The sequence below is a fragment of the Callorhinus ursinus genome, unplaced genomic scaffold (genome assembly GCF_003265705.2).
Source record: "Callorhinus ursinus isolate GAN/ISIS: 27379988/994484 unplaced genomic scaffold, GSC_fseal_2.0 scaffold78, whole genome shotgun sequence".
NCBI lineage: Eukaryota > Metazoa > Chordata > Mammalia > Carnivora > Otariidae > Callorhinus > Callorhinus ursinus.
Window position 1 is genome coordinate 111,595 of NW_027397140.1, and position 206,380 is coordinate 317,974.

General features: G+C 41.0%; 3 protein-coding genes across 5 annotated transcripts in view; 1 reads left to right on the plus strand and 2 right to left on the minus strand.

Annotated features, from left to right (window-relative positions):
- The first annotated feature begins 31,654 nt into the window (after nucleotides 1–31,654).
- CYFIP1 (cytoplasmic FMR1 interacting protein 1) lies at nucleotides 31,655–150,334 on the plus strand. Its single transcript, XM_025852106.2, has 31 exons — nucleotides 31,655–31,801; nucleotides 72,676–72,798; nucleotides 72,874–72,963; nucleotides 74,165–74,242; nucleotides 74,495–74,596; nucleotides 75,491–75,672; nucleotides 78,917–79,013; nucleotides 79,114–79,242; nucleotides 80,541–80,645; nucleotides 83,099–83,190; nucleotides 84,884–85,001; nucleotides 88,693–88,815; nucleotides 89,605–89,730; nucleotides 95,517–95,683; nucleotides 96,941–97,088; nucleotides 98,333–98,486; nucleotides 99,509–99,665; nucleotides 101,116–101,212; nucleotides 102,811–102,887; nucleotides 102,995–103,103; nucleotides 104,477–104,596; nucleotides 106,920–107,119; nucleotides 113,146–113,233; nucleotides 127,244–127,387; nucleotides 129,922–130,012; nucleotides 131,075–131,205; nucleotides 138,470–138,542; nucleotides 139,087–139,181; nucleotides 146,595–146,833; nucleotides 147,292–147,439; nucleotides 149,534–150,334. Exons 2-31 carry the CDS (start codon nucleotides 72,682–72,684, stop codon nucleotides 149,696–149,698), a joined length of 3,762 nt encoding a protein of 1,253 aa, XP_025707891.1. The 5' UTR covers nucleotides 31,655–31,801; nucleotides 72,676–72,681; the 3' UTR covers nucleotides 149,699–150,334.
- Nucleotides 150,335–150,816: 482 nt separating this feature from the next.
- Nucleotides 150,817–183,574, minus strand: NIPA2 (NIPA magnesium transporter 2). Of its 3 annotated transcripts, none has more exons than XM_025852109.2 (7): nucleotides 183,296–183,574; nucleotides 182,408–182,540; nucleotides 171,680–171,911; nucleotides 170,154–170,210; nucleotides 165,549–165,639; nucleotides 164,101–164,261; nucleotides 150,817–152,976 (listed from the first exon to the last, which is right to left on the minus strand). In XM_025852109.2, exons 3-7 carry the CDS (start codon nucleotides 171,816–171,818, stop codon nucleotides 152,342–152,344), a joined length of 1,083 nt encoding a protein of 360 aa, XP_025707894.1. In that variant the 5' UTR covers nucleotides 171,819–171,911; nucleotides 182,408–182,540; nucleotides 183,296–183,574; the 3' UTR covers nucleotides 150,817–152,341. The 3 variants fall into 3 exon arrangements, with proteins under 3 accessions (XP_025707894.1, XP_073743495.1, XP_073743496.1); XM_073887394.1 differs by lacking the exon at nucleotides 183,296–183,574 and adding an exon at nucleotides 182,639–182,762; XM_073887395.1 differs by lacking the exon at nucleotides 182,408–182,540.
- A 6,077-nt stretch (nucleotides 183,575–189,651) lies between these two features.
- The window catches only part of NIPA1 (NIPA magnesium transporter 1), an 88,654-nt gene continuing 71,925 nt past the window's right edge, over nucleotides 189,652–206,380 (minus strand). Inside the window, exons 4-5 of the mRNA XM_025852101.2 lie at nucleotides 197,778–197,938; nucleotides 189,652–195,369 (exon numbers count right to left, since the gene is read on the minus strand). Of these exons, the coding sequence (XP_025707886.1) occupies nucleotides 194,858–195,369; nucleotides 197,778–197,938 (673 nt within the window). The 3' untranslated portion in view covers nucleotides 189,652–194,857. The remainder of the gene's footprint in view (nucleotides 195,370–197,777; nucleotides 197,939–206,380) is intronic.

Here is a 206,380-nt window from a genome sequence, read left to right on the forward strand (position 1 = left end):
TCTAAGGGCAGAAATGAATGCTGAATTGGCAGAATTTAAAAATACTATCAGTGAGATGCAATCTAATCTAGATAATCTAACAGCTAGGGTAAGTGAGGCAGAAGAATGAATTAGTGACCTTGAAGACCAATTAATACACAAAAAGGGAAAAGAGACCAGGGGAAAACAACTCAGAATCCATGAAAACAGTATCAGAGAAATAACTGACGCCATGAAACGGTCCAATGTCAGAATTATTGGAATCCCTTGGGGTGGAGACAAAGAAGTAGAAGATATATTTGAGCAAATTGTAGCTGAGAACTTCCCTAATCTAGGGAATGAAACAAACATTCGTCTCCTAGAGACAGAGAGGACCGCTCCCAAGATAAGGAAAACAGGCCAACACCCTGGTATGTAATAGTAAAACTCACAAATCTTAGAACCATGGAAACCATCTTAAGGGCAGTTAGGGGGAAGAGATTCCTTACATACAGAGGGAGGAACATCAGAATAACATCAGACCTGTCCACAGAGACCTGGCAAGCCAGAAAGAGCTGCCAAGACATATTCAGGTTACTAAACGAGAAAAACATGCAGCCAGGAATACCTTATCCAACAAGGCTATCATTTAGAATGGCTGGAGAGATGCAGAGCTTCCAAGACTGGCAGAAACTGAAAGAATATGTGACCACTAAGCTGACTCTACAAGAAATATTAACGGGGGGTGTTCTATAAAAGGAGAAAGACCCAAGAGTGATATAGAAACGGACAATCTATAAAAACAAGGTCTTCACAGGCAACATGATGACAATTAATTCATTTCTTTCAATAATCACTCTCATGTGAACGGCCTAAATTCTCCCATAAAATGGCACAGGGTTGCAGATTGGATAAAAACACAAGACCCATCCATATGCTGTCAACAAGAGACTCATTTTGAACCTAGAGATACATCCAGACTAAAAGTGAAGTGATGGAGATCCATCTTCCATGCCAACAGACCTCAAAAGAAAGCTGGGGTAGCAATTCTTGTATCAGAAAACTAGATTTTAAACTAAAGACTGTAGTTAGAGACACAGAAGGACACTATATCATTCTTAAAGGGACTACCCAACAGAAGATTTAACAATTGTAAATATCTACGTCCCCAACATGGGAGCGGCCATCTACATAAGCCAACTGTTAACCAAAATAAAAAGTCATATTGGTAACAATACGTTAATTGTAGGAGACCTCAATAATCCACGCTCAGCAGTAGACAGATCATCTAAGCAGAAAATCAACAAAGAAACAAGTTTTGAATGACACACTGGACCAGATGGACCTCATAGATACATACAGAACATTCCACCCTAAACAACAGAATACTCATTCTTCTTGAGCACGCACGGAACTTTCCCCAGAATAGACCACATACTGGGTCACAAATCAGGTCTCAACCGATACCAAAAGATTGAGATTATTGCCTGCATATTCTCAGACCATAATGCTTTGAAACTGGAACTCAATCACAAGAAAAAATTTGGAATAAATTCAAACACCTGGAAACTAAAGACCACTCTGCTCAAGAATGTTTGGGTCAACCAGGAAATCAAAGAAGAACGTAAACAATTCATGGAAAGCAATGAGAATGAAAACATATCAGTCTAAAAGCTACAGCATACTGCAAAGGCCATCCTAAGGGGGAAATACATAGCCATCCAGGCCTCACTCAAAAAAAACAGAAAAATCCCGATTTCACCTAACTTTACACCTTAATGAACTGCAGGAAAAAAACAAACAATGCCTAACCCATGGGTTAGAAGAGAAATAATTAAGATTACAGCAGAGATCAATGAATTAGAAACCAGAAACACAGATCAGATCAAAAAAACTAGAAGCTGATTATTTGAAAGAATTAATTAGATCAATAAACCACTGGCCAAACTTATCCAAAACAAAAGAGAAAGTACACAAATTAATTTTCAAAAAATGAATGAAAGGGGACAGATCACAACACCAAGGAAATAGAAACAATTATTAGAAATTATTATCAAAAACTATATGCCAATAAACTGAGCAACCTGGATGAAATGGAGGCCTTCCTGGAAACCTATAAACTCCCAAGACTGAAACAGGAAGAAACTGACGACCTGAATAAGCCAATAACCAGTAACAAGATTGAAGCAGTGATCAAACACCTCCCAAAAAACAAGAGTCCAGGGCCTCATGGATTCCCTAGGGAATTCTACAAACATTCAAAGAAGAAATAATACCTATTCCCCTGAAGCTGTTTCAAAAAATAGAAACAGAAGAAAAGCTTCCAGACTGATTTTATGAGGCCAGCATTACCTTAATCCCCAAACCTGCCAAAGACCCCATCAAAAAGGAGAATTTCAGGCCAATATCCCTGATGAGTATGGATTCCAAAATCCTCAACAAAATCCTAGCTAATAGGATCCAACAATACATTAAAAGGATCATCCACCATGACCAAGTGGGATTTATCCCTGGGATGCAAGTTTGGTTCACCATTTGCCAATCAATCAATGTGATAGAACACATTAATAAGAGGAGGGAGAAGAACCATATGGTCCTCTCAATTGATGCAGAAAAAGCATTTGAAAAAATACAGCATCCTTTCTTGATTAAAACTCTTCAGAATAGGGATAAAGGGAACATTCCTCACGTTCATAAAATCCATCTATGAAAAACTCACAGCAAATATCATACTCAATGGAGGAAAGCTGAGAGCCTTTCCCTTAAGATCAGAAACATGTCAAGGATGCCACTCTTGCCACTATTGTTCAAATAATACTAGGAGTCCTAGCAACAACAGTCAGACAACAAAAAGAAATAAAAGGTATTCAAATTGGCAAAGAGGAAGTCAAACTCTCTCTCATCGCAGATAACATGATATTTTATGTGGAAAACTCAGAAGACTCCATCCCAAAATTACTAGAACTCGTACAGCAATTCAGTAATATGGCAGGATACAAAATCAATGTGCAGAAATCAGTTGCTTTCTTATACACTAACAACGCAACTGTAGAAAGAGAAATTAGAGAAACAATTACATTTACAATAGCAACAAAAACTGTAAGATACCTCGGAATAAACCTAAGCAAAGACATAAAGGATCTATACTCTAGAAACTACAGAACACTCATGAAAGACATTGAAGAAGAAACAAAAAGATGGGAAAATATTCCATGCTCATGGATCAGAAGAATAAACATTGTTAAAATGTCTATGCGACCCAGAGCAATCTATACCTTCAATGCCATCCCGATCAGAGTTCCAATGACATTTTTCAAAGTGCTAGAACAAACAATCCTAAAATTTGTATGGAATCAGAAAAGACCCCGAATCGCCAAGGAAATGTTGAAAAAGGAAAATAAAGCTGGGGGCATCACGTTGCCCGATTTCAAGCTGTATTACAAAACAGTGATCACTAAGACAGCATGGTACTGGCACAAAGACATATAGACCAACGGAACAGAATAGAGAGCCCAGATATGGACCCTCAACTCTATGATCAAATAATCTTTGACAAAGCAGGAAAAAATATGCAATGGAAAAAAGAATGTCTCTTCAATAATTGGTGCTGGGAAAATTAGACAGCTATATACAGAAGAATGAGAATCGACCATTCTCTAACACCATACACAAACATAAACTCAAAATGGATGAAAGACCTCAATGTGAGACAGGAATCCATCAAAATCCCAGTGGAGAACATAGGCAGTCACCTCTTCAAGTCAAAAAACGGTAGAAGACATGAACACACACTTCTCCAAAGAAGACATACAAATGGCTAACAGACACATGAAAAAAATGTTCATCATCATTAGTCACAGGGAAATTCAAATCAAAACCACATTGAGATACCACCTTACACCAGTTAGAATGGCAAAAAATTGACAAGGCAAGAAACGACAAATGTTGGAGAGGTTGTGGAGAAAGGGGAACCCTCTTACACTGTTGGTGGGAATGCAAATTGGTACAGCCACATTGGAAAACAGTGTGGAGCTTCCTCAAAAAATTAAAAATATATGACCCAGCAATTGCACTCCTGGGTATTTACCCCAAAGACACAGATGTAGTGAAAAGAAGGGCGATATGCACCCCCATGATCATAGAAGCAATGTCCGCAATAGCCAAACTGTGGAAAGAGTCGAGATGCCCTTCAAAACCTGAATGGATAAAGAAGAAGTGGTCCATATATACAATGGAATATTATTCAGCCATCAGAAAGGATGAATACCTAACTTTACATCAACATGGATGGGACCAGAGGAGATTATGCTACTTGAAATAAGTCAAGCAGAGAAAGTCAATTATCGTATGGTTTCACTTATTTGTGGAACATAAGGAATAGCATGGAGGTCATTGAGAGAGGGAATGGAAAAATGAAGGGGGGGGGAATCGGAGGGGGAGACGAACCATGAGAGACTATCGACTCCAAGAAACAGACTAAGGGTTTCGGAGGAAGGGGGGTTGGGGGATGAGTTGGCCTGGTGGTGGGTATTAAGAAGGGCACATACTGCATGGAGCACTGATGTTATACAAAAACAATGAATTGTGGATCACTACATCAAAAACTAGTTATGTATTGTATGGTGACTACCATAACATAATAAAAATTTTTAAAAAAAGTATATAAAGAACATGTACAACTCAACACCAAATATACCAAACACACGGTTGAAAAATGGATAGAGGACCTAAATAGACCTTTTTCAAAAGAAGACATAGTGGTGGCCAGCAGACACATGGAAAGATGCTCAACATAACTCATCATCAAGGACATACAAATCAAAACCACAATAAGATATCACCTCACACCTGTTAGAATGGCTAAAATCTAGAATTAGGTACCTAAATCTGAAGTGAAGAAACATGAATGGTGTGAGGTGGTATCTCATTGAGGTTTTGATTTGTATTTCCCTGATGTCTAGTGATAATGACCACTTTTTCATGTGTCTGTTGGCCATTTAGATCTCTTCTTTGCAGAAATGTCTGTTCATGTCTTCTGCCCATTTCTTGATTGGATTATTTGTTCTTTGGGTGTTGAGTTTGATAAGTTCTTTATAGATTTTGGATCCTAGCCCTTTATCTGATGTTTCCTTTACAAATATCTTCTCCCATTCTCTGGGTTGTCTTCTGGTTTTGTTGACTGTTTCCTTTGCTGTGCAAAAGCTTTTTATCTTGTTGAATTCCCAATACTTCATTTTTGCTCTTGCTTCCCTTGCCTTTGGCAATGTGTCTAGGAAAAAGTTCCTCTGGCTGAGGTCAAAGAGGTTGTGCCTGTGTTCTCAAGGATTTTGGTGGACTCCTGTCTCACATTTAGGACTTTCAACTATTTTGAGTCTATTTTTGTGTGTGGTGTAAGGAAAATTTTTCCATTGGACATTCTTTCCTGCCTTATCGAAGATTAGTTGACCATAGAGTTCAGGGTCCATTTCTGGGCTTTCTGTTTGGTTCCATTGATCTGTCTGTTTTTGTGCCAGTACCATACATTCTTGATGCTTTGTAATAAAGCTTGATGTCTGGAATTGTGATGCCACTGGCTTTGATTTTCTTTTTCAACATTCCGCTGGTAATTTGGGGTCTTTTCTGGTCCCATACAAATTTTAGGGTTATTTGTTCCATTTCTGTGAACAAAGTTGATGGTATTTTGTTAGGGATTGCATTAAATGTGTAGAGAGCTCTAGGTAGCACAGACATTTTTAGTAATACTTGTTCTTCCAATCCATAAGCATGGAACCTTTTTCCATTTCTTTGTATCTTCCTCAATTTCTTTCATGAGTATTCTATAGCTTTCTGAGTACAGATCCTTTGCTCGTTGGTTAGATTTATTCCTAGGTATCTTATGGTTTTGGGTGCAATTGTAAATGGAATCAATTCCTTAATTTCTCTTTCTTCTGTCTTTTTGATGCTGTATATAAATGCCACTGATTTCTGTGCATTGATTTTATATCCTGCCACTTCACTGAATTCCGTTATGAGTTCTAGCAGTTTTGGGGTGGAAGCTTTTGGGTTTTCCACATAAAATACCATATCATTGGCAAAGAGTGAGAGTTTAACTTCTTTGCCGATTTGGAAGCCTTTTATTTCTTTTTGTTGTCTGATTGCTGTGGCTAGGACTTCTAATACTATGTTGAATAGCAGTGGTGATAGTGGACATCCCTGCCATGTTCCTGACCTTAGGGGGAAAGCTCTCAGTTTTTCCCTATTGAGAATGATAGTTGCTGTGGGTTTTTCATAGATGGCTTTTATGACATTGAGGTATGTACCCTCTATCCTACACTCTGAAGAGTTTTGATCAAGAATGGATGCTGTACTTTGTCAAATGCTTTTTCTACATCTATTGAGAGGATCATATAGTTCTTGTCCTTTCTTTTATTAATGTATTTTATCACATTGGTTGATTCGCGGATATTGAACCAACCTTGCAGCCCAGGGATGAATCCCACTTTGTTGTGGTGAATAATCCTTTTAATGTACTGTTGGATCCTATTGGCTGGTATTTTGGTGAGAATTTTTGCATCCACGTTCATCAGGGATATTGGTCTGTATTCTCCTTTTTGGTGGGATCTTTGTCTGGTTTTGGGGTCAAGGTAATGCTGGCCTCATAAAATGACTTTGGAAGTTTTCCTTCCATTTCTATTTTTTGGAACAATTTCAGAAGAATAGGTATTAACTCTTCTTTAAATGTTTGGTAGAATTCTCCTAGGAAGCCATTTGGCCCTGGGCTCTTGTTTATTGGGAGATTTTTGATGACTACTTCAATTTCCTTACTGGTTATGGGTCTGTTTAGGTTTTCTATTTCTTCCTGGTTCAGTTTTGGTAGTTTATACATCTCTAGGAATACAACCATTTCTACCAGATTGTCAAATTTGCTAGCATATCGTTGCTCATAATATATTCTTATAATTGTTTGTACTTCTCTGGTGTTAGTTGTGATCTCTCCTCTTTCGTTAATGATTTTATTTATTTGGGTCCTTTCTCTTTTCTTTTTGACAAGTCTGGCCACGGGTTTATCAATCTTGTTAATTCTTTCAAGGAAACAGCTCCTAGTTTCGTTGATCTGGAATGAATCAGATCTTTTGACTTCTATTTCATTGACTTCTCCTCTGATCTTTATTATTTCTCCTCTCCTGCTGGTTTTAGGCTGTATTTGCTGTTCTTTCTCCAGCTCCTTTAGGTGTAGGGTTAGGTTGTGTATTTGAGACCTTTCTTGTTTCTCAAGAAAGACTTGTAATGCTATATACTTTCCTCTTAGTACTGTCTTGGCTGCACCCCAAAGATTTTGAACAGTTGTGTTTTCATTTTCATTGGTTTCCATGAATTTTTTAAATTCTTTAATTTCCAGGTTGACCCATTCATTCTTTAGTAGGATGTTCTTTAGCCTCCATGTATTTGAGTCCTTTCCAACTTTCCTCTTGTGATTCAGTTCTAGTTTCAAAGCATTGTAGTTTGAAAATATGCAGGGAATGATCCCAATCTTTGGGTACCCATTGAGACCTGATTTATGACCCAGGATGTGATCTATTCTGCAGAATGTTCCATGGGCACTAGAGAAGAATGTTATTCTGTTGCTTTCGAATGGAATGTTCTGAATATTTCTGTGAAGTCCATCTGGTCCACTATGTCGTTTAAAGCCTTTATTTCTTTGGATTCAGGCTTATAGTTTTTGTTTGTCAGTGTGTTTCCTATTCCTTTTCCCTTCCCCCCCCTTTTTTTATAATTAAACCAAGCGTTTTTTCTTCTTTTATTTTTCTTCCTTTTTCATTTCTTTTAACAGGCTTATTTCAACAAAAAAGCACACCTCGTCAAAGGTCCCAAAACTCCACAGTGCAGCAAGGAGGAACTCTGCAGAGGACTGACCAGTGGGAAGAACAGCTAAAATACAACAGCAGAGTGCACAGAGCATACACCAGAAACACTTTCTGAAGGGCCAGGCCCTGGACAGTGTATGACACCCTATTTTTTAAAAGTTTTATTTATTTATTTTACAGAGAGAGAGATTGGAGGGAGGAACAGAGGGAACGGGAGAGAGAAGCTTGAGCAAACTCCCCACTGAGCATGGAGCCCGATGTGGGGCTCAGTGCCATGATCCTGAGATCATGACCTGAGCCAAAATCAAGTCAGACACCTAACAGACTGAGTCAGCCCGGCGCCCCAGCACTTCTTAATATAGTATTAATTCTCAGATGTAGGAAACATAACAAACGTTCAAAACACAAAATAGACAGAAACTTAGCCAAAATGACAAGATGTAGAAACTCTCCCCAAAAGAAAGATCAAGAAGAAATCACTGCCAGGGACTTGCTGAAAACAGATATAAGCAATATATCTGAACAAGAATTTAGAACCACAGTCATAAGACCAGTAGCTGGGATTGAAAAAACCATAGTAGACACCAGAGAAACCCTTAATGCAGAGATAAAGGACCACAAAATTAGTTGGGCTGAAATAAAAAATGCTATAACTGAGATAAAACACTGAATGGATATAATGGGAAAAAAAAAGAACAGGAGAAGCAGATGAGAGAATAGATGATATAGAAGATAAAATTATAGAAAATGATGAGGCTGCTCTAACTGCGAGGATAAATGAGGCCAAAGAGAGAATTAGTGATATAGAAGACAAAATGATGGAAAATAAAGAAGCTGAGAAAAATGGACATAAACAACTACTGGATTATGAGGCAGAGTTTGGGAGCTCAGTGATACCATAAGATGAAACAATATTAGAATAATTGGGATCCCAGAAGAAGAAAAAAGAAAAAGAGTGTCAGAAGGTATATTGGAGCAAATTATAACAGAGAACTTCCCTAATTTGGGGAAGGAAATGGGCATCAATATCCAGGAATGGGGGTGCACCTGGATGGATTAATCATTAAGCGTCTGCCTTTGGCTCAGGTCTTGATCCCAGGATCCTGGGACCAAACCCTGCATTGCTTCTCCTTCTCCCACTCCCCCTGCTTGTGTTCCCTCTCTCTCTCTCTCTCTGTCATGTAAATAAATAAATCTTTAAAAAAATTTCAGGAGGCACAGAGACCCCCCCTGAAAATTAAAAAAAATAGGTCAACACCCCGACATCTAATAGTTAAACTTACGAGTCTCAGATACAAAGAGAAAATCCTGGAAGCAGCTCAGGACAAGAGATCTGTAAACTACAATGGTAGAAACATTAGACAGGCAACAGACCAATCCACAGAGCCCTGGCAGGCCAAAAATGACTGGCATGATATCTTCAGAGCAGTAAATAAGAAAAATACCCAGCCAAAAATACTATATCCAGCTAGGCTGTCATTGAAAATAGAAGGAGAGATAAAAAGCTTCCAGGACAAACAAAAACTAAAGGAATTTGCAAACACGAAACCAGCCCTACGAGAAATACTGAAAGGTCCTCTAAGCAAAGAGAGAGCCCAAAAGTAAGATAAACCAGAAAGGAACACAGACAATATCCAGTAATAGTCACCTTACAGGCAATACAATGGCACTAAATTTCTATCTTTCAATAGTTAACCTGAATGTAAATGGGCTCAATGCCCCAATCAAAAGACACAGGCTATCAGATTGGACAAAAAAAGACCCATTGATGTGCTGTCTACAAGAGACTCATTTTAGACTCAAAGACACCCCCAGATTGAAAGTGAGGGGTGCAAAACCATTTTCCATGCTAATGGACACCAAAAGAAAGCTGGGGTGGCAATCCTTATATCAGAAAAATTAGATTTTAAACCAAAGACTATAATTAGAGATGAGGAAGGACACTATATCTTACTTAAAGGGTCTATCCAACAAGAATATCTAACAGTTGTAAATATCTATGCCCCTAACATGGGAGCAGCCAATTATATAAGCCAATTAATAAAAAAAAGCAAAGGAACACATTGACAACAATACTATAACAGTGAGGGACTTTAACACCCCCCTCACTGAAATGGACAGATCATCTAAGAAAAAGATCAACAAGGAAGTAAATAGTTTAAATGACACACTGGACCAAATGCACTTCACAGATCTATTCAGAACATTCCATCCCAAAGCAACAGAATACAGATTCTTCTCTAGTGCCCATGGAACATTCTCTAGAATAGATCACATCCTAGTCACAAATCAGGTCTCAACGGGTACCAAAAGATTGGGATCATTCCCTGCATATATTCAGACCACAATGCTTTGAAACTAAAACTCAATCACAAGAGGAACGTTGGAAAGAACTCAAATATATGGAGGCTAAAGAGCATCCTACTAAAGAATGAATGGGTTAACCAGGAAGTAAAAGAAGAATTTTAAAAATTCATGGAAACCAATGAAAATCAAAACACAACTGTTCAAAATCTTTGGGATGCAACCAAAGTGGTCCTAGGAGGAAAGTATATAGCAATACAAGTCTTTCTCAAGAAATAAGAAAGGTCTCAAAGGAGCTGGAGAAAGAACAGCATTTAAAGCCTAAACGCAGCAGGAGAAGAGAAGTAATAAAGAACAGAGCAGACATCAATGAAGTAGAAACCAAAAGAACAGTAGAACAGATCAACGAAACTAGGAGCTGGTTCTTTGAAAGAATTAATAAGATTGATAAACTCCTGGCCAGACTTATCAAAAAGAAAAGAGGGGGGAGGAGCAAGATGATGGAGGAGTAGGAGACCTAAATTTCGTCTGGTCCCAGCAATTCCGCTAGATAGGGATCAAATCATTCTGAACACCTATGAACTCAACAGGAGTTCAAAGAAAACAATAGCAGCAACTCTCTGAAAAGAAAAGCGAGCACCTTCTGGAAACAGGGACTCAACAAGGGCAGATCTGGGGAGACTCCCCTTCCTCCCCTGGGAGGAGTGGTGCGGGAGTGCACTGCAGGCATATGCTGGGTTTGGAACTCTACACGGGTTCATGTGCCAGAGATAGAAATGCTCGGTCACAGGCCGGGTGAGCACGGAATGCAGCCAGAGACTGGGGAGACAGGAGTGACTGCTTTTCTCTGGGGGCGCACTGAGGAGTGGGACCCCGAATTCTCAGGTCCTCCGGATGGAGATAGGGAGGCTGCCATTTTCACTCTCATCCTCCAAAGCTGTAGGGAAAGCTTGCAGGGAACAAAAGCTACCGAGAGCAAACCCAAGCAGATTACTTAGCCCGCCCCCAGCAAGGGCGGGGCAATTCAGCCTCCAGCAAATATATTTGAGAACCACGGGAACAGGCCCCACCCCCAGAAGATCAGCAAAAACAGCCAGCCAAGACCAAGTTTACCCATCAATGAGAATGGCAGAGCTCCAGAACTAGGGGGAATACTGCACAGAAAATTCATGGCTTTTTCTCCCATGATTCTTTGGACTTTCAAAGTTAATTTTTTTAGTTTTCTTTATTTTTTTTTGAATTTTTCTTTTTCCCTTTTTCAACCAAAATCTTATCAATCCCTTTTTTAAAAAATCTTTTTCATTTCTCATGTTTAGAGTCATATTCTATCCCTTCATAGTAGTTAACCTTATTTTGGGTATATATATATAAGTTGTTCTCGCTTTAAAATTTTGGTATACAGTTTCTTCTAACAGACCAAAACATACCCTAAAAAATCTAGTGTATGGCTTTGTTCTAGTCTCCTGCCTAATCACATTCTCCCTCTTTTTTTTCTTTTTAAATCTTCTTTCTTTTTTCATCCAACTTCTATCTTATCAATTCCTTTTATAAAATCTTTTATACTTTTCATCTTTACAATCATATTCCATCCCTTCATCGTATTTCCCTTATTGTTGTACATATATAAGCTTTTCTTTCTTTAAAATTTTGGGAGGCACTTTCTTCTAACAGACCAAAATACGCCCAAAATCTAGTGTGTAGCACTAATCAATGCACCGGCCTGAACATATTTGATCATATTCTGTTTTTTTATTTGATTGTTTTTTATCATTTTCTGGGGTTTTTTTTCTTTTTATTTTTTCTTTCTATCCCTTTCTTTTCCCCTGGTTTCAAGTGTCTTCTGATTTATTTAGAGTATATTTTTCTGGTGTTGTTACCCTGTTAACATTTTATTCTCATTCATCTATTCTCCTCTGGACAAAATGACAAGATGGAAAAAATCATCTCTAATTAAAGTACAAGAGGCAATATCGACTGCCAGGGACCTAATCAATACAGACATTAGTATGATGTCAGAATTAGAGTTCAGAATGACGATTTTAAAGATACTAGCTGGGCTTGAATAAAGCATGGAAGATATTAGAGAAACTCTTTCTGGAGAAATAAAAACTAAAATCTAACCAAGCCGAAATCAAAAAGCCTATTAATGAGGTGCAATAAAAAATGCAGGCTCTAGCTGCTAGGATAAATGACACAGAAGAGAGAATTAGTGATATAGAAGACCAAATGATGGAAAATAAAGAAGTGGAGAAAAACAGAGATAAACAGCTACTGGATAACGAGGGCAGAATTCGAGAGATAAGTGATACCATAAGATGAAACAATATTAGAATAATTGGGATCCCAGAAGAAGAAGAAAGAGAGAGAGGGGCAGAAGGTATATTGGAGCAAATTAGAGGAGAGAACTTCCCTAATGTGGAGAAGAAAACAGGCATCAAAATCCAGGAGACACAGAGAACCCTCCTCAAAATCGATAAAAACAGGTCAACACCCCGACATCTAATAGTAAAACTTACGAGTCTCAGAGACAAAGAGAAAATCCTCAAAGAAACTCAGGACAAGAAATCTGTAAACTACAATGGTAGAAACATTAGATTGGCAGCAGACCTATCCACAGAGACCTCACAGGCCAAAAAGGACTGGCATGATATACACAGAGCACTAAATGAGAAAAATATGCAGCCAAGAATAGTATATCCAACTAGGCTGTAATTGAAAATAGGAGAGATAAAAAGCTTCCAGGACAAACAAAAACTAAAGGAATTTGCAAACATGAAACCAACCCTACAAGAAATATTGAAAGGGCTCCTCTAAGCAAAGAGAGAGCCTAAAAGTAACATAGACCAGAAAGGAACACAGACAATATACAGTAACAGTCACCTTACAGGCAATACTATGGCACTAAATTCATATCTTTCAATAATTACCCTGAATGTAAATGGGCTAAATGCCCCAATCAAAAGACACAGGGTATCAGATTGGATAAAAAAAGAAGACCCATTGATATGCTGTCTGCAAGAGACTCATTTTAGACTCAAAGACACCCCCAGATTGAAAGTGAGGGGTGCAAAACCATTTTCCATGCTAATGGACACCAAAAGAAAGCTGGGGTGGCAATCCTTATATCAGAAAAATTAGATTTTAAACCAAAGAGTATAATAAGAGATGAGGAAGGACACTATATCCTACTTAACAGGTCTATCCAACCAGAAGTTCTAACAATTGTAAATATCTATGCCCCTAACATGGGAGCAGCCATGTATATAAGCCAATTAATTACAAAAGCAAAGAAGCACATTGACAACAATACAGTAATAGTGGGGGACTTTAACACCCCCCTCACTGAAATGGACAGATCATCTAAGAAAAAGATCAACAAGGAAGTAAATAGTTTAAATGACACACTGGACCAAATGCACTTCACAGATCTATTCAGAACATTCCATCCCAAAGCAACAGAATACAGATTCTTCTCTAGTGCCCATGGAACATTCTCCAGAATTGATCACATCCTAGTCACAAATCAAGTCTCAACCGGTACCAAAAGTTTGGGATCATTCCCTGCATATTTTCAGACCACAATGCTTTGAAACTAAAACTCAATCACTTAGAGGAAAGTCAGAAAGTACTCAAATATATGGAGGCTAAAGAACATCCTACTAAGGAATGAATGGGTCAACCAGGAAACACAAGAAGAATTTTAAAAAATTCATGGAACCATATGAAAATGAAAACACAACTGTTCAAAATCTTTGGTATGCAGCAAAGGCGGTCCTAAGAGGTCACTATATAGCAATACAAGGCTTTCTCAAGAAATAAGAAACGACTCAAATATACAACCTAAACCTACACCTAGAGGAGCTGGAGAAAGAAAAGCAAATAAAGCCTAAACCCAGCAGGAAAAGAGATATAATAAAGATCAAATCAGAAATCAATGAAATAGAAACCAAAAGAACAGTAGAACAGATCAACGAAACTAGGAGCTGGTTCTTTGAAAGAATTAATAAGATTGATAAACCTCTGGCCAGACTTATACAAAAGGAAAAAGAAAGGACCCAAATAAATAAAATCATGAATGAAACAGGAGAGATCACAACCAACACCAAAGGCATGCAAACAATTTTAAGAATATATTATGAGCAACTATATGCCAGCAAATTAGATAACCTGAAGAAATGGATACATTTCTAGAGATGTATAAATGACCAAAACTGAACCAGGAAGAAATAGAAAACCTGAACAGACATATAACCACTAAGGAAATTGAAGCAATAATAAAAAATCTCCCAACAAACAAAAGCCCAGGGCCAGATGACTTCCCAGGGGAATTCTACCAAACATTTCAAGAAGAATTAATACCTATTCTTCTGAAACTGTTTCAAAAAATAGAAATGGAAGGAAAACTTCCAAACTCATTTTATGAGGCCAACATTACCTTGATCCCAAAACCAGACAAAGACCCCATCAAAAAGGAGAATTACAGTCCAATATCCTTGATGAATAAGGATGCGAAAATTCTCACCAAAACACTAGCCAATAGGATCCGACAGTACATTAAAAGGATTATTCACCACGACCAAGTGGGATTTATCCCTGGCCTGCAAGTTTGGTTCAACATCTGCAAATCAATTAATGTGATACAATACATTAATAAAAGAAAGTACACGATCCATATGATCCTCTCAACAGATGCAGAAAAATCATTTGACAAAATACAGCATCCTTTCTTGATCAAAACTCTTCAGAGTATAGGGATAGAGGGTACATACCTCAATATCATAAAAGCCATCTATGAAAAACCTACAGCGAATATCATTCTCGATGGGGAAAACTGAGAGCTTTTCCCCTAAGGTCAGGAACGTGGCAGGGATGTCCACTATCACCACTGCTATTCAACATAGTATTAGAAGTCCTAGCCACAGCAATCAGACAACAAAAAGAAATCAAAGGCATCCAAATCGGCAAAGAAGAAGTCAAACTCTCACTCTTTGCAGACGATATGATACTGTATGTGGAAAACCCAAAGACTCCACCCCAAAACTGCTAGAACTCATACAGGAATTCAGTTAAGTAGCAGGATATAAAATCAATGCACAGAAATCAGTGGCATTCCTATACACCAACAAGACAGAAGAGAGACAAATCAAGGAGTCGATCCCATTTACAATTGCACCCAAAACCATAAGATATCTAGGAATAAATTTAACGAAAGAGGCAAAGGATCTGTACTCGGAAAACTCTAAAATACTCATGAAAGAAATTGAGGAAGACATAAAGAAATGGAAAAACGTTCCATGCTCATGGATTGGAAGATCAAACATTGTGAAGATGTCAATGCTACCTAGAGCAATCTACACGTTCAATGCAATCCCCATCAAAATACCATCCACTTTTTTCAAGGAAATGGAACAAATAATCTTAAAATTTGTATGGAACCAGAAGAGACTCCGAATAGCCAGAGGAATATTGAAAAGAAAAGCAAAGCTGGCGGCATCACAATTCCAGACTTCCAGCTCTATTACAAAGCTGTCATCATCAAGACAGTATGGTACTGGCACAAAAACAGACACATAGATCAATGGAACAGAATAGAGAGCCCAGAAATGAACTCTCAACTCTATGCTCAACTAATCTTCGACAAAGCAGGATAGAATGTCCAATGGAAAGAAGAAGGTCTCTTCAACAAATGGTGTTGGGAAAATTGGACCACCACATGCAGAAGAATGAAACTGGACCATTTCCTTACACCACACACAAAAATAGACTCAAAATGGGTGAAAGACCTCAATGTGAGACAGGAGTCCATCAAAATCCTAATAGAGAACACAGGCAGCAACCTCTTCGATCTCAGCCGCAACAACTTTTTCCTAGATACATTGCCAAAGGCAAGGGAAGCAAAGGCAGAAATGAACTATTGGGACTTCATCAAGATAAAAAGCTTTTGCACAACAAAATAACAGTCAACAAAACCAAAAGACAACTGACAGAATGGGAGAAGATATTTGCAAATGACATATCAGATAAAGGTCTAGTATCCAAAATCTATAAAGAACTTATTAAACTCAACACCCAAAGAACAAATGATCCAATCAAGAAATGGGCAGAAGACATGAAGAGACATTTCTGTAAAGAAGACATCCAAATGGCGAAAAGACACATGAAAAAATGCTCAACATCGCTCAGCATCAGGGAAATCCAAATTAAAACCTCAGTGAGATTACCACCTCGCACCAGTGGCTAAAATTAACAAGTCAGGAAATGACAGATATTAGCAGGGATGTGGAGAAAGGGGAACCCTCCTACACTGTTGGTGGGAATGCAAGCTGGTGCAGCCACTCTGGAAAACAGTATGGAGGTTCCTCAAAAACTTGAAAATAGTGCTACCATACAACCCAGCAATTGCACTACTGGGTATTTACCCCAAAGATACAAATGTAGGGATCGAAGGGGTATGTGCACCCTGATGTTAATAGCAACAATGTCCACAATAGCCAAACTATGGAAAGAGCCATGATGTCCATCAACAGATTAATGGATAAAGAAGATGTGGTGTATATATATATACAATGGAATATTATGCAGCCATCAAAAGGAATGAAATCTTGCCATTTGCAATGAAGTGGATGGAACTGGAGGGTATTATGCTGAGCAAAATAAATCAATCAGAGAAAGACATGTATCGTATGATCTCACTGATATGAGGAATTCTTAATCTCAGGAAACAAACTGAGTGTTGCTGGAGTGGTGGGGCGTGGGAGGAATCGGGTGGCTGTGTGGTAGACATTGGGGAGGATATGTGCTATGGTGAGCACTGTGAATTGTATAAGACTGTTGAATCTGAGACCTGTACCTCTAAAACAAATAATACATTATATATTAAGAAGAAAGGAAGGAGGAGGAGGGGGAGGGGGAGGGGGAGGAGGAGGAGGAGGAGGAAGGAGGAAGGGAAAAATGAAGGGGGGGAATCAGAGGGAGAGAGGAACCATGAGAGACTATGGACTCTCAAAATCAAACTGAAGGTTTTAGAGGGGAAGGGGTGGGAGTATGGGTTAGCCCAGTGATGGGTATTAAGGAGGTCACATAATGCATGAAGCACTGGGTGTTATACAAGAACAATGAATCGTGGATCACTACATGAAGAACTAATGATGTATGGTGACGAACATAACATAACATAACATAACATAAAACATAACATAACATAACATAACAAACATAAATAAAATAAAATAAAGTAAAATAAATTAAAATAATAAAAAAGAAGAAAAAGAAGAATGAGTCCTCATTTTATGGCTTCAACAACTCGATGAAGAGTGGCACCCTTCCATGAGATTGTGATAAAGGTGGCTGAGCAGATATGGATCTTGGGAGGCAGAGATGAAAACAGTTTTAAAGAATGTTTGAGTTGAGTGCCTGCAAGACAGAAATATACAAGAGTCAGTTTGTCAGGGGTCTGGCCAAGAGAAATAGAAGGAAAGGATGCAGAAATTTGTCATAGAAACATTGCAACAAGGAAAATGTTTTCTGGATAGAGATTGTCTTTTTCCAAAGTTTTCCACAATAAACACACCTTATCTGCCATTGTCGTCTTACACACAGCATTTTTTCTGATCAAGGAACTCACTTAAGAAAAAATAAAATATACCAATGAGCCCATGTTCATGGGTTTAACTCGTTCTATCATCATCCTGGAGCAGTTGCCTTGTAGAATTTGCTTAGATTATTTTTAATTCCTTTCATCAACATTTTATAGTTTTCAGTATACAAGTCTTTAACCTCTTTGGTTACATTTACTCCTATGAATTTTATTTTTCTTGATGCTATTGTGAATGGAATCGTTTTCTTCATTTCCTTCCCAGATTGTTCATTGCAAGTATATACAATTGCAATTAATTTTTAGATACTGATCTTGTATCTTGCAACCTTGCTAAACTCATTTACTAGTTCTCTTAGGTTTTTTAGTGGACTCTTTAAGACTTTCTACACACAAAATTATAGAGATAGTTTTTACTTTTTCCTTTCTGATACGGGTACGTTTCATTTTTTTCTAATTGCCCTAGGTAGAATTTAAGTACAATGTTGAGTAGAAGTGATCTTACAGGGAAAGTATCCAATCGGTGTTTGGGATGTCCATAGATGCCTTTCATCATGTTGAGGAAGTTCACTTCTATTCATAGTTTGTTAAATGTTTTTATCATGAAACGTTATTGGGTTTGATCAAATGCTTTTTCTGTATCATCGAGTTGATTGTGTGATTTTTGTTATTAATCTATTGATAATGGTGTTAATTGATTTTTGTATGTTTAAATAACTGTGTTCCTAGGATAAATTCCATTGTACATATGGTACACATATGTACACATTATGGTGTACAATTTTTTTTTGTATTTTGTTGGATTCCATTTGCTAGTATTTTGTTGAGAATGTTTATGTGATTTTTAAAAGTTATGACCAAGGGGATGCCTGGGTGGCTCAGTTCGTTGTGCATCTGCCTTCAGCTCGGGTCATGATCCTGGGGTCCTGTGATTGAGTCCCTCATTGGGCTCCTTACTCAGCAGGGAGCCTGCTTCTCCCTCTGCCTGCCACTTCCCCTGCTTGTGCTCTCTCTCTCTCTCTGATGAATAAATAAATAAAACCTTTTTAAAAAATTATGATCAGGGTTCATCCACATAGCATGTGTCAGAATTTCATTTCTTTTTAAGACTGAATATTATTTCATGGTATGTGTATACCACATTTTGTTTATCCATTCATCTGTCAATGGATAGTTGGGTTACTTCCACCTTTTGACTGTAGTGAAAAAAGCTGATACAAACATGGTTGTACAAATATCCCTTTAAGACCCTGTTTTCAGTTGATTTGCATATATATACGATTCTATGTTTCATTTTTTGAGGAGCCAGCATACTGTTTTTATAGCATCTGCACCATTTTACATTCCCACCTGTGATGCACAAGGATTCCAATTTTTCCCCATCCCCATCAACACTGGTTATTTTGTTTTTTGGGTGATTTGCATTTCCCTAATGATTAGTGATGTTGAGCATCTTTTCCTGTGCTTATTAGGTATTTGCATTTCTTCTTTGGAGAATATTTATTCAAGTCCTTTGCCCATTCTTCAATTCAGCTTGTTTTTAATTTTTTTATTTAAATTCATTTAATTTAATTAACATACAGTGTATTATTAGTTTCAGAGGCATAATTTAGTGATTCATCAGGTGCATATAACACCCAGTGCTCATTACTTCAAGTGCCCACCTTAATGCCCATCACCCAGGTACTTCATCCCCACACCCATCTCCCCTCCAACAACCCTCAGTGTGTTCCCTATAGTTAAGAGTCTATTGGGGCGCCTGGGTGGCTCAGTTGGTTAAGCGACTGCCTTCGGCTCAGGTCATGATCTCAGGGTCCTGGGATCGAGCCCCGCATCGGGCTCCCCGCTCAGCGGGAAGCCTGCTTCTCCCTCTCCCACTCCCCCTGCTTGTGTTCCCTCTCTCGCTGTTTCTCTCTCTGTCAAATAAATAAACAAAATCTTAAAAAAAAAAAAAGAGTCTATTATGGATTGTTACCCTCTCTGTTTCATCTTATTTTATTTTTCCTTCCCTTTCCCTGTGTTTATCTATTTTGTTTCCTAAATTCCACATATCATCACTGAAAAAGAAAGAATAGGAGGTAGTACTCTCTGCTAGGGATTTAATCAAATGGATATAAGTAAGATGTCTGAACTGGAATTTAAAACAATGATTATAAAGATTCTAACTGGGCTTGAAAAAAGCATAGAAGACACTAGAGAATCCCTTACTATAGAAATAAAAGAACTAAAATCTAATCAGGCTGAAATTGAAACTGGTATTACTGAGATGCAGTCAATAATAGGGGCTTTTAACAGCAAGGATAAGTGAGGCAGAAGAGAGAGTCAGTGATATAGAAGATAAAATGATGGAAAATAAAAAAACTGAAAAGAAGAGAGAAAAACTACTGGATCACAAAGGGAGACTTCAAGAAATCAGTGATTCCATAAAGCAAAATAATATCCAGATAATAGGAGTCCCAGAAAATGAAGAGAGATGGGGGCAGAAGGTTTATTTGAACAAATTATGGATGAGAACTTCCCTAATCTGGGGAAAGAAACAAGCATTCAAATCCAGGAAGCACAGAGAACACCCACCCCTCAAAATCAATAAAAATAAATCAACCCCTTGACATATAATAGTGAAGCTTGCAAGTTTCAGAGATAAAGAGAAAATCCTGAAAGAAGCTGGGGTCAAGAGGTCCTTAACCTACAAGGATAGACACATAGGGCTGGTGGCAGACCTGTCCACAGAGACCTGGCAGGCCAGAAAGGACTGGAATGATATATTCAATGTGCTAAATGAGAAAAATATGCTGCCAAGAATACTTTACCCAGCAAGGCTGCCATTCGGAATAGAAGAAGAGATAGAGTTTCCAGGAGAAACAAAAACCAATGGAACTTGTGAACACTAAACCAGCTCTGCAAGAAATAGTAAAGGGAATCCTTTGAGTGAAGAGAGAGCCCAAAAGAAACATAGACCAGAAAGGAACAGAGACAATCTACAGGAACAGTGACTTGACAGGTAATACAACTAAATTCATATCTTTCAATAATTACTCTGAATGTAAATGCTCCAATCAAAAGATAAAGGTATCAGAATGGATTTTAAAAAAAAAGGCCCATAAATATGCTGTCTACAAGAGACTTATTTTAGACCCAAAGACACCTCCAGATTGAAAGAGAGGGGGTGGAGAACTATTTATCATGCTAAGGGACATCAAAAGAAGCTGGAAGAGCAATCCTTATCTCATATAAATCAGATTTTAAACCAAAGACTGTAATAAGAGATGAAGAAGGGCACTATATCAAAATAAAGGGTTCTATCCAACAGAAGATCTAACAATTATAAATATTTATGTTCCTAAATTGGGAGTAGCCAATTATATAAGCCAGTTAATAACCAAATTAAAGAAACACATTGATAATAATACAATCATAGGGGAATTTAACAGCTCACTCACAGCAATGGATAGATCATCTAAACGGAAGATCAACAAGGAAAAAAGGGCTTTGAATAACACAATGGACTAGATGGATGTAACAGTCATATTTAGAGCATTTCATCCTAAAGTAACAGAAGACACATTCTTCTCAAGTGCACATGGAATATCCTCCAGAATAGATAACATATTGGGCCACAAATCAGGTCTTTGCCAGTACCAAAAGATTGCAATTATTCCATGCATATTCAAACTACAACACTTTAAAACTTAAACTCAATTACAAGAGAAAATTTGGAAGGAACACAAATACATGGAGGTTAAAGAGCATCCTACTAAGGAATGAATGGGTCAACCAGGAAATTAAAGAAGAATTTAAAAAATAAATGAAAGTGAAAACACGACAGTTCAGAACATTCGGGGTGCAGCAATGGTGGTCCTAAGAGGGAAATACATAACAATATAGGCCTTTCTCAAAAAACAAGAAATATCTCAAATACACAGTCTAACCTTACATCTAAAGGAGGTGGAAAAAGAATAACAAAGCCAAAATCCAGCGGGAGAAGGGAAATAATATAGATTAGACCAGAAACCAATGACATGGAAATAAAAAAAACCAACAATGAAACAGATTCCACAGTTTCAGTGGAAACTAGGAGATCGTTCTTTGAAAGAATTAATAAGACTGATAAACCCCTAGCCAGACTTATCAAAAAGAAAAGATAAAGGACCCAAATCAATAAAATCATGAATGAAAAATGAGAGATCAGAGCCAAAACCAAAGAAACACAAACAATTATAAGAGAATATTATGAGCAATTATATCGGCAACAAATTAGGTTATCTGGAAGAAATGGATGCATTCCTAGAAACATATAAATTACCAAAACTGACACAGGAAGAAATAGAAAACCTGAAGAGACCCATAATAAGCAAAGAAATTGAATAAGTACTCAAAAATCTCCCAACAAACAAGAACCAAGGGCCAGATGGCCTCCCAGTGGAATTATAAAGAACAATTAAAGAAGAATTAATACCTATTCTTGTGAAACTGTTTCAAAAAAATAGAAATGGAAGGAAAACTTCCAAACTCATTCCATGAAGCCAGCATTACCCTGATCCCCAAACCAGACAAAGAGCCTCACCAAAAAGGAGAATTACAGACCAAATCTCTGATGAAGATCTCACCAAGAGAAATCTCACCAAGATACTAGCTAATAAGATCCAACAGTACATTAAAAAGATTATTCTCCACGACCAAGTGGGATTTATTCCTATGCTGCAAGGGCAGTTCAACATTCACAAATCAATGTGATACACCACATTAATAAAAGAAAGGACAAGAAACATCCAGAAAAAACATTTGACAAAATGCAGCATCTGTTTAAAAACCCTCTGTTGTGTAGGGAACATACCTCAATACCATAAAAGCCATATAAAAAAAACCCCACAGTGAATATCATCCTCAAGGGGGAAAAACTGAGAGCTTTTCCCCTAAGGTAAGGAACACGACAGGTATGTCTACTCTCACCACTGGTGTTCAACATGGTACTGGAAGTCCTAGCCTCAGCAATCAGACAACAAAAAGAAATAAAAGGCATCCAATCAGCAAAAAAGTCAGACTTTTACTCTTTGCAGATGACATGATACTCTATGTAGAAAACCCAGAAGACTCCACCCAAAAATTGCTAGAACCAATACAGGAATTCAGCAAAGTGGCAGGATAAAATCAACACACAGAAGTCTGTTGTATTTCTATATACCAACAATGAAGCATCAGAAAGAGAAATCAAGGAATCAGTCCCATTTGAAATTACACCAAAAACAATGATATCTAGGAATAAACCTAACTAAAGAGGTAAAGGATCCATACTCTGAAAACTATAGAATACTTATGAAAGAAATGGAGGAATACACAAATAAATGGTAAAAAAAACATTCCATGATCATGGATTGTAAGAACAAACATTGTTAAAATGTCTATACTACCCAAAGCAATCTATACATTTAATGCAATCCCTATCAAAATACCACCAGCATTTTTCACAGAGCTGGAACAAACAATCCTAAAATTTGTATGGAACCAGAAAATACTCCAAATAGCTAAAGGAATGTTGAAAAAGAAAACCAAAGCTGGAGGCATCACAATTCTGGACTTCAAGCTGTATTACAAAGCTGTAGTCATCAAGACTGTCTAGTACTGGCATAAAAACAGACACATAGATTAATGGAACAGAATAGAGAACCCAGAAATGGACCCTCAACTATGGTCAACTAATCTTTGACAAAGCAAGAAAGAATATCCAATGGAAAAAAAGAGTTTCTTCAACAAATGGTGTTGGGAAAATTGGACAGCCACATGCAGAAGAATGAAACTGGACCACTTTCTTACACCACACACAAAAATAGACTCAAAAGATGAAAAACCTAAATGTGAGACAGGAATCCATCAAAATTCTCGAGGAGAAGACAGGCAGTAACCTCTCTGACCTTGGCTACAGCAACTTCCTTCTAGACATATCTCCAAAGGCAGGAGAAACAAAATAAAAAATGAATGGGACTTCATCAAGATAAAAAGCTTTTGCACAGCAAAGGAAACAGCCAACAAAACTAAAAGGCAACCTACGGAATGTGAGAATATATTTGCAAATGTCTTGTCAGAAAAAGGGCTAGTATCCTAAATATATAAAGAACTTATCAACCTCAACAAAAAGACAAAAAATCCCCTCAAGAAATGGGCAGAAGCTATGAAACTGCATTTCTCCAAAGAAGACATACAAATGGCTAACAGACACGTGAAGAATGTTCAACATCACTCAGCATCAGGGAAATACAAATCAAAACCACAATGAGATACCACCTCACACCAGTCAGAATGGCTAAAATCAACAACTCAAGAAAGAACAGACACTGGTGAGAATGTGGAGAAAGGGGAACCCCCTTATACTGTTGGTGGGATGAAACTGGTGCAGCCACTCTGGAAAACAGTATGGAGGTTCCTCATAACATTAAAAATCGAGCTACACTATGACCCAGCAATTGCACTACTAGGTATTTATCCAAAGGGTACAAATATAGTGTTTCAAAGGAGCACATGCACCCCAATGTTTACAGCTGCAATGTCCACAATAGCTAAAATATGGAAAGAGCCCAGATGTCCATTGACAGATGACTAGATGTGGTATATATATAAACTGAATATTATTTAGCCATCAAAAGAATGAAATCTTGCCAGTTGAAATAATGTGGATGGAACTAGAGCGTATTATGCTAAGTGAAATATGTCAGTCAGAGAAAGACTGATACCAGATGATTTCACTCATATGTGGAATTTAAGAAACAAAACAGATGAACATAGGGGAAGGGAAGGAAAAGTAAAATAAGATAAAAACAGAGAAGGAGGCAAGTCATAGGAGACTCTTGTTTAAGAAGACAAACTGTGGGTTGCTGGAAGGGAGGTGGGGGGGTGGGCCAAAAGGGTGATGGGTTTTAAGGAGGGCATATTTTGGGGTGTTATATGTGGGTGATGGATCGCTAGATTCTACTCCTGAAATGGGAACTGCATCTTATAAGTTTTGGTATGATGTGTTTTCATTTTCATTTGTTTCAAGATATTTTCTAATTTCTCTTTTTTAAGAAGATTCATTTATTTATTTTAGAGAGAGAGAGAGAGTACGAGCGGGAGGGGCAGAGGGAGAGGGAGAGAGAATCTCAAACAGACTGATTTCATGACCTGAGCTGAAACCAAGAGTTGGATGCCCAACCAACTGTACCACCCAAGAACCCCTCTAATTTCTCTTCTGATTTCTTCTTTAACTCACTGGTATTTGAGTGTATTTTTTATTTTCATGTATTTGTGGATTTTTCCATTTTCTTTCTGCTATTTTTTTTTCAGGGGGAGGGCTTGGTACAGTATACTTTATATTGATGGTACATGACAAGGTAGGGCTCCCCAAACCCCTCCCCTTCTTCAGGGGGTCTGGGATGGAAACTGTGTAGGGCTCAGGAGATTCTCAATGTGTTGGGGGATGAGTTTGGGCCAGGACTCCCCAGCAGCTGAGGGTCTCTCTCTTCCTCTTGCTCTCGGTAGGGCAGGTGGTCCAGGGGCTCTTACTCCTAAGAGGCCATGTGGACCATAAGGTCTACCACCCATTTGCTGTAGCCAAATTCATTGTCATACCAGGAAATGAGCTTGACACAGTGGTCACTGAGAGCAATGCCAGCCCAGGCATTGAAAGTGGAAGAGTGGGTATCACTGTTGAAGTCGCAGGAGACACCCTGGTCTTCAGTATAGCCCAGGATGCCCCTGATGCTTGCTTCACCACCTTCTTGATATCATATTTGACAGCTTTCTTCAGGCAGCAGGTCAGATCCATGACTGACACATTGGGAGTGGGGACACGGAAGGCCACGCCATTAAGCTTCCCATTCAGTTCAGGAATGACCTTGCCTATAGCCTTGGCAGTTCCAGTAGAAGCAGGGATGATTTTCTGTACAGGCCTTCAGACATCATGCCACAGCTTCCCAGAGGGTCCATCCATGGTCTTCTGGGTGGTAGTGATGGCATGGACTGTGGTCATGAGTCCCTCCATGATACCAAAGGTGTCATGGATGACCTTGGCCAGAAGGGCCAAATGGTTGGTGGTGCAGGAGGCATTGTGGACAATCTTGAGGAAGTTGTCATACTTATGGTTCACACCCATCACAAACATGGGGACATCAGCAGAAGGGGCAGAGATGATGACCCGTTTGGTTCTACCCTTCAAGTCAGCCCCAGCCTTCTCCAAGGTGTTGAAGACCCCAGTGGACTCCACAACATAGTCAGCACCAGCATCACCCCATTTGATGTTGGCAGGATCTCACTCCTGGAAGATGGAGATGGGCTTTCCTTGACAATAAGTTTCCCATTCTCAGTCTTGACCATGATATTGAATTTGCAGTGGGTGGAGTCATACTGGAACATGAAAACCATGTAGTTGAGGTCAATGAAGGGATCATCAATGGTGACAATACCCACTTTGCCAGACTTAAAAGCAGCCCTGGTGAACAGGTGTCCAATACGGCCAGATCAGTTTACTCCAACCTTCACCATAATGTGTCAGGGACATGGTTCGCACTGCATCAGAAAACGCCACTATGTGTTGAACAGGGAGGAGCACAGAGCTCCTTCTGCTGCTGATTTCTAGTTTCATCATAATCAAAAAAGATGTTTTGTGTGATTGCAATTTTAAAAATTTCTAAAGACTTGTTTTGTAGCCTAACATATGGTCTATTCTGGAGAATGTTCCCTATGCACTTAAGAAAAATGTGTATTCTGCTTTTGTTGATTAGTGTTCTGTATATGTCTTTTAGGTTGGATTGATAAAAAAACTTACTACAAAGCTATAGAGATCATAACATACAGTATCATAACAATGTAGTACTGGCATAAAGACAGGCATATAGACCAATGAAATAGAATAGAAAGCTCTTAAAGAAACCCTCACATAAATGGTCAAATGATTTTTGACCAAATAAGGAAATAGAATACTTGAACAATATGTCCTTAACATATTAATAATAGTTTTTAAAAATCTTATTCTGATAATTCCAACATTCCTGCCATATCTGAGTCTGGTTCTTTTGCTTGCTCTATCTCTTTAAACTGTGTTTTTTGCCTGTGAGTATGCTTGTAATTTTTGTTGAAACACATATACGATGTACTGGCGATTCTGGCAGGCTGGCTCCAGGGACCCAGAGGGAGTCTTGCAGGACCAACCAGGAGGGCTGCACATATGGAAATCAAACAGAGCCAGCAGGAGGTGAAAGCAGTGTTTATTGAAGATATAGAGGGAGTGCAGATACAGACAGAGTGTCTGGGAGACTCAGAAAGGAAAGGAGAGAGTCTCGTCTTTGGAGTCTAGGGGTTTTTACTGAGGACAGTGGTCTGGTGTCCATGTCCTCTCAGGCATCCAGGAACCAGTTAGAACTAAGATGAGGGCCTGGGTGTTATTCTTTGGAACCAGGGGTCTTGGCGATGAGATGTCTAGCTCTGGTGATCTGGAATACACATATGATCGCTTTATCCAGTCCTTCTCATCTGGTCCTTCCTTAGATGTTATCTGTTCTAAAGAAATCATTAACTCCTTGTCCCTTACAAGGAAGACGTATGCTATTTGCATTACAAGGCATATGTCAAGTGGGGTGGGGGTACAGGTCCTAGCAAGAATTGAAGCAGGAAAAGGAGAAAAAGCAGACTTTTATGGAGCCCTTCAATTTCTCTTACTGGGTAAGAGGATCTGTGGTAAATAGACCTTTATCGATATGGCATTAAGATGTAGGGGGAGGGTAAACATTCCATAGTTCATGAAATTATGATTAGTTCTCAGTTTTCTAGTGAGGCAGTGCCCCTGGGCCATGAATTTCACAAGTGTTTCTCAGTTTTCCCTCTCCTTTAGGCAGGACAGGATGGCTAGAAAGGCTGGCATTGAGTATTTCCCTTCATGCAGGTTGGTTATGCTTTGATAAAACCCGGATGAGTTAGGGTTTGTTGAAATAGTTCTTCTAAGGGCAGGCTTTGTTAAGAACATAATGCTCTGGCATATTTCAAAATGGTTCTTTTTTTCCTCTCCCTGCTGGAAGCACAAGGCGATTTTTCTCCATTCTTTACTGTGAGAACTTGGTAAGTCTTCAGGAGATAAAAATCACAAAATAGTGGGCACACCCTCTAAGACAGGGTCCCTCCTGGGGATTTTCCATCTTAGGCTTGTTTACACTGAGCCTCCAGCAATTCATAACTTTCAGCTTAGGTTTCCCTACCCTGATACTGGTTCCTCCAGAGGCTTCTGCTCATGGGTTTCTCTATTGTAAGTTCTGATTCTTTGTATCCACCTGTCTTATCTCTCTGATTTATAAGTTAGCAGTTTGCCCTATGACCTAACTTCTTTAGTGGACCTCAGAAGAGTTGTTGGTTTTCAGTTCCTTTAGCTTTTTACTTGTTAGGCCAGAGTGACAACTTTCATGCTCCAGATATGCTAGACCAGAAACTGGATTTCTAGAATTTCTGTCTTTGTCGATATTCTCATTTTGTTCATATATCAACATATCAAAATATGTTAATATTTTGTTTTCCTGATTTCCTTTATTTCTCTATATGTGTTCTAATTTAGCTAATTGAATATATTTAAGGCAGTTGTTTCAAAGTCTTTGTCAAGTAAGTCTGAAATCTGTTTCTTTAGGGTGAGTTTCTGGAGATCTATTTTGTTCCTTTGAATGGGTCATGTTTTCCCTGCTTCTTTGTATGCCTTATGATATTCTGTTGCAAACTGGACATTTGAAAAAAACAGGTACCTCTTCCAGTCTGTGCAGACTGATTCCATGCAGGGGAAGACATTCACTGATCATTGCAGAGTGAATGCTTAAGGTCTTTTTTTTGGTCATGTATCTTTCTTGGGCCTGTGTGTATCCTTTCTTTTTCTAATTCCCTGTATACATAGCTGCTTTTTAAAAGTCTTATTTCCAAAAGGCAGCTTTTTTGTTCGGTCATCTGTTTTCTAGTTCATTGATCTCTGCCCTTAACTTTATTATTTCTTATCACTCTTATTTTCTTTGGATTTCATTTGCTTTTTTTTTTCTAACGTTTTTGAGGTAGAAGTTTAGATAATTGATTTTCAACCTTTCTTGTTTTATAATATATGCATTTCATATATAAACTTTCCCTTTGAGCATTCATTTAGCTGCATCTTGCAAATTTTGATTTTTTTTATTAATTCAACATATTTAAAATTTTCCATTGTGATTTCTCCTTTGATCAAAGGGTTATCTACAGGTACATTATTTTATTTTCTAATATTTGATCATTTACAAGGTTATGCTTTTATTATTGCTTTCTAGTTTAATTCCATGGTGGTCAGAGAAGGTACTATATGATTTCAACCCTTGAAATCTGTTGAGATCTGTTTTACTTCCTAGCATATGGTATGTTTTGTGAATGTTATGTATCTGAAAACTTTAATTCTTCTCAGTAATACCTTGAGGGTTCAGTATAAAGGTTTTGAACATCTTTTATCAGATACGATGTATTCTGTATTTTGTTTTGTGAGGGTACTGTTTAGGTCAAATAGATTAATTGCTTTTTATTTTATTTATTTTTTAAAATATTTATTTATTTAAATAATCTCTACCCCAAATGTGGGGCTCAAACTCACAACCCCAAGATCAAGAGTCCCATGTTCTTTCAACTGAGCCAGCTAGGCACTCCAGTTAATTGCTTTTTAAGTTTTTCTGTATCATTACTTATTTTTGTGTCTGCCTGTTCTATCAATTACTAAGATTAGGATCTCTAATTATGACTCTGTACTTCTTCTTTTCTCTTTTACCCAAGCATTCCACAGCTTATTTGGTGTATACATACTTAAAAATTTTTTTTCTTAATGTGTCGATCTGCTTATCTTTATCAAATGTCCCTTTTTATTTTATTTTTTTAAGATTGATTTATTTGAGAGAGAGAGAGCACAGGTGAGGAGGTGCAGAGGGAGAAAGTCTTTTAAGCAAGCTGCTCACTGAGTGCAGAGCCCAATGCAGGGCCACCGCCAAGCCAAGGTGGGGGGGCTGGAGGGGGAGCCGTGGGTGGGGGGCTCAATCTCACAACCCTGAGAACAGGACCTTAGCTGAAACCAAGAGTGCAACGCTTAACCTACTGCATCACGCAGGTGCCCCTGTCCCTTTTTATTTCTGGTGACACTTTGTCTTGAAGTCTTTGATATTAATATAGTCACTCCAACTTTCTTATGATTATTATGTAAATGGTATATTGTTTTCCATCTTTTTTACAGTCAATCTCTTTGTGTCCTTATAAAGCATCACTTTTATTTTTCTAAAGATTTTATTTATTTATATGAGAGAATAAAAGCATGACAAGCAGGGGCAGGGGCAGATGGAGATGGAGAGGGAGAGGGAGAAGCAGACCTCCGCTGAGCAGGGAGTCTGACTGAGGCTTGATCCCAGGACTTGGGGATCACCACCTGAGCTGAAGGCAGACGCTTAACTGCTTAACTGACTGAACCACCCAGGTGCCCCTAAAGTATGTCTCTTTTAAATAGCATATATTTGGGATTTGTTTTATTCAATGTGACAATTTATCTTTAGTTGGAGTGTTACATTTACACTTAATGTAATTGCTAATATGGTTGGATTTAAGCCTAACAGCTTGCTATTTGTTACTGCTTATCCTATGTGCTTTTTGTTTCTTTGCTTCCTTCTTTGGATTGAGTATATCTCAGCATTCTATTTTATTTCCTCTCGTGGATTTTTAGCTATGGCTCTTATTTTTTATTAGTTGTTTTAGAAATTACAATATTTTTAAAATATCACAATACACCTTGAATTTGTATTCTATCACTTCACCTACAGTGTAAAACAAAACAAAACAAAACAAAACAAAACAAAACAAAACAAAACAAAAACCTTTGGAATCTAACTTTGAGAATCAGTCCTGGGCAGAGAGAAACAGTAATCTGAGTGAAAATGTGTGGACTGGGAACCAGAAAGTCACTCAAAACGCATGTTTTGTAGGAATGTCAGGGACTTGCAGGAACTTCTAAAAAAAATGTTCTCTGAATATTTAGACAACTGGTAGATTCTGTTCTGGTCAGGATCCATTTGCTGTGACTTTTTGCATTATCCATTGGACAGATGGGAGTAAGCAAACCTCTTGTGGTTTTCATAGTCTAGTGGCCAGATTAGAATACTTGATGCCCATCATTATTGTTCTCCATTAGAACCAAAATGGGTGAAGGGAAGTGGGTAGGTGGGGATCGGTGCGGAGTTTAGGGCAATTTTTCTCCTAAGCATGGTTGTGACAAGCTCACTCCATTCACTGTTTTCATGTAATTTCTCACTTAATTGGCCTCTCTCAAGATTGTTTTCGGGGACTTGTTCAAATTAAGTTTTCTTCTGTTAGCCATTCCCACAAGTCTGCACGTGGGTTTGCCCCTGGCTCAGAGGGAGAAGAGGTTGTACAGAAGTGATCACTGCAGGAGCCCGTCGAAGCGTGTAGCTGTCGCACCCAGTACCCCACCGCCTGCCACGCTCTCAAGCGGAGCGCAGGTGTGCGCACCTCCTACCTAGCAGTGGCGCCCTATCGGCGCGCGCTGGGTGCCTCCCCCCACCCCGCCCCAAGGCTCTTGTGCAGCCCATCCACCCACAGCCCTGATCCAGTGTATCCCCGGAGCAGTGTGCGGATCCCCGCCCCTTTTTCTCCACGGGCCGGGCGGCTCCCACCGGGGGAGTCCCAGAGCAGTGTTCCCCAGTGGTCCCAGGCAGAGCTGAGGTCGCCTGAGCCGGCAGGTGGCCTTCGGAGATCTCCCTAGGAAGCACCTTAGGCGGCCAGAGGAGAGCGCGGCCAGGGCCTCTCCGTCGCCTCCTTACAGCTGATAGGCATAAGGCGTGCGCGGCCCGGCAGGATCCGCGGGGCGGTGGAGCGTGCCCGGCGCAAAAGAGGGAGCAGCCAGGGCCGCGGCCCGAGCGCGGAGGGAGGAGCGCCGGGAGGAAGAGGCCGAGCCGGGAGAGCCCCCGCCCCGGGAGGAAGGGGAGGAGGCCGGGTGTTTCCTGGCGCATTCCCGGCCCGCCCGAGTGACTCACTCAGCCAGGAAACTCCCAGGGCCCGCCTGGGACCCCTGGAGCCGCGGCCGCCGTCGACCCAGGTGAGGAAGGCTGCTGCCCCCGCCCAGCCCTGCAACCCCTGTGGGGTCCGGGCGGCCCTCGGAACCGAGTCGGGCATTGCGGCAGCGGGGCCGCACCCTGGCCTCGCGGGCGCCTAGGACTTGGTTCTCCGCGGCGCGGCCTCTCCGGCGGCGCGGCCTCCCGGGATCGCCCCGGCCCCCGCACGCCAGTTTCCGTGCCTCCGAACCCCCAGCACCAGCGCATCCCGGTCTGTGCGCCTTTGGACACCCTCACATTCCCTGCCCCAAAGCCCTCCGGCCCCTGACCTTCGACCCCGCGCCCCGGCCCCTGCGCCGGCGTCCCGGATCCCTAGTCCCCGGCACATGGCAGAGCTCCAGTGGGGAGGGTATATTGGTGTTTTGTCGTTAATTGTTGGAAAGTAAGGCGCAGGCAGCCTGGACTAATACGGTGCGACTAGACCCGAACCAGTTTTTGCTTGCTTTGTGCCCCTCTCTGAGGGAAGGAGGGAGACTCTGGCCAAGCGAAACCATTTTGCAGATTCTTGGACAGGAGTTTTGGGCTTTGTTAAGGCGCCGGATTGTTAAGTGGGCAGCGCTGTTCCGCACAGCCATACTGAATTGTGTATTTTAAGCCTGAAATGCGTGCGTTTAGTTTGCAGCATGTTGTGGGTGTGAGAAAAATGGTGAGAGTAATTTGGAAATGGGGTTTAAGGAGTGTTTTTTAAGCTGGGAGAGGCGTCCAGGCCATGTCCACTCTAGTGTTACGTCTGAAGAGTACATATAGCAATTGCTTATTAAACCCAGTGTTGGATGATCTGCGCTTCTGTGGGCAACTGAGATGTTTGGAGTGTTTTCTTTTCTAGTAGTAGAGGGTACTGTGTGCCACACTGGACAGTTTTTGCTGCTTCGTGAGCCCAGGGGAATTTCTTGGCCTTTTTCTAATATTATTCCTTAAATGATTCGTGATTGAAGCAGCAGTGATTCCTGGTGCTGTATATCAGATTGGTGTGCTTGACACTCCGTCACCCACTCGGAGTAGCTTGGTGATTGTGCCAGAAAATCCTCTCCAGTTCAGCAGCCAGGGGCTGCAGTTTCTGTGCCTGGACCATTAAAGGGTCCCACCTCTGCTGTCCCTTATCCCTGAATGTCGTAATGGTTTTCCGTGTGAAGTGTAGATGTGCAGGCACAGAGCTGAAAAGAAATCACTATTATTTAAATGTGGACCACGCAAGTCCGCATTTGTAGGAATTCAGTAGGAATGTGGTGCTAATGTTTGATTCTCTGCTGCCTTCTTCCTCCGCAGCATCATCTCCGTGACAGAGGCAAACAGAATTGTGGTGGAAAACATTTCCTGTGTTAACACATATGTTTGTGTGCTGATAGGTCGCTCAAAGAAAAATTTTCTGTTTTGTTGGTTTTTTGTATGTGTGTTTATTTGGATTTATTTTTAAACTTACATATAGTAAAGTTTGCTTTTTGGTGTATGGTTATGAGTTTTGATAAATTCATGGTCATAGGACTCCCGTCACAATCAAGATACAGAACAGTTCTGTCACCCCCCAGATTGCTTCAGCTGTCTCTTTGTAGGCAGCCCCTCCCCCCATTCACAACTCTTGGCAACACCTGAGTTCTCCATTCGGACATTTTGCTTTTTCCAGAATATGTGGCCTTTGAGTATGGCTTAGTTCACTTAGCGCAATGCATTTGAGATTAATCTGTTTTCTGGTTTGTCGCTGAGGGGTAAAGACATAAAGTTTTGAAAAAGTACACATGTAGGATACAACCTGAGAGATTCAAATAATATATTTCTTTAAAGATTTATCCATTTATTTGAGAGAGCACGTGAGAGAGCAGTGTGTGAGTGGGGCGAGGGGCAGAGGGAAAGAATCTCAAGCCTACTCCCCACCCAATCCTGAGCCTCTGGTTGGCTGGATCCCACCACCGGAGATCACCACCAGAGGGGAAACCAAGAGCCTGTGGCTCCACCGACTGAACCACCCAGGTGCCCCTCAAATAATATTTTTAAGTCATGAGAAAAATTATAAAACACCCACTTATTAAAAAATTGAAAAGTACAGAACTATGAATATTAACGGTGAAATTCCCTCAGTGCTTCTGTGGTATTATATAGCCTTTTCTGTGCATACATGTAGTTTTTGGTTTTTTGTGTTCTTTTGGTAACATAATGAGATTATATATTGCATATATCATCATACCTTTCCACTTAATGACTTTGGCTCATTTAAAGATCTTGGAGATCCTTACATGTTGGCATATACAGTATATATACACAGATTTTCCTTCATTTTTTTTTTAACATTTTATTTATTTATTTGAGAGAGAGAATGAGTGAGGGAGCTTGCATATGCACGAACAGGGGGAGGGGCACAGGGAGAGGGAGAAGCAGATTCCCTGCTGAGCAGGGGTCCAGGACCCCAAGATCATGACCTGCGCCAAACGCAGATGCTTAACTGACTGAGCCACCCAGGCGCCCCTCCTTCATTCTTTTTAATGGCTGTATAGTGTTCCATGGTATGGGTGGATTATAATTTGTTTAATCAGCCTCTTGTTAATTGATACTGTTCTTTCACATCTGTCACCACCATAGTCAGTGCTTTTGTTTATATCTTTGTGCACATACTCAAGCTTAGCATTCTGGAAGTGAGTTTGGGTTAAAATAATAGCTAACATTTCTTGAATACCTGTGCTCTAGCATTGTTCTAAGCCAGGGTTATTTCTCCTGTAAAGGTCCAGATAGAGAATATTTATGCCTTTTGGGGCCATATGGTCTTTATCACAACTACATCATTCTACTGTTCTAACATCAAAGCAGCATAGACAATATGTGATGAGAGTGTGGCTGTGTTTTAATAAAACTTTAGTTGCAGAAATAGGCAGTGTTGCTAACTCTTACTCTGAGTCCTTTACAAACTAATTATTCTCCCAGCTGTCAAAGGTAGGTGCAGTTATTGGATGAGGAAATTGACAAAGAGAAATGAAGTATGTATCCAAGATTATGTGCCTGGTAAATAGTAGAGCCAGACTTTGAATCCATTTATCTTACTCACATGCTTCAGGTTAAAAATTAGAATCTGCCCAAAATACCTTGCCCCAAATGTTAGATCCTAGGACCTGACCCTCACACACTTACTGAATCACCTGTGATTCTTTTAAGGACCATGCTTGCTCAGGCACCACTCCAGGAGCACTTGCCTCCCCACTTCCCAGTTGTCCCTCTCCCTCTGTGATGTGTTCTGGCTTTTGATTTGTGTTTCACTAGCACCATCTTACAGAGAGGTCAGCTTAGTGCCTGCATGACAGAGACTTAAGCAGGTGAGATCAAGTTGGGTTCTGGTAATTCTGCTGCTTTGATTGTTGATGTCTGTTTGCTCCAACATGATTATCTGAGGCCAAGTGGGCACATTGCTTGGCCTGCCTTGACTCATTTTCCTTCTTTGGTAACATGGGAAAAGTACCTCTTAGATTTCATGAAGATCAAATGAGAATATAGGAAAATATTGTAGAAGGGACAGTTACTATTAGTGCTATGTTTTCTGAAGTTTTTATATGAGAAAAATTATTTTTTAAAGGTGACGTTTTAAGTAACTAACCTGTTTAAACTACTTTTATTGTTTTTGCTACTAAGATTTAGCCAGCTCTTAGCAGTCATGGGATAGTATGGATTAATTACATCTACATAATTTAAGAACTTTATTTTAGCCAGTTCAATAAGGACAGAAAAAGAAATAAAAGGCGGGCGCCTGGGTGGCTCAGATGGTTAAGCGTCTGCCTTCGGCTCGGGTCATGATCCCAGGGTCCTGGGATTGGGTCCTGCATCGGGCTCCCTGTTCCTTGGGAGCCTGCTTCTCTCTCTCTCTCCTCCTCTGTCTCTCATGAATAAATAAATAAAATCTTAAAAAAAAAAAAAAAGAAATAAAAGGCATGGAAGTTGGCAGGGAAAATGAAACTGTCTTTTATTTGCAGATGTGATAATCTATATAGAAAATCCAAGGCATCTACGAAAATGCTATTAGGACTAGTAAGTGAGATTAGCAAGGTCACAAAATACAAAGTCAACACATGTCAGTCACTATATACTAGCAATGTATGATTAGAGAGTGAAATTTTAAAATACCATTTTCAGTAGCTTCAAAGAAATCAGATACTTAGATATAAATCTAAAAACACAGGATCTATGTCCTGAAAACGACAAAATGTTGATGAATGAAAACAAATGAGTGAAAAAAATGTAAATAAATGGAGAAGCATGCTATGGTGTGGGTTTGGAACACTCAACATAGTAACGGTGTCAATTCTTTCCAAATTGATCTATATATTTAACACAATTCCAATCAAATATCTCAGAAAAAAATATTTTAAACAACTTTGTTGAGGTATAATGTACATAATTAACCTACTTTAATCATGCAGTGATTTATAGTAGATTTACAGGGTTGTACAGCCATCACCGTAATCCAGTCTTAGAACAGTAAGATTCCACATGACTGAATATAGGTAATCCCCATTTCTAACCCTACGCTAGCTAATCACTAATTTATTTATTTATTTTCTGTCTTCTGTGGAGTTGCCTTTTCTGACAATTTAACATAAAGGAAAGTATACAATTTGTAGTCTTTAGTGTGGCTTCTTTCACTTAAAATGCCGTTTTGGGAGTTCATTTCTCAACAGGATGTATAAATAAATAAAAGACACTGATTTTAAACTTTATATGAAGGGGGAAATAAACTAGAATAGCTTTAAAAATGTTTAAAAACAAAAATAAATTGGAGGAATCACCCTACCTGATTTTATTTTACTAAGGAAAATGTTAAATGACCTAACATTTACCATATTAACCATTTCAAGTGTACAGTTTAGGAGAATTAAATACATTAAATTGTTGTGCAACCATCACCACTATTCATCTCCAGAACTTTTTCATCATCCCAAACTGAAATTCTGTGCCCAGGGTGCCTGGTTGGCTCAGTTGGTTAAGCGACCGCCTTTGGCTCAGGTCATGATCCTGGATTCCCGGGATTGAGTCCCGCATCGGGCTCCCTGCTCAGCAGGGAGTCTGCTTCTCCCTCTGACCCTCCCCCCCTCATGCTCTCTCTATCTCATTCTCTCTCTCAAATAATAAATAAAATCTTTAAAAAAGAATTTTGTGCCCATTAAACAAAACATCCACATTCGTATATTTCCCCAGTACCTGGCAACCACCATTCTACTTTCTATGAACTTGACTATTTCAGATATCTATATGAGTGCAGTTGTACAATATTTGTCCTTTTGTTTCTGTCATTTCATTTAGTATGTCTGCAAGGTCATCCATTTGTATCATATATCAAAATTTAATTCCTTTTAAGGTTGAATAATATTCAAGTGTATGTATATACCATATTTTCTTTGTCCATTCATCTGTTGATGGACATTTGGGTTCCCACCTTTTACTATTGTAGAATGCTACTATGAACATGGGTGTACACATACCTCTTTCAGATCCTGTTTTCAGTTCTTTTCGGTATATACCCAGAAGTGGAATTGCTGGATCGTATGGTAATTCAATGCTTAGATTTTTTTTTTTTTTTTTAAGGAATTGCCATACTGTTTTCCACAGCAGCTGCACCAGCATTCCCAACAGTGTAGAGGGGTTCCAATTTCTTCACATCCTTACCAACACTTTTCTGGTTTTTTGGTTTTGATAACAGCCATCCTAATGGGTGTGAAATGGTATCTCATTCTGGTTTTGATTTGCATTTTCCTAATGATTAGAAATGTTGAACATCTTTTCCTATACTTATTTGCCATTCATATATCTTTGGAGAAAGGTCTGTTCAAGTCCTTTGTACATTTTTTAATCATGTTGTTTGTCTTTTTGCTGTTGAGTCATAGGAATTCTTTATATATTTTAAATATCAGTCTCTCATCAAATATATGATTTGTGGATATTTTCTCCCATACTGCAAGTTGTCTTTTCACTCATTGACACCATCCTTGGGTGGGTGTGCTAGTTTTTAATTTTCATGTCTAGTTTATCTATTTTTTTCTTTGTTGCCAGTGTTTTGGTGACATATCTAAGAAATGGTTGCCAAATCCAGTGTCGTGAAGCTTTTCCTACATATTTCCTTCCAAGAGTTTTACAGTTTTAGCTCTTTTGTTTAGCTTGTTTATTTGAGTTAACTTTTGTAGATAGTGTAAGGTAATGGCCCAGTTTAATTCTTTTGCATGCAAATATCCAGTTTTCCCAGCACCATTTGTTAAAAAGACTGTCCTTTTCCCCTGCAATGGTCTTGACACCCTTGTTGAAAATCACTGACTATATAAGCAAGGGTTTATTTCTGGGCTCTCTATTCTGTCATCAGTCAGTGTGTCAGTCTTTATGCCAGTACCACATTGTTTACTGCTGCTTTATAGTTAAGTTTTGAATTCAGTAAGTGTGATACCTCCAACTTTGTTGATCTTTTTCAATTGGCTATTCTGGGTACCTTGCAATTCTGTATTAATTTGGGGGCATGATTTTCTATTTTTGCAAAAAACACTGTTGGAATTTTGAAGGACATTACATCAAATCTGTAGATTGCTTTGGGTTATGTTGTCATCTTAGCAATATTAGGTCTTCCAGTCCAGGGACATGAAATATATTTATTTGTGTCTTCAGTTACTTTCAGCAGTGTTTTGTATTTTTAGTGTACAAATCTTTCACCTCTTGGTTAAATCTATTCTTAAATATATTTTTCTTTCCTGTTTTAAATTTTATTTTAATTCTGGTATAGTTGGCATCCAGTGTAGCTAGCATACAGTGTTATATTAGTTTTAGGTGTACAATAAAGTGATTCAACAATTCTGTACATTACTCACTGCTCATCAGGGTAAGTGTACTCTTAATCCCCTTCATCTGTTTCACGCATCCCTCCACCCACCTCTCCTCTGGTAACCATCAGTTTGTTGTCTATAGTTAAGAGTCTGGTTTTTGGTTTGTCTCATTTTTTCTTTCTTCATTTATTTTGTTCCTTAAATTCCACACATGAGTGAAATCATATGCTATTTGTCTTTATCTAGCTGACATGTTTTACTTGGCATTATAGATCCATCCATGTTGTTGTAAATGGCAAGATTTCATTTTTTATGGCTGAATAATACTGCATTGTGTGTGTGTATATATATATGTATATATATATCACATCTTCTTTATTCATCTGTTGATGAACGCTTGAGTCGCTTCCATAATTTGGCTATTGAAAATAATGCTGCAATAAACGTAGGGGTGGGTGCATATAACTTTTCAAAGTAGTGTTTTACTATTCTTTGGGTAAATACCCAGTAGTGGGATTACTGGGTCATAGGGTAATTCTATTTTTAACTTGTTGAGGAGCCTCTTTATTGCTTTCCAGATTGGCTGCACCAGTTTGCATGCCTGGCAACAGTGCACAAGGGTTCTTTTTTCTCCACATTCTTACCAACACTTGTTTCTTGTGTTTTTGATTTTAGCCATTCTGACAGGTGTGAGGTGATAGCTCATTGTAGTTTTGATTTGCATATGGTTTTCCCAGATGTTGAGTGATGTGTCTGTTGGCCATCTGTATGTCTTCTTTAGAGAAATGTCTGTTCATATCTTCTGATCATCTCTTAATTGGATCATATGTTTTTTGGGTGTTGAATTGTATTGGTTCTTTACATATTTGGAATACTAACCCTTTATCAGATATGTCTTTTGCACATAACTTCTCCCATTCCATAGGTTGCCTTTTAGTTTTGTTGATTGTTACCTTTGCTATGCAGAAGCTTTTTATTTTAATGTAGTTCCAATAGTTTATTTTTGCTTTTATTGCTGTGTCCAATGTCAGAGAAATTACTGCCTGTGCTTTCATCTAGGATTTTGATGGTTTCATGTCTCACATTTGGGTCTTTAATCCACTTTTTTTTTTTTAAAGATTGATTGAACGATTTGTTGGTGGGCGGGGAGAGAGAGCATGAACAGTGGGAGTGGCAGGCAGAGGGAGAAGCAGACTCCCCACTGAGCAAGGAGCCTTATGCAGGACTCGGTCCCAACCTGAGCCAAAGGCAGATGCTTAACTGACTGAGCCACCCAGGCGTCCCAGTCTTTAATCCATTTTGAGTTTGTTTTTGTGTATGGTACAAGAAAGTGGTCCAGTTTCATTCTTTTGCATGTAGCTAACCAGTTTTCCCCGTACTATTTGTTGAAGAGACTTGTTTCTTTTTTTTTTTAAAGAAACTTTTTTATTTTTATTTTTTTTTAAAGATTTTGTTTATTTATTTGAGAGAGAGAATGAGATAGAGAGAGAGCATGAGAGGGGAGAGGGTCAGAGGGAGAAGCAGACTCCCCGCCGAGCAGGGAGCCCGATGCGGGACCCGATCCCGGGACTCCAGGATCATGACCTGAACCGAAGGCAGTCGCTTAACCAACTGAGCCACCCAGGCGCCCCGAGACTTGTTTCCATTGCATATTCTTTCCTGCGTTGTCAAAGATTAGTTGACCATATAGTTGTAAGTTTACTTCTAGATTGTCTATTGTGTTCCACTGATCTGTGTGTTTTTGTGCCAGTACCATACTGTTTTGGTTACTACAGCTTTGTAATATAATATGAAGTCTGGAATAATCATACTTCCAGTTTTGCTTTTCTTTTTCAAAATTGCTTTGGCTATTTGGTGAGTTTTGTGGTCCTCTATAAATTTAAGGTTGTTCTAGTTCTGTGAAAAATGCTGTTGTTGTTTGGATAGGTATTGCATTAAATCTGTCCATTGTTTTGGGTAGTGTAGACATTGTAACAGTATTTATTCTTCTAATCCATGAGCATGGAGTGTCTTTCCATTTCTTTGTGTCATCTTCATTTCTTTCATCAGTGTTTTATAGTTTTCAGAGTACAGGTCTTTCACCTCCTGGATTAGGTTAATTCTCAGATATCTTATTAATTTTGGTGTAAGTGTAAATGGGATTTTTTAAAATTTCTCTTTCTGCTGTTTCATTATTAGTGTATAGAAATGAAACATATTTTTGCACATTGATTTTTGTATCCTGGGACTTTAGTGAATTTGTTTATGAGTTCTAGTAGTGTTTTGATGGAGTCTTCCAATTCTCTATATATAGTATATCATCTGCAAATAGTGGAAGTTTTACTGCTTCCTTACCAATTTGGATGCCTTTTATTTCATTTTGTTGTCTGATTGCTGTGACTAGGGCTTCTAGTATTATGTTGGAAAAAAGTGGTGAGAGTGGACATCGTTGTCTTTTTCCTGATCTGGGAAAAGCTCTGTTTTTTTCCCATTGAGTATGATGTTCACTGGGTTTTTCACATTTAAGTTGAGATATGTTCCCTCTAACTCTAGGTTTGTTGAGTTTTTATCATGAATGGATGTTGTATTTTGTCAAATGCTTTTTGTGCATTTGTTGAAAACATTATATGGCTTTTATCCTTTCTCTTATTGGTATATCACATTGATTGATTTGCAAATGTTGAGCCACCCTTGCCTCCTGGCAATAATCCTACTTGATCATGGTGAATGATTATTTTTAATGCATAGTTGGTTGATTTGCTAGTATTTTGTTGACGATTTTTATTTTTATTTATTTGTTATTTTGGTTTCTGGAGTAGAATTCAGTGATTCATCACTTGCATACAATACCCAGTGCTCATCACAAGTGCCTTCTTTAATACCCATCACCCATCTAGCCTACCCCACACCCTCCTCCCTCCATCAACTCTCAGTTTGTTCTCTATTGTTAAGAGTCTCTTATGGTTTGTTTCCTTTTCTCCTTTTTTCTTTTCCCCTTCCTATATGTTCATCTGTTTTCTGCTTTAAATTCCACGTATTAGTGAGATCATATGGTATTTGTCTTTCTCTGACTTATTTCACTTAGCATAACATAATCTAGCTCCATCCACATTATTACAAATGGCAAGATTTCATTTTTCTTGATGGCTTAGTAATATTCCATTGCATATATATTACACCACATCTTCTTTGTCCATTCATCAGTTGATGGACATTTGGGCTCTCTCCATAGTTTGGTTATTGTTGATAATGTTGCTATAAATATCTGGGTGCATGTACCCCTTTGAATCTGTATTTTTATATCCTTTCGGTAAGTACGTGGTGGTGCAAGTTCTTTATAGATTTTGGATACTAACCCTTTATCAGATATGTTGTTTGCAGGGGCGCTGGGGTAGCTCAGTTGGTTGAGTGTGGATCTTTCATGAATGGCCTTTATGATGTTGAGATATGTTCCATCTATACCTACTTTGTTGAGGGTTCTGATCCAGAAAGTCTGCTGTGTTTTGTCAAATGCTTTTTATGCATCTATTGAGAAGATCATATGGTTCTTATCCTTTCTTTTATTAATGTGGTGTATCACATAGATTGATTTGCAAATACTGAACCAGGCTTGCAGCCCAGGAATAAATCCCATCTGAGTGTGGTGAAGAATTCTTCTAATGTACTGTTGCATTCGATTTGCTAGTATTTTATTGAGAATTTTTGCATCCATGTTCGTCAGGGATATTGACCTGTAATTCTCCTTTTTAGTGAGGTCTTTGCCTTGTTTTGGAATCATTGTAATGCTGGCTTCATAGAATGAGTTTGGAAGTTTTCCTTCCATTTCTGTTTTTTAGAACTGTTTGAGAAGAATGGGTATTAACTCTTCTTTCAATGTCTGGTAGAATTCCCCTAGGAAGCCATCTGGCCCAGGACTTTTGTTTGTTGGGAGATTTTTTATTACTGACTCAATTTCTTTGCTGGTTATGGGTCTGTTCAAATTTTCTATTTCTTCCTGTTTCAGTTTTCGTAGTTTGTAAGGTTCTAGGAATTTGTCCATTTCTTCCAGGTTGCCTAGTTTGTTGGCTTATAATTTTTCATCATATTCTCTTGTAGTTGTTTGTATTTCTGTGGTGTTGGTTGTGACCTCTTTTCTTTCATTCATGATTTTATCTATTCAGGTCTTTTTTCTTTTTGATAAGTCTGGCTAGGGGTTTATCAATTTTATTCTTTTTAAGAACCACCTCAATTTCATTACTCCGTTCTACTGTGGTTTTTTTTGTTGTTGTTGTTCCTACATCATTTATTTCTGCTCTAATTTTTATTATTTCCTTTCTTCTTCTGGTCTTAGGCTTTATTTGATGTTCTTGTTCTGGCTCTGTTAGGTGTAAGGTGAGGTTGTGTTTGAGACTTATCTCGCTTCTTGAGGTGGGCCGGTATTGCAACTCCTTCCCTCTTAAGATTACCTTTGCTGCATCCCAAAGGTTTTGGACTGTCATGTTTTCATTTTCATTTGCTTCCATGGACTTTTTAATTTCTTCTTAATTTCCTGTTAACTCATTCGTTCTTTAGGAGATGTTCTTTAACCTTCATTATTTGAGGTCTTTCCAAATTTTTTTCTTGTGGTTGACTTCAAGTTTCATTGCACTGTGGTCTGATAATATGCTTGTATGATCTCAGTCTTTTTGTACTGGTCGAGTCCTGATTTATGACCCAGCATGTGATCAATTCTGGAGAGTGTTCCATGTGTACATGAAAAGAATGTGTATTCTGCTCCTTTAGGATGAAGTGTTCTGAATATTTCTGTTAAGTCCACCTGGTCCATTGCATCATTCACAGTCTTTATTTGCTTATTGATCTTCTGCTTAAGTGATCTGTCCATTGCTCTAAGTGGACGTTAAAGTCCCCTACTATCATTATATTATTATCAATGAGGTGGTTTTTTTTTTTTAAGTTTTATTTACTTATTAGAAAGAAAGAGAGCAGGAAGAGGGGCAGAGAGAGAAGGAGAGAAATCCTCAAGCAGAATCCCTGCTAGGCACAGAACCAGATGTGTGTCTTGATCCCAGGACTCTGAGGAGATGACCCTTTGAGTCGAAATAAAGAGTCAGTCGCTTAACCAGCTGAACCACCCAGGTGCCCCTATCAATGAGTTTCTTTATGTTTGTTGTTAACTGATTTATATATTTGAATGTTGCCAAGTTGGGGGTATAAATATTTACAATTGTTAGATCTTCTTGATGGATAGACCCCTTAATTATGATATAATGTCCTTCATCTCTCGTTACAGTCTTTTGTTTAAAACCTAGTTTTTCTCATTTAAGTATGGCTATTCTGGCTTTCTTTTGACATCCATTAGCATGACAGATGGTTCTCCATTCCTTCACTTTCAATGTGAAGGTGTCTTTCTGTCTAAAATGAGTCTCTTGAGGCAGCATGTAGATGGATCTTTTTTATCCATTCTGATATCCTGTCTCCTTTGATTGGAGCATTTAGTCCATTTATATTCAGAGTGATTTTTGAAAGATGTGAATTTAGTGCCTTTGTGTTACCTGTAGAGTTGGTGTTTCTGCTGATGTTCTCTGGTCCTTCATAGTCTTTGTTGCTTTTGGGTTTTTCTCCACTCAAGGAGTCCCTCTTAAAATTTCTTACAGGGCTGATTTTGTGGTCATGAACTCCTTTAGTTTTTGCTGGGAAACTCTTTATCTCTCCTATTCTGAATGACAGCCTTTTGGATAAAGAAATCTTGGCTGCTTATTTTTTCCATTCAGCACTTTGAATATTTCCTGCTGTTTTTCTGTGGCTTGCCATGTTTCTGTGGTCAGATATGCAGTAAGTTTGATCTGTCTTCCCTTGTAGGTTAAGGACTTTTTTTCCCCTTGTTTCTTCCAGGATTCTTTCCTTGTCTGTGTATTTTGTGAATTTGACTATTATATACCTTAGTGATGGTTGGCTTTTGTTGAATATAATGGGAGTTCTCTGTGCTTCTTGGATTTTGATGTCTGTGTCCTTCCCCAGATTAGGGAAGTTTTCAGCTATTTTTCTCTCTCTTCATTTTCTGGGACTTTATGATATGAATATTATTATGTTGTTTAGTTTTTTTTAAAGATTTTATTTGAGAGAGAGAGAATGAGCGTGCACATGACAGAGCACAAGTGGGGGGAGGGGCAAAGAGAGGGGGAGAAACAGGCTCCCTGCTGAGCAGGGTTGCGGGGCTTGATCCCAGGATCCTGGGATCATGACCTGAGCCAAAGGCAGATGCTTAAGCAGCTGAGCCACCCAGGCACCCCAAAGTGGTTGCTTTTCTACATGTAGACTTGCAGTTTTGTTTTCTCAGACCTCCAAATGATTTACTGGGTTTTCAGAATGATTTGATAGCAATCTACCTGTGTTCAAGGGACAAGACATACTTAGGGCCCCCCTCCTCCTTCAACACTTAACTCTTGATCTGTTGAGGATTTTTGCATCTGTGTTCCAGAGAAATTGTCCTGTAGGGGTTTTTCTTAGTGGTGTCTTTATCTGCTTTTGGTATCTGCTTTTGGTATCAGGGTAATGCTGGCCTCATGGAATGAATTTGGAAGTTTTCCTTCCTCTTCTGTATTTTGGAATAGTTTGAGAAGAATAGGTATTAAGTCTTTAAATATTTGGTACGATTCACCTGTGAAGCTGTCTGTTCCTGGACTTCTCTTTGTTGGCTTTTTATTACTGATTCAGTTTCATTGCTGGTAATCAGTCTTCAAATTTTCTGTTTTTCCTGCTTCAGTTTTGGAAGTTACATGTTTCTAGGAATTTATCCATTTCTTCTAGGTTGTCCAGTTTGTTAACATAGTTTTTCATAATATTCTCTTAAAATCATTTGTATTTCTGTGGTGTCGTTTATTTCTCCTCTTTAATTTGTGATTTTGTTTATTTGAGTCCTCTCTCTGCTTCCCCTCCACCTTTTTTTTAATGAGTCTTGCTGGAAGTTTATCAGTTTTGTTGATCTTTTCAAAGAACCAGCTCCTGGTTTCATTGATTTGTTCTATTGTGGCTTTTTTTATCATTTATATTTATTCTGATCTTACTATTTCCTTCTTTCTGCTGGTTTGGGGTTTGTTTTTTGTTCTTTTTCTAGCTCTTCTAGATGTAAGGGCAGGTTATTTGAGATTTTTCTTGCTTCTTGAGGCAGGCCTGCATTGCTATAAACTTCCCTCTTAGAACTGCTTTTCAGCATCCCAGAGATTTCAGATTGTTGTATTTTCATTTTTATTTGTCTCCAGGTATTTTTTATTTCCTCTTTGATTTCCTCGTTGACCCATTCGTTCTTTAGTAGCATGTTATTTAACCTCCATATATTTGTGCTCTCCAGATTTTTTCTTGTGGTTGATTTCTAATTTTATAGCATTGTGGTCAGAAAAGATGCATGGTATGACTTCAGTCTTTTTGAATTTGTTGAGATTTGTTTTGTGGTGTCATGTGATCTATTCTGGAGAATGTTCTGTGTACTTGAAAAGAATGTGTTTTAGGATGGAATATTCTGAATATATGTTAAATCTATTTAGTCCAGACTGGTCAAAGCCACTGTTTCCTTGTTGATTTTCTGTGTGGATGATCTGTCCATTGATGTAAGCGGGGCATTTAAGTCCCCTACTATTATTGTTATTACTCTTGATTCGTTCCTTTATGTTTGTTATTAATTGTTTTATGTATTTGGGTGCTCCCAAGTTGGGGGCATAAATATTACAATTGTTGGATTTTCCTCTTTGTTATTATATATTGTCCTTTGTCTCTTGTTACAGTCTTTGTTTTAAAGTCTGTTTTGTGCTATATGTGTTGATAACCCGGTTTTCTTTTCACTTTCATTTGCATGATAAATGCTTTTCCATCTCTTCCCTTTCAGTCTGTATATGTCTTTAGGTTTGAAATGAGTCTCTTGTTGGAACCATATAAATGGGTGCTGCTTTTTTATCCGTTCTGTCACTCTTTATCTTTTGATTGAAGCCGTAGTCCATTTACATTCAAAGTAATTATCGATAAGTATGTGTTTATTGCCATTTTGTTACTTGTCTTACACTTGTTTTTGTAGTTCTCTGTTCTTTTCTTGTTCTCTTCTTTCATGGTTTGCTGGCTTTCTTTAGCATATACTTAGATTCCTTTCTCTTTATTTTTTACATATCACTTGTTTTTGATTTGTGGTTATCATTAGGTTTATATATGACATCTTAGGCATATAGCTATGTAAAGTTGATGGTTGCTTAAGTTTGAACCCATTCTTTACTCCTCTCTTCCCAACATTTTTATGTATATGGTACCATACTTTACATCCTTTTGTGAATCCCTTGCCATCAGTATCATTGTATATATATATATTTAATTTTACTGCCTTTATGCTTCCTACTTTTCTTACTCCTACTTGTGGTCTTTCCTTTCTACTGAAGAGAGAGTCCCTTGAACATTTCTTGTAAGGCTGGTTTAGTGGTGATGAATTCCTTTATATTTTCTTTGTCTAGGAAACTATGTCTTCTGTCTTGCAGGATAGAGTGTTCTTGGTTGCAGGTTTTTTCTTTCAGCATTTAAATACATCATGCTACTCTCTTCTGACCTGCAATGTTTCTCCTAAAAAATCCACTGATAGCCTTATGGGGTTTTCCTTCTATGTAACTGTCTCCTTTTCTTTTGCTGCATTAAATTTTTTACTTTATCTCTACTTTTTGCCATTTTAATTATGGTTTCAGCCTGTGGATCTTCTTGAGTGGTTTTGTTGGTGGCTGTCTGTGCCTCCTGGATGTAGATTACTGTTTTCTTCACCAGATTTAAGAAGTTTTCAGTATTATTACTTGAAATAAATTCTCTGTTTCCTTTTCTCTTTCTTTTCCTTCTTGGATCCCTATAATGAGAATTGTTACTATGCTTGATGATGTTGCTGAGTTCCCTTAGTCTCTTCTCATTTTTTAATTATTATTTCTCTCTCTCCAGTTCAGCTTGATTGTGGTTCATTACTGTGTCCTACAGTCACTGATCCATTGTTCTGTTTCTTCTAGTCTACTGTTTGGTTGCTCTAGTGTATTTTTAATTTATTGAGTTCTTCATCTCTGATTGGTTCTTTTTTATGTTTTCTCTTTTTTGAGGGTCTCTTTGAAGTCCTCCACGTTTTTCTCAAGTCCACTGAGTATTTTTTCTTTTATTATTATTTTTTTAAGTCCAGTTCTTTATGATCATTACTTTAAATTCTCTATAAGGTATATTATTCATCTCTGTTTTGTTTTGGTCTCTTGCCATGATTTTTCTGTTCTTTCATTTGGGACATATTCCTTTGTTTTGTCATTTAGTTGAACTTTCTGTGTCTGTTTCTGTGTCTTAGGAAAGCTATATTTCCTGCTCCTGAAAAATAATGGCCTTATGAAAAAGAGGTCTTAAAGTGCCTTACAGTGCCATGTCTCCTGTTCACCAGAACCTGGCATTTCAGGAATGTCTTCTATGTGTATTGTGTTTGCCCTACTGTTTTGGCTGAACTGCACTTGCCTTCAGTCCAGTCATTGTGGGGGCTCTCTTTGCCTGTTGTGGTCAAGTTTTGGTCCTTTTGTTGTTAGTGGGTTAGTCTGGGGCAGTCTTGATCTTGAGATGAGTCAGATCAGGCATTTGCCAAAACTGTAGAAGCACTGAACTGAAGGGTGCTTTCCTTGTGTTGTCCCCTGAGGATCTTTCATTGTGGGTGGGGCCTGCAGTCAGACCAAATGTCTACCCCCAGCTCACTGCTGGGGCTGCTGTCTGCCTGGTGTGTGTGGTTATCTTCCCTTCTCCCTGGGCAGAGTCACTTTGAAGTGGTGCTGGCCTATATTGGGACTGCTTGTATACTGCCAGACTTGTAGCACCTCTTTGGGTGAGCCAAGGGTGAACTGGATGGGGCAGTCCCCAGGAGAATGCGGGGGTGAGGCTCCACAGTGCCTGCAGAGTCCGAGTTGGCTCACTGCAGGACCTGCTGCTGCCTGGGAACACTGCCTAGGCTGGCTAATTTGGTGGGGGTGTGCATGAGGGTGAGGTGTGCTATAAGCAAACTAGGTGTAGAGTGTTGGTGCTGCACTGGTTCCTGAAGGTGTCCTTATACCTGTGGTGGGGAGTTGGGAGGTGTAGGGAATGGCACCTACTAGTTCTTTTGTTCCTGGAGAAGTCTCCCAAAGATCCCTGTCCCTCCAGCATATGCTCCAAATTAGTAAACAAATCTCCTTCCCATGTACCCCAGGCATTGCAAAATGTTGCTTCTATGCTGTATCTCAGTGGGACTGTTTGTTGTGCTGTCTCCTGAAGGCTGAGGACTCAGTTTCCTATCGCCCTCAGGCTCTCAAGAGCTGAGCTTCCTGGTTTTTAAAGTTCCTGGTATTAAGCCCCACTGATTGTAAGAACTTGTGAAGTTAGGCCCCTCTGGTTTTCAAAGCTAAATGTTATGGGGATTCGTCTGCCCTGTGCTGGTGCATTGTGTGGGGGTCTGCTGCTTTCACCTTTCCATGCTCATAGTTTACCTCCCTCTGGAAGACAGTCCCATGGGTCCATTTGACTCTCTGCTCTTTCTACCTTTTCTGTGGCCTCTTCTCTACATTTAGCTGTGGAGAATCTGTTCTGCCAGATTTCAGGTCATTTGCTGGGTTATTCACACTGATGTGGGTGTTATCTAGTTGTATCCACTAGATGAGGTAAACTTAGGATCCTCCTATTCCACCATCTTCCCCAGAAGTCCCTTTTTAAAATTTTGATGCTATTGTAAATGGAATGTTTGTTTGTTTGTTTCTCTCTTTTTCTCTCCCTCTTTCTTTAGGTTTTATTTATCAGAGAGAGCGAGCATGTGTGTGAGAGATCAAGCAGGAGTAGGGGGAGGGGCAGAGGAAGAGGGAGAAGCAGACAACACATTGAGCAGGGAGCCCAACCCAGGGTTTGATCCCAGTACCCTGGGATCATGACCTGAGCCGAAGGCAGATGCCCAACTGAGCCACCCAGGCACCCCTAGAATGTTTTCTTAATACATTTTTTGGTTGTTCAGCTGATTTTTATGTGTTGCTTTTGTATCTTGCAACTTTGCTGAATTCATTTATTAGCTCTAATGTTATTTTTTGTGGAATCTCTAGGATGTTGTGCATATAAGATTATATTCTCTGCTGTTTCATGTATTACACAGCTGTGTTGTTAGATGCATATGTGTTTATAATTGTTAAATCTTGCTGAGAGTTTGGACCTTTTATCATGTTTTTAGTATTGATTTTTGTCATTAAGTCTATTTTGTCTCATTTTATCTAGTATTAGTAAAGCTACTTTTGCCCACTTTTGGTTTCTCCTTCCATGGTGTATCTTTTTCCATGCATTTAGCTTCACCCTGTTTTTAACTTTGAATTAGAATGTGTCTCTCATAGCATACAGTTGGTTCATTTTTAAAAATTCTTGGTGTCAATGTCTGCCTTTGGATTGTCTTGTCCATTTACATTTAGTATAAATACTTATATGGTAGGGTTTATATCTGTCATTTTGGTATTTGTCTTTCTTATATTTTATATCTGGAGAACCTTTGGCTAGGGGCCTTAGGCACAGAAACGCTGCAGGAGCTAGTGGGGAACGTGGGCCATGAGTGGGGTGTAAACATGTCAGCTCTGGTCTAATTTTAGGTTATCTAATAGGATTTCAGAACATTCCAGGGATAAGATTTGCATTTGTATAAATTTTCTGCATTGAAGGCCTCTTAGAACATGGTCTCAAGGAAATAGGGATGTGTTTTTTCTCTCTGTTGGTTTGAGCCTGGTGTGCATTTGTGCTGTTCAGCAGAAGCTCATTAAGCATTCATTTAAGTGGTTGCTCCCCACACCCAACTTTATTGTGACTGCCTCCTCTCTGTGCATGGCTGTGGGGATAGAAATGATGGATCTTAAACGTGGCTTTCAGAGTTTTTAGTTGTGAATAAGACAGATGGACAGTGATAACTACTATGATCTAGAAACCAGCATATTTGTGATTTGTATTTATATCTCAGATACTCCACTAGCCAGACTTGTTAGATACAGTTTTTCGCTCTCCCTTGGGTATGTTTTACTCCACAGTGGAAAAGAACCAATGCTTAGAGAATACTGAGTTCCCTTCTTAGATCCTGATTCTGTAGCCAGAATTTTGTGCCCAGAGCTAGTGTGATCATTCTTTGTGCCCATGTTGTCTTGGCCAGGACAGTGGGGATGGGCATTTATTCTTCCTTCAAGATAATCTTCAGAAGAAGGGACACTTTGCTCTGAAGAACCTTGTAGCCTCAAGTCAGAAGTACTGATGAAGATTTGCATTGTATTTAAGTCCCTGACCTACTCAAGCTATTTATTTTAAATAATTTTCTTTTTTTTTTTTTTCCCCACAAATCCTGCCTAGAAGGACCAGTCTTCACAAAACCAATGAGCTCTAAAACCACCTGGACTCTTGATTCCTTGGGGTACGCTGTCCCCAGAGATCACTGAATAACTTAAGTGTGTTAAAGCAAGCAAAATGCAGGAGCTTGATAATTTCACACTCTGGAAAGTCAGCCTTGCTGCTGCTCTGGAGACCACACTGATAATGATTTTGTACACATGAGTTGTATTTTTTTCTTTGTTTTGATGAACATGGGGTTTGTGTAGTAGTCAGGATTCTCCAAAGAAACAGAACCTATAGAATGTGTGTGCGTGTGTACATATATATATATAGAGAGAGAGAGAGAGAGAGAGAGAGGGAAAGGGAGACACGAATTTATCTTAAGGAGTTGGCTCACAGGATGTGGAGGCTGGCAAGTCTGAATTTACAGTAGGCAGGCTGGAGATGCAGGGAAGAGTTGATGTGGTAGCTTGAGTCCAGAGGCAGGTGGGAGGCAGAATTTGTTCCTCTTTGGAGGATCTCAGTCCTCTTATGTTTTCTTTTATGGCTATCAACTGATTAGATGATGCCGACCAACAGTATGGTGGGTAATCTGCTTTACTCAAAGTCTGCTGATTTAAATGTTAAGCACATCTAAAAAACACCTGTATAGCAACATCTAGACTGGCATTTGACAAAAATGGAGTAATACCATAGCATAGCCAAGTTATCACATAAAGTTAACTATCATATTTTTTATTTAATTATTTATATTTAACTTTTAATTTAATTTTTAAAGACTAATTTTCATTTAATTTTTCTTTTGTGTTTTAATAATTTGCCTCTTAGATAATTGCCTCTTCCAGATAAGATTGGCTGAGTGCATACTGCAAGGTAAGCCCATGCAAAGGCTGGACATGGTGGGGTGGGGAGGTTCTTGCCTTCTGAAACTGCCAGCTGAGTAAATGGAGAATCAACACTCCCCCACTGCCCTCCACCAGGAAAAGGGAACACATCCTTTCACATATGTCACTGGCAGACCATGCACGTGAGATGTGGGAAGCTGTAACCTTCTCCACGTCCACATACAGCACACCTCACACTAGAAATGGACAGAGTGGGGTGAGCCCACTTGGGGATGCATCTGCCAGGATGGCCAAGGACTGGGACAGCTGCCACAGGGGATGTGACTTGCTGCCCTGCACTTCTGTGTGACCCTGTGCTGGGTTTGCTATGTATCATTTATATTCCAGTCACACATTTTGGGCCTACCCCATAGGTTGTGTGGAATTAGTTGTGATTCTGGAAGGGCTTTTGAGAAGCTTTTGGATCTCTCTATTGTCCTGATTCTGCCACAAGGTCAAGGCAGGAAGGGAGATGTGCTGTATTGTCTGATCTCTAGGTATGACTCAGCCTCGGGGCCCCCCACAGACTGGGGTAGGGGTGGCCCTGTGGCCACGCATGCCCTTCCTGCAGACTCTTAAGTGTGAAAGTCTCAAGTTCTCTCTCAGTCCTCCCTTTTTACATAGGTCATGTGCATTCCTTCATAGTTGGCCAAGATGATGTATTTGAGAGTGTGCTTAGAACTCTGTGTGCCTCAAGAGCTTGATTTCATTTAGAGTAATTGGAGAGCATGCCCCCACTAGGCAGCCCTGCCAGCTCTTCTAGAAGATCCCGTTATCATGTATTAGCCACAGGAGGGCACATGCATGCCTGAAAGCCAAGTCACCTCTTCCAAGTTCCTTAGCTGGCCGGCTCACCCGAGATCTGTCCAGGCCATCTACACACTCTTGCATAGCTCTCCAAGCTTAAGAACTGGTTGGTTCCTGATGATTGTAGCCCCGTGCTGGTTCACAGGCTCTGCCTATTCAGCTGGCAGTTCCCATAAAGGAGTGATGGAGTAGTGCTGTCTCATCCCATATCTCCACCCATAGGCCAAGTCGATGCTTCTAAGTTCCTCATGTTGCTTGAAAACTGAGTTTATAAAAAAGAAAAAAAAAAGAAAACTGAGTTTAAATAAATTATACACACTTAGTATTTCTCCTTTCATCTTTTATCTGCTTTATTAGCTCCTGCAAAAAAAAAAAAAAAGGTGATTTTTGGCAAGCACAGCATTTCACATCCCTGTCATTTTCATTTGCTTGCTCCATCCCTAAAGTGACTCCAAGCATGAGCTCCAGTTGGTGGTTTATAAATGTAAGTAGTGTCTATGTCTGAGTTTGGTGGGTAAATCATAGTGTGTGCAGTTGATAATAGATAATAGTTTGCAAAGGATGTGACTAAGATGTAGGAGACAGTGTTGTGTGTGCTTGTTGGTTGTGGTGGCCTTTTGCTGGCTGTTTTAGAACTCCCCAGGCCTGCAGCTTGTAGTGAGGCCAGGTAACTAGAGGGTGCGGGGGGCTTCCAGGACGCCTGATTTCTTCCCATCTCGAGTATCTTTGCAGGAATGAAACCTTGCCAAAGGGTTTGTGTGTTAGTCCTTTAGGGCTCTTGTAACAAAGTACTACAGATTGGGTGTCTTAAACAACAGAAACTTATTTCTTCACAGTTATGGAGGCTGGAAGTCTAAGATCAAGGTGTCAGCAAGGGTGGTTTATCTCGACAAAGCCTCTCCTTGGCTTGTAGATGATCATCTTCCCTTTTACCTCGCATGGCCTTTTCCCTATGTCTGTGTCCTCATCTCTTTTTATAAGGACACTAGCCATATTGCCTTAGGGCCACACTATGACCTCATTTTACCTTAATTAGGCCTGTAAAGATCCACTTTACATGAGGTCTAAGGTACTGGGGATTAGGACTTCAACATATGGATTTGGGGTGGGGGGAACATTTCAGCCCATAGCAGTTCATTTGGTTAAAGCTCAGTGTTAACAGTGACACGCCTCTGGGCCAGGCCCTCAGTGATGGGGCACCTGTGAGCCCTCAGAGCTATGGGCTTCCACTGCTCCTTGAGGACACAGGGCAGGAGAGGGCTGGGGCCAGGTGAGTAGCTCTTAGACCGGCTTAATTCCTTGTCTTTGTTAGGTAAAAATACAGTTGTTCCACTGTTTTCTTACATCATTTCAAAGGATTATATGGTACACCCCATATGGGAGACCAGTGTCCTGAAACAGTTTCTCAAAGTGTGGGCCAGAGACTCTCAGCGGCGGGGCTCTAAAAACGCAGGTGTCCAGAGCCACCATATCTCTAAAGAATCGGAGTGAGGTTGGAGATTTGGCATTTGTGCACAGCCTACAGCCTCCCTGGTGATTTTCTGCAGTGTTTAGTCAAGGCCAGCTCATACCCCAGCTCCCTGGGGACCCTTGGGGCATTGGGTGGGAGGAGCCCACTCAGGATTTTATGGTTTTCTGAACAAAGTATTCACTTTATGAGCTTTTTAGCAATCTGAAAATGGCTGTTTGCAAAAACTCTTACCTCTGAAAGACTTTTAAATTACCACAGGAAAAAAATGATGTGGACAATTAAAACTAAGCTGGAAGGAACTTAAAAGTTTTAAATAGGTGGGAGTGACGGCCAGGCTATCTGCCTGGCCTGAGGACCCTTTGTGTCTGCAGGCAAAGCCACTAGCTGCTGCCTTATCACCCACAGGGATGAGGGATTTGAAATCTCATATATATGTGTATTAAACTGTTAATTGCTGGCAATTCCAAAATGTACAGAGACACAGAAAATAGTGTTAGGAACCCTCAAGAGTAATCTCCATTTGTCTGTGACACCTCCACACATGTACTGTTCTTTTTTTCGTTTTTATTTATTTATTTGACAGAGAGAGAGAGAGAGAGCGCACAAGTAGGCAGAGAGGGCAGGCAGAGGGAGAGGGAGAAGCAGACTCTCCACTGAGCGGGGAGCCTGATGTGGGGCTTGATCCCAGGACTCTTGGATCATGACCTGAGCCGAAGGCAGCCGCTTAACCGACTGAGCCACCCAGGTGCCCCTACACATGTACTGTTCTGAAGCAAATCCCAGATGCAGCATTTCCTCTCATTCACAAGTACTTCAGTACATATTCCAAGAGGTAGAGTTCTTTTTAAGCACATAAATGGTGTTGGAGATTTGTTCACTTCTGGATCAGAAGTGGAAATGGTTTTGCACTTTCAAGATCTTTCACTATTTTCTATAAGTTCTTTTCTTTCAGATCTAAATATCTGGGAAGTTATTAAGTAATTGAAGCTCAAAATTTGGAGTGCTATATATTTTTTAAACAAAGCCCAGCACTTTGCAGTGGTCTGAAGCATTTTGACTAAAGTACTAAAATGATCAATCCTGGGGACTGACTTGCCTGGAAGAGACTTTTAAAAGATTTTATTTATTTCAGAGAGCACGTGAGAGAGAGCGAGCGAGCGTGCACGTGCACCAGCAGGGGGAGGGGCAGAGGGAGGAGAAGCAGACTCCCCGCTGAGCAGGGAGCCTGGTGCAGGGCTTGATCCCAGGACCCCAGGATCGTGACCTGAGCCAAAGGCAGACACTTAACCGACCGAGTCACCCAGGCCCCCTGGAAGAGCCTTTTTAAAAACTCTGCCTGAGGATATGTGGCTTTCCAGGCCCAGTTCTCCTGGGGTCTATCAGAAGCTTTCTTCTGGGAATGTAGGACCCTGGGCAAAACCTTTCTCTTCGAAGACACAGGGATTTCCAAGACAGGTGCTGTGGTTGGAAAGATGCATTTTACTCTGAAGTGGATGCAGGTGTGTAAACCTGCTATGGGTCAGGTCATAGCAGTGAGGAGCTATGGAAACATACCTCCATTCAAGCACTTATGACAGATCTGTTTTGAACATTTTTAATTCCTTTTTCCTTATGTTCATGAAAAGTTTTCAGGGGGGAGTATTCCATTTTTACCCTTTTTAAATAATTTAAAACGTATAAAACGTAAAAATAAAAATACTACAAAGAACACTCACGGAGAAAACTTTTTAATATTTTATTTATTTGAGAGAAAGCGAGAGAGAGAGCGAGAGAGAAAGACCATGAGCAGGGGGGAGGATCAGAGGAAGAGGGAGGATAGACTCCCTGCTGAGCAGGGAGCCTGATGCGGAACTCAGTCCCAGGACCCTCCCTGGGATCATGACCTGAGCTGAAGGCAGATGCTTAACCAACTGAGCCACTCAGGGGCCCCCAGAGAAAACTTTTTTCCACCATTTGAGGCCCTTTACCCTGAAACACATCAGTGTATATTTCCTAAGCATAATGATATTCTCTTATATACTCACAGAACAATACCAACTTCTGGCCCTTTTATAGGAAGTTTGCCGACCCCTGCCCCAGAGAATTCATTACACATGTAGTAATGTGCAATAATTTTTCTCACAGTTCATGATAACAGAGGCCCTATAACCAGCCTCAGGAGACTGTGAGCATAGCCTCTGGTCTGTTTGTTCAGTGGAATAGTATGCACCTGTCAACAGACTTCAGAGCAACCTGTGATTGTGGATGTATCTTAGTGATATAATAGCAGTGAAAAAAGTCGGACAATTATATTTAGCATGATGTCCCTTTTATAATGATTAAATTTATTTTTGTAATTTTTTAAAAGATTTATTTATTTGAGAGAGAGAGAGGTGTGGAGGAGGAGGGGCAGAGAGAATCTTAAGTACACAGGGCTTGATCTCATGAACCTGGCTGAAATCAAGAGTCAGAGGCTTAACTGACTGAGCCACCCAGGCGCCCCTATAATGATTAGATTTAGAAAGTGCCTTTTAAGAATATGTATAGGTGAGGGGTGGCTGGGTGGTTCAGTCATTAAGCATCTGCCTTCGGCTCAGGTCGTGGTCCCTGGGTCCTGGGATTGAGCCCCACGTCGGCCTCCCTGCTCCGCAGAGAGCCTGCTTCTCCCTCTCTTGCTCCCCCTGCTTGTGTTCCCTCTCTCACTGTGTCTCTCTCTATCAAATAAATAAATAAAATCTTAAAAAAAAAAAAAAGAATATGTATAGATGAGATGCCACTTGTATAAAAGAAAGTGGGGAATCGATTCCTCCGTAGTGTCTGCATGAATCACATGCAGGTCCCCAGCTTTTGTTGTGGATGGTGGTTCACCTGTGGTCATGGCATTGTTAACATAACTAAGTTGAAAGCTGGTCAGGCTCTAAGAATTATTGTGTATCTGAGGTCCAATAAAAAACTGCTACCATTAATAAAAGTTTACTGAACTTTCTGTGGATCTCAACGTTACTTTCAGGTTGGGAAATTAACTATTGCCTCAAAACTTTTCTCAGATGGGCAGTGTTTGACTTATGGTAGTGGGTCAGCAGTTTGCTGAGATGGGGGCCGTGGATTAGAAACTGCTTCTTTCTTTGGGCGGGGCTGGCATAGTTCTTCTGTGTAAATTTAGAAGTGAAAGAGGAAATTCCAATGGGAAAAGGCTGAAAAAGGTCAATATGATAAACATTTAAAACTGGAGTTTCAAAGGAAAATGTGGCATAGAAAGAAAGGCAAGTAGCCTGATCTGGGAAAAATGTTTGCAGCAACTTTCACACGGCTTTAGTCTTTAATCATTGCTATAGTGAGCACCTTATACATTGATAAGGAAAATGCCAACATTTTGAAAGACGAAATAAGAGGTAAACAAATCAAACTGGCAAGTCACACAAGGAGGAAGAAAAAACCCAACGGGTTACTGTATAGGAATGTATTCAGCCTTAATAACAATAACAGATATGCGTATTAAAAGAACATTTAGATATGGTTCCACTTACTAAATTGTAAAAATGAAAGTGATCTCTGGATGCTGTGCTGAGGCTCCAGTCTGTTGTTTGTGGGACCCTGTGGGAGGGCATCTCACCTGAATCCACCTGCAGCTTTTTTGTAATTGAGATATAGTTGACATGCAACATTATATATACAACGTAATGATTTGTTACATACATACACTGCAAAATGATCACCACAATAAGTCTAGGCACTGTCTGTCACTTCACATAGTTACAGAAAATTTTTTTCCTGTGATGAGAACTTTTAAGGTCTACTCTCTTAGGAACCTTCAAATATGCAATACATTATTATTATTATTAACTATAGTCACCATGCTGGTGATATATTTATTTTATAACTGGAAGTTTGTACCTTTTGACCACCTTTACCTATGTCATGCATCCCCCAGTCCCTGTTTCTGGCAACTACCAATCTGTTGTGCTATATCTTTGAACTTGTTTTTTTGTTTGCTTTTTTAGATTCTACATATAAGTGAGATTGTACAGTATTTGTCTCTCTCTGGTTTATTTCGCTCAGCATAATGCCCTCAAGATCCATCCATGTTGTTGAAAATGACAGGATTTCCTTCTTTTTTATGGCTGAATAACTTTCCATCGTATATATGTACCACATCTTCATTCATCTGTCAGTGGACATCTTGGTGGCTTCTATGTCTTGGCTATTATAAGTGATGCTGCAGTGAAGATGGGCTGTATATATCTTTTTGAGTCAGTGATTTTGTTTCGTTTCCTTCCACTCAGAAGTGGGATTCTTGGATCATCACTTGCAGCATTGGATGTGGATGCTCTGCCAGGAAAATCATCTGAAAACATGTTGACTTTTCTGCCTAGACAATGGTTAACATGAAGGGTCCGAATCCTTGGCAAGCATTTATGAGGCTGTACTGTACATGAGGATAAGACTGCCATCCAGCATGGAGGGTTCTTGGTGATGCAACCTGGGCAGGAAGTATCTAGGTCCACATTTACGGGAACTGAGGTTGAGACAGGCTAGGAGGACAGGCCTATTCTGGTGCACTCCTGGGGGCCGAACACTAGTTTGTTTCCTTCCTAAGTTTCTTCAGTTTCTGGGCTGTGCAGGCGTTTTAGTGATGGTGGAGAAGAAATGCATGAACTCGGTGAAAGAACTGCTCTCTGCTTTTGTCCCATTGAGACTAAGAGCCAGCTGATGGCTTCACTAGCCTGGACAGATTTCCTGCAGTTCTGGAGAGGGCTAGGAGGTAGCCAGCTGTAAGAATCAGGATTTTGGTTTCCAAAAAGCTAGATCTCCTCCTCTGAGTTCCTTCCCAGCTTACAGGGTTGGCATCTCTGTGGGGAAGCCTCCTGCCTGTCCCAGGACCCCTTGGGATAACTGTTCCATGGTAACAGTGGGGTCACAGGGCACAGAGAAAGACAGCAGGATGATGTGGATACTTTCAGCCTGAGTGGCTTGAACAGCAATATGCTTGGTAGAAATTGGGGAGTGGGGTGTAGGTAAGGTGGTAGCCAAGGTCAGGGCCTTGACCTCAGGCTAGATGCCATTGAGGAGCTCAGAGGGTACCAGGTGGAGTCTGGCCCAGGGCCACTGCCAGTCTGAAGCCCCTAGAGGGGTGCTCCTGGAGTGGGAGGGGGTTGGGCTGCTACCAGACTACTCCAGAACCACTGGGGAGCTTTTCAGAATCTGTTTGTGCCCAGCTGCACCCGGACTAGATGGGGATGTGGGAGGCCAGGGTCCTTGCTGGATCAGGGGAAGGACAAGGAGAGAAGAAAGGGCACATTCAAGTGGTGTGGGGTGCCTGGTGAAGGTTGACCCTGCAACTTCTGTGCCTTTTGGTCATAGTCCTGTGGCTTTCTCTGCCCTCGGAGGAGAACTTTGGAAGCTGGCCTAGCACTTGCAGGTAAGGCCAGGGAGAAGCAGGCCTCACAAGTTTGATCCTCACAAGATATGTTCCTGAGGTGCCCACAGGATCTGGCCCTTCAGAGCATGTCACATGACCTCCCTCTCACAGGGAGGTGAGTCAGGAATTGAGAAGGCTGAGAACACCCAGTCACAATGATGAACAGTGGTATTCCCCACCAATTGCTTAACACAGTACTCAGAGTTCATTGTGATGCTTGGGTCCTGGATGTGGCCCCCGCCCCAAGCACCAGAGACTGCCACAGTGGGGTATATTCTACTAGAAAAGGTATACTCAGCTGGACATAATTCTTGTCTTCCTTTGGTGTCTCTTAAACATGCACTGGATTCTATGTGAAAGATGAAGGACCACCACATTCACATGAGGAAACATCCAGTAATTAATTGGTAGACCATGCTGTCTCTCTGGATCCCAAACCATGGAGGAAAACAACCACCCCACCATGGGGAGTCTGCCCAATCTGAACATCTGTCAGACGGCACTATATCAGGTTCTGTGGTGCTTACCTATGTGCCTCCATTTGGCTGGGGGGCCATTTTTAGCATTTCCATTTTCCCAAGGGACCCACATGGGGCCATGAGAGTGGGAGAGCACAGTACAGGCGTGTCAGGCTGGGCCTGGGTGTTAGGGAACTGAGGAAGGGCAGCTGCGGGCTGTGAGGAGGGCCCTTGACTTTACCTCAGGGATTAAGACTTTACTCTGGAATACTGGGCCCATTCTGCCTTTTATTGATTGATTATTTTAGCGTCAGAGTAGTTTCTTCATACAAATCCAAGGAGGCATACCATTATATAAAATAGCTAAAAGCAGGGGTGCTTTCCTTTGGTTTCACAGAACATGGTTTGAAAGCCACAGCTGTGCAAATGTGAGCAGAAGAATAACATGAGCAGAGTCATACTTTGTGCAGTTAAAAGAAGTGAAAAAGGAGAGCGGTAGACATGTATGCAGATTGGGAGTGCTCTAGACTAGAGGGGCTGCTCCAACAGAGTGGGACTGTAGCAGGGAATTGCAGAGGGGTTGAGGGGGCGAGGGTGCTCAGGAGGCTGACAGACAGCTCTTGTCTTGGGGAGACCCCACGGCACTGGAGAGCATGTCCTGGAGGGAGTAGCCCAGAGATACAAGATTCCCAAGCGGACTCCATCTCAGACTTCACCTTATTGTGATTTTCAAGCAAGCTTGATTTTGTTTCTGTCAATGCAGCAGTTCTTTTGAGGTGATTACAGAGACTAGTGCTGCTTTTGAGAATGAATTTGAAGTTTTTGTTCATTAAAACAACTGAGTTTCTTTAGCACTCAAGCTTGGCTAGAAAATTATGTTTGGTTTTTAATTAGTAGCTTTTTGCCTGGTGATCACAGCAGCCCCGTCCCTACCCTTCCATCTCCCCCCTTAATCTGGAGAAATAAGTTGGAGTCCGTGCTAGTTGGTGATACAGAAAAGCACATTGTTTTATTTTTAATTTTTTTCTTTCCAAGTTTTTATTTAAATTCTAGTTAACATACTGTGTAAATTTCGTGATTCAGCACTTATACACATCACCTGGTGCTCATCACAAGTGCCCTCCTTAATCCCCATCCCCTATTTAACCCATCCACCCACCCACCTCCCTTCTGGCAACCCTCAGTTTGTTCTTAAGAGACTGTTTCTTGGTTTGCCTCTCTCCCCCCCCCACCCTGCCCCCATGTGTGTTTGTTTCATTTTCTAAATTCCACATATGAATGAAATCATATGGTATTTGTCTTTCTCTGACTGACTTATTTCACTTAGCATAATACATATTCTCTAGCTCCATCCACATGTCGTTGCAAATGGCAAGATTTCATTCTTTTTCATGGCTGAATGATATTCCTGTGTGTGTGTGTGTGTGTGTGTGTGTGCGTGCGTGCACGCACTGCCCATGTGTATACACACACACACTTTATCCATTCATCAGTCATTGGACATTTGGACTCTTTCCATAATTTGGCTATTGTAGACAATGCTGCTATAAACATAGGGATGCATGTATCCCTTCAAACTAGTATTTTTGTATCCTTTGGGTAAATACCTAGTAAAGCACATTGTTTGAAAATGTGGGAGAGAAAGGCAAGGTTCAATAAAGTATGCTTCTCTTCCTCACATGATTTATTTTACATGTGAACAGATTGCACAAAAATGTTGGACATTTCTACTTTTCTGGGAAGTACCTTTATTTGCATATAGAAGAGGAAGAAAATCAGTGTTCATCTTACACATGTTAGCAGAATCATTTCATAGTTTCTTGTTTGGTTATATTGTGGAGTTTGATGAGCAAAATACTTCGCAATTTCTAAAATAAAAGTTTTAGAAATGCTGAGAAGACTCCTCTTGATCATGTTGGCTGGGGGTGGAATCACATGCACAGCACTCTCACTGTGGGTGCCCCAGGCAGGATGCTTAAATGGGCACCAGAGTGATCAGTTCTGCATTTTCCTGCCTGTGGTTTCACCGTGTTTTGTAATCTTGGTGTTGAGCTGCCCTGACAGTTTCTATTTTAAGCAAAGATTATTCAGTGCAGAGCTCCCACTTGTTGGCTCTTGGATAGGACGCACCTTCACTTGGCTTGTGTCTGACACTGGGCCACACTCCTTGGAGATGCCCCCAGAGGGAGGCTCTGGGTCTCAGTCTGTGCTGGACTCTGACCCCATGTGTGCATGGTGCTAGTGCTGCCCCCACCTCGACTCACCCCTGAGTCCCCAGCTTCTGGCCTCTGAGGTCATGTCCCAGTGCCTCATTCCTTGGTGCATCCAGTGCTAGCTATTGCCACACATGTTACGGCCTGACCCTCAGGGCTTTGGGGTCAATTTTTAGTCCTGTTTCTGAACTGGGTTAGCTGCCATCGTATCTTACTGATAGTGAGACCCAACCCAGTCTGGTTCCTGGCCCTTGGAAACTTAATATTTATTAATAGGCATGTACCTAGTATAACAGTTTTAATTTCATTTTTGTTTTTGTGGACAGTAATTTATCTAGGTAAGACCTTGCCTTGATAAAAGTTACAGATCTGTGGAACTTGTGCTGAGTTCCTCTGTGAGTATATGAGACCTACTGGAGGTAAATGTTCGCTTTGCTAAAGCTTTAAGGAGGCTCTGTATTAGAAACAGAAGTAACCAGAATCAGTTTGCTTACTGTTTGTTTTGAGCTGTTTCTCTTAGTGTTTTTAAGCCATCCTTCTAAATGAGTCACCTCCTCAACCTCATGTCCGTTGTCTCTAGGTTCAACCTTTATTGGCATTTATTTCCTTTTGCTCTTCATTTTTATTCTTTTACACTGGTAGATGAATGTCCTTCTTCCAAATACATGCAAATGATTTCACCCAAGTGTTTTCAAGTGTTTTTTGTTTCCAGAACAGTGCTAGGGGAATGGTGATAGATCAGAAATACAGCTCTATGGTGATAGAAGTTTATCCTCTCATCTCCTAAAACATAAGCCCCCCCCCTTCCATGGCTGCCTCCTAACACCTGCACTTACCCCTGTAAAACTCGCTTTACTGACCTCTTTGTTTGCCTCTGGTTACCCAAGGGAACACAGTCCCTGGCAATGGGGTGGGTGATTCTGTCCCTGCCCTGGTAGTGGGGCCTCTGAGCCTTGCTCTGCTCATCTGTCAAGGTGTGATGGCCCCACATTGAGAGCGGCTGAGGGGACAACTTGTTGAGAAGATGTCAGAGTGAATCTGAGGCCAAGGGCAGACATTGCCAGGTGAGGGAGAAAAGAGCAGCAGCTGTGGGGCCTTCAGCATGTCGGGTGGGCACTGCCTTTCCAGTGGGCAGCCCTGCAGCCCTGTGTTGGGAACCCCAGCCTCCTGTCTACATGTGGTTGCTTGACCCCCACCTAGGGTCCCCTGATGGTCACTTGTGGTGGCCACCTGAGGTGCATGGGGCATTATCCTTGGGCTCTAGCTCCAGGTGGGAGATGAAAGGAAGGGATGCCCCTGGTTTGCTCTGCTCAGGAACTGCACTGTCAGCATCGTCGAGGCTGTGTGCAGGGGACCTATGCATCCCACGGTGGTGGTTTGTGTCATAGTGGGAGAGGGGAGTCTGCAGTTAGATACCTCTTATGGAGGCAAATGCCAACAAGATTTTGAAGACCCTGCCCTGCACAGACCTGAGCCTCCATTCTGCGTGAGTCTGTTCCTGATAGTGAGCAGCCTGTGGTTGCTTGACTCCCACCTGACGTCCCTGTGTCCTGGGAGTGCCTCACCTAAGGGCAGGGAGTATGGGGCGTGGGGGGAGGAAGTAGCCTAGCTGGGGTCTCACGGGGCTGAGAGTGTTCTAGCATGTCACAGCACAGCCTTCCCTGCCCTCCCCTGCTACCCTTCTCTCCAGTTCAAGCACATGCGCATGTGGTCCACATGCCAGGGTCATGCCATGGACACAGCCTGAGTGAAAGAATAAGCTGGGTAAGTGGGGCACACAGCGTAGTGGGCAGGGTTTCCTAGTTCCGACTGCTGGCCAGCTCTCACCCACCAGTGATGAAAATGCTGAGTAGCTATCCAGAGCATAGGTATCGCCTGAGCCAAGAGGATCCCTGTGAGTGATTCAGGGGATTTGAACAGTCACTGGAAGAACAACAAAGTACGTTCAATACGTCCTTTGAAATCTTATCTTAAAAAGTTGTTAGATTTACAAAATCAGTTAGTTAATGGTTTGTTAAAATGGCAGCTTTATAATTTGACAAGCTGTAGAGCTTGGAGATGAACTTGAGGGCTGGGAACTACTGCCAATAGGGAGTCAATGGGGAAAAGCCTGACTTGACATTGTTTGATGATGTAAACCAAGGAGAGTGCCTTATTTGCAGTCCGTTTACTGCGAGGGGGTGTGGAGGCTCACACATCAGAAGTGCCTATGCTGGGCGCCTGGGTGGCTCAGTTGGTTAAGCGACTGCCTTCGGCTCGGGTCGTGATCCTGGAGTCCCGGGATCGAGTCCCGCGTCGGGCTCCCTGCTTGGCAGGGAGTCTGCTTCTACCTCTGACCCTCTTCCCTCTCGTGCTCTGTATCTCTCATCCTCTCTCTCTCAAATAAATAAATAAAATCTTAAAAAAAAAAAAAAAAAGAAGTGCCTATGCTAGCTCTTTGAGAATGAGGTTCAAGCAGTCCACTGGCCTTTGTTTTACTCCTAGCCATCTGCTTTTTCTGCACTGAGCATGCATTGTTTCATGAACAAAAAATAACAGCACATGGTGGATTTTAGCAGCCAGTCGGTGCAAGGGCAGAGGGACCCTGTCGGGGCAATTCTCGACTCATTCTTAGTTCTGTGTTAGTTTGCTTGGGCTGCCAGAACAAATACCACAGACCAGATGGCTTAAGCAACAGAAATGTATTGTCTCATAGTTAATGGAGGCTGAAAGTTTGAGATCAAGGTGTCGGCAGGGTTGGTTCCTTCCTAGGTCTCTCTCCTAGGCTTGCAGATGGCTGCTTTCTCTCTCTGTTCCCACATGCGCTTCCCTTTGTGCTTGTGGTCACAAGCCATCCTGCTGTGACCAGGCCCCAACTGGTGTATGTCTCTGTACATGTTCATGTGAGCTGAATTGGTGAAGACAGAAATGTGATGGAGTTGTTAAACTGTAAGTTCCCACCTGGCAGCACTGGCGGGGTTGAGCACCGTTCTGAATAAGTCATTTCATCATGCTTTTGGGCATTGGCATTGTGGAAGCTGGTTATGAAGTCTCGTCACTCCGTCAGGTGCAGTGGAGACTGCCGCATGGGTCATGCATGCGGTGGCTAGGCAGACGAGGGGCCCTTGTCTTGGGGATACAACACAGGGTTTGTGGGGGCTGGAAGCAGCATGGGTAGTGAGCAGGAAGGGACCAGAGGCTGAGGCAGATGTCATGCTAGGAGGAAACCCCAGTGGGCCTGAGGGGACGAGGCAGGAAGGGGTAAGTTTCTGTGGCAAGTGTGGCCAGAGTGGTTGTAGTGAGCATGGACTTTGTTTCTAGAGCGGTGGTGGCAGTTAGAGATGGAGAAAAGTAAATGGATTTAAAAGAAATCTTGGGGGTAGAATTGTGAAGTGTCAAAGAACAAGTCAGGACAGAGACTTTGGAGACTTGGACCCAGAGCTGACTATTCCCAGCTTTCCTTAACGTGGTTGAGGCAGAGGCCATGCAGAAACACATTTGTGGAAGATGCACAGGATGGAGAGACATGAGAGTGTTTGTGGGGCCCTGGGATTGTGTGTGTGCATGTTGATGGCAACTGTAGGACTCCACATGGCAGAGTGTTTGTTGGGGAATGTTTATGACTGAAAAAGATGAAATATGAAAATGTGACAAAGGGGAAAGAACAGCAGTGACCTACAACAGGGCCTTGGCCAGCGGTCCACAGAAAGCTAAAAAGGTGCTGCAGAAGAATGTTCAACAACCTGAACATTATTATGGAAGTTGGAAGAAAAAAAGCAGCTTATAAAACAGTTTGTATCATATTATCTTCTTTCTGTGGGGGATGGGGAGATTATGTTTTTTTTTTCCTTTTCCATATTTTCTGATTTATGTGCAATGAATATTGCTATTTTTTTGTTCTTGATTTTTTAAAATTGTAACATCAAATTCACCATTTTGACCATTTTTAAGTGTACAGTTCAGTGGCATTGAGTGCATTCACAGTGTTGTGCAACCATCACCACTGTCCTCTCCAGAACTTCTCCCATCTTCCCAAACGGGAACTTTCTACCTATTAAACACTAGCTCCCCATTTCCAACCCCCGGCAACCACCATTCTTTCTCTGTGATTTTGACTACTCTGGGTACCTAATGTAAGTGGAACCATACATTATTTGTCCTTTTGTGACTGATTTATTTCACTCGGCATGATGTCCTCAAGGTTCATCTATGTTGTAGCCTGCGTGAAAATTTCCTTCCTTATTAATTATATCTCATTGTGTGTGTGTACCACACAGATATTGCTATTTTTATATGAGAAAAGTGTCCTTAAATACTGATTTGGATTAAGTCGAGCATTTATGTTTTTCCTTGGATGTGACTTAAGTGTGTCACTGACCCTGTCTGTGAGCCCCCTGCGCTGCCTCTTCCCCCACTGAGGGTGGCCTCTTGTGGGCAGAGGAGGGGGAGGAGGAAGGGTCCTATGGGTGTTGGGCAGGAGGCCAAGGTGACTGGTCACATGGGCAGTGTGGCTGCCCCAGGTGGTTGGCCTGACCCATTTTCTTATTGACCAATTGCACGGGTGGTGTGAGGGTATGGAAGGACTGCAGGAGCCCCCAGGCCTCTCCTGGCACAGCGTGGTTTCTGGCCATGCGAAGGGCCAAAAGCAGGACTCAGGGCTGGATATATAGGAGGCATGTCGTTTGGTAGCCTGCTGCCTCAGAAGCCATCACTGGGACTCCCCACGCTATATTTGCAGGGCAGTGGCCAGGGCGACCAGCCCTTGCTACTCAGTGCTTTGCTATCCTGGGCGTCTTCTTTCGTAAGTACGCAGAACAGGAAGTCCTGATGATAGAAGGAAGTTGATGATGGAAGTTTTTAAAGAGGCCATTTTCCTTGTCTACAAAAAGACCAGATATTTTGAAAAATTACCTGCTACATTTTAAATTTATAGTTAGAAACATACAGAGTAGATCTGTTGTCGAGAGGAGTTTTGTGTAAATGCCCATTAGGCCCACTAGGTCCCGGTATTCAGTTCCCCTGTGTTCTTCTGGCTGATTTCCTGTCAAGGACAGAATTGTTGCTGTCACCAGTGCACTTATGGATTTACTTCTCCTTTCAGTCCCGTTGATGTTGGCTTGGTATAATCTGAAGCTCCCTCTTATTAGATGCATCCACACTGAGCATTGTTCTGTCTCCTTGGTGAATGACCTTCTGTCATTACGCAGTCCACCTCGTTATCCCTGGTAGTTTTCTTGCTCTGAAGTTTACTACTCGCATGGCCATTCCAGCTTCCTTTGAACTTGTGCTTGCATGGTTTATCTTTTCCCCTTTTACTTTCAACATGTCATTATATTTGAGGTGAGTTTCTTGTAGCTGGCATATAGTTAAGTCAGGATTTTTTCATCCTTTCTGACAATCTCTGGCTTTTAGTGTGTTTAGACTTTTTTTTTTTTTTTTAAAGTTTCCTCTTCTGGGATCCCAATTATTCTATTGTTTCACTTTATGGTATCACTTATCTCTTGAATTCTCCACTCATGATCCAGTAGTTGCTTATCTCTCTTTTTCTCAGCTTTTTTATTCTCCGTCATTTTGTATTCTATATCAAATTCTCTCTTCTGCCTCATTTATCCTAGCAGTTAGAGCCTCCATTTTTTATTGCACCTCATTAATAGACTTTCTGATTTCGACTTGATTAGATTTTAGTTCTTTTATTTCTCCAGAAAGGGATTCTCTAGTGTCTTCTATGCTTTTTTCAATTTTTTTAATTGGTTGCTCTAGGGATTATAAAGCACACACTTAACTTTTTGGTTTACTTCAAATCAGTATTTCACTAGTTCAAGTGGAATATAGAAATCTTACAGTATGTAGGTCCTTTTGCCTCCCCTCTAATGCCAGCTAGTATCTTTATAATCGTTATTCTGAACTTTAGTTCCGACATCATACTTATGTCCATACTGATTAGGTCCCTGGCAGTCCCTGCCTCTTGTTCTCTTTTTTGAAGTGAGTTTTTCTGTCTTGTCATTCTTGCAGAAAAGTGGTTGCTTTTCTATTTGTAGAATTGCAGCAATTCTTTTCTTCCAGTTGAGCTCACATGTGTTCAGAATGATTGGTTAGCTATCTAGCTGAATTCCTGGGACCAGGCAAAACTAAGGTCTCCTGCTCCTCTGCCATCTTGGACTATCTTTTTTTAAAGTTTTATTTATTTCTCTCTTTAGAGAGAGAGAGTGAGCAGGGGGAGGGGCAGAGAGAGAAGAAGAATCTCAAGCAGACTCCCTAGAGCACGGAGCCTGAGCCCGCTGAGGCACTCAGGTGCCCCTGTTTAGACTCTTTATGATCAGTGTAATTACTGATATGTTTGGATATCACACACACACACACACACTTTTTTTTGTCTTATGAACAGTAGAAATTTATTTCTCACAGTTCTGGAGGCTTAGAAGTCTGAGATCAGGGTGTCAGGGTCCCAGCATCGTCTTGTCTGATGAGGGTCTGTAATATTCTGCTTTTTAATAAGAAATATGTATTTCGTCTTTATCTGTTTCTTTTTAAAGATTTATTTATTTGACGGAGAGACACAGTGAGAGAGGGAACACAAGCAGGGGAAGTGGGAGAGGGAGAAGCAGGCTTCCCGCGGAGTGGGGAGCCCGATGCGGGGCTCGATCCCAGGATCCTGGGATCACGACCTGAGCCGAAGGCAGATGCTTAATAACTGAGCCACCCAGACACCCCGGTCTTTATCTGTTTCTGATAGAGAGCTCCTAAAACCCTTACAGTTTCTTAAGTGGTAAGGAGGATATTGTATTCATAACAAACCCCTTTCAACCACACCTGAGTTTATGGTTGATGAGGTGGCTTTTGGAAAGCCCCTTAAGAAGGGGGCTGGTTGTCAGGAGACGCAGCATGTGATTAGAGGGTTGGAACTTTCAATCCCACCTTCCTGACCTTGGAGGTTAAATCCTTTGCCAATGGCCACTGATTTAATCAGTCATTCATGCTCATGTAAGGAAGCCCAAAAGGACAGGGTTCAGAGAATTTCTGGATTGATGAAATATGTGGACATTTGGTAAAGAGTGTAGAGCACTCAGAGAGGGCATAGAAGTTCATCACCCTTTCCCCATAACTTGCCCTATACCTGTCTTCCATCTGGCTTTTCCTGAGTTATATCATTTATAATAAACTGGTAATCTAGTAAGTAGAACATTTTCCTGAGTTCTGTGAGCCACTCTGGCAAGTTAATTGAACCCAATGAGGGGGTCATGGGAACCTCTGATTTATGGCTGGTTGGTCAGAAGCACAGGTGACCTGGGCTTTTGATTGGTATCTGAAGCTGAATTGTAGGACACCCAGTTGGCGTTCAAGAATTACTTGGTGGTGTGGGGAAAAAAGCCACCCATTGGAATTGGTCACAGAATCAGAGGACCCTTTTCTGGGTTGCAGACACCAACTTCTCATTATGTCCTTAAATAGCAGAAAGAGGATCCCTATTTTTTTCATTGCTCTGCTTCCTTTTCCTGCCTTCTATTAGGTTGCCTGAACATTTTTAGTATTCCATTTTAATTTATTATATATAATCTTTTCATAAGTTATATTGCTTTTCATAGTTTTTTTTAATTGGTTGCTCTAGGCATTATAAAGCACACGCTTAACTTTTCAGTTTACTTCAAATCAGTATTTCACTAGTTCAAGTGGAACATAGAAATCTTACAGCATGTAGGTCCTTTTGCCTCCCCTCTAATGTCATAGTTCTCTTACATATTACATTTATAGACAGCAAAACCCTATTAGACTCTTTTAATTTTTGCTTTTAACTCCTAAACATTTTTTTTAAAGATTTTTATTTATTTATTGAGAGAGAGAGAATGGTAGAGAGAGAGCATGAGAGGGAAGAAGGTCAGAGGGAGAAGCAGACTCCCTGCTGAGCAGGGAGCCCGATACAGGACTCGATCCCGGGACTCCAGGATCATGACCTGAGCCGAAGGCAGTCGCTTAACCAACTGAGCCACCCAGGCACCCTCAACTCCTCAACATTGTTTAAAGAGCTGTGGAGGAATCTTTGCTCCCTGTTTAACCTTTGGATTGCTTTTGCTTTGTTCTGTGTCCCAAGTCCTTCTGATTATTACTTCCCTTTATCTAAAAGAACTTTGATTAGCCTGTTGTCTATGAATAGTCTTTGTTTTCCTTCATCTGAGAATATTCCTAATTCACCATCATTCCTGAAGGATATTTCACTTGATGTGGGATTCTGTGTTGACACTTCTTTCAGACTTAAAAAGTGTCATTCTACTTTCTCAGGTCTCCTTGGTTTCTGAGAAGTACACAGGTGTTCAAATTGTTCTGTAGGCAATACATATTTTCTCTGTTTCCAAGATATTTTTCTTTTCTTTTTTTTACAAGTTAATTTTTTAAAAAAAATTTGAGTATGGTTGACACACAATGTTACACTGGTTTCAGGTGTACAACTTAGTGGATTTGACAAGTTTTTACATTATTCTATGCTCACCGCAAGTATAGCTACCATCTGTCTCGATACATCACTATTAACAATATCATTGACTAATCCTAATGCTGTGCCTTGTATTCCTGTGACTTACTCATTCAAGAAGTTTTTTTTTTTTCTTTGCTTTAGTTTATAACAGTTTGACTATGATGTGTCTCGTATGGATTTCTTTAGGTTTATCCTGTTTGGGATCCATTAAGCTTCTTGAATTCTTACACGAGAGTTCTGCCAAATGTAGGAAGTTTTTGGCCATTATTTTCACCCACTTTCTGCACCCCTTGCACTCTTATGACATAAATATTAGACCATTTCTCTTGTACCAAAGATGCTGTGAGTCTCCTCTTTTTTTTCCAACCTTTTTTCTGTTGTTCAGATTAGATAATTTCTATCTTTCTGTCTTCAAGTTCACTGAATCTTTCCTTTGCTCTTGAGCTCATGTAGGGGGTTTTAAAAATTTTAGTATGGTATTTTTTAGTTTTAAAATTTCTAGAATTTTTATTTGGTTCTTTATATGGTATCTTTTTTTTCCCCCTGGCTTTCAATTTTTTTCTTTCAGTTTGGGAGTGTTATCATTGTTTGTTAGAGCATTTTCATAATCATTGCTTTAACTCTGGTACATAATTTTAATGTCTGTGTTCTTTCATTGTTAGCATCTGTTAATCTTTTCCTATAGGAGTTAAGACATTCCTGGTTCTTTGTGTGCTGAGTAGTTTGGGCTGCAACTGGACATATGGGACTCTGGGTCTTAAGTCCAAGGAGAATGCTGATTTTTTATTTTAGCAGGCAAACCACCTGGTTCAATTTAGGCTGTGGTTCTGACCTGCCTTCTCTGGGGTATGATTCAGTGTCATTTCTGTTCTCAGAGCCTCCACAGTGCCATTTGGATCTGTCCCATGAGAGCTGCCTGTGGGCATCTGGGAGCTGGCTGTGGTCTCAGATTGGGGTGTGAGAGGATCCGATTCATACACATACAGCTTGGGGGTGGGCTCAAAGTTTATAAGCGACTTTATGGGCTTGCTCTTCTGAGATTCTTCCTCTCCACACTGTCCCTGGGGCTTTCTGGTGCCCTGGGGTTCCCTTTTGGGTTCTCCAGCCAGTAGCTGGGGGTTTAGTAACTTGCTCCACCATGCACTTCTACACCCACACCTTGTCTGGCGCCCAGTGTTGGGAGGAGCAACTGGGTGCTTCTCCCATTTAGTGTTCTCGCCAGCCTGCCTGCTGCTCTTTCCTTCTCATAGTACATGTAGCTGCCCCCCGAGTCCCATCTGGATGAGAGCTGCCCCCCGTATCCTGTCTGGGTGAGAGCTGCCTGCCCCCAATCCCGTATGAGGTCAGTGCTTTTTGGTATGTTGCTCTGGGGCCAGAGCTGCTACTCCGTGTATCCCATCCAGGGTCAGAGCAGCATTCAGCAGGAGGCAGGCTGGTGTGTGCTGCGTCCTCTCCCCTGGAGCTAGCACAGATGTGTTTAGGTAACACCCACCTCCATTTCTGTGCTTCCCTGCGCTGGCCTCGGAGTTTGTGCTTTCAGTCCCTATTTCATGTTGGCCCTTGGCCCTCACTTTAGTAGTCCCTACAGGCTGTCCCTGGAGGAAGGGCTCTGAACTTTTCCATCTCTATCATTAGTGTGTAACCTTGCTTAGAGGAGCCATCTGGGAAGTGTCTGTATGCAGGGAAGTACTGTTGCCCACTTGGAGGCTGTGCTGGCTTCCTTGGGCAGACATAGTGTTGAAGAGGACATTCCCTCCTCTGGCCCCATGAGGGGGGTTGTCAGACCCTCCCAGAGAGCCTGCAAGGGACAATGGCTCCAAGGTGGGAAGGGTGACAGGAAGCAACAGTATGTGTGGTGGTCCATGTACCCTACACTGTGACACTCCTGGAGGCCAGGAGAGGCTACATCATGACTGCTTTGCCAGCAAGCCCTAGGAGAGATGCCAGAACCTAGGGATTGGCCATGATCACCTTAGCCATCCTCATTGCCCTCAAGAGAGGGGTCAGGCGAGTGGGGGTCTGATTTCCCCACCTTGGAATGATTGTCAGAGTATCTCCACCCTTCCTCACAGCACAGGTGGCTTTGTGTTTTGTTCTAGGCCAAGATGGCGGCCCAGGTGACGCTGGAGGATGCACTGTCCAATGTGGACCTCCTGGAAGAGCTGCCTCTGCCTGACCAGCAGCCCTGCATTGAGCCCCCACCATCCTCACTGCTCTATCAGGTTTGTGCTGGGCGGCAGTGGGGTGCCCTGCCTACAATGCTGACCTCCACATGATGGTTTTTCTTTTCCTTTTAGCCAAATTTCAACACTAACTTTGAAGACAGAAATGCATTTGTTACCGGTATTGCAAGATATATTGAACAAGCGACTGTCCATTCTAGCATGGTAATTCCTTCTGCATGTTTTTGTTTTCCTTGGGGGACTAGTACCTATGATGGCAAATGTACACTTTTGGTGTTCTTCTGATATGATATGTAGTAAGGAAAAAGAGAGGAAAGTGGGTGAAAATGCCTTATGTTTTTAGAGAAGGCTTCATTTTTATTATAAAAATAATACACATTCTTTCTGAAAATTGAGCACCTATGGCCCAGAGAAAACCTTTGTCAGCATTTGGAGGGAGTCCATTCTCTCTCATTATTTATACCTGGACTCATGCACACAGTTGTACTCTAAATGTGATTCAGATTGCGTGAATGAATTGCATCATTATTAGATAATTTAATGATTTCACAAACTTTTCATATGTCATTAAAATGTGCCAGAGAAAGTAATTTTTAATAGCTGTCTAGTTCCATTTTGTAAACTTCCTCAATTTAATTATTTTTGCATGTTTACTTAGTTTCCCTTTTTTCTTTGTAATAAAAAATACAGTGATAACTATCATTCCAAACACATCATTATTCCCATTGGCAAGGTTTGTAGAAGTGAAGTTACTGGATCAAAAGTTGTAAACATTTTAAAGCATCTTAAGAACATGATGAAATTGTAGTTGACATTTTTAGGGCATCTCTGCACTTTTTACCATTTTTACCAAAGAAAACAATGTGAAAGGAGTAGACACTAAAGCAGTTTAAAAATGATGGCAGTCTCTTTGCATGGATACTCTCTCTGGATTTTAAGTACTGCAGAAATACTTCCAGCTTTTCCTCCCCTGCACTAGGGGTGACAGAGCTGCCTCAGTCTTATGAGCCCAGAGGCTCTCCGTAGCTTGGTGGTAAGGCCTTGAAGACCCTGTGTGCCTCTGCCCTGTACTGGCCCCTGTTCCCAGCTTCGGGTCTGCACTGCCAGCAGGCTGTTGAGGGGTGAGTGGAGTTGAGGCATAGTGAGTGGCTGTGGCAGGTGCCCTGGGCTGTGCTGGCTCCTGTCCAGCCAGCAGAAGCCATGGCCATGTTTCAGCTGGTCATTGTGACCACAGTGCTTCACTGCAGCATCACCAGCTGCCTCATGGCATACAGGTCTTGGTACTTGTCTGTCCCTCAAAGTGAGAGTCAGGATAGTCATGCCTCCGGATTTTAGCGACATGGCGTCTCCTTTTTTAATGATTGTTTTCCTGCTTGCCTTTGTTCTGCCCTGTGTACCCTTGCAGAATGAAATGCTGGAGGAGGGCCAAGAGTATGCGGTCATGCTGTACACCTGGAGGAGCTGCTCTCGGGCCATCCCACAGGTGTCCCCATCCCAGCCAGGCCTCATTCCATCCCTGCCGGCCATGCTCCCCCTCCCCCCAAACAGACAACACTCCTACCCTTCTGGTTCCCCTACATCTCAGCCAGACCATACCCCACTCCACCAGCCCTGCCCCCCCTCCCCCACCCCACCCCACAGCGGGCTGGGACTACCAGCTCTGCCCTAACAACGCCCAGCCCTCTCACTTCTAGCTAAGTTGAAGCCTTTTTATGTCATACTTGTTTATTCCTAGGTGAAATGTAACGAGCAGCCTAATAGAGTGGAAATTTATGAGAAAACCGTAGAGGTCCTGGAGCCTGAGGTCACAAAACTGATGAATTTTATGTACTTCCAGGTAAAACAGTGAAATAATCCTAGGAGTTTAATGCAGTGGAGTAGGAATCTGGCCCACTCTCACCCATCACCTTGACTTACTAAACAAAGTGCATGGGAATTAAAGCAACCATAACAGCTTCTGAGACAAAAAGGAACAAAGCCTTTGTCAGTCTAAAGCTTTCCTGGGCCTTCCAGAATAAATAACCTCTTTTGTGTTTCACTTCTCTTGCCTCTTTGAGAGTGAATTTGTATTTCCTCCATGAAGACGGCTGTCAGTTCTAAATGTGTTTGTCATTCTGCCAATTCGTACTTTTGATTCATCTGGTTTTTCAGGTCTTTTCTTTCTCTCAACCTCTCCTGACTGTCCACTTAGTGGTCCTTGCCCTGCCTGGGCTCCTTTGACCCATTGGTTAGACAGAGTAGCCACAGGAAGGGAACCTGCTGGTTTTCTAAAGATACATTTTAGAAATGTATGAAGGTTTTAATTATAGATTCCTTTAGCAAAGGGAGAAGATAGAACTTACTAGGAGATGAATTTTTGTTTTATCTTCAAGGTTGTCAAGAGGAACAATTTCCCTACTCCCCCCTTTTCACCTCTGAATGCTAAAACATCTGTTTGTAGACCTTCTATTAGAGCATTTTCTCAGTAACTTTGCTTGAATAATCAACAAAATTCTTTTATTTTAGGGATGTAGTTGGTAAAGTGGAAAATTAATGATGATTGTCACAGAGCAAAGGCATGTGGAAATTACTTTATAGAAACAAGTCTCTTTACCTGAGCTGTAAATGTCCACTCCTTTGGGTGGGTATTTCATCAAAGAGTAACAGTGAAACCAGATAATATGCTTGAAGCTGGGCATGGAGTTGGCCCATCACTGACAGTGGCCTTTTTGCCCTCCATTCCTCTGCTCAGAGAAATGCCATCGAGCGATTCTGTGGGGAGGTGAGGCGTCTGTGTCACGCAGAGAGAAGGAAGGACTTCGTGTCTGAAGCCTATTTGATTACGCTGGGCAAGTTCATTAACATGTTTGCTGTGCTGGATGAGCTTAAGAACATGAAGTGCAGTGTGAAGAACGACCACTCGGCATATAAAAGGTGAGCTTTGACCTTGTTCCCCTAGGTCCTTGCAGAGAGTTCTCCGGCAGGCAGGGTGGCTCCTGGTTAGTTGCATGCTCTGCACGTAGTAGGTGTGCATCCCATATGTGCTGAAATAATGCAGCTGGTTGGTAGCGGTTATTTGGCAGCCTTAGGACTGTTTGAATACACACTCCTAGGTATGTGAGGGTAACTGGCAGATTATGTGTATGGCGATGCATCAAGGTGTGTCCTCATAGGCGTGTGTACATTGTGGTTTCATGAAGCTAGAGTGGGATCTGGTCATCCTCAAATGTTTGTTGAGGACCTATGGGTGCTCAGCTTGTGTGGGAAGACAGAAGTATACAAGTCCCTGTTATAGAGGCTTAGGATCACTGCAAGGCTTTTAGCTCAGTAGGCATCTTGGTGAGGGCATAGGCAGGTTCTACAGCCTGAGGGCGCCACCTGGGTATGTCATTTCCTGGTTACACATTCTGGAAGGTACACACCATCACAGCAGTGGGCAGATCTGGCCTGTGGACTGCCATGGAGTCATGCTGAACGTCCAGGTCCCTGAGACTAGCTCTCCTCCCGAGCTAGAGAGACCTTCTCCAAGAGAATTGGAAAAGGTGGGTGTGGCATGGTAGTGTGCTTCTGGAAAATTGTGAGGGGCAAATGGTGGCAGGAAGATGGAGGGTGGTCGGTCAGAGCAAAGCGAACTGTCTTCTAATAGGCTTCCTTTAGAAAGTCTGTGCTTGGTACTGTTGAAGGCATGAGTAGCTAGAATGAGATGCTGACTTCTGTTTCTTCTGCTTGATAGGAATCTTGGCTTTTGATGAGATTTTACTTTGCGTTGGAATAGGCCTTAGTTATGTTGTATCTGAAATCATACAACTGTTGCCATGTCTTTAAAATAAAATCAACATGGGATGTGGTACCAAACTGAGATTTAAAGATGAGGTAGCAGTGGGAGTTGGGCTAGATCACCCAGGGTTTAAGCTCAATCCATATGAAGTTAAGCATAGGTATTCATCATCTAGAATTAACTCTGCGCAGAAGACTTGATCTTCAGAACTAGAAAATCCTTGGAGTTGACCTTATTTGATCTGTTTGTGGGATTGCAAGTAAGCTTGACTCTGGGTGGAGCATGGGAGCTTCTGCGGGTAGAGGGTGGAACTGGCCCAGCCCAGGATAGCAGCTTCTTCTCCTGGCTACACAAGTCACTTGGCCACATGATTTTGAGCAGCTGTTTCAACCTTTCTGACTTAGGAAAGTAGGGGAGGTAGACAGCATCAGTGGTTTTTAATTTCAAAAAAGCTTTTTCTTTTTTTTTTTCCTTAGTAGCAGCAGCTTTATTCTGAAAGCCCAGTCTATAAAATAGTTTAAAGATGGGGCTACTCTCTGGAAATCTATGTGTGTGGGGGCCAGCAACCCCCTCCAGGAGCCACCGTGGCTCTCCTGAGCATAGAGAGGGCCTGGAGCACCCCTCTTGCTTTCCAGTGGCTTCTTCCTGTGACCTCTGTTTGGGACCCCCTATCATCTTATCCTCACTTCTCTCAGCCCTCAACATACTTACACTCACACTTTTTACTTGCACCCCGTGAGAGCTAACAATATAACCCCTTCTGAGTATAAATGCCAAGATAACCCATGTGGTTATGGTGAGGCTTGAGGAAAATAGAAAACAGTATTTTTGATCCCTTCATTAGTCTTAGCAACTACTCAAATTAGTAAAGTGAACATTTTAAAAAAGAATGTTATCATTATCAGGGTTCATTTTAAGTTTAACTAATTTTTCAGAAACCTGCAGAAATAATAGTGGCTTAAACAGGGTTGCAGATCATTGCTCTCTCACCTGAAAGTCCTGAGGTAGGTGATCTGCAACTGATGAGGGGATTCCGGGATTCCACAGTGTTCACACCAGGGCTTCTGCTGTCTTGCTGCACTGCTGTCTTCATGTGTTGTCTCATGGTCCAGGATGGTGGCTTGAGCTCCAGCTGTTGTTTCTGCATTCCAGTCAACAGGGAGGAAGGAGAATAGAAGGGGTCATACTATCTTTTCTAAGTAAACTTCTAAGTGCCTTACAGTGTTTTTCATTATATCTCATGGCTCAACCATCGGTCATGTGGACATGAGGCACATTGCTGTAGCATGGAAATTTGGGGTTTATTTCTAAAGAGGCACAGAGGAAATGACCGTTGGCATAAGTTAATCAGTCTTTACCATGAAAATTTTTCTTCATTAAACCCCCCAAGTTTTTAGGTTGCACAGACACGTTCTTATGTGGCCAATTTCCACTAAACTTTTGGGGGGCTGCCCTAGATGTGCAGAATGCTCACACCCACCTTCGAATTGCTTTGCAAGACCCAGAGAGAGACTCAGTGTGTACCTTGCAGACCTAAGCGTGTAGGTAATTCTGTGTGTACTATTCCCTCTCTCCTCACATCTGCCCTGTGAGTAGGGCAGGTGGACAGTTGTTATTATAGATGTGATAAGTGAGGTTCAAGAGAGTTCAGGACGTTAATCCAAGATCGAGCAGCATATTGGTGGAGGAAACTGGGATTCTGTCTCTAACGTTTGACACCAAAACTGTGTGTGGTCTCTGACTTGTGGGAGGCGTGGTGGCCTAGGGGATTCTTGGCAGAGAACCTGGACAGTGCTGACCATCTTCATTACGATATTGTGGGAGTCACCGAGGGGGAGGCTCTCTTTCTCAGAGTTGGAAACAGATAGCCAGGGGGAGAGGCCAGCGTGCAGGGACCCTTCAGGAAGGCCTGTGGTTGGCACTGCCATATCTCTGAGGAAATCTGTCAGCTGTGGACAGTGGGGTGGTGAGCTGTCCAGGCTGGGAAAAGAGTGACCTGGAGTCCAGGGTAGACAAGTTTGAGGAGGCTGAAATTATAACTAGCTTCTAAGACTCACATTTTTACAGATAACTGTTGTCAGATAAAGTAATCTGGATTTTCTATGCTCTTTTTTTTTTTTTAATCATTGAGCATATTGGTTGTTTTTTTATTTATTTTTTATTTATTTATATATTTTTAAGATTTTTATTTATTTGAGAGAGAGAGAATGAGAGATAGAGAGCACGAGAGGGAAGAGGGTCAGAGGGAGAAGCGGACTCCCTGCTGAGCAGGGAGCCCGATGTGGGACTTGATCCCGGGACTCCAGGATCATGACCTGAGCCGAAGGCAGTTGCTTAACCAACTGAGCCACCCAGGCGCCCGAGCATATTGGTCGTTTAACTCTTTTTTTGCTTTCAAAGGGCTGCTCAGTTTTTACGGAAAATGGCAGACCCACAGTCCATCCAGGAATCACAGAATCTGTCCATGTTCCTGGCCAACCACAACAAAATCACGCAAGTAAGGCTCACACTCTTGCTGCTCTGGCTGATGGGACACATTGCTGGGCCGGGGGCCCCAAGAACAGTTCGTGGCATGGATCTCGCACTCTGTATTTCAGTCTTTGCAGCAGCAGCTTGAAGTGATTTCTGGCTATGAAGAGCTCCTCGCCGATATCGTGAATCTGTGTGTGGATTACTATGAGAATAGGATGTACCTGACACCCAGTGAGAAACACATGCTTCTCAAAGTACGTGTGTGGTCATGGCCGCTTACATAACCGTGGTGAGAAGAGGCTGTGCTTTGACTATGATCCTTTTGCCAACCTTTTCTTATTCTCATGCTTGCCATGTGTGTGGTGTGTGGTGTGTGTGTGTGTGTGTACACACAGTATCCTCTTTGTGCCAACCTTTTCTTATTCTCATGCTTGCCGTGTGTGTGGTGTGTGTGTGTGTGTGTGTGTGTATGTATGTGTGTGTGTACACACACAGTATCCTCTTTGTGCCCATGCACTACAGGCTCTCAGACAGGCTCTCAACACCTTCCTATGAATGTGTCCCAGGCTTGACCCCAGTGCCAGTTGCAATCATATGCCACCCCCTGGAGAATGTGCTCATAGTTGAGGAGGTCTGGGGTCAAGGGCTTCTCTCAGCATTAGCTTCTTATAGCAGAGGTTATATCAGGTTCTACTTGTTAGGGATATGATTCCTAGGAATTAAGAATACTGTGTCTCCATGATTATAGACTTTTTTTGATCAAGAACATGGCCGTTCACCATATGGGAGGCTTTCTTTTCTTTTTTTTTTTTTTTTTTGAAGATTTTACCTGTTTATTTGAGTGAGAGAGAGGGAGAGCCAGAGGATCACGAGCAGGGGGGAGGGTCAGAGGGAGAAGCAGACTCTCCACTGAACCAGGACCTCGATGTGGGACTCAGTCCCAGGACTCCGGGGTCATGACCTGAGCCGAAGGCAGTCGCTTAACCAACTGAGCCACCCAGGCACCCTGGGGAGGTTTTCAGTGACATTTCTGACTGGGAAGAGGAGAAGGCAGTTCTGCCATTGCATTTGCTCTGCTTTCCACCTTTGGGGAGGATAGCCCTGAAGGACCTTGTGCTAGGTGTCCTGTCAGCCCAAAACCTTCCCTGTAAGAGTGGGCCCAGCCTCAAGATCTCTTCCCGCAGGAGAGAAGTGTGCTGGATGATACTGTCTAGTAGAGCACTCTGTGACGGTGGAGATATTCTGTCTGTGCCCTCTGAGCAGGAGCCTCTGGCCATGAATGTTTATGGAAATCCACATTTAGTATCGCATTTGCTTGATGAGAGGTGGAGGTGGTATTTGTGCCTGGGGAGGACATTAAAATAGCCACAAGAAATGACACACATAGAACAACTTCATATGAAGAGATAGCTATTTACTTATAAGGAACTTTTAAAAGTGCTTTTTGAAAAAAGGGTGAACTATTTAAAATTTTTCAACTGTAGCATTATAAGTGCTTATGGATAATTAAACTTGCAGGTCTGAGTTTTTTGTGCCATTTTGTGATTTTCAGGTCATGGGGTTTGGTCTATACTTGATGGATGGGAGTGTCAGCAACATTTATAAACTTGATGCCAAGAAAAGAATAAATTTATCCAAAATCGATAAGTACTTCAAGGTGAGTTACACTTTTTTAGATAAGCCTTTTTATGAAGTGTATACAGTTTGAATTTTGGGAGGTAAGCCTCTGTGACCCACATCTGGAAATGTGGGCATAGGCAGTGGGGATGGGGGACATCACTGGCTTCCATCTGCAAAGGCAACTACTCTCCCTCCTGTTCTGCATCAGTTTTGCCTGGGTTTGAACCTTTTGTAAAGGGAATCATGGCTGTGTGTACTCTTGCATCTGGCTGTTTTCACTCATTTGTTAGATTCATCCCTGTGAGATCCGCAGCTATAGATAGTCCTTAGGTTTTCACTGTGGTGTCCATTTTATGATTATACCTCAACATATTTATCCATTCTTTTGTGATGAACATGAGGTCATTTCTGAGTTTTGGCTGGTACGAACAATGCTGCTTTGATTTAGTGCACTTCTGTGTATGTTTCTGTTGAACATATGTGTATCCAGGGCTAGGATTAGGGGCCATAGGCATATACATTTAGATACAGCCTAACGATTCCCCACATGGCTCTGCTGATTTGCATAGCCACCAGCTGTGAGTGAGCCTTCTATTGTTCCACATCCTCATCCACATCCTCACCAGCACTTAGCACTGTCACTTTCTGGGGGAAGAGCATCCTGAAGGGTGGTACATCATTGTGACATTTTTGGCTGGCATTATCTTTTGTTTTAGTTGATATTTCCCTGATGACTTTTCACGCTGTCTATTGTGTGTTCTCTTGTGAAGTGTCATTACAAGCTTCTTGCCTTTCCCCCCCCTGTTGATTTATAGTTCTTTATGTATTCTGGGTACGTGTTCTTTGTTGGATACATGTGTTCTAAAATACATACATTCTGGGGCGCCTGGCTGGCTCAGTCGGTAAGCGTCTGCCTTCGGCTCAGGTCATGATCCCAGGGTCCTGGGATCGAGCCCCGCATTGGGCTCCCTGCTCAGCAGGAAGCCTGCTTCTCCCTCTCCCACTCCCCCTGCTTGTGTTCCCTCTCTCACTGTGTCTCTGTCAAATAAGTAAATAAAATCTTAAAAAAAAAAAAAAATACACGCGTTCTGCCCTGTGTGGCTCTCCATTTCACTTTGTTATTAGGTGAACAAAAGTTCTTAATTTTATTGTAGTCTAGTATATCAATCTTTAATATCCACTTTTTTAAAGATTGATTTATTTATTTTAGAGAGAGCACATGAGAGCAGGAGGAGGAGCATAGAGAAAGGGAGACAAGCAAACTTCCTGCCGAGTGGGGAGCCCCAGGTGGGGCTTGACCCCAGGACCCTAAAATCATGACCTAAGCCAAAATCAAGTCAGACATTTAACTGACTGAACCACCCAGACACCCCTTTAATATCCACTTTTAGAAATCTTTGTATAAGGCAGACTTATGAGAATTTCCTTCTTACCTTCCAGAAGCAGCAACATTTCCTTTTCTGTCTAGATCTATACTCCTCCTTGGCTTGGTCTCTATGTATGATGTGAGGAAGGGGGGTTGACATTTTTAGATTTTTTCTTTTCCCCATTATGGGTATCCAGTTGACTTAGTCCATTTATTGCAAAGGCCGTCTTTTCTCCCATCACTGTGCAGTGTTGCCTGGGTCATAAAGCAGGTGTCTGTACGACTGTGACTCTATCTTAAGTTCTCTGTCCCTACTCCACTGCTCTCCATTCATTCTCCAGGGCCATACTGTGTTAGTTGCTGTAGCTTTCCAATAGAACAGGTCTGTTTATCAGGAAGGCTTCAAGTTACATTCTTCAAGATTGTCTTGGGTGTCACCCCTTTACTGTTCAAAATAAATTGGCTTGCTGATTTCCATATACACACACATATATACACACTACCCATAAACCATTTTTCTTGGAATATTGTTTGGATTCCATACATCAATTTCATAGATCAGTTTAGAGGTCTTGATCATATTTTGTTAGCTATATCCTTTAGGGTTTTTTTTTTTGATGCTATGGCAAGTTATTTGAGAGAGAGCGAGAAAGAGTGAGCGAGAGAGAAGGAGCAGGGGGAAGGGGCAGAGGGAGAAGCAGACTCCCCACTGAGCAGGGAGCCTGACTTTGGGCTTGATCTTGGGTCTCTGGGATCATGACCTGACTCGAAGGCAGCCGCTTAACTGACTGAGCCACCCAGATACCCCAAATTGTTTCTCTTTAGATTTTCATTTTCTGTTTGTTACTAGTATGTAGAAATGCAAATTGATTTTTTTTTGTGGATCTAGCAACAAGGAAGGTTAATTTTAATATTTGAATTGGTTTTATGAATGTTGGTTCTTAAATTGTATTTTGTCCTTCTTAAAGTGAATATGTAAGTTCCTTACAATTTTTTTTTCTAGTAAGTGATTTACAGAGTTAGTTTTTAGCCCATAGTAATTACCAGCATTACTCATTCTTGTGATTGTATTTGGTGACTAAACATACATAATGACCTTATTTTTTTTTGTTCTTTGAATATAGCAGCTCCAGGTGGTTCCACTGTTCGGGGACATGCAAATAGAACTGGCAAGATACATCAAGACCAGCGCCCACTATGAGGAAAATAAATCTCGGTAGGAGGAGAGTGAGCTGTCCAGTTGGAACATTCTGCAATGTTCTCGTTGTAGTTTTATAACACTTATTTATCTAGAGAGAACACCTTTGACATTTTTAACCATCTGGAACCAAAAGCCCCATATGGTAGGCCTTGTCACTGCTTACATTTAAATTCATTAAAAAAAAAAAACAACTGTTTTCTTGGTTAGAACATCCATATTTCAGATGTTCAGTAGAGGCTACTGTGTTAGCGCAGATACAGAGCTTTTCCATCATCTCAGAGAGTTCTGTTGGATAGAATAGGGTGAGAATGGATGAGCTTAAACAAGTGGTGTGCTGGTAAATGCTTAACAATCAGCCCTGCTGGGCAGGGGGATGTTTGCATTTATATCACAGAGATTATTAAAACTATCACCTAAGGGCCAAATCTAGCCCAGGGCTGTTTTTTTGTAAGATCTCAGTTGCTTTGAATGGCTTTTATGTTTTTAAAGGCTTTTTTTTTTCTTTTTTAAAGAAAGAAGACTACAATGACGACAATGGCTATGTGACAGAGACAGTATAGTCCCCATATTCTGAAGCATTTACTTTCTGGCCCCTGTAGAGAGAGAGTTGGCCAGTCATTGGCATAAAGGATCCGTAGCTCACAATTACAGATGATGAAAAACATACCATACTTTTTTTGTACAGTCCACATAGCCAGTTGAGTCTTGCAGGATGCTTTTGTTGACCCTTGCCAAACATGTGTACCTAGCCAACCTACAGTTGCAATTCAGCCATGATTTTGAAAAATGCAATTACATTGCAGTCTGCATACTCAGATGTCGGCAATCCTTTTTTTTTTTTTTTAATAAAGGCTGAATTATAAACACTTTAAGCCTTTGCAGGCCACATGTGGTATCTGTCATATATTCTTCTTTGCTGTTGTTGTGGTTTTGTTTTTTAAACCATGAAAATGTAAGTACCATTTTGTATGACTCTAGGGCCATACAAACACAGGTTGTATTTGGCCTGTGCTGTAGTTTGCTGACCTCTGTGCTATAGCTTATTTCTTAATAAATCTGCCATTAAATTTGATGTGCCATCCAGTTATGTGTTGCGTGTGAGGGAGCAGTGGTTGGAGCCCCAAAGCCCATGCTTTCTGCCCGAGAGCTCCAGCCGCTTTGTTAATAAACTTTTTTTCCACTAAATTGACTATCTGTTTGCTGCTGAAATGGTATGTTGTGCACATAAGTAGTTATGGCAGCACTCTCTAACTTCCAAGTAATGTCTGTTTTCAATTCCCAGTAAGGATAACTTTTGTTTCTGAGTCTTTGGCGGACTTGTTTCCTACTGTAGCTTATATTTTCATATGTGAGTGATAAAGATGTGTGTTAAGGGGCCCTTGCAAGGGTGATGCAGTACCCTAAATCCAGCAACAGCTCTCAGCTGTTTTGAGAGTAGTTGGCTGATGAAGGAGAAATTACAATTGCTTTTCTAAAACAGATATGAGAAGGTAGGACGGTGACCGTGGCACAGAGGGTTGGGGCTGGCCCGGCTGTTTCTTTGCTGAGAATTCATGTTCTCTCCAAGCCTTTCTGTGCTGGCCAGCATGCAGGACCAGTGGGTCGTCCTGTGTGCCTGCTGTGCGTGTCCCCGGCCGCCCCCCGTGGTGAAGCGGAAGTCTTCTGCGGGCACCTCTTCAGGTCACACGCATTTCCCCTTCCCTGCCAGATGGACGTGCACGTCGTCCAGCAGCAGCCCGCAGTATAACATCTGTGAGCAGATGATCCAGATCCGGGAGGACCATATGCGCTTCATCTCAGAGCTGGCGCGCTACAGCAACAGCGAGGTAAGTGGGCCTTCGGTGCCCGCCTGTGCTGGTACCTCAGGCCAGGTGTGCGGGAACCTTCAGCTGGATGGGAGGACACGTCCTAGGTGCCCAGAGGAGGGCCCGGAGTTAGGGGTGGGAGGAAGCACTGTCCCTCAGCTGTGTTCCCGCTTGGCAGCCGGGTTTTCTGTGTCCTTGTTCGGGCTGGTCACACTCTCCCCACCTGCCAAGCACAGCTCCAGCCAGCCCGCCAGTGTGTGGGGTGCACAGGAGTGGGGAGGTCTGAGTGCAGAGAGCAGTGGGAATGTCGTGTCTCACATGTGAGCAGGCAGGGCAGCGAGGTCAGGGATGTAGCGATGGTCCGTGTTATGCGTGCTGCACATAGTCTTAGAGGGACCTGTGGACTTGAGACCACATACACAGGTCTGGTCTTTGAGATTCTGGTCCCTCGGGGTTCTCAGGAGGATCATTAACATTTGGAGGGAACAACTCTGTGTGTTGGCCCCTGTCCTCCACCCAGCAACACTAGCCATCGTGTAACCAGGATGACTGGAAGACAGCCCAGATGGCTCAGAGCACGTGCTAGCTCCAAGCAGACCCCTGATGGCCAGCTCCCCCAGGAGGAGGTGCTGTCTCAGTGTCTCCCCAGCTGCCGGCACAGCCCACAGGGTAGAGATGGAGGCAGGGGCTGATAGAGCTGTAAACCGAATTTCTGGGAAGCTCTCAGATGACATGTAGAGTTATTTCTACCCTTAAAATAGGCGTACCTGATAGCATGTGTGGCTCCTGTCTGTTTTCCCTTTGCTGTCTGCTGTAGGACCTTTTAATAAGAAAAAAGAGATCTATCTTTGAATGCTCTGCTCAGTTTAGTTTTAAACCGGTTTATGGAGATTTAATCCATGTACCATACAATTCACCCATTTAAAATGTACAATTTAAAGGTTTTTGTTTATTCACTGAATTCTGTAACTACCACCACAGTCCATTATTGGAACATTTCCATTACCCCCAAAAGCAACTCCGTACCCATGTGCTTCTGATCTCTATATAGATCAGAGGTTCCAACCACCCTCTCCTTTGGGTTTCCCATGTGTCTTATAGAGATAAGGGCTCTTTTTAAACATGACTGTAATACCATCATTATCACACCTAAAAAAAAAATCAAGTATTCCTTAATGTCAGAGTCATTGTTCAGTTTTCTCTGTTGACTCAAAGATGGTTTTCTTTTTCCAAATTGATTTGCCTCAGGATCCAAATGAGTTTTATACACTGTAGTTGGTTGGTATATCTCTTTGAAGATGTGTGCCTTCTCCATCTCTCTTGCTCCCTATGGGGTTGTATGGTGTGACCTCTGTCCCCTGTGCTTCCTCTACGTGGGTGATTAGATCTGGAGGCCTGATCAAACTCTGCTTCCATCCTCTCAGTACAGCTGGCGCTTCACTGGCCATGCTGCAGAATGCTAGTGTCTGGCCGTCTCTCTCCGGAGTGTAGACAGCCATTGTCCACTGCCAGATGTATGAATTCATTAGGGCTGTGACATGATGGTCTTCTAGTCCTTTCACTCCTTCTCAACTCCTAACAGCTGAGCCTTGCCCTGCAGTATGATTCCTTCAGGACAGACAGGTCAGAGCTGGATTCTGTTTCTTTTTTTTTTTTTTAAAGATTTTATTTATTTATTCATGAGAGACAGAGAGAGAGAGAGAAGCAGAGGGAGAAGCAGGCTCCCAAGGAGCAGGGAGCCCAATGTGGGACTCGATCCCAGGACCCTGGGATCATGAACTGAGCCGAAGGCAGACGCTTAACCATCTGAGCCACCCAGGCGCCCTGGATTCTGTTTCTATGCATATCAATTTTTCAAATAATTGATCCTCTAGCATCATCTAAGGCGGCAAGCTTTTTGGGAGTCCTCTTTTGAAGTTCATCTACTTCCGTTTCCATCTTTTTCCGCCTTTTGTGCTGAGAATCCTGATTCTTTTTTTTTTTTTTTAAGATTTTATTTATTTACTTGAGAGAGAGAGAATGAGAGATAGAGAGCACGAGAGGGAAGAGGGTCAGAGGGAGAAGCAGACTCCCTGCTCAGCAGGGAGCCCGATGCGGGACTCGATCCCGGGACTCCAGGATCATGACCTGAGCCGAAGGCAGTCGCTTAACCAACTGAGCCACCCAGGCGCCCCGAGAATCCTGATTCTTAATGACTACAGCATATTTTGACTTGATGTCTTAGTATACACTTAGCAGTCTTAAAATAGCAATACCAACACTGCTAACAATATAATTATTAGAAACAATATAATTATATATTGTAATATATAACATTACAGTATTATAATGACAATATAATTACTAAAAGTTGTTTTAAGATTTATTTTTTAAGTTCATTTTGCCCTTAAATTTTCTCCCTCCAGGGATAGAGATCAAATCATTGGGCTTGCTTTGTCTTTCTTTCCCCCCTCCCCACCCTTCTCTTCCCTTTTCCTTTTCCCCTTCCCCTTCCCTTCCCTCTTTCCTTCCTTTAAATCATTGTTTTTCAGAGTCACTTGAAGTGCTTTGTTTTGTGTTGGTCTCAGCCTATAGTAATAGTGATGCCTAAAGGACTCCCCTATCTTTGGCAGCCCCATAGACATTTCCCTAAGTGAAGCCAATATTGTGGCTGCACAGGTCCTTGTGGTTCTTATTATGCTTGCAAAATGTACCTCAGTAATAACCATCAGGGAATTTTGAGAAAAAGAAGGATTATTACTTACACATTCTGGAAGGCACATGGCATGCCTGGAGCTACAAAGTGAAGTGACAGGTAGAGAAGGAGAGTGGATCTGAGACTCTGCTTTTATTGGGGCCCAGGGTGGGGTACCTAGGATTTCATGGGTTTACTCTTTATTGGCAAATTTCAAATATAAGAGCAGGAATTAGGGCACTAAAGTGGGGTCACTCGAGTGATAGGTTACTAGGTCACCCAGAGCTTTCTAAGAGGGGAGCTTCATAGATGGAGCTGCCTGGCTCTTTATCTACTTGTATAGCTGGTACTGTGTTCATTTTAGGTGGATGTCCTTGAAATGGATGCCTCCATTTGGCATCCAGTGGCAATCAAAAGCTTAATGCCAGGCACTTACACTGTAATCAAAAAAGCTTGTCAGGTACCTGCACTACATTGTTCCTCTGTGCGGTCATGAACCCAGTTCTGTACACACTTTAATTCATGCTTTCATTTTGCTTTTGAGTTTTAGGGATTGCTTGTGTCCCGTAATTTAATTTTCTGTCATATTTCCATTACATGTTTATGTGGTTCCAAAGTCAGATGTACAAAAGGAGGTATATTCAGAGAAGTCTGCCTTCCTCCCCACCCTACGCCTTCCTGCCCTTTAGGTAACCATTCTCAAATATAAGTTTTCATTTTTTGATATAAGCAGATGCACATGTTGTGCATGTTTTCCTTTATTAGCTAAGTAGAAGCCTAACTGTGCACATGGTTCTGTTAACACCATGTCCTAGAGATGCCTCCAGCACCGTCTGCAGAGGTGTTCTCTTCTTTGAGAGCTGCAGAATGTCCACTGTCAGGGCTCTGCTGGTAAAGGCTCCTGTGCCCCCATCATTTCATCATTTTGCAAATGCACCTTTCCTGTAGATTCCTAGTGGATTTGCTAGGTCCTGGGGAAATGCCTAACTGGTTTTTCTAGATATGGGGTGACTTCTTGCTGTTCCTGTGGTGCTCTAGGTTGTCACAGGATCAGGCCGCCAGGAGGCTCAGAAGACAGATGCTGAGTACCGGAAGCTGTTTGACCTGGCCCTGCAGGGTCTGCAGCTGCTGTCACAGTGGAGTGCTCATGTGATGGAAGTGGTAGGCACTCTGTACTTGCTTTTGTCTGCAAATCGTCTACCCCTGGTTGGTTAGAAGTGCTTTTCTTCCCAAAATCACCCAAGAAATTGACTAAATGATATTTTTTCTGCATTAACTTTGGTCTTTGGATCAAGAACAAATTGGCTTTTTATCGTTGATCCTAGAAATAAAAATCTATATCACTATAAATGTTTCTTAGATGGCTCAAAGTACATTTCATTTATGTGTGTTACAAATAAAAAGGGCCTCATCTTTTAAAACATATATACCTTTATGATGATTTTTAATTCTCATTTTTAAAAAATTTTCTCTGTGGAGTTCCAGCTGTTGGTTTCTTTTGTTTAGCATTAATAAAATAGTTTCTGATGCCGTATGAAGATTTGGATACCTGTAAGTCATAGAAGATTTTTTCTTTTGTTGCTTATTTTGACCAGATAAAAATTATTAAGTTGGATGAGTTACGTGATCATTTGAAAGGCTGATTTTTTTTTTTTTTTTTTTTTTTTTTTTTTAGTGAAGTAAATACCTAGTCTTAAGATATTTAATACAGAAGATCCAGGACATTTTACCTTATATATTTCTTAAACCTGAAGTCACATGGCTAGAATGTCCTGCAGTTTTATGGGGATGGACTTGGTGTGTGAGCATGCATGCATGTGTGTGATTTTCAGATATAGCTAGTATTAGAAGGCTGACCTGTGGTCACTTCCGCGATAGTCATGTCAGTATGACCAGAATGTAAGCATTTTGCATTCAGTGTGGATGTCTCCCCCTTTCTGACCACACCAGTATTCATGGAAACTTGTGCACCCAACGGACAAGTACTCCAACAAGGACTGCCCAGATAATGCCGAGGAGTATGAGCGTGCCACCCGCTACAACTACACCAGTGAGGAGAAGTTCGCCCTGGTGGAGGTGCGGTTTGCTTTCTTTTCCTCCACAGCTCTGGCCTCAGACTGTCTTCCCATTCAAAGCAAAGGCAAAAACTTGAGTAAAATTCAATGCACAGTTTCATGTTGTCGCTTCTAACTAAGCCAGCCACGTGGCCCCTGAAGTTAGTTTTTAAAACACTTCTGCCTCCACTGCTCTATCTCACTTTTGTTATGGATCAGGTGACCATTCATGTATGAGCGTGTTTTTCTCCCTGTTCTAATCCATTGGTCAGTTGGTCTGTCCTTGTTCTCATGTCCCTCTGTCTTTTCTTTTTTTTTTTTAAAGATTGTTTTATTTATTCATTCGAGACACAGAGATACAGAGAGAGAGAACATGAGCAGGGGGAGAAGCAGGGGGAGGGGGAGAAGAAGGCTCCCCACAGAGCAGGCATCCCGATGCAGGGCTTGATGTGGGGCTCGATCCCAGGATGCTGGGATCATGACCTGAGCCGAAGGCAGACACTGAACCATCTGAGCCACCCAGGCGCCCCTCATGCCCCTCTGTCTTATTTACTGTAGCTGGTTCTGTGTCTGGTAAAGCAAGCTTCTCTTTCTTTAAGAGTTCCTTGGTTATTCTTGCCATTTGTATTTTCATATAAATTTTAGAATCATTTTTTTCATATCTCACAGTGAAATCTGTTGAAATTTTTTATGGGGATATGAATAAACCTATAGGTCATTTTAGGGAGAATTGATAAATATAAAATATTAAAACTTTTATGAACATGGTCTATCCCTCCATTTATTTAGATTCTCTCTAATTTCTCTTTTATAATCTGTAAAACTCTTACACATCTTGTGTTAGCTTTATTTCTAGGTATTTGATATTAGATGATAGGTTTTAAATTTTTTCTAAATGTTTGTCATTGATACTTAGAATTAAAATTATTTTTTGTATTTTTTCTTGTATCTGCCAACCTGTCTAAACTCATTTGTTAATTGTAACAAATTATCCATTGGATTTTCTGCCAATATAATCATTATCTGAAAATGATGGCAGTTTTATTTATCCCAACTTTACATTTTTATTTATTTTTTTAATCACAACGGATGGAACCCCTACTTGTTAAATGAGGCACCAGGCATCCTTGTCTCATTCCTCATCTCAAAGGGAAAGCTTTCAACATTTCACCATATAATGTGTTTGCTGTAGGTTTTCTTTTTTCTAATTTTATTTATTTATTAGAGAGACAGAGCACAAGCAGGGGGAGGGGCAGGAGAGGGAGAGGGAGAAGCCGACTCCCCGCTGAGCAGGGAGCCCAACTCGGGACTCTCTCCCAGGACCCTGGGACCATGACCAGAGCCGAAGGCAGACACTCACCAACTGAGCCACCCAGGCACCCCTGCTGTAGGTTTCTTGTAGCTAACCTTCATCAGTAAGGAACTTGCCTTCCATTCTGGTTTGCTAAGAGATTTTATTATGAGTTGATATTAATTCTGTTAAATACTTTGTATCCACTGAGGTACTTCTGTGACTTTTCTCTTTTATTCCATTAATGTGGTGAATTTACATTGATTGTGAGGGTTTTTTTTCCACTTTTTTTTTTTTTTTTTTTGAATCAAGTTTGATGTTAAGGTAGCCTTGCATTCCTGGTATAAACTCAACTCAGTCATGACATTATCCTCTTTATGTAATGTTGGATATAGTTTGCTAGTATTTTGCTTAGGATTTTTATATCAAACTTGATGAGTGAGAGTGTCTTTGCTATCACTTTTTTAAATAAACCTTGTATTATAAAATATTTTTAGGTTGACAAAAAATTGCAAAGATGATACAGTGAGTTCCTATCTACCCCACACCCATTTTTCTTTATTGTTAACATTTCACATTAGTATTGTTATAATTAATAAACCAATATTGGTACATTTTATTAACTAAAGTCCATATTTTATTCAGATTTCGTCAGTCTTTCCATTATGTCTTCGTTCTGATCAAAGATCCCACATTACATTAAGTCATCATACCTCCTTAGGCTCCTCTGGGTTGTGAGTTTTTCAGACTTCCCTTGTGTTGGATGACCTTGACAGTTTTCAGGAGCACTGGTCAGGTATTTTGTAGAATGTTTCTCAGTTGGTATTTATGTGACTTTTTTCATAATTAGACTGGAGTTACATAGGTTTGGGGAACGAGGACCACAGAGGTGAAGCATCATTTCCATCACATCACGTCAAGGGTACATACTGTCAACAAACTCATCACGGTTGGTGTTGACCTTGCTCCCCTGGCCAAGGAAGTATCGTCAGATTTCTCCATTAGGAAGTTACCCTACACCTTCCCCTCACCCCTGCTTTATCCTTTTCATAGTATACTTTAGAGAAGGAAGTCACTGCACACAGCCCATACCTGTGTAGTGAGTAACATTACTTTTTTATAACCTTCCATTCTAGTTTTCTGGATGCCGGCTTCATAAAACAACTCTGGGGGCTCCCTTCTTTTTTGTATTGTCTGGAGTGGTTTGTGTAAGGTTCATGTTACTTCTTTCAATGTTTGCTAGCATTTACGGGTAAAGTTTTCCTTTTGTGGGATGGTTTTTGAAACATTCAGTTTCTTTACCATGTACATTTTCTATTTCTATTTGTATCAGTTTTGTTAAGTTGTATTTTCAGGAATGGTAAGTTATATTTTCAGGGAATTTTCAAAGCTTTTAAAATTTTCTAATATTTGTCATAAGGTTTTTCATAATAAATTCTCATCTTATTTTGGTAATAGTTTTTTTTTTCTACACAGTATATAATTCACCTGTTTGAAGTATAAAAATTCAGTGCTTTTATATATATATGTGTGTATATATATATATATATATATATATATATTCACAGAGTTGTACAATCACAATCAAATTTAAGACATTTTTGTTATGTCAAAAAGAAACTTCAGACCCATTAGCAGTCACCCCCAATTCTCCCCTCCCTTCAGCCCTAGGCAGCCACCGATCTGCTTTGTGACTCTGTAGATTTGCTTATTCTGAACACCTCATATAAATGAAATCATACAATATGTGGCTGATTGTAATTGGCTTCTTTTACTGAACATCATGTTTTCAAGGTTCACACATGTATCAGTATTTTATTCTTTCCATTGCTGAATCCCATCCCATTGTATGGATATATCACATTTTATTTATTTTTTAGCCGATTTTTTAGTTTGGTTGTTTTTACTTTTTCACTATTACAAATAATGCTGCTATTAACTTTTGTGTACTAGTTTTTGTATGGATGCATGTTTTCATTTCTTTTCAGGATATATCTAGTAGTAGAATTGCTGGGTCATATGGTAATGCTATTTAACATTTTGAGTAACTACCATATGGGCTTTCCCAAGTGGCAGCGCTATTTTACATTCCTACCAACAGTGTATGAGGCTTCTACTTTCTCTGAATCCTTGTCAACACTTGTTATTTTCTCTTTTTGATTCTAGCCATCCTACTACATGTGAAATGTATCTCATTATGATTTTGATTTGCATTTTCCTAACTAATGATACTGCATATTTTCATGTGCTTCTTGGCAATTTATATATCTTCTTTGGAGAAATGTTTATTCAGATCCTTTGTCCATTTTTTAATTGGATTATTTATCTTATTGAGTTCTTTATATATTCTAGATAAGAGTTCCTTACCAGACATATGACTTATATTCTTCCATTCTGTGATTGTCTTTTTACTTTCTTAAGGGGTCGTTTGAAGCATAAAGTCTTTTAACTTTTATAAAGTTCAGTTTACCTATTTTTTTTCTTTGGCTGCTTGTGCTTTTCATATTATATCTAAGAAACCATTTCCCAACCCAAGTCATGAAGATTTACTCTTATGTTTTCTTCTAAGAATTCTATAGTTTTGCCTCTTAAATTTAAATGTGTGATACATTCTGAGTTAGTTTTTTAGTATGGTGTGAGGTGGGGGCTATGTTAGAGATTCCTGAGGGCTTGATTTGCTAGAAGGACTCACGGGGCTGAGTAGCTGTTCTACTCAAGGTTATCATTTATTTACAGTGAGAGGAGACAGATTTAAATCAGCCAAAGGCACATGGGTGAAGTCCAGGAGAAACCAGGTACAAATTTCTGGGTATCCCCTACTAGTGCACTTGTGCGGGATGTGCTTAATTTTCCCGGCAGAGATGGGTGACAACATGTGGAAAGTGTTGCCAACTAGGGAAGCTTACGCAAGATCTTAGCGTCCAGGTTTTTTTGGGGGGTCAGTAGTGTCGGCATGCAACACACCTTCGTGATTGACCTTGGCTACTCTGACTCCAGACTCCCAGTACAAACATAGGTGTTCACCATCAATGACATTGTTGGCATAAACCCCCTAGTCACGCTGGTACTGCAGTGGCCCAGAGCCTTGGGTGTACACATTCTTTTGAGGCAGAATATTCCCAGGGCTCAAGGCTCAGTTCCTAGGAGTTGGCCACAGGCCAGCCCTGAAAACAGGCCTTTCCTGGGAATATGGAGGGTTTGATCATCCCCGGCATCACCAGTTAACCCTTTCCTGCACAGGAGACCAATTTCATTGTTTTGCATGTGGATACTGTTTGTTGAAAGGATAATATTTCCCTGTTGAATTGTTTTCACACACTTGTTGAAAATCAATTGACTGTAAATGTGAAGATTTATTTCTGAACTCTGTTTCTATTCCATTGATCTGTATGTTTATCCTATGCTGATATAGTCACGTAATCTCTTAATATCTGTAAACTGTGTGATAATGCCCCCCCCCTTTTCATTCTTAATGCTCGCAGTTCGTGCCTTGTCTGTGTTTTTCTTGATTAGTCCTGTGGGAAAGTTGTCAATTCTATTATTTATTTACTTATTTTTTTAAACAGCTTTATCTTTGTTGATCACCTTCTATGATTTGCTTGTTTTCTGTTTTGTTAATTTTTACTTGTCAGTATTTATTTCCCTCTAGTTTGGGGGGGTGTGTATTTTCCTATTCTTTTTACAGACTTATGATGAATGTTAGATTATTATTTGTCAGACTTTTTGTTTCCTAATGTATGCCTCTAAAGCTCCAATTTACTTTTTAGCATAACTTTTCCTACATCCCATACATTTGAATATATAGTATTTTCATTTTCATTCAGGTTGATTTGAATTTGAATTCTGTTCAATTTGAATTTGAATTGGGGCATTTGCTTTTTTTTTTTCATAGAAATTTCCTTTTCTTCCCCTCATTAGAGAACCATCCAACAAATCCCTAAAGCAGACAAATAGAACACATGAGTGTGCCTTGAGGACATTATAGTGTCTGTGATGCTGTCACAGACATGACCTTTAAGCATTTTAGTGTATTTCCTTCCAGGCCTTCTCATGCATATTAATTCAGCATGCTATTACTGTTTAACAGATGGGATTTGGGCTATAACTTCTTTTTTCTTTTCCAGCTAATAACATATTTGCTTTCATGAATCTGTTTTATTCTTTACCCTTTAAAGTCCTTCACAGGTGTATGCCCTTACACATTTGGGAGTGTTCTGAGTGAGTTACCAAACGCCCGTTAGCTCCTTGCCAAGCCAAGCAAATCCATCCCTGTCCTCAAGGCGCTCATGGTCCAGTGGAGTCAGACCCAGGCACAGGGACAGCTGCTGAATTAGAGCTGAGTTCACTGCTCTTGGGAAGAACTACAGGGCCGCAGCTTCAGAGCAGAAACATGGGAGGCCAGGGAGAGGTGCTGTGCACCAGGAAGAGGCAGCTTCCAGGTGGAACTTGGTGTCACTTAAGAAGGAGCCATCTCCTGTCACTGTCCACCACACTGTAAGTCATGTGTCCCCCTGCAGGTGATCGCCATGATCAAAGGTCTGCAGGTGCTGATGGGCAGGATGGAGAGTGTGTTCAACCATGCCATCCGGCACACCGTCTATGCTGCACTGCAGGACTTTTCCCAGGTTACTCTCCGGGAACCACTCAGGCAGGCTATCAAGAAGAAGAAGAACGTCATCCAGAGGTCAGCCTCAGTGTAATACCTACCTGTGAGCTCAGAGTCCAAAGTTGTAGAATCAGCTTAGGTTTGAACAACTGTATAGTTAGATTTTCATAAAGATGCTCAGTGCATTTATCTTCAACCTCCAGATGCCCTTCTGGTGAATTTCCTGTAAATGTAATGCAATGGGTCCAATTATTCACCTGAGCAATGTATAATAAATCGACTACAGAATGTCTGAGCAGTGGGGACGCAGGGATAGGGTGTGTTTATGTTGGGGCAGGAGAGTGTCTCAAAATCTGTTTGATGATTCTGATCACCAGGCTTTGGGGACAGGAAGCCCAGCATCACATTTCCCATCTCAAAGTGTGTCATCTTCAGTATTTTTGCTTCTGTTCCTTTTGGCCTGTCATACAAATTGGTCAGAGACTAACACAGATATTGGAGATCCAATAGCAATCTGGAGCTAGTTTTCTCTAAATATTTAGCCTTTTAAAGTTGTCTTTCAGAGACATCTATGTAAAATGAAGTTTACTTGGGCTCACAAGTATATTGATTTCATTTTTTTGCTTATAAAATTATAAATTGATGTGTTTGACACCTGGCTTGGTATGACTTTTAGCATTAATAAAATTTGATACTGTGAGTCTTCCCATTTTGCTCATGTTTGCCATAATGGGAGGCTCACCACATGGGCAATGTGAAGTATAGTCTAAGAGTAACTCAGGTTTTAGCCAGAACTTTCCCCACGAGGCGATAGGATAGGCACATGGTTACATCTACCAAGTGTGGTGCCTGTGGTGGGGGAGGGGGATCTCCATATGGTGGAGCCCTGTTGGGGATGGGAACATGTTCCAAATGTGTGTGAGACGCAGACCCAGTCCCTACAGTTGTGTTGGTGACATGTTCCTGTTAGAAATCAGGGAATCAGCCAAGGGAGGTTGAGTTTCAGCTCCCTGGGTGGATATTTGTGGTCTGTCCCCTTCCGCTTTTTGCATGACTCAGTATTCAGGAGATAAAACATCACTTCCAGGTTAACTGATGTAAACTGCAGCTAAGTCAGATCTTTTGGAGCTAGTAATGTCCCCCAGAAAATGATCTATTCAAAATTTCGCTTTGAACTGGTCCGTTACGACGTCCCCCACTGCCCCCAAAGGAAATCACGTGTGAGAGTTGGCTGTCCTGAAAGCTATGTGTTAGGTGAGGTGATGCTGTGATTTTAAAAAGTCCTGAGGGTTTCAGGACTCTCTGCCTCACTGATGACTTGGTGGGGCTGTTTAGTGTCCTGCAGGCCATCAGGAAGACAGTGTGCGACTGGGAGACTGGGCATGAGCCCTTCAATGACCCAGCCCTGCGGGGCGAGAAGGACCCCAAGAGCGGCTTTGACATCAAAGTACCCCGGCGCGCTGTAGGACCCTCCAGCACTCAGGTTCTCATCCTCCCTGCTCCCCTGCTCCACCTGTTCCCCTGAGTGGGCTAACCCTGAGCTGAGGGTTGGTAAGCAAGGCCAGGAGTAAAATGACATAACCACTGTCTGCTCAAGATGATCAAATATTGCCTGTGCCTTTTCTGCTCCTCTGTTCCCTGCCCACGTGAATCTGGAGCATTTTGCCAAGACATCCTTGTGATTCTTGGATTTGATGATTTGCATGCAGAATTTAATTTGACTGCATTGACTCCCATTGCAAAAATGTGGGTGAAAGTCTAATGTGTCCGTATTTACGCTGTGTCTCCTGGTGGGTGTTTAAATGTATGGTTTTACTTTTTATGTTGGGACTAAAAATGATTGTTTCTGAAGATAAAACTTTTAGAAATTTAAGAATGTAGCTTTTTTGTGTCCCTGGTCTTAAACCACCACTGCTGTTTTCTCTCCTGGCATGCTCAGCCTCCTGCCCCCCAAAAGCAGCTTTCTTTTGACTCTCATACCTGATTTAATGTGTCCTTCTGCTTTTCTCTTCCCATTTTGGGGCTTAGTATTGTTTACTCATTGTTCTTCTGTTGGGGGCTTTTTATAATCTCTTCTGCCAGTCTTTCAGGGAACTACCACCAAAGCACGTTGTTGGCTCTATATGAAACCTCTCAAATATCTGGGAGGAAGGCATTTGGACCACTTAAGGAGGGTTCTGGTTCTGTCCAACGTGCGTGCACCTTCCCCACCCTCCGTCCCCATGTGTGTCTCCCCACCCCATGATGTGTGTGTCCTGTGACTAACGGCTCTCTCCCACCTCTCCCCCCCATCTGTCCGTGTCTAGCTCTACCTGGTGCGCACCATGGCGGAGTCCTTGAGCTCTGCTGAGCTGCTGAGGCAGCTCAAGTCTTTGGGCATGGAAAGACTCTTGCATGTGGTAAACGCGTTTCTGAGGCAGTCCTACACCTATCCACCTCTTTTAACCTTTGGTGGTAAGACATCATTTGTTTTTCTTGTTGATGTTTATGGCACAGAGGTGAACTGCTCCGCAACAGATTCTTTGTCCCAAGCAGCACCAACTTCGCTACTTAGATGGGTGCCCAGACCCACTTTGAGGAGCTGGTATAGTGGTAGGCTTACCGCTCCAGCCTGGCCCTGGTCAGGGCATAGCGGAGTAGTCTTCCTCTTGTGGTTTATCTGAGTTTGGTGTAACTAATATACCATGTATATTTTCTCCCCCACAAATGTTTCCTTGGATAATGCAGCTTTACATGGTGAGAACCATGCTAGAGTCCCTCATTGCAGACAAAAGTGGTTCCAAGAAAACCTTGAGAAGTAGCCTTGAGGGGCCCACCATATTGGACATAGAAAAATTTCATCGAGAGTCATTCTTCTACACTCACTTGATAAATTTCAGTGGTAAGAGATACTGCTGACCAGCGTCTGGCCCAGCATGTTCTAACATTGCTAACACCGTCTAGACTGCTTCCGCTGACCATCCCCTGCTGTGGTCCCCTCACACACCCAGACGGTGACCTGTGTTGTAACCTTCGTGATATTCCCTCACCTGTCGCTTTAAATGTGGCGTGGCCCTTAGAAGGATGAGGGCCATGGGCCCGTGGCTGGCTCTGTGACTTGAATGCAGTCTTTATAACCCATATGAGGTCAGAAACAGAGATGAATGTAATCTGTCACGTGGCTTGAGAACAGTGATAAGTATCAGATAGTGATAAGTGATAAGTATAAGATAGTGTTAAGTATCAGAAACAGCCCCCACGAGCAGTGATGTGTGGAAGATGGCAGTCACCTTGACCGGGGTGCTGGGTGGATACCCTTGTCATTGTGGAGTCCATGTTTATTCTGGTGCTGCAGCAGCTTGCTCAGAGCAGGAAGCTTCTATCTTGGCTGCAGGTGCTGCCGGTTTCGAGTAAATAGCAAGGCTTTTGTTTTTCACTTGTCAAATGATGGACACATTTTTTTTTTTCATTTGTTTCTATTTTACATTAGATAAACTTGTACTGAATACGCATGTAATGCTGTATCTTTATCCTAAGTAAAATAACATGGTTTTTATTTTTCCTTTTAAAAATGACATTTTTCCCCCTCCCAATCCCTCAAAGAAGCTCACAGGGTTGACAAGGTTCCATTGGTGGGTGGTCATGTCCGTGCCAGACCAGCAGGGGAAAGATGCTGACTCTGTTCTTTTTGTGAGAGAGAATGTGCACGGTCTAGGGTGGCTTTGCTTGCAGCCACATTGTGGTTGTCTCATCTCTGGTGTGAGGTGCCGTGTCACCCCTCCCTGCTCACGTCCACTCCCGCATGGCTCAGGGCTGAGATTGAAGGAGCCGGCACCTCGCACATGCCTCTCCCTGTCCTAGATCGTCCTGCTGAGTTTTTTCTGCTTGCAGAAGATTAACATGATATCATTTGAATCCTTCAAGAAACACTCCAGCAGTGCTGTGACCTTTCACAGTTGTGGTTCCGAGAGTTCTTTCTGGAACTGACAATGGGCAGGAGGATCCAGTTCCCTATTGAGATGTCCATGCCCTGGATCCTGACGGACCACATCCTGGAGACCAAGGAGGCGTCAATGATGGAGTGAGTACCCTGTGGCCGTGTCTTAGCTCTTTGTGATGACCAGGGTCCTTGGTGGCATTTGGGAGCTGGGAGATGGAGGAGGGGTTGGGCTGTTTTCAGCACTTCATTTGAAGTTGTCATACTTGGGGTAAGACTTCAGAGATTAATACAAGTAACGGGTTTCTTGGCTTTAGACTAAAATCAGGAACTCAGGCAGCAGAAGTCACTAAGTCCCACTGTGTTAGGTACTAGTGAGGCCCTGGGGGCTCAGCTAGGGTCAGCAAAAGGAGAGGTGGCCTAGCCTCTCATGTGGCACAGCCTCTGAGCCAGATGAATTTGGGAGGGGAAGTATTAATTGAATAGCTTTCTTTTGAGGTGAGGGCTCAAGGCCAGGGTAGGGGGTGGGAGACTTTCAAAATAGGAGGTTCCTGCAGGTAAAGTAATAGGAAAGGGGTATGTCTTGTGAACAGACTGGGGACTGACCCAACAGGTTCTTCGGCACACAGAGCAAATGTATCACACCTTGTCTTTGCCTGTGCACATCAGTTCTTATGTGGTGGTCAGGAGGATGGCCTTCCACTTTCTCTGGAGTGGCAGTAACGTCTGTTCTGCAGCACCAGAGAGGAGATGAGGAGCATGGAGATCTAATGCAGAGGTCTTGGCGTGCCTCTGTGTTGTGTCTTTGGAGTTGAGCTTGGCCCCATGGCTTACACAGCCTTCCTGCTGTGAGGTGGAAGCGACCTTGTACCTCAGAGGGACCTTACCACTGGAGGAGACTGCTGGCTGCTGCCTTTTGTCCAAATACGGGGCTAGGGGAGAGGGGCTTTTGGCCCTGCTGGACATGGTTGTGGTCAGCTGTGGAACCCAGGATCTTCATAGGTTTTTCTTATTAAGTCCGACAGTTCATTCTTAGAAATAAGAAAATAACTTGTTTTGTGGTTATAAAAAATATTGTATTCTGTGGTGAAAAACTTTGAAACATAAATAAGTGAGAAGATGATGTTACAGGAAGCCCTTGTGGACCCACCCGGGGCCCTGGGCCTGGCCTTAGCAAGTGTGTCCCATCCGTGGGATCGTCTGGCTTGGTCCATTAGGGCCCTTGGCAGGGACCCCATTTGGTGTCTGAAGTAAGAGATTGTTTTTCCTCATGTGAGATGTCAACAGTGAATGTTAAGGGACGCCTGGGTTGGCTCAGTTGTTGGGCATCTGCCTTCGGCTCGGGTCATGATCCCAGGGTCCTGGGATCGAGCCCCGCATCAGGCTCCCTGCTCAGCGGGAAGCCTGCTTCTCCCTCTCCCACTCCCCGTTTGTGTTCCCTCTCTCACTGTGTCTCTCTCTGTCAAATAAATAAATAAAATCTTAAAAAAAAAAAAACAACAACAATGAATGTTAAATTTCGCCTGGAGTGTGGGATGTGAGAGCCAAGAAGCCCCTTGGGGAAGGCTGGGCTGACCATTTGCCCCCTCTGCAGGTACGTCCTGTACTCCCTGGACCTGTACAATGACAGCGCACACTATGCCCTCACCAGGTTCAACAAGCAGTTTCTCTACGATGAAATTGAGGCAGAGGTGAGGGCCTAGGCACCTTTAACAAACTTTAATTTCCTTTTTCTCTGAGTATTAGAGGAAGCAAATTTTCTTTATAATACAAGGAGGTTTAAACAATAGAATGAACTTTTGAAATAAACATTTTGGAGTGAACCCTTCTATCTGCATCTACACATGTGATGATTGGGGTCTTATAACATTAAGATTTGACTGCATGTCATAAGTACCTCTGTATCCTCACCTGTCTTCTGTTATGAACACAATTTAAACCAACCCTTATTTTATTTCTTTCGTTTTAGCTTTTTATTTTTGCATATTGGGAGTGATGCTTTGATGAACTTCCTTGCACCTAATTTTTTAGCTGCGTTTGATTATTTTTTGAGGACAGATTCCTACAAGTGGAACTATTAAATCTGTGTGCATGCAGCTAAGGAGATAAATCTTATTTTGTAGCTTAAGATTTAAGAGCATTTAACCTCAACAAATTTCATTGTGCATCTAGATGTCCTTCTCTGCCTCCTCACAGAGACACTAGAAAGTGCTTCTTCAGGGAGATAAAGGCTCCTGGGCCATGTAGGGTAGGCATACGGCAGAGACCTGCAGGTCCTGGGGTGGCTCCTCTTTGAGCACATAGTGTCCTTATCAGAGTTCTAGGTGGGGAGGCTAACCCCATTTGCAAGGGAAGATACAGTTTTGGGGGTGGAGTCACAAGGCTGTGTCCATCCTATGTCTCCTCCCCGACCTCAGTGCCCAGAGCAGCCGGCCATGTTCCAGGGGAGGCCACATGTGGCCCCTGGGATACACAGCCCAGTGGCAGGAGCAGAACCCAAAGGCAGTGCATATTAACCACTGGGAACACATGTTGAAGAGAGACTTTTTCATAATCCTTTGCCTTTAAGAGACAGGGAGCATTTTTCTCCATCAGTAAGAGAGGTTCTGATAGAATTTTCAGTGGCTGTGTAGTAGTCACTCCTGGCCACACCAGGATATATTTTAATCTGTTGTTTTTAGACAATGAGGTTGTTTCTTGTTTCTCTTTTCTAATAAGAGAGCCTTTGTTAGTTGCCTTAACAAAAGATTTTCTTTTAACTTTATATTCCCAGAACGTATTCATTTTATAACTGGAAGTTTGTACCTTTTGACCACTTTCACCCATTTTGCCCATCGCTACCTACCCCTGCCTCTGGAACCACCAGTCTGTTCTCTATGCATTTGTTTTGTTGTTGTTGTTTTTAAGATTCCACATATAAGTGAGATTGTACAGTATTTGTCTTTGTCTGACTTATTTCAGTGAGCATAATGCCCTCAGGGTCCATCCATGTAGTTGCAAATGGCAGGATTTCCTTTTTTATGACTGAGTAATATTCATGTGTGTGTGTCACAATTCTGTATATGTTTATCCATCAGTGGACACTTAGGTTGCTTCCATGTCTTGGCTCTTGTAAATAATGCTGCTGTAAACATGGGGGTGCATATATCTTTTCAAGTTAGTATGTTCAATTTTTTTGGTTAAATACCTAGAAATGGAATTTGGTGGATCAAGAGTGTTTTTTTTTCCTCAATTGTCTTATTTGATCTTTAGGAAATAAAAATCTAATATATGCTTTCTTTTTCTTCAGGTGAATCTATGCTTTGACCAATTTGTTTATAAGCTGGCAGACCAGATATTTGCATATTATAAGGTTATGGCAGGAAGGTGAGTCTATGGTTTATGATTGGGACATGAAATCTTGGGTAACTTGATCTGACATTTCCATTAAAATTCACAGCATATGAGAAGTGTCTTCTCTTCTTCCATACTAGTTTGCTTCTTGATAAACGTTTACGATCAGAATGCAAGAATCAGGGAGCAACGATTCATCTCCCACCATCTAACCGCTATGAGACACTGCTTAAGCAGAGGCATGTGCAGGTGAGTCAGACCTCTCCAGGGCATGGTGAGGCAGGGAGCTGGTATTGGCATGGTGAGGTTTTCTGAGAGTTCACTGGGTTTTAATAGATGTCAGTATGTTCTGTGACTGTGGCCACATCCTTATAAAGTGTTGAAAAAAAATTTTTTTAAAGATTTTATTTATGTATTTAACAGAGAGAGACACGGCGAGAGAGGGAACACAAGCCGGGGGAGTGGGAGAGGGAGAAGCAGGCTTCCCGCGGAGCAGGGAGCCCGATGCAGGGCTCCATCCCAGGGCCCTGAGATCATGACCTGAACCTAAGGCAGACACTTAACGACTGAGACACCCAGGCGCCCTGAAGTGTTGAAATTTTAAAAACAATTTCTTTTGGATACCCTGAAACCCAAAGGGAAGACTTGCAGCACTCTGCACCCCACCCTGCTCTGGCTCCCAGGGGAAGGCATGGCCCCAGAGGGCTTGGGTCCTCTCCAAGAGCCCAAAAGTTAGAACTTTTTAAAAGAACGAAGGTGAGAAACATTTGTCAGCTGAGTGTTGAGGAGGAGCTTTTTCTTGGCCAGCACAAAGAATAAAAAGTACAGTGCTTATTTTTTGTTTCCTTACAAACTATATCTATGTCATAAATTAGGAAAATACAGAAAACTATAAGGAAAATTCCATTTAATTCTACAGATAATCACCATTCATATTTTGAGACATTTCCACCAGGATTTTGTCCATATTTTTGTTACTGAAATGATATTGAGGGACACATATATTGTTAGGACTCTGAAATAGAGAGTGAATAATTTTCTCTTACTCATCGTTGTAACACTGTGGAGGTTAGGCATGCACAGCCTGCTCCGTGGTGGCCCTGATGGTCCTGAACAGCATTATGAGGCACATCTTCAGTGACAAACCCAGATTCTCCAGGGTGTTTGGTGAAACTTGGGGTTTCTGTCCATGACATAAGTGTAAGTTCAATGCAAAGGATGATAATACAAAAGTCCTTTATGGTTTTGACTTGTAGAAATTTCCGCTCCAGGAAAGTAGGGTATTTGATCATGACACCTATATATATTATTTGATCTAAAATGTTTACATTTTGTATATTATTTGTTTGCCTTATCTTTTGGAATTGGATTCCGGGAGAATGAATATATATATATATATATTTTTTTTTTAAGATTTTTATTTATTTGAGAGAGAGAACACGAGCCAGGGGAGGGGCAGAGAAGCAGACTCCCCACTGAGCAGGGAGCCCAACATGGGACTCGATCCCAGGACTCTGGGATCATGACCTGAGCCAAAGGCAGACGCTTAACCGACTGAGCCACCCAGGCACCCTTGTTTGTTTTTTATTGTTCATTCTTTTTTTCCTTTCTCCTTCTTCCAGCTCCTAGGCAGATCCATAGACCTTAATCGCCTGATTACTCAGCGTGTCTCAGCAGCCATGTATAAGTCTCTGGAACTGGCTATTGGACGATTTGAAAGTGAAGACCTGACATCAATAGTTGTAAGTGTAAGAACCTTTTGTCAGGTTCAGCAGATTTGTGGAAAACTGGTTACAAGGATTGGAGCTAATTTTAATTGTGTCCTTACTGATAAATTGAACCAATAGTAGGTTCAGTTTTTGCATAGGAAGCAAAAGGTATGCACTGAACAAGCGTGGCCTATCCTGTCGTTTTTTTAGTGTCTGCTCTTAGTAGTCACAATTGTAAATTTTCAAAGAAGTAATCCTAACCTTGAATAAGTTACACCTAACTATGGCAAGAGAATAAAAGAAGGAAAATTTTAAAAATCAAAAAGAACACAGAAAAAGTATTTGAAAGAAAATGATACAGAAGATAGACAATGAGGATCTAACAAACATAGAGGGAACATACATATCATAAAGAAAAACATATCATAGAGGACATACAAATATCATAGAGAAAAACCAAAGCAACAGGGTGGAACAAATATTAAAAGTTGTATTTCAAGAAAACATTGATAGAATTTAAGACATGCTTTTATGAACAATAGTCAAACTATGGAGAGAGCCCAAATGTCCATTGACTGATGAATGGATAAAGAAGATGTAGTCTGAATTCACAATGGAATATTACTCAGCCATCAAAAATATATGAAATCTTGTCATTTGCAGTGGTGTGGATGGAGCTAGAGTATATTATACTAAGTGAAATAAGTCAGTCAGAGAAAGACAAATGCCATATGATCTCACTCATATGTGGAATTTAAGGCAGAAAATAGATGAACATAAGGGAAGGGGGAAAAGAAAAAAAGGAGAGAGGGAAACAAACCAGGAGAGATTGAACGATAGAGAACAAACAGGGTTGATGGAGGGAGGTGGGTGGGGGATGGGCTAGATGGGTGATGGGCATTAAGGAGGGTACTTGTTAGGATGAGTACTGGGTGTTGTATGCAGGTGATGAATCACTGAATTTTACTCCAGAAGCCAATATTGCACCGTATGTTAACCACCTAAAATTTATTTATTTAATTTAAAATTTTTTTTTTTAAGATTTTATTTATTTATTTGACAGAGAGACACAGCGAGAGAGGGAACACAAGCAGAGGGAGTGGCAGAGGGAGAAGTAGGCTTCCCGCCTAGCAGAGAGCCCAATGCAGGGCTCGATCCCAGGACCCTGGGATCGTGACCTGAGCTGAAGGCAGACGCTTAACAACTGAGCCACCCAGGTGCCCCAACCACCTAAAATTTAAATGAAGAGAATTTATATATAAAAAAAATCAAGACATGTTATAAAATATATATTAAAAGCCTATGGCATGTGCCTGGGAAAACTGACCCAAAGTGGCCAACACCAAGGAATATTGCAGGAAAAGTATTAGACTTTAAAGGAAAAGAAAAAATCCTCTGGATATCTGAGTAGAGTGATCGGAGAAAGAAAATTTGTCCTCAGAGCTTTGCCCATAGCAGTTCATGCCAGAAGCCAAGGAAAGGAAGTATGAATTAAGGATTTTGTGACAAGCCAAATAGATCTTCCAAGAATAAAGTCTGCAGACAAATGGTAGTGAAGATGTAAGAACTCAGGGAAGATTGTTCATTCCTAGAGATGCAGCTTTGGGTAGAATAAGAGAGGCCTCAGTGAGTGGTGGGCATGAACAACTCAGGTTCGAGCATCTCCACATAGGATGAGCAGTGCTCCTCATATTCTTCCACAGAATTATATTATTGACATGGATATCTTACATTCTTTGTCTTCGTACTTGATTTTTTAAATCTGGTGTGTAACTCATATGCACAGTGCATCTCAGTTTGGACCAGCCACATCTCATTGCCCTATGTGGCTAGTGGATGCTGCAGTAGATAGCACAGACCTAGGCATCTTTATGAGCAAACTCTGAAAGCTTGGAAGGCCATCTGTGAATGTGCTTGCTGACTGCTACATAGCCGTGCTTTTGAATAATACCAGGCACGTTAGGCTGACTCAGGTTGATGCCTGAGGACCCAGTGCTCCAGCAAGGGTGGGGGTGGTCTGGGCCCTGTGGGTGGGCCCAGGGGTGGGGTCAGTGCGGAGGTGACCTTCAGTGGTGAAAGAATGATGGCCCTGTGAGGGTGACCACAGTAAGGAGGGCTATTTCAAAGGCAGTGGAGAGGACATAATGAATTTAGGTATAAGAAGCAAGCTCCTGTGACCTACTAGACCCCCACTGTGTGTATTCTTGGCCTAGCGCACCATCCTCACCTCTGTGTGTCCTGCTGTCTTCTGCCCACTCTGCCCTGCCCCCAACCATGGCACTGCTCATGTGGGGAATCAAGGCCACTGTGCTGGGCCCATTTCTGTCCTCACACCCCTGTCTTTGTGGTCCTGTAGGAGTTGGATGGCCTTTTGGAAATCAACCGCATGACCCACAAGCTGCTAAGCAGGTACCTGACACTGGATAGCTTTGATGCCATGTTCCGGGAGGCCAACCACAATGTGTCAGCGCCCTATGGGAGAATCACCCTCCATGTCTTCTGGGAACTCAACTATGACTTCCTGCCCAACTACTGCTACAATGGCTCCACCAACCGGTGAGCGTGCCACCTCATGGATGGTTCTGGATGCCCTTGCCAAAGGGTTCCTGAGTGGGATGATCTCAGGGTCTCCACATTGTCCACTAGGTTGCTGTCTCCTCCCCTGTTCCCTATCATTTCTCATGTCCAGGTATTTAGGCCCCCCTAGTCTCCTCTTTTTTGGAAGTGTAGCCCTAGACCAGCCCCTGGGCATGTCTTACAGCTTTGCATGTGGAAACTGCACAGCAGGCTGGGATACCTGTCTGGGGCAGTTGCTCGTAGCTCAGAGCTTGATCTCATGGTGCATGTGGATACCAGCTCCAGGGTCTGTACCACCCACACAGTTGTAAGTCTGCCTCTGCCTGATGTTGGGATGTAGTCACTGACTCTACTTTTCATCCATTCTGGGATGTTGGGGTGTATAAAGATCCATCAGTTAGCCACCCTCTCACCCACCTACCCTTTGCTACTATGTTGAACAGCACAGAGTGGCAAGTTAGGTGAGTGGCATGGTTGACAGCAGCACTTCCATGTGGTTCAGCCCCATGGTATGGCCCAGATCCAAGGCAGGTCTTGGCCTCTGTGCGCTGGGCAGCCACCTGTCTGCGGTTTGTCCCATGTGCCCTTAGTTCAGCTCCTGCTCCCTGTGAGCACATGCCAGGGACGTGTGTGTACATGTGTGTGTGCTTGTGTGTGTTATGACCACTTTTTAAAAATCATTGTCTTCGGCTTTCCTACTGGATCTCAGCATCCCATTGTGTATTGGCTGAATTGTTACTGACTTTCAGGCCCAGAGTTTTGTGTCTCAAGGAGGTGATGAGCTCTAGAACTGAGGACAGAAGGGAGGCCCTCCTGTAGTCTGACCAGGCGTGCTGTTGCCATTATCTGTTCAGCACCCCAAGGTTAGATTTCCTTGTGGGGAGGCAGGCCTGTTCCCAGGTGCATGGGACTAGGCCATCAGACTGGTCCTGGATGGCTGAGGCCTGTCCCCAGCAATGGTAGAGACGTGGCCATGGCTTCCAGAGCCACGGGTGGAGGAGCCCTGGTCAACCTCCTCCAGTGAAGGGGCTTCTGGGCCTGGCTGGGCACAGTCCACCAGAACCAGACTTTACCGACTGCTCATCTCTGTTTAATTCTTTTAAGATGCCCAGTTTCCTGAAGTAGGTATCTTTCAAGTTGTTACAGAGTCTGAATTAACTGAAAAAATATTTTTTTACATATTATAATCATCATAATTATAGAAGAACTAGAAATCATATATACAGATATGAGGAGGAAAATAATTAAGTCCCTAGAGATTTCTCTCATCAAAAAATGGGTCTTCTACAGTTTTTGCCATCCAGTCAGATATACATATATATTTTTTTATTTTGCCAAAATGGGTGTTATTAGGAATAGTGTTATATACATATTCTTATTCCAAGTGATAGAGAACAAGAAGGGTCATTCTGTGTTAGGGTATAAATATGCTTTTCTGCCTCTGAAGAAAAGTCATGGCTGATGCTTGCAGGACCAAAGAGTTGTTTTGGTTGGTCCATTTGGAACCTTTGGAATTAATTTGTTACCTTTCCTTAAATTGTTTTGCCTTGTCTGGGGTCTCCGAAGGTGACATACAACAGAACCCCGCTATCAGTGGGCTGAAAAAAGGTGTCACAGTGAGGTCGGAATCGGGCAACACAAGGAGTTGTGATTTTTTTTTTTGTACTGTTTTACATTATAATTTTTTTAATTATCTAGCATTTTGTCACCCTTTAAGGGATTTCCCAGAGATCTTGCAAAAGGAATAATTAAAGGTGTTCCCTAGAGCCTCCTTTATGCCTGCTGCACTTGTGTGTAGAGGAACTCTGGAGTCCATATAGCACCCACATGCCCTGGTCTTGGTGATGGTTCGGTGGGCCAACCCCTCAGAAGTGACATGAGCTATAGAGGAGGGTCAGCATTACATAATGATGAAATGTCAGCATTTGCCATAAACTCTTGTGTTGAATTGCTGTGTTTTCTGAAAGACTTTAGACATCTGAACAAATGTTGGGTGAGGAGTATGGAGTTAGGGAGATGGACCAGATTCTGAGTCCATGCCAGCCAAGGGGGCCCATGTGTGTTCCCTGTTTGGTGTTGTTGACAGAGAACATCCCACCATCCAAGGCTGCCTGGCCTGCAGGCAGCAGGAGTCTGGTTGTCAAAGACAAAGTTGGCAGGGCTCAGGTCAGGACGTTGGTGCTGTGTAACCCAGTGACCTACTGAAGGGTAGAAAACCTTCAGGCATATGCCTTTTATAGGACCCTGGTGGAACTGTCTGTCTGAGGAACATTGAGGCATCCAATATATAACTGAGGAGAGCTGCCAAATGGTACCTTAGCCCCAATTTCCTGAGAACACACAGCACAGTGTCAAATGCAAATGACAGCAAGCAGAAGGGACAGCCCTGGGCGCCTTCGTCTATTGTGGCATATTTCTCCCATTGGCCCATGTGAACATCCCTGTTTGCAGAGTGAGCACAAAGCCCACGGAGGCTGGGAGTGGGCCCCACCTGTGTTACAGGAGGCTGTTCTGCCCACCAAGGCTCCTGGAGAACTGAACTGGAACCCTGAGCAGACAGACCAAACTGTGCCACCCAGAATTTTAATTCCATACTTGAGGGTTTTCTAAGAGCTGCTTGAGGGAAACCAGAACTTAATTTGTTGCTTGGCATATCTACTGATGTTGCTGCTTATTTTTGATTAGGGATTTTGCCTGGTGGCTCTGGGAAATGGTTTAGGGTGGCCTGTGACTTAAGTTTAACCTATACAGCTAATCATTGTATGAAAATGCTGTAGCTGTGGAAACAGGCCAACAACTGGGATCAGAGTTAAGCCTCAGAGGGTGGAAGGCCACAGAGGGAGCAGTGTGTTCTCAGTGCAGCATACCATGAAGCAAAGGGCACTACTTTGTCCCGTTACTGGTGATGTTAACTTCTGCCCCTTTGTTTTTTGGGGTTTTTTTTAAAGATTTTATTTATTTATTTGAGAGAGAGAGAATGAGAGAGAGCACGAGAGGGAAGAGGGTCAGAGGGAGAAGCAGACTCCCTGCTGAGCAGGGAGCCCGATGTGGGACTCGGTCCCGGGACTCCAGGATCATGACCTGAGCCGAAGGCAGTTGCTTAACCAACTGAGCCACTCAGGCGCCCAACTTCTGCCCCTTTGTTAGGATGGTGGCTACCAGGTTTCTCTACTGTTAGCACTTATCATTATGGTGGTTGAACAATGATGATTCTCAAACTGCATCATTCCATGGATACATAGTAGTTGGCCTTCTGTTGTATGGGTTAACATTTATTTATTTGTTTAGTATGCGTAAGGACTTGGGGATTCTAACTCAGCATTAAAATCTGTTACTCTCATAATTTGGGTTTTGTGGCTCAAGGTGGCCCCATTTTGGCCAGCGGGAGCCCCTTCTACCTGATTTCTATGTCCTCTGGCTGTCCCCATCATTTTGAAGCACTTCCTGCACCTCAAGAAGTTCCAGGTTCATCTTGTACTTCTCAGGCTCTATCCTTGAAACTTGTCATTTCCACAGGATTCTTTTTACTGGAGAATATTTTAGAACTGGGCTTAATATTTAAAAAGTAAGTCTGGGTATTACTGGGATGTCATTGTTTCTAGACCCTTTTGATGTTCAGAGCTAGGAAGTACCTGACTGTGTACTGTATTAGATTCCTCTAACAAATTATCACAAACCATGGGGCTTCAAACAACAAAAATTTCTTTTCTCACAGTTCTGGAGGCTAGATGTCCAAAATCAGGATGTCAGCAGGGCTGTGCTGGTTCCTCTAAGCCTCTGGGTAGAATCTTCTCTTGCCTCTTCCCAGCTTCTGATGGTGGCCAGCGATTCTTGGCCTTCCTTAGTGTGCAGCTGTATCGTTCCAATCTCTGCCTCGTTAGACATGAGTGTCTCTCCTCTTAGAAGGACACGAGTCATACTGACTCATTAAGGGCCCGCTCTAGTTCAGTATGACCTCATCTTAACTAATTACATCTGCAATGGCCCTGTTTCTGAATATGATCACGTTCTGAGGTACTGGTAATTAAGACTTCAAATTATCTTTCTGGGGATACAAACCCATAAAGCATGTGTATGCACGGCTTCTCTGTAGCTGTCTACGTATTCTATTCGTGAATTCACACTGGTATCTTCGGTTCCAGTTCTGCACCGGGGGGTCTCATTCTTGTTTTCTCTCTCTCTTTCCATTTTTGTAACTCCCTTCTACACTGAGAATCCTGTTTCATTATTTTTGGTATATTTACTCACTTGCTCAGTTCTAGAAAATGCGGAAAATAGTTTCAAAATTACTAATCCTTCCTACCATGAAACACAAACCTACTAACTGGAATTCAGTATTTGTTTCCACTGTTTTTGTCTTTACATTGAGAATATATGTGTACGTGTATATGTATATATGGTATTTAAAAGTTGTTTGGGATAATGGAGTAACAATTAGACAACATTTATGAAAGCACTGTTTTCAGACATTATGTTTCCCCAAGGGAAAGGACACTGAGGAGGTGAGCCCTTTGACTTCCCTGCTGTCTGCCTGGAAGCACTTTCTGGGCCTCATTGCGGAGGGTGGGCATCCCAAGTACAGCCTGGAAGTCTTGTTTGGTGGAAACCGAGGAAGCTGACACAGCTGGAATTGGCAGGGCAGATTTGCAGTATGGAAGAGGAAGCTACATCGTGAAATAGCTCCTGAGATCAACTTGGGGCCCCTTTAGTTTTGCTTGAATATTAAACTGTGTGTTCATCGGGTGGAACTCCGTAAGGATGGACAAAGGGAGCTGTGAGCCAAATAATTCCAAGAGCTGGCACAGAGCTCGGAGCCGTTTGAGGCCCTACCAGCAAGAATGGGAAAGCTCACTTGAATACCCACACATTCGATAGAATTGCCAGAGGACCTGCCTTAGTACTAGCCCTCAGGTGCTGACTGCTGTGCCTCCCTAATTATGAAAGGTTCCCGCTGACTTGAAAACAGTTTAACAGCCTGCCCAAAATAACTCAGCACTTTAAAGGATAACAACAAAATCCAGACACCTGATGCTATGGGCCACTGACCTCCCCTCAGATGTGCATGTTCATTTCATGCACTGGTGGTCTTTTCCCAATTACATCCCTTTTTATTTATTAAAGTGTAATATGTGTCAATCAAGTTCTTCAAATTTAATAATTAGCCACTCCATATAGTTTTCTTAATGATGCTTCTTTATAAAAGTTGTATATTTTAGGGGCACCTGGGTGGCTCAGTCGGTTTAGCGTCTGCCTTCCGCTTAGGTCATGATTCCAAGGTTCGGGGATCAAGCCCCACATCGGGCTCCTGGCTCAGCAGGGAGCTTGCTTCTCCCTCTCCTTCTGCCCCTCCTCCCTGCTTGTGTTCTCTCTGTCTCTGTAAAATGAATAAATAAAATCTTTTTTAAAATTTCGTATGTTCAGTTGAACACTTTTGATTTGAAAGTATTAGCCAGGTTTGACATGTTTGCTTTAAAAAAGCCAAGCATTTGATTTTCAGTGTCTCCTAATCCATTATCAAGCCACAGTCTTGTGGCTCTATGAGTGTGGTTATAAGCACTCAGGTTGGGCATTCTTCCCATTAGCTTGTAACTAGTGATGTGAGTAACTGGACATGACTGCCTGTATCTGCCTGCCTGAGGTCACTGCCATGGCCAGAGGCCCAGCAAGGCCTGAGTGCTTGGTTGTTACCACTTGTCAAAGGACTGAATTAGTCATGAAATGGTCCTAGTGCCAATAAACCAAACTGTCTCCCAGAGTTTGGAGATTCTTACCCAGTAGAAGGACCCAGGTGTTCTCACTCTGTTGATGAACTCTGGATACATATATTATACTTGGGAGCATTTATATCTCATGGTATTTGATTTCTTAGAATTTTCCTATGTGATGATTAGATAGATCAGTTAACTGGAAGGAAGATGTAACTGATGGGTAATGGAAAAGTTCTGAATTTTAAAGAACTACCATTAAATTTGTTTTCTTTTTTCTTTTTATCCTTTTTTGTTTAGATTTGTTCGGACAGTATTACCATTTTCTCAAGAATTTCAAAGAGATAAACAGCCTAATGCACAACCCCAGTATTTGCATGGATCAAAGGTAGGTTCTTTTGTGTTTGTGTTGTGATTTTTTAAATTTATAATGAAGCATATTTTCAAGTTTAGTTTAAATCAGGTGAGTGGCAATGATTTAAATGTATCATGCCGTGTGTGAAGTGTTATTGTTTTCTTCCATTAGCACCTTTCTGAAAAGGAATGTAGTGTTGGGACAGCCCTCTGTCCATGTGTTGGGTGTCAGGCTAGGCCTGACCTCATTCCTGGCTCTAAAATAAGTGAGATTGTCAACAGAGTTAAAGGTTTAAAAATATCAAACAAGGAAAGTGTGTGGAATAGGCTCAGAGGCTCATCTATGACACAGGGGCCGGGATATCTTGTCCAGTGGTGATGCCACAAAAGCAGGGGTAAGGTGAGAAGGAACATGCAGAAGAGAGTTGACATCCAGAAACCACAGGCAAGCAGGCAAAGGTCACAGAACACCTGCTGTCTAGTAAGGTGAGACAAGTGTCCAGGCTGAGGGTAGCTGGGTTTGCAACAAATTAAGAGTATTATTAAAGGCTAGTATTGTTAATATTTAAAGCACTCTTATAGTTTCATAAGAAAAAGATAACACTCTATAGTAAAAAGGAGACAGATGTAATGAGCAGATATTTCCCAAAAATGTAGTAAAAAATAGATACTTAGCCTCACCAGTAATTGAAGAAAAATAAATGAGTGCACGTGGGACTGTATGATTCTAGGGGACCATCTGAAATGTTTATCAATATTTAAATGTTCTCAGGGTACTAAATGAGAAAAATGTGCAGCCAAGAATACTTTATCCAGCTAGGCTGTCGTTGAAAATAGAAGGAGTGATAAAAAGCTTCCCGGACAAACTGAAACTAAAAGAATTTGCAATCACCGAACCAACCCTACAAAAAATATTGAAAGGGGTCCTCTAAGCAAAGAGAGAGCCTAAAAGTAACATAGACCAGAAAGGAACACAGACAATATACAGTAACAGTCACCTTACAGGCAATACAGTGGCACTAAATTAATCTCTTTCAATAGTTACTCTGAAAGTAAATGGGCTAAGATGCCCCAATCAAAAGACACAGGGTATCAGATTGGATAAAAAAGGAAGAATCATTGATATGCTATCTGCAAGAGACTCATTTTAGACCCAAAAACACCTCCAGATTTAAAGTGAGGGGATGGAAAACCATTTACCTTGATAATGGACATCAAAAGAAAACTGGGGTGGCAATCCTTATATCAGACAAATTAGATTTTAAACCAAAGACTGTAATAAGAGATGAGGAAGGACACTATATCATACTGAAAGGGTCTATCCAACAAGAAGATCTAACAATTTTAAATATTTATGCCCCTAACATGGGAGCAGCCAATTAATAACAAAATCAAAGAAATACATTGACAATAATACAGTAATAGTAGGGGACTTTAACACCCCCCTGACTGAAATGGACAGATCATCTAAGCAAAAGATCAACAAGGAAATAAAGGCTTTAAATGACACACTGGACCAGATGGACTTCACAGATATATTCAGAACATTCCATTCCAAAGCTATAGAATACACATTCTTCTCTAGTGCCCATGGAACATTCTCCAGAATAGATCACATCCTGGGTCATAAATCAGGTCTCACCCAGTACCAGAAGGTTAGGATCATTCCCTGCATATTTTCAGACCACAGTGCTTTGAAACTAGAACTCAATCACAAGAGGAAAGTCTGAAAGAACTCAAATACATGGAGGCTAAACAGCATCCTACTAAAGAATGAAGGAGTCAACCAGGAAATAAAAGAATTTAAAAAATTCATGGAAACGAATGAAAATGAGAACACAACTGTTCAATATCTTTGGGATGCCACAAAGTCGTCCTCCTATATAGCAATACAAGCCTTTCTCAAGAAACAAGAAAGGTCTCAAATACACAACCTAACCCTACACCTAAAGGAGCTGGAGAGAAAAGAGTAAATAAAGCCTAAACCCAGCGGGAGAAGAGAAATAATAAAGATCAGAGCAGAAATCAATGAAATAGAAACCAAAAGAACAGTGGAACAGATCAACGAAACTAGGAGCTGGTTCTTTGAAAGAATCAATAAGATCGATAAACTTCTGGCCAGAATTATCAAAAAGAAAAGAGAAAGGACCCAAATAAATAAAATCATGAATGAAAGAGGAGAGATCACAACCAATACCAAAGAAATACAAACAATTATAAGAACATATTATGAGCAACTATATGCCAGCAAATGAGACACTCTGGAAGAAATGGATGTGTTCCTAGAGACATATAAAATACCAAAACTGAACCAGGAAGAAATAAAAAACCTAAAGAGACCCATAACCAGTAAGGAAATTGAAGCAGTAATCAAAAATCTCCCAACAAACAAGACCCCAGGGCCAGATGGCTTCCCAGGGGAATTCTACCAAACATTTCAAGAAGAATTAATACCTATTCTTCTGAAACTGTTCCAAAAAATAGAAATGGAAGGAAAACTTCCAAACTCATTTTATGAGGCCAGCATTACCTTGATCTCCAAACCAGACAAAGACCCCACCAAAAAGGATAATTACAGACCAATATCCTTGATGAACATGGATGCAAAAATTTTCACCAAAATACCAGCCAATAGGATGCAAAAGTTCATTAAAAGGATTATTCACCACGACCAAGTGGGATTTATCCCTGGGCTGCAAGTTTGGTTCAACATTTGCAAATCAATCAATGTTACACAATACATTAATAAAAGGACAAGAACCATATGATTCTCTTAGTAGATTCGGAAAAAGCATTTGACAACATACAACATCCTTTCGTGATTAAAACTCTTCACAGTGTAAGGATAGAGGGTACATACCTCAGTATCATAAAAGCCATCTCTGAAAAAGCCATCTCATTCATTGAGAATGAATATCATTCTCAATGGGGAAAAACTGAGAGCTTTCCCCCTAAGGTCAGGAACACAGCAAGGATGTCCACTATCACCACTGCTGTTCCACATAGTACTAGGACTCCTAGCCTCAGCAATCAGACAACAAAAAGAAAGAAAAGGCATCCGAATCAGCAAAGAAGGAGTCAAACTCTCACTCTTTGCCAATGATATGATACTTTATGTGTAAAACCCAAAAGACTGCACCCCAAAACTGCTAGAACTCATACAGGAATTCAGTAAAGTGGCAGGATATAAAATCAATGCACAGAAATCAGTTGTATCTCTATACACAAACAACAAGACAAAAGAAAAAGAAATTAAGGAATCGATTCCATTTACAGTTGCACCCAAAACCATAAGATGCCTAAGAATAAATCTAACCAAAGAGGCAAAGGATCTATACTCAGAAAACTATAAAATACTCATGAAAGAAATTGAGGAAGACACAAAGAAATGGAAAAACGTTCCATGCTCATGGATTGGAAGAACAAATATCGTGAAAATGTCTGTGCTACCTAGAACAGTCTACACATTCAATGCCATACCTATCAAAATACCATCAACTTTGTTCACAGAAATGGAACAAATAACCCTAAAATTTGTATGGAACCAGAAAAGACCCCAAATATCCAGAGGAATGTTGAAAAAGAAAACCAAAGCTGGTGGCATCACAATTCCGGACTTCAGGCTCTATTACAAAGCTGTCATCATCAAGACAGTATGGTACTGGCAGAAAAACAGATGCATAGATCAATGGAACAGAATAGAGAACTCAGACGTGAACTCTCAACTCTATGGTCAACTAATCTTCGACAAAGCAGGAAAGACTGTCCAATGGAAACAAGACAGTCCCTTCAACAAATGGTGTTGGGACTATTGGACAGCCACATGCAGAAATATGAAACTGGACCATTTCCTTACACCATACGTAAAAATAGAATCAAAATGGATGAAAGACCTAAATGTGCGACAGGAATCCATCAAAATCCTTGAGGAGAACACAAGCAGCAACCTATTTGATCTCAGCCGCAGCAACTTCTTCCTAGACACATTACCAAAGGCAAGGGAAGCAAGGACAAAAATGAACTATTGGGACTTCATCAAGATAAAAAGCTTTTGCAGAGCAAAGGAAACAGTCAACAAAACCAAAAGACAACTGACAGAATGGGAGAAGATATTTGCAAATGATAATCAGATAAAGGGCTAGTATCCAAAATCTATAAAGAACTTATCAAACTCAACACCCAAGGAACAAATAATCCAATCAGGAGATGGGCAGAAGACATGAACAGACATTTCTGCAAAGAGGACATCCAAATGGTCAACAGACACATGAAAAAGTGCTCAACCTCATTCGGCATCAGGGAAATCCAAATCAAAACCACAACAGGTGGTATTTACCACCTCACACCAGGTAGAATGGCTGCAATTAACAATTCAGGAAAAGACAGATGTTGGCGAGGATGCGGAGAGAGGGGAACCCTCCTACACTGTTGGTGGGAATGCAAGGTGGCGCAGCCATTCTGGAAAACAGTATGGATGTTCCTCAAAAAGTTGAAAATAGAGCTACCCTATGATCCACCAATTGCACTACTGGGTATTTACCCCAAAGATACAATTGTAGTGATCCGAAGGGGTCCCTGCACCGCAGTGTTTATAGTAGCAATGTCCACAATATCCAAACTATGGAAAGAGGCCAGATGTCCATCAACAGATGAATGGATAAAGAATAGGTGGTGTATATAACAGTGGAATAGTATGCAGCCATCAAAAAATTGAGATCTTGCCATTTGCAATGACATGGGGATGGAACTAGAGGGTATTATGCTAAGTGAAATAAGGCAATCAGAGAAAGAATTATGATCTCACTGATAGGTGGAATTTGAGAAACAAGACAGAGGATCATAGGGAAAGAGCAGAAAAAATGAAACATGAAGAAACCAGAGAGGAAGACAAACCATAAGAGACTTTTTTTTTTAAAGATTTTATTTATTTATTTGAGCTAAAGAATGAGAGAGAGAGAGAGCATGAGAAGGGGGAGGGTCAGAGGGCGAAGTGGACTCCCCACCAAGGAGGGAGCCTGATGTGGGACTCGATCCCGGGACTCCAGGATCATGACCTGAGCCGAAGGCAGTCGCTTAACCAACTGAGCCACCCAGGCGCCCTTTTTTTTTTTTTTTAAGATTTTATTTATTTATTTGACAGAGACACAGCGAGAGAGGGAACAAAAACAGGGGGAGTGGGGGAGGGAGAAGCAGGCCTCCAGCTGAGCAGGGAGCCTGATGCGGGGCTCCATCCCAGGACCCTGGGATCATGACCTGAGCCGAAGGCAGACGCTTAACGAATGAACCACTGAGGCGCCCCAGGAGACTCTTAATCTCAGGAAACAAACTGAGGGTTGCTGGAGTGGAGGGGGGCTGGGAAGGATGGGGTAACTGGGTGATGGACATTGGGGAGGGTATGTGTTTGGTGAGCACTGTGTATTATATAAGATTGATGAATCACAGACCTGTACCCCTGAAACTAATACATTTATATGTTAATAATAAAAGAAAAAATATTTAAATGTTCTCACTTGTAGGAATCTGGACAGCTAAGGAGTAAATCAGACAAGTATAAAGTGAGGTCTGTTATGGGGGTGGTCGTACAACATTGTCATAAAAAATATGGTAGCAGCCTAACTGACCATCAAGAATATTACAGTGTCTTACTGTTCAGTGGAATGCAGTACGGTCGTTAGGAGGGCTGAGTCAGAAACGTTTTCCTTTTCTGAACTGTATGGTATGTTTGCACTGTTCTCACTAGGGTTTTAGGCTGCTCCCGCAAATGTTGGTGTCAGTCTTGGTCTTCACACAGCCCAGCCTGTGGGCTCTGTAGGGAAGTGGGGCATGACCCGCTTCCCCAGGTACGGACACTAGCCCCTGTGGTCTCAGAGCCTTTAGAACTGAGCAGCTGCTGCTTCATTCTGCTCTGCAGCTCTGAGGGGCTGAGGTTTGGGCAGTATCTTCTCTGTAGTTTCTGCACATTCTTCTCACAGGTGCAGAAATGAGCCTATTAACATGACATAAAAGGACCAGTTGGGTCCCTAGTGGTGGCTCTCAGGAAGGTGTCAGCATGTCAGTGTTCCCTTATCACTAGTCTTTGAAGAGATGGGTCCTTGGCTCACCCTCCCTCTCTCCTCCAACTTCTCCAGGCTTGTGATGTCATCTTCTCTTCATCTGCCCACTTCTGTCTTAATTACAACATCACAACACTTTACAAACTAATGTGTCCATTTAAAGTTTTCAGCCTGTCAGCCAAGAAGAAAATGATAGCTGTCTTAGTGGGACAAGCCAGAGGGTTAAGTAGAGGATACATTTGGGAGGAAGGGAAACCAGTGTTGGCAGAAATAGAAGCTGCCTGTGTTTTGCAAGGATATGTGGAATTTCAAGCTGAAATTGATGCTATCTCTGTTTTCTGCGTTTGGGTGGCGCCATGCGCTCTGCCTGTCCCTGGGAGGGGAGATGAACATGTCCCTGTGAGAAGGTGTGCTCCTAGGATGTTGTAACAGAGCTTCGGCTGGGTTTTGGAGAGGCCTTTGCTCTAACAAGATCTGGATGCTGAAAAGTATCCAACCCTGCAGAGGGCCCTGAGGGCCGAGGCTCTGTCATGAGATAGGGGTGGGTGGGGTGTATGGCAGGCAGCTTAGGGCCAAGGTGTGAGGAGGCAGTCAGGAAGCAGACGGAGAATGGTGGCTGGTGGAGAGATGTTACCCTAGTCCAAGCAGGAGGTGGTGCCTTGGACTAAGTAGCGCTGACAGAGATGAAGAGAAGTAGATGCATTCAGGGGATATTTTGGAAGTGGACTTGACTGGACTTGCTGATGACCTGAAGATGGATGGTGAGAGAAAAGGAAGATCCAAAGATCTTTCCTAGGTTTCTGGCACTTGGTAAGGAGAGGTGTCAGTTTTTGAAGTCAGGGAGGGCTAGATTTAGGGAGGTTAAAGGGAAGAGGCCTTCATCCCTAGGGCCTGTGTCCACTCCTCTTCCCAGGTCTGTTTGTGCCACATGTCACAGACCTTGCTGTGAGTGGGGGAGGTTGCTGCCGTGCTGAGTGTTCTGGCCACAGCCAGGCTGGCTTCACACTTCACTCAGCGGAGGCAAGGGTTGTGGGAGTTGAGAGGGTGTGGGGGGTGGTTTGGAGGATCACGTTGCCCCCCCCCCCCATTGGTTAGGGTCAGGATTTTCGCTGCTGTATTTTAAGCCTCGTGATGATGACCAGGAGTGAAGACCAGTTGTCATTGTTCTGTCTGCTGTGTTCTGAGACTACCATTTTTAAAAATATTAAGTATTTTTTTTCTACAGATAATGAATTGCAGTCATAGTCTCAGGGGTCACTCAGCAAGTGTTTCCTTTGCATGTGCTGTGACCTAGGCTGTGCCTGGCCTCGGTCAGGGAGGAAGGTTCTTGGTGCAGCAGGCAGTTTGCTCCAGAGAGGCCTGAAGGTGTTGGCTGGGCACTGGGGTGCAGATGGGCACCAAGAGCCAGAATCACCTGATCTGGGCAAGGAAAGGGCACCCCAGCAGGTTTGGGAGTATGACCAATGAGGCACAGAGGGTAGAGAGGAGGCTGAAGCTGTTGAGGCACAGGCAGGTAGCCTCAGGCATCTGCCCTCTTCCCTCCTCCCACTTGGCCAGAGATTTCTCACCTGTGGAGGAGTCCCCCCAGTTGCACTTGCTTCAGAGAAGGGAAGTGGGAGATGAAAGCACCTGGCTCAGTGCTGCCACTGGGAAGCCCCTCAGCTCAGACAGGTGATGCTTGTGGTGGGACATGAGGCCCAGGCAGTTAACAGACTCTGCCTCTTCCCCACATCCAGGTGGCACTCACACTCTGTGGACCCTGAGAGAAACCTGTTCTCATTGCTCTGTGAGCTGCTGGTTGAGTGAAGCTGGCCACAGGTGTAGACCAGCTTGCCTAATAATTCCAGCTTGCCTTTTAATCTCAGGGCAGTCGAGGCCAGGACACAGATCAGGAGCCAGGGGGCTGCCACCCCCACATGGCCTACACCAGGACACCTTTTAATGTTCCTAACCCATACTTCCCTAATCCTCTGTTCTTTAGAGTGTGAACCTTTCATTTCTGTCTTCTTGCTCACCTTCGTTCCTCTCACTACAGATGGCAACTTGAACTTGACCATGCTAGGACCATGCCCTTGGAAAACGGGCATACACTGTGATTCTGGCTGGTATATGGGTGCAGGCTGCCCACCTCCAACCCTACAAAAAGGCATGAGGTGGACGATTTCTTTTTGAGGGGGTGGGGGAGGGGCAGAAGGAGAGAGAATCTCAAGCAGACTCTGCACTGAGCAGAAAGCCCAGTGTGGGGCTCAGTCTCACCACCCTGAGATCATGACCTGATCCGAAATCAAGAGTCGGACGCTTAACTGACTGAACCACCCAGGCACTCCAAGGTAGATAATTTTTAAAAAGAATTAGATTAAATAGGGGCACCTGGGTGGCTCAGTCGGTAAAGCGTTTGACTTAGGTTCAGGTCATTATCTCAGGGTCCTGGGATTGAGCCACGTTGCTACAAATGGCAAGATTTCATTCTTTCTCTTTTTATTTAAATTCTAGTTAATTAACATACAGTGTAATATTAGTTTCATGTGTACAGTGTAGTGATTCAACACTTCATACATCACTGTGTGCTCATCACAACAGGATCCCTGCTTAATCCCCATCGCCTATTTAACCCATCCCCCCCCCACTTCCCCTCCAGTAACTCTCAGTTTGTTCTCTATAGTTAAGAGTCTGTTTTCTGGTTTGCCTCTCTCTATTTTTTGCCCCCTATGTGCATCTATTTTCTTTTTTTTTAAGGAAGAAGTCACCCCTTTTATTTCTGTGTCTTTGCCTGAACTGTTCATCTCATCTTTTCTTCTCCTATCCTTGGACTGAGTAATACACCAAGGGATCCCCTGGTTTTCAGTCCAACAGACTCAGAATGATTTATACCACCATCTTTCCTGTGTCTCAGGCTTGTTGAGGACAGAGCCTGGGACTTCTCAGGCTCTATTATCATGGGATCTAATTATACACGTTCTTTCTGCAGGTGAAATTTTAACTGGAAATGAACGAGAGTTCCACGTATCTGTGTATCTGTTTTATTTCTTAAATTCCATGTATGAGTGAAACCAAATGGTGTTTGTCTTTCTCTGACTGACAGTTTCGCTTAGCATAATACTCTCTAGCTCCATCCAAGTTGTTGCAAATGGCAAGATTTCATTCTTTTTTATGGCTGAGTGATATTCCATTGTGTGTGTGTGTACACACACACACCACATCTTCTTTATCCATTCATTAGTCAATGGACATTTGGGCCCTTTCCACAGTTTGGCTATTGTGGACATTGCTGTTATAAACATCAGGGTGCATGTGCCCTTCAAATGTTTGTATCCTTTGGATAAAAATAATTGCTGGGTCCTAGGGTAGTTTGATTTTTAACTTTTTGAGGAACCTCCACACTGTTTTCCAGAGTGGCTGCACCAGTTTGCACTCCCACCATCAGTGTAAGAGGGTTCCCCTTTCTCCACTTCCTCTCCAACATTTGTTGTTTACTTTGTTGTTAATTTTAGCCATTCTGACTGGTGTGAGGTGGTATCTCATTGAAGTTTTGATTTTTATTTCCCTGATGATGAGTGATTTTGAGCATCTTTTCATGTGTCTGTAGCCATCTATACATCTTCTTTGGAAAACTGTTCATGTCTTCTGCCCATTTTTTAACTGGATTATTTATTTTTGGGGTGTTGAGTTTTATAAGTTCTTTATATATTTTGGATATTAAGCCTTTATCAGATGTGTTATTTGCAAATATCTTCTCCAGTTCCAAAGGTGCCTTTTAGTTTTGTTTATTGTTTCCTTTGCTGTGCAGAAGCTTTTTGTCTTGATGAAGTCCCAATAGTTTATTTTTGCTTTTGTTTCCCTTGCCTCAGGAGACATATCTAGTAAGAATTTGCTACAACTGAGGTCAAAGAGGTTTCTGCCTGTGTTCTCTAGGATTTTGATGGATTCTCATCCATTTTGAGTTTACTTTTGTGTATGCTGTAAGACACTGGTCCAGTTTCATTCTTCTGCATGTGGCTGTCCAGTTTTCCCAACACCATTTGTTGAAGAGACTTGTCTTTTTTCCATTGGATATTCTTTACTGCTTTGTCAAAGATTAGTTGACCATGTAGTCGTGGGTCCATTTCTGGGTTTTCTATTCTGTTCCATTGATCTACATGTCTATTTTGTGCCAGTACCATAATGTCTGGATTATAAAGCTTTGTACTGTAACTTGAAGTCCGGAATTGTGATGCCTCCAGCTTTGCTTTTCTTTTTCAAGATTGCTTTGGCTATTTGGGGTCTTTTATGGTTCTATATGTCCATTTGCATGATAAATATTTCTCCATCCCCTCATTTCAATCTGCAGGTATCTTTAGGTCTAAAATGAGTCTCTGGTAAAAAAATTAAAAAAATAAATAAATAAAAAGAAAGAAAAAATTTAAAAATAAGTAAATAAAATGAGTATCTTGTAGGCAGCATATAGATGGGTCTTGTTTTTTTTTTTTTTTTTCCATTATAATACCATATATCTTTCGATTGGAACATTTAGTCCATTTATATTCAGAGTAATTATTGATAGATATGTATTTAGTACCTAGTTTTTACTTGTTTTGTCATTGTTTTCGGAGATTTTTTCCATTCCTTTCTAGTTTTTGTTGCTTTTTGTCTTTCCCTCCCACTCAAAGAATTTCTTAATATTTCTTGCAGAGCTAGAACTCCTTCAGTTTTTGTTTTCTGGGAAACTCTTTTATCCTCCTATTGTGAATGCTAGCCTTCCTGGATAGAGTTTCTTGGCTGCAGATTTTTCCCACTCATCACATTGAATTTATCATGCCAGTCCCTTCTGGCTTGCCACGTTTATACAAAGAGTCTGCTGCTAACCTTATGGATCTTCCTTGTAAGTTAGGGACTTCCTTTGTCTTGCTGCTTTTAGGATTTTTTCTTTATCACTATATTTTGCAAATTTAACTATAATATGACTTGGCCTGCTTTTATTGATTTTGATGCAGCTCCTTTGGTTTTTAAAACCCAAAGTTATGGGGATTAGTCCTCCCTGTGTGAGTTCCCTGGTGCCTGTTTCTTTGCCCTCTTTGGACACACAGCTCCCTCCTCTTGCGGTCAGCCTCCCTCTGCCTTTCTGACTTTCCTAATATTTCAGATGTAGCTTCTTTTCTATGTTTCATCGTGGAGTTTGTTCTTCCAGTCTTCAGATCGCTTTCCATCTTATTGACTTGGAGGTTGATGATATCTTGGAGGTGGGATGGGGGTGAGCCCAGGGTCCTCCTCCTCTGGCATCTTCCCAAGCTCCTGAGGCCATTAGATATCACTGATGTTTTTCATGGTTTTCTTTTGAAACATTAGAGTTTATTATCAAGCAAAAAACTCACACCGAATCCTAGCATTTAAATGCACGTTGTGGTGCTTTAAGGAGGAGTTAGGAAGAGGAAGGTATATCTAAGCTGATGATCAAAATATGCCCCTTTCAAGTGGGATTGTGGTTGTAGGCAGGGGTTGTAGGCTTGGGCACAAGATGGACACTTGGCAGGGCTTCCAAGCTGGTCAGTGTTGTGTTTGGTAATTGTTTAGTCCCAGACTTTCTGTTTTTGGGTTCTAGGACCACCTACACATTTTCCTTGTCCAGAAGGACTCACAGACTCAGTCAGTTATACTCACAGCTATAGTTTCTTATTGCTGAAGGATGCAAAGCAGGACCAGTAAGGGAAAAAGATGCATCAGGTGGTGATTGAACCAGGCACAGGCCACCAAAATTGTCCCTCAAGGGACGTGCAGTTTTTCTGCCCAGAGAACAGAAGCCCACTCAATTGCTCAGGTCCAAGGCTTTCACTAGGGCTGGGTACATAGGCACATGCCTCCTGTCTTGACTATTCACAGTTACTAAAACTCCAGAACCCCCAGAAGGAAAGGAGCCCCCATAAATCACTACTTGTACATCCTACCTAGACAAGTTGTATAGCATGGGTAAATGTCCCAGTAGTAGAAAACAACCTTATCAGTTGGTAACATTCCAAGGGCTGAATTCTCAGGAATTGCAAGCAGGCCTCCTGAAGATACTCAAGAGCTGCTGTGCTGATTCTTCTGAATCACCTTTCTGATGTGGGTTTTTGGTATATATATAAGAAATATTTAAGACAATGATAAAGGGGGCAGGGGGAGGATTTGGGGAACCTAAATGGAGGTGAAGTTGATACACTTCAATCAAAGTGGTAAAATGTTCATAACAGTGGATTGTGATAACTCATATAATGTATAATATAAGACCTAGAACAACCACTAACACATCTGTGTGAAGACATACTCTTGAAACTACTATAGGTCAGTCACAGTGAAATTCTAGAAAATGTTGAAGTGACCCAGAAGAAGTCAGGAAGCATGAAATAGACCGTATTTAGATATCAATAATTAGATTATGTAGAATTACTAAATGTAAATGTACTAAATGTAAGTGGTCTAAATACATTTAGAATACTGAGGTTTGGTAGAGTGGATTTAAAAAGCATGATTGAACAAGAAATGTACTTCAAATTAATGATATCGGTAGGTTGAAAGTAAAAGGATAAAGGTATATCATGCAAACATTAATCAGAAGAAAGGAGTGACTATATTAATATAAGATAAAGTAAGGACGCCTGGGTGGCTCAGTCGGTTAAGCATCTGCCTTCAGCTCAGGTCATGATCCTAGGGTCCTGGGATCGAGTCCCGAATCGGGCTCTCTGCTCAGCGGGGAGCCTGCTTCTCCCTCTGCATGCCGCTCCCCCTGCTCATACTCTCTCTCTCTCTCTCTGACAAATAAATAAATAAATCTTGAAAAAAAAGAAATCTAAAAAAAGGTAAACATTAAAAAAAATAAGATAAAGTAGATTTTGAAGCAAAGACATAATCAGAGACCAAGAGAGACATTATATAATAGGATCAAACAACCAAGAAAATATGACAATCCTAAATGTTTGTGTACCAACAACAGAACTTCAAAATACTTGAAGCAAATACTGACATAAGTGAAAGGAGAAATGAACAAGTCCACAATTATAGTTGGGTAATTCAGCATTCTTCTTAGTCATCAATAAAGTCAGTAGACAGAAAATCAGCAACCATAAAGAACTAAACGGCATCAACCAAAGGATTATTGACATGTGTAGAACACTCCACCCAACAACAGCAGAACATACATTGTTTTCAAGTGCCCATGGAGCGTTCCCCTCCAGATAGACCATATTCTGGGCCATAAAACAAACCTCAAGAGAATGAAAAGAGTTGAAATCATACAGAGTATGTTCTCTGACCATCGTGGACTCAAATCAGTAATAAAAAGACAAGAAAAATCTCCAAAGACTTAAAATTAATACATTTCTATATGATCCATGGGTCAAGAGGAAGTCTGAAGGGAAATTTTTTTAAAAGACACCTAACTAAATGAAATGCAAATATATCCGAATTTGTGGGATGCCGCTGAAGAAGTGCTGACACGGAAACACACAGTACTGAATGCTTATTAGGGGTCTTCCTGCCTAGTGTGCGCCATGTCCTTAGACAAGCTTGGAGGTCCCCTCCTGCAGGAAACCACCCTGATTACCTTTGTCACCTACTCCCCCTGTGGGGGCCTCTGTCTCCAGCTCCCTGTGTGTCCCTGAGAAGACAGTTTCCCTGCTCCGTCACTCTCTCTCCTCAGATGTCTCCCCCTGGAGACTGGGAGCAGCTCCCAGGAGGCAGCAGTGAGGATGTACTTGTTTCTCATTCCAGGACCTCAGATGGCTTCTGTGGAACTGGCAGTTTGATAAATCTTTGAAATTTGTTTTCTTTTTTCTGTTTTAACAAGCTTGCTTGTCATATCTTCATGCTGAAGACATAAATACCAGTAATGGCAAGTCTCACAAATTCTCTGGTGTTCTCCACCTTAAGGGCACTGTATATTGAATGCATCTTTGGTGCAGCAGTTCTTCATCTTGTGTGCACAATAAGCACGTTGAGAACTCTGGCGATTTCATGAAGCACTTACATTCTTTATCCCCCAGGCTTTGAACTTGGCGTACTCTAGCATTTATGGCAGCTACCGGAACTTCGTGGGGCCTCCTCACTTCCAGGTCATCTGCCGGCTGCTCGGCTACCAGGGCATTGCAGTGGTCATGGAGGAGCTGCTGAAGGTCGTGAAGAGCCTGGTAGGTTTCCCTCCATGGACTTCCTTTACATGGTGAAGGGTTCTGCACCCAATTGTAATGTGGGGAGGGGCATAAAGGATTCAGACACTCCACTGAGCAGTTCTTGGGTACCAGCTGGGTGTTCTATAGTTCAGCTCAATTCTAGCTCTGTTTACCTGGAGGTAGGTAGCATCAGATCCCACAGTTTAAGGGCTTTCACCCACAAGACTGCCCCACGCCCACCCCTACTCAATCTCAAGTGTAATTTGTCACCTGTGCCTTTGACCCACTGGCTATAAATCAGAGGTTTCTACAGCCCCCTCCTTGGGTTCAGTTATCTGCTAGGGCAGCTCATAAAACTCAGGAAACCAGTTTACTCACTAGATTACCAGTTTATTACAAAGGATACAAATCAACAGCCAGATGAAGAGATACATAGCTAGAGATCCCGAAGAAAGGAGCTTCTGTCCTCATGCAGTTTGGGTCCCCTCACGGGGACCTGTGGAACTGTTCCAGTTCCCCAACTTGTAGGCTCCCCAAACCCCATCCTATTAGGTTTTTATGGGGGTTTCACTACATCAGCAGGACTGATTAAATCATTGGCCTCTGGTGATTGAATGAACCTCTAGCCGGCTCCTTCCCCATTCCCAGGGGTCTGGGGGTGGGACTAAAAGTCTCAAATCTTACCATGGCGTTGGTTCTCCTGACAGCTCCCATTGGTGGGTACTTTCCAAAAGTCACCTCATTAACATAACAAGAGACACCTTGAAGGCTCTCTTAGGATAATTTGAAGGGTTTCAGGGGCTCTGTGGCAGAAACAGGTACAAGACTAAATATGTATTTTTTGTTATAAATCACAGTATCACACGCAGCCTTGAATTCACTGGGGGTGGAAAAGCCAGCTCCATGTTATTTTAACTAATTCACAGAAAAAGTTAAGTGCCAAAATACAGATTTCCTTATAAGAAAATGTGGCCTTTATATGCAAGAGTAGTCTTCCCCACCCCCTTACAGGGCTGCTGGTGTGTGCCTTTCCTGGGTACCAGGGGTTAAACTCTGAATAAAGGATTCAGACACTCATCTGTGTAACTTCAGATTGAGGTCAGAAGTTATGTGCAGAAGTCTTTTATTTAAGTCTTTTTGCAAAGAGTGAGAAAGTGATGTTTGTAGGCTATCATAGATTAAGTTTTCTTTTCTTTTTTTTTAAGATTTTATATAAGGGGCGCCTGGGTGGCTCAGTCGTTAAGCGTCTGCCTTCGGCTCAGGTCATGATCCCAGGGTCCTGGGATCGAGCCCCACATCAGGCTCCCTGCTGCACGGGAAGCCTGCTTCTCCCTCTCCCACTCCCCCTGCTTGTGTTCTCTCTCGCTGTGTCTCTCTCTGTCAAAAAATAAAATCTTAAAAAAAAAAAAAAGATTTTATTTAAAAAATAAATACCAGAGAGTGAGCGAGTGAGTGCACAAGCAGGGGAAGCAGCAGGCAGAGGGAGAAGCAGGCTTCCTGCTGAGCAGGGAGCCCGATGTGGGACTCGATCCCAGGACCCTGGGATCATGACCTGAGCCGAAGGCAGACGCTTAACCAACTGAGCCACCCAGGCGCCCTAGATTTAATTTTCTATGTGTTATTTCTGTTTACTGAGAAAGAACTTCATAAAATCTTAATCTTTACTCTTTTTCCATTATTTTAGTCATTTTTAAAAAAGGTTTTATTTATTTATTTGAGAAAGAGCATGAACAGGGGGAGGGACAGAGGCAAAGGGAGAAGCACACTCCTTGCTGAGCAGGGAGCCCGATGTGGGGGTCAATCCCAGGACTCCAGGATCATGACCTGAGCCAAAGGCAAATGCTTAACAGACTGAGCCACTCATGTGCCCGTTTTTTAATTGTCTTTCTGTGATTGAGCCCATTTCTTTAAGATTCTTTAGGTCTTTTCCATCCTTAAAGCTGAATTTATGGCCACATAGTTAAAGTGGCAATCCATCAAGGAGATGATATGATTATTAACAATGTAAAGCAAAAGCTGACAGAATTCTAAGAAGTTGACAAAATATACAAACTTTTTGGATCAGAAATCAATTAGAATATATAAAAGTTGGGTCTTTTGACAGCCATGACTACATGACCCACTCGGTCTCTGTTAGGACCCTCAGCTAAAGTCTCTGCCCCAAAACACATAACTTGGAAGGTGTTAGGTGCATGACGTGACAGAGTCCGGTGTTTGAGCTGCACCAAATCCATCAGAGGAATACAGAAACAACCCCAGGGCCACTGTGCTCACCAAAGTTGTATGCAACTTGAGCTCCTCGCCCTCCTGTTGTCACACCTCAGACTGTTTGCCTCCTGAAAGAGGAATTGTGTTTTAGAACATGCATTTAAGTCACCCTGGTGGGCGTTGTTTTTGTTCTGTGGATGGGATTTCCTTTCCTAGCCAGTGATTTTCAGTCCTGCTCATTGCCATGTGTTTTACTAACAGACTCCTTTTTAGAGCCCCATGCACCACTCACAACCTCTGGGACAGAGGCGGTCAGTGGCTGATGCAGCCTCTCTCTCCTGCAGCTGCAAGGCACAATCCTGCAGTACGTGAAGACGCTGATGGAGGTGATGCCCAAGATCTGCCGCCTGCCCCGGCATGAGTATGGCTCTCCTGGTGAGTGCGGTGCCTCCCCAGGGGTTCAGCACTGGTGTTCAGACTGCAGTGTGGGAAAGCAAGTCAGAATTTACTGATAAGGATAGGATCTGCTTTCCTCAGGTGGGAGGAGGCAGGGAATCCGATCAAAGTCTGATTGTTTCCAGTAGAACCAACCAACCAGCCTTCCAGCTGGGAGCAGGTGTGTGGGAAGGTGTGTTGGAATCACCACATTTGAGTGAGGAAGCTGGCAGAGGGGAGGCAGCACCCTTTAGTCACTGATGGGTGATGGGCCTCTGAACTCTGTGAGGCCTTGACTCCTGGACAGCACGGGGACCTTGAAGATCACCAACCAGGGAGGGACAGGGAACTCACCTGCCAGGTCCAGCTGGGACCTGACCTGCTGGGCTGAGGAGTTTGAAACCTGTTAAGTCTCTAACTTTGTTCTTCTTAGAGTTGTTTTGGCTCTTCTAGGTCTTCATGACCACATAAATTCTGGAGTCAGCTTTTGGATTTTTGACTGGGTCAGCATTTGAATGTATAGATCAAATTAGGGAATTTTAATTTTCTTTCTAGTTTTTGTGCCTGGTCTTTTTGTGCTCTATTGCAATGTGCAGGGTCTCTAGGACAGTGATGAAAATGTGTTGTCTTGCTCTGGAGCTCAGGGAGAAAGTATGCAGGTTTTACCACTGAATATGACATTAGCTGCAAGTATTTTATAGATGTCTTTTATCAGATTAAGTATGTTCCCTCTGTGCTTGTGAAGGGATACTGAATTTTATCCAAATCTTTACTGTTTCTGCTGGAGATGACAGTGTGGTCTTTCACCTGTATTCTTGTAATGTGGTGCCTCCTCAGAAGATACAGGGTTGGTGGAGAAAGAGGTTTTGGAGCCAAGGCCTAAGACCCAGGGATGGACAAACAAGAAAGGTGTTGGGGTCAGGGGACTTGTGGCCATCCTCATAGCAGGCCCAGTGGCAATGTCAGAGGATGTTCCATGGCCAGCACGTGCGTGCCCGGCCGTAGATCCCAGGCTCTGCCTCCAGCCTCCCCATTCCCTCTGCTCACTCTCTGCTACCACAGGCATCCTAGAGTTCTTCCACCACCAGCTGAAGGACATTGTTGAGTATGCAGAGCTGAAGACCGTGTGCTTCCAGAACCTGCGGGAAGTGGGCAATGCTGTCCTCTTCTGCCTACTCATCGAGCAAAGCCTGGTGAGTGCTCAGCCCAGCCAAGCCCCAGGCCATGCAGAGTCATTCCCTAAAGAAAAAGGCATTTTTTTAGAGGCCTGATTTATTAGGGTTATTTAATAGGGGTAAAGCACCATTCTTTTTTTGGGTGTGACTATTTAGACTTTAATTTGTATTTGTTTCCTGTAACTGAAAAACAAAAATGCAATGTAATTCATCATTTAAGAATGTTTTACTATGTGAGCACTGTGGAGCATTTTATTCAGTATTTGCTCCATCTGCACAAACATATGTGACATATATGTAAGGTATAAAGCACTGCTGCCCAGGAGAGCTGTTTGTATGATGGAAAGTTCTTTTCCTGAGGCTGTTGAGTACTTGAAGTGTGTTGGAGCACACTGGAACAGGGTCTTGTTGGAGCCTCAGTGGTGTCCAAGATCTCAAGTCCCTCAGATAAAAAGATTGCAGGGGAAAAAAAAAAGTGTGACTGAAGAACCAGTTTTTAAGTTTTGTAGAATTTTAATTATTTTATGTTTAAAAAGCTACATATGTCCCATGACTACTGTAGTAGACAGCATAATAAAGCAAATGCTGAAAGCTTACCACTACTGAGAAATTGCACCAGGGGACACCGGTTCTCTCCACTGATTGCCTTCTTGTGTCGTCATTTAGCCTTCTCTCAGTCCCCTCATGACAACTGAGCATTCTGAATTGGAAAACATAGTGACTGTAACAGAATCTCTTGTGGTCTTCCTCTGGTTTTCTCTCTGTGACTAAGGAGGTGGGCATCTTCGTTTGTTGCTTGCTCTTCCTATTCTGTTAAATCCACCATTGTGTCTTTTACCCATTCTTCTACAGCTTGTTTATAGAAGCTCTTTGTATAACCTTTGTGTGTTATACACATTGCAAATACTTCTCCCTGTTTGTGGTTTGTCTTTTCACTCTGATAGTGGTAATTTTTTTTATAAACTGATACTCTTAATTTGACTGTAGTCTCTTTTTTGGTATAGTTAGCACTTTTTGTATCTTTCTAAAGAAGTTCCTTCCTACCTAGGGGTCATGAAGATATTCTTTTATATTTTCATCTGAAGGTTTTAAGTTATGCTTGCTATATTTAGGTTCATAATCCTTCTGGAATTGTTTTTTTTGTATGTGATGTAGGAGTGGATGGTTTCTTTTTTTCCTCTGTGGGGTTAATCAGTTGTCCGTCCCTCCTCCAGTGGCTGAAGGACCCCTCCTTTCCTTGATCACCCTCTCGTCTGCCAGCTTTCTGTGGATGCACTGGTCAGTGTCCAGGCTTTCTGCCATGACCCATTGGTCATATGTCTATGCACGGCGTAACAACACAGTCTTATTCATTATAGCTCTAACTTAAGTCTTGCTACCTGACAGGACATGTTCCCTTACTGTATTCTTCAAGGGTATGTTGCGTCTTCATATATCTTTGCTCTGCTCTGAAATTATTAGCTTGTCAGATGTACTGAAAAAGCAAACAGGCATTTCAATATTAATTGGTTATGTCTCTAGACCTATTTGAAGAGATTTTTTGCTATGTTGCTTCTTAGAGCGGTCTCCTTTCTTCAGGGCCCTGGAACCTTGGCAGGGGCAGGGTCATAACCTTGCCATGACCGGGACCATCGTGCCCATATGCATGCACTTCAGGGCATGGAATTCAGACTGCCACGCTTCCAGGGGCCAAGCCACTAGATTAGCCACCTTACATCCAATTATTAAGAAACAAAACAAAACAAAAAAACATTGTCAGGTAGTCCAAGGTTGGATGTTGATACCTCTGGGAGCTAATGGCCTCCCGTCAGACCTGCATCTTTTGGCTTTCCCCTTTGTTGCTACATTACTGGGTAGACCCTTTCCACGTAGTGACAAAGTCAGGGAACCCTAGGCCATCTGCAAGTCAGCATGGACTCTGAGTGAGCAGCCCCTCGTGTGCTACTCTCTCCACAGCAGGAGTGACGGCGTGAGGTGGAGGACCCACCAGAGTCACAGGCTGTGCTGGGCAGTGCTGCAAAGAGCAGGCAGGCTGCCGTGGGGCCAGCAAGCAGCTGACATCCAGGGCAGCCTTGCTCTAGGGAACATTAGGGAGAACTGAATCTTCTACTGCAATATCTGTGAAATTTTTTTAAAAAGGTTTATATAGTTTAGAGAGAGCACGTGCAACTAGGGGAAGGGGCAGAAAGAGAGAGAGAGAAGCATACTCCCTGCTGAGAGCGGAGCCCAACATGGGGCTCCGTGAGCCGAAACCAACAGTCAGACACTTCACTGACTGAGCTACCCAAGTGCCCAGTATTTGTGAATTTTTTTTTAAAGATTTTATTTTTTTGATAGCACAAGCAGGCAGAGGGAGATCGAGAGGGAGAAGCAGGCTCTCTGCTGAGCAGGGGGTCCGACTTGGGGCCCGATCCCAAGACCCTAGGATCATGACCTGAGCTGAAGGCAGATGCTTAACTGACTGAGCCACCCACACACCCCTATTTGTGAATTTTTAACAACCAGATAAGTTAGGAAGAATTACTTTATTATTTTTTTAAAGATTTTATTTATTTTAGAGGGAGAACAATAGAGAGAGCACGAGCAGGGTGGAGGGGCAGACGGAGAGGGAGAAGCAGACCTCATGCTGAGCAGAGAGCCCAATGCAGGGCTTGATCCCAGGACTCCGGGATCATGACCTGAGCTGAAGGCAGACACTTAACCAACTGAGCCACCCAAGCACCCCAGGAAGAATTACTTTAAATCATTATCTCTTATCATGAATTTTAAATATTTAATATCGGGAGATTCCCTTCATATATTGACTTTTCCTGAACACACAACATAAAGTGCAATTTTTCTTGTCCACATGTGTCTTAAGTCTGAAAGTGCCTTTCAGTTCCTGGCTTTGGGTTATGGCAGGGAGCCCCAAGTTTTACTGAAGGAGGACTGCCTTATGGAATTGACTTACTTAGTGGCGGGAAATCATTAGAAGGCTGGTTTTTCCTCTGGTTTAGCTGTGCTTTTAGGAAGTAAGATAAACTATCAAAAGCTTTTCTTCACCTACGAAGTAGAATTCAAAGATCCTTGTATGGACATAAAAGAATTATAGAACCATAGGGGTTTGATGCTGGAAGAGCAGAACTCATCTCTCATCAGCTCAAAGGAACAGTCTACACCCATTGTCAGGTCAACAGTTGGACACTCATTGGCTTTTGGCCAGAAAAAGGGGCACCTGGGTGGCTCAGTTGCTTAAGCGTCTGCCTTCAGCTCAAGTCATGATCTCAGGGTCCTGGGATTGGGCCCCATGTTGGACTCCTTGCTCAGCGGGGAGCCTGCTTCTCCCTCCCCCTGTACCTGCAGCTCTGCCTACTTGTGTGCTCTCTGTCAAATAAATAATCTTTAAAAAAAAAAAAAGGAACTTAGAAAAAGAGAGATCTGAAACCAATGTGATCCTTGCTGCCTAGTTCCTTCAATTACGCCTGTTGCATATCTCTCAAGACAAGCAAATCCCTGGTGAGAGTTGTTCAGCACTCTTAAAGACCTCACCACAATCCAGTAGGAATTGGTGGCTCAACAGTGGAGGGATCCTCTAGGCCTCAGAGGCCTGGTGAGAGCTGGGTCTCTAGCGCCCAGTTGACACAGATCCCCCTCATCTTCTCCCTTCTAAGACTAGGCTTGTTTCTTAGGTATATACTGTTGTGCTTAGCTCCTTTGAGTGGCAAGCACAGTATCGGGCACCTAGGAAAAATGTTATAAATAGTTGTCAGTTGATTTGAAAGCAAACTTTGACTTACGAATAAATGAGTATTTCTGAAACAGTAAATGAAAAGAGCATCATCTACATCTTAGTTGAGTGCAGCAGATTCTGGGGCCCGTGCCTGAGGCATAGTGAGCACCATACCTGGCTCTCTTACAGACACAGTGGCCCTGCCCTGCAGGGATGCCTGTCACCACCCCTCCTCACGCCCTCTGCTCACTGTCACCCCTTCACTTCTCCCTTCTCTGGATTCCCTTGTCCGTGCACCTTGTGCAAGTGGTGAGAAGCCAAACTTTCTGTGTTGGGCAGGTCTGCTGCCAGATCCGGCCCCAGACTGGAATTTTGTGGTGTTGCTTTTGTCCTTTTGTTTTGTTTTGTTTTTTCAGATTTTATTTATTTATTTGAGAGAGAGAATGAGAGATAGAAAGCACGAGAGGGAAAGAGGGTCAGAGGGAGAAGCAGACTCCCTGCTGAGCAGGAAGCCCGATGCGGGACTCGATCCTGGGACTCCAGGTTAAGCAGTCGCTTAACCAACTGAGCCACCCAGGCGCCCCTGCTTTTGTCCTTTTGGAAGTAGGAGGTGCTATTTCCTATAGGTCCATCAATGTGAAACTCTCCAAGGTTGAAGATGACATGGCTATTCTCACTATTCATCCCGTCTCAGATGATTATGCCCAAATCCCACCAAACCTAAGGACAGTTTTGAAGACTCCAGACACTTCTTGATGCTTATTTTGGACTCTGAGGAAGGTGGTAATATGTTTTGGTATTTGTGTGGGTTCCCACTATTATAAATGGAGATAACTCAGGGTAAATCAGATTGTCACATTAGAAAAGTGGGGTAACTATGACCCAGCTGCCAGAGCAGCAAGCATGTGGGTGGGACCCCCAAGGGCCTGACCATGCTGCCATGCAGTAGTGGCCCCAGCGGGCACCACGATTGGATTCAGTAGCCAAAAATGTTGACCTTACTTATTCTGAATCTGTGCATTGCATAGATACATTTAACTTTCTGAAGAAGTTTGTTTCATTTTGCTTTTCAAATTCTCCCTAAAAACCTAGCCTGGTATAAAAAAGATCACACACACACACAGGAATATTACTCAGCCATTAAAAAGAATGAAATCTTGCCATTTGCAGTGGACATGGATGGAACTAGAGGGTATTACGGCTGACTGAGGTAAGTCAGAGAAAGACAAATATCAGATGATTTCACTCATATGTGGAATTTAAGAAACAAAACAGATGAACATAAGGGAAGGGAAGAAAAAATAAAATAAGATAAAACAGAGGGAGGCAAACCATAAGGGACTCTTAACTCTAGGAAACAAACAGGTTGCTGTAGGGGAGCTGGGTGGGGGGATGGGGTAACTGGGTGATGGGCATTAAGGAGGGCATGTGATGTAATGAGCACTGGGTGTTATATGCAACTGATGAATCACTAGACTCTACCCCTGAAACTAATAATACACTGTATGTTAACTAAATTGGATTTATTTATTTATTTAAGATTTTATGTATCTGACAGAGAACAAGTGGTGGGAAGGGGCAGAGCGGGAGAGAAACAGAAGCAGACTCCCAGCTGAGCAGGGAGCCCGATGCGGGGCTCAGTCCCAGGACCCTGGGATCATGACCTGAGCCAAGGGTATATGCTTAACCGACAGAGCCACCCAGACGCCCCTAAATAAAAAATTTTTAAAAACCCAAAAAATTCTAGCCTGGAAAGTTTGATAATGTAGTTGGGGTTTTTGTTTGTTCGTTTGTTTTGTTTTAGTTTATGGTTGTTTGTGTTTAATAAACTTTTTATTTTAGAATAGTGTCAATTGCTTGTTTGTTTTAAATGCTGGTTTTTACAGCTATTCTCAGTTTTTCTGGTTTGGTTTGGTGGCAAAAATTTGAAGCCATTGGTGGTAGCACCTGGAAGCATCACAGCCGGATGAGCCACCCTCCTTGGATAGTTTTGCTGGCCTGCAGGCTCCTTACTGCCTACAGAGCTCGCGTGTGTGGCTCTCTCCCCAGCATTCCTACTTGGCAGCTCTCATCCCTTAACCAAGTCTCCCATCTGCCATCCATTGGCCTGACCACTTTCTTGCAGTCAGTCACCTTCCAGCTGCCCCCCTACACTCTGTTGGTGCAGGCGGGCCATTCACTCCTCTCCATGTTGCTTTTTTCACTCAACAGTAAATATATGCTGGAGCTCATTCTACATTAGAAATGGGGACATTTCTTATCCTTTTTGTAGTTGCATAGTATTCCATTGACATCACCGTCTTTTATGTGTTTGCATAGCACACAATCATCATCTGACCCTGTCCCTTTTTTTAGTTTGTTCCTCTCTCCCCGCCAACATCATCTTCACCTAGAGTAGAAGGCCCAGGGGGACAGGTGTTGGGTACCCTGGCCCAGAGGTGGCTTCTACTACATATATTCTGCATGAGGAGCTCATGCTTTGCTGCTGGGCCTCAGGAACGGAAGACGGGGTGTGGAGGGGTCAGCCTCCCTCTGGAGTATCCTGGGGGAGCAGGCGGCAGCTGACTGGCCACTGCACTAGATTTGTGTTATGTGACAGTAGGACCCTCACTTCACAAGGACAGAAAGTCTCTTCCTCCTCTTGGTCTTCGCTTTGCCATCATCTGGGGAGATTCTCAGAAGGAAAAATATCATCAGTTGATAAACGTCTTGGCTTTCTGAAAACAGTTTCTTTGTTTAGAAATTTGTTTTATTACTGGGGAATTATAAGATTTCAAGATGGGTGTAGAGTAGGAGGCATGAGAGAGAGCTCATTTGCATCTTCTGCCTGCCCCACAGTGAACACACCAATCTTCAGGGCCCTTTTCTACAGTTTAAGAGCCCTCAGAGTCTGGAAAATGCCCTGTTCTTAACCACCTTTGGGTTTGTGGTAAGTTTTTAGGAGTTCTGCAACCCCTCAGATATCAGAGGTAAACTTTCACTCTACACTTCAATATTCTGGAGAATGGGTCTTCTGTAGGGTTTTTATTACGTCTTTAGAGGTGTTGTGATCCAAAAGCAGGTTCAGAGTGACTGCTCAGAACTTCGTTTGTGTACAAGAGTGATGCTGCCTTTCCTTCTGCTTCTAACGCTGTTCACAGAGGAATTACCCTTCCTCCTGTCTATGTAGTAGTGTCTTGTTATAAACTGTGTTATAACTAAGTTACAAACTTCTTAAGAGGCTGGTAGCAAATTAGCAGATTAGGGCTACCAGGCTGGTAAATCCTGGAAAACAAAGGCCATTGTTTTCAATATTCAATGCTGGTTTTTATTCATGTCTGTATTTAAATTAATTAAAAGTAAATACAATTTAAATTTAGTTATTCAGGTGTACTAGCTGTATGTGGCTGGTAACTATGTCAGTGTATAGCACAGAGAACATTTCCATCATCCCAGAGAGTTCTACTGCACAGTGCTGCTTAGAGTATTTGTTTTACACTAAATGGCAAAGATAGATCTTGTTTTCAGCACGACTTCTCTGTCTCTGTGTCTGTGGTGAGGTAAATGTCCTAATGCAATCTTCTTTTGCTCTAGTCTTTAGAAGAAGTGTGTGACCTGTTGCATGCAGCCCCATTTCAGAACATCTTGCCGAGAGTCCACGTGAAAGGTGAGTCTATGTGTCTCTTACCAGGGAGTCCAGACTGCCCTTGGCAGTGGTGACACTTGGTCCTTGTGACCAGAGAACTTAGTGCCAGTTTTGTTTGAGTTTGGTGCCTGTTCAGTCATAACTGGAGGTAATTGGTAATGTAACATGGTTAGATAAATATTGAATAATTGAAGTATTAAAGGCTGAAATGATGTGTATTGGATGTGCTTCAATATAGCTCCTATGCTATTCATAGATGTTGAGTGTCTATGAAACAAAAGTGTCATGAGTTGATACTCATGCAGCAGATGGGTACAGAGGGTTTTGTACTATTCTCTGATTTTGATTACATTTGGAATTTTGTGTTTTAAAAAATGAATATTGAGCAGAAAATCAGTTCTGTCATTTTGAATTAATATATCAGATAAGCCAGTTCTGTAATGTTCAGAGAGAATCTGTATGTATAATGTTAAGAAATCTTTCATTTGTTTCTTTGACAAAATTAAACTTCAGCAATCGTTTTTCATGCAGAGGATCAGAAATTAAAATATTTTTTCCATTGCAGAGGGCGAGAGACTTGATGCCAAAATGAAAAGACTAGAATCAAAGTATGCCCCGCTGCATCTTGTCCCTCTGATTGAAAGACTGGGGACCCCTCAGGTAATGCATACTGTGACAGCTGTCACTGTTGCAAGCTTGGTATCCACATCAGGCCTGGGGCTGGGGCTTCAGAATACAGGCTCTGGGTGACCCACCCTGAAGTCATCATGAAGTTGGATGGGCCTTCTCAAGCCTCAGTGTCTCCAGTGGGGTTCATAACAGGACCTTGTCACAGGGTGGTTGGGAAGTCTGAATGAGTTAACATGTGCAAAGGGCCTAGGACATTACCTAGCACATAAGACATACACAGTAAATGTTACTTGTTTTTCTTGTCTATCTTTTCATGAAGAAGACTTTTTTCATAGTTTTTTAATAACAGAAGAAAGTGTGAGTCTCATACAGGAGGCAAGGCGTCAGGGTACAGTTGCATGATTTTATATCAACTTAAGCTAGATCAGGGTTTCTCAGTTGCAGCACTGTCCCCAGTTTGGACCAGATAATTTTTTATTGTGGAGATTGTCCTGTGAATTGTAGGATGTTTAGCAGTGTCTCTGGTACAGCAGCCTCGTGGAGATACAGCATAGAAGCAGCAGTTTGAAAAACACCTGGGGCAAATGAAAGGGAGAGTAGTTTACTCACCTCAGAGTGTGTCCTGGTGAAACAGAGAGATTCCTGAGAGACTTCGCCAGGAACAAAGGAACAGGTACCATTTCCATCCCCTGCCCCCCAGCATAAACACGTGGCCACCTGCGGTAACCAGCACCATGCTGACACTACCTGACTTGCTGTCACTGCTGCCCCTTCCCCCTGTGCTGTGCTGCCGCAGATCTGCACCCCCCAGACAGGTCTGCCTCCCTCCTGGCACAGCAGGAGCCCTCCTGCTGAGGACTGGTGCTTCACGAACCTTGCTAACACCACCGTACCATGGTCCTCCACTCCTCACCATTGCAGCTCTGCCCCCCAGTACAGTCTTGGCCGGAGCTCATCTAGGGCGGTGCCATAGCCTGGCAGTGTGCAAACACCTCGACAGGGGCCAGCACCACTTCCAAGTGACTCTTACCCTAGAGAGAGGGACAGATAACCACACACACCAGTCAGACAGAGGACCCAGCAGTGGGCTGGGGGCAGACAACTGGTCTGCCTGCAAGCCCTGCCCACCAACAAAAGCTCAGGGGACAACACAGGGAAAGCACACTTTAGTTTGGTGCTATTGCATCTCTGGCAAATGCCTAGTCTGACTCAACTCAAGCCGTAGGTGGCACAAGACTGGCCCACTAACACCACAGGGACCAAGCACTCCCCACAACAGGCAAAGAGAGCCACTGAAGACAACTAGACTGAAGAAAAAAGCAGCTCAGCCACAACAGCAGGACATACACAGCACATATAGGAGACACCCCTGAAGTGCCAGGTTCTGGTGAATAGGGGACACCGCATGGCAGGGTCTTCATAAGGCCACTACTTTCAAGAGCAGGAGACATAGCTGAATTTCCTAGCACATAGAAACAGACACAGAGAGTTAAAGAAAATGAGGAGAGAGAGGAATATGTCCCAAATGAAAGAACAGTAAAAAAAATCCACAAGAGACCTAAGCAAATGGAGATCAGTAATATGCCTGATAGAAAATTTAGAGTAACCTTATAAAGATACTCATTGGGTTTAAAAAAAGAGTGGAAGACATCAGTGAGGCCCTTAACAACAACAACAAAAAGAATCAATCAGAGATGAAGAACACAATAAATAAAATTAAAAATACACTAGCTGGAATAAATAGTAGGCTAGAAGAAGTGGAAGAACGAATCAGTGACCTGGAGGACAGAGTAATAGAAAGTAGTCAAGCTGAGCAGGTGAGAAAAATAAAATTATGCAAAATGAGAGTAGATGTAGGGAACTCAGCAACTAGATCAAGTGTAACAACATTTGTATTATAGGGATCCCAAAGAAGAAGGGAGAGAAAAGGGGCAGAAAATTTATTTGAGGAAATAATAGATGAAAACTGCCCAAATCTGGGGAAGGAAACAGAAGTCCAAATTCAGGAGGCACACAGAGCCACCAACAAAATCAACCCAAGGAGGTCCACACCAAGACACATAGTAATTAAAATGGCAAAAAGTAGTGATAGAGAATTTTAAAAGCAGAAAGAGAAAATTGTTATGTACAAGGGAAACCAAATTAAGCTATCAGATTCTTCAGCAGAAACTATGCAGACCAGAAAGGAGTGGCATGATCTATAGATTCAACATGCTGGAAGGAAAAAATCAGCCAAGAATACCCTAGCCAGTAAGGCTATCATTCGGAATAGAAGGAGAGGTAAAAACTTTCTCACACAAACACAAGTTTAGGGAATTTATGACCACTAAACCAGCCCTACAAGAAATGCTAAAGGGGACTCTTTGAGTGGAAAGGAAAAACCATAAGTAAGACTAAGAAAAATAGGACGCGCAAAAGCAATAAAAATAAACATATCTGTAAAAGTCAAGGAACTTACAAAATAAAAGGATGTCAAATGTGATACCATATACCTAAAATGTTGGGGGAGAGGAGTAAAGAATGCTTTCAGACTTAAGCTACCATCAACTTAATATAGACTGCTATATGCAGAAGATGTTAAATACAAGCCTGATGGTAACCACAAATCAAAAACCAGTAACAGGCAAAAAATAAAGAGAAATGAATCAAAGTATAGCCAGCAAACTCTGAGAGATGAGAGCAAGAGAAGAAAAGTACAGAGATAAACTACAAAAACAACCACAAAACAGGTAACAAATTGGCAATAAATACATATCTATCAATAATTATTTTGAATGTAAATGTATAAATGCGCCAATCAAAAGACATAGGGTGACAGAATAGATAAAAAAAACAAGACCCATCTATATGCTGCCTACAAGAGACTCATTTCAGACCTAAAGACACCTGCAGATTGAAAGTGAGGGGATGGAGAAACAGTTATCATGCAAATGGGTGTGAAGGTAAGCCAGGGTAGCAGTACTTACATTGGACAAAACAGACTTTACAACAAAGACTATAACAAGATACAAAGAAGGACACTGTATAATCATAAAGAGAAGAACAGGAAGATAAAACAATTGTAAATAATTTTGCATCCATTCAACATATATTCAGAACATCCATCCTAAAACAGCAGGATACACATTCTTTTCAAGTGCACACAGAACATTCTCCAGAATAGATCACATATTAGCCCACAAAACAAGTCTCAACAAATTATATAAGATGGAAGTTATGCCATACATCTTTTCTGACCACAACACTATGAAACTAGAAGTCAACCACAGGAGAAAATCTGGAAAGACCACAAATAACATGCTACTAAACAGTAAATGGGTCAACCAAGAAATCAGAAAGGAAATAAAAAATTACATGGTAACAAATGAAAATGAAAACACAAGTTGTTCAAAGTCTTCGGGACGCAACAAAAGTGGTTATAAGAGGGACGTTTATAGCAATGTAGGCTTACCTCAAGAAGCAAAAACAGTCTCAAACAACCTAACCTTACATCTAAAGGAGCTAGGAAGAACAGCTAACAAAACCCAGAAACCAGCAGAAGGAAGGAAATAATGAATATGAGAGGAGAAATAAATGAGATAGAACCTAAAAAAGATATAATGGAATAGATCAGTGAAACCAGGAGCTCGTTCTTGGAAAAAATCAACAAAATTGATAAACCTTTAGCCTGACTCATTTTAAAAAAGAAGAGAGGGAAGACTCAAATAAAAAGCAGAAATGAGAGAGGAGAGAGGCACCTGGGTGACTCAGTCATTAAGCGTCTGCCTTCGGCTTGGGTCATGATACCAGGGTCCTGGGATTGAGCCCCGCATCGGGCTCCCTGCTCGGTGGGAAGCCTGCTTCTTCCTCTCCCATCCCCCCCTGTTTGTGTTCCCTGTCTCGCTGTGTCTCTCTCTGTCAAATAAAAAAAAAAGAGGAGAAATCACAACCAACATCACAGAAATACAATTATAAGAGAATATTATGATAAATTATTTGCCAACAAAGTGGACAACCAAATAAATAAATTCCTAGAAACATTTAACTTCGCAAACCTGAAGCAGGAAGAAATAGAAAATTTGAACAGTTACCAGCAATGAAATTGAATCAGTAATCAAAAAACCCAACGAACAAAAGTCCCGGAACAGACAGCTTCACAGGTAAATTTTAAGAAACATTTAAAGAAGAGTTAATATCTATTCTTCTGAAACTATTTCAAGAACTAGAAAAAGAAAGAAAACTTCCAAATTTATCCCATAGGCTAACATCAACCTGATACCAAAACTTGATAAAGACACCACAAAAAAAGGGAACTATAGGCCAATATCTCTGATGAACATAGATGCAAAAGTCCTCAACAAAATACTAGCAAACCAAATCCAACAAATACATTAGAAGTCATTCACAATCAGGTGGGATTCATTCTTGGGATGCAAGGTTGGTTCACTATCCAGAGATAATCAATGTGATACATTGATAAGAGAAAGGATAAAAACCGTATGATCATTGGGGCACCTTGGGTGGCTTAGTCCGTTAAGCATCCAACTCTTGATTTCGGATCAGGTCATGATCTTAGGGTTGTGAGATCAAGCCCCATGTCACGCTCTGTGCCCAGCTTAAAATTCTCTCTCCTTCTCCCTCTGCCCCTCCCTGCCCCCCTCTCTCCCTCTCAAAAAAAGAAAAGAAAAAATGATTCTTTCAATAGATGCAGAAAAGGATTTGATAAAGTACAATATCCATTCATGATAAAAACCTTCAACAAGGTAGGTTTAGAGGGAACATACCTCAACATAATACAGGCCTTATATGAAAAACCCACAGTGAACATCATACTCAATGGTAAAAAACAGAGCTTTTCCCCTAAGGTCGGGAATAAGACAGGATCTCCACTCTCATCACTTTTATTAACATTATTAACATTATTAACATATTACTGGCAGTCGTAGCCACAGCACTCAGACAGCAAAAAGAAATAAAGGGCATCCAGATTGGTAAGGAAGAAGTAAAACTTTCACTATTTGCAGATGACATGATAACTATATATACAACATGATAACTATATATACAAAACCCTAAAGACCCCACCAAAAAACTACTAGAACTGATAAATGAATTCAGTATAGTCCCAGGATACAAAATCAATGTACAGAAATCCATTGCATTCTGTACACTAATGAAGTGGCAGAAAGAGAAATTTAGACAACAGTCCCATTTACAGTTGTACCAAAAATAGTAAGAAATCTAGTAGTAAATTTAACTAAGGAGATGAAAGACCTGTACTCTGAAAACGTAAAATACTGCTAAAAGAAATTGAAGATGATACAACCAAATGGATAGATATTTCATGCTCATGGATTGGGAGAATAAATATTGTTAAATATCCATATTACCCAAAGCAATCTACAGATTTAATGCAATCCCTGTCAAATTACCAAGAGCATTTTTCACAGAACTAGAACAAACAGTCCTAAAATTTGTATGGAACCACAAAAAACCCCAAGTAGCCAAAGCAATCTTGAGAAAGTAAAACCAAGTTGGAGGTGTCACAATTCTAGATTACAAGTTATGCTGCAAAGCTGTACTAATCAAAACAGTATGTTACTGGGACAAAAATGGTGGTCAGTGGAACAGAATAGAAAGACCAGAAGCAGTCCCACAATTATATGGTTAATTAATCTTTGACAAAGGAGGAAAGAATATGAAATGGGAAAAAGTCTCTTCAACAAATGGTGTTGGGAAAACTTGACAACTACATGCAAATGTAGAGACCTCAGCATGAGACTTCAATCCATAAAAATCCTAGAAGAGAACACAGTAATTTCTCTGATGTTGGCCATAACAACATATTTCTAGATATGTCTCTTGAAGCAAGGAAAACAAAACAATTATCTGTTGGGACGTAATCAAAGTAAAAGCTTCCATATAACAGAGGATACGACCAACAAAACCAAAAGACAACCTGTTGAATTGGAGGAGATATTTGCAAGTGACATCTGATAAAGAGTTAGTATCCAGCATATATAACTTATACAACTCAACACCAAAAAACAATCCAATTAAAAATGGGCAGAAGACATGAACAGACATTTCTCCAGATAGCCTATAGACACATGAAAAATGTTCAACATCATTCATCATCAGGGAAATGCAAATCAAAACTACAGTAAGATGTCACCTCACACCTGCCAGAATAAAAGCCCAAACACAAGAAATAAGTGTCCCTGAGGATGTCGAGGGAAAGGAACACTTGCGCACTGTTGGTGGGGATGCATACCAGTGGATCCACTCTAGAAAACAGTATGGAGGTTCCTCAATAAGTTAAAAATAGAATTACCATATGCTACAGTAATCGTACTACTGGATATTTACCCAAAGAATACAAAACACTGATTTGAAAGGTTATATGCACCCCTGTGTTTATTGCAAAATTATTTATAAAGGTAGATTATGGAAACAGCCCACATGTCCACTGATGAATGGATAAAGAAAATGTGTGTATATATATGTGTGTGTACACACATGCACACACAATAGAATATTATTCAGTCATAAAAAATGAAATCTTGCCATTTGCAAAAATATGGATGGAGCTAAAGAGTATAATGCTAAGTGAAATAAGCCAGAGAAAGACAAATACCATATGATTTCACTCATATGTGGAATTTAAGAAACAAATGAACAAAGGAACAAAAAAAACAATAGACAAATCAAAAAACAGACTCTAACTACAGAGAACAAATGGATGGTTACTAGAGGGGAGCTGGATGGGGTGATGGGTGAAATAGGTGAAAAGTATTTTTAAAAAAGGTATTAAGAGTACACTTTTCTTGATGAGCACTGAGTAATATATGGAATTTTTGGATCACTGTATTGTACACCTGAAACTAATATAACACTGTATGTTAACTATACTGGAATTAAAATTTAAGAAAAAATTGGGGCCCCTGGGTGGCTCAGTTGTTAAGCGTCTGCCTTCGGCTCAGGTCATGATCCCAGGGTCCTGGGATCAAGCCCCGTGTCGGGCTCCCTGCTCTGCGGGAAGTCTGCTTCTCCCTCTCCCTGCTTGTGTTCCCTCTCTTGCTGTGTCTCTCTCTGTCAAATAAACAAAATCTTTAAAAAAAAAAATTAAAAAACACAGTATCCCCTCACCTCTACCAACTAGATGCCCCTCACCTAAGCCCAAGCTTTGACAACCAAAAATTTGCCATGTGTCCCCTGGAGGCAAAATCACTCCCAGTTAAGAATAGCTATACTAGACAGTTCTCCTTGACTGAAATATATTTTTAATCTATGAAGACCTATATGTAATAGCTGACATATTTATGTTGTTAGTGCTTATTTCTAAAAATCCTCTTCTGCAAATCAAGATAGTTTTCCAGTAAGTCAGAAACAAATCTGGGTAGTTTGGTTTCAGCAGTCCACTGCCCTCCTGCCCTGGCTCATAATGTTCTATCCTTTCTGCAGCAAATTGCAATAGCAAGAGAGGGGGACTTGCTGACAAAGGAGCGTCTCTGCTGTGGCCTGTCTATGTTTGAAGTTATCCTGACTCGGATCCGGACCTTTCTGGATGACCCTATCTGGCGTGGGCCTCTGCCCAGCAATGGAGTCATGCATGTGGATGAGTGCGTTGAGTTTCACAGACTGTGGAGTGCCATGCAATTTGTCTATTGTATTCCTGTGGGAACACACGAGTTTACAGTCGAGTAAGTATGTGCTCAGTGGATGGGGAAGTGGGAGCAGGCTAACAGAGAAGACTGCATTCCTCTGGAAATTGACTAGAAGTTTGCTGAGCTGCTTTGAAGCCATTTAAGTGGATGTTCTTACTTAATGCTCAGGAGGTGACTCAGGGTGAAGTTTTTAGGTGTTCTCTGAACCCATGGAAACTTAGGCAAGTTTGGTATGGGTTTTTCGGGGGATTGTCCACAGCTTCCCAAAGTCATCCTTCTTGAAGAGTCCATGATCTAAAAGGTTAAGAAGCAGTGTGCCAGAGGAACACAAGAGATGTTTACCAAAAAGAAGGACACATCTCCTGCTGCTCAGCATTCCCTTCCTGGCTTGTTTCAAGTAGATTCCTTGGTCATTGACGTCTGGACACAGACTTATAAAAGACTTTATAATTTTTTGTTGATTGCCCATTGTACTTGCTGCTTCTTGTTTTTAGGCAGTGCTTTGGCGACGGGCTCCACTGGGCTGGCTGTATGATCATTGTACTTCTTGGGCAACAGCGGCGCTTCGCAGTCCTGGATTTCTGCTACCATCTACTTAAAGTCCAGAAACATGATGGCAAAGATGAGATTATCAAAAACGTGGTATGTGGAAGTGAATCTTCCACCATATGTGGAAGTTTCACAAAATAATCATACTTTGTACTTACTAAAATTCCTTTTTTGGGGAATGCTTTTCATCCCAGTACATAAGGTGACACCAGCTGAAGCTTTCTTTTCATTTCCAAAATGAATCTATACTTGATAAAGCAGTCAGGCAGTTAAAGTACTAACTGTTCCATGTTCTTTCTCTTTTTAGGGTACTTAGATCTGCTTCATATTATACAGCCTTATAGGATCTGCATTTTCAGATTATTGGCATACTATTCAGTCTTCTGGCTTTTTTTGTGGCCAAAGTGTGTGTGGTTTGTTTTGTTTGATTTGTTGGTTTGTTTGCTTATTTTGGTGCCTTTAAGATCTTTTTCCCTTTGTCATTTTATGGATTCTTTATAATTGAATTCTAGAAAATACTCAGCCATTATCTTTTCAAATATTTAAGTCTTTTTTTTCCCATCCTCTCTTTCTTTTAGGACTACAATTATATACTTGTTAGACGTTCTTCTGGTTCCCATATCCCTCATCCTGTTAGTTTTCTAATTAGTTTCCTAATCCACAACAGATTGCCAGAGATTTAGTGGTTTAAAACGATACCCATTCTCTCAGTTCTGTAGGTCAGAAATCTGGGTACAGCATGACTCAGCTGGGTCCTTTATCATCTCAAGGCCAAAATTAGTGTATCTGTAGGGCTATGTTCCTTTCTGGAGCCTATAGAGATGAATCCGCTGGACACAGTCCCTTGCAGTTGGAGGACTAAGGTCCCCATTTCCTTGCTGGCCATTAGCCCACATCTCAAGTCCCGCCCATGCATCCAGTCTTTTAACTTTCCTTTTGCTATATCTCCTGCCTCCACCTGGAGAAAGTTCTTTTCGCATATGATTGATTAGATTGGGTTCACCTGGAAAATCCAGGGTACTTTACCTGTTTTGAAGTCTATAATCTTAACTACATTTTCAAGTCTCTTTTGCCGTGGAAGGTAACATGTTCATAGGTTCTGGGGATTGGGGCATGGATGTCTTCAAGGAACCACTCCAGCTCCCATGTCTTCATTTTCTTGTCTCTCTGGGCTGTTCCCGGAATACTGTATTATTCTGTTAACTAATTCACTTCAACTCTAATCTACTGTTTTTAGTTTTGAATAATAGGAGTATAACTTGTAATTCTAGTGTCTGAAGCCTCAAAGGTTATCTGAAACTGAAATATTTTGTGTTGGGTTTATTTGCCAGCTCTTGTCCAATTGAACTTAATTTAGATTGCTTTTCTTTTCTTTTTTAAAGATTTATTTATTTATTTGAGGGAGAGGGAAATTCAGGGAGATTCCACGCTAAGCGTCGAGCCTGATGTGGGGCTCGATCTCATGACCCTGAGATCACGACCTGAGCTGAAACCAAGAGTTGGACGCTCCACCAACTTCACCACCCAGGCACCCCAAGGATTGCTTTTCTCCCAAGATTTTTGCTTCTCGTCTCCACGGACTGTTACCAAATTGGGGTCACCTTAGAGGGTCCTGGCTTTATTGGGAGTTTCTAGGTGTAGTCCCGCTTGTTGCCCAGGACATCTCATCCCACTGCTGCTGGTGCCATCTGTCCCTTAGGAAGTCCTGGCTTCTGCTTTACCTCCTGCATAGACAAAACCTGCAATGCTTTTTAAAGTGTCTTCCTGTGTATGTGTGTGCACATGAGTGTGTTCTTTATCCAGTTCTGTTGTACCAGCACAGTCTATCAAAGTATGCTGTCCACAAGAACTGGAATCTAAGACTTGGATTACTGGTCTTTCCCCAGTGACCATATTATTTTCATCTTTACATTCCCAGTTTTTAATACACAGCAGCTTCTTAATACCTGTGTGTTGAATGAATAGTAGGTCTGTAACAGGTAAACCTATAGTCAGTAGCATGAGACCCAATAGAGAGATGTGTTTAAATGCAAAATATATTCATTGTTCCAATAGGTATATTAAAGAGATATGTGTGCTAGTAGTTTGCTGTAATTTTTATGAGAAAATGTGAAAATCCTGCCATTTTGAAACATGACTAAATATACATGTTTTAATAGTAAGACATCCTAATTTTAACTGTTGCAGCCATTGAAGAAGATGGTGGAGAGAATTCGCAAGTTCCAGATTCTAAATGATGAAATAATTACTATCTTGGACAAGTACTTGAAGTCTGGCGATGGAGAAAGCACCCCCGTGGAGCATGTTCGCTGCTTTCAGCCTCCTATCCACCAGTCTCTGGCCAGCAGCTGAGGACATGTGTATCATATTTTTGAAGAGTCCCAGTACTGACTGTATTTAATAACTATAAGGGCATGTTTTTCTTTCCATAACGACTTAGCAAGATTTTTAGGGACTTTTTAATCAGTATCTCTGTGTGTGTTAAAGGGGGTACTTTTCAATTTAAAAGCTTAATTTTATAAAATTGACTTATTTTTCTAGACTAAAATTGTATATGCTTTTGGTAATTAGAAAGTCTGAGAATATTGGCTGCTTATTGTTGCCATCATGTTCTTACAGAATTATTTTCCATTTTTCTATGGAATGTTCCTAGCTGTGTCAAAGTGCTGCTGAGTTCATCCATTTATTCCTTAGCAAAGGATCAGTATATGTGGGGAAAGATTTATGGACTTAAGAAACTTAATACCAGCTCATTGTAATAAAATGCACTACCAATTAGAATTAATGATTATTTAGCTTTTGTGTAGGGATTTTTCTGATGGTCTTTTATGAGTAACCTTTTCTAAGTATTGTTCCCTTCCCTTTTTTGTGTCAATGTTTCAGAAAATAGTGAACTTGATTCCTCTGCTTCTACTAAATCCAGTTGTGACAGAATCTAATTTGTAAGGTAGGATTTAAAGGTTACAGAAATAAAACTAATAAAACTTATTTGTGTTTATTCATTTGGTGGTGTGACCTATGCCCTGGTTTGGGCAAGGTACTTTACTTACCTGTACAGACCTGGCCCAGGAAATCTGAGTCTAGGCCACCTGCAGCCTTCCAAGAAGGGACAAGATCTTAATAGGGAGTAACTACCATATGGCTTTGGAAACAGAACACTAAAATCCAGCAGCATCATACATGCTACTGAAAATAAAGTCTGTGAACTATTCCATTGTACTCTTTAACCTTGACTTAATATGAAATAGAACTGTTCTTTACCACAAGTTACCTAAAAATGTTGCTTTTGGTAATGTGAATAACCCTGGGGCCAGCATTCTGCCACAGACTGAGGGTAGTATCTGCTCACCCTATACTGGAGTATAGACTATGAGGAATTAATGATTAATGGCTAAATTTAAGTAATTCATATTACTAAGTTCTTTAAGAGTCCATTATAAACCAAATAATATGTAAACATTTATGTACAATTTCAAGTGCAATAAGATGTTGAATTAAGAATTTATTAATCTATGCATTCTGAGTGCCGTATCACACCCACGGGGGTGAAAACTGGTTCTGTTAGGTGTATAGATATATAGTACATAAACAGTGTTATCTGTGACATTAAGATTACATGGGGGAGGCAATTAGAAAAAAAAAGTCTACAAAGGCTCCTTAGAGGATTCAAAAAAAAAAAAATGGGGAAAGGGAATTTATTTCATGAAATTTTGCCCTGATAAAGCCAATAGCTGTGTGGTGGGACGCTGGTGCCACCACCACAGTGAGGATCCAGCAACCCCCAGGCAAGGACAGTGAGGCACCAGTGGTGACTGGTTACACAGTAGGGGTTAAGCTGTGTGACCTTGGACAGGAGCAGCACAGTGGGAACAAGCCCATGTTCTTCCTACTACCCAGGTGGAAATGGTATTTTTAAAAGCCCAATTAATTGCTATGATGATTGGTTCTGAAGCTGGATGGAGTTCATTATACTAGTCTACCTTTTTTGCATACATTTGATATTTTCCATAAACGTCTTTTCATGGACATTTTTAGACGAAAATACACCGTGATCTGAACAAACTCTAAAGCAAAATAAGATACTGGGTACAAAGAAACCATATTTTACAAACATGTTTGTTCTAAGCATTCAGACTTGAAAAGAACTTCCAATTTGTCTTTTTATTATAACATGAGCTAAATTTAAGAAATTAGTCTTTGGACTTTATTTCCCAGAGTTATTAGATCTAGATGACAATGTAACTCATTATGAAAATATACTGAAAAGTACAAGAGCTGATGTAAAATGGTAAATCAAGATTCCAGGTATCAAGGGATCAGAGTGAAGAATAAAACCAGTCAGGCTGCAGCCTGACGCAGATGAGCTGGTTTTAGCAAGGTGCCATCAAGGAATACAAAGACCATCAAATGTGTGGTGAAAAGTCAGTGTGAGAAACATCTCCCATCACGCAGCTTCCTACCCTTTTTTGTTTGGTAAGTTGAGTTTTTCTTCATTTTATAACTTACGATTCTCTTTAATATCTCAAAATAATTCATCAAACAGGAGTCATTTTTATAATTAAGGTAAATCACAGGATAATGTGTTAGGAAAATTTTGTTCCTTTTTAAATCAAAAAGCCTTCAAATGGTCAGGGATTGATGGAGTGGGGATGACAAATGTACATTTCAGATTTTCATCACCAATGAAAAAATAAAGCATTTTCAATAGACTTAAAACTGTCAGTGCATTTAGATTTCGGTGAAGGAAAAATTTAAAATACCTCTATAATAATACAATGTTAATAGAAATTGGCCAGGTACTGAGGTCATTTTAGTGAGCTACCATCATGTAAATATAAGAAAAGTAATTTCTTGGTCCAAATCAGTGAAACTTTAAAAAAGATTGTCTCTAGAGAACATTTTTTTTTTTTGAGAACAATGCTTTTTCAGACACATTCTGATATTAAAGTTCACTTTATAACACAATTATAGATTAACCTTTTAATTACATTTTTCTTAAAAAGCTGTGAGATTCCCATTTCTTCGGGAGATATTTTCGCCACTGTGTTGTTCAATTCCACAGGTTAAGCTTTCTTCATTATTATTAAGAACTTCATATATGTTAGAGAGATTGCCATTCATTGCTTTTTCGTCTTTTCGAAAAGACACAGGGAGACTTGCTAGACTAAAGCTGACATCTTTAAAGGCATGCAACAAGAATATTCCCACAATGATTGTAAAGAAGCCACTCAAAGTACCAATGACATCATCAACAGGCATATCTTGCCATTCCTTAAAAAGAATAGCTGAACAAGTTAAAACTGATGTTGTAAAGAATACATAATATATTGGAGTCACAATGGAAGTATTGAATATATCCAGGGCCCTGTTCAGGTAGTTAATCTGTGTGCTCACACAGACTATAAGGCTCAGCAGCAGAATCCAGGCCAGGGGATGTCGCAGCACAGGCTTTCCAGCAAAGAGCTCTTTGATAGCAATGCCCAGGCCCTTAACACAGGAGACGGAAAATGCTCCAATTACAGAGCAGATTGTTATGTACACAAGAATGTTTGTCTGTCCATGGCGAGGTCCCACCACGAAGATTAGTATCAATGACACAATGACCACAAGTGTTGCAAAGACCACAAAACCTGGAGGAGGCAAAGAAAAGTTGTATTTAGTCAAATGCGTTAAGTACTAAAAAAAACCCCTGAGAATCCAAAACAAATTATTAACTCAAGAGGAAGGAGAAAAGGTGTGACCTTAAAATAAATACTAGCTTTCTTTTGCTGCCCCAGCAAAAGTACACTCATAAAAATTTAGTTAGATGTATATACTGGGAGATTACACTATGCTTCATATTCATAAACTTAACATTTTTAACATAGTGTCTTAGGCCTCATGATAATTAGATAATAGAAAACGGAGATCAGGCTGATTTGCAGCCACCTACTCTAGAGTATCTTGCTACTTCCCACCCACTGGAATGCTCTAACTCCAAGAATGGAAACAATCAGGAACTAGTGGAGGGAAATCATGAGATGACCTTGAACATTCAACAATTTATAGATGCTAAAAAAATAACAGCAGTTACAAATCAAGTTTGTCCTAAAAGGAGGACACTTTTAAAATATTTAATGACAACCACTGGAGTAAACAGAGAATCAATAAGAGAATCAAAAATACTGTCAGGGTTCTGGCTGAATATGAAGAACTGAACCCAGCTTAGTAATAATAATAGCTAACAACTATGTAGCACCGTGGCCCAGGCACTTTTCTCAGCAATTTGCACTGATTAACTCATTTAATCCTCACATCCACCCTATAACATAGATACTATCATCTGCATTTTAAGATGAGGAAACTGAGCCACAAAAGTCATATGAATTTATTCTGTTCCCTCCTTAAACTCTGCCAATAAAATAAGTAGTAATAGGACTTTTTTTTTTAAGATCTTATTTATTTGACAAAGACACACAGCGAGAGAGGGAACACAAGCAGGGGGAATGGGAGAGGGAGAAGCAGGCTTCCCGCGGAGCAGGGAGCCCAATGTGGGACTCGATCCTCATGACCTAAGCCAAAGGCAGTCGCTTAACGACTGAGCCACCCAGGCGCCCTAGTAATAGGACCTTAAAGAAGCAAACACACAAAAACAAGAACGGGTGAAGGAGATGATAGCAACAATATTATGGAAGCCAGAAAGCAGAAGATAAACTCATAACTGTTACAACACATCCAAGAAAGCTGAATCCCACATCAACGATGATCAAAGATGGGAAAGTAACTCAGTCTGCAGCACAGAACACTCTGAAGACACAATGTACTTCTGGAAGTGCTGGGGTAAAGGAGAGACAAAAACTGGAGACCTGGCTGAAAGTCTATTAAAGAAGCATTAAGATTCCAGGAACCCGGCTCAGTTGTCAACATCTGAGTGTAATTCCTGCCACAGCAAACTGGAGTACTCTGGCCAGTTGAGTGTGTAGGTGCCACACTAACATAGGGGCTTGGGGTAAGGTCTAGGTCTATGACATTAACTCCTCCTTTCCCACTCAACTCCCAGCACTCAGGCAGGAGACTTTGCTGGGGATCAGACAAAGCCTGATTTCAGAAGGCAACCAAGGATCACCAGGGGAGGAACCAAAACAAACAGAAAAACACAAAGCCTTTGTTTGCTCTCAATGTAGACAGAGGAAAACTTCGGAACAGATAAATCACCATCCCACAAAAACAATAAAAATACTGGGGGCAGAGCAAGATGCCGGAGGAGTAGGAAACCTGGATTTCGTCTGGTCCCAGGAATTCAGCTGGATAGGGATGAAACCATTCTGAACACCTACGAACGTAACAGGAGATCTAACAGGAGATCGAAGAATCGAAGAAAGGAATAGCAACAACTATCTGAATAGAAAAGTGACCACTTTCTGGAAGGTAGGATGTGCAGAGAAGTGAATCCGAGGTGATATTTGGGAAGACAGACGGCGGGAGAGGGATCCTCCGTCGGCTGCTTCTGTCAAATGAGAGAGCCGCAGCGGTGTACAATTTTGGAACTTTTAGAAATCTGCTCCACTGAGGGACGTCGCTCCAGTAGCTAAACGGGGGGTGGGGGGTGGATCTCACTCTGGGACACTGTGGTCTCAGGACCCTCGGGGTCACAGAAAGACTGGGGGTGCCTGAGTGCGGCACAGCTCCCAGGTATCGGAGCGGGGAAGGGCTGCAGAGACGGAGCCGAGGCTTGGGCTCTCAGCTCCAGGTTGCCATAAACCGTGATCTGCGGCACAGTCGGGCCACTGCTCCTCCAGCAGGGACCCAAAAAGCAGCAGATCCGGGGAGACTCCCCTTCCTCCCTGGGGAGGAGCGGCACGAGAGCGCACTGCAGGGATCTGCTGGGTTTGGAGACTCCACACAGGGCCCTGCGCCAGAGATAGAAATACTGGGTAGCGGCCGGAGACCAGGGAGACAGGAGTGACTGACTGCTTTTCTCTGGGAGGGGAACTGAGGAGCGGGGCCCCGAGTCCTCGGCTCCTCCGGGGTGGAGATTGGGAGGCGGCCCTTTTCACTCTGGTCCTCCAAAGCTGTATGGAAAGCTTACAGGGAACAAAAGCTCCCAAGAGCAAACCTGAGCAGATTACTTAGCCCAGACCCACAAGGGCGGGGCAATTTGGGAACCAAGGCAATAGGCCCCGCCCCCAGAAGATCAGCAAGAACAGCCAGCCAAGGCCAAGTTTACCAATGAGACCAGCAGAACTCCAGAGCTAGGGGAATACTGCACACAGAATTCATGGCTTTTTTACCATGATTCTTCTTTCAAAGTTAATTTTTTTAAACTGTCTTTTTTTTTTATTTTTCTTTATCCCCCTTTCAACCAACATCTTAATCCCTTTTTTAATAAATATTTTATATTTTTCATTTTTAGAGTCATTTCTATCCCTTCATAGTTGTTACCCTTATTTTGGGTATATATATGTATAAGTTGTTCTCTCTTTAAAATTTTGAGATACAGTTTCTTCTAACAGATCAAAATATACCCTAAATCTCTACTGTATGGCTTTGGACTTTGTTCTAGTCTCCTACCAGATCACATTCTCCCTTTTTTTATAAATCCTCTTCTTTTTTCAACAAACTTATCAATTTCTTTTATAAAACCTTTTATAATTTTCATCTTTACACTCATATTCCATCTCTTCATCATATTTCCCTTATTTTTGTACATATGTGTTTTTCTTTCTTTAAAATTTTGGGAGGCACTTTCTTCTAACAGACCAAAATAAGCCCAAAATCCAGTGTGTGGCACTGATATATGCTCCAGCCTGATCATATGTGAACACATTCTGGTTTTTATTGTTTTGTTTTTGTCTTTTTCTTTCTTTCCCTTTCTTTCCCCCAGGTTCTGGTCTTTTCTGATGTGTTTAGTGTATATTTTCTGGGGACATTGTTACCCTGTTAGCATTTTGTTCTCTCATTCATATATTGTCCTCTGGAAAAAATGACAAGACGGAAAAAATCACCTCAACAAAAAGAACAAGAGGCATTACCGATTGCCAGGGACCTAATCAATTCGGACATTAGTAAGAAGTTGGAACTAGAGTTCAGAATGATGATTTTAAAGATACTAGCTGGGCTTGAAAAAAGCATAGAACTTATTAGAGAAACCCTTTCTGGAGAAATAAAAACTAAAATCTAACCAAGTCAAAATCAAAGAGGTTATTAATGAGGTGCAATCAAAAATGGAGGCTCTAACTGCTAGGATAAATGAGGCAGAAGAGAGATTCAGTGATATAGAAGATCAAATGATGGAAAATAAAGAAGCTGAGAAAAAGAGAGAAAAACAATTACTGGATCACGAGGGCAGAATTTGAGAAATAAGTGATATCGTAAGACAAAAAAACATTAGAATAATTGGGATCCCAGAAGAAAGAGAGAGAGGGGCAGAAAGTATACTGGAGCAAATTAGAGCAGAGAACGTCCCGAATTTGGGGAAGGAAACAGGCATCAAAATCCAGGAGGCACAGAGAACCCCCCTCAAAATCAATAAAAATAGGTCAACACCCCGACATCTAATAGTAAAACTTACAAGTCTCAAAAACTTACAAGAGACAAAGAGAAAATCCTGAAAGCAACTCGGGAGAAGAGATCTGTAACTTACAATGGTAGAAACATTAGACTGTCAACAGACCTATCCACAGAGACCTGGCAGGCCAGAAAGGACTGGCGTGGTATATTCAGAGCATTAAATCAGAAAAATATGTAGCCAAAAATACTATATCCAGCTAGGCCATCAATGAAAATAGAAGGAGAGAAAAAGCTTCCAAGACAAACAAAAACTAAAGGAATTTGCAAACATGAAACCAGCCCTACAAGAAATATTGAAAGGGGCCCTCTAAGCAAAGAGAGAACGTAAAAGCAACATAGACCAGAAAGGAACAGAGACAATATACAGTAACAGTCACCTTACAGGCAATACAATGGCAACTAAGTTCATATCTTTCAATAATTACCTTGAATGTAAATGGGCTAAATGCCCCCAATCAAAAGACACAGGCTATCAGATTGGATAGAAAAAAAAAAAGACCCATCCATATGCTGTCTGCGAGACTCACTTTAGATCCAAAGACACCCCCATATTGAAAGTGAAGGGGTGGAAAACCATTTGATATGCTAAAAAGAGAGCTGGGGTGGCAATCTTTATATCAGACAAATTAGATTTTAAACCAAAGACTGTAATAAGAGATGAGGAAGGGTCTATCCAACAAGAAGATCTAACAATTGTAAATATCTATGCCCCTATGGGAGCAGCCAATTATATAAGCCAATTAATAACAATGGCAAAGAAACACATCGACAACAATACAGTAATAGTGGGGGACTTTAACACCCCCCCTCACTGAAATGGACAGATCATTTAAGCAAAAGATCAATAAGGAAATAAAGACTTTAAATGACACACTGGACCAGATGGACTTCACAGATATATTCAGAACATTTCATCCCAAAGCAACAGAATACACATTCTTCTCTAGTGCTCATGGAACATTCTCCAGAAGAGATCACATCTTAGGTCACAAATCAGGTCTCAACCAGTACCAGAAGTCTGGGATCATTCCCTGCATATTTTTGGGCCACAATGCTTTGAAACTAGAACTCAATCACAAGAGGGAACTCGGAAAGAACTCAAATACACGGAGGCTAAGGAGTATCCTACTAAAGAATGAAGGGGTCAACCAGGAAATAAAAGAATTTAAAAAATTCACGGAAACAAATGAAAATGAAAACACAACTGTTCAAAATCTTTGGGATACAGCAAAGGCAGTCCTAAGAGGGAAGTATATAGCAATAAAGACTTTCTCAAGAAACAAGAAAGGTCTCAAATACACAACCCTACACCTAAAGGAGCTGGAGAAAGAACAGCAAATAAAGCCTAAACTCAGCAGGAGAAGAGAAATAATAAAGATCAGAGCAGAAATCAATGAAATAGAAACCAAAAGAACAGTAGAACATTCAATGAAACTAGGAGCTGGTTCTTTGAAAGAATTAACAAGATTGATAAACCCCTGGCCAGACTTATCAAAAAGAAAAGAGAAATGACCCAAATCAACAAAATCATGAATGAAAGAGATCACCACCAACACCAAAGAAATACAATTATAAGAACATATTATGAGCAACTCTATGCCAGCAGATTAGATAATCTGGAAGAAATGGATGCATTCCTAGAGATGTATCAACTACAAAACTGAACCAGGAAAAAAGAGAAAACCTGAACAGACCTATAACCACTGAGGATATTGAAGCAGTCATCAAAAATCTCCCAACAAAAGCCCAGGGCCAGATGGGTTCCCAGGGAATTCTACCAAACATTTCAAGAAGAATTAATACCTATTTTTCTGAAACTGTTCCAAAAAATAGAAATGGAAGGAAAACTTCCAAACTTGTTTATGAGGCCACCATTACCTTGATCCTCAAACCAGACAAAGACCCCATCAAAAAGGAGAATTACAGACCAATATCCTTGATGAATATGGATGCAAAAATTCTCACCAAAATTCTAGCCAACAGGATCCAACAGTATATTAACAGGATTATTCACCACGACCAAGTGGGATTTAGCCCTCGGCTGCAAGGTTGGTTCAATATGCACAAATCAATCAATGTGATACAATACATTAGGAAAAGAAAGAAGAAGAACCATATGATCCTCTCAATAAGATGCAGAAAAAGTATTTGAAATTTTTCAAATAAGTACAGCATCCTTTCTTGATCAAAACTGGGATAAAAGGTACATACCTCAATATCATAAAAGCCATCTATGAAAAACCCACAGCAAATATCATTCTCAATGGGGAAAAACTGAGAGCTTTCCCCCTAAAGTCAGGAACATGTCCACTCTCACCACTGCTATTCAACATAGTATTAGAAGTCCTAGCCACAGCAATCACACAACAAAAAGAAATAAAAGGCATCCAAATAGGCAAAGAAGAAGTCAAACTCTCACTCTTTGCAGATGATATGATACTGTATGTGGAACACCCAAAAGACTCCACCCCAAAACTGCTAGAACTCATACAGGAATTCAGTCAAGTGGCAGGATATAAAATCAATGCACAGAAATCAGTGGCATTCCTATACACCAACAAGACAGAAGAAAAAGAAATTAAGGAGTCGATCCCATTTACAATTGCACCCAAAACCATAAGATACCTAGGAATAAATTTAACCAAAGAAGCAAAGAATCTGTACTCAGAAAACTATAAAATACTCATGAAAGAAATTGAGGAAGACACAAAGAAATGGAAAAACATTCCATGCTCATGGATTGGAAGAAGAAATATTGTGAAGATGTCAACGCTACCTAGAGCAATCTACACATTCAATGCAATCCCCATCAAAATACCATCCACTTTTTTCAAAGAAATGGAACAAATAATCCTAAATTTTGTATGGAACCAGAAAAGACCCTGAATAGCTAGAGGAAAGGTGAAGAAGAAAAGCAAAGCTGGCAGCATCACAATTCCAGACTTCAAGCTCTATTACAAAGCTGTAATACATCAAGACAGTATGGTACTGACACAAAAACAGACACATAGATCAATGGAACAGAATCGAGCCCAGAAATGGATCCTCAACTCTATGGTCAACTAATCTTTGACAAAGCAGGAAAGAATGTCCAATGGAAAAAAGACAGTCTCTTCAACAAATGGTGTTGGGAAAATTGGACAACCACATGCAGAAGAATGAAACTGGACCATTTCCTTACACCACACACAAAACTAGACTCCACATGGTTGAAAGACCTAAGTGTGAGACAGGAGTCCATCAAAATCCTAAAGGAGAACACAGGCAGCAACCTCTTCGACCTCAGCTGCAGCAACTCTTCCTAGAAACATCACCAAAGGCAAGGGAAGCAAGGGCAAAAATGAACTATTGGGACCTCATCAAGATAAAAGCTTTTGCACAGCAAAAGAAACAGTCAACAAGCCAAAAGACAACCGATAGAATGGGAGAAGATATTTGCAAATGACATATCAGATAATGGGCTAGTATCCAAAATCTATAAAGAACTTCTTGGGCGCCTGGGTGGCTCAGTCGGTTAAGCGACTGCCTTCGGCTCAGGTCATGATCCTGGAGTCCCGGGATCGAGTCCCGCATCGGGCTCCCTGTTCAGCAGGGAGTCTGCTTCTCCCTCTGACCCTCCCCCCCTCTCTCATTCTCTCTCTCTCAAATAAATAAATAAAATCTTTAAAAAAAAAAAAAAGAACTTCTTAAAACTCAACACCCAAAGAACAAAAGATCTAATCAAGAAATGGGCAGAAGACATGAACAGACATTTTTCCAAAGAAGACATCCAAATGGCCAACAGAGACATGAAACAGTGCTCAACATCGCTCGGCATTAGGGAAATCCAAATCAAAACCTCAATGAGAGACCACCTCACACCAGTCAGAATGGCTAAAATTAACAAGTCAGGAAACGACAGATGTTGGCAGGGATGTGGAGAAATGGGAACCCTCCTACACTGTTGGTGGGAATGCAAACTGGTGCAGCCACTCTGGAAAACAGTACGGAGGTTCCTCTAAAAGTTGAAAATAGAGCTACCATACGACCCAGCAACTGCACTAGTGGGTGTTTACCCCAAAGATACAAATGTAGGGATCCGATGGGTACGTGCACCGCGATGTTTATAGCAGCAATGTCCACAATAGCCAAACTATGGAAATAGCCAAGATGTCCATCAACAGATGAATGGATAAAGAAGATGTGGTGTGTGTGTGTGTGTGTGTGTGTACACACACACACACACACACACACAATGGAATAATATGCAGCCATCAAAAGGAATGAAATTTTGCAATTTGCAACAACGTGGATGGAGCTGGAGAGTGTTATGCTGAGCGAAATAAGTCAATCAGAGAAAGACATGTATCATATGACCTCACTGATACGAGAAATTCTTCGTCTCAGGAAACAAACTGAGGGTTGCTAGAGTGGTGGGGGGTGGGAGGGACGGGGTGGCTGGGTGATAGACACTGGGGAGGGTATGTGCTATGGTGAGCGCTGCGACTTGTGCAAGACTGTTGAATCACAGATCTGTACCTCTGAAACAATACTTTATATGTTTAAAAAAAAAAAGGAGAAGAAGAAGATATGAGGGGAAGAATGAAGGGGGTAAATCGGATTGGGAGATGAACCATGAGAGATGATGGACTCTGAAAAACAAACTGAGGGTTCTAGAGGGGAGGAGGTGAGAGGATGGGTTAGCCTTGTAATGGGTATTAAGGAGGGCACGATCTGCATGGAGCACTGGGTGTTATATGCATACAATGAATCATAGAACACTACATCAAAAACTAATGATGTAATGTATGGTGATTAACATAATAAAAAAAACAATAAAAATACTATTAATAAATCCTCAGAGAGACAATGATGAAATACCAGAGCAAAGCAGCTGGAACTTGAAAGGTAAAAATCTGGAGAAAAAGATAAGGTCAACACTCACCTCTGTTTTCTCCCTTGTGATGACTGCCAGTTCTAGAGCAGGGAATAAGGATGGGCATCAAGACTAGCAGAAAGTGGTGACCTGGAGCTTGCGGAAGTTTCAGTAGACTAGGTAAAAATACAAACTTCAAATTTTGGGCTGCCTAAGCAGCTGGGAAACAAGGGGCCAAGATTCCAGAAAGGAAGGAATTGAGAAGTTGAGCCCAAATTTGTGTGTGCAATTCCCCTTAAGGTATTTGTGGGCCCAGAAGCTGTACGTGCCTAGGTCTGAGAAACCAAGTAGACAGCCTGGTGAAAATGCCAGGGAGCTGAGTGAAGACACCTGCAGTCTTGGAATGCTGACACAGACACTGCCATTCAAAGTTCACCCAGGTGGAGGGTCCAGGTAAACATCCCAGGCTATCAGTTGAGAGAAAGAAGGGCTATGATTAAGAACACAGGCAAAATGAAAGGAAACCAGCCTCAACAAAGAGTGAAGCAACACTTCAAGTTAAAGGTGATCTGCTGTACTCGTATCTGCCCAACAGAAGAAATTTAGGTTCTTTCTGAAAGAATAAAACATCACTTAGTGGCTTTATACCTTTTTTTTTTTAAAGATTTTATCCACCCATTTGACAGAGAGATAGTAAGAGAGGGAATACAAGCAGGGGGAGTGGGAGAGGGAGAAGCAGGCTTCCCGTTGGGCAGGGACCCTGATGCGGGGCTCGATCCCAGGACCCTGGGATCATGACCTGAGCTGAAGGCAGACGCTTAACGACTGAGCACCCCAGGCGCCCCGAACCTTTACGCTTTTTAATATTCTATGTCCAGCATTTAATCAAAACTGCCGAAAGACAAAACTAAATGACTAAAAAGAAAAAGCAGAGCCCAAGAATAATCCTGATATTGAAGTTTGCAGAAAGACTTTTAAATAACCAAGACTCTCTGGGGACTTGCTGCACAATACAACACATGTGGTTGACAATATTGTACTGCACATCTGCAAAATGTTGAGGATGAATTTCACTTTCTTTTTTTTGACACACGCACACACACACACACACACACACACACGCACACAATCAAAAAGCAAAAGCAAGCTCTTGGAAATTAAAAATGTAATAGCAGAAATAAAAACTCAAAAGAAGGGCTGCGAAGACAAAACTGAGGCAATCTCCCAAAAGGCAGAACTAAAAGGAAAAAGCGGTAAAAATGGGAGAAAATATATATATAAGAAAAGTCATTGTATATTTCAGGAGGTCCAATCAACAGAAGAGTGAGAAGAATTTCAGGAAGAGAAAACCAAGAATATCAAAGAACAAATCTGATTTCCTAGAATAAGATACATATTTCCAAATTTTAAAAAATCCATCAAGTACCTAGCACAATGGATAAAAATTAGCCCACATCTAGGTACCTTAGTGGTAAATTTCAGATGATGAGGGCAAAGAGGACATCTTAAAGGTTGCTAAAGACAAAATACGGGTCACATATAAAAGATAAAAATCAACTGTGTTGGAAGTGAGAAGACAATGAGGTCACATGGATTAAAGACATTTTTATATATACAAGGTCTTAAAAAGTCTCATCTCTTCTGTGCCTTTCTTTTCTCCTACAATAGTGGCTCCAACCATAATGAAGGAGCAAACCCAGGATTCAGAGCCAAGAAAAAAGAGAAAATGAAGGGGATCCTTCAGGATGCTCATGAAGCAAAGTCCACAATGACAAATGTGCTGGCGGCTCAAGATACCAGTTTGGACTAAAGCCAAATAAGACTCTGGGAATATTTCCAGAAGAGATGAAACTGCAGAATACCTAATGTGTTTGAAATTACTGAGGGTAGAATTAAGACCAATGGAGAAGAGTTTCAGGATGGATTGATAAAGTCATAGAAAAGTTATCAAACAAGATCATTATCAGTTAAGAAAATACATAAATCAAACAAGGAAGGAAAAGTAGTTGTATCATATGTCTACGCTGGGAATAAAAGTTATATAGTGATTATAATGTAAATAAATCATTTAAACAAAGCCAGGTAGACACAGTAGGTTGCAAATATAATAGATGATGCGTAAAGCCAAAGAAAATAACAGCAGTATAAGCATGTTATTTAGAGACACAGAGTTAAAAAACAAAATAAACAAGGCGTCTGGGGCTGGTGGGAGAGGAAAATGACCATTATTTCTCATAATAAGCCATGCAGAACAATTTGCCTCTATACATGCACATAAAATTTTGGTTAAAATAAAAACTAAATTAGAAAGTAAAATAGTAAGACTGATAAAGCTTTTCTTGTTTCTTACCTGGATCTCCCAGCTTGTGGGACATTTCATTTAAAGTCTCAATTTCCTCTTCTTTGGGAGCATGAATGACCATAACTGTAGATCCTAGAATACTTAGCAAACATCCAATTTTCCCATGAAGATTAAGTCTTTCATTTAGGAAGTATGAAGAAAGAATGGCACTAAAATGGGGAAGGGGGTGGTGGAGAACATTAAAATAACCACTTTTCTCATTTTTATGTATTTATTTTTTTTTTAAAAAGATTTTATTTATTTATTCATGAGAGACAGAGAGAGAGAGAGAGAGAGGCAGAGGGAGAAGCAGGCTCCCAAGGAGCGGGGAGCCTGATGCAGGACTCGATCCCAGGACCCTGGGATCATGAACTGAGCCAAAGGCAGATGCTTAACCATCTGACCCACCCAGGCGCCCACTTTTCTCATTTTTAAATATCAACAAAACAAAGAATTTAAATTATTAAAAAACTAAAACACTGTGAACTTGTAAAGATACTTTGGCTTTCAGACAAGGTAAAGAAAAAGCACACTCAAGCATAAAATTAAACTTTCCAGCAAAACAATGGTTTCTTCATACACCAGTTTAGTTACCATATTTCTACCGTAGAAAATCAGTATGAAGTTTACAATAAATGGAGCTGCGGTACAAATTTATAACCTAAGAATCCATGTCCAAACCAATGCTTAAAATTTGCTCAACTTTATCCATACTGGTTGATGCATCCTTCCTATGTGTTCATGTAATTCTATATAATTTGTCTATTAAATTATCAAGTTTTATTACTTTATAACCAGTTTTAACCAAATCTAAAAAATATGTAAACCTATAAATATGACATAGCATACAGAAAATTAAGGGTAAAAGGCGTACCACAATGTATCTTTATATATACAGATTATATAGTATCTTGAAAAACACACACACTATCTTGGGGGGAAACAAAGATTTAAAAAAACCTATCAATCAATCAACTTTGAGAATAGTAACCAAAACCCAAACTTCAATATGGGCTTAGCTGTTTGGGCTAATCATTAAAATGACAGATGAGGTCAGTCTTAAGAGGCACATAACCTTGCACCAACCATTGATTTTCTGTAGGTATAGAAACTGATTTATCACCAACCATCATCTACCAAAGTGTACATGTCTCAAATGATAAGTGTTGTGACAAGTCCAACTTGAAATTTTAAAAAATTGTAATAAAAGTAGAACTATTGCTGGCTCTGAATAGAAGCAAGACAAAGCATAGAAGCATTTTCTCCTACAAATTGACAGCATGCCCATGCACAAAAGATAACCCTTTAAAAGCAAATTACTAAGCAGCTAAAAAAAAAAAGTTCTCTAGATTGTTTAAATGTAAATTATGCTGAGCATGTGTAATTAGATGGCACTGAATGCTTTATGGGCTAATCTACTAACTACTATTCCTACACACGAAGCATAGCATCCTTACCTTACTAGTACGCTGAGAGCTCCTAACGGAGTCACTAGGGTGGCTGGTGCAAAGGCATATGCAGCAAAGTTGGCCACCTCACCTGCTCCCACTTGGAGATAGACAACAAAAGAAAACTCAGAACAAATCACTCAAAATGGAAATGCCGAATTTCATTTTCATATACAGTTGACACTTGAACTTATTTTTTTAAATATTTTATTTATTTGACAGAGAGAGAAACAGCAAGAGAGGGAACACAAGCAGGGGGAGTGGGAGAGGGAGAAGCAGACTTCCCACAGAGCAGGGAGCCCAACGCAGGGCTTGATCCCAGGACCCTAGGATCATGACCTGAGCCAAAGGCAGACGCTTAATGACTGAGCCACCCAGGCGCCCCCTGACCCTTGAACTTAACAGGAGTTTAAACTTGAAGCATCTATTTACGTGTGGATTTTTTACAGCACTGTAAATGTATTTTGTATGATTTTCTTTTCTCTAGTTTATTGTTTGGATACATAAAACATACAAAGTATGTGTTAATCAACTATGTTATTGGTTAAGGCTTCTGGTCAATAATATGCTAATAGTAAAGTTTTTGAGGAGTCAAGAGTTATATGCAGATTTTCAACTGCACAGGGGGTCACTGCCCATAAGTCCCATGTTGGTGAAGAGTCAAATGTATACATATATTTTTTATATGCTACTTCAACTGTATTTAGTAATTTCTTTATTTTCTCCCATCTACTCATAAGGGTTCTCCCGTAAATTATCAACATTAGAACAGAATCCAAGCCAATTAGAAATAATACAAATCTGTAATTTTAACGGAAGAGATCCAATTTATGCTTACATATATTTTTTTAAAAATTTTAATAAAGGGGCGCCTGGGTGGCTCAGTCATTAAGGGTCTGCCTTTGGCTCAGGTCATGATCCCAGGGTCCTGGGATCAAGCCCCGCATCAGGCTCCCTGCTCAGTGGGGAGCCTGCTTCTCCCTCTCCCACTCCCCCTGCTTGTGTTCCTGCTCTTGCTGTCAAAAAACTAAATCTTTAAAAAATTTTTTAATAAATCCTATCACAACAAACACAAATCAATTGAAAGCAGCTAAAACTGTGTGAAAGCACTTCTCCCAAGTCTTTTTCACTAGTTTTTTCTTTTTAAACCCAACTCTTATATTCAAAAGACATCCTTAGGTACCTACAATGTGCCAGATGCTATTCTAGAATCAGGAAATACAGCAGTAAGCAAAACAAAAATACTGTTCTCCTGGGCACCTGGGTGGCTCAGTCGATTAAGTGTCTGCCTTTGGCTCAGGTCATGATCCCAGTATCCTGGGATGGAGTCCTGCATCCAGACTCCCTGCTCAGCGGGAGTTGGCTTCTCCCTCTCCCTCTGCCCCTCCCCTCACTCTCTCTCTCTCATGCTCTCTAAATAAAAATCTTAAAAAATAAAAATTAAAAAAAAATACTGTTCTCCTAAAAACTTATATTTCAGTGAGGGAAAATAGGCAAAATACACATGTCAAGTGGTTAACCATGCAGTGTAGAAAGGAATGGAGTGCTGGTGAAGGCAGGCTCATGGTGCCAGGCAAGGGCACTCTGATGGAAAACTTTTGAGCAGTCTGGTATGAAGTGAAGTATTTACTTGTAGCTATCTGGGGGAAGAATATCCCAATCAGGAGAACAGCAAGTATAAGCCTTTGACAAGACACGCAAGGTCTGGCATGTCTGAACAGCAAGGAAGACAAGGATGGTTCCAGCAGAATGAGCAAGGGGAAGAGCAGCCCTGGAGTCAGAAGTAGCCAGGGCCATATGCTACACAACCTTTGTGAATCCTGATACAGATTTCATCTGAATTGAAAAGCCACTGGGGAATCTTACGCAGGGGAGGGATGGGATCTCATAGAAAGATCACTTATGGTTACTGTATTTTCCAAAATGGTTATACCAAATTTCACTTAGCAGAGTATGAGAGCTCCCTTTGTCCCACTTGATACTGTCAGATTTCAAAGTTTGCTAATCTGGGGTGCCCGGGGGGGCTCAGCCGTTAAGCGTCTGCCTTTGGCTCAGGTCATGATCCAAGGGTCCTGGGATCGAGGCCCGCATCAGGCTCCCTGCTCGGCGGGAAGCCTGCCTCTCCTTCTCCCACTCTCCCTACTTGTGTTCCCTCTCTCACTGTCTCTGTCAAATAAAGAAAAGTGAGGGGGAAGGGGGCAGAGAATTCTGAAGCAGACTCCCCCACATTCTTACTGCTACTTCGCCCACATTCACTCCCACTACTTCGCCCACATTCACTCCCTTGCTATTCTTGCCTCTTTAACGTCACCTTCAGGCTTTAATAATCCAGTGCAGTATTTAAAATAAAGCACTCCAAAATTTAGCACCTTAAAACAAAAGCCGTATTTTCTGTTGGTCAAGACTTCATGGTTTCTCATAGTTTCTGTTGGTCGACTTCAAAAAGAGATCATTAAGTTCTTCTCACTGAGGGTTTTTTAAGAGGTCGACAGTCAAAGATAGAGGTTGGGGCTGCAGTCATCTGAAGGTTGGATTGGAACTGAAGAACACAACCAAGGTGGCTTAGTCACATGACTGACAAGTTGGTACTGGCTATAGCCTGGGAATCTTCTTCAGGCTGTGGGCATGTCCTAACACTACTACAGCTGGTTTCCCTCAGAGTAGGCATTGAAGCAATCAAGGTAAAGCCACAATGCCTTTGGTGACTTAGCCTTAAAGTCACACATCATCACTTTGTTTTTTTAAAAGATTTTATTTGACACGGGGTGGGGGGAGCAAGCACAAGCAGGGGGAGCAGCAGGGAGAGGAAGAAGCAGGCTCCCCGCTGAGAAGGGAACCCCGATCCCAGGACCCTGGGATCAGGAATGGAGCCAAAGGCAGCTGCTAAACCAACTGACTGAGCCACCCATGTGACCCATTATCACTTCTTTTACATTCTAAGTTCATACCAGGCCAGCATTAATTCAATGTGAGAGGGATTATAAGAAGGTGTGCATACCAGGGGGTGAGAATCCTTGTGGGCTATCTTGCAGATTGCCTATCACATTTCAACAGGCTAGGCATGGTCTGCCTCATGGACTTCACATTTACTGTTTCCTCCTGCTTAAAATGTTCCTCCCCCAAATATCCATATGGCTAACTCCCTCACTTTACATCTTTTAATCAAATACTGAGTAAGATCTGCCCTGGTCCCCTTTTCTAAAATATAAGGGAACTGTCATAGCCTCCCATCTAAAATGTAAACCTATCTATCCTTCATGTTACATCCCTTCCCTACTTTATTCCTAGCAAATGTTAGTATTTATCACTAACATACACATTTTAATGTATTTATCTAGTTTATTATTTGCTTCCATCTAGAATGTTGTCTCATGTGGGTAAGGATTTTTCTGTTTGTTTGAATAGTTTTATCTCCAGCACCCAGAGTAACACTTGGCATACCATAAAAGATCAATAAATATTTGTTGAATGAATAGTCAAATCAGTCTCTTCGTTATTTCAACTGCTCTTAAGCTTATAGAGAACATTTGCATAATTTAATCCTGAATACTTTGAAGGTTTGGTGTCTTAAGAATCATTTTTCTATGTACCTTTTTAAAGGTAATCATCAAAATAAGCATAGACTCTCTTATCGAATGCATACCTCCTTTCCTTTAAAAAAAAAAGATTTCATTTATTTATTTGAGAAAGGGCACAAGTAGGGGGAGTTGGCAGAGGGAGAGGGAGAAGCAGGCTCCCCACTGAGCAGGGAGTCCTATGCTGGGGGTGTGGGGGTGTGGGGTCCACATGATCCCAGGAACGCAGGATCACAAACAACCCCAGCCAAAGGCAGACACTTAACCAACTGAGCCACCCAGGCTCAAACTTCCAAAATCCAAAATTCCAATTTGTAATGAAAATCAATGAAGGGGGAGGAATTAAAAACAGGATATTTTACTTTCAAAGTTACCTTTTTTTTTAAAGATTCTATTTATTTATTCATGAGAGACAGAGAGAGAGGGAGGCAGAGGGAGAAGCAGGCTCCACACTGAGCAGGGAGCCCAATGTGGGGCTCGATCCCAGGACCCCAGGATCATGACCTGAGCCGAAGGCAGATGCTTAGCTAACTGAGCCACCTAGGCGCCCCTCAAAGTTACCTTCTTAAACTGAGAATTTTAAAAAACACATATATCAGACATTTTAATCAGACAGGTAAAAGAAAGTCTTCTCATTCAAATTAAACTATTAAACTGCTAAATGACTTTTACTGGCTTAAATTTTATATATTTTGAGTACTGTTCATTAAAAAAGCAAGGATTTATTTAAAATTTTAAAAAGTGCTAGGGGCACCTTGGTGGCTCAGTCGGTTAAGCAAACTCTTGACTTTGGCTCAGGCTGTGTGATCTTGGGGTGCTGGGATTGAGCCCAGCATCAGGCTCCGTGCTCAGTGGGGAGTCTGCTTCAGGGTTCTCTGCCCCTCTCTCTCCCTCACTTTCTCTCTCTCCAGAACAGATGAATCTCAAAAAAAAAATTAAATAAATAACAAAATGTGCTAGTAATATGAGGCTGTATTAGTATATGCAAATACTTTAACATACAACTATAGTATTTCCTTGAAATATTCTATATACATACTTGATAGCAATCCAGCCCACCACAACCATTCTTTAAGATATGCATGGCCACCTTGACCTGTGAATGAAAAAATATTTCACTTTTTTGGAAGATTAGACTCTTATAAATTTATGACAACTATTAGCAATGACAGATTTTGAAATATCTCATTTGTTGATTATTACTTTGAATAAAGGTTCCATCATGACTGTATAAGGGGATTTCTAAAATAATCTTTTTATGATTATCTTAGAAAAAGGGATGAGGATCATGATAATGTTAAAATTTTTAGGTGTGCACTATACTGTTCAGTATACTATACTGAAGGAATTAAATCAATCCTTATATTCGGTCTATACGTCACTCTTTTGTTTTGTGAACTCAGCTTCAATAACAGTAAAGAAAATGAACCAGTAAGAAGTAACCCAACTTCAAATAAATTAGTCTGAATGTGGATAAGCCATTATAGGTGTGGGTTAGTCCCACTTATGAGGCAGTAACCTTGGAGAAAGGGGTTTTATATTGACCATACATAAAAAGATTGAGCATTCATCAGTCGAGCTGCCAAGATGCTCATCTCCCTACTTGACTTTCCTCCCCCCAAAATTAATAAAATCAGGAATTAATTGGTACTTAAGCCATTGTCCAAAAGAAAAAGCCAATGCAAATTAACCCTCTGACAAGCATATCTATCATGGACAATGAGAGTACCTGCCTTAAGACAAGAATGAGGAATATACTTGTTCAAACAGCATATGCTAGTACTTTCTCCTCTGCCCACTAACCTCTAACAGAGGCTACTATTTTAAGATTGATTAGCTCTGGCCATAAAGATGGCACAGGAAAGAGGGAGAAAGTGATTTATTTTTTTACTGTCAAAGCAGGTCTTCCTATGAGGTCAGAACCAGGTCTAGAACTAAAGCAGAGGCTGAATAATGGAACATGACCAGAATGCAAAATAATGCTGTCATGAATGCACCAAATGAAGTCAGAGTGGGGTTTAATCATATTGAGTATCCCCCAAGGTCTCGTGACTCGTCAGTAGTTTCTGGGGAAATAACCTATACCACCCTTCAGAAAATCACGGAACAGAATACTCTTTAACCACAGTAAGCCTTCTCTTTCCTTCCTGCCAATTTGAGATCATCATGAAAAATGTCTTAAGGTAAAAGTAAAACTTCTATTATTCTAGACAAAAAATCCTAGCCTTCAGTAACATTCTGATTCTATTCATAAGCCCTTACTTCCTTCACTGCAGACATCAAAATTTAAAGATAAGGCTGGATGCCAATTGGGCCTTGGTCGCTATTTCCACTTTGATAATAATTGCAGGAGTTAATAGGTAGCTTATTTTGACATTGTCTCACTTTTAATTTTTCTCATTATAAAACTGATGTTTGATTCTCTATAAAGATTCACAAGGCTTGCATAGTTCAAAGTATGGAATATACTAACTAGGAATAAAGATATGGTTGTCTACCATCAAAGAACCCAAGTACACAAGCACACACATATGTCATTTTACAGTCACATAGGGCACAGCCTACCTGCTCTCATGGAGCCTTTCCTGGCAAGTCGCAGAAGACCTTTTTTTTTCAAAATGAAACTCCCGCCAATGAAAATGCTGGAGCTCATAGCCAATCCCAGACCAATGTAAAAGTCATATTTTCCACGCCCCTGGATCATTTCGTTTGTTACTAAAGAAGTTCTTGTGAGTCACATTGATCACAAAACAGAGAAACCACTGGTGCTGGAGGCAGGATTATGCAATCTTCAAATCTAAACAATGCAAAACAAAACGAGATTTTTTAATAGAATGATCATGATAGTCCATATGCAATTCAAAATTGTACTCTACTTCTCTTCTTATAAAGGAATATTTTCATTACTACCACTGATAATATATTTACTATTTATAATTTACCACCTATGTAAAATTATATTTCTTATAGTTATGGGAAAAGATGGGATCATGATATAAAGCCATACTTAAAAACCAAACTCACAGAATCAGAAAACAGACTGGTGGCTACCAGAGGCAGGGGTAGAGGTATGACAAAAATGGGTGACAGGGGTAGAGAGGTGACAGAAATGGGTGAAGGTGGCCAAAAGATATAGTTAAAAATAAGTTTGGGGATGTAATGTAGAGCATAGTGACTATAGTTAACAGTACTGTATTATATATTTGAAAATGGCTTAGAGAGATCTTAAAAGTTCTCATCACAAAAAAATAAATTTGTAATGTGTGATATTAACTGAAATTATTGTGGTGATCATTTTAAAATATATAAACATATAATCATTATGTTGCTTTCCTTAAGCTAATGCAATGTTATATGTCAAGGGCATCTGGGTGGCTCAGTTGTTTAAGCGACTGCCTTCCGCTCAGGTCATGATCCCGGAGTCCAGGTATCAAGTCCTGCATCGGGCTCCCTGCTTAGCAGGGTGTCTGCTTCTCCCTCTGACCCTCCCCGCTCTCATGCTCTCTCACTCTCTAATAAACTAATAAAAAATCTTTTTAAAAAAAGTTGTATGTCAAGAATAACTCAATAAAACTGAAAAAATAAAAATAAAACTACTTTTATATGCCAATACTAAATATAAAATTTAAATTTTAAATAAAATTTTAAATAAAATTTAAAATTTAAATTGGTTTTGTAAACTCTAGCTTCATATTTAAATATTCCGAGTCTTAGTTGACAGTCCCTAGTAACAAAACTTTGCTGTTAAGAAAAAAAATTCTACAGAATGAAAATCAGGCATGAAAATATACAAATCTAGTTTAATACATTTACCAATTTCACGTGTCCTTTTTGAATAATCTATACAGAGAAACTCGGAGTTTTCTCATGCATACACTTTCTCCTTAGAATCTATGTAGACAAACTCCTTCTATCAGCCAGCATTACCCTGATCCCAAAGCCAGGCAAAGACCCCATCAAAAAGGAGAATTACAGACCAATATCACTGATGAACATGGATGCCAAAATACTCAACAAGATCCTAGCCAAAAGGACCCAACAGTACATTAAAAGGATTATTCACCATACCCAGTGGGATTTATTCCTGGGATGCAAGGAGGGTGGTTCAACATTTGCAAATCAATCAATGTGATAGAGAACACATAGATAAGAAAAGAAAAGAACCACTGGATCCTCTCAATTGATGCAGAAAAAGCATTTGACAAAATACAACATCCTTTCCTGATTAAAACTCTTCAGAGTGTAGGGATAGAGGGAACATTCCTCAATATCATAAAAACCATCTATGAAAAGCCCACAGCAACTATCATTCTCAATAAGGAAAAGCTGAAGGTTTTTCCCTTAAGGTCAGCGACATGACAGGGATGCCCACTTTCACCACTATTGTTCAATATAGCACTAGAAGTCCTAGCATCAGCAATCAGACAACAAAAAGAAATAAAAGGCATCCAAATTGGCAAAGAAGAAGTCAAACTCTCTCTCTTCCCAGATGACATGATACTTCATGTGGAAAACCCAAAAGACGTGCCCAAATTACTAGAACTCATACAGCAATTCAGCAATGTGTCAGGATACAAAATCAATGCACAGAAATCAGTTGCTTTCTTATACACTAACAATGTAATGGTAGAAAGAGAAATTAAGGAACTAATTCCACTTACAACAGCACCAAAAACCGTAAGATACCTAGGAATAAACCTAACCAAAAAGTAAAAGATCTATACTCTAGTAACTACAGAACACTCATGAAAGAAGTTGAATAAGACACAAAAAGATGGAAAAACATTCCATGCTCATAGACTGGAAGAATAAACATTGTTAAAATGTCTATGCTACCCAGAGCAATCTACACTTTCAGTGCCATCCCTATTAAAATACCATTGGCATTTTTCAAGAAGCTGGAACAAATAATCCTAAAATTTGCATGGAACCAGAAAAGACCCCGAATCGCCAAGGGAATGTTGAAAAAGAAAAACAAAGCTGGGGGCATCACGTTGCCTGACTTCAAGCTATATTACAAGGCTGTGATCACCAAGACAGCATGATACTGGCACAAAAACAGACATATAGACCAATGGAACACAACAGAGAGCCCAGAAATGAACCCTCAACTCTATGGTCAACTAATCTTTGAAAAATCAGGAAAAAATACCCAATGGAAAAAAAAGTCTCTTCAATAAGTGGTGCTGGGAAAACTGGACAGCTACATACAGAAGAACGAAACTGAACCATTCTTACACCATACACAAAGATAAACTCAAAATGGATGAAAGACCTCATTGTGAGACAGGTATCCATCAAAATCCTAGAGGAGAACATAGGCAGTAACCTCTTTGACATCAGCCACAGTAACTTCTTTCAAGACACGTCTCCAAAGGGAAACAAAAGCAAGAATGAATTTTTGGGACTTCATCAAGATAAAAAGCTTCTGCACAGCAAGGAAACAGTCAACAAAACTAAGAGGCAACCCACAGAATGGGAGAAGATATTTGCAAGCCACATTACAGATAAAGGGTTGATATCCAAGATCCATAAAGAACTTCTCAAACTCAACACTCAAAAAACAAATAATCCAGTCAAAAAATGAGAAGACATGTACAGACACTTCTCCAAAGAAGACAAATGGCTAACAGACATATGAAAAAATGCCCAACATCATTGGCCATTGGGGAAATTCAAATCAAAACCACACTGAGATAGCACCTTACACCAGTTAGAATGGCAAAAATTAACAAGGCAGGAAACAACAAATGTTGGCAAGGATGTGGAGAAAGGGGAACCCTCTCACACTGTTGGTAGGAATGCAAGCTGGTATAGCCACTCTGGAAAACAGTATGGAGGTTCCTCAAGATGTTAAAAATAGAGCTACCCTACAACCCAGCAATTGCACTACTAGGTTTTTACCCCAAAGACACAGATGTAGTGAAAAGAAGGGCCATATGCACCCCAATATTCATAGCAGCAATGTCCACAATAGCCAAACTGTGGAAGGAGCCAAGACGCCCTTCAACAGATGAATAAAGATGTGGTCCATATATACGATGGAATATTATTCAGTCATCAGAAAGGATGAATACCCACCATTTGCAACGACATGGATGGAACTGGAGGGGATCACGCTAAGTGAAATAAGTCAAGCAGAGAAAGACAATTATCATATGGTTTCACTCATATTTGGAACACAAGGAATAGCATGGAAGACCATAGGGAAAACTGAAGGGGGAGAAATCAGAGAGGGAAACAAACCATGAGAGACTATGGACCCTGGGAAACAAACGGAGGGTTTCAGAGGGGAAAGGGGTGACAGGTATTAAGGGCATGGGTCATGATGAGCACTGGGTGTTATATGCAACTTATGAATCACTGAACACTATACAAAACTAATGATGTACTATACAGTGGCTAACTAAACATAATAAAAATAAATAAAAAATTCTCTTTCACTCATTAAATAAAAGAAATCTATGTAGATATAAGCAGATGGTAATTTATTTCTTATTTAGCCTATTTGGGGGTGTGCAGAGAAAAGACAGCTCTCATATCATTTTGTTAGCAGAGGATGATGATTCTAGCAGACAAATGTTTGCCAAGGTACAAGTGTGATACTGGTGGACTTTTCAGAGAACATGAGGACTACTGACCTAGAAGGCTCAAGCCACAAGACCAGACGGGGAGGCAGAGGCTTACCAAAGACTGCACATTTTTGTTTTCAAATGGCCAACTCATGAACTCTACTGCAAAGTGTAGAAAGCAGAGGTTTCTCTGCAACAAAGTTTATGATTGGTTATAACTAACTGTCAGCCCAACTTTCTGGTATTTTCAGTACCACTTTTTAACTACTGAGTTCCAGAACTAATCTGCAATTCAGTAGGATACTCACACATTAACCCTTGCTGACTAGCCAAGTTTTTCTATTCTTCAGGTTATTAGATTCTGGCCTTTAGCAAAAGCAACTTGCTATTCACCTAGCCCCTCAATTACTTTATCCATTTACTCAAACAGTATTTACCAAACAAATGCTGTGTGCACTAAACATTATGCTAAGCTCTATGGATAAAATAGTGATAGCTAAATTTTAGTCTTCAGTGGGGAGACAAAAGACAGTTAAATAATGGGTGATAATGTTCTGTAACAATGGAAAAAGTATTCCCACTGAGATGACATTGACAAGGAGGCCAGTGTTTAGATTTGCCCATTGAGTCAGGTTATGGTTCCTGGAATACTTCATAAGAACAGTCCTTCCCACCCCACTGATTTGGGGCATGGCCCCGTGGCTTACTTCGGCCAATAGGAGGTAGGTGTGACAGAAGTGCCAAAAGGCCAGTTCTGAGTCTAGATCTAAAGAGGACCTTTATATTTTTGCTTGCCCCTTGGCACCCTTCCATCACATGCAGAGCAAAACACAGTCATCCCTGCTGACCTAAAGACCTGTGAACACAATCATGAATGCTTATTGCTACATGCCACTGGGAGAGCTAACTTACACACCCGAACAGGCTTATTATGGGTAAATGTAAAACTCCCAACAGATTTTTGAAAAACCAAAACTTGTTTGCAGAAATGGGGATCACTGGTAAAGATGGGTGGTAGGCACACCCAAGGGTTGACTGTATTATTCTCTCTACTGTATGTACATGTATGTTTGGACATTTCCATATTAAGGAACTGCAGTGCCCAAGAACTGCAGGGATATCAGGACAGAACCCACTAACAAGGGGCACCTGGGTGGCTCAGTCCATTGGGTGGCCAACTCTTGGTCTTGACTCAGGTCTGATCTCAGGGTCATGAGTTCAGGCCCTGTGGTTGGTGTGGAGCCTACAGGAAGGGTGGGGGGAGGGAGGAAAGAAAGAAAGAAACCACTAACAATCCCAAAAGCAAAGTCACCTCACAACCTACAATAAGATAATGCTGAAACATGGAAAGAAGGTAAAGACACTCAAGTCAGGGAGGTGCTCTGAGTTTTCTATCAGTCACATACAATATGGATGAGATTAACTGTCTACTTGACACTTTCCCAGAATTGATCTCTCTTACAGGTATTTGGAAAAGTATCTCCAACCCTCTTGATGCCAATCCTAAGGCAAGAATATGCGTTCAGGATTCAGGAAAGTCCTAGGTGGGGAATTTAGAGACTCAGTCCTGCCTCCAGCTGGGTGCACAACCTTGGATGAATCACAACCTCAACATATACACTAACAAAAGAGGCTAAACAATCTATAAAGTTACTACTGATTTTTACATTTAAAATAAAATAAACTGTGGTGTCTTTATGTGCCAAACATTGGTAACCTCAAGCCTCAACTTCAGCCTGCCTTTGGAATAATTCTGGACTATGACAATCAGTATGTACAGAGAAATAAACATGCAGGGAAAGGGGGAGGCAGAGAATTTGGGAACAAAATGATTAGCAGCAAGAATTACTTCTATAGACTATAAAAAGATTATGACAAGTGTGTTTACAGTGTTCACTCTAAATGACTGGTTTAACAGTGTTTATGACCCAGTCTCCCTCACTAGACTGCCAGCCCCTAGGCCCCTACATGAATCACCTTTTTAATCCTTTGCACCTAGCTATCTGGCAGTCTCAAAAATATATTTTAATGTTTTCTGGGTTAATACAGATGAATGGAATAATTATAACTGGACCTAAAAATAAAGTTGCATCATTTAGATCAGCATCCTAAAATATAACAGCTGTTTTATGGCCTATAAAACTTGAAAACTGTAAAAAGTTGTTAAAGTATGCTAGGAAGTGTTAGCACTATATACAAGTGAAAACGCAAAGGTAATAGTAATAAAGTCTGGGAAAATGGGAGTAAAGAAACCCAGCTACCAAACACTTCAACCCACTCTGTATTCCAATGACCATGGGTCACCTAAGATTCTTGAAAGCACCCCTTAATGTAAAATCAACTCCTTTAACCATTATCACCATCAAGCAATGTTCTTAATTATCATGCAAATTCTACTGAGGAAGTGACTACCTAAAGTTCCCTGGTCTATAACTCCCTTTTTGAAGGTCTGAAGAAAACAAGCTAAAGTGTAGTCTGAATATTGTTATCAAAAAAATGTAACTTTATTAGCTGCAAAAATGACATCCAGAAACAAGTCAGGTTTATCTACAATTCCAATCCCAGTATAATGATATCCTCACAAATCCAAATTTAGACTTTACTTAACAGAAACCTTTCAAATACCAAATGTGTAACTATTAATTTAGTAATATTTACTTAACACTTAATATTAACTTTCACTAAATGCAAATTATGTACATGTGGTGTAAGGTCTAAAATTAAGACCCAAGCTCCTGGAGGGCTCAGTCAGCAGAGTGTGCCACTCTTGATCTCAGGGTTGTGAACTCAAGCCCCACGTTATGTGTGGAACCTACTTAAAAATAAATAAATCACTCCCGTTAAAAAAATAAAGACCCAATATTATGTGCTGCCTTGACATCTGGTAAAACGGGGAGGGCTTTCAATGGCCTAACCATAAGTTCCCCTCCCCACTCTGCTCCTGCAGATAAGGTCGCAAAGCCAAATAACCTTCCTTGGAGTACCCTGGCTAGCTCAGTCAGTAGAGCCTATGACTCTTGCTCTTGGGGTTGTGAGTTCGAGCCCCACTCTGGGTGTAGAGATTACTTTAAAAAAAGGTCAAATAATCCTTCTTATCATGGAGACCTGGCACAGTTCCTGCTTATCCCTGAGTAGTAGGCTTCAATGCCCTGCCAGACTATAGAATTATTAAAGCAAGACAATCACATTCTGCTGCAGATATCAAGGGGCGCACCTCAACCACGTGTTACTCGAAGCCTACATTCCACAGCAACTCCTTCTTCACTCTGCAGCCCCCCACCCCCACCCTTTGTGGCCCTGTGCAGTGTACTGTGTCCTTCTGCCTGGGCTGAGTGTGATTAATAAACCACCATCACTCTCATGTACCCAGTGTCATGTGCCAAGGGGAGGGAATCCTAGCCCTATGAACAAAGTGAAGAAGAGGTGATTAAAACAATACATTATAATAGAATCTTATTCATTTTATCCTAAAGTCACTGAAAGTTCATTGTTCTTAACTTTATTATGCCTATATATGAATTTTCTCCATATTTATTTTACATAGAATTTCATGATGCTATTTAAAATCTATTTTCTTCTTTTTATCTATTTATTATAGAAAATTTTGAACACACAAAAGTAGACAGAAAGCCTTTTTTGACAGATTGGTCAATACTATGCATATGGTTTTGGAAAGTTGCAACCCTCCTGCTCCCTTCATTTCCCAACACAGGACCATGGCTCCCTTCAGACAAGTGTCATCCCTGCCCAGATACAGCACAGGCCTCCCGTCCTCCTACCCAATACTTAAAGCCTGCTCTTCACTCAAGACCAGGTCACACTCCAAGCTGTGCTACAAACACTTCTTCAATAGCCCAAAGGCATCTCTTTCCTTTGCACTTATTTTTAATCAGCCTTATAAAATTAAACTCTCAATTACTGTCCTATCTTTGAAGATAAACTCTTTAAGGTACTTAAAGACAATGACTTTGGTTCTTTGTGCTGGTTTTCCCACAAAAGGCACACATTTATAGTGGCAAATCTGGTTTATAAGCCTTTACATAATTAAGGTTATTTGTTCACTCATGGAACTGCACTAGTGTGGTGGTAGGCAGATGGGGGGGAGGAAAACAAAGAATTTGCAAACCCTCAAGTTATAAAGCAGTCTTCACCACTAAACTAAGTAAATTAATTTTCTCATTTGTTTGAAAATAGGACATCAGTGTGAATGTCCTAAAAGGAATGAGTTTGTTTCACTATTCTCAGATCTGCTCCCACTCTGTAACTATCAAGGTCAATCACAGCTGGGAGAGCCTAAAACAGATTATCTTTTATTCTTAAGGATTAACTATGAAGTAGGGCCAAGTTTAAGGGCAGCTAAACAAGAAAACTTGCTAAGTTTCACTTCAACTATTTTCCTAAACCAGAGAGGACAAGCTCCAGGTGGTAACCTGCCCATCTTACCTCTCAGGGGTACACAATTGGAAGGACCCATCCCACACTCCTCCCCTCCAGGCTGTTGTTATTACTTATATGTGGTCATCTGTTCATTAAACATATACGGGGCAGCTCTAATGTGCCAAACTTTGGAGTTATAAAGATGATCACAAGTCCCTGCCCTCAAGGATTCCACAGCTGAGTGAACTAAAAATTCTGAAAATGACCCATTTTAATTTTAAACACACTTTTAAAGGCTCTTAGAATTTCTAGCTTATTCTGAATTTTAATTTAATTCTCACAGCTTAGTTTACTAATATTTATGAATATTTATGTTAACTTTCATTAAATACAAGTTACCTTGAAAATGAAATAAATACATCTTAAAATAAAATTCTGAAATTGGCCCATTTTCTTCTAAAACACAGAGAACACATAATTCAAGGAACAGAAAAAATTAGACTAGTATTCTAACATCTATAAGATAAACTGAAATTAAGATTAGCTTTGCAAAATGATTAACAGTAGGCTACACAACTACCAAAGTTAGATAATTTTAAAGAATATACCAACAAAAGTACATTTACAACTTTAAACTTGTCACAGCATTTTTGACATTTCATTTTCACAAAAACTTGAAAGATATGTGGTGAAGGCCCCATGATGAGAAAACAGGCACAAAGATGTTAAGCAACTTCTCCAGCAGCTGGTAGGTAGAAGGACAGGGCTAGAATCCAGGTCTCCTTATTCTCAGCCTTTTGCCTTTCCCACTGGCATCTCCATTTAGTCTCAGAGGTGGAACACAAGCAAGTGGCAGCTCCAACCAGGCTCTCAGGGTAGGTCATCTTCTTCTTCCCCAATCTGCTCCTCCTTGTATTCTGACCGTGGCTTCTCCATCCTCATTACCCAAACTGGATACAAGGGCCAAGAGTGCCAGATGGAGTCTACCTTTGTGAAATACAGCCTTGCACCTCCATGTCTCTCCCAATCCTAATCCAGCTTCAATACATGATGCTGTCACGTTGCTCTATAAAACACATTTGTGCCATCTCATTCTCCTGCTACCCACTGTTTAAAGCTCAAATTTGTAATCTTCTTAAGACCTTTCACTATTTGCTCCAAACCTAACTTTTAAATCTTATTTTCCAATACTCTATTTCACATACCCTGTGTTCCACCCGAAGTCAACACACTGCTGCCATTCTTATTTACTCCTTTTCCTCTTCCATATCTTTATTTACATTATCCCTTTCATCTTTAAGGAGTCAATTCAAAAGGCACCTCCAAAATGAAGCCCTGCTTGAATTCCATAAGCCAGAGTAATCAATCTTTCTGAATTCCCTGGCCTTTAACCTACACTTCTCTTTGGACACTTTTCTAGACTGTATTACAGTTATGTATACGACATATCCCCTTCACTGGGGACAAGTGCTTATCTCATTTATTCAACCAACAAACATCTACATGAATACATACTATGCTCTAGGAATGGGGATACAACAGTGAATAAAACAACCCAAATCACTGCCTTCATGGAGTTTACCTTGTGTTGGAGGTAGGACAAGACAATAAAAATAAGAATATTATATTGGAAGGTGGTAAATACTATGGTTAAGGGCACTGGGGAGTTGGGTTAGGGGACTTCTATTTTAACTAGGCTGGTTAAGAGGCCTAGTGGAGAAGGTAACATTGAGCAAAGGCTTGAAAGAGATGGGAAAAAGAAAAAAGCAGAGAAAAAAATGCAAAGGCAGAGAGGTATGAACTGGTATGCAGTCTTCTAGGAAAAGAAAGGCCACTGTGGCTGACACTGAACAAGGGTAGGTAGGATACCACTGCAGGGTATTTTTATATAAAAGAAATATCCTAAAAACAAGTGTAACTTTTTTATTATTTCTAATAGTAATAGCTACCACTTACTGCACACCTGTGAAACACTGTTCCAGGTAACTGATACACATTATTTCTAATACACCCAATGAGAAGAAGGTATCATTATCCCCACCTTACAACTAAAGAAACCAAACCTCCAAGGGGTTAAATCACATGCAGATGACCACAGAGAAAGTTACACAGCCTGAAATGGAACCTAAGTGTCCACTGGACTCTATTTCTATATGGGCTGCCCACACTGAATGAAAACTTTAGAGCTCTTAATCTTTACTTCTGCTTGGTTTCCACTGTTTTAATTTTTTCCAATCTCTTATTTAGTTAATTATTTTTAAAAACAGTACTTATAAATACTACAGGACCTAAATCTCCAACCCTAATTTAGCAATATTAGTTACAAATTAAAATTTTAACTTACATGTAAGTTTAATATGGTCTCTCTTATGAAAAAAAGTCTGGAAGCAGTTAGAGATGACTTATTCACTTTCATTTCCTTGTAAATACTCTTTATTCTCATTTAAAGTTTTAAACCCTGGCAGAGTAGCTCCGGCCTGGAAAGAAGAAAATACAGAAGTAGGCAAAAGGACTGCATAGTTACTAAATACTTTCCAAAAATTTGGTTACTAGCCTCCATACTCGTTTTACTTACCAACATGAAACCTACTCAACCAAGGACAACATACTGCTTCAACAGACAGCTTACTGCAATGAAACAAAGACCTCTATTTGCTCATATTTCCTTTTATTACTTTAAAAAAAAGTACTAACTAGGCATATGGTATATAACTTCTAGAAACAGAACTAAAACATAGTCCTGTATTAAACAAACTGAAAAACCTCGTGAAGAAACTAAAGAGACACAAATACAAAACTAAACGTATAGTTTTGTACAGTTGTAGGGAGAGGAAAACAGGATTAAGTGACTTTATAAAAGGAAATTAAAACAGTCATGTTCAAAACGTTACGGCCGACTCCTAAGGCTTGTTCAATTGTCAGGAAGTATCTCCGCAATAGTTGAAACGATCTTCTAAAACTCACAACAAAACGAAACTATTTGAATTAGCTTAATGAACACGCGCCCGACACAGACAAGCCAGGCTTCTATGGGATTTAATAGCAATCCAATTCTCGGTGGGATTCCTCGATGCAGAATACGAGGAAAAACCCTTCCATTTCTGAACACACGTATCCCCTGAAGGGCCCCTACCAACCCAAGAACCCAAGACCGGCAGAGTCGCCCACAATTAGCTCCTTCGCGCTTGCCTGAAAGAAAGAAAGAGAAAGAAAGAAAGGGTGGCGACCTCACCCCAATTGGAGGCCGGCCATGCGGCTTCCCCTCCACTAACTGGCCCTGGTCACCTCCGCTTACACGCCCACACAGGCCGCACGGGCCGCCGCCTCTTGAGCTCGCGCGGCCAGCGCCTTCGTCGCCGTACAGAAGGAGGTGAGAGCATCCAGGGCTGCAGCAGTGAGCGCCGCCTCCTCCATGGGGGAGCGCCGAGGAGAACCTACCCCGGACAACCTGCGACCCCCGCCACGGCCGGGACCAAGGACCGTCGCCAAAAGGCTGGGCGCGGCCAAGTGACGCAAGAGACGGCGCGCGCACGCGCGGTGCAGCGCAGCGCAGCGAACCGCCCCGGCGCGCGTTCCTGTGGACTTCCGGTTTCTTTAGCTGGCGCTGGAGAGCGGAGAGGGAAAGCAGGAGGGTGGAGGGCGGGACACGGAGAAGAACTGGAGGCGATATTTTACAAAGTAGGTTAGCCGACCAGGTGATCAAAATTAAAGTACCGTGTGCCGCTTTCTTAAAATGCTAATTCCCACGTGCGGTTAGCGTGTGAAGCTGCATTTAAGCAGTGTCGCTAGAGCTCCCCTAGGGAATAAGTGCTCCGAGAGTGCAAGCGGTGGGCTAGAGCTGGGCTTGGAAGCTGGGGATGGGTCGGGAACACGGAGGGGCGGGGCTCAGTGTAGAGCCCTTTCTTAACCGAAAGCCGGAAAGATGCGTTCTTTGGGCGAGTTAGTGGTTTGGTGAAAGCGCGTCTGGAGACACTTGGAACAGAGATGTATTTTTCATGAAATACGTGGGAAACCTACTGTTAGGCCATCCCGCCTTGGCTTCTCCAATGGAGAACTTCCCTAGGACCCACCATAATGGTTTTCTCTAAAGATTTGTTTATTTTAGAGACAGCGCCCGCGAATGCCCGGCGGGCAGAGGGGTAGGGAGAGGGAAAATCTCAAGCCTATTCCCACTAAACCGGGAGCCCGTCTTGGGGCTTAGCTTCAGGATCCTGAGATCATGACCTGAGCGGAAATCAAGAGTTGGAGGCTCAACCAACTGAGCCACCCAGACACCCCTGTTTCTGTCCATTTTAGAGAAAACCAGGGTGCCTGGGCGGCTCAGTCAGGCTTCAGACCCTTGATTTCTGCTCAAGTAATGATCTCAGGGTCCTGGGATCCTTTGCACTCAGCTGGGAGTCTGCTTGAGAATTCTCTCCCTCTCCCGTTCCTGCAGCTGACTTGCTCTCTCTAAAAATAAATGTCTTAAAAAAATAATAAAATGGACAAAGAGGGCTCATTTCTAGGAAGTGGGGGGAGGGGGAGGGGAGGATGTGTGGGGCGAGGAACAAGCCAGATCTGGAGTGAGGCCTGTTGTTAGTATCTTGGTTACAGGTGCCAAGGTCCTTTGGGTATGTTGTTCCAGTTTCTGAATAGATACAAAAACACTAGTATTGGAAATGTAAATCATGTTGGGTGGGAATATTTTTTAGGTGAATGCTTGTTGAACCAGAAAATACCAAATATAATTTGCTTTTTTCAGACTAATTGGATTAGTTACCAACCTCTGGTTTCATTTTAGGTGACTATGCAGCTACTTATTTATTTATTTATTGCAGCTACTAATTTAAAAGCTTTTAATCTTCTGTGGGCTTGGTAACTAGCCAACCTTGCATTTAGAACTGGCTCAGAGGACTTTTTTAGCTTAATTCTTTGGTCTCAGCCAAATTCTAGATTACATACTCAAATAAGGAATTACATTAAATATTGAAAGATGGTTGGCATGTTGGTCTCTGATGATATGGTAGATTGATGAAAAATGGCTCCAATTCTCTACCCATCCATGTGCCCACATATTTTGCAGAGTGACTTTGCAGCTCCACTCCATCCCAATTCTGCCTTGGCCTTGGGACTGTTTTTGGCCAAGAAAATGCGGTGGTTCCCAGACTAAATTATGCTAAGAAACCTGGACTAGTTTGCTGGAGGAGACCACATGGAACAGACCACTTGGAAAGCTACCCAGATGAACCATACTATGTCCAGACACCAGAGATTGAGCCAACAACAGACCGATTTGATTGGTTGAGGTCCACAAATGTGCACTGTTGATCCACAAACATATGAAAAAGACTAAATGGTTGTTGTTCTAAGTCACCAGTTTTGATAGAGATGGTATGTAGCAATAACTAACAAATGCCATCAGATACCTGTAGGAGGCAGATGATTATAATGAAAGTAGTGGTTAGTTTGTATGAACAAGAATGCTGGGGTGCCTGGGTGCCTCAGTCATTAAGCGTTTGCTTTTGATTCAGGTCATGATCCCAGGGTCCTCGGATCGAGCCCCGCACTGGGCTCCCTGCTCCACAGAAAGCCTGCTTCTCCCTCTCCTACTCCCCCTGCTTGTGTTCCCTCTCTCGCTGTATCTCTCTCTGTCAAAAAAATAAATAAAATCTTAAAAAAAAAAAAGAATGCTTAGAAATGGGGTGCCTGGGTGGCTCAGTGAGCTAACATCTGCCTGTGGCTCAGGTCATGATCTCAGGGTTCTGGGATCGAGCCCCATGTCAGGCTCTCTGCTCAGCAGGAAGCCTGCTTCTCCCTCTCCCTCTGCCTGCCTCTCTCTCTCAAATAGATAGAAGCTTAAAAAAAAAATGCTTAGAAATTATGTTAACCTAAGGAATTTACTTGCAGGTCTTTTCTGCCAGTATTCTAATCATCCCAGCAAAGCCCTGCCTCATCTAATCAGCTTTCTCTCTTTGTTGTAGCTCACAGACTCCTCTCATTTATTTGGACTTCCACCTGACACTTAAAAGCCACATTACACAGTGCATTGTTTTTATAGGTGTATATAATATACCTGCTAACATTATGCAGGCTCCTTAAATGTCCAGACCACTTCTCCAGCACATGATGTTGCACAACTTATATAATGTGAGTGTTAAAGATTGATCATAGATATTTTTAATCATAGATCATAGATATTTTTAAATTTTTAAAAATCCATTATCCTTTTCATATACTGCTGGTGGGATCATAAAACAGTGCAACTTCCTTGGAAAACAGTTTGGCAGTTCCTTAAAAAGTTAAACATATATCAACCATATGACCCAGCTTTTCTACTCCTAGATATTTACCCAAGAGAAATGGAAAGCATATATCCCTTAAAAGACTTGTAAATGAACATTCAATAGCAGCTTTATTTGTAATGTCCAAAAAAATGGAAACAACTCAAATGTCCAATAACAAAGCAACTGTGGATAAAAGCAACTGTGGTATATCCATATAATAGAATACCACTGAAAAATAAAAGGGAATGAACTATTGATACATGCTATAACATGGCTAATTCTCAAAATAATTTTGGTAAGTGAAAGAAGCCAGACCAAAAGTATATAATAAATAATTATGTTTATATAAAATTCTAGGAAATGGAAGGTAATATATAGCAGCAGAAAGTTAACGGTTGGCTGGGAGTAGAGGGGACAATAAGGGCAGAGGGATTACAATGGGGCAAAAAGAAACTTTGAGGTGATGGATATGTTCACTGTTTTACTCATGGTGATGCTTTCATCCTATAACATCATACGACATACATCAAAACCTACCAAATGTGTATTTTATATATGTGCAGTTTAGAGTATGTTGATTATATGTCAATAAAGCTGTGAAAATCTTTGTTATAGAAGTATAAGCAAGACTTCTTTAATAAACAGTATTTTTAAAAATCATGTATTAGTAAATCAAATAGTTTCTCATGTATTTAGTTGCTCGTCTATGTTTTGGTTTTGTTACCACAGAGGCCAGCCAGAAGCATGAGAACAGCAAAACAGATGATTATTTTTTCTTTAGCTCAAGTCCGTATCACTAAATATGCTTTTTGTCCTTCCAAAGTGAATAGTGGCATTCTCTCACATTTATTTATTTTTTTAAAGTTTTTATTCAAATTCCAGTTAGTTAACATACAGTGTAATATTAGTTTCAGGTGTACAATATAGTACAATATTGTATAGAAGTACAATACTTCTATACATCACTGTGTGCTGATCACACCATGGGCCCTCCTTAATCCCTATCGCCTATTTAACCCATTCCCGCCCCCCCCCACTTCCCCTCTGGTATCTCTAGCATTTTAAAAGGTTAGTATTATATAAATATTTTCCAATTAATATTATTAAGTTTACTCAAGACCATAGATGACTTACAAATGTAGTAGGGCATTTTCCAAAACATTTGTCAGAAGGAGAGAGGAGATTTCTCTGAAAAAGACAGTAATAACTTGAAGCAAATTTAGGTAGAACACCAGGATGTTCATTAAAAGCCAGGAGATGGCTTTTAATAATTGCCTCATTTGATAAGATGGTGAGTGGATATGGTAGGCAGAATAATGCCCCACCCCCAAAGATGTCCACAGTCCTAACCTTCAGAACATGTGACTATGTTACCTTACAGGCAAAAGGAACTCTGCAGGTGTCATTAAATTAAGGGTCTCGAGATGGGGAGATAGTCCTTGATGTCTAAGTGGGTCCAAAATAATCACAAGGGTCTTTGTAAGAAGAAGGCAGAAGTGTCAGAGTCAGAGAATGAGATAGGACAACGGAAGAAGGGTCAGAGAGATGCAACATTGCTGGCTTTGAAGATGGAGAAAGGAGAATGAACCAAAGAATGTGCAAGGCCTCTACTGAAAAAGAGAACAGATTCTCACCTAGAGCCTCCAGGAGGAATATAATCCTGCCCACACCTTGATTTTAACCCAGTTAAATTTGTGTTGGATTTCTGACCTCTGGAACTGTAAGATAATAAATTTGTGTTGTTTTAAGCCAAAAAGTTGGTGGTAATTTGTTAGAGCAGCAATAGAAAACCAACACAGTGAATAAGCACACCAAATTAGAGTAAGGAGGACACTGACATCCCCCAAACATCATCATTAAAAATAAAAGGAATCCATTTTATAGACAGGCAACCATAGTTTGAATTTTCCTCCATCTTCTGTTCCTTTATCTGTTATTTTATATGGATTTGTTGTGTTACTTCATTGGCATCCCTCCTATCCTGCTTGCCATGGTGCAATTCCAATACCAACTTTCAAATTTCCTCAGCAGGAATTAGTCCTTTCCTTCTCTTCTGAACTGCTAATACAGATAGAAGAATCTTTTTGTTTCTTGACTGTGCCTCAGCTCTCCAACACAAAAAACCTTTATGAAACTACCACGTGAGGTTGGAAATATGGTGTACCAGTGTGATTACCCTTACAACAAAGATGCCAAAAATGTCATGCCTCGGGGTCATCAGACAGGGACATGACTTAGCAACAGAGGAACTAGAGCATAAGCTCTTTGGAGGGCAGGGAGCATGCCTGATTTTATATAACCCTCAGAACTAGGTGCAGAGCTACTAGCTACTACTGTGCTTGGCTAGAAAACTAACAGTTCTTTGCTAGTAACCAACCAGGGCAAGTTTTTGTAGAATTTGGCACTTACACAACTTCACAACCCCAAAAACCTGTGTGGAAAGGGGTATCCATAGAAACATTTGGTGGTTTTTAAAAATGTTTGTTCCCAATTTCTGTATAGTTATACTTTGATCAAAATGTAAGTAATTAGGGGTGCCTGGCTGGCTCAGCTGGTGGTGCACGCAACTCTTGTTCTTGGGGTTGTAAGGTGGAGCCCCATGTTGGGTATAGAGAGTACTTAAAAATAAAATGTTTTTTAAAATGTGAGTAATTAAATCCTTTTGGACAGAGCCTCAAAAATACATATTTTTGCTCAAATAAAATATTTTTTCTTTTTCTTTTTTTTATTTTGAGAGAGTGGGGGGGGAGGGGGGTGGTAGGGCAAAAGGAGAAGAGAGAGAATTAAGCAGTCTCCATGCCCAGCATGGAGCTGACATGAGATCATGACCTGAGCTGAAATCAAGAGCTGGACATTTAACAGACTGAGCCACCTAGGCATCCAGTATTTTTTCATTTAATAAAGTGACTTCCAGGATACTAATAAAGATTAATGACAAGATTTCCAATGACCCTTGTAGTTTTAAAATGTGTTATGATTTTGTAATTTTCCATGTGCTTAAAATATAATAAAATGTTATGTTCTACACCCCCCCAAACATGTAAAACATATTAACCTGTTAAAATATAGCTGGTTTTCTTTAATACCATCATTTCACTGTATCAGAAAAGTAATCACTAGATGATAAATGCCTTCACATATCATGGATTTGCTCCCTAAGATATACACAGGTAGACATTTTCTATATCATGATGGGGACTTGGGCTATTTGTTTCTACAAAGAAAATGGGAAACACTTAATCGAGGAATTCATTAGGATGAGCTGGAACCTGAGATTACATGAACATTTCACGTAGTGGGTAAAAAAAAGCAACGAGTGTTCAGCTAGAAATAAGTTATTTTATTTTAAAACACATACAGATTAATAAATATTATTGGAAAACTTAATAAATAGCCTTTTATATTTACATAAGGCAATTACAACATGCTATGACTACTTCTATGAAGCAAAATATAAGCAAGTTTTAGCCATTACAAATGTGTGTATGTATGCTAATTGGAAGCTCCCCTGATACATTTACAGGAAAAAACTTATGCAATCAATCAACATGTTACATTTTTTTACGTAGTCATCATCTCCTTCACGATTATATTCCACTTTACAAGAAAGAAACATTTATCATTTAAAAAGGGAAAAACACTCAGGAATGCTACTGAAAAACAGTACCCTTACAAATTATTCCAAAGTGCAAAAACATTGACATGGGGGTGGGGGTCAAATTATTATATTCTGACAAATAAAAGAAATAGTCTGAACTTTTCAATGTGACCTTTTGGCACTAGTGGTTTGGGAGCTCCTGACATTTACCTGGTGTCAGGTAGTTCATGGTCAGGGTTGAGCTGCTTGGAAGCAAGAAGTTCAGCATCATTCATTACAAATCTAACACAACAGAATCAGTCTGGTTCACAGGTCATTGAATCTTCTGCAGAACGTCAGAAAATCTCATCACACAATCAGAATGTGATCTTTCAGTGCAGCTTTTTAAAGTCCCTGTTTAATTTCCATATTTTATAATAGAATATATAAAACCCTTCCTTTTAAAACAAAAAAAGGAAAATTAAAGCTTCATGGAATCGTGCAAACTTTATACCCAGCACTTCCTTTGCTTACTCAGTGCTTGAAGCTGCATGTCAGTAGCACAGTCCTGAGCAGACAGGATGCCCAGTGCAAACTGAGCTTCTACTGCATCACTCCAGAGCAATCCTGCACAGAACACTCTTGTCTGAGGCTATCAGCACATGCTAAAAGTGTGAGCACTCTAAAAGAGGTGATTTGGAGAACCATCTCACCCCTTTAGAGGTAGAGAAACTGAGGCACTGAAAGGTTAAGTGACTCACCTATAGTTGCACAATTCAAGGAAAAATAGAGAAAAGAACAAATAAACCCTTCTCCCTGGCTCATGCTCTGGGCCCTAGACTATGCTTTTTATCACATTGGGTACATTTGAAATAGATTTATTTACATGATCATTGTTCTATTATCAACTTTTTACTAGACAACATTTTTTGATGTAACATAAAGTTACATTTTCTTAAAATATATTTCTCTTGTTGCATTTAATAGCATGTGAGAAACGTGTATGAAAATAAACAAGTAGTGATACTGGGCCAAATTCTTGTTCTCATTCCTATAATTCTTAATCTTTTCAAGTATATGATGGAGGTATAAGAATCTGGCCAGATGTGAAAAATCACCTAAAAGCTAAAGGACAGAGCCTTAAAATTCATCACCAGTACAACTATGAGGTGGAAGTGAGGAATACAGAAAATTGAGGTATTTTATATGATAAACTGTTTTATGGTGTGACTGGTGTGCAACTTGATCTTTTCTCTTTCCAACTCAAGTTAACAGACCTCTACCTATGAATATGAGTAAAACATATGAAAAACTAACACGGACATGTCCTTGGGAAGAAGGTCGATGCTAAGTTGTTAATGTTACATTTTTGGTCCCTGAGAAGGCGGAACACTAAGATTCCATCTAATCCTGCTTGATGGGTGAACTACTTCCTTGGTGTCAAACACAGTGAGGACAACTCCTTCAGACCACTGGAACCAATCAGACAGTTGTGAACAGATCTGAACTAAAGCATTTTTCTCTTTCTGGTTCCTACTCAGTACAAGAGGCCTAAATCAGGATCAAGTAGGCATCAGAAAAGACAATGGGCATGGCTCTGTAGACAATCGGAACACTTTCTCTGCTCTTCTAGATTAGTTGAGCAGTTTGGAAAAGAGAGGTATCATCTCCCAACAAGAACTAGGCAGCTCATCAACACCTTGGTCTCCGGTGGACCAAAGTGCTTGTCCACACCTGGGAGACACTGCATCTCAGTGCTTTACAAATGTCTAGGAACTAGCTTCTAGAAGTGAGCACAGTATTTACAAAGAGAGGAGCTGTCAAGAAAGAAGGAAGATGAGGGCTGACTGCACACGTTAATAGTGTTCTCTTCTATCAGACATGAAACCCAAAGAAAAAGAACAAAAACCAAACTACTACAGCTGGAATGAACTTCTGGAAATAAAATTGAGTATAACAAATTGGCTTGAAAAGTAGTAATTGAAAGAATATTTTTTATTGCTGAACCAAGAACAGCAAAGTATATTTCACTAACATTCTAATATGAAAATACCATAGGGACATTTGACTGAAGAACCAGTTGTGGGCAGTTCTTGCTCCAGGTGTGGCAAGGAGCAGACTGTCCTTCCTCTCCAAAACCTTCTCTACAGACATGGAATGGTCCTCCAGAACAGCAAAATGCCCAGGGTGGTCTCAGTGCTAGGCCCCAGTGAGCAAAACAAGAAAGCAATCTTTTTAAATGTAAAGATTCAGATGAGAAAACGAAGCACTGACCAAGTAGCAGAGGAGACAAATGGCTTATTTAAGCATCTATCCAGAGTAAATTTGCAAACTGTGATCAGAAACATAAGATTTTAGAGGAGGTTTGAAAACAAATAGACAATAGGTATTTTCTTCTTAATTCATCAGAGATAAAACCCAAGGAATAGTATAATAATGAAAATGTTTCACACGTATTTACTTTTGGAGAGACCAATGAGACCCATTCCCATTCTAGGCCCTCCCCTAAAACTCTCACTTTGAGGCTTTTTCCTTTGCAATTCCAAACAAATTATGAAAACATTAATTTGTAAAATATAATAATAATACTATTAAATCAAGTTATATGCTCTATGTCAGACATGAAAATTAGGTTATTAGACTGCTGGTCATGTCAATTATTTTGAGGCTAGAGTCACACACTTGAAATAAAATCATAAGAACTTCATTTACTGGAAGGAAAGCTGTGCATCCTACCAAAATAATCTGCTAAACCTGGGAGAGTCTAACTGTTCCAGACCAAGTCACCCTGAAGAGGAGACCAGCTATCACTACTTTCAGATTTTGTTTTACTCTAAAAACATCATAGGAGTAATCATCCAGAAAATACCACCTCTGAATATCCATGGTATAATTGTGAATTAAAATATAATGAGGAACACTAATAAATTAATTTAAACTAAGCTTCACCTGTAAGTTATAACAAAATAAACAAGATAATTTCCATAAGACACATGAACTTTCTCAGTATACTTGGGTTACCACATGTATTCTTTTAATATCTCAAACTCCTCATCTAGGAAACTATTTTTATGCCTAAAAGTATATTGATACAACTACATGACATTTTTGAAAGTTCAGTTCAATAAATTAAGGCTTACAGTCCTAAAAAGACCAGATTAAAAAAAAAACAAAACCTTCAAGAGCTGATAAAAAGAGTGAGGGACTTTTTGAATATTTATTAACTATCAGTGAATATAAGATTTAAAAAATTTTAAAACAATTTTGTTGCTGCTCTTAGTTCACTAATCCCTGACAACCCATAATCATCAGATGTACTTTTAAATCATAAAGGTGTTCTTCACTCTGTGTTAAACTATCCTCATTTTATTTAGCTTCTTCAACACTCTAGGGAACAATTTTTTTGGTCTTTAGAAATGTTCTTTTTGCCTGAAAAAAAAATTTTTTTCCCTTAGTGAGTAACTTCAATTGAGTATTATTAAATTTGATATTCTCGTTCACCAAATCTACCTTACCCAATCCCATCTTCCAACTTGACACAGTTCCCTATTTAGATAAAACACTGCACATGAAGTACATGATATCTTAATGAAATAATATGCATCACTTTGTGCTTTGCTCCCATTTAATAAACATCAAAAGTTACTATAAACAGACGAATGATCTCTTTGACCCAATTACTGGCATAATTAGTGGCTATTTTGCATTTCAAAAGCTTAATGAGAGGTTGGGTGAGGAATTGTAGGGTGCTCTGCCATCTCAAACAATAAGGAGATGGATATGTTAATTGTTTTCATTTTTGTTAGAAATTCTTTTGAAAACTTACTATATGTGTTCCAATTTGCAGAAACTAGCCTGAGCTTGACTGTGTCCTTTAACCTGTTCCTGTATTATAGGGAACTTGATATATGTGCTATTAAACATTTACTCTCTCATCTAACAGCGTTATTATCAAGTTAAATAATTTATTTCTTCTGAATGGCCACAATGCTCACTGAAAGAGAACATGGATATATTTGATCCTGGGTCCCAGGTACATGGACTGAATGCAAATAAAATACCTTATACTACTTAAGTCAATTGTCTTTAATTGGATGATAACTACATGCTAAAAGGGTCAATTTGCTCTTATGTGTCTTTTGCCTTGACTTTCTTCCAACAAATGAATATACTGTTATTTCTAAATGCTTTACACATTTATATTTTGAATAGTGAAATATTAAAGTATAATCAAATAGTTATTCTAATCTAAGAGAACATACACATAGTAATCATCAAATTAAGTGAAGAGTTCAAGTGATAAAGGCACTGAAATTGATTTGAGCTATTGAAAGTCATCCTATAAATGGAACTCTGCATCATGTCCACCTATTCTCTCTCTATTTTCAGTTAAAATGTCTTGGAGTAGGGGGTGGGAGAGTCAGCTCATTAGAGGATTAAAAACAATTAAATGTATGTACTTCTTATTTGGATGAGGTACCTGAATGTTATACATGCTTAACGCAAAATAACACAAGTACAGACACATTTACTGTATAGTCAGACTTCAAGACAACAATTTCTCCCATTTCCAAAGTAATCTTCTAAGTAAGAATATCTGCTCCCCTGCAAAGACTAATCAGAAAAAGCCCATCTTTATTTTCTATTAAATAATGTTAAAATATTTTAAAAGGAAAGAGTATTCATGAAAGCTTCCAGGTTAATGGCAATGAATATGAGATTCCTCTCATCAGAGAGAGATGATGCCCAGACAACCATTTAGCAACTTCAGACTGCAAAGGGCTGGGCCCCCACCCTGGTGCTGAGTGATGCTCCCCACTGTCCACCAGACCACCCATTAATATGCAAGTAACTTTAATACTATTGATTAGGGTCTCTTCTACTACACACCAAATTAGAGCCAGAAACCACATCCATTTCCCATTTCTTGAGCCACCCAACCCCCTGTTGCATCCTAATCTGTTTTCATATTAGATTTGTTCATCTCCCCAAGGTTGAAATTGAACTCTTTGAACACCTGTATAAGGACAATCCCAACAGAGACAGTGGTGAAACCACAGGCCATACCCAAGAAGTCCACCAGGCCCACATTGCTCCATTCCCGAAAGAGGATGGCCGAGGCTAGCAGGACAAGGGTGGTGAACACGACGTAGTAGATGGCCCCGAACACAGAGGAGTCGAAGCACTCAAGCGCTTTGTTGATGTACCTGAACTGGACGATGATGCTGCAACCGAGCACAGCCAGGAGCACCAGGCACAGGCAGAGGGCCCGCTGACTGGATGGGTTATTGTGGAAGATGTCTTGGGCCGCCAGCCCGATGCCCTTGGTGGAAGGCACGGTGAAACTCCCTAGCAAGGAGCAGATACTGATGTAGACCATGATGTTGGTGGGCCCATGGGCCGGTGCAATCCAAAAGATGAGCAGCAGCAGCATAAGGAGCACGATGCACAAATAGCCCACAAACACTGGAAAACAGATGATTTTCTTGCTTTAGAGTCAATTTAACAAAACCTAGGCAGACAGCACTCTTGTGTGTGTGGCCAGAGTGGGAGGTTTCTTAAGGAACATGTGAGAAAGCTGTAGGGGTATTCGTGGCTGTTGCGGGGATTAAGGGCTGCATACAATAGGCAAAGGCCATGGGCCCTAGGATGTGGAGAGAGTTTCACACAATTAAAATCATCCCATTCTCCTCACAACTTCTGAATGTCTCCTTGGGTTTCTAAGGGAAAAATATGTTTATAATTACCACAGCCTAGTACCCAGTATATATATAAAACAAAGTAATTTTTGCACATATTTAAGAAGCACTGCATTTTTCAGAACTTCATCAAGAGTTATTCTCCATTTAGAGGATCCCACTGCTGATGGCAATATCCCCTGAGTGTTTCAGTTAATAGCATGACACCCCATGTGTTTGCAGCTGCCAGGGTCTCAGCAACTCCACATGCTGTGGGGTCTGCTGGCTTTAGTATGTCTTCTATAGTCGTACCTGAGCATTCTATTTTATTATAAAGTACCAACCTGCTATTTGTCCTTCATATTACAGTTAGGGCATCATATTGAAAATCTGCTTTGAAATTACATGTACAAGGAAGTTGTAATTTCCAATTCAATCTGAGATTGTAAAGGAGGTGCTAGGAGCTGGGCCTGATGGGGCTAGGAACGGCATGGCCATGAACCAGGCAGGCTGTGGGAGTCCCCTCTTCCCCAAAGGTAAGAAAAAGGAACTATGGAGCCCTGTTCTGGGGGAGGATTCAGGAAGATGACCATAAAATTTCTTCTGAGGCAATGATTTGACAAAAAATTCATTCCGGTTTTTTACATTTAGAAAAACATTTTTAAAAACTAGAAACCTCTTTAACTTAATACATTAAGTGGATAGAATAATATCAATTTATATTCCAGATTAAAACAAAGTTTTTCATGTTAAAAACAAAAATCTTTTTGCTAGCATTATATCATCATGCAAAATTGTTATGGTAGAATTCAAATTAGACATGGTTTTTGTAAAAGTTAGGACCTGAATATACTGGTAACATCCAGATTTATCCAAAAATAAGAGGTGTTGGGGCACTTGGGTGGCTCAGTTGGTTAAGCATCTCTCGATTTCAGCTCAGGTCATGATCTCAGGGTTGTGAGATCGAGCCCCAATTAGGGCTCCATGCTCAGTGGGGAATCTGTCTGAGATTCTCTCTCTCTCCTTCTCCCTTTGCAGCCCCCACTCAAAAAAAAAAAAAAAGATACATTGTTCTGAAAATTACATAAAGTAAATCCTTCAGGACATTCATATCCAGTTTTCTGATTTTTTTTTTCATGTGTTTGTACTCTCTCACAGTTTTGGAAATATTTTGGCTTTTACAGGATGAAGTAAATAGAACAATACTAAGTATTTACGGATAAAAAATTACAGAGAAATAGTCTTGGCTAATTTCATTATGAATCCCTTTTCAAATTTTACAGATATTTCTGCTGCAATGTCAGTCACAGACAATTGAGAGCTATAAAAGAATGGTCAGATTTTTTTGTGGCCCAGAGATGTCTGTATTTGGGATATTCGTGTGGATGCAGTTTTGTGCTGGTACCTGTCTACAATTGTTGGTAAGCAACATTAAGATGGTCTACTGGGAGTAATTTAGAAGAATCTATACTTTAGGCTGGTATAATTATGTAGACTGTTTTTTTTATAGCATTTGTCAAAAAATATATAGTATGTCAAAAATACATAGAAAAAAATCTAGAGAGATTTCTATGGGAGCTCCAAAGATAAATCAAACTGGATCTCAGCTCTCAGCTTCACATTAGAGGGAAGTGCAGAGGCTTGGACACACAGTGGTCCCGAGGGGAGGATGGCTCAGAGCAGACCCCAGCAGGACTAACACCAAGAAGCAGTAACAGCAGGAATGTGGGAAGGAGGTGGGGTACGAATACTGGGAGGTGGGGAGAGGTGAGAGGCTGTGGGAGGAGACATGTCGGGGGATGGTCATGGGAGGCAGGGGAATGGGAAGGCCACAGTAAGCAGGGGTTGGGTGGGTGTGGAAGGGAGGCTGGAACAGATGAGACTGTTGTGGAGGGGGCCAGATGAAGGCACCCATGCAACAGGTCCCTACGGTCCAGGAGAAAGCAGAAGAGGTCCCGAACCCTAGGGAGGGGGGATGCAAAGTCTGGAAAGCAAGGACCACCAGGCCTCTTCCCACACCTGGGGCAGGAGGAGTGAGGGATGCTATAGCCAGCAAGGCACAGTGATAGCCACTCATAGGCAAAGTCAAACACAGGGTCTAGGAGAACGGACCATGGGTAAGCCAACTCCACCCTATACCTGGAAGGATCATACTGACTGGCAAGCTCTCTTGCAGCTTTGCTAGAAAGGAGTTACCTGGGTTAGTCAGCTTCTCTTCCAGCTCAGCCTGAGTGGTCACACTCTCAGATTTTGGGGAGTGGATAATCAGCACAACAGAACCTGCACAGCTTAGCAGACACCCCAACTTGCCCAAGATGTTGAGCTTTTCCTTCAGAAGATAAGAAGCTAAAATGGACCTTTGTTTAAAAAAAAAAAGAGAGAGAGAGAAATCATTAAAATTTAAACCATATATTTGACCTGTTTCTACTAATTGTACTTGTTTTGGAAAAGTTGTATTTTCTTGATAGCCATATTTGTTTTTAATTTAGTTTTTAAGAGGAGAAAAGATTAGGAATTTATTGAAATTGTTACTTAAACACAAAGGATTTTCCTACCAATTCCATGCAGTCAGTATATAGTTAATGACTCTTAACTCATACTGCTATATATTATTTCAAGAGATATGCAATATACCAAAATAGAAAAATAAGTTTATCATTCATAAAAATGAACTTTTATGATTAAATAAAAATACTGCTTCCTTATTTTTAAAAGCAAACAATCGGGGTGCCTGGGTGGCTCAGTCGGTTGAGCATCCAACTCTTGGTTTTGACTCAGGTCATGATCTCAGGGTCATGAGATCAAGCCCCACCTTAGGCTCCCCATTCAGTGCAGAGTCTTGTTGAGATAATCTCTCCCTCTGCTCCTCCCCCTGCTCTCACTCTCTCTCTCTTAAATAAAATCTTTTTAAAAATAAATAAATAAAAGCAAACAAACTATGTTAAGTGGAAAAGTAGATATGAAAACTTAAAATAATTATAAGTCATTCATGATGAAAACGCTTAAGTTAAAATAAATCGAGAAAATGCACAAAAAGGGAAAAAACCAAAATGCTAATAGTAATTGCATTATGGTAGGAGTATGGGTCATTGATTATTTTTCTCTTCTATAATTCCCCCAAACTTTTTTTGGAGAGAGAGGGATGAGGAGGAGGGCCAGAGGGGGAGGGAGAAGGAGGGATGGAGGGAGGGAGAGAGAGAGAGAGAGAGAGAATCTTAAGCAGGCTCCACACCCAGTACAGAGCCCAACTCGGGGCTCGATCTCACAACGCTGAGATCATGACCTGAGCCAAAACCAAGAGTTGGGACACTTAACTGACTGAGCCAGCCAGGCGCCTCAATACCCCAAACTTTTAAAATGTGGTCACGTTACTTTTATAATGCAAAAAAAAAAAAAGTATTCCTTTTAAAACTTCTATAATCTTAAGATTTTTAATATGTTTCTTATTTCCCTATGTAACATCAGGATACAATCTGAATTGGAAAACCTAGGCTTTTAGTAATCATGGGACTAGTAACTGTCACTTTGTTGTTGTCTATGCCAAAGGCACTCAGGGAACACAAATATCCATCAGGAGGGCACACTAGATATACGGGATTTCCTTCTTAATCCTCATTTTATAGATAAAGAGACAGCCTCAGAAAGGATAAGCACTGAACTCAAAGCCACAAAGCTAAGAAGAGGTGAAATCATGGTGATGACAAACCACAAAGCCAAAGCTCCATCTTTTCCCTTATACCACTTTGTGTCTTTATCTCTAGACAGCCTGGTCCTCAAGGAAACCTTGGCAATGTACTTGGAGAAATAATCAACATCACCAAAACAACCAACAAAAGATATTAGAATACACAACTGGGTGTTAATTTGAGGGGATACACATAGCTGCACACAGGTGGAAATGAGAGGACTGGGAGGCTCTCAGAGTAAGAGGTGAGCCTGGGATGATAGGCAGGCTATGCCAAAGTGGTAAGTGGCTGCCATGGGTGAAAGAAGAGAGGCAAGAATGGTGAAAAAGAAAATCAAAGCTGGAGGCATCACAAATCTAGACTTCAAGCTGTATTACAAAGCTATAATCATAAAAACAGTCTGGTACTGGCACAAAAACAGACACATAGATCAATGGAACAGAATAGAAAACCCAGAAATGGACCCTCAACTCTACGGTCAACTAATCTTCAACAAAGCAGGAAAGAAAACCCAATGGAGAAAAGACAGTCTCTTCAACAAATGGTGCTGGGAAAATTAGACAGCCACAGACAGGAGAATGAAACTGGACCACTGTCTAACAACATACACAAAAATAAACTCAAAATGGATGAAGAATAAATGTGAGACAAGCACCCATCAAAATCCTAGATTTTTTGCTAGGTTTTGCTAGGTATGTCTTCAAAGGCAAGGGAAGCAAGGGCAAAAATGAACTATTGGGACTCCATCAAGATAAAAAGCTTTTGCACAGCAAAGGAAACTTCAGTCAACAAAACTAAAATGCAACCTATGAAATGGGACAACTTCTCAAACTCAATACCCAAAAATCAAATAATCCACTCAAAAATGGGCAGAAGACATGAACAGACACTTCTCCAAAGAAGGCATACAAATGGCTGACAGACACATGAAAAAATGTTCAATATCATTAGCCATCAGGGAAACTCAAATCAAAACCACAATGAGATACCACCTTACACCAGTTAGAATGGCAAAAATTAACAAGGCAGGAAACAACAAATGTTGTAGAGGATGTAGAGAAAGGGTAACCCTCTTACACTGTTGGTGGGAATGCAAACTGGTGCAGCCATTCTGGAAAACAGTATGGAGGTTCCTCAAAAAGTTAAAATTAGAGCTACCCTACCACCCAGCAATTGCACTACCAGATATTTATCCAAAGGATACAGACATAGTGATTCGACGGGGCACATGCACCCCAATGTTTATAGCAACAATGTCCACAATTGCCAAAATATGGGAAGAACCCAGATGTCCATCAATAGATGATTGGATAAAGAAGATGTAGTGTATGTATACATATACACTGAAATTGTATTAGGCATCAGAAAGACTGAAATCTTACCATTTGCAATAACATGGATGGAACTAGAAGGAATGCTAAGCGAAATAAGTCAGAGAAAGACAAGTATCAGATGATTTCACTCATATGTGGAATGTAAGAAACAGAACAGATGAACATAGGGGAAGGAAAGGAAAAATAAAATAAGAGAAAAATCAAAGAGGTACCATAACAGACTCTTAACTATAGGAAACAAACTGAGAGTTGCTGGAGGGGAGGCAGGTAGAGGGATGGGGTAACTGGGTGATGGGGATTAAGGAGGGCACTTGTTGTAATGAGCACTGGGTGTTATATGCAACTGATGAATCACTGAACTCTACCTCTGAAACTAATAATACACTATATGTTATTTAATTGATTTTAAATTTTTCAAAGTTAATTTTTTTAACGTGTTTTTTTTTTAATTTTTCTTTTTCCCTTTTTCAAACAACATCTTATCAATCCCTTTTTTAAAAAAACATTTTTTATTTTTCATTTTTAGAGTCATATTTTATCCCTTCATACTAGTTACCCTTACTTTGGGCATATATATATGTTGTTCTCTCTTTAAAATTTTAAGATACAGTTTCTTCTAACAGATCAAAATATACCCTAAATCACTAGTGTATGGCTTTGTTCTAGTCTCCTGCCTGATCACATTCTCTCCCTTTTTTTTCTTTTTTCTTTTTAACTATTCTTTCTTTTTTCAAATAACTTCTTATCAATTCCTTTTTATAAAATCTTTTATAATTTTCATCTTTACAGTCATCTTCCTTCACTTCATTGTATCAACCCTTATTTTGTACATATGTAAGTCTTTCTTCCTTTAAAATTTTAGTAGGCACTTTCTTCTAAAAGACCAAAATATGCTCAAAATCTAGTGTGTGGCACTGATCTATGCACTACCCTGACCATATTTGATCATATTCTGTTTCTTTTTGTTTTGTTCTGTTTTTGTTTTTATCTTTTTCTTTTTTTCTTTCTTTTTTCTTTCTTTCCCTTTCTTTTCCCCTGGTTTCAGGTCTTTTCTGATTTGTATAGAGTATATTTGCTGGGGACGTTGTTAACCTGTTAGCATTTTGTTCTCTCATTCATCTATTCTCTGGACAAAATGACAAGACGAAAAAAATCACCTCAGCAAAAAGAACAAGAGGTACTACCGTCTGCCAGGGACCTACTCAATACGGACATTAGTCCGTATTGTCGGACCTAGAGTTCAGAATCATGACTTTAAAGATACTAGCTTAGGCTTGAAAAAAGAGTGGAAGTTATTAGAGAAACCCTTTCTGGAGAAATAAAAGAACTAAAATCTAACCAAGTTGAAATAAAAAAGGCTATTAATGAGATGCAATCAAAAATGGGGGCAATAATTGCTAGGATAAATGAGGAAGAAGAGAGAATCAGCAATATAGAAGACGAAATGATGGAAAATAAAGAGGCTGAGAAAAAGAGAGATAAACAACTACAGGATCACGAGGGCAGAATTCAAGAGATAAGCGATACCATAAGACGAAACAACATTAGAATAATTGGGATCCCAGAAGAAGAAGAAAGAAAGAGAGGGGCAGAAGGTATATTGGAGCAAATTATAGCAAAGAACTTCCCTAATGTGGGGAAGGAAACAAGCATCAAAATCCAGGAGGCACAGAGAACCCCTCTCAAAATCAGTAAAAATAGGTCAGCACCCCGACGTCTAATAGTACAACTTACGAGTCTCAGAGACAAAGAGAAAATCCTGAAAGCAGTTGGAGAGAAGAGATATGTAACCTACAAGGGTAGAAACATTAGATTGGCAACAGACCTATCCACAGAGACCTGGCAGGCCAGAAAGGATTGGCATGATATCCTCAGAGCACTAAACAAGAAAAATATGCAGCCAAGAATAGTATATCCAGCTAGGCTGTCATTGAAAATTGAAGGACAGAGAAAAAGCTTCCAGGACAAACAAAAACTAAGGGCATTTGGAAACACGAAACTAGCCCTAAAAGAAATATTGAAAGGGGTCCTCTAAGCAAAGACAGAGACTAAAAGCAGCACAGATCAGAAAGGAACACAGACAATATATAGTAACAGTCACCAAACAGGCAGTACAATTGCACTAAATTCATATCTTTCAATACTTACTCTGAATGTAAATGGGCTAAATGCCCCAATCAAAAGACACAGGCTATCAGATTGGACAAAAAAACAAGACCCATCCACATGCTGTCTGCAAGAGACTCATTTTAGACCCAAAGACACACCCACATTGAAAGTGAGGGGGTGGAAAACCATTTACCATGCTAATGGACACCAAAAGAAAGCTGGGGTGGCAATCCTTCTATCAGACAAATTAGATTTTAAAACAAAGACTGTAATAAGAGATGAGGAAGGACACTATGTCCTACTTAAAGGGTGTATCCAACAAGAAGATCTAACAATTGTAAATATCTATGCCCCTAACATGGGAGCAGCCATGTATATAAGCCAATTAATAACAAAAGCAACGAAACACATTGAGAACAATACAATAATAGGGGGGGAATTTAACACCCCCCCTGACTGAAATGGACAGCCCATCTAAGCAAAAGATCAACAAGGAAATAAAGACTTTAAATGAAACACTGGACCAAATGGACTTCACAGACATATTCAGAACATTCCATCCCAAAGCAACGGAATACACATTCTTCTCTAGGGCCCATGGAACATTCTCCAGAATAGATCACATCCTAGGTCACAAATCAGGTCTCAACCTGTACCAAAAGATTGGGATCATTCCTTGCATATTTTCAGACCACAATGCTTTGAAACTAGAACTCAATCACAAGAGGAACGTCAGAAAGAACTCAAATACATGGAGGCTAAAGAGCATCCTACTAAAGAATGAATGGGTCAACCAGGAAATTAAAGAAGAATTTAAAAAATTCATGGAAACCAATGAAAATGAAAACACAACTATTCAAAATCTTTGTGATACAACAAAGGCAGTCCTGAGAGGAAAGTATATAGCAATACAAGCCTTTCTCAAGAAACAAGAAAGGTCTCAAATACACAACCTAACCCTACACCTAAAGGAGCTAGAGAAAGAACAGCAAATAAAGCCTAAACCCAGCAGGACAAGAGAAATAATAAAGATCAGAGCAGAAATCAATGAAACAGAAACCAAAAGAACAGTAGAACAGATCCACGAAACTAGGAGCTGGTTCTTTGAAAGAATTAACAAGATTGATAAACCCCTGGCCAGACTTATCAAAAAGAAAAGAGAAATGACCCAAATCAACAAAATCATGAATGAAAGAGGAGAGATCACAACCAACACCAAAGAAATACAAACAATTATAAGAACATATTATGAGCCACTCTATGCCAGCAAATTAGATAACCTGGAAGAAATGGGTGCATTCCTAGAGATGTATCAACTCCCAAAATTGAAGCAGGAAGAAATAGAAAACCTGAACAGACCTATAACCACTAAGGAAATTGAAGGAGTCATCAAAAATCTCCCAACAAACAAAAGCCCAGGGCGAGATGGCTTCCCAGGGGAATTCTACCAAACATTTCAAGAAGAATTAATACCTATTCTCCTGAAACTGTTCCAAAAAATAGAAATGGAAGGAAAACTTCCAAACTCATTTTATGAGGCCACCATTACCTTGATCCCAAAACCAGACAAAGGCCCCATCAAAAAGGAGAATTACAGACCAATACCCTTGATGAACATGGATGCAAAAATTCTCACCAAAATACTAGCCAATAGGATCCAACAGTATATTAATGGATTATTCACCATGACCAAGTGGGATTTATCCCTGGGCTTCAAGGTTGGTTCAACATTCGCAAATCAATCAACGTGATACAATACATTAAAAAAAGAAATAAAAAGAATTATATGATCCTCTCAATAGATGCAGAAAAGGCATTTGACAAAGCACAGCATCCTTTCTTGGTCAAAACACTTCAGAGTATAGGGATAGAGGGTACCTACCTCAATATCATAAAAGCCATCTATGAAAAACCTACAGCGAATACCATTCTCAATGGGGAAAAACTGAGAGCTTTTCCCCTAAGGTCAGGAACGCGGCAGGGATGTCCACTATCACCACTGCTATTCAACATAGTATTAGAAGTCCTAGCCACAGAATCAGACAACAAAAAGAAATTGAAGGCATCCAAATCGGCAAAGAAGAAGTCAAACTCTCACTCTTTGCAGATGATATGATACTGTATGTGGAAAACCTAAAAGACTCCACCCCAAAACTGCTAGAACTCATATAGGAATTCAGTAAAGTAGCAGGATATAAAATCAATGCACAGAAATCAGTGGCATTCCTATACACCAACAACAAGACAAAAGAGAGAGAAATTAAGGAGTCGATCCCATTTACAATTGCACCCAAAACCATAAGATACCTAGGAATAAATGTAACCAAAGAGGCAAAGGATCTGTACTCAAAAAACTAGAAAATACTCATGAAAAAAATTGAAGAAGACACAAAGAAATGGAAAAACGTTCCATGCTCATGGATTGGAAGAACAAATATTGTGAAGATGTCAGTGCTACCTAGAGCAGTCTACACATTCAATGCAATCCCCATCAAAATACCGTCCACTTTTTTCAAATAAATGGAACAAATCATCCTAAAATTTGTATGGAAGCAGAAGAGACCCCGAACAGCCAGAGGAATATTGAAAAACAAAAGCAAAGCTGGCGGCATCACAATTCTGGACTTCCAGCTCTATTACAAAGCTGTCATCATCAAGACAGTACGGTACTGGCACAAAAACAGACACATAGATCAATGGAACAGAATTGAGAGCCCAGAAATGGACCCTCAACTCTATGGTCAACTAATCTTTCACAAAGCAGGAAAGAATGTCCAATGGAAAAAAGACAGTCTCTTCAACAAATGGTGTTGGGAAAATTGGACAGCCACATGCAGAAGAATGAAACTGGACCATTTCCTTACACCACACACAAAAATAGACTCCAAATGGTTGAAAAACCTAAACGTGAGATAGGAGTCCATCAAAATCCTAAAGGAGAACACAGGTAGCAACTTCTTCGACCTCCGCCACAGCAATTTCTTCCTAGAAACATCGCCAAAGACGAGGGAAGCAAGGGCAAAAATGAACTATTGGGATTTCATCAAGATAAAAAGCTTTTGCACAGCAAAAGAAACAGTCCACAAAACCAAAAGACGACCTACAGAATGGGAGAAAATATTTGCAAATGACATATCAGATAAAGCGCTAGTACCCAAAATCTATAAAGAACTTATCAAACTCAACACCCAAAGAACAAATAATCCAATCAAGAAATGGGCAGAAGACATGAACAGACATTTTTCCAAAGAAGACATCCAAATGGCCAACAGGCACATGAAAAAGTGCTCAACATCGCTTGGCATCAGGGAAATCCAAATCAAAGCCTCAATGAGAGACCACCTCACACCCGTCAGAATGGCTAAAATTAACAAGTCAGGGAACGACAGATGTTGGCGGGGATATGGAGAAAGGGGAACCCTCCTACACTGTTGGTGGGAATGCAAGCTGGTGCAACCACTCTGGAAAACAGTATGGAGGTTCCTCAAACAGTTGAAATTAGAGCTACCATTCGATCCAGCAATTGCACTACTGGGTATTTACCACAAAGATACAAATGTAGGGACCTGAAGGGGTACGTGCACCCCAATGTTTATAGTAGCAATGTCCACAATAGCCAAACTGTGGAAAGAGCCAAGATGTCCATCGACAGATGAATGGATAAAGAAGA

Coding starts and splice junctions, on each gene's coding strand:
- CYFIP1 (XM_025852106.2), top strand. CDS start 72,682: ATGGCGGCCCAGGTGACGCTGGAGGATGCACTGTCCAATGTGGACCTC. Junction 83,191..84,883: donor TATGAGGAAAATAAATCTCG/GTAGGAGGAGAG, acceptor CTTCCCTGCCAG/ATGGACGTGCACGTCGTCCA. Junction 139,182..146,594: donor AAAGACTGGGGACCCCTCAG/GTAATGCATACT, acceptor TCCTTTCTGCAG/CAAATTGCAATAGCAAGAGA.
- NIPA2 (XM_073887395.1), bottom strand. CDS start 171,818: ATGATCCAGGGGCGTGGAAAATATGACTTTTACATTGGTCTGGGATTG. Junction 164,262..165,548: donor GCTCTCAGCGTACTAGTAAG/GTAAGGATGCTA, acceptor TCCCCATTTTAG/TGCCATTCTTTCTTCATACT. Junction 152,977..164,100: donor CCACAAGCTGGGAGATCCAG/GTAAGAAACAAG, acceptor TGCCTCCTCCAG/GTTTTGTGGTCTTTGCAACA.